Raw genomic sequence first — 223166 nt, 5'->3', positions numbered from 1 at the left:
CTCTTAGAGAAATCCACCACCTACCGCAGGGGAGTTGTAGATCCAAGCCCTTGAGTATTCGACCACCCTGGAGCAGAAGGCAATGATGCAAGGAGAATATAACCCAGAGCCAGACATTTGGCGAAGTGCTGACTTTATCCCAAGTGGGTTTGGAAGCTCCACATGAAAGGAGTGTAAAAAATATGAGCAGAGTAACTGTGATATCCAACTTGCCCGCCCAGAAAGATCCTCTGAAGCTGTGGCTTCTCTATCTGCCCTAGGACCAATGGAGGCCACCAGGTAGGACACTTCTTCTCTCCCTGCTGGTGGCTGCGGGTGGATATTGTCTTCTGACACTCCATATCCAGTAGCTGTATTTCCTCAAGGACAGCAAAACCCTTAGGAGTCAATGACTCTGCAACACAGAGGTTATGACTCACCTGTTCATAGCCCTCTGTTTATTTGAGACTGTTGTGCCCTCAATCAAACCCTTCAGGGTTCTGTGTCCTTGAAAGACGATTGTGAGTCTCCTCCATGGTCTGTGCAGCTTGCCCCATGGCCTCCTCTTCCCCTGGCCTCACCTCACACTTCCCCACCCACAATACCAGGTGACACATGCCACGCTTCTTGCCTTGATCCTGCCATTATCTCAGCCCAAGATACCGCCCTGGCCTCTTCTCATCATTTACAATCTTTTTCTTTCTTTCTTTCTTTCTTTGTTTTTTTTTTTGGTGGCTGGTCGGTACAGGGATCAAACCCTGGACCTTGGTGTTATCAGCACTGTGCTCTAACCACCTGAGCTAACCAGCCATCCCCTCCTCGTCTTTTAAAACTCTACTCAGTACCCTCCTTCCTCGAGGTCTCCCCTGATCCACCCCCCCAAAACAAGACCAGCACTTCCTTTTCCTGGCATCCCAGAGGGACAGGGCCTGCCTCACACTTGAGGGAACACAGGGAAGTGGGAGGGCAGGCGCCAGGCATTTCAAGTTGTCAGCTGTGCTCAACTCAATCAAAGAGGAGTAGGGAATGGGTTGAGGGCTTGTTCAGATTCCACGGGTCCAAATGACCACACCTTGTGTGAGTGGTTGGCCACCTGGGATGGGAGCTCCAGGTGCTTCCAATGATGAGCTCTCTGTGTCTGTGACTCTTCTATAAATTGGCTCCCAGAATAAAGTGTCCTGAAAGGCAGCATGTGTGACAGTGAGAAGAGCAGCTCAACAAGAAAGTAAGCTCCCCAGTCCTGCAGGTATTTGAATCTGACCCAATCCACACCATACTAGACTCATGCCTGTGAGAATCCACATGCCTCTAGTAGGGGATAGATGTGGAAAAATCAACACAGCGTGGAAGGAGGTGAAGTTGTGTAGCAGGAGATGAGCCTGCAATGGTCCCTGAGGACCCCCGTCCCCCCACCCCCGACCTTGTGTGGCTATTCCTGCTCTAACAAGACTCTCCCCTAGTTGGGAAGGATGTTACCCAAAGCCTAACAAACATCATTTTGAGGTAGAAATGCCACTCTGGATGGACTCAGCTTCACACCACAGCTTTCTGGAGGAGCTGTTCTGGGACTCTGGCCTGGATTGAGTCCAGGTGCTTCCCTGCTGATAGGTAAGCAGTGTTTCTTGGCTGACATTGCACCTGCCTTGGGATCTCGCCTGTGACAAGAAAGAGGCAAGCCTTCTTTGCACGCAGGGACTCCGAGAGAGAACATGGAGTGAGACAAATGACTGCAGGGAGCCAGAGCATGCAGCTGGCACCGCCCGTGGGTGGCAATGGGATATGCTGTCCACTTACTGACATTCTCTGGCCTGTGCAGGCTCCTTCACCTGCTTTCACACCTTTATCCCTCACAGCAAATTCCAAAAGGTGTCCTTTTCTTTTGACCAGTAAGGGGATCGTAACCCTCGGCTTGGTGTTGTCCGCACCACGCTCAGCCAGTGAGTACACCGGCTATCCCTGTATAGGATCCGAACCAGCGGCCTCGGCGCTACCAGCACCGCACACTCCCAAGTGAGCCACAAAGCCAGCCCCAAAGGATGTCCTCTTACCCATTTTCCAGATGAAGAAACAGGCTCGGGAAGGATAAATAACTCGCATAAGATCATGCAGGACTGGACCCTGTCTGATTTCCAAGCTCATATTCTGAGTCACTTCCAACGCAGTCCTCACTGGATACACAGAGGACTGTGCTGGGAAACATCTGTACAAGTCTGATTGTAGAATACTAAATGACCAGTGTGCCAAGGGCTCTGCCACGAGCCCCGAGGGCAGCAGCCTTCAGGTTGTGCCCAGGCAGAGAGGATAGTGGGTGCAAAGGCCAAAGAAAATAATAGCACCCAAAGTGAGTGCAAGTCGCATTAGCAGTTGCAGGAATGGCTGAACCAAAACAGAGAGGCAGAGGGGGCTGGAGAGGTCTGGAGCTCTCAGGGGCCTTGGATGGCATGTCAGGGAGACTCAGTTCTATCCCAAGGCCATGGAGTTCCAGGGAAAGGTTTCAAGCAGAGGAAAGATGAGGTCAGACTTCTGCTCTGAGGGCTGCCCTGGCTGCCATGTGGGGGAGGGACTGAAGGGGCAGGGCCAGAAGCCAGGTGCCCAGGTGAGAGGCAAATGCAGCGACCTTTGGAAAGGAGGATATGGTGTGGTCTAGATCATTTCTAAGAGGTCAGACGAGTGTAGGGAATAAAAGGCTAGAGTGAGAGTAGCCAACAGGGCTGAACCCTGTTTCCAGGGACTGCTGGGACACATTACCTATCTCAGCCTCAGTTTCCTCATCTGTGAGAAAAGATAAGACTATCTGCCTCAAATGGTTGTTGTGATGGTCAAATAAGTTATGTAAAGTCTTGGCAAGTGCCCAGCAGAAAGGAATGATGGTAATCTTCCAACACTGGGGCCTCTCAGAGAGGGCTTCATTAGTGAGCTGTGTGGCTGCTCCTGGCCCCTCACTCAGGAGGGCCCTGCACTTGGTCTCATGCTGCCACCATCTTGAAATTCTTAACAATTTCATCTTTGAACTTGTGTTTTGTAAGGGATGTCCCAAGGGACAACAGAGCAGGTACATGAGCAAGAGGAGACTCGAACCCGTGCTGCCCATTTGCATATCACATGCGTGAGGCCCCATGAGCACGTAATTCCAGTGGACCATGCTGCCTAGGAGCTCAGCAAGGCTCAAAGTGAGGACAAGGTCTGGGACTGAGTAAGTAGGAATGCTGACAGCCCAGAGAGGCTTGCTTCAAACCCTGAAAGAAGGCACTGGGGTCCTAAGAAACATGCAACCTAGGGATCCTATTATCTCCTTTCTTATTTGTGTTACTTCCCTGGATTAGCCACCCACTTAGGCTGAAAATGATGATGTAGGAGGAAAGGAAAAGAGAGCAACTCATAATTCCTTTTCTTTTTAGTCCTTTCTTACTCATCAGTAAACCAAAGACAGGGAGTGTTGGTTGAACATGTGCATATCAAGAATTGAAATAAAAACCACTGGGTCAGTTTTGTGCAGTGTTTCTACCATCCTGGTAAGACTGAAATGCTGCATGTGTACAAGTTGTAAAATACAAATTTTGTCATTTCAGAGATCCCACATATGAGTTAAATGCTCTTACACTTGCGCTGATAACTTGCATTGCTCAATATAAAGATGAACAGTGAGATGCATGCTAGTAATTTAAAATTTTAAGTTTCTTAGATTGACATTAAATAGCAGAAAGGGAAAAGCTTTGCATTTCAGTACCTTTAATCACATTTTTTTCCCTGCTCTTTGAACAAGGGGCCCTGCAAATTATATAGCCAAGCCTGTTGCTTTTATTATTAACCCTCAGGAGTGAATGAGGACTGGGGAGAAGGCAGTAGGATCCTAATAATTGTTAGAGGCTAGGGTGACAGGCATGTTATAGAATTATTGTTTTTTTGTCCAGAGATATGTCCTGGACTCCATGTCCCAGCAGGTGAGCCAGCCCAGGGGATGTTCAGGCTTGTCCCACTCTCTTCTCGGACCTTGTCTCCTCCTTGGTCTAAGTGAGCATCCTCTCCCTGCCCTCATCTCCCCTGTGCCCTTCACCCCATCAGTCTGGCTCCTCCAGTTCCTGCCCCAGCCTGCAGCAGGAGGATGTGTGGCTCTTGCCCTCTAGACTAGAAAAGGCAACATTGGGCCTGGTTCCCTGGTAGCAGAGCCTGAGATGAGGCTGGGGAAGGGCTCACAGGAGAAGGGGAGCAAGCAGTAGGACAGGGCAAGGGAAGAGGGTGAGCAGGGGCCCCACGGGAGTCTAGCTTCAGGATGATCCTACAGGGAGCATGAATGACACCAAAAAGTTATCCCCCCTTTTGATGAAGAGACTGGGCTACTATATCCCCATGTCTGTAGGTGGATGCAGGCTGACCCAGGAGTGGCAGGGGGATTACCTTACGAGCCAGTGGCTCTCACTCAGCCAACGGCCATTCTCCTCCATAGCTGGGGTCAGCTATATGGGTGCACTTGCCCTGAGAGGAAATCTGGACAGGACATCAGCAGTGTCCACCACAGAGTCTAACCCTGAGCAATGAGGACACCAAGGCCCAGAGTCAGAGTAACCTTCTCAGTGTCGCTCAGAGATTTAATGGTCAACCCAAGTCAAAGCCACATATCTTGGCTTCCAGGCTGCAGCTTTATTTATCACTTGTCACAGACCCAACCAGGAGACACAAGGGCTCCATGTTTTTCATTTTTTCCATCTGAAATGTGGGGTGACAACCCAGCCTCACCAGGCTATTGGGAAGAATAAGGGAGTGTGGCGTGGGAGCTCCCCAGCAGGGCCTAGCACAGAGCTGTGTGCCACACACTTGCAACAGGGATGAGAGTTTCCAAATATCACTGTCATTTTCTTTTTCAGGATCTCTGAAATGAGACTTTCTCACTCTTCCTTGAATGTGTAGTTACCTCACGATGTATTGGAATTGATATTGTTACCAAAACCCCAAAGGTCCATTTGCTCACCACTCAATAGCCAATAATTGAGAGACAAGTGTTGGTGTGAGGAAAGGGAGCCTTTAATCAGGAAGCCAGCAGCCTGGGGAAACAGGGGACTCATGTCTCAAAGACCACCTCCACTTTTCCCAGACTTGCCAAAGGGTTTTATAGGGACAGGTGCTAGGGGGGGCTGATTCATGGTGATCTAAGCAGGATGTACAGGCATAATCACAAAATTGCAGATAAACATCAAAGAACTTCTCAGGTAGGAGCTGATTCATGGTGACCATCTCCATGAAGTCAAGTCATGGATTCAGTTCCTGTTAACCTCAAAAAGATCTAGTTAGTAAGCTAGTAAAGAATGGCCATCTGGGTTAATAATTTCTTCCATAATTATTCTGTGTACAGTGTGAGCAAAAGTCATTATGTTCTAGCAATCATGTGAACAAGAATCATTGTATTCTAATGTCTAGCTGCAAACTATGTGGTTCAAGTTACAAGAGTAAGAAAAACAAACTTTTTAATTTAGAAGTGAAAGGAATAAAATTCAGCACCAGCTAAAGGATGAGACACAAACACAAGGTAGCTCGCCGGAGAAGGTTTTTTTATTCAGTGGGCACATCTGCTTTTATAGGGTTAAAAGAGAGCTGATAGGTTTGCTGAGGACACGGGGCATTCGGGGATTGCATGGGTTGCGCTGCTAAGGGGCCAGGAGCAGGGAGCCTGCGCTGATTGGCGTGCGATTTGCGCCAGCAGGAAAGTATTGTGGCGCCGATGGGAAGGAGAAGGCGGAAGAGAAGGGTAGCCAGCGCCATGATGGGGCACGGCCGAAAGGGTTCTCATACGACCTGATAAGAAGTCTAACAAAATGGAGTCACTTCTGTTCAACCTGTTACAATATAAGTGGTGTGCAAAGAAAAAAGCAAAATACTCCAGGTTCAGCATTTGTCTTCCAAACTTGGATTTTGAATTCCATACCAATAATTGTGGGAAACTTGCTTTATTGTGAGAGAGAAGAAACTTGTAGGGCCAGCCCGTGGCTCACTCGGGAGAGTGCGGTGCTGATAACACCAAGGCCCCGGGTTCGGATCCCATATACGGATGGCCGGTTCGCTCACTGGCTGAGTGTGGTGCTGACAACACCAAGTCAAGGGTTAAGATCCCCTTACCGGTCATCTTTTAAAAAAAAAAGAAAGAAAAGAAAAAAGAAACTTGTAAATTCTTAGACCTTCCCCTCAGACACCAAGGGCCAACCCTGACTGCCTTTGACACAGAAACACATCAGACCCTGAGGACAGAGGTCTCTGTTGCATTCATAATGAATCCGTAGTGGTCTGGCCCTAGTGAGTAATCATTATTTTACCTGTGGGAAAGAGTCAGGTGCTGGCACGTGAGGGAATTTCCCTCTGCAGATGAAGATGATATTGTTAAGGGACGCCCCAACCCCTACTGACCTTAACATATGCATGCCTCTTCTGTACAAATCGCTTGCTAAAATAAATGGAATGAACAAAGTAGCATAACCAACGCCATTTTAGGCTGCTCCGCAATTTTAGGCTGGAGAGTCCCTATGGGGAATCCAGGGTGGGGAGGGGCTACAAGGCTAACCACAAAATTAGCTTATGTACCGCTGGCTTGCTTGCATTGGCTAGATTGTGTCAGGCGTGAAAAATTCCCGCCTAGCTAAAAATAAAAGCTGCGAGAGGTTTCAACTGGGGGCTGTGCTCCTCCATCGGCCTGCGTAGCCCTGGATGCCAGAAATAAACTCTTTTCCTTTTCCTATTACCTGGTTCTCATGGGCAAATTTCTTTTACCCGTCAGACATTGGCCATAACAATATAGGAAGCCTTCCTCTGCAACAGAGAACAAGGAAGGGCAGGGAAAGGGGCTGTTGTGAGGATCCTCACTCATCAGGGGAGAGGGCTCCGGCACCCCCAGCAGAGGTGCTTTCACTCCTCTGCCTTGCTGCTGCACAGTCAGCTGATGTAGCCTCCCACGTGGCCGGGGGCCCTGCCCTGGCGGGGAGCCGCGTGGAAGCCAGAGCATGCAGCTGAGAGTCCCTCACTGCCCGCAGGCCCTGGGGCTGGGGAGGTTCAGGGAACCAGTTAGATGAGAGATAAAGTGATATGACAAAGAGAAATGTTTAAAGGCTTGAGCTGAGATGTGGTGCTGATAACACCAAGGTCCAGGGTATTGTAGAGGATTCACAAAGCAAATGTACCTCACAGGGCCTGGTTTTCCAAAGCCTTGCAGTTTCAAATATTGACCTTGCAAAGGACAGGAAATTTCCCCCAGGCTATTGAATCTCTGTTGCAAGATAAGAATCTAACACAGCAAGACAGCTGGTTCTAAGACAGACAAGTTATAATTGATATGTAAAGTTACTAAAAAGCTGCTAGAGGGAAAAGGAATGTTGGCTAAATCAAGCCTTTGCTAATGGATCACTTAATTGCCTAACAGAATGTCATCTGACTTTCTACTGAATGTTACCAGCTTCTATTGTAAAACTTGTTAAACTGTACTTGCAAAACCCCACCTATGTCTCTTCCTGTAACTTTTTGGTCTGGAGAATGAATGCAGGAAGAGAACCCCGATTTGTGGTTAATTTCCCAAATGGAAGAAATGCCTCGTGCTTGAGGAAGTTCTGGGAGATTAACCCCTTTCTGGGGCTTTTCACTGCTCAAAAGAGATCGGCTTTGAGTAATCTTTGGCGTCTCTGTCCCCCACGGGAAAAGGGGTGACAAATCCGTGGGAGGCAAAGCAACAGGGTATGATCGCTGTACCAACCAGCTGCCTCCTGCCAAAAAAAAAAAAACGAAAGAAAAGAAAATACTAGGATTACAAAGGAGACCAATGATCCTGAAATAAGTATCAAAATCATTTTAAACATCTGTCATACAATGACACATGTGCTTCCTAATAGTGAAATAAGATCTAGTGGCACTTCTATAACTACTATGATTTCAAAAAAGTGATAAGCAGAAATGACATTTTGAGATATTCCCAACAGCTTAATAAGATATAAAAATATCTGTGATTTCTATTGGGATAAAATCACGTTTTTGTCTACATTCATAATTGAGGAAAATGCCAAATTTCAGTCAAAGGTGAAGAAAAATGAAGATGTAATGTTTTCCCTGTCGCTATTCAGACCTAAAAAATTCCATCAACAACTCTGGAGTTCCACGGACCTCGGGCTAAGAACCCACTCAGGACTTGTGATCACCTTCCAGAGGGCCCCTCCAAAACTCTGGTGGTGGTTTTCCAAGCAGCCAGGTCTGCCCTCCCTGAAGCCAGGCAGCAGTGGGAAGAGCTGTTGCAGGAGCGAGCAGGTGGCCCCAGCCAGAACATTCGTCAGTGCGGGCTCAGGACTCCTTCATCAGGATCCAGAGTGCAGATTCCTGAGGCCCAGTCCAGACCTATCGATTTGAACCCCCCAGTGATAGTCCTGGGAATCTGCATTTTAAACAGAAGCCCAGGTGATAACTTACACAAACATCCGAGAATCTCCCTGGTGCTTTGTTCCAGTCAGGGACTCAAGAGAGTGGGAAAGAGCCCCAGATGCTCCTCACACCTCCCCTGGCTGAAGTGCAAGTGGTGTCATTGCTGGGAGACGAGCCTGCAGCTCCTGGCCCCTCCAGGGCCCCTCATGTATAAGTGATGCCTGAAACATGAGGCCACGCTGCCTCTTTGCAGGGAAACCTGAGCAGAGGAGTGTGTGGCCGGATTGATCCGCTAGGAACTCGCCGCCTCCTTCCCTGCCTCTCTCCCAAACTTCATCCACCTCCACATTCAATCTCACACAAGCCAAGGCTGCTGCCAGGGCCCAGGAAAGGAGACCAGCCACCATGAGGGCAGGAAAGCAGCCCAGGTTGAAGGTGAGCGTGGATAAGCAAGCTGTGTGAGCCAGGGCAGGGACCTCAAGAGCCCTGCTGACCATGAGCCACCAGCCAAAGGGCCTGGAAGAGGAAGGTAAGTGCAGTCCTCATGCTGTGGGGCCCAGCACAGGGCTCGTGGGCAGTAGCAGGGAATCACAAAGCTGATGTGGCCTTGAGAGACACAGGGAGGCCAGGGTCTGAGTCCAGTGAGTGACCTCGGTCTGGTTATTCAACCTCTCCCACCTCCTCCGTGAGATGAAGGCTGATGTTTGGGTGAATTAATAAATTAATTTGTCCACAACAGTGATTTTTGGTAGTGCCTCGGGTAAGCATGATTAAGAACCACTGGTTAGTAGTATTCAGAGCGCTGGAGGCCACGGCAGTCGCCCTGAGGTCCTCAGAGGCTGCCAGGGTCTTTCAGCTTCCTGCTGTCTTGGTCAGAGTCGCCTTTCCTTAGCAATCCCCTCGGCAGATTTCTGTCTGTCTGTCTGTCTGGGGCGGGGGACGGGGAGAGAGGGTGAAGGGAATGTTCTGACCTTGACTTTCCCAGGACGTCCAGGTTGGAAAGTCTGGAGTTTGCTTAGTGACCTAATTGGAGGCAGATTGCGGTCTCACAGCCCTAAACCAGCTGAGGGTTCCGTTCCCACAGTGAGACGGGGGAGGCGCAGGCAGGGGGCTCTCCAGGGCTCGGCCACCGCGGGCTGCTTCTCTTCCAGCGCGAGGCCGAGGCCGAGGCGGACGGAGAGGGCGGGCAAGGAGCGGCCCCCCGCGCACAGGTGAGACGAAGGTCCCTTCCGCGGCTGCCCTGATGACAGCGGCCGAGGCCACAGCCGCGGGGGTCGGGCAGCCTACCCTTCACGTCCCAAAACGTCGTGGGTGTGATGTCGCTTTCTCTTCTTCACATCCCAGGCAGGGCCGGGCCCTGCACCCTGTTTGCAGGTGAGGACGCGGAATCTCGGGGAGCGATGGACTTCTGGGGTTGGAAGAGATCCCGCCCCATTCTGAGAGAGAGGGACTCGTCCTGGCCGCCACCCTGACACGATGTCTGTGGTGGAGCTGGCCCCGGAATCCACCTCATCTGCCTCCTCCGCCAAGCCCTTCCCCTCTTGAACCCGCTGCTCCCCCACTGTGGGGGTCCTGAGTCCTCAGTGAGGCAGCTCCGTGACGAAGGGGGGGACCCAGGATGCCGAGGCACCGAGGAGCTGGCCGTGCACGCGCCTCCAGCATCTGGAAGCCCCCCCCACACACACACACACTTGGATGTGCCCCTCGGCCACGGTCCCTCCTCCCCACCACACACACACACACACACACACACACACTCTCTCTCTCTCACACACACTCTCTCACACACACCTTCCCCATTGCTGTCCCTTCTGCATCTGACCTGGTTCCACCGCCCCAGCTGAAGGGGACCTGATATCCTTCAGCTTATACTCTGCAAGGAGAAAAAGAAAGTCTGAGAATACAAAATTTTTTTCTCAATAATTGAAAAGAAGGATCAGAACTCCCCTCCTCCCGTATCATTAAATACATTGGACTGTTAGGATCACTGAGCTGGAGGGCGAGCCGGACCCATGAGCTCTTCCAGCTTCTTCTAAGCCTCTTTTTTGCTCTGAATTCTCTGACTCGAGTCACATGCATGAATGTGAGCAGGCCTGTTCAAGGGAGTGCATGCTGGGCTTGGAGGTCTTCCTAGCAAGACAGCTGCCTTTCCAGCTCCTGAATTATGCATTATGTAAAGTCTGTTGGAAATTGACGATGAAAGGGGGAAAAACCACTCTTTTTCTGTGTAGAAGAGTTTGGGAAAGATTGAAGGGTAAATTCTGGCTTGTTTTCCACATTCCACGTGAATTTCATTCAGTTGAAGGAATGAGATAACAACAGGAATTACAGTTTGAAAAAATTTGTGAACCCCCAAGTTATATCTACAATGCTTGGAAGAATGTTTGGCACAGTTCATTACCAAAATGAAAATCATTTTATAACTGATTGAGGACACATACAGAGTTCAGAAAACAATGCAAACATATAATGACTTTTTTTTTTTTTTTTAAAGGGCTGGGGTTTATTTTATTTTATTTATTTTTTTTATTTTTTTTTTGTGACCGGCCACACGTCACTGCACCTGCCATCCTTATATGGGATCCACACACGTCACTGCACCTGCCATCCTTATATGGGATCCGAACCCGCGGCGGGAGCACTGCTGCACTCCCAGCGCCGCACTCTCCCAAGTGCGCCACGGGGTCGGCCCTATAATGACTTTCTTATCGAGTTCTTCCAAGCAATGTGAATCTGGTCTTTATAGGGGCACAGGAGACCCTTCTCCTTGATCTCTTGCCTTGATGTCTGCTTCTCTGCCCACTCTGAGAGGTTGGCTCAGTCCTAACACCCTCCTAAGAGTCACAGCTATGGTGGTAATTTGTTTCACTTCATCCCTCCTCCAAGAGTTCCCTGTTCCTTCTACCTGGAATCCCCTCCTCCCCCAACACTGCTACCCAAAAACCCTCCATTTCTCTACCCATTTCTGCTCATGGCAAATTCCTGTTCATTCTTCAAAACTCAAGAGTAAATGTAGAGGAGGGAAAAAATTTTTTCTGTACCCTCGTAGGTGAACTGGCTGCAGACCCTGTGAATTATACTGACAAAAGACAGATTTACAAGAGAAAAAAAAAAAGATTTAATTATGCAGGAGAGTTCACAAAGAAATGTGAGTCAAGGAGATGATATGAAATGTATGGTAAATAATGGTTGTTTGGTAAGGTTTGTTATGCAGCTAAGAGTTGTCTGCAAAGTAGTTCTCTTCCTGGTATAGGAGAGGGAGACACCTTTACAAAAGGAAATTTGTGTCCTGCTTTTAGATTGAAAGGGGAGGGGGAGGGGCAGAAAGCTAATTGCCTTCAGCTCAAAACAATCCTTATGGTGAAGTGGCATATTTTGGGGTGGCATATTCTGCTCTCTTTCATCAATATCTGTTCTTTTTTGAAGCATATTATACCATCCCGACTATAATTTATCACTCTCTTACTGTATCTCCACAGTCTTTTCTCTTACTTCACCATTTATTCCTTTATTTTAAAAACAAAATACATTGTCTAAGTTATTGTTAGAAGCTGGCTCCGTAACTATCACCAGACAACCTGTCAATAAGGTAAAGCTGATATATTGCTTACAGCAGGCAAAGCTTTGGCATTATCTCAGAGAGGGGAAGGGAAGGCCAGAACTTACTGAGAGCTGGAAATTTGATTTTTCAAAGCAGGGGCTGGAATAGGATTGGGTAAAAATCACAATTAAACATCAGGGCCAGCATTTTGAGACAAGGCATTCAAAGAATCTTAGGGCCCAAATGTCTATTGATGCTTTCCATTGAAGAACGGATGGGTCTTTGGGAAAAGTCTGTAATGAACAATCAAGCCATTTGCCTGGGCAGGAGGCTCCTGGAAAAACAAAGTTATGCTCATGAAGACAGAGGCATAGCACAAAATCATCTTAATATAGGTCCTAGGTGTAGTTTGGGTTCTCCATGTCCAGGCTGAGCATGGAGATGGATGGTTTAAGTTCTCAGTCCCTCCTTGTGGTCATTCTTCAGCCCAAGCTAAAGGAAAGACCATCAGTATTTGAGATTGCGTCAAACCAGACCTTCACCACTGTTTGAGGTGTCATAATTGCATGTCAACTGTCAACATTTGTTTCAATTTCCAAGTTTCTGGTGGTGGTTGTTTGAACCCATGTGTCAGGTTTTCCAGTTTTTTCTGCTGGATAACCGGTGGCTGGGTCATTTGAAAGACAGCAGCTGTGCAACAGCATTTAAAATTTTGGAGATCACACATCTGAACACTGGCACACTGACAAGTACTAAGAAAAGGACTGTGATCAGAGTTTGTACAGTCCACTTCTCAGCCAGGATCCAAGAACACCCAGACTAAGCAAGAGAACAGATCTCATCCCCAACCTGAAGAGTCCATGGAACCAAATATAGGGTCATTAGTCAAATTACACAATTTTTGGATTTCTTTGTTTACTTCCTGGACCTTTTTAGTAATATTGAAGATTTCAGAGAGGTCTGAAGAAATGTAAGTACAATATTTTTCCTCTAAAACAGCACAAGTTCCCCCTTGAGAGGCCAATATTATATCTAAGGTAGCTCTGTTCTAACCACCATCCATCCAATTTCATAAACCTTTCAGGAGACATGTTCTACAGGCTTAGTGACATTGTCTAAGTCACCTGCTCTTTTCTCAACCATAGCACGTACGATTAACCCTATTATCCAGACCTCTTGTAAGTGAGCGATAAAGAGTCCTGAGGAGAGAAAAAAAGAAATTCAGAATTCCCTGAGAGTAGTTAGGTTTTCCGTTCCTGAATTGGGGCCCAGTTTTTCTCCTCTTTCAATGAAACTATCTACTGATCTCTTTTTCCTAGAGGACCAACCAGTGGCTGATGTCATACACAATCCCGAGGATAGATATTAGTCTACCAAGGTAACAAGTTCCTGCCCAGTTTGTGTGTAGTAGTCAGTAGGCTCTTGGGCCAGATCTAATACCAGTCATAGGAGGCCACTCAATGGTCTGGTTTTGACCAAAATACTCCTATAGGATTGTCGACAATGCTGTATATTCATGACAAGAGGTTATCAAGAATAGTTTGGTGTAAGGCAGTGATTTGAAGTTTCAAGATCATTGAGTAGGTTAAAGCACAAAAAGAAAAAGTAATATTTTTACTTGCACGATCTATGAAAGTGAGACAATCTCCAAATATACAAGCATACCACCTGTTCTCTAATCCCCTTTCCAAGTTCTATTTCAGTGAAAGTTGGGTTACAAAGACTAGCCATCCCAGGGGTCCCCACGTATTATTTCAGTGGAGGCAGGGCCCTCCTAGGATACGATGAAGGTTTTGGATTTCTCACCACCTGGCCTGTTGTGGACTTGCCATCTAAAAAGTCACCCAAAGGTTGAGTCCGGTTACCCAGGAAACCAAGTGGTTTTTTTTTTTTTTTTTTTTTTTTAAGCAAGGATCTGAACCAAAGGAAAAGGAAAACCAAAGGAAACTGGGTGATTCCCAAAGGAAAATATGCATGTTAGCCAGTTAGTGGGTGAATTGTAGGTGGGTATTGGGCTCATTCCAGGGAGTGATTAAGAACGTAAACAGCAATATTAAGAGTGGGGGACTTATAAGTAACAGTTAAAAGTAGCCTTAAGTCAGGGAGAGGATAGACGGTAGGTGTATTAGTCCGTTTCTGTTGCTTATAACAAAATACATAGAACTGGGCGTTTTATTTATTTATTTATTTATTTATATTTAATTTTATTTTATCAATATACAATGTGGTTGATTATTGTGGCCCACTACCAAAACCTCTCTCCCCTTCCCTCTCCCCCTCCCTCCCAACAACCTCTTATCTATTCGCTTGTCATAACAACTTTAAGGAATTGAAATTATTGTGTCTTCTTCCCTCCCCCCCAGTTTATTTGTGTATTTATTTATTTATTTTTAGCTCCCACAAATAAGTGAGAACATGTGATATTTCTCTTCTGTGCCTGACTCGTTTCACTTAATATAATTCTCTCTAGGTCTATCCATGTTGTTGCAAATGGCAGTATTTCATTCTTTTTTATAGCAGAGTAGTATTCCATTACGTAGATATACCACATTTTCCGTATCCACTCATCTAATGATGGACATTTGGGCTGGTTCCAACTCTTAGCTATTGTAAATAGTGCTGCAATGAAGGTTGGAGAACAGGTATACCTTCAACTTGATGATTTCCATTCCACTGGGTATATTCCCAGCAGTGGGGTAGCTGGGTCATATGGTAGATCTATCTGCAATTGTTTGAGGAACCTCCATACCATTTTCCATAGAGGCTGCACCTTTTGCAGTCCCACCAACAGTGTATGAGAGTTCCTTTTTCTCTGCAACCTCGCCAGCATTTATCCTTCACAGTCTTTTGGATATTAGCCATCCTAACTGGGATGAGATGGTATCTCAGTGTGGTTTTGATTTGCATTTCCTGAATGCTGATGTTGAGCATTTTTTCATGTGCCTGTTGGCCATTCCTTTGAGAAATGCCTATTTAACTCCTTTGCCCACTTTTTAATTGTATTACTTTGTTGTTGTTGTTGTTGTTGTTGTTGTTAACTTGTTTCAGTTCCTTTTATATCCTGGATATTAATCCTTTGTCAGATGTATAGTTTGCAAATATTTTCTCCCACTCTGTTGGTTGTCTTTTAACTCTGTTAATTGTTTCTTTTACTGTGCAGAAGCTTTTTAGTTTGATATAATCCCATTTGTTTATTTTTCCTTTGGTTGCTCATGCTTTGGGGGTAATATTCATGAAGTCTGTGCCCAGTCCCAATTCCTGGAGTGTTTCTCTTATGTTTTCTTTAAGAAGTTTTATTGTTACAGGGTGTATATTTAATTCTTTAATCCGTTTTGAGTTGATTTTGGTATATAGTGAGAGGTATGGGTCTAGTTTCATTCTCCTGCATATGGATATCCAGTTATCCCAGCACCATTTGCTGAAGAGGCAGTCTCTTCCCCAGTGTATAGGCTTGGTGCCTTTGTCAAAGATCAGATGGCTGTAGGTGTGTGGGTTGATTTCTGGATTCTCTATTCTACTCCATTGATCAGTATGTCTGTTTTTATGCCAGTACCATGCTGTTTTGGTTATTATAGCTGTGTAGTATAGTTTAAAGTCAGGTAGTGTTATGCCTCCAGCTTTATTTTTTTTGTTCAGAATTGCTTTACCTATGCATGGTCTTTTGTTATTCCACATAAATATCTGGATAGTTTTTTCCATTTCTGAGAAAAATGTCGTTGGAATTATGATGGGGATTGCATTGAATTTGTATATCACTTTGAGTAGTATGGACATTTTCACAATGTTGATTCTTCTTATCTATGGGATATCTTTCCATCTACTTGTGTCCTCTTTAATTTCTCTCAACAGTGGCTTGTAGTTCTCATTATAGAGATTTTTCACATCCTTGGTTAACTCTATTCCTAGGTATTTTATTTTTTTGCTGGCTATTGTAAGTGGGCTAGCTTTCTTGATTTCTCTTTTTGCATGTTCACTATTGGAGAATAGAAATGATACTGATTTTTGTGTGTTGATTTTGTATTCTGCAACTTTGCTGAAATCATTTATCAACTCCAAGAGTTTTTTGGTAGAGGCTTTAGGCTGTTCGATATATAGGATCATGTCATCTGCAAGCAGGGACAGTTTTGACTTCATCTTTTCCAATCTGGAATCTTTTATTTTCTTCTCTTCTCTGATTGCTCTGGCTAGTACTTCCAACACTATGTTGAATAGGAGTGGTGAGAGTGGGCATCCTTGTCTAGTTCCTGTTCTTGAGGGAAGATCTTTCAGCTTTTCCCCATTCAGGATGATATTGGCAGTGGGTTTATCATATATGGCCTTAATTATGTTGAGATACTTTCCGTCTATACCTAACTTGTAGAGTATTTATCATGAACGAATGTTGAATTTTGTCAAATGCTTTTTCAACATCTAGAGAGATGATCATATGGTCCTTGTGTTTGATTTTATTGATGTGGTGTATCACATTTATTGATTTGAGTATGTTGAACCAACCTTGCATCCCTAGGATGAATCCCACTTGATCATGGTGTATAATTTTGCATATGTGTTGCTGTATTCTGTTAGCTTGTATTTTATTGAGGATTTTTGCACCTATATTCATCACAGATATTGGCCTGTAGTTTTCTTTTTTTATTGTATCTTTATCTGGTTTTGGTATCAGGGTGATGTTTGCTTTCATAGAATGAGTGTGGGAGAATTGCCTCTGTTTCAATCTTTCGGAATAGTTTGTAGAGAATTGGTGTCCATTCCTCTTTGAATGTTTGGTAGAATTCTGCTGTGAACCCCTCTGGTCTTGGGCTTTTCTTTGTTGGGAGACTTCTGATAACAGCTTCAATCTCTTTTATTGTTATTGGTCTGTTCAGATTTTCTACATCATCTTGGTTCAGTTCTGGTAGTTTATGTGTTTCTGGAAATGTATCCATTTCCTCCAGATTTTCAAATTTGTTGGCATACTGTTGTTTATAGTAGTCACTAATGATTTCTTGTATTTCTGAGGTATCAGTTGTAATATCACCTTTTTCATTTCTAATTTTTGTTATTTGGGTCTTCTCTCTTCTTTTTTTAGTTAGCCTGACTAATGGTTTGTCAATTTTATTTATCTTTTAAAGAAACCAACTTTTTGATTCATTGATCTTTTGTATCATTGTTTGGGTTTCAATTTCCTTAAGTTCTGCTCTGATCTTAATGATTTCGTTCCTTGTGCTAACTTTGGGTTTGGATTGTTCTTGTTTTTCTAGTTCTTTAAGGTGAAGTATTAGGTTGTTTTCTTGCCATCTTTCCATTCTTCTGAAGTAAGCATTTAATGAGATAAATTTCCCCCTTAGTACTGCTTTTGCAGTATTCCACAGGTTTTGGTATGATGTTTCATTGTTTTCATGAGTTTCAAGAAATTTTTTAATTTCCTGTTTGATTTCTTCTTGGACCTATATGTCATTAAGTAGAATACTGTTTAATTTCCATGTGTTTGTATAGTTTCCAGAATTTCGTTTGTTATTGATTTCTCATTTTAATCCATTGTGATCTGAAAAAATACATGGGATAATTCTAATTTTTTTGAATTTGTTGAGACTTGATTTGTGACCTAACATGTGATCTATCCTGGAGAAAGATCCATGTGCTGATGAGAAGAATGAATAATCTGAGGTTGTTGGATGGAATGTTCTGTAGATATCTGCCAACTCCAGTTGGTCTAGAGTGTTGTTTAGATCTTGTGTTTCTCTGCTGATTCTTTGCCTAGATGATCTGTCCAATATTGATAGTGGGGTATTCAGGTCTCCTGCTATTATGGTATTAGTGTCTATCTCCTTCTTTAGGTCTAATAGAGTTTGATTTATAAATCTGGCTGCTCCAACATTGGGTTTGTATATGTTTATGATTGTTATGTCTTCTTGATAGATGAATCCTTTTATCATTATGTAGTGGCCCTCTTTATCTCTTTTTATGGTTTTTAGCTTAAAGTCTATTTTATCAGATATACGAATAGCCACTCAGGCTAATTTTTCATTTCTATTTGCATGGTATGTCTTTTTTCCATCCTTTCACTCTTAGTCTATGTGTGTCTTTGTAGATGAGGTGAGTCTCTTGAAGGCAACATATAGTTGGGTCCTCCTTTTTAATCCAGTCAGTCAGTCTGTGTCTTTGGAGTGGGGAATTTAATCCTTTTACATTAAGAGTTGTTATTGAAAAGTGTTGATTTACTCCTAGTATTTTATTGATTTTTGTTTGGATGTCTTAAGTGTCTTTTGTTCCTTTCTTTCTGATTTACTGTTTGTCTTCTGTATTTGTTAGTTTCTTGGGTGTAGATAAACTTTTTTTTTCTCTTCATTGTTAGCATTTTTATTTTACTAATGGGTTTTGATTTTTCTTGAGTTTTTATGGCAGTGGTAGTTATTTTTCAGGTACCAAACCCAGTACTCCCTTGAGAATTTCTGGTAAGGGTGGTCATGTAGTAGTGAACTCCCACAGTTTTTGTTTGTCTGGGAAATATACTATTTGCCCTTCATTTCAGAAGGATAGCCTTGTGGGGTAAAGTATTCTTGGTTGGCAATCTCTGTCTTTTAGTATTTTGAATATATCATCCCATTCCTTTCTGGCTTTTAGAATTTGTGATGAAAAATCTGATGTTAGTCTGATTGGGGTCCTGTATACTTTCTTCTTTTGGGTCCTGTATACTTTTCCTTATTTCATCGTGTTGTCTAGCTGAGTTTTCTTGTATCTCATTTAGTTTCCTTAGAATTATTGCTCGAAATTCCTTGTCAGACATTTCAAGGGCTTCTTGTTTATAGGATCTAGAGCTTGAGAGTTATTACCCTTTGGTAGTGTACTTTCTTGATTTTTCATATTTCTGGTATCTTTCCTTTGGTGTTTAGTCATTGTGGCAAGGGATTTCATAGTCCACTTGTTCGACACTATTGTCTGGCTAGGATCCTGCCAGGGCTGCCCATTTGGCACAGCTGCCGCAGTGCCTGAGGGCAGAAGGTTCGGGAGTCTCTGGCCAGCACCCTCGCCTGGGCAGACGGGGGTGCTGGCAGCCACTACGCCTACCTGCTCAGTCACGCTGGTGCCTCAGGGCACGTGGTGGCTCTGGGTCTCAGGCCTCTCTGGGGGGAAACCTCTCTGGTCCACATGCACTCGTGCAGGCTGGGGGAAAACTGGGCATTTTATAAAGAAAACAAAATTCATTGCTTACAGTTTCAGAGGCTAGGAAGTCAAAAGTCCAGGGAACACATCTGGTGAGGGTCTTGGTGGTGGTAACAGTGATGCAGGGTATCACATTGTGAAATGGCAGAGCAGAGAGAGAGAGACAGACTCTCCTCTCTCTTCTTTTAAAACCCTCAGAACTATGCCCCAGACCACCATTTTTAATGCATTCACTACAGCATGGTCCTACATTCTAATCACCTCTTCAAGGCTCCACCTTTCAATTACCATAATAGGATTTCCCACCCTCTTAACAGTCACAGTGGAGGCCAAGTTTCTTTTTTTTTTTTTTTTTGTCTTTTTCGTGACCGGCACTCAGCCAGTGAGCGCACCGGTCATTTCTATATAGGATCCGAACCCGCGGCGGGAGCGTCGCAGCGCTCCCAGCGCTGCACTCTACCGAGTGCGCCACGGGCTCGGCCCCCCCAAGTTTCTAATACATAAAATTTGGGGACACAATTCAAGCTTCAGTGAGTTTTGAGGGAGCATAATTCAGTACACTACAGTAGGTAAAAGAATAGAGAACAAGGTACAGAGATTGTAAAGTAACTATCTGTGGTCTTGTTCCACGGATCTTGGATACAAGCTGCCTACATTCAAAGGCTGTCTGCTTGGGGAGGGCTCCTGAAAACCCTCAGCTTGAGGTCACCAATGGGGATGGTCTTCTAGGAATTTGAGGATAGAATATGACTCTTGAGTTGAATGACATGAATAACAACCAACAACCCCTTAAGAGTTTCACCACTGTGCTAGCTGTAAACCATACCTGACAAGGTCCTTTTAGGTATGGTCTTAAGACAGTCCTTTGTTGAAGACAAAAACTCTAGCTTAAAGCTGAGGTTTCAAGAAAGCATTGGAGGCAAAACAAATAGTATGTGTAGGTGACAGTGACAAAATGGTGTGGTTAACCTGTTACTGAAAACTTTCAAAAGTGCCATGAAATATGATGAAACTAACAAGGAAATTTGGATGTTTCTGCAGCATACAAAACAAACATAAAGGCCTTCTAAAAGTTTTAGGCATAATGTTTATAATAATTAAACATGTTTTCATCTAATTTATAAAGATAGTCAATTTTTAACAGAAAAATATCTTGAGGTATAACATATAATTATCTAAAGATATAATACAGGTAACTTACCAAGAATATAGCAAGCAAATAAGAAAAACATATCAAGAATTTATGAAAAATATTTTTTAAGTAAAGAGATTCAGTAAGTAAGTTTGGAGTAGTTCCTAAGCATCTGTATTTTAATAAAACTCCATGGGTTAGTCTGACGCACATCTCCAATTATAAAGCACTGGCCTAGGAGATGCTAGGTTTAAATTAGAGAAGAAAGATTGTGTCTAAATAAACATTTTAAATGATAACTGAATTATGACCGATAATTACACTTATGTCTAACATCAGGCAAAGCACCACCGCGACTCTTAGAAATGGAAACATACCATGGACAAGCAAGGGCATTAACAAATCTCTAGGAACTTCCTAGTGAGCATACAATTGCTGAAATATTGAAACATTTTTCCTATATGAGTTTAACCTAGGAAAGGCTAAGTCTCTCTTCTGATTTGATAACTCTCCCCATGAAACTCCAACAGTAACATAAGATAATCGTAATTGTTTCTGGCATCTCAACTTTTTAAAATGTGAAAGAACAAGTCTTTTCCTGGATCATCTGTGATATCTCAAAGATAATTTTAGGTACAAAAGATATCTAGAAAGTTACTTAACTTCATTTTTACACCTAGGAGTCAATCTTAGAAACAAACAAACAAAAAAATCAGAAGTTGTCAGGAGATTTGAACACTTAGTATTTGGCTACTCATTTGAAAGTGGCAGTAAAACATTTTCAAACATGCATTAAAAGGTAACATGATTACCTACCAAAAACATTTGTCCTTTCATAAATGAGGAGGCTTTTTCTTCTTAAATAATCAAGGCCATAATAAAGCCAACACAAAACCCAGAAAATTATTGTGAGAAGGCACCGAATGAATCTTTGCTGTATCAGCAGATTACAGTGAAAAGTAAATAAATAACCCTTTATATTGTAGGTAAAGGCAACAAACAGTAAACAATAAACTGAAACAAAAAACAAGCCCATCAAAATTGAGCAAACTTTGCTAAGATTTTAACACACTTTATAGCTTTTCAGAGTCATTATTTGCACATCTATAATCCAACACTGATAAAATTCCCTTTCTGTGAAACTTCTGCTACTTTCTGTATCCATTCAGGTTTTGTCCTTTGTAATTCTTCCTACTCTGGAACAACCAGTCATTTTACTTTAGGAAAAAACTATTCTTTTCCCTTAACAAAACACATTTCGTTACTTTGCATGAAAAGTTGTATCTCTCTACCAAGACTGATTAAAGTAGAGTCTCATTTAATTTCAACTTTTAACCAAAGGAACTTCTATTTCACAGAATGAGCTGGAAGGATGGATAATTGTCAACTGTCACACAAAAGCATCTTAGACTAGCAGAACTCATGAATATACATAACACGACTTTCTACAAACACATACATCCTGTATACAGCTTTTTAAAGGGCAGAAGTGAACACATTCATTAACAGACCCAAGGATATAACCTCTCTGCAGCATATAAAAAATAAGAAGCAAAAGTATATAAATTTAAAATTATGCTTAGTGATAAATGTTTCAGAATTCTCTCTTACTTAGAAATGATTTAGGCACCCAATGAATTTCCATTAATTCAATTTAATATCAGTCCAAGGTTTTAGGATACCTAAAGATCTTGGAAATCTGTAGTATTCCAGCTGGCGTACTACAAAACATAATTTTTGTTGAAAAAAAAGTTCAGAATAATGAATTAATTTAGTTAAGCACAAATTTAGGTATTTCATAAACTTAAACATTAAATAGAAGTAATGCTAACATACTTGATTAATGAACCTATATAAGTCTAGAAACAACATCCCCAAGTAGAATAAAAATGTAAGCTTGTATTATACTTAATGCTGATGAACCAAAGAAGACATAGGTGTTTTTGTCAAAGTTAACATAACAAACTAGCTCATTTGTCAAAGTTTTACCTAATTTCTGGGAATTATTTGGATAATTTAATTATATAAGCACTAATTTATATAAGCACTAATCTTTAGAAAAGCTTCTCCTTGAGAGTTCCCTTGAAGCATCTCATTGATCAATTATTTCATTTTTTAAAAATAGACTTTGTTTTTTAGAGTAGTTTTAGGTTTACAGAAAAATTTTTGCAGAAATTACAGAGTTCTCATATAAAACCTTCTTTCTCCCCTTCCCCCCAGTATTTTTGCTATTATTAACGTCTTGTGTTGGTGTGGTGCATTTGTTACAACTGATGAGCCAATATCAATACATTATTATTAAATGAAGTCCATAGTTTACATTAGGGTTCACTCTGTGTTGTACATTCTATGGGTTTTGACAAATGTGTGATGTCATGTATCTACTGTCATGTATCCAGCATCATATTTAATAATATGCCCCCCAAATGCCCAGCAGTCCATCTATTCAACCTTCTCTCCTTCCCACTGAACCCCTGGCAACCGCTGGTTGTTTTACCAGCTCTATAGTTTTACCTTTCCAAGAATCTTGTAAAGTTGTAATCCTACAGTATGTAACATTTTCAGACTTCCTTCCTTAATTTAAGAATATACATTTAAGGCTCTCCGATGTCTTTTCATAGCTTGAAAGTGAAACCAGCAACCAAGTATGGCTGCTCTTTTGCCAGGAATAAAGGACTTGAAAGTCCAATGTTGATGTAAGCTTAGAAATTTTATTATCAGGAAGCACAACCTGGGAGACAGTTCAGCTGTAAACTCTCAGAGGCTCAAGAGCCTCAGCAAGAGTTTTTAAAGGGAAGAGTGTGGGAAACAAAAGAGGTGGGGGTTAAGTCCCATCAGAAAGCTGCTACATGAAATTTTGCAGGTTCTGGGCTTTCCTTATCTCAGGACTGGAACTGTAACTCTTTCATCCAGTGTGTTAATTTTTTCATTCATCCTTGGAGCATGGGTGTTAACCGCCTCCCACAAGCTGGATGCCATCTTGTTCCTGGACAGCTTGTGACTCCAAAGGAAGAAGGTGCCTGATTAGCTCTTATTTTCTTGCTCTTCCTGAGCACTAAGTCCTGCAGTGTTTTCCCAAGATCTAAGCTGTGAGCCAAGGTTACAAAAAGACTTTTTTTATGGCTAGCCTTTTGCTTAAAGCTGTATTCTCAAAATGGCTCCTCTAAGGCTCTATGTCTGTGACTATTTGCTGTGGTGGGCTCTTACAAAAGTTAATTTCATTTTACACTGAGTTATATTATACTGTTTGTATGTACCAGTTTGTTTATGCATTTGCCTATTGAAGGACGTCTTGAATATTTCCAAGTTTTGATAACTATGAATAAGGCTGCTATAAATATTGGTGTGCAGGTTTTTGTGTGGACGTAAGTTTTCAGCTCATTTGGGTAAACACCTAGGAGTGTAATTGCTGGATCATATGGTAAACGTGTTTACCTTCCTAAGAAACTGCCATACTGTCTTCCAAAGAGATTGTACCATTTTGCATTCCCAATAGCAGTAAATGAGAGTTCCTGTTGTTTCACATTCTTGACAGCATTTGGTGTTGCCAATAAGTGTATAGAACTATCTTGTTGGTGTTTTAAGTCACAGTTCCCTAATGACATGAAATTGAGCATCTTTTCATGTTTATTTGCCATCTGTACACTTTCTTTGATGAGGTGTCTGTTCAGATCTTTTCCCCATTTTTTAGTTGAGTTGCTTGTTTTCTTATTCTTGAGTTTTAAGGGGTCTTTGTAAATTTTGGATACAAGTCCTTTGTCAGATATGTGTTTTGCAAATATTTTCTCCCAAGCTGTGGCCTGTGTTTTTATTCTCTTAACAGTATCTTTTGCAGAGAGAAAGTTTTCCATTTTAATGAAGTACAACTTATCAATTTTTTTTCATGGATCATGTTTTTGTTGTTGTATCTAAAAATGTCATTGTCAAATCCAAGGTCACCTAGATTTTCTCCTATGTTATGTTCTAGTTTTTATAGTTTTGTGTTTTACATTTAGATCAATGATTCATTTGGAGTTAATTTTTGTAAAAGGTATAAGGTTTGTGTCTAGATTTTTTGTTTGTTTGTTTGAATGTGGATATCCAGTTGTTCTAGCACCATTTGTTGAAAAGATTGTCTTTTCTCCATTGTATTTCCTTTCCTCCTTTGTCAAAGGTGAGTTGGCTATATTTGTGTGAGTCTGTTTCTGGGCTCTCTATTCTGTTCTATTAATTTATGTATTTATCTATCACCAATATCACATTGTCTTGATTACTATAGCTTTATAGTAAGTCTTGATGTGGAGCAGTGTCATTTTCCAACTTTGTTCTCCTTCAATATTGTGTTGGATATTCTGGATCTTTTGCCATTTCATATACATGTTAGAATTAGTTTATTGATATCCACAAAATAACTTGGTGGGATTTTGATTGGGTTTGCATTAAATCTATAGGTAAAATTAGAAAGAATTGACATCTTAATAATATTGAGTCTTCTCATCTATGAACATGAAATATGTCTCCATTTATTTAGATTTTTGGTTTCTTTAATCAGAGTTTTGTAGTTTTCCTCACATAGCTCTTACACATATTTTGTAACATTTGTATTGTATTTCTTTTTTTTTATGTACTAATGCAAATGGTGCTGTGGTTTTAATTTCAAATTCCAGTTGTTCATTGCTAGCATATGGGAAAGTGATTGACTTTTGTATATTAACCTTGTATCCTGCATCCTTGCTATAATTGCTTATTAGTTCAAGGAGGTCAAGAAGTGTTTTTTGTTTTGGGGGGTGTTTTTTTTTGGTCAATTCTTTGAGATTTTTTACATAGACAATTATATCATCTGTGAACAAAGTCAGTTTTATTTCATCTTTCCCAATGAGTATACATTTTATAACCTTTTCTTATCTTATTGCATTAGCTAGGAATTCTAGTACAATGTTGAGTAGGTGAGAGGGGACATCTTTATCTTGTTCTCAGTCTTATGTGAAAGCATCTAGTTTTTCATCATTAAGTGTGATGCTTTCTGTATGTTTTTGTAGAAATTCTTTATCAGGTTGAGGAATTTCCTCTCTAATCCTAGTTTGCTGAGAATTTTTTTTATCAAGAATGGGTGTAGTATTTTTATTTTATGTTTCTTTCCAGCATCTCTTGCACTTACATTTAAATTTAGTTTAAAATATTTCTTTATTTCTCTTGAGACTTCTTCTTTGACCAATGTGTTATTTAGAGTATGTTGTTTTATCTCCAAACATTTTGGTATTTTCCAGTTGTCTGTTATAGATTTCTAGTTTAAATCCATTGTGATCTGAAAGCATACCTTGTATCATTTCTATTCTTTCAGACTTGTTAAGATATGTTTTATGGTCCAGAATATGGTCTATCTTGGTGAATATTCCATGTGAGCTCAAGAAGAGTCTGCTGTTGTTGGATGGCATGTTTTAAAAATGTTAATTAGATCCAATTGATTAATGGCACTATTTAGTTCAACTATGTACTTACAGATTTTCTGCCTACTGGCTCTGTCAGTGACTGATAGAGGGTGTTGGAGTCTCCAGCTATGATAGTGGATTTGTCTATTTCTTCTGTCATTCTATCAGTTTTTGCCTCTATATTTTGGCATTCTGTTGTTAGATGCATATACATTAAGAATTGTTATATCTTCTTGTAGATTTGACCCATCTATAATTATGCAGTGTGCTTCTCTATCTCTGATAATTCTCCTTGCTCTGAAATCTGCTTTGCCTGAAAATAATAAAGTTACCAGCTTTCTTTTGATTAAGATCATCATGGTTATCTTTCTCCATCCTTTTACTTTTGGTCTATATGTGTCTTTAAAGTCTTGTGGACGGGCTGAGCCTGTGGCGCACTTGGGAGGGTGCGGCGCTGGGAGCGCAGCGACGCTCCCAGCGGCCGCGGGTTCGGATCCTACATAGGAATGGCTGGTGCACTCACTGGCTGAGTGCCGGTCACGAAAAAGAAAAAAAAAAAAAAAAAGTCTTGTGGACAACACATAGTTGGGTCTTGCGTTTTGAGCCACTCTGATGATCTCTTTCTTTAATTGGTATTGTATTAAGACCACTTACATTTAAAGTGATTATTAATATAGTTGGATTAATACTGTATTTACCATATTTGTTGCTGTTTTCTATTTGTTGTCCATCTTCTTTGTTCTTATTTTTATCTTCCACTGTTTTTCTGCCTTTTGTGATTTTGATTGATCGTTTTATATTATTCCAGTTTCTCTCCTTTCTCAGTATATCAATTTTACTTCTTTTTTTACTTCTTTTAGTGTTCATCCTAGAACCCTGGAATTTGCAATATATGTTTATAGATAATCCAAGTCTACTTTTTTTCTTTTTGGAGCTGGCTGGGGACCAAGTCTACTTTCAAATAACACTATACCAATTCATGGGTAGTACAGGTACTTTATAATTCAATATTCCCAGTTCCTTCCCCCATCCCTCTGACATGTCTTTCATTCATTTCACTTATCTATAAGCTATGATTATCCAATATATCATTGCTATTGTTGTTTTAAGTAAATTCTTATGTTCTAGATCATATTAGGAATATAAAAATGAAAGATTTTAAGTTAAGAATATAAAAATGAAAGATTTTTTCCTTCATTTATTCCTTCGTGAATACTGTTTTTTTCTTTATATAGATCTAAGTTTCTGACATGTCATTTTCCTTCCCTCTGGAGAATTCCCTTTAACATTTCTTGCAAGGCATGTAGGCTGGCAACAAATTCCCTCAATTTTTGTTTGTCTAAAAGTTTATTTCTCCTTCACTTTTGAAGGATAATTTTGGTGGATACAGAATTCTAGTGTTTTTCTTTTTCTTTCAGCACCCTAAATATTTCACTCTGCTCTCTTCTCACTTGCATGTAATTCTTATCCTTGTCCTTCTATAAGTAAAGTGAGATTTTTTTCCTCTGGCTTTTTTCAAGATTTTATCTTTGTCTTTGATTTTTTCCAGTTTGAAGATGATATACCTAGGTAGAGATTTTTTGGCATTTATCCTGCCTGATTAGTGTTCTCTGAGCTGGATCTGTGGTTTGGTGTTTGTCATTAACTTTGGAAAATTATTTCAAAGACTTCTTCTGTTCTTTTCTCTCTTCTTCTTCCAGCATTCCCATTACACATATGTACTCATTTTGTAATTGTCCCATAGTTCTTGGATAGTCTGTTCCATCTTTTTTATTCTTTTGTTTGTTTGTTTTTCAGTTTACGAAGTTTCTGTTGACATATCTTCCACTCACTGACTCTTTTTTTGACTGTGACAAGTCTGCTAATAAGTCCATCAAAGGCATTCTTCCTTTCTGTTACAGTGGTTTGGTTTTTACCATTTCCTTTTGATTATTACTTAGAGTTTCCATCTCCCTGCTTATATAACCCATCTGTTCTTTCATGGTGTCTACTTTTTCCATTAGATCTGTTAGTATCTTAGTCAGTTATTCCAGGTCTAATAATTTCAAAATCTCTGTGACATCCAAGCCTGGTTCTGATGCTTACTCGGTCTCTTCAAATTGTGTTTTCTGCCTTTTAGAATGCTTTGTAAATATTTTGTAAAATTTTTGGAAAGAGAGTGCTGTACTAGGTAAAAGGAACTCCAGGAGATAGGCCTTTCGTGTGAGGTTTTATGTTTATCTGGCTAGGAGTTAAGCTGTGTTTACTGTTTTCTGTAGCTGTAGGTGCCAGAAGATTCAGTGTCCTTCAGTGTCCTTGTTAGTGTCTTCCCTGTCGTTTTTAGGTTTCCCTCAAAATTCCTTAAGTAGAGTCTAAGCCTTGCAATTCTTTCTCTTGTAATTCCCTGTCATTATATAGGAGCCCTATTGATGTGGTGGTAAGGCGTAGAGGGAGGGGAAGTGTTCCATTGTCCTACAATTATGTCTTGGTCCTTTAGTGAGCCTGTGCCCTGGGCTGTGACCTTCACAAGTGCTTCTCAGCTTTTTCTCCTCCTTAGGTGAGACAGGAAGGGTAGAGGGGGCTGGAGTTGGGTGCAGTATTTCCTTTCTCCCAGGTGAGCTGGGCTTGGTAAAATTCCAGCCAATTAACCTCACTCTGGCAAAATAGTTCCCCTTAAAAGCCAACCTTTGTTAAGGAGCTCAGGATGCTCTGGGCATATTTTGAAATGATTACTTTTTGCATCTGGGAGCATCAGGGGATTTTTGTTCAGTTTTCAGTGAGAACCTGGTAGGGTTCCTGGAAGTAATGTTACCAACACCTAAGTTTGGCTGCCCTCTGCTCAGAAACAAAAGACTCATCAAATGTTGGTGTGAGGCAGGAAGTTTATTATCAGGCCCGGGAGACAGTCCAACTAAAACTGTTTCAAAGGCTCAGGAGCCTTAGCAAGGATTTTTAAAGGGAAAAATGTGAGAAATAAAAGGAGAAGCTTATTCTTGCCAGGAGGCTGCTATGTGCAATCTTGCAGACTGCAGGCTATCATTATTTCATGGCCAGTCCTGTATCTCTTTAACTCACCCTTGGAATATGGGTATTATCCACCTGCCACAAGCTGGGTGGCATCTTGTTCCCAGGCAGCTGTCACTTCAAAGGAAGAATGATTAGTTCTGTAAGTTACTAATTTCGCTCTTATTATCTTGCTTTTCCTAAGCACTAAGTTCTGCAGCATTTTTTCATGAGCTATGCTGTGAGTCAGAGTTACAAAAAGACTTCTTTATGGCTAACTTCTACTTAAAGCTGCCTTATACAAAATGGTTCTTCTAAGGATAATTGTCTATGACTATTTGCTGTAGTAGGCTCTTATAGTAAAACTCATGAAAGTGTGCCCTCCCCAGCACCACCACCAATACTGTACTCCTATAGTTTTTAACTATCTAGTCCACATTGAGCCTCTAACAAATCATTAATTACAATTTAAATATTCCTCCCTGTATTAACCATGCCTTTTATTTTTCTATATTCTGATGCTTTGACATTTTGGGGCCTTGCTGACCCCAAAAGGACTACCTCTCCCAGTTTTAGCTAATTTCTACAGATAGCAAACAACTAGCCTTCAAGGATGCTTTTCATATGCAAACCAACCAACCCAAAGATCATACCCTCAACTGCCTCCTTTTCGGGGCTTTCTCACTCCGCCCACATTTTCTGTCCTCCCTCTGCCACCTTCCCAACCTCAGTGCTTTCCCGTGGGCCTGCATGGTGAGGCATGCCTCCTGTTCTAGGGATCTACAAGTACAATAAACCTCTGCCTTCATGACAGTCATGTTCACAACTGTGCATCTTACCACATCAGATTAAAACTAGTCCCAGGTACTCCTTAAAACATTCCCAGTACTGGTTGCCACGGAGGGCTTCCGCTCCAGGTAAGCTATGACTCTCTGCCTCTCTTTCCAGTTTTGGGGGCAGTAGCTTTCCCTTTAAACTTGATTCTCTGATGGATCTAGGAAGAGTTGTTGTTTTTCAGTTTGTTTAGCTTTTTTTCCTTGTTGTTAGGATGAGAAAAATGACTTCCAAGCTCTCATGTCAGGATGAAAACCAAAAGTCCAATCATTTTATTTTTTACATATTTTCTCTGTCTTCTTAGCCAAAGCAGGGCAATTCTTTTTCCAATGTCCTTGAGGTTTACAGTTTATTCAAGTATCTTTATCAAGAGCCTCCCTCTATTGGGATTTGAATGACTGAATGGGACCTCTATGAAAGTACAAAAATGATCATGTCACTTCACTGCTAAAACCTTTCTGGGGCTCTCTCCAACTTTAGCTAGGGTAACTAACTTGTCTTGTTTTGCCAAGGACCGTCCCAGTTTTTTGTTTTTTAACTTTTTATTGAAATATATTGATTGTACACATTTATGGGGTACAGAATTATATTTCAATACATGTATATAATGTGATGATCTAATCAGGATAATTAGCATATTCATCACTGCAAAACTTAATCATTTCTTGGTGATGTGGACATTTGATCTCTGCATTTCTAGTCGTTTGATAACGTAGTAAATTATTAATTATAGATGTCTGGCTCAACTATACACCAATAGAACTTATTTTTCCCCGCTAGCTGTGACTTGTGTCCATTAACCAGCCTTTCACTATCCCCCCTTCCTCCTTGCCTTTCCCACCTCCACTAACTACAGTTCTATTCTCTTCTTCTAACAGGTCAACATTATTATTATTGTTGTTGTTGTTGTTATTATTATTATTATTATTATTATTATTTGTTTTTTAGCACCCACATATGAGTGAAAACATGTGCTATGTCTCTTTCTGTGTCTGGCTTATTTCAGTTAACATAATTTTCTCCAAGCTCATTCACACTGCTGCAAATGACAGACTTTCATTCTTTTTTATGGCTGAGTAATATTCCATTATGTATATATGCCACATTTTCTTTCTCTAATCATCCATTGATGGATATTTAGGTTGGTTCTGTATCTTGTCTATTCTGAATAGAGCTGCAATGAACATAGGAGTGCAGGTATCCCCTCAGCATTATGATTTCCATTCTTATGGGTATATACCCTATAGGGGTATTGCTGGATCATATGGTAGTTCTATTTGTAGTTTGAGAAACCTCCATACTATTTTCCATAATGGCTGCACTAATTTACAATCCCACCAACCATGTATAAGGGTTCCTCTTTCTCCGCATCCTCCGCAGCATTTGTTATTTTCTGCCTTTTTTATAATAGCCATTCTAGCTGGAGTGAGATTACATCTCATGTGGTTTTGATTTGCATTTCCCTGATGATTAGTGATGTTGAGCATTTTTCCATATACCTGTTGGCCATTTGTTGTCTTCTTTTGAGAAATGTCTATTAAGCTCCCTTGCCCAATTCCCATTTTTTAATTGAGTTCTTGTTTTTTTACTATTGAGTTGTTTGAGTCTCTTCTATTTTCTGGATATTATTCCCTTGTCAGATGCATAGTTTGCAAATATTTTCTCCCATTCTGCAGGTTGTCTCTTCACTTTGTTAATTGTTTTCTTTGCTGTGCAGAAGCTTTTTAGTTTGATAAAATCCCTTTTGTTCATTTTTGCTTTTGTTGCCTGTTCTTCCGAGGTCTTATTTATAAAATCTTTGCCCAGCCCCACATCCTGGAGTGTTTCCCCTGTATTTTCTTCTAGAAAACACAGTTTCAAGTCTTACATTTAAGTCTTTAATCTATTTTGAGTTGAGTTTTCCCCTCAACTGAATTATTCTTTATTTTGTTCTTTTGGTAATCCCTTCCAGAGTTAACTTCTTTCGTTTTAAGTGATTAAATGTATAATGTTCCACTTCAAATGTTGCACTGCTATGAGCACAGTCTTTCCCTTTACTGCAACTCAGAATTAAAACTTTTAATTCTTGTTTTTTATGTTCTGGTCCCAGAAGTAGTTTTAACTGCAGAAGTTATCTGAAGACAGTCTTATATGCTTTTTAGTAGTGGATTTAGTTTAAATATGTGTTAAACTAAGAAGCATTTGCTCAAATGAGTTTAAATGCATTTTATTTTTAGACAACCTGCATGACATGCTTTTTTTCTTAACAACAATGCCTCCATTCCAAATAAATCATAGTCAAAATAAATGAAGAGCTCCTGATGACATCAGTCCCATTTGTCTTAAGTCCTGGTGTTGTGTGGATGACAAGCAGCAGCCAGTTATGAGGACAGGTTAGATCCAAAGTAATTGCCAAATTTGTTAATATTTTTCCATTTCTAAATCATCCTTAAAGAAAATCATATATGGGGGTCACACCATCCTCATGGTAGGCCAGCAGAACAACCATGCCATCTGGATTCATGTTTTCACCAATAAAGAACAGGTAGTTTTTGAAATCAGCAAGGATGTGCTTGATTTGTCTGCAGCCCCTGTCATAAAAGGTTTTACTCTTTCTGGTCTCTGTTCTTGGACTTTGCTTTTGATTGATTTCATGTAATCTTTGACGTACTTCTTGTGGGCTTTTGTGAAGCTGGTTTCCTGAAAGTGATGGTTCATGGCAATGTCAACACCTGTGATTACTGTGCTTTCAGTACTTTCACCCTTGGGGTCTCCAGCGGAGGCATTTCCACCAGTGAGCAAGTCATCGATGTTACCCTCTGTCTCACTGCCCATTTTTCCCTCCACCTCCAGGCACAGTCCCTCTGTGATCTCCCGGATCTTGTAAATGTCGGAGAACATCTCATTTGGCTGATAAGGTCCCTGGTAGATAATCATGACAGCAACTGGAGGGAGCCGCCAGTGGCACTGGCTTAGCAGGAGCCCAGAGCTCCAGCGTGGTGCAGCCCAGTGGCCCTGGTTGGGGGAGGGGAGTGGGGGAGCCCTCCCCAACATCATGTAGAGGGCATGAGTTGATTTTTTTACATGATGAGAGATAGGGGTCTAGTTTCATTCATCTACACATGGATATCCAGTTTTCTCAGCACCTTTGTCAAAGATCAGTTGGCTGTAAATACGTGGATTTATTTCTGGGTTCTCTCTCTGTTCCATTGCTCCATGTGTCTGTTTGTATGCTAATACAGTGCCATTACTATAGCTTTGTTATGTATTTTGAAGTCAGGTAGCCTAATGCCTCCTGCTTTATTCTTTTTGCTCAGGATTGCTTTGGCTATTCAGGGTCTTTTGTTGTTCCATATGAACGTTAGGATTGTTTTTTCTATTTCTGTGAAGAATATCTCTGGTATTTTGATAGGGATTGTGTTGAATCTGTAGATCCCTTTGGGCAGTATGGTCATTTTCACAACATTAATTCTACCAATCCATGAACATAGAATGTCTTTCCAGTTTTTTGTGTCTTCTTTAATTTCTTTCATCCAGCGTTTTATAGTTCTCATTGTAGAGATCTTTCACTTCTTTGGTTAAATTTATTCCTAGGTTTTTTTGTTTGTTTCTGGTTTTGGTAACTGTTGTAAATGGAATTGCTTTCTTGATTTCCTTTTCTCTGCCCAGTTTTTAAGATGGAAAATCCTGTGTCTTGGAAACCCCCTTCTCCACACCCACTTGGTATCTGCCACCTGCCTCACACCCACTCACTACCGACCCCCTCCTATACCCATTCACGCACTCACTACCTATCCACTCTCTATCCACCCCTGCACCACACCCACTAACTCCACCCCTCACCCACTCACTGCATACCCTAGCACCCCATGTCCTGGTATCAGCTTAGAAGTTTCTTCCTTTGGAATATCTTCCTCAACTGCTCAAGTTGGGATAAAGCTCACCCCTGTGTTTCTTGGATACAGAACTGATCACAGTATCTTCTTCACTAACTCAAAACTCAGTGAGGGAAAAAAGCTTGCTTGTCCCATGTACTGCTGTAGCCCTATGCCTAGAACAGTGTCTGGCAGATGCTTAATAAATATTTTTGTATGGGTGAGTGAGTTAGTGAACAAATGGACAGATGCATCTCCTTTGAGTTCTTAGCCAACTCAGTCACCCAGACGGGCAGGTCCCTTACCCACTTAAGTATGCTACCAATACCCTAGCTTGAGATTCAAAAAGAGGGCTTACAAGCAAATTCCATCCACTAATTCAGCGTGCTCCAGCCTACATAACACTTACACACATCACACTCGTACAGCTGAGTTTCCTTAGCACACTTTGAGGTAGGTGCCTATAAATAGGTTGGGGTCCCTGGAAGCAGAGCCTGAGGTGGGAATTATTGTGCATGACACATGAAGTGAGGGGAACAGGACAGGGCAGGGGGAGGAGCTGGCAGGGTGTTTAGCTGGAGCCCAGCCTTGGCCTCACCCCACAGGGAGCTCTAGAGTGTGAATGGTCCAAACATTTGTCCTGCCTTGAGACAGGAGCACTGGACTTTTATACTCTTAAATTAGTTAGTGATTAGCTGTGGGCTGACTTGAGGAGAGGAGAAGGATGTAAACTCCTAGAAATTTCCCAATAAGCTGGCTCCCATCGACCCAGGCTCTCTGGAGAAGAGAGAAGCTACGAGCTGTTGAAGCCTCGCACAGCATCTAGGGGATGATACAGATGCCAGGTAATGGGGGCCTGGGTAGACCACCAACAGCACATGCAGGAGTGCCCAAGAGGAGGCCGACTCAGAGAGAACAAGCAAACTGCTCAGGCACCAACCAGCAGAATCAGGCTTCATGCCCAGACATCCAGACTCCAAATCCCCAGCTCTGTCTGCCCAAATCCAGCCCCAATTACCGGCAACGAGAGTTGGTTGCTATTTCACACAGAGGCTTGGTCCTCAGAATGTAAAGGTCAAGGGTCAAGGAAGCAGCGAGGAAAGCTCCCATGGTCACCACATTGTGTGCACAGCATCGGGAGGCAGGGCAAGGAGTAGGTAAAGGTGGGAATTTGAAAACTTGACTCTGAGCCCAGACTCCATCACTACAGGACTGCTACTGGGGATGGCAGGTGGTGACGCTCCCCTTTGCTCAGCCCAGAGTTTGGGCTACCTCAGTGCAGTTGGGGAAATCTGCCTGGTCATGGCAGAACAGCCTGGACAGGAGCCGCTGCAGACAGAATGGACAAGTGCTCTGCAGCCAGCTTGGCTTCCAGGCAACACCGACTCTAACACAGGGCTCCAGAGGGCAGAAGCAGCAAGGCAGGTTGGAGACACAGCAGTGAAAAGGGCCTTTGTTGAGTTCCTCTCATGTGCCAGATTCCTAACTCCTGTTTTTAAGTAAACCTCCCAACCATGCAGGGAAATAGAGGCTACCGAAACCATTTTTATAGATGAGAAAACTGGAGTCCAGATAAGTTCAGTAATTTATCTGTGGTCACAGAGATAAATAAGTGATAGAACTGGGGTTTTTATGCAGAACAGCCTGGCTCCAAACCTGTGTTCTTTTTCCAAGTTAAAAGATCTTATGGTTGGGCCGGCCCATAGCTCACTTGGGAGAGCGTGGTGCTGACATCACAAAGTCAAGGGTTAAGATCCCCTTACCAGTCATCTTTAAAAAAAAAAAAAAAAAAAAAAAAAGATCTTGTGGATAACAGTGTCAGAGTAATGATACCTACTCTCAGATGCCAGTTACTGGGCTGTGTTCATTAATAGTCTAATAGAGTATTAACATCCCTGTGTTAGAGATGAGCTGAGACTCAGAGAGGTTAAGTGACTTGCTCAAAGACACCCAGCTGGTATCACTTCTCAGCCTCTTGGCTAAGATCAAGTGTAATATTAAAGACACCCAGCTAGTAAGTGGTGGAGAGGTTGTTTATTCACACCAGAACCTCATTATATTACTTGTATTTGATTTGTAAATTCTCACATGGGTAGTTGTGCTTGAACTAGCTGGTGGGCAAACTCTTGGGGAAAGGTCATACTGTAGAGTAGACTCTGCTCAACCAGACCATTTGTCAGTGCTACAGAGTCTCTGTTTAAAAACACACACACACACACACACACACACACACACACACACACACACACACACACACACACACACACACACACACACACACACACACACACACACACGCAGTGCTGAGGAACAGGACCTAACCTGACTTGGCTACTCTCACTGCCTGTCCCTTCTTCATTCCAGGGAGGGCACATCAGAGGGCAGCCCCTGGAGAATGGAGCCAGCTGGGCTCTTCCTGTCTCTGTAGTCCAGCTTTACCAGAGGCCCACACTTGGCCTTGCCATGGAATGTGACTCAGCTCTGACCCCAAGGAGCTATAAATCCAGGAGGTGGCAAGGCACCTGTCTAGATCTCTACCTGAGGCTTAGGCAAGAATATGGGAGAGCCAGCAATCAGAAGAGGGAGACCATAATTCTTATTTCAGGCCAGAGGCTTCCAAAATAGGTGGTTTTTGGAGCTGTAGAGAGAAAAGATTTCTTTCCTCACCCATTGCAAGGTTTATGGCTGAGACCCCTATAACAAAAGACGGATAAACAAGAGAAAAGCATACAAATGTTTCAATGTAAGTTTTATATAGCACAAGAGCCTTCAGAAATGAAGACCCAGAGACCCAGGGAAAACTGAATTTTTTTAGAGACGGTTGTGCAGAAGTATGATTGGAGGACGAAGGAGATGATCAGCCAGGTACCCAACCAGGGGGGACTTAGCAAGGCCTGTTTGTTCAGATTTTTCTTGGTCTCTGTGTGCTATTTCTTTTTTCTGTGTATAGGGCACGACACCTGTCACATGAGGGCCTTCAGAGAAGGAGGGAGGGAGAATGTCAGAGAGTGACCTTCCTGATTCTGCAGTTTTCTCAGTTTCCTTCAGCTGAAGATACTCAGTATGCCAAAGTGCTGCATTTTAGGATTTCATGTTCTGAGCCCCAAAACAGCTGACAAGTTCCAGGAAGTGTCTTGAACTTTTGATTTCTCACAACTGGGGCTCCTTCCTGGGGCCGAGGCCAGTGGGATCAGAACTGTCCATTTCCTGCCTCTGCAGGTGACAGATCAGGGAGGAGACCCTCAAGCAAGCGGGCGCCCAAAGCTCAGGGTACGCCGGGCAGGCGCGGAGCCCAGCCTGGAGAGAAGGAGCAGGCTGGGGGCAGCCCAAGGCCAGGATCTCCCCGGAGGAAACCAACAGAGCGCAGGAGACATCGTGAGGAGCTGGGGGAACAGGTGCGGAGGAGCACGACAGAGAGGACCTGCGAAGGGAGGAGGAAGAGGGACGGGAGGGCTTCCCTCAAGGAGCAGAGAGAACCCCCACAGAAGGAAAAGAAGGCTCCAAGGAAGGAGGAGACATGGAAGCCGCTGAAGAAACCCAGGTGTGTTGTGGCTCTGATTCAGGGGCGTTCACCCCGTGCTCACTCTCTCCTTCCCAGACCTCTTCCCTCCCCTGAAGAGCGGCCGGTGTCCCCCTGCTTTGTGAGAGGTCACCCCCGCTCTTGCTCCTGCTTCCCTTTGCCCCCACCTTTGCAACTGCCCGCATCACAGGTGCAGTGGCCCCGGGCACTCTTGACTCCACAGCTCATGTTACACGGATGCAAGTGAGGCTCTGGGTGGGGAGGTGACATGGCAGCAGGGTGGGACAAGATCCCAGGTCCCCTGAATTTCAGCTGGTGACTCACCACAGCTCTAGAAGGGGAGGGGCTGAGAGAAATGAACAAAATTGGCTTTAGGACCCATCAGAAGGCTTAAGCACACCCCTTTTCCCATCTGGACCTATTTCCTCTTCTAGAAATGTGGCACTGATCTAGAAGAACTTCAAGAGTTCTACCAGCTCTGAAATTCTACAATTTGGGGGTTTGATTTATTTGTTTTGTCTCCTTTGTTCCTTAGCACTAGCATACATGGGTTAGGGGACAGAGCCAACGTATGGAATCAGCAAATCGGGATTTTTGTTCTGTTTTTTGCTACCAATTTTGGTGGGGCGTCGCTCTTGTTGCCTCCCTGTTTCATTCATTGGGGATCACACATGCCTCACTCACTTCTCAGAAGGTTTTAGGAATCCCCTATGATAATGGATGGAGAGGCTTTGAAACAGCTGCAAGTGTTAGGATAATGGTGAAGAGCTGTGTGCTAACCAACCGTCTTTGTCCACACCCTTTAGCCGGTGTTCCGCCCTTCCTCTCCACCTTCACAGGGAGGAAATCAAGGCCCTCAAAAGAGGCCACTGATTTCTTCTGTCACCCATGCCAGCAATCCCTGGCCTGGTTAGGACTTTTGTCTACTGTCTGGTTGTTCCCAGACATGACCCAAAGGGGTGAAGGATGCTTAGTGCCCTTAGCAACTCAAGCAGAACTTGGATGCAGTGTTGGTGGACCCTGGGGGGGTGCCAGAATTTAGAGGGAACCTGTGCCATCCTAAATGGACCACAGGTGTCTGGGTGGCAGATGCAAAGTAAGGACTACAGACAAGAAATCCTCCATCCCATTTGCAACTGAGTGCCATGACAGGTTTAGAGAGATGGAAAAGACTCAGTGCCAGATCCCCCAGATACTGACAGGCTAGTAGGGGAGATAAGACACGGGCAGCAGTAATCACTAGACAAGACAGAAAGCAGTTGTGTACACAAGACAGGACTTGATGGAGTGCTGTATTGCTGGGGCACTGGGGCATCAGGGTTCCTCCATGGAGAAGGGAAGCATTTCAGTAAGGCTTTGAAGAACAGATGGAATTTGAATAAGCAATGACTAAATGCCACTCTCCCCTGCCCACTCACACACTAGTTTCATTCTTCTACACATGGATATCCAGTTTTTTGAGATATCATGGGGTATCCATGAGGTATAGCCCCAAATCCCTGTGTTCTAGGCTTTCCAACGTTCAAAGCCATCCTAAGACTTCTCCCTTGCTCTTAACTCGTCTCTAGAACCTGCAATAACCCAAGCCCACATCCTGCTACTTCCATGTTGAAACTTGCTAAGGCTGCCCAGACACATAACCCTTCCTTCAACCTCTCTTTTACCTACCCTGTCGGCTGCTGTCTCATTCAGCTGAGAGTCACTATTTTTATCACTGAAGAATAGTCCCAAGCCACACAAAAACTTGCATTTTGTGGCAGCTGTGCACGTAGTGTTGTCTGGGAGATGGGGAAGGTTCTCTACAGCAGGGATGTCCGATGTGATGGCCCTAGCCACCCATGGCTGTCAAGCTCTTGAAATGTGGCCAGTGTGACTGAGGAGAAATTGAATTTCTAAGTTAATTTAATTTAATATTAATACTACTGAGTTGATGCAAGCGTGATGGAATTTACTTAACTTGAACAGACAGATGCAGTTTTGAAACTGATTTGATTTGCCTTTGAAGCCAACGCGTTTCTTCTACAAAGACTAACTAGTTTTGTCAGTGCAGATGCAAGTATCAAAAGAAAATGGCATTTTGCCACTTGATTCAGTTATTAGGAAACTTTTAAGAATGTCTAAAACAATCTGGATCTGTGAATCTACTTTTTTGGCTACAAATGTATGAAATCCAAATACATATTAAATATGTCCAATGAAAATTGAATGTCTGAATTGACATGTACTGTGAGTACAAAATGAGCACTGAATTTTGAAGACTGAAAAAAAGACGGAAGTACTTTATTAATAACTTTTATGTTTATTACATGTTGAAATGATAAGTTTTTGATATATTGGATTAAATAAAATGTATTACTAAAATTCATTTTATTCATCTTTTACCATTTGAATGTGGGACCAGAAAATTTTACATTACAGTAAGTGGCTCGAGTTCTATTTTTATTGGGCAGCACTGCGCTAGAGTGTGGTGTGTGGGGAGGCCTCAGAGAAATCAAGTCTCAGGAGGCAGCCCTGTGGGGCCTTGGGCCACAGGACAGAGTTTTGGCCTCCTCTGACAGGCGGTGGGCATCACTGAGGGTTCCCAGCAGGGGCAGGCGTGTACAGTGACCTGAGTGTCAGGGAGCACGCCTCACTGTCTTGCCTGTGGTCTCCTCCACATTCCAGAGCACCTGAGGACACCCACCTCCTTTCCCACTCCTCTGCATCTGCCTCCAGGTCATCCTCCTTGGCCTCCAGTGCCTCTGGTGGGGAGTCCCTGTCGGAGGAGGAGCTGGCCCGGATCCTGGAGCAGGTGGAAGAAAAGAAGAAGCTCATTGCCACCGTGCGGAACAAGCCCTGGCCCATGTCAAAGAAGCTGACAGAGCTCAGGTGAGCAGCCTGGTGGTCCTTGTCCAACAGGCCCAGCTCCTTCTGATGGGAGTGGGAGTCCCTTCCTTCTCTCTGCCCTAAGGGGCTTGACAAGAAGGGGGATTCATCCTCCCACCCTCCCCAGCACAAGCACAGCACTTGGGGGGCACCACTAGAGCAAAGGCAGGCCTTGCTGTTCACCACCAAGGGGGGCCTGCCCCGGAGAGATGGAGACTCCTTGCACTCCTGACCTGTGTCCAGCCCTTCCACTGCCTGCCTGCCCTTTCTGTCCCACGCCCACCTCATCTGGAGGCTTCTGTGACTCCCTCACACCCAACACAGACATGCCATCCCTGGCGCAGCTTTCTATGACCCTCTTTCTCAACAAAAGCAGCTCTCTCCTGTGTTCTTTAAGCACCCAGAATCTCTCCGCGTGTAGCACATTCTCGCTGGTAATGATCTGCCCAGTGAGCAGAGAGAGGGTCTGGTTTAGCAACTCTCACATCCCTATTGCCTGACCCAAGGCCAGGCTGGTGCTGATGCTTTGAAGCCAAAGCATTTCTTCTACAAAGAGATGAATGTCATTCCATGAATATCATTCTGGGAATGGTAACAGACCTCACATCCATGCCACTCCTCTTTTCAACTTAGCCGCTTCTGTGGTTTCCATATGAAAGGCTGGCACATCAAGCATTTTAAGATTCCTTAGTCTCTGTTGCAGTCTTGAGATAGGAGTAGAAGTCACATTGCATAACTTGTGGTTCTCTGCTAAAAAAATTCCCATCCAACATTACTGTTGTCCCGTAGGTCCCTCCTCTGTTTTTGTGCCACAGCATTGAGGGTGACACTCACACTCACTTATTTTAGATAAAGCCCATTTTCCCAGCCTCTTCTCACACCAAGTTTCCTCATGGCTCAAGTCAAACTCCTTACCCTTTAAGTCGAGTGATGGGCAACCATGTTTTGACACTGGCTACTCCCACGTTGTGCAGACCCTGACAGCTGATCTGGTGCACAGAGCTTACTCCTGTGCCCTGCAAATTATTACACTGTCTCCCCTGCAGCTGCCAGAAGAAACACCTCCAGCAGCGCCTCCAGGCCCATGCTCCAGGCCATCGCTGACCAACAGACTTTCTGCAATGTTGGAAATAGTCCTAAATCTACACTGTCCAGTACAGTAGCCACTAGCCACAAGTGCCTCCTCAAGAGCACTTGAGATATAGTTAGTGCAAAGGAGAAACTGAATTTTTTATTTACATTTGTTTCAATTTAAATGTATGTATAGCATGGTGATTATAGTTAATAACAATATGCTGTAGAGTCGAAAATTGCTAGGAGAGTTGATTGTGTTCTCACCCCCCCAAAAAAACTATGTGAGGTAATACATATGTTAATTAGCTTGATTTAGCCATTCAACAATGTATACATATTTCAAAACATCATGTTGTACACCATAAATATATCCAACTTTTGTTTGTCAAGTAAAACAATAAAATTTTTTTTTTTTTTTTTTTTGTCGTTTTTTTGTGACCGGCACTCAGCCAGTGAGTGCACCGGTCAGTCCTATATAGGATCCGAACCCGCGGCGGGAGCGTCGCCGCGCTCCCAGCGCAGCACTCTACCAAGTGCGCCACGGGTTCGGCCCCAAATTTTTTAAAATTTAAAAATTTGAATAGTCACATGTGGCTAGTGGCTTCGGTTTGGATGGTAGGTTCAGCTCTAGGCGGTGCCCTGTCTTCCTTCCCAGCTCCTTTTTTTGCATCCCTTCTCCTGCTCCCTCCACGCTGGGTTCCTCCTCTTGTCAGCTGAGTGGAATAGCCACCTGTCACTCTAACACAACCTCACCCCCACTCAGGTGTCACTTGAACACATCTTTTATTAACAGTGGAAAAAGCCCAACCTTGATGCTTATGGAAATGAGATCTCCAGCTGGCTGGAAGTCTCAGGGATGATGAAAATCCCCGACGGCTATTCAGCTGTTCAGAGGAGAAATCTGACATCTCCTCCCTGGCTCTGAGAGGTAGAGTTGCTACTCCTGGCAGGGTGGGCAGTGGCCAAGGCCTGAGAAATTCAAGAGACCTGTCTCTGTCACTGGAATAGGTCTCCAGAGCAAACAGTGGGTCTCTTCCCTCCAGACCTCCCTGCCTGCCCCTTCCCTCTCCCAAACCTCTTATCTTAGGCTCAGATCTAAGGCTCTCCAGCCTCTGGGTCACCCCTCAAGCCCGTGACTCTATCTGGAAGACCTTTGCGTTTTTGCCAGCCCACCTAGCTAAATCCTACATACCTTGTAAGACTTAGGCCAAGTGTCCCCTCTTCAGGGAAGTTTTCATTGCCCCTCCCCACATTCAGGCTGAGTTATTTACTGCCCCTCAGATCCCCAAGGCACTGTCCCCTCACTTGACTGGATGCTCTTGTTTGCAGAGCCATATCTTCTTCATCAATTAATATTCTTCCTTTTTTATATATAGCCAACATTTGCTGAGCACTCCCTATGTGCCAGGCACTGTTCTGAGTGCAGTATGTGTAACAGTGCATTTAATCCTCACAACCACCCTGTGATATGGACACTATTATTTTTGTCCCCATTTTACTGATGAGGAAACAGGCACATATCAATCATGTGATTTGCCCAAGGTCACACAGCTAGTTAAGTGACTCAGCCAGGATTTGAACTCAGGAATACTGGGTCCAGAGCCTGCACTCTTAATTTGTAATCAGCTCTCCAGAATTGCCAGACATTCTAGAACGCATCCCTTTGCCTCCTGTATGATCTCTTCTTGGGGCAGTAAAATCTCCAACTGCAGATAGCATCCCCAGACTACATCCTCTTTTTTATAAGCAGTGGTATGGGGGCCCTGTCTCTGGCCCAGGAAAGCAGCTGGCTAACCTGGGTGTAGTTACTGGAGCTGTCTAAGAAGGAGGGCAAGGCAGAAAGAGCAACAGCAGTGAACTGGTGCACACCTGAATTCACACCTCTGCCACATCCGGGAACTTAGGCTGGCTACCTAATCTCTCTCAGGCAGATTTCCTTCCCTTACCCTCCCCGAGCTTCACATTCCTTATTTATAAAATGGGAGTAATGATATCTACCTCACAGGGTTGTTCTGATGAATTCAAAATATTTATATTAAGTGCCCAGCACATAATATACAATTAATAAATAGCAGTTGTTATTTTTAAAGCTTGAACATCTTTTGTGCCAGACACTATGCTGAGCCCTGCGAGATGAGGTTGGGGAACAAAGATGCACTGGAGAATCACATGGACATCATTGACAATGATACAGGGTAGGATGTGATGTTGGCGTAAGAGCTTCTAGTGCTCACAAGTCAGAGATGTTCACTTTCATCACAGAATTAGTCAGGTTTGTCTGACTCAGCTTTGTCAGAAGCTTAATGTCTTAGAAAATCAGACTGCTTGCTTTCTTCAGAAAGATCAGAAAACTTCTTCTAGAAATATGGAGTGGACATACTTTTCCTTATTCTTCCTACTAAGTGCAACTAAAGCCCTAGACATTGTATATAAAGCAGACATTAGAAGACTTGGGAAAGTGGAGAGAAGAAGGTAAACTGGATAAGGACCTCTGGACCAAAGGAACGACAAGGCATTGAGTCCCCTGGGTTTTCTTTTTGCCTTACGTATCCCAGACTGGATATCGGAGAAGCTGGCAACCTGGAAACACCAGTAGATAAAGACCAAAACAACTGCCCAAGAAAAGCCTGCTCTCTCTAGCCAAAGGGCCAGGAAACAGACAGCCTGGAAAGAGGCAAACCTTTTGGAGAATAACAATCCTACTCAAACAAAACACCACAAACAAAACAGCAGCCCCATCACCACCCCTGACAGCAGCAAAGACCAAGTGGGGAAGCCTAGATTTGCCCCCTTCCCAGACTCTGAGAAGGTCAGGCACCCCCACCAGGGTGGTGTCAGAGAAGGCCAAGTGGAGAGCAGGGACTTTCATCCCCACCAGGCAGTAACCAGACATGAGTCAAGGCCTGCTGGGGAGTCTGAACTTTCATCCCTACTCAGCAGTACTAGGAGCCCCTCCCCAGCCCCAGGTGTCAAAGGAATCCAAGTGAAGAACCTAGACTTTCACCCACATCTGGAAGAAACAAGGCAGCATCCCCCTTCATGCATGAGATGGCAGAGGAGCCCTGCTAAAACACAAGATTTAAATAAGATCCAGAGTTTTATAATATCTAATTAGAGACTTAAAAAACAATGTAAAATACCAGTAAAACAAAGTTGGTTTTTTGAAAAGATCGACAAAATTGACAAACCTTTAGCTAGATTAATGAAAAAAGAGAGAAGACTCCAATAAAATCAGAAATGAAAAAGGAGCCATTAGAATTGATACCACAGAGATACAAAGGATCATAAGAGACTGTTATGAACTATACACTAACAAATTGGAAAACCTAGAAGAAATGGATAAATTCCTGTACACAAACTTACCAAGGTTGAATCATGAAGAATTAGAAAACCTAAATACACCAATGATGAGTAATGAGATTGAAGCAGTAATAAAAAGTCTCACAACAAAGAAAACCCCAGGACCAGACATCATCACTGCTGAGTTCTACCAAACATTTAAAGAGCTAATACCAATCTTCTCAAAGTTTTTCCAAAACCTGAAGAGGAGGGAATAATTCCAAACTCATTCTACAGGCCCAGAAATACCTTCATACCAAAACTGGAAAAAGACACAGCAAAAAAAGAAAACTACAGACCAATATCCCTAACGAACATAGATGCAAAAATCCTCAACAGAATGCTAGTTAACCAAATCCAACAACATGTTAAAAAGATTGTTCACCAGGATCATATGGGATTCATTCCAGGGACTCAAGGGTGGTTCAACATATGCAAATCAATAAATGTGATCAATCACATCAACAGAATGAAGGGAAAGAATCATATGATCAATTCAATACATGCAGAAAAAGCATTTGATAAAATACAACACCCACTTATGATAAAAACACTCAACAAATTAGGTATAGAAGGAATGTACTTCAACACAATAAAGACCATATACAACAAACCCACAACTAATATCATAGTGAATGGACAAAAATTGGAGGCTTTTCCTCTAAGATGTGGAATCAGACAAAGATGCCCATTTTCCACACTCTTATTCAACATAGTACTAGAAGTTCCATCCAGCACAATAAGGTAATAGAAAGAAATAAGGGCATCCAAATGGAAAAGAAGGAAGTCAAACTATCTCTGTTTGAAGATGACATGATCATATACATAGAAAACCCTAAAGACTCCATTAAAACATTCCTAGAACTAATAAATGGATTCAGCAAAATGGCAGGATACAAAATCAATGCACAAAATCAATCATGTTCCTATACACCAATAATAAAATATCTGAAGATGAAATCAAGAAGGTAATCCCATTCACAATAGCTACCAAAAAGATGAAATATTCAGGAATAATTTAACCAAGGAGGAGAAAGCCTTCTAAAATGAAAACTATAAAACATTGGTGAAAGAAATTGAAGACAAATAAATGGAAAGATAACCCCTGTTGTAAGAATTAATATAATCAAATGCCCATATTACCCAAAGCAATCTACAGATTCAATGCAATCTCTATCAAAATATCAATGATATTCTTCACAGAAATAGAAAAAATTATCTTAAAATTTGTGTGGACCCACAAAAGACACCATTTAGCCAAAGCAATCTTAAACAATAGGAACAAAGTTGGAAGCATCACTACCTGACTGCAAAACTTTTTTTTCTGACTTCAAATTATATTATAAAGTTATAGTAACCAAAACAGCGTGGTACTGGCATAGAAACAAATTGATCAATGCAACAGAATAGAGAGCCCAGAACTAAACCCATGCATTTACAGCAAACTGATTTTTTACAAAAGTGCCAAAAATATACACTGGGGAAAGGACAGTTTCTTCCATAAATGGTGCTGGGAAAACTGTATATCCACATGCAGAAAATTGAAACTAGGCCCCTATTGCTCACTATACACAAAAGTAAACTCAAAATAGTTTAATGACCTACATTTTAAACCTGAAACCAGTAAAAGAAAACATAGGGGAATGCTACATGAAATGGGAGTGGGCAGCACTTTTTTGAACAAGACTACAAAGGCACAGGCAACTAAAGCAAAAATAGACAAATGGGATTACATCAAATAAAAAGCTTCTGCACAGCAAAAGACACAATCAACAAAGTAAAGAGACAATCTACACAATGGGAGAAAGTGTTTGCAAACTACACATCAGACAAGGGTATAATATACAAAATATATAAGGAACTCAGACAACTCAATAGCAAAAAATCAAATAACCCAATTAAAAAATGAGCAAAGGACCTGAACAGATATTTCTCAAAAGAAGACATACAAATAGCCCAGAGGCACCTGAAAAAATGCTCGATATCACTAATCATCAGAGAAATGCAAATTAAAACCGAGATATCATCTTACTCCAGTTAGAATGGCTATTATCAAAAAGACAGAAAATAACGAACACTGGCAAAGATGTGGAAAAAAGGGAATCCTTCTACATTGTTGGTGGTAATGTAGATTAGTACTGCCATTGTGGAAAATACTATGGAGATTCCTCAGAGAACTAAAAATTGAACTGCCTTATTATGTAGCAATCGCACTGCTGGGTATATACCCAAAGGAAATGAAATCAATGTATCAAAGAGACACCTGCACTCCTGTGTTCATCGCAACAATATTCACAGTAGTCAAGAGATGGAATCAACCTAAATGCCCATCAACGGGTGAGTGGATGAAACTGTAGTGTGTGTGTGTGTGTGTGTGTGTATGTGTGTGTGTGTGTACAATGTAATACTATTCAGCTATTAAAAAAATGAAATCCTGTCATTTGCAGCAATGTGGATGGAACTGGAGACCATTATGTTAAGTGAGCTAAGCCATGCATACAAAGAAAAATACCAGATGATCTCATTCATATCCGGAATCTAAAAAAATAAAATGAAATGTTCTCATAGAAGTGCAGAGTTGAATAACAGTTACCAGAGGCTGGGAGGACAAAGGGGCATGGGGGAAGGGGCAATAGTGGACTAATGGGTACAAGGCCATGCTAACCATTTTAAGTGAATCAATGTACAGTATATGCATGGATTGAAATAATACACTGTACCGCACAAGTACATACAAATAAATGTTAAAATAAAAAAAAAATTGGGGGCTGTCCAGTTAACTCAGTTGATTAGAGTGTGCTGTTTTAACACCAAGTTCAAGGATTTGGATCCCCATACTCGCCAGCTGCCAAAAAAATAAAATAAAATTATAGCACCATCTAAAGTGGTTCTCAATGAATGTAGAGAAAATGTTTAAGATAAATATATTATAAACAGGGTGGGTAAAAGGACATAGAGAGAAGCAAGGATTCTATACTTCACTCTTACTACTAAAATGTCAGCACGAGTAGACTTTTATAAGTAAACTATATGATATTGGATATAAATATATATAATATGTATATCATGTATATCATATATAATGTAATACCTAGAGCAACTACTGAAAAAGCTATATAAAGAGATACATTCAATAACACTATAGATAAATCAAAATGGAATCCTAAAAATGTTCAAATTACCTTCAGGAAAGCAGAAATAAAAAACAATAAACAGAAAACAAAAAATTAAATGTCAGACTTAAGGTTTAACATACCAGTAATTACATTAAATGTAAGTGCTCTAAATATACCAATTAAAGACAGAGATTGGCAGAGTGGATTTAAAAAATGACCCAACTATATATTGTCTATAAGAAATGCCTTTAAATACAATGATATATGGAGGTTGAAAGTAAAACGATAGGGAAAATATACCATGCCAACATTGACCAAAAGAAAGTAGGAGAGGCTATGTAAATATAAGATAAGTCAACTTTAGAGTAAAGACTATTACCAGGGACAGAGAGAAACATTACATAATGATAAAGTGGCCAGTCAATCAAGAAGATACAACAATCCTAAATGTGTTTGCACCAAAGAGATCAGTAGTGTGGGTTCTACAGTGTGTTAATTATCGAGTGCTATGTAATAAATTACTCCCAAAACTTAGTAGTTTAAAGCAATAATAAATATTTATTATCTTCTGTGGGTTTGGCATTCAGGAGTGCTTAGCTAGACAGTTCTCTTGGAGTCTTATAAGGTTAAGTAAAGATATTGGCCAGGGCTATAGTCACCTGAAGGTTCGATTAAGTCTGATGAGCTCACTCACATAAATGACAAGTTGGTAGTGGTTGTTAGAAGGGGACCTTAGTTTTTTCCCATAGGCTGCTTGAGTGTCTTCATGATATGGCAGCTGGCTTCCTCTAGAAAAGGGGGAATTCAAGGAGGAAATCACAATATTCTTTATGTCCTAGTTTCAGAAGTCATAAACCATTACTTCTACCACTTTCTATTCACTGGAAGCAAGTCACTGAGTCTGGCCCACATTCAAGGGAAGGAGAATTATGCTCTACATTTTGAAAGAAAGAATGTCACATAATTTGCTGACACCTCCTACGTATAGGAAGCCAAGCATGCTTGGCCAGCTTCAGCTGCCCTCAAACTGATTCGGTCAAGTCACTAGAGCAGATGCCTAGGTCTGGCCAATCTGAATTTCCACTTATAGTGAGCTCAGCATCTGATTGATCCTTCTCTCCCCGACTAAAAATAGCAATTGCTTCAGAACAAAGAGAGACACCAAACCACCCTGTCCCAGACAACCTTCAACATCTGGCCACCTGCAACCTATAGCAACCTCCTTTTGGCCACCCCTGTACCCTGTTTTCCTCAAGATGTCTTCCAGATTTCAGGTTGACTCTCCCAATGTTCTGCATGGGGCAGCAAAGCTCTGTAAGGATGCCATCAAATGCGGGCTGCCCTGTGTCTGTGTTTACCTCTGCATCCCAAAATTAAGTGTGATTTTGAGTCTGATCTACTGCACCTGGGAAGAGTTTTTGGAAATGTTATCTCTGAAAGATGCCTTGAATCAACTTCAGAATCTTCCCACTGTGGAAGGCCACATTGCCAAGCCCCTAGATCAGGAACCTGGGGGAGGGCAGAGTTCCTCCCTTTACCCTCCTGGGCTCAAAAAGAATCTTATTAGCTGCCTGCTCTAGGAGCTGCCATTTCCCCAGAAGGGGAAAGAGTGACTGCCTGGTTGATGAAATCACTGTGCCTACCTCGCGTGAATTCATACATGCATTTAATTCTCATAACATTATCCCTATTTTTAGATGAAAATTCTGCTACTCTGAGAGGCACAGCAGCTCACCTGGGTCTCTCTGGCACTAAAAGCCATACAATATACCCCCTTTCCTTCCAGCAGTCATCTCCGGTCATCCGACCATGTTTTCCAACCTGTAATTTTGGCTACTTTGTCTACGAGGAGGGTCTTCCTAGAGGCAAATATGAGGGAATTCTGAAGTGATCTCTGTGGTGTGGCTGCCTCTGAGAGCACTTTCAATAACTGCCTCCTCTGCTGAGTGCTGGAGGGGCCCAAGGGTGAACAATCACTTGCCAAAAGTGACCTTGAGATCCAGGCCCCTGGAAGCTTCCTCAGGCAAGGGCTCCCTCCTCTTTTCCCTGTTCACTCCATTTACTGCACACCATTTGGACTGAGGAAAGGAGAGGGGAGCTTGCAGAGGTTCCCATTTGAAAAGGACTCTGCTAACAAGAGGGAGTGGGAACAAACACACCTTACAAAAGTGGAATTTGCAACAGTTGGGAAGTGCATGGCAGGAGCCAGTGTTTCCATAAACCAAAACCCAAATGCTACCTCTGATCAGGAAGAACGTGATATTCAGGATCGCAGATAACTTGTTAAAAGGAGTTTGCTGTAAAAATGTTATTCTTTATACACCTTCACTGGGTCCAAAAACGTTGGCTGTGTCCATTAAACCAGGCGGGCTCTTTACAGTGACTGATACTTGGAGTTTGCACCCAGCCTTGGGGAGGGGCCTTAGGTTTCTTGAGGGCTCTATTGGGGGGATCTATATGGACATAGAGAAGGGAAGCATTTGCTGCTAGGCTCAATGGCTCGGGCACAAGGACTGGCCCTTACTTTTGAGAATCCTCATCTGAAGCCCTTAAATCTTAAAACCTGGAACATTTAAACTTGCAAAACTCCACATGCTTACAAGTCTCTGTCCACTTGTAAGATACAGGAAAAGAACAAAAATATGAATATCGTGAAACCATTCTTTGGAGTTGCAGTGGCGTTGGTGGTCACAGATAACTCACTTCCAGGACATCTCCTGCCTAGAGGGAAAGAAGGAGCCGATCCCACTGAGGAGGACATTCAGGCCAGCTTTTGACCCTGGGGTCAGGAGCCAGACAGTCAACCATTAGCATTGAGACATTCAGATATCCCACTAAAGCCAGCCTCGGGATTCACCCCAGGTCAGAATGCAACTTTGACATGTGTCAGCTGCCTACACTTGTACTTTGGAGGCAACGGGAACAGTGGTGTAGGTATTGTGTCTGGGCAATGGGGACTGTAGCAGCAGCAGCCGGACACGCAGCCCCACAACGCTTTCTTTTGTCTACCCTGAGATGTTTGTCATTCTTCATCCACTCATTTGGGTTTATCCAGCCATTGCTGATAAACCAGCTCTCCAAGGGATACGATAGGAGGTGCCCTGACTGTAGCATTTGCTGATTTCCATGGCCTAAACACTCCCGCCATAGGCAGTTTAAAGCTAACAGTTTAATGACTGGTTGGCCAGGTATTTAACAACCTATTCTCAGAGCCTGTTGTCACCAGTTCCAGCACATCACCCCAGAATATTTAATAGATAGACTGAATCCTGTGTTTCTCACCCTGCTTTTGCTGCACGTTCACGCACTCCCTCACTCAACATTCAGGCATTCCTCAAATATGGAATGAATGCTGTATTAACTTTCTATTGCTGTTGCGACAAATTACCACAAGCATAACAGTTTAAAACAACACTCATTCATTAGCTCACACTTCCATAGGTCAGAGTCTGGCGTGGCGTGGCTGGGTTCTCTGCTCAGGGTCTCACCAGGCTAAAATAAAGGTGTCAGCAGGGCTGCAGTTCTCATCTGGGCTCGAGGTGCTCTTCCAGGCTCCCTGGGTGTTGGCAGAATTCATTTCCTTCTCATGCTTTCCATGTGGCCTCCTTCCAGAGCAGCCTCAGCCACAGAAGGTTGAGACTTTTCCTGCTTCTGCTTTCTCTGACTTACCCTTCTGCCGTCTCTCTCTCTCTGATTCTTCTGCCTTTCTCTTCTGTTTCTAAGGGATCATGTGATTACATTGGGACCATACAGATAATCCAATATAATCTCCCTGTTTCAAAGTCAGTAATCTTCATTACATCTGCAAAGTCCCTTTTGCCACATAATATATTATCAGGTATAACCCCAGGGGGAAAAGGTCACAGGGGCCAAAATTCTGCCTACCACCAGTGCCTGCTATGTACCAAGCACTACTCTTGGCATTTGGGAAACTTCAGGACAAAACACACAAAATGTCCTGCCTTCGTGGAATTTGTATTCTAACCAGGGGTATAAAAACACATTAGGCTTGCAGCCACATATATCCCCTCATGGTTCAAATTTCCTTTGGTTAGGTGCTAATTGAATTCCTGCCTTTTTTTTTTTTTTTCCTTTTCCTCACTAGGGAGGCCCAAGCATTTGTGGAGAGGTATGAAGGAGCCTTGGGCAAGGGGAAAGGCAAGCGACTCTACGCCTACAAGATGCTGATGGCTAAGGTGTGTGGGGTGGAGGCAGCCATCCTGTGGGGAGGGTCTACTCAGCTTCAGAATCTGGGGGACCAGCACCAGCACCCCCGCCCCCAGCCTCACCATTTGTGTCCAGCTACCCCCTACTGAGGGCAAGAGCCAGCTGACCATTTCAGTTCACCCAGGAGTGGAAAGCAAGTGTATTCTGCCAACTTCTCTTTACTTATCTGTGAAGGCTTCACTATATTTGAGACTTGTTTCCTCTCCAGTGAATAACCTCACAGAATTAGTGACCCAGAAGGGCTATGGTACAATCAGGGTCATACGAATGATAAACTGCGATGCTTGGGGTGGCAGGGGCAGTTCTGCTTTGTTAAGTTATGTCATAACCTGGGCTCCTGATTCTGATGATTGGATATTTAATGTGGGACTTATTGGAGTATCCTTCCTTTACCCACTGATTTGAAAATCTACCTTTCTCATTCACTCGAGTCTTGAATAGAGTCTGTTCAGGGCTTTTTCTCCGAACATCACTTGACATCGTTGTTTCAACTCAATTCTGATGCCTTTGAGTTTCAGCTTCCCCTTTTTACCCTTGTTTTTCAAAACTGTCTTGGCTGAATCTTGCCTGTGTTTCCACATGCATTTTTATTTATTTATTTTTTCTTAGTACTTTTTTTATTGGTCCATATGTATTTTTAAAATCACGTTGCCAAGTTCCAATATAGTCCATTGAGATTTTGATTGGAATTTCTTACACTCGTGCTTTACTTGGGGAAAACTTCTTATCTATGCAATATCTAATCTTCAATCTAAGAATATCATACATTTCGCAAGCCTTATTTTACATCATTCAGCAAAGCGTGTCGTTTTCTCTTCATGTAGATGTTTTAAGTTTATTTCTACGTAGTTCCTATTGTAGTTGCTTTTGCAAATGGGATCATTTTACATTAATAACTAGTGATTGGTGGTATGTAGGAAAGCTACAGATTTGTGTGTTAACTTTATATCAGGTTCCCTTATTATACTCTTATTAATTCTAATCATCTGCACCTGATTATGTTATGTAAAGATGTTTTTGTTGGGTTCTTCTAAATGTGCTATATCATATCTACCCTACAGCGGGGTTAGCAATCCTAGAACAATCTCAACTGATAGTGGTGATCATAGGTCTCCTTGTCTTTTCGTCACTTTAATGAGAATGACTCCAGTGTTTCACATTAAGCTTCTGAGAGTTGTTGGCTTGAAATAGATTTCCTTTCTTACAGTAAGAAATTATCCTCTATTTATAGTTAAGTGGGACTTCCATTTTATTAGAAATAGATATTAGATTTTATTAAACACCTTTCCCTTTCTGTTATTAAACTTCCTTTTATTTCTGGGATAGTTTCAGTCAGTGCACATTACTTTTAACCTCACAAACACATTTGACTTTCCAGTATTTTATTTATGATTTTTACATAAATTTTCATAAGATTGATCTAAATTTGCATTTGTGTGTGCACACATGCACAAGCAGGCTATCTTGGCAGGTTTTAATATCAGGGATGCACTTGCTTTATAGTATCATACGAATAGCATTACCTCTTCTTTATGCTGTAAATCAGTTTATGGAGCTTGGTTATTCATTTCTTGGAAATTTTAGAGCTGACACCCTTAAAACTGTAGAGATCAGAAGCCATTTTTATAGACTACCTTGATAATTTTTTCATGTATTCCTGTTTATTGGTTATTCAAGTTTTAATTTTTTCTTGGGGCTATTTTGAGAATTCATGTACTTCCCAAAACTTGATCATTTCATTAAAATTTTCATATGTATTAACAGAAAGTTGCATGTGGTCATCCCATAATTTTTGTAATTACTTTCTGTATCTTTAGGGTTTTAATCTTTTTTATTCCTAATATTTTTTTTCCTCCTTTTTCAGTGACAATTGCCTGACAACTATCTATGGGTCATTTCGTTAATTTTGTCTAGAAACTGTTTATCACCTAATGACTGCACACTCAGATCTTTTTTTTTCCCAACGGAGGAATGTGCTCTTCAAATATATCTTTCTTTTTTCTAGTTTTTTTTACTTTGACAATGCTGCAACAAACACCTTAGACAACAAACATTATCTTAGATACATGTATTTTTTTATTACAACAGGACAGAGTCCCCAAAATAATATTGCTGGTTCAAAAGCATGCATATTTAAAATTTTAATATACATTTCCTGATTATTTTCCCCAGTTTGTAGCAACTCATGCTCAAATGAACAAAGTCTGAGAATGACTCATCCTCATTAATTATGAATGTTACTGTCTTTTAAACTTTGTGCAAATCTAATGGTAAAATATAGGTCGTTATTCTTCCTTTAATTTGTGTTTGCTGTTTTTTTTATTGTGGTAAGAATACTTGAGATCTGCCTTCTTAAATTTTTAAGTGCACAATACGGTATTGTTAAGTATAGGCACAATGTTGTATAGCAGATTTCTAGACAAATATATCTGATAAATTATTGTGTTCAGTCACGTTTTTGTCAAGCAGTTCTAGCTTCCTCCTGAGGAAAAGGATCACTTTCCATATTCTGCCTTCCATATTTACCTTCCCTCATTGTTTTTAATACTTTGCCTTCTTTCTCTTTGCAATTTATCAGATTTATTCTCAATATCATTGAATCTATTTTCCTGTGTCAATTATAATCTTTATTGCATCTAATGTTTCTGCTCATTCCATTACTGAACTCTTAGCTCCTCTGTAATTCTTCCATACTCCACATATACATATTCTTTTTAAAATTTCAAATTGTTATCCTCTACTTGAAAAGCCGTATTTCTTGCATCCTTTTAAGAATGCTGAACTGCTTCCTAAAATTTATTTATATACCCTGCACGAAATGTTTTCCACAAATTTCAAAGAATAGTGTCCCTTTTTCCTTGCTCTGCAGTTCTGTTTCTCAGGCCTCGCTGGTTGTTTTCAATTTAGTCGCCCGGCCCCAGAGACCATCCACAGACAGGAGTCATACTTTTTGGGTCTTGCTCCACCACTCTTGAAACCTTTTTCCTACATATACAGCTGGAGAGCAAGACGATGTGACAACTAATAACCCAGGCCCAGGGCCAGCAGCTCTCATCTCACACAGCCCTAAGGAAGGGACTTGGGGTCTCCTGCCCATGCCCCAGCTCAGTGTTCTGACTCTGTCAACTAATGAAGGACAAGGGCTTCAATGACAAGAGCTTCTCCCAGGCCTCTGTCTGCCTCTGTCACAGCTCTAGGGCATCACCTTTCAGAGGCAGATGCCCACAGGCTGGTGGGGATGTCAGGGGGTTGCCAAGGGACCAGCCCAGCAGGCTGTACCTCCAGGGGCCTCACTTGGCAACATATGTTGCCTTCCTGGTCCCCAGCCTTGCAAGTCTGTATTTTATACTGATTTTATCAGCACCCTGACAGGGGATCCATCTCTCAGGGGAGGACTCACATTAATAAAGCTTATAAGACTGACCTAGAAAACCAGATGCTGGATTATTAATTTACAAGGAGAAATAACTGATGCAAGAACTGGAAAATTTGAAGTCCACATCAGCAGTGCCTTTTATTTTTCTTAGTTGATACAGGTATGTGGGTAGCTAAACCATCACCTCATCTACTAATTTGCAATGAAAGTCACTGTCATAGAAACCAAATACTCGCAGCCCAGGTAATCATCAAATGCTCTCCTTATAGGCAGATCTACATAGGAAACCAAATAAGCTAAAGACTTTTTAAGCACAGACACAGAACTAGGGAGGGTAGATGAAGCAACAGGACTGGAATGCCAAATGTTCGTCTGTCACTCCCAACATCTCTCTCTATCTTCGTCGTTATTATTAGCCAGGCTTTTGCTTATGAGCCCTTCTTCTCTTTTGCATCTGTGACCATCTCCCTCTTCTGACAGGTGGTTTCCTTCTTTAAAGTAATCATTCAATCAGGATGTGGTCAAAACCATATCTGGAAAACCGGGTCTGGAAGCCTGTCTGATTCCTTCACATAAATTTTCCCTTTCATCCTTGGTGACTTTATAAGGGAAAATCTCATTTCTGTCATGAACAAGTTTTTAGGAGACTTTTAATAATAGAAACTGATCTTAGGATCTGTTCCCTTGGCCTGCTGTTTTCTATGAGGTTTTTTTTTGTTGTTGTTGTTGTTCCAAATGGATTTATTTCCAGGAGGTGGGGTTGGTGGAGAGCAGCCCCTTGGAGTTTTGACAAAGCAACACCAGCCATCAGACAGACAGCGTCTCAGGTTTCCAGTTGATACAAACTCTGGGTGTTGGAAACAGACCATCGGAGGGGGCAAAACGCCTTCCTAAATCCTTTCAGGAAAGCAAGGCTGTTGTGCCCTCCAGAGAAGAATGGGCAGCCAGCAGTCGAGATCTCTTTATCACCAGCCTTATAGTTTAGCAACAATTCCTATCCGATTAGGGACTTGGCTGTCTGCCAAATGTAAGTATGAGAGTTGTGAGATTTCTCTTTTGCCTAGAATTTTTGTTTTAAGGTGAAGAAAGTTCTATCAGAGATTGCTAACCCAATTTGATCCTCCAAACCAGAAAGTGAACACAGAATTTCTAAGTTTAGATGTGAATTGCCCAAACCTGGAATTTCGGCAGCATTGTAGACAAATGCAAGGCATTGTTGTTTCCCTGGCTTCTCTCTTCCTCCACACCTGACTTTGGGAATGTGAAGGGTTAATCATCTCCCTCTGGAAGCCTGGGCACAAGGACTGCAGGAGATGGGACACCAAGATGGCAGCCTCCCTGGCATGTCTACCTCACACTGACACGTTAGCGTCAACACGCCCCTCCAACGTGCCCCTTTCTGTTCCAGGTGAACATGTTAATGAACTGAGGGTTTTACCTGTTTTATTTCAGAAATGGGTCAAGTTGAAGCGAGACTTTGATAATTTCAAGACTCAGTGTATTCCTTGGGAAATGAAGATCAAGGACATTGAAAGTGAGTATTTTGGTGCCACTGGGTTTTAGCTGGTTTCCCGAAGAGTTTTCCAAGGGCTTGGATTGTGTTCTTGACCTTCTGATTAGATTATTTTGTTAGTTTTGTTGTATCAGAAAAAAGAACGGGGTCTGAACTAGTCAGACCAAGATTTAAATTCTGCTTCTTTATTTTCTGATTGTGGGAGCTTAGAGAGCTCGGTGACTCCCACACAGCCTCAGGTTATTTTATCTGGAAAAAGAAAATGGAGATCGGGATGTTTGTTTGATGTGAAAATTAAATCCATCACACACAGAAAGTGCTGAGATTCTCCTGCAGCACCTGAATCCTCCCACTTTTCTTTCTCCAGGTCACTTTGGTTCTTCGGCGGCATCGTACTTCATCTTCCTCCGATGGATGTATGGTGTGAACCTCGTCCTTTTTGGCTTAATATTTGGTCTAGTCATAATCCCCGAGGTAAGAAAAGAACTTTCTGTATCTTTGGATGGCTTATCACGACCACTATCTTCATCTATATTAACCCAATACTCTATTTTTTAAAGAATTGGTCATTCATTCTAAATTCTACACTCACTGAATCTATTGCCCAGATAGTTCAGTGCAAAGAATGGGACCAAAATATTTGTGTTTCTAAATGAAGAGGTGGACCTACGTTTTCCTACCTTTCATTTTACCTTAAGATCAGTGGAGAATTAATATTTCAGTGAGTTTTTTTCTTTTACCCGGGAAAAAAAGAGGATAGAAAGCATTATATCATAGTTTATCACCAAAAAAAAAAAATCCAAAAAAACTCTTGCATATAAATAGTACTCACTGTTCTCCAGATATAATCTTACTATGGATGTAGATACTTACCTACAGAAGTTTAATTGAAAGCCAAAAAAAGGATAAGCAACTCATACAAAGTCTCAGAGTAAGTTTGTGGTGAATTGAGCTCCCAGGTCCCCAGAGCGTTGGACTGGGGTCTTTTCCAAGGGCATCCGTGGTCCACTAAGCAGTAAGCACAGTATTTGCTACAGCCCTGACTGAATTGCTTGTTGCTGGTTCTGGGTACACACGTGGATCTACTTCAACAGCTTTCAAGGTAACAACATGTCTGCATTTAGTGTTTTCTTCCTTCAGGTTTATTAATTGGTTCTGTGATTACTTACTGATTCCTATTTTATTATAAATGGTTCCATGAGCATATTGGAGTCCATTCCAACTGCAGACACATCCTTGGGAAACTTTTCTGCATATCCATTTTCAGGAAATTAAAAGTCTTTGACATAATGTAAATTAAATCAGATTGGTTGGAAGAGGTTGACGGTGCATTATAATAGCGATAGGGAGCAAAGGAGTGATACATTATTTATAAAATCATTGAATTCTTTCCTATATTACCTAGAAAGTGTACTTACAAATATGTCATTCTACTCCTTTATGTACACACCTGGAAATCAAGGATTATGAGCCCACTTAGTTCTATACATATTCTTAAGACAATATCATTCTCCAACTCAGAAGTTAGGATTTTAAACCTCTGGCAAGTGTATGCAAATGTGTCTTCACCAAGTCTGGTTCTCCCCAAGGAAAGAATATGGTCAGAGGCTGACCAGAAGATTCTTGTCTCCCCTCTGTGGTGAGGCAAGTGTGAGAAGTCTTCTCCAGTAGTCACTGGGAAAATTTACCTGAACAGAGCTCTTGGCCCTCTTCCTGGGAGCTTTTTATTCCACATGGACTTATGTATTTCCATGAGAAGAGAGCACATTTAAGTACTGTAGGTCTATGAGACGTATCTGGAATTTTGCTTTACAGTGGTCCAGGTTCTTGTGGGGAAGATGAATAATTCTAAGGACACTAAGTTTTTATTAAAGGAAATATTAAATTTTGTATAATTCATAAATATTTTATATCTGGGGGACATTTATTCGAAAACAATGAAAACTTAGTGATTAATGCACTCCAATGAAGCAGCCAAGATCTGAACCGTCTTTGCACCTTGATTTGATTGGCAGGTGATGGAGAGAGCCATATTGAAGTAGAGCAGGGGGAAAAGGAATGAAAGAGAGAAAGAGAGAGGCCTTGCTGAAATGGGGAGCCTTGGGTTGTGGGGAGAACCCCCAGGGGAGAGGACGAGGGGCAAATGCATTTAGGAGCCTGTTGCAGTAGCTCAGTCCTTGATCAGGGTAACATCAATGGGGATGGATTAAAAGAGAAGAATTAGAGAGAAATAGCACGGACAAGACTTGCCGACCGGTTGACTAACGGCAGTTGAGGATGTGGGCTATCACAAGAAGTCTTCTTAGTTAGGATGTTGGGAAATCGGCTGCATGAAAATCAGACACATCCAAATTTACTGCAAATAGAGTGGAGAAGTGTCCTGTTGGTCAAAGACATGAGTAACTTCAGGGCCCAAGGGTTTTCAGCATAAAGCAGGTGATTAGATATTCCTATGGCTCATGGATGTTTTAAGACCAACCATGACGAATCAAAAGGTCCAGGGATAAGAAGAGCCGCAGTGCTCAAATGTTAAGCAACTTGAACAGAACTTCTCCTCATGCTCATCTTCCTTTTGCTACAAACCTTCCATGCCATTTTAATGGAATTAAACAGCTTTAAATACTAGCGTCTCATTCAGCTTTAATGACAGTTGCCTGCAGAACCCAGGATGCTCACATGAGGGTGCCCGTTATGCTCAGTTGTGTTGCAGGAGCTGGCTGGCAAGGCCCTACTGAATGACAAGTTCACGTACTTCTCTTCCGCAACTACCTGCGTGCGAAAGTCACCTGGGTAGCTTTTAAAAAACACCAGGTCCTAGGCTCACCCCAATCAGTTGAATTTGAATCTCTGAGGGTGTGGTGTTGGGATACCTAGTTTAAAAGCTCCCGTGGTAAGCAAATTTCTAAGATAACCCCCACTGATACTCACCTCCTGGTGTTTGTGTCCTTGCATAATCCCTCCCTACCCCTTGAGTATAGGCTAGACCTGGTGACTTGCTTTTAACACATAGAATTAACACAAATGATAGGCTGTCACTTACATGTTAGGTTGGGAAAGACTGTGGTTTCTATCTTGCTGCCTTTCTCTCTTGATTCCTCTCTTGGCTTGCATGCTTTGACGAATCTGCCAGATTGGAGAGGCCCACTTGGCCAGGAACTGAGTGTAGCCTTTGGACAACAGCCGGCAAGAAACTGAGGCCCTCAGTCCAACAACCCACAAGTAACTAAATCTTGCCAACAGCCACTCAAATACAGTTGGAAGCAGATGCCTCCCCAGTCAGACCTTTAGAAGAGACCAAAGCCCCAGCAGACACCTTGATTTAAGCCCTTGTGAAAGACACTGAAGCAGAGCACCCGGCTAAGCCATACCCAGACTGCTGGCCCTCAGAAACTGTGAGATAGTTAATGTGTGTTGTTTAAAGCCCCTAAATTTTAGGGTAATTTGTTTTATAGTAATAGATGGCTGATACAGCTCCCCAGATGATTCTAATATGCAGCCAGGATTGATCATTGCTGATGTATATTAACATAATCGCTGGTGTACATTACAAGGTATTTTAAAAATACCTTGTAAGCTCTGCTCTAGAGTCTACATAGCCAGCATTCAGTCAGTAAACTTCACATTGATACTTCCTTTAAAAACAACTACTAAAATATTTCAGACACATGAAAAGATACAATGAATGAGCCCACTACCAAGCTTAAAAATAAAAAATCACATATGCACTGAAGTCCTCTAATTACTTCTCCCCAGTTGTATGACCTACATAACCCTCACATGTAATCACTGTCACAAACTTTCCATTTCAACTTATATTTTAAAATATATTGGCTTAAAGTTAAATACAGCGGTTTCTTATTTTCTAAAATCACTGGTGCATCCAAAGTTATGTGCCTTTTTGCATGACAGTGTAATTTTTTTCCCCTCATTTATACCAAAGATTTGTCTCCTTTAGATTATTTTATTAAAGAAACAACTTTTGGCTTTGCTGATTCACTCTGATATCTTTTTTTTTTAATTCAGGTTTTGGGGGGCACAACTTATGTACAGTAAAACTCACTCATTTTAGGTGTACAGATCGATGAGTTTTAACAAATAGACAGGTAACTATTCCTGGAATAGAGACATAGAACTTTTCCATCACCCCCTAAAATTTTTTGTACCCCCTTTGTAAGTAATCTCCTCTCCCAACTCCCAGCCCTTGACAACCAGTGATCTGATTTCTATTCGTAAAGTTTTGCCTTTTCCAGAATATCACAAAAATAGATTATGTGTTATATAGCTTTTTGTGTCTAACCTCTTTCACTTAGCACCATGTCTTTGAGATTTATCCACGTTGTTGTAAGTACCAATAGTATGTTCCTTTACTGGTAAATGAAATGAAATATTACAATGAAATTTCTATATTGTAGTTTGTTATCCATTCACCAATTCATGGACATTTGGGTTGTTTCCAGTTGGGGACTATTATGAATAAAGCTACTATAAACTTTCATATTCAGGTCTTGGTTTTCCATATCCTTTTCTATATCATTAATTTCTACTCTTACGTTTATCATTTCTTTCCCTCTAATTTCTTTGAATTTCTATTACTTATCTACTGCTGTGTAACAAATTACCTCCTCACATTTTTTGCTGAAAACATTTATTGTCCTAACTTTTCTGTGGGTCAGGAATTCAGAAGCAGCTTAGTAGGGTAGTTCTGGCTTGGGTCTCTCCCAAGGCTACAGTTGAGGTTTTGCCCAAGGTTGCAGTTATCTCAAAGCTGAACTGAGGAAGATCTGCCTCCAAGCTTACCCATGTGGCACTTCTCAAGGGTCAGGTCCTCGGTGGCTGTTGGCCAGAGACATCAGTTTCTTGTTACGTGAGCCTCTCATAGGTCTGCTTACAACGTGGCAGATTGCTTCTCCCAGAAGGAGAGAATCCAAGAGAGAGGCAGAGCAAGAGAAAGCTCTCCACATGGAAACCACACTAAGCCCGCTAATCTAATTATAACCTAACCTCAGAAATGACATTTCATCACTTCTGCCATATTTTATTCCTCAGAAGTGAGTCACTAAAACCAACCCACACTCAATGGGAGGGTAATGTTCACAGTGATAAGTACCAGGAAGCAGGGATCGACGTGAGTCATCTTAGAGGCTGCTTTCCACATTTGGCCCTCTGGCCCCCAGTCATTTACAGCTCCCCCACACGCAAAATACACTTGCCCCTTCCCAGGGCCCCTAAAAATCTCATTCTGGCACAGCATCAGCTCAAATTTCAGGATCTCATTATCTAAATCAGTAGCTCATGTGCAGATGAGGTTCCGGGAGCATAGCTCCTCAAATACAGCTCCCTGAGCACAGTTTCGCTTCACCAGTGAAACTAAAGAGACATGTTATCTGCACTCAACATAAATAGACAATGGTCAGACAGGTGTAAGATGAATGCAGTAGACATTCCTATGCAAACAGTCAGAGAATGGAAGGTGCAGAGGAGACCGGCCTCTATCAGGTCTACAACACAAGACCAGTATACAAATTTCCATTTCAGTACAATTTTAGCTGCGTGCCATAAGCTTGATTTTATAACGATTATAGAGCATGTTCTGTATGAAACTGATTTTTTAAAAATCAATTCAGACTTGCTTTATTAGCTAGAACATGGTTAATTTTCCTAACTTTTTTCTAGTTTTTGCATGATTCAAATATATTACTTGCATTTTACAAATCATCCATATTCTTACTAATTTTAGGTCAGTATGAACTATCAATTGCCGAGTGAGATAAATTTCCTGCTATTGTTGTCTTTTTCTCCCTTTATTTATAATTTTTTTGTTATATACTGTATACACTGATGCTATATTATTGGGTACATACAAATTTTAAATTGCTACATGATAAATTATATTGATTTATTTTCAAATGTTAAACTATATTGCATTCCTAGAATAAACCCAATTTGGTAATTATGTATTAACTTTTTTATGTATCACCAGGTTTTGGTTTGCTAACATTTTGTTTAGAATTTTTTCATCTATTTCTGAGAAATTGCACTATAAATATTCTTTCTTATAATGTCCTTATCATGTTTGAAGATCAAAATCAGGCCTTATAAAGTGATTTGGAAATGTTTCTTTTTTTTTCTATTCTCTTGAAGAATTTGTGTAAGTCTTCCTGTGGTGTGCTTAGGTAAAGAATAAATTTATTTCTTTTAATTGACAAATGTGAATTGTATATATTTATGGTGTACAACATGATGTTTTGAATTATGCATACTTTGTGGAATGGCTAAATCAAGCTAATTAACATATGCATTACCTCACATACTTATCATTTATTTGTGGTAAGAACACTTAAAATCTACTGTCTTAGCAGTTTTCATGTATACAATACACTGTTTCTAACTATAGTCACCACATCGTACAATCAATCTCTTAAATTTATTCCTAACTGAAATCCAGCTTTGTTTAACCAACGTCTCCGCAAACCCCCCATGAAGTTTTTGTTGTCATTGTTTGTTTGTTTGTTTGTTTGTTTGTTGTATACATGGTAGGTAGAATCTAGGTAGACCCTCAGTGACTCTCAATCTTGTAATCCCCTCCCCTCTGAGTGTGGATGGAACCTGGGAATATGACGAGATATCACTCTGAGATTATGTGCGGGGACCTAATTAATCACATGAACCCTTTAAAAGCCGAGAGTTTTCTCTGGCTGGTTGCAGAAGAAGTCAGAGATATTTAATATACGAGGAGGATTTAACACACCGTGGCTGGCTTGAAGATGGAAGGGCCATGTGATGGGGAATGTGGGAGGCCTGTAGAGGCTGAGTATGGCCACCAGCTGACATCCAACAAGGAAACAGGGACAGTCCTACAGCCACAAGGAAATTACTTCTGCCAACAATCAGTGAGGTTGGAAGAAGACCCAATACCCCAGATGAGATCCTTAGCCCTGGCTGACACCTTGATTTCAGCACAGTGACACCCAGAGCAGAAAATTCAGACATGCCACGCTGGACTTCTGACCTACAGAACTGCAGCTAATAAGTGGGCATTGCTTTAAGCCATTAAGTTTGTGGTAATTTGTTACACAGCAGTAAAAATCCAGAGCAGTATATATCCTGCTTGGGATTTGTAGCACTTCTTAAGTCTTAAACTGTCTTTCATCGTACTTGGAAAATTCTCTGCCATTATCCCTTTAAATGCTGTGTCTGTGCTATTCCACCCTCTCTCTCTTCTCCTTCTGTGACTACAAATATGTATATTCTTATTTCTATATTTTCATGTATCCTTTATGTTTAATTTGATTTTTTTTGTATTTTTCTCTATTTGTTTAAGTCTGGATATATTTTTAATTCTATATTTTAAATCAGCCACTCTCCTTTTAGCTAATCTGTCCACTGAGTCTATAATTTCAATAACTGCATTTTTCAGTTCTGTAACTTCCATTTGATTGATTTATAGTTTCTGGTTTTCTACTGAAATTCTTCATCTTGTTTCTTCATTCCTTAAAAATATCAATGAAACTTATTTAAAGTTCATGACTGACAACTCCCTTTCTGGACTTCCTGTGAATTTGTTTCTATTGCTTAATTTTTCTCTTGGTTTTTGATCAAGTCTTGTCTTCCCTTATAACTGCCTGTTTTTTACTGAGTGCTAGGCATTGTATATGAAAAATTATTGAGATTTACTTATTCTTCCAATAGGAGAACTAACCAGGATCACCTCAATTCAATCAGAAATTTAGTTCACTCGAGACTAGGATTAAATTCCTTTGAGGATTGGTCTATATTTTTGTTTAACTTAACCCTCAGAGTAAAGTATTCCAAGGCCTCAATCAAAAACCTGGGCTTTCGATCTTCTACAAAAAGATACAAAGCATCTTCCTATCACCCCTAAACTTAACTTTTATCTCCACCCTTAGCCCTTTGACTGTTCCAAAATCTCTGCACACTTTCTTAATCTCTCAGCTGTTGTTTTTGAAATCAGCAAATGACTCATAGGAAATACCCATGCCACGTCCCAGGATCACCTCTGCAAAACTCCTTTATCCCCTGGATCTTAGCCACACGAGTCATCATTGTACACTGTGTTATAACGTGGCAGAAGGTGTCATCTGGCAAGTACATGAAACAGAGAGAACAGGGGTTCAAACTCATTCTTTTAATCAGAAACCCACTCCAGCAATAACTAACGCACTCCCATGATAATGACATTAATTCATTCATGAAAGCAGAGCCCTCACAACCGAATCACCTCTGAAAGTCCCACTTCTCAACACTGTTATAATGACAATTAAATTTCAACATGAATTTTGGAGGGGACATTCAAACCGTAGTAGGAATACGTATAAGGGTATATATTAATAACAGAATTGCGTATGTGTGAAAAACTAGAAGTACTCTAATGCATAACAATAGGGAATTTGTTAAGCAAGTCTACGGCACATACAAATGATTAGATACTTCAAAGTCATTTTATTTTGAGAACTACCTTATGATATAAGGAACTGGCCAAAAAATAATATTAAGCTAACTAACCAGACTAAATGTGTGTGTGTGTGTGTGTGTGTGTGTGTGTGTGTGTGTGTACATATATATCTGAAATAACTGAGTTATAGGAACTGAAAAGAAATACATGAATACCTTGCAGTGACTATCTTTGAGCTGCGGAGATCACAGGTAATTTTTTAAATGCTCTTACGTACTTTTTTACATTTTCCACCATGAGTGTGTTACTTTTAAAATCAGGAAAGTGATTCATGTTACTTAGAGAAGAAATGGGTGTGTCCTGCTCTGAGAAGAAAAGTATTTAACCCAGTACTTGAATGTCTCTGTGTTTGCATTTTCTCCACTATACCTGTGTGATTCTGCTCCTGCACAAGGTACTGATGGGCATGCCCTATGGAAGTATTCCCAGAAAAACAGTGCCTCGGGCTGAGGAAGAAAAAGCCATGGACTTTTCTGTCCTTTGGGATTTTGAGGTAGTGTTGCCGACACGCAAATACACTTCCATTTTGTGACTGTAAGGCCTAAAGATTGCACGGATAAGTGTGAAATATTGCACTTAATTATTGAGAACCCAGTGCTTTCATCATATGTGACCCCACCGCTAGGCTAAATGAGCTCAGAAACCATGTTTCTCAATAGTCCTCCCAGGTGTCCTTCATGGGCGCCTCTCTCTAGCCACACACTCAGGTGGATGTGAGTTCCCCATGAGGTCACTTCTCCCCTCATTCTGCCAGCTCTGTGTAAGGTGGTCTCACAGCACTGCTTTCTCTCCCCAGACCCACATTAAGACCGTAAATATATCTCCACTCCAGCCTTTCCCACGGTTTCACACCCTCAACTGAATGCCCTACCTGCTTCTCAAATTCAGCATCTATCCAGTTAAATCCCATGTTTCTTTTTCCTGTCTCCTTTATTGGAACCACCATTCATCCAGTCATTTAAGTCTGAAACCTGAAAGTCATCCTACACTTCTCCCTCCTTCTTGCCACCACCCCCCTCATCCAATCAGTCACTAAATCTGAGCCCACCTACTGAATATTTCTTGATTCTTTTGTAAACCCAATTAAGAACACTGGATTTTATTCCACTTGGGAATGGGAATTGATGAATATCCAAGGAGGAAGAAAATCAGTGAATATCCAGGCTGAAGAATAAAATGCCACGGACTTTTCCATCTATGGGGTTTTGAGGTGCTATTGCAAACATGCCAATGCACTCCCATTTTGTGATTGTGAGGCCTAAATATTGCATTGGTAAGTGTGAAATAGAGCATTTAATTATTGAAAACTGAGTCTTTAAGCAAATGGGATCCCAGCACTTGGCACAGTGCTTTTCTCCATCCCACTTACCTCTACTTCGAATAATACCCTCATTTTACCAACATGACTGTCAGAATCTTCTACCTCTCCTCCCTGCCTTGGCTGAGTTCCTAAAATCTCCATTCCTTCTGCTGTTAGAGTGATCTTTCTAGAATGCAAATTGGACCCTGTCACTCCCCTATCTTGCATATTTCTTGATTTCCATTTCAAAATGGAATAAAAGCCAATGTTCTTAACTGGGTTTACAAAAGAGCTGTTAATGACCCGGCTGCTCCTTAGCCCTCCAGTGCCATGTCTGACTAATACCTCACACTTTAGTGCCCCAATATTATCAAGTTTGGGAGAAGTCCCTGCATGTATCACGCGTTCGATGCCTCCCTGCCTTTGCTCATGGTCCTCTGCCTGGCATGCCCTCCCCTCCTTTTTGAGTTCCCACACCCTCATGCCTCTGGTCTTCAGCTCCAAGGGGTTCCTGAGGCTGGGAGTCATGGTCATGGGGCCTCCCACATCAGGTCACTGCTGCTGCCATCCTTCACTCTCAAAGTCAGGACTGAAACCCCTCAAAATTATGTGAAAGTGAGTTGGAGTATTTTTCCAAATTATTTGGAACAGGGGTGCCCAACTGTACTACTACTAAGGATTTCCTTTATTCCTTATTTCATCCAAAGATCCCTGTTGATACATCCTGTCTACCAAAAACAAACTGAATTTATGAAACAGTAATCCCTTATTTTGTATTTAGCAAAGACATAAAAAGTGTTCAAAATCGAAGTTAATATTACACCTAAATAATTACACCAAAAAAGTGTCCTAATTGCACCTAAAGCCAATTACACCTAAAAGCCAAAAATAAAACAAAGCAAAATTTGAAGTTCAGGTTAGACTGTGAGCCTTATCCTGTATAATTGTCTTTAGAAGTTTTGGGATATTGAGAAAGCTCGTAGACTTTTATCTGCTTCTCATGTGTTGAATTAAGTCCCCATGGACTGGGAAAACTGATTTGGAGCTATTCATGCGTGTGTGTTGCAGGCCCAGGCACACATGCACTTACACGTGCCCCTTCTCCCTATTTGTGTCCCCAATGTTAACGACACTCTCCTCTCCCTCCCGTATCTCCATGCACTCTGTGTAATGGGGAAGTAAAGGGAATGAGGAAGGGAAAGAGGGGGAGACATGGATTGACCCTGGAGCAACTGGGGAGGTGAAAGAAAGAACGAGGACCCCCGGAACTCTTCCTCCTTCCCCTTAGGCTCCAGGTAAAACCGAGAAAGAAATCCCTGCTAGAATGGAAATGTCTGATGACCATCTGCTCTGAGCTTGCAAACCCAGAGCATTCGGATTTGCTGTCCCACAGGGCTACATCAAGTATTCCCCTCTCTTCTACGGCTACTACAACAACCAGAGGACCATTGGGTGGCTGAGGTACAGGCTGCCTATGGCTTACTTTATGGTGGGGGTCAGCGTGTTCGGCTACAGCCTGATGATTGTCATTAGATCGTAAGTATGACTGTCACCTTTACAGGCTTTGACTTTTCTTCACACAAACAATTCACTCCCCTGGCCACTGTATGCCTACTTACTTCTCATGAGGCATTTAGAGAGAAAATAAGGAAACAAATACACAAAGCAAATGTGGATTGTGGTATGTGGTATAAAAGACATAAACCAGGTAATGTGGGAAGTTCTGGGAAATGGGATAGAAACAGCTTTCGATGAGGCTAGAAACTGCCAGCCATGCTGAAAGTCATGCTGAAAGGGGCATAGCATTTTAGAAAAAGGAAGAGTTTGTGCAAAGGTCCCGAGGCAGCAAATATCCTTGTGTGTTCCCCAAACTGTCAAAATGCCGGTGTGGCTTAAGGGGGAGCACAGTACCTGGGAAAGTAAGGCTGGAGGTTTGCAGGACCTGTTTCTGCCTTTCTCCAGTGTTCAGCTTCCTCAGAAAAACTTCTTTGTGCCTCTAGAACTCTAGCTTGCATGTTATAAGATATAAATAATAAGTCTATACTAAATAAATGTATGTGGCTGTGATTAACCATGGCAACCTCTCTGGTCCCAACTCTGCCTGTCTCTGTTGTCAGAAATGGCCTTTGAATGTATCTGTGCTTCTTAATTCATATTCTCTGAAGAAAAAACTTGGCCTAAGCCATGAATTGCCTTCTTTAGGGTCAGGGGACCCCATCAGCTATGGCTAGGGGGTGTGGGGTGGTGGGAGGCACAGTCTCCTGCACAAACTTGACCACCAGGACCCACTCATCCTTCGTCAGGATCACAAGGGGCCACTTCTCCCAGTAGGACATGGGTAGCTGTGTCTCCAGGAACAGAGTAGAGCACTCTGGAAGCCTGGTTAGAATCCCTGAAAGGGCAGTGGGTTGGCCCAGCTTGGCTTTCTATCACATCATCTCAGGGGAAAGTGCTGCCTTTCACACAACCCTGCCCAGCACTCAACAGTGACCACTAAGTGATATCTGGCTGCCCAGCTGTATCAAGCAAAAGGGAAAAAACAAGGAGACAGGCTTGTTTTTATTCTTAGCCCTCGTGTTGTTACTTTTCCCCTGCTATTATCCCAGATAAGTATAGGAATATGGAATTCTCTCCCGATGAACCAAAAAAAACCTAATTAAGCCCTATGGAACAGTAAATTCAAAAAGCCAACATGTAAGATAGAGTTAGGGAGGAGCATAAGACCCCACATAATATCTAATAGAGCCCCTGCTTGGAATTCTGTGATTGCCACAGGGATTAACGCCGGGGGCACAAGGAGAGGCTGAGGACAGGTGGGATGAAATAGGAAGGTCCAAAGTACTTTCAACCAAGCTTGCTTGATCGCGGTATCAGCCACCAGGTTTTATGTCAGTAAAAAATATGTGTTCAGTCCAAGAAAATAGATGACTTAGAAGGAGTATTCCTCTTTGAGAAGAGTCCCTGTAATGAGTTCTCAGTTGCATTTGTGGATGAGTCAAGCCACAGGAAATTAGGTGTAAGGGGAGAAAAATGGTCAAGTGTCCTGTGTGCCGCAGACTCCTTCTTACCCAACTGACACCATGTGCGCATGCAGGGGACTCTGAATTTGGGGGGGAAAGGTGCCCTGGATATCAGCAAAGCTGTCTTGGCTCAAGTCTCTGCCTGGCTCATTCCCTCGTTGGATGTTTGCTACCTGTTCATCTGCTACCTGAGCCCAAGACTGACTCAGGCCATGGTTCCCTTGGGGTGACACAGCAGAAAGAGGGCTGGCATAATGACGTGGTGTGTACTTTGCAGGATGGCCAGCAATACCCAGGGAAGCACAGGTGAGGGGGAGAGTGACAACTTCACATTCAGCTTCAAGATGTTCACCAGCTGGGACTACCTGATTGGGAATTCAGAGACGGCCGACAACAAATATGCCTCCATCACCACCAGCTTCAAGGTAGTTACCCCAGGGCAGTTCCCACTTTCTGGGGGATCTCTGGGTCCCTCCAGTCACTGGGAGACATATCCCAAGTGGGGCATAGGAAATAAGATCACTAAATAATCTGTGGAAAGAGCTTTACTGGAAGCACAAGCCCAGCTCTCAAGCCTTCCAGAAGAATGCTCGTAGCTGGTACCCACCATCTGTTTCTTAATATGGCAGAGAGGGGCAAGCCATTTAGCTCAGTTGGTTAGAGCATGATGTTATAACACCAAGGTCAGGGGTTCAGATCCCCATACCACCCTGCTGCCACAAAATAAAGATAAGTACTTAATATGGCAGAAAATCCTGATGCTGGGATCTGGTCCTGCTTGTTTGCTCATGGAACAACTTTCTCCTGGAGGAAGTGGAAAACCTCATTTGGGACAGCAACTCTCAACCTTTTCTGCATGCTAGAATCACCAAGGAGCTTTGAAAATATCCTGGTCCCCATCCCCAGAGATTCTGATATAATTGGTCTAGGGTGGGGTCCCAGCATTGGTTTTTTAAATGCTCTCCCAAGTGATTAGAACACCCAGAAAGAGTTGAGAACCCTAGTTAGGAAGTGTGGGAATAAAGGACTAAATCCTATGTTTCTTATAATCCACGTGTAGTTTTCTCATTTATTTGTTCACGAAAGAAATTTGAGGTGGCCTGCAGAACTGTGGTTCATATAAAATAACAAACCAGGCAGTAAGCAAACAAATGAAGGTAGCAGCTGTGACACCAAAGAACTGCACATCATATTTTTCCCCCATCACTATAAAAGCCATCCCAAGTTCTTGATGCTTCAGTGTTTCTCCTGCCTGATCATCAGACTTTCTTTCCCCCAGAACCTAGCAGAAGTCACATTTATACCACAACTGTGCTTGGTTGTCTTTTCTTCTTCCCTCATCTCTCTCCCAGCCCTTCTTGGGACGAAGAGTGGGCTGCTGCCCACTGACTGATGCGTACAGATGTCAGGGACACCCACCTAAGGGCTCAGGCAACTCACTGCGTGGGTTTCATGAGCCCCAGTGTCCTGTCGGCTTGGCAGTGGGTGGAGCAGGGAGCTGACTCAGTTCTCCTCTGCTTCTCCTTCTCACTGCTATGGGGAGCTTATGGCCATCTGCATCCAAGGCCAGGGCAGGGGCGGATGGGTGGGTTGACTCTTCCTCCAGACCTACCAGAGAGGGGCAAAGAAGGTCAATGCCTATCAAGCACTTTGAACATCTGAGGAGGAGAAAGCCTTCTCCTCTGAGTCTATTCAAAACAGAGGTAATACACTTATATAACAGGGCAGATGTTTTGGTAATTATGTGCTAACATATATTGACTGCCTAATGAGTTAGTTAAACCTGAACCTGAACACAGTAACTGATAATTGGTTGGAAAAGTCTCTTCCTTGGTACTTTGGTGTCCAGGAGATCTAATGTTCCATTGTAGCTCTGCCACTTACTATTTGTGTCTTTGTGGAGAGTTACTGATGCAGGACACAAAGTTAATAATAAAAAAATCAGTTGTATTTTTATATACTAGAAGAAAACAATTAGAAAATATTTTTTAATTCCATTTACAATAGTCTCAAAAAAACATAAAATTCCTAGGAATAAATTGAACCAAAAAAATATATAACACCACTATATGAAAAGTACAAAACATTGCTGAAAGAAAGAAATGCAGATATATACCATGCTCATGGATTAGAACAGGGGTTAGCAAACTATTGCCTGGTTTAAACTATTAATCCAGCCTGCTGCCTACTTTTGTAAATAAAATTTTATTGAAACAAAGTCATGCCCATTTACTTACGTATTGTCTATGGTTGCTTTCACGCTACAATGGCATAGTTGAGTAATTGTGAGAGACCATATGGCCTGCAAAGCCAACAATATCTACTATTTAGCTTTTTATAGAAAAAACTTGCCAGCCCCCAAATTAGAAGGTTCAATTTTGTTAAGATTCTATTTGAATCTATTTGGGATTTTTTTTTTTTTTTTCCTTTTTTGTGACCAGTAAGGGGATCGTAACCCTTGGCTTGGTGTTGCCCGCACCGTGCTCAGCCAGTGAGCACACTGGCCATCCCTATGTAGGATCCGAACCCGCGGCGGGAGCGCTGCACTCTCCCGAGTGAGCCACGGGGTCGGCCCTATTTGAACCTATTTGATCTATAGGTTTAAAACAATCCCAATCAGAAAGTTACTGAAATCTCTCTGGGCCTCAGGTTCTGTAATGTAAGTAGTGATAATAACTGCTCTGTTGGTCTGTTGTTAGGATTAAGAGGAATAATGCATGGAAAGCATTTAGTACCACACCTAGCACATAGTAAGTATTCAATAAACCTGTTTCTCTTGTTATATGTGCCAAAATAACAATGACAACAAAATATATTTTCTTAAAGAAAATAACTAGTTCCCCACAGGGCACAAGGCCCCTGCGTTACATCACTCCTTCTGCATAATTTCATTTATGGAAATATAAGAAGTAGTATTCTCAGGGACACAACGACCATGGTTTCTGTTGGTTCCTGGCCTGACGTTGTTCACATCTCGTTTTTACACATTAAGGAATCAATAGTGGACGAACAAGAGAGTAATAAAGAAGAAAATATCCATCTGACAAGATTTCTTCGTGTCCTGGCCAACTTTCTCATCATCTGCTGTTTGTGTGGAAGTGGGTACCTCATTTACTTTGTGGTGAAGCGATCACAGGAATTCTCCAAAAGGCAGAATGTCAGCTGGTATGAAAGGAATGAGGTAAGAAGGACATCTCCAGTGAGGTGAAGATTGGGGGCAAAAACTGAAATTGCTGGTTCCTGTGTCATTCAGCTGAATTATTGAAAGTCTAGATTGCAGGACTTGTTTTAAAAAGCGAAATTATATCCCTTTCCAGTCAAGTAGCATGAGCATCTTGAACAAAGAGTCACCTTTTATCAGACTTTGGGAACTGGCTTTTGTAAATAGATAAAGATGGATTATAATTAGCATGTCAGTCAACTGGATAGCCAATTGTTCAACATCAGTTATTAAAAAGGTGATTCTTTCCTCACAGCTCTGCAGTGCCATACATCATAAATCAAATGTCTATGAATGTATGGGTGTGATTCTGGGCTCTCTTTTCTATTCCATTGGTCTATTTGTCTGTTCCTGCACTAAAAACACACTGATATACTACGGCTTTATAGTATGTCTTGATATCTGGTAGAATGAGTTCTCTCAATGAGATCCACAATAAAGCACATTAAGGTTTTATTGTGATTGTGTTGAATCCATAAGTCTCTTTTGGGAATTTGACATCTGTGGTAGTTTGTGAAAATGGCTACAAATTCTCCCTATCCTTGTATGCACATTCCTTTGCAAAGTGGCGGGATCTGTTTCTCCATCCCTTGAATCCAGCTTGGCTTGGCCATCTGACTTGTTTTAGCTAATGGGACAACAGCAACCATGAAACAAGCAGAGACTTGAAAAGCGCTTGTGTATTAGGACTTGCTCTTTTGCTGCTCTTGGGAACCCTGAGACCCCATCACGTGAACAATCTCCAGCTAGCTTGCTGAATGTGAGAGACACAGTCCAGTTATCTCATCACCCTAGCTGATAGCCATGTTAAAGGAAATTCCAGGTTCCACTGACTAAATCCAGGTTCCTGGTGTCTTAAATAAAGAATTGGACACACCAGAGGTGAAAAACAAAAGACAGTTTTATTTAGCAAAGTGAAATATTTAGAATACACTCTGGAGGATGGAATGGGCTCAAGCAGGAGGGTGGCTCAAGAGCCCTGACAGTTACACTCCTGGGGGGGTTTAAAGTCCTCTTAGCTGGATGTGTCATTTGGTCATTGGTTGAGCCCTGAGTGTAGTCTCTGTCCTAGTGGTTAAAGTGACTGGCACCCTAGCTGGTGGGAGTTCACTGGTCCAACCGAATGGCACCCAAGGTGGTTGGGGGGGTGGGTCCCTGTCTGGAATTGTCTTTGTGCCTGAGGCCACTTTTGCACATATGCATTCCTAAGTCCTCCGGGAACCAGTTTTCCCACTTGCAAATAACCAGGTTTTCTCCTTCCACTCTTGTCTCTAACTTCCTGCCTCAGCCCGTCAACCACAGACATGTGAATGAAGTCATCAACCATCAGCTGACCACAGATACATGAGTGAGTCCAGGTGAGGCCAGCACAGGAGCCACCCAGCTAGCCTAGAAAAAAATGCTGCCCCACAGAATTATGAGCTAAATAAATCAAATAATAGGAAAGAATCTATCTCCCCTAACGAAGCAAGAAAGGATAGAAAAAGAAATACAGGACTGGTAGGACAAATATAAAGCACAAAATCAGATTTAAATCTAAATATAACAGTGGTTACAGTCCATGTAGATGGATTTAATGCTACAGTTTAAAGACAATAATAATAATAGTAATAGTGAATTGTTTTAAAGCTACAGCTATTTACAATGAACTCATCTAAAACATCAGGACACAGAAAGGTTTCTGGTGGTTTCTGCTAATGGTGGCCTAGGTTACTTGGATCAAGTAACCAATTAAAAGCACTGAAAATGCTGGTTTAAAGAAAAAGCATACCCTGAAAACACTGAGGATCTGACAATGCAGTAGGAGACTGCCAAGGCCAATTTTAAGTGAAAGCCTGCGGGAAATACAAGCGGAGTATCAATGCCCTGAAGGCACTGCTGACTTTTCAAACTCTTCTACATGTGCTCTAGTTCTATTCCACTGTGAGCCAGTGTCTTAGGCTGCTAGGGCTGACTGTGTCATTGTGATATAATAAGAAATATATATTATGGTCTTCTCCCCGTTTCCTGGCACACTGCCCCTAAAATCCTTGGAATCTCCAAAATGACTGCGGTTTTTCATATGCTAATGAATTACTGGTGTTTGGGTCTCCTGGATAGCCTTAGGATGGGGGCTGGTTACCAGGGGAGCAAACCAAGTGATTAAAAGGTTGCAATTTTCAGCCCCACCCTCTTACCTCCAGGAGGAGAGAGGGGCTGAGGGTTGAGTTGATCACCAATGGCCAACGATTTGATCAATCATGACTACATAATGGACTTTCCATAAAAATCTGAATGTACAGGGTTCAAAGAGCTTCCAGGTTGCTGAACACGTGGAGGCTGGTGTGCCCAGAGAGGGCATGGAAGCCCTACGCACTTCCCCGATACCCTGTCCTTTGCATCTCTCTCATCTGGCTGTCCCTGACTTATATCCTTTGTAATAAACTGGTAATCTAGTAGTTAACACCGTTTTCCTGAATTCTATGAGCCACTCTAGAAGATGATCAAACCTGTGAAAAGAGTTGTGAAAACTTCTGATTTATATCCAAGTAGGAAAGAAGTTGTGGGTAGGCTGGGAACCTAATACTTGTGATTAGCATCTGAAGTGGGGGTCAGTCTTGTGTGACTGAGCCCCTAACCTGTAGAATCTGTGCTAACTCTAATGAGTGTCAGAAGTGAATTAATTTTAGGTCACCCTGCTGGTGTCAGAGTATTGGTTTGTGTGGGGTAAAAAACCGACCTGTCTGGTGTCAGAAGTGTTCTGGAAATAAAGTGTTGAGAGTGCTGGGAGTATAGAATGAAAAAGTTTGGTTTTTTTCCCCATTCAGGCTGCCATAACAAAGTACTTGTTGGGATAATGGAACAATTTGGTCAGGCTCCCCTCACCTCAGAGCCAGTTCAGGGTGGTTCGGAAAACATTGTGTGGGTGGGCGGCGCCACTTTGGCTGGTCTTTACTGCGTTGGGCGCCCTGCCCTGCGTGGACATGTTTTTCCAGACCTGCAGCTTCCGAGGACCCTGTGGCCGGTTACCTAACTCAGAGACCTGCATGAAGGGGTCTGGTGACCCAGCCTGGTGTGTGTGGGGTCTGGTGACCCAGCCTGACATATGAAGGGTTTGTGACCCAGTCTTTGAATGGGTTTGAGGGGTCTGGTAGCTCCAAGACCCAGGTCTAGCTCGACAATCAGCCCAGTCGGTGCAGGATTACCAGCAGGTAAAAGAGCCCGACAACTGGCATGGTCGCCTAGCTTTACAATTGGTGTCATGAACAGGATTAAGAGCTAGACAATTGGCACTGTGAGCAGGATTCGTGACATTAGCCTTGCAGTAGCCCTTGTTGTAGCCAGACAGTACTTCAGACTGGGTAACTTAGAAAACAAATTTATTTTCTCATAGTTCTGGAGGCTGGAAGTCCAAGGTCAAAGTGTTGTCAGGTTTGGCTTCTCCTAAGGCCTCTCCCCTTGGCTTGCAGATGCTGTTTTCTCTCTGTGTCTTCCCATGGCCTTTCTTCTGTGCGTGTGTGTAGAGAAAGAGAGATCTCTGGTGTCCTCTTTTAAGGACACCAGTCCTGTTGGATTAGGGTCCTACACTTATGACCTCATTTAACCTTAATTACCTCCTTAAAGACCCTATCTCCAAATACAGTCACACTGGTGGTTAGGGCTTCAACTTATGAACTTTGAGGGGCACAATTCAGTCCATGAAGAATAAAGAGACAAAGTTTCTGGACCAGGATTTATCCAGATTAGGAGGAAGGGGGAATCTTGTGGGTTACTGTCCCCAAACTGACCTGCACACCCCGCCACGGGATTAAAGCCTTCAGGGTATGTGTGAACCTGATCTAAACCACCACCTCCAGTAACAACTGAGAGGACAAATTTGGCCCTGCAAAGGCTGGAAGTGGAAAAGAGAAGGAAAAAATGCTGTCCCCAGAGGCTTGTGGCCTCAGATCTTCCAGTGAGCAGACATACCTGGGACTCTCAAACCTTAACTTTGGTGTGAAGTGGTATGGATAGTAGAGCACCAGGCATCTGGCAGAACCAAACGCAGAACCTCTCTGACGCAGAGCATACCTATCTAGGCTTCAAAGAACTCCATGAATAATTTTTAAAGGTCTTGGCCAGAAAGAAGTCGAAGTTTACCTGGTATACAAGAAAATAAGGCAACCTGCCTGAAAGAAACCAAAGACAACAAAAATAGATTTGCACAGAGTTAGGAGAGTGGGGTATCAGAGATAAAACAGTGATGTTTGCCATGTGTAAAGAAATAAATGACAAACATGAAAACATCTACAAAGAACAGAAAAATATGGAAAGTGTCATAGAAGATTCACCAGGAATCCTGGTCTCTGGAACTTTGAGGATGAGAAAATTAGAATATAATTACCCATTTTTTTATCCCACATTACATACATGACAACCTCAGAATAACCATGCCAACACCACCACAAATATTATTACTAAAAACAATGTTAGAAAAAATGTTTGCATGTGCTTTCTCCCACCCCCCATTTTTTACATTTGTATGGTACATCATGTCTTAGTCCATTTGGGCTGCTATAACAGAATACCATGAACTGGGTGGCTTATAAACAACAGAAATTTATTTTTCACTGTTCTGGAGGCTAGGAAGTCCAAGATTAAGGTGCCAGCATGATGAGGTTCTGGTGAGAGCCTTCTTCCAGACCGCAGGCTGCCAGCTTCTCCCCTATCTTCATGTGGTAGAGAGCAGAGATAAACAAGCTCTTTTGGGACTCTTATAGGGGCACTAAACCCATTCATAAAGTCTCAGCCCTCAAGAATTTATCTAATCCTAATTATCTCCCAAAGGTCCCACCTCCTAATACCATCACGTTGTGGGGTAGAGTTTCAACATATGACTTTTTGGGGGGACACAAACATTCATCCATAACACATCTTCACAGCATGTAGTTATTATATATTACATTCTCTCCCTTTTAACCCTCATTTATTTTTAGTTCTACAAGTAGCTATACACAGCTATGCATCACTTAACAACAGGAATATGTTTTGAGAAATGCATTGTTAGGTACTATCATTGTTGTGTGAACATCACAGAATGTGCTTACACAAAACCAGATGGTATAGCCTACCACACACTGTGGCCATACTGATCACCATCTATATACAATTCATCATCGACTGAAACATCATTATGTGGCACATACCGTGTTTAATGGTCACCATTAGCCCTTATGTTGATGGTTTTCTATTCTATTCTGAGAGTTCCATTTTATTTATTTTATTTTGTTTTTATTTTATTCTAAGAGAGCTTTAGGAAGTGTTCATGCAAATAATATTCCTTGAGTACTTGCACATCATACAGTTTGTGCTCTTTATAATTAAAAGTCAGTTTTACTGGATATGAAATCCTTGGCTCACATTTTATTTCCTTGAGTGTCTTAAATACATAACTCCACTTTCTTTTGGCATAAAGCATTTATTTCAAAAGTCTGATAATATTCTAATTTTCTTTCTCTTAAAAATCAGTTGCTCTTTTTGCATGCATGCCCAGAGAATTTACTTTCCTTTTTTTTTTTAAACTCCATTAACTTTACTAGAATATTTCTTGGTGTTGGTCATTCTGGATGGATGATATTCTCAGGTACACAGTGTGTTCTTTCCAAATATTTTTTTTAATTTTAGGCTAATTCAAATCTTGTGTTTCAGTTTAAGAAAAGATTTATTGAAGTATATTTTTTTAAATTTGTTGTGTTCCTTTATTTGGTTTTCTTCTTCAGGAACTCCTATTACCCTTATGTTGAATCTTCTTTGCCTATCTTCAAAATACCTTATTTTATCTCAAATTCTGCTAATGTGTTTCTTCATTTATTTTTTATTTTTAAAATTCTCCTCTTTTTCTTCTCTTGTCATTATCATTATATTTATTTTTATTGTGATCCTTTCAGTTATTCTTCAACTTTAATGTGGTTTTTCCCTTAATTTCTAATTCTTCATAGAATTCTGTTACCCCATGTCTGAGTTTTTTTAATATTTAGAAGGAATATTCACCTTAAAGTTGGTCCCTGTCTGGCAAGGGAGATTGACTGGTCAATTTCAAGAACTGAAGTGGCACAAGATGTTTCAGCCCATTTCCAAATTAACCAAGAACTACCTTACACTCACCCATTATTGGACTGAGTAAAGTTGCTCACAGTTTCAGTTGCTGTTCTCAGATTGATCCATTGTGCTTTTCATTAACTGTTTATTGGCTATGTTAACATTCTCTTGTTCTCAAATTCATTGAACACTCCATTGATTCTCTTGGCTTTCTCTATACAGACTTTTAATTCCATCAGATCTTGGGGCTGTTAGTAGTTTGTTCCTACCCACTTGTATTTTAGGATTCAGGTGGACACTGCTTCACCTAGTTTTGTTGTCTATGGGTTTTTAGGGTTGTTTAGTTGCTCTGTCTAGCCTTACATGGGAGTTCAGGGAGATTCAAAACTTATGTTGTGGCTACCATCATTGCTGTGGATTGATTGAGTTGTGTCCCCCAAAGTTCATATATTAGAAGCTTAATTCCCAAACTGTTGAGGGTGGGAAATCCTATTATGGTAATTGAAAGGTGGGGCCTTGAAGAGGTGATTAGACTGCAGGACCATGCTGTAGTGAATGGATTAATAATGGTGGTCAGGGGTGTGGTTCTGAGGGCTTTAAAAGAAGAGCACATGAGAGGTTATTAGTCTCTCTCTGCTCCACCATTTTCTGCCCTGTGAGACCCCTGGGTTACTGTCACCACCACCAAGGCCTTCACCAGATGTGTTCCCTGGACTTTGGACTCCCCAGCCTCAGAAACTGTAAGCAATATATTTTATTTTCTTTATAAATCACCCAGTTTCAGGTATTCTATTATAAGCAACAGAAATAGACTAAGACGATCATCTTCCCAGAACTGTAAATTATTATTAGTAGTATGAAGATCCATTCACCATTAAAACCGTTATTGGGTTAGAAAAAAATTTTTAATTAAAAAAAATTATTTACTCTTAGGATGAAGTCCTAAATGGCTTTCCCTGACTTACCTCCCAGCCACACCAAAGTCATGCTTCCTCCTCCTCACTAAGCTGCAGCCACGTGGGCACTCTGTCTTCTACTGAAACGCCTTCTTCCTCACACTCCCATCTCACTTGAATAATTTCAGGTCTGAGCTTAAATGTTATTTTCTTATTTCTATTACACACTTTATGTACTTACCCTTTATAACATTTTTTACCTTTGTGATTATTAACTAGCTGTGTAATTATTTATGTCCACCTCTTTTTTTATTCTTTGTTGTATCTCCAGAATTTAGCAAAGCAATTCACACATAGTAGGTACTCGATAAATGCCAGATGGAGGAAGGACAAAGGAGAAAATTGAATACCCACAATGGGCCTGGCACTGTATGTGTATTATTTTACTTATGCCTCATAGCATACTGGCAGAGTAGGCATCATTATTCCTAGTTTTGCATAAAGTATCTGAGGCCCAGAATAGTTAAGATACACAGCTTGTTAGCAGTGGAGTCAGGATTAGGACCCAGAACCTGTCTGGCTTCAAGTTGCTCCATGGACGTACCTGATTGTCTAAGCTTACCTCTAACCCACCCTGGATCAGTGCGGCTGGACATAAACTCAGGCATTCCCAACAGTGGATTGGAGGTCCCATGGAGTTCCTGACTTGGCTAGAATGAGTTTAGAAGATGGGAAAGACAAGAATGCTGGGGTCCCCTCTGTAGGGTGGGAGAACTGCAGAATAGAGTCAGAGGGAAACAAAATCCCTTCCATGAAGCCATTACTGGGTCACTAAGCTGTGAGAGGGAAACAAAAGATGTCCAAGATGGATTCTGCCCTTAAGGGGATTGCAATTTCCTTAGGAAGCAGGCTTAACAAGAATAAACCAAAACACAAACAATAGTAGGCAGGAATAATGTGATCAAATAAGATGTTTGGGATTGCAGATGTGTTGCAGGTGTAAATGTCCATTAGAGCTGGAGAGGAAGGGGAATTTTGTGGCGAAGGGCAGGAATGACACATCTGTAAAGAGGGGCAGTGGTGGATGTGGTGGTGTGATGGTTCTCCGGGTGAGAAGAACTGCAAGAGCAGGTATGGAGGTGATGAGAAGCCAGGGCAAGGGTTGGAGCGAGAGAGTATGGGAGAGTCAAGACCAGCCCAGAAGGGTAAACCAACTTGCAATTTAGTGAACAGTTCAGGGATTTACTTTCCACTGGGTGAGCAGTTTTAGTTGCAGAGAGATGTCCTACTGTGGTCAGATTTGGTTATACAAGGCAGGATTCTCCTGAAATTGAAGCCGAAATTGAGTGCTTACCATTTACCAGGCAGTGAGCTAGTAGATTTATGTTAATTATCTCTTCTTACTCTCACAACAAGGACTGTCATCACCACTTTATACATGAAGAAACAAGAAGCTGAGAGAACTTATGTGACTTTTCCTCAGTTCCAAAGCCAGAAAGTGATAGAGCTGGGGCTTGAACCCAGACAGTGGACTCCAAATGCCATATTCTTTTTTTTTTTTTGAAACATTATTGATTGTACATATCTGTGGGATATAGCATTGAATATCAATACCTGTGTGCAATATGTGATGCTCAAATCAAGATAATTAGTATATTCAACGTTACACAGTGTAAATGCCATACTCTTAACCACACTCCTAACTCCAGTGTTGGCTCCCTTCTGCGATCTGAGCTTCCTGTCTCCCATGCTCTTGAGATGAGGGTTACCATGGTGACTCCTACCTAGCCTATGACTTCTCCATAATGCAAAGGACTGCCACTTGTGTTAACTCATTTGCCACTCAAAGAAAGTTTGCTATTTTTATCAACACTAATAGCAAATAATCATGACAGCAACCAGTTGCAGAGCAGTTATGATGTGCGGGCACATGCTGATGCCTTAACCAGGGTCACATAGCAAGTTGTGGAGACCCCAAGGTAACTCCAGGGATAGAGGAAGAGGCAGCAGAGAGATAGAGATGCATGAGCACCAGGAATGCAGGGTTAATGGCCAAGGAAGTAATAATATTGATAACACAGGTAACCTAGGCTTTCCTGATTTCTCAGGTAGAGATTGTGATGTCCCTGCTTGGGATGTTTTGTCCCCCTCTATTTGAAACCATCGCTGCCCTGGAAAATTACCACCCACGCATCGGACTGAAGTGGCAGCTGGGACGCATCTTTGCACTCTTCCTGGGGAACCTCTACACATTTCTCTTGGCCCTGATGGACGACGTCCACCTCAAGGTAAAAACCACAGACTCCTCCCAATCCCTGGTGTCTATGATATTTCCTTTCTTAACATAATAATTTCATTATGCATAATTCTTATTAATTAAAGTCAGCAGTTCACAAAGGAAAATGAAGAAAAAATATCCCCAGAATCTATGATCCAAAGACAACTATTGTTAATATTTGCAGTTCTTTACTGTCTTTTTCTTAGATTATCATTTTTTTCACATTGTGTCATTTGGTACCCTTAATATTTTATCTGCAGCCTTTTCCATATTGTTTTATAGCTGCCACAAATGATTAACAGCCAAGCAATGGTCCACTGGAGTGATATGTCATGGTTGACTTAACCAGTCATCAGTGCTCACCTGACAGTCATGGAGGGCCCACTATCTCAGGCCCTGGGGCACAGCGTGGAGCAAGACTTGGTCCCGTGCCTAGTGTGCTCACGTTCTGGGTCGGGAGACAGACTCGTTCCTTACAGCACACCGTGGGATGGGCTTCCATGAGAGCAAGCCCAGGGCAGCATGGCAGTGCACAGGAGGGGCTTCAGACCCCACCCTAGGGAACCTTAGCAGACACTGGAAAAAGCAGAAGGAACCACTAGGGCCAGCAGGGAACTGTGGGATGGCTGAACGATGGAGCGGAGGGGAAGATGTGAAAAACTAGACTGGGGCAAGGGCAGGATAATCACACTCCTCTTCCCTACCCCTCCCTCCTCATCATCAAGCATCGGGAACTCTTTGCTGAGGCTAACTGGAAACTATGTGAAGGTTCTAAGCATGCAAGTGAGTGGATCTGGCTCTCACCTACCCCTCCACCTTCGTCTCTGGCTTCCCTCCTGCCCCAGGAGACTGCTGCACTTTCCTGAGACTCACATTTCCTCCATGGGGCAAAATTCTCTCTGGCCTCTCTCTGCTCTTCTCTCGATGTTTGACCAGTTGACTAATCCTCCCTGAGGTTTTGGCCCAGATGTCACTGCCTCCAGGTAGTGTTCTGTGGCCCCCACTGTCTGATGTGGCTGTTCCTTTGTCCCCAGAGAAAATTTCTGACAGCTTATATCACTGTCTTCTGTAATTATCTATTCATCTCGGTCATTTACTAGACTCTGAACAGTCTGTCGTCTATCCTCACTGTCTTATATGCCCAGAATAGACCCCAAATAAATTACTCTCCAGAGAAGAATGAACGGCTGGATGGATGGATGGATGGATCCATACTAACTTAGAGAAGATAACTTCATGGGAAAGACCCAAGGACTTCAGCCAATTGTTCCCCTCTCCTGTGTAGCTTGAATACCTGGGGAAGGCATTTCTGGAGAGACTCTGTCATGGGGTAGGGCAGAGGCTAGATGTTGGGCTGTGGCATGTGCTAGCTTTAAGTGTTATTCCCGTGAAAACAGTTGGACCATCCCTGACTCCTTCCAACCCCACATCTCCATCTTCTGTTCTAGCTTTCTAATGAAGAGAAAATAAAGAATATTACTCACTGGACTCTGTTTAACTATTACAACTCCTCGGGTTGGAATGAGAGTGTCCCCCGACCGCCCCTGCACCCTGCAGATGTGCCCCGGGGTTCTTGCTGGGAGACAGCTGTGGGCATTGTGAGTAGTCGTGCTCTCTGAAAAGATGATTCCTGTTCTCCATGGCTGGTTATTCCTTCCTTAGTGTTTCCATTTCTAAGCCACAAAAGTGCCAAGCCAGTATTTGTTAGGAAGGTCCCACCTTTTCACTTTCGCTTTTTTTCAGTGGCACACATGTTTCTCTATATGCTCTGCATATCAGTCTAACACCATTTGGATTTATTTAGAGTTTTACTGCAGATTTCACTGAAAGCCTGCGGTTCTTAACCTGGAAATTGTGAATAAATACTCATAAAAATTGAATGCAGGATTCTGTGTATATATGCATCTGTGCATTTTTCTGTGAAGAGAACTAATAGATTTTACTAGAATCTTAAAAATTAAGAACCACCATTTCCTCTTATCCACTTTTGCTACTGTTGCTGTGGCTTGCACAGCATGGACTTCAGAGCCTAGTGTTCTTTGCCTTCTTAGGCAGAAAATTAACACATTCATGGGTAACACAGGGATTGGCTATTTTCTCTTCCTCAACTCCATCTCTTTGTGTAGGGTTTCTATTCACCTTCCACCCCAGGGAGATGCAGAGTTTATCACTTCTTTGTTGGTCCCTGAAGAATCTGCTCATATAGAGCATTAGACAACAGTGTTTTTTAACTCCATGAAGTGCCGTGGAGAAGGGAATCACATCACATGCTCATAGAACACTGCCTATAATTTCCCTGCAGCAGAGTCTCTTTCCCTTGAGGCCCTGGGGGCCTTTTCTCTACTTCCTTCATGGAGGCTCAGACTCACCACTTGTCTCCTCCAGTCTAGATTCCTCCATGCTCTTAAAATCCTCCTTGTCTTTAATGTGCAGAGCAATTCAGCTTCTCCAGCTGCTGCATTTCCAAACCCATCACAGTATGTAATAGATAAAGAGTCCTCAAGTCAATAAAAACCACCCTCTTTAGGAGGCAAAAGAGAGTCAATTACCTATATGATTCCTTTGGAATATTCTGCTATAGAAGATTTCATTTCCTGCTTCACCCCCTTGGATGGCATCTCTCTTGCCGTCCTCCCGAAGTGCCCATCACTCTTCCCATCATTGGTAAAGCTTGTTTCTTTCTGAGCTTGTTGGAAATAATGGGTTTGAGGTATCATGTCCTGCTCACCTGTATCCTCCACCACCTCCAGCCCCAGCCACAAGGCATCACATTGCACAGAGTAGGAACTTGATACATGTCAGCTCATCTTTGACTTAGGAGCACTAACCTGAGTTCTTACTAAGGTATAACCCGAAAACCCATCAGCTGTTTATCCAGCAAACATTTTTTAATTATCTTGGAAGATACAAAAATAAATAAAACAGACCCTGTGCCCTCTAGGAACTCCAAATCTATTAGTGTCTTAAAGGTCATGATGGTGTCTGGCAGATCTTTTCAGTTTTTCCAAAAAAAAAATAATAATAAATTATGTATACTCGATGAAAGCAAAGAAAGCTTTGTTCTTTTGCATTTAGGTCTTCTGCCGTGTGCCTCTGTGCAAAACCTGTCTTATTTTCTCTATATCTAAGAAAAAAATCTGATTGTTGGATGGTGAAGAAAGCCAGCCATTGTCCCCAGTCACTGATGGTCGCATTCAGTCTTAGCAGGGACAGCAGGCAGTTCAGAGCAGGTGGGCAAAGCAAGGGGTGAGCCTTCAGGTCCTATATCTGTGCATTAGTGATGACAGCTGCCAGGCACTGGGCATGGCCAGCATCCCGGTGATCTCTATATGTCATCACTGAGCTTCCCAGTAGCCCTGCAGGGTTGATATCATTATCAGCTTCAAGAGGCTCAGAAATTGTTCCAAGGCCATACAATTAGTAATTTGTAGAACTGGGACCTAAACTAAGCATTTTCCAAGGCCTGGGGTCCTTTCTCTGCACCACCACTCTGCCTTCAGGGGTCACAGGGACGAATCTAGGGAGGTAGGGGACAGTTTGTGTGGCTGCCGCCAGCAGGGAGAAGTGGGCAAGATCAAACCCTGACCACTCGCTTTTACTGGGTTTCTCCTGCAGGAATTCATGAGGCTGACCGTGTCTGACATGCTGGTCACATACATCACCATCCTGCTGGGGGACTTCCTGCGGGCTTGTTTTGTCCGGTTCATGAACCACTGCTGGTGCTGGGACCTGGAGGCTGGATTTGTAGGTCACTGTTTTATGACTATTCTGTAGAAATTCTGCCTTTCAGCCATCCTCTGTGATACCTGCAGTCAGATGTGTTCTCGTGCTGTCATTTCTTTAGATGCTTCATGCCTGTCTCTGCTCTGTGAAGTAGTGGAGGCTTCATCTGTGTTTCATTTAATGGCTCTATTTGCCTTCACAGAGGAAACTGCTTTTTCCCAGTGTAATTAGAAATGTGACCCTCTTCTCTGGGAAACAGTGACACTGGCCTTGGGGAAAAGCCGACATGCACTTCAGTGCTGAGCAGATGATGGGTAGACAAATGCCTAAGCAGCATCAGCTCTCATTAGGGAGACTGAAATCTTGGGGTGCACGTGAATGTTTCAGAAAGCCCTGGAACACACCAAGAACACAGTAACCTGTACTGTATTCTGGATTATGTTTTGAGAAACCTCTTTTGACTCTTATTTCCTCCACCCAGGACACTCCTCTTCCCCACTACCTAGTAAACTGCTCATACTAAACGTGTATCATTTCCTCTCCAGAGTAGCTTTCTAGGACCTGGCAGAACCCCTGGCCCACCCATCTGGCTGTGCATGTCTCTTCCACATCACCTCACTGGCCCACCCAGTAGACACTGGTGTGTGGGTACCCCCTGTTAGCTGAGCCCCTGGTGAGAGGCTCCATGCCTTGTCTACCTGTGCAGCCCTTTTCCTCATCTGCAGAAGGGTGCCTGGTCCAGGTAAGGGCCCTAGTACAGGTGTCTGTCATATTTTTTTCTTTTAGTCACCATCCACAGTTTTAAATGAGCTTACTCAGTTCCTCCTCAGCAGCAAGGAAAACTTCAAAATCTTATCTGAGAACAAGGATGAAAGAACGTCATGCTCAAGAGGATTGACATTGATAGAAAGACGTGATATTGCTAAAATATCATTGTCCTCAAATTAATTTATAAGTTCAACAAGATCTTAAAAGAATACTAAAGTTCATTCAAAAAATAAGCATGTGAGGTTGGCTGGTTTGCTCACTTGGCTAGAATGTGGTGATAATACCAAGGTCAAGGGTTCAGATCCAGCCAGCCACCCCCCAAAAAAGTACATGAACATATCCAGAAAAATTCTTTAAAAAGAACAATGAAGGGACTAAACCTACCCATTATGTTAAAACATATTATGAAACCATAGTAACTAAAACTGGTACTAGGAAATAGACAAACTTATCAACAGAACAAATAGAAGGTCCAGAAATAGATACAATCTACATGGGAATTTAGTTTGTGATAAAGAGAGCCTTTCAAACCAGTGGGGAGAAAAAGGATTGCATAAAAATGGGTCTGGACAACAGGTTAACCATTGGGTTGGGGAAAGAGGGACTATATCTCTCATCATTTCACCTAGGTAAATTAGTTAGAGATGAAACAAAGTTGTAAACATCAAAAAATTGAAATCATAAATTTCTAAAAGAAAGCACACATAAACTTAAAATCTTGGGGTGAGGAAGATTTTTCTAAGCAGGAAACAAAACCCAATAGATAAGTTTTTAAAAATATTTTTGTTGTTGTTGTTGTTGTTTTGTTGTTATTATTTCTCTCTCTATTTTTAAAATATTAAAATTTAAATCCCCAAGCTTTAACCCTCACCTGTCTGGCTTCTGTGTGTTTTCTCCTTTGATCCGTGCTTGCCTGACCCTCCCTTCTCTCTTTCTTGCCTTCTCATTTTTCCTGTCTCGTTCTTGTCACTCTTTATGTATTTCTGGAAGACAAGTGGGGAGGTAGGTTTCAGCCTATTCCACAAGGACCCCGAGTCCTCAGTGCTCACAGCCTTCATGTTCTGTCACATGCTTGACAAATCACCAAAACTCTGAAAATTAGTCAGGCTGAAAACGTGATCATTCCTTTCCGAGAACTGCTCTCAGTCTGCAGGAAGATGTGCAGGACAAAGGAGAGATGGAGGAATGAGTTGGTGTTTGTGTGTTTGAAAGCTTTCTTTGCACTTGACTCCTCATTTGATTATTTGTATTTCACAGTTTATTAGACTTACTCCTTGATTATAAGCTCAAGGTCTACTTCTGATTAAAGCATTGCTAAAATGTTCCCTTAGGGGTCTGGGGCCTCCCAGGAACACTCTGTCAGCCTACAGGCCCTAAAAAGTAGAAGCTCTCACATTTTTTATTTAAAAAAAAAATACATTGGAAAAAGTTCTAGCTTTGAGAACTTCAAAACTTTTCTTAAGAAGTTGAAAACATGTTAAAGAACCCCAACTCTAAGGTTCCTCTCCAGCTGCTGCCAGAGCAGGCTCACTGGATGTAGCAGGGTCTGGCTGACACCACCCCACACGCCTCCTTTCTCTCTCTCTCCAGCCCTCATATGCTGAGTTTGATATTAGTGGAAATGTGCTGGGTCTGATCTTCAACCAAGGGATGATCTGGTGAGTTATATGTCTTGTCTGGGGATCACCTCATTTGGGGAGTCAAAAACTGGAATCCCAGGCTTTGCCACTCACCAGCTTGGAAGAGGCTGAAGGAATCATCCTGCCTCTCTGAGCTCCCTTCCTCCACATGAGAAGTAGAGGCAGGATCAGATGAGAACCAGGACAGTGTCTAGCCCGCCCACGTGCTACCATGGAAGAAGAGAGGGAGGGAGAAAAGGAGGAGGGGAGGGAAGAAGGAAGAAGAAAAAGAAAGAGGGAAGGAAAGAGGAGAAAGAAAGAAGGAGGGAAGGTAGAGAAGAGAGGAGGGCAAGAGGGAGAAACGAGGGAAAGGAGGAGGAGGGAGGGAGGAAAGAAGGTGGAAGAGGAGGGAGGTCAATGAACTGAGGACCTTCCTCCTCTGACAAGGGAGTTCGAGGCTGCACAACTTCAGCCAAAGACTGGAGATGCCAAGGGCTCATTGCGAGCCACTGTACAATTCTCTTAATCGAAGACCTTCAAATACTTCTCTGAGCAGCAATGCTATTTTATGGGGACCGTGGAGGAGACCATCCAATTTTCTAGATACCTGGCGGCAAGGCAGTGGCAAAATCCTGGCCACAGCCCAAGCCAGTAATGCTCAGAGTGCAGCCCTCTCCTGAGGCCTGGCTGGCTATGGCCTGGTGATGAATATTCTGGTTTGGGAGGCCCCTGTCCTTGGGACCTGCAGAGAAAGCAGCCCGGCCTCTTGCCCTAACCCATCAATCCCATTTCCTCCCATCATCCTTCCCTTCCCTTCCCTGCTGTCACGCCAACCAGGTGTCTGGTTTCTGCCCTTCCAGGATGGGCTCCTTCTATGCGCCAGGTCTGGTGGGCATCAACGTTCTGCGCCTGCTGACCTCCATGTACTTCCAGTGCTGGGCAGTGATGAGCAGCAACGTGCCCCACGAACGCGTGTTCAAAGCCTCCCGGTCCAACAACTTCTACATGGGCCTCCTGCTGCTGGTGCTCTTCCTCAGCCTCCTGCCGGTGGCCTACACCATCATGTCCCTGCCACCCTCCTTCGACTGCGGGCCGTTCAGGTGCAGAGTCTTGGTTGCACAGGAGCAGCACTCCCCCGAGGCAGTCTGCTCAGAGGCCCGTGGCTCTGAATTCCAGTTCTGGTTTCATGTCAGCCTGTAAAAGGCTGCGGAGCTTTGGGCAACTCATCAATGCTGTTCAGCAGAGTTTGCTGCCAGGAGGGAAATGTTCTGTGTCTGCACTGTCCAATATGGTAGCCACCAGCCACGTGTGGCTTTTGAACCCTTGAAATGAGGAACTGGGAAACTGAATTTCTAATTTTATTTCATTTTAATTAATTTTAATTTAAAGGCTTTGAAGAATCATGCCATAAGATAAGACGTGTGAGCTAGTGTTTACCCATCCTTACTGACCACAGAACTCCTTCTGCATGGAACACCCATCCAGGGCTGGCAGCAGGGTGAGCAGGCCTGTGAGCTGCACGCACGTGTGCAACGCTGAGAGCGCTTGCCTCCTGACATTGCGCACCCCACAACCTCACCCTCCTTCCTCTAGTCCCGGCCCTGCCTACCAGTGCGGAGAAACGTACTTTGGGAAATGCCAATCTGGTAGTTCTCATTAGTAAGGGACGTCCCTAGATAAAGCCCAGGGTTGGTGGAGCCAGAGATGTTAGCAGCATGTTCCAGCAGGGCGTGATCTGGCCACACAGTAAGCGGGGTGGGGGAGGCATGTCAATCTAGAGTGGAAGGAACATTCTGAACTGTAGGAGGCCTGAGACACCAAGCCAAGGGGAGAACCACATGGTAGAAGCCTCTGTTGACTTCTTCCTGAGCAAGGTTTAGAGGGTTGGACCCTGGGTGCCAGTGCCAGTGCCCCTTTTCTCAGGCTGCTCACCTGTCCCCAAGTAGGAGGTCAGCGTGTGGGCCTGTGCCATGCCTGGCCCTCACCATCAGCCCCACCCTTGCCTCATCTGCTGCCCTGAGAGGCCCTGACGACCTGCAACCAGATCACAGGGAAAGGAACCTGAAAATGGAACTCCAAAGGACAAATGGCTGCCACCTCCTCCCTGTCACTCCTCTGATCAGAACCCACCAACAGTGGGAACGTTCGTCCCTCAGATATTTTCACAGCTGTCCTCTCACTCTCTTCAGGTCCTTACGCAAAGGTCACCTTCTCAGTGAGGCTCTCCCTGGAGACCATAACTAAAATGTCACACGCACACTCTGCTTATGGTTGTTTCTGCTTTTTTTTTTTTAAAAGATGACCGGTAAGGGGATCTTAACCCTTGGCTTGGTGTTGTCAGCACCACACTCAGCCAGTGAGCGAACTGGCCATCCGTATATGGCATCCGAACCCGGGGCCTTGGTGTTATCAGCACCGCACTCTCCCGAGCGAGCCACGGGCCAGCCCTGTTTCTGCTTATTTTATCTCCTTATCTCTGTCCATCCTGCCATACCTTCTATTTATTATCTTGTTTATTGTCTGTCTCCCCTACTAGGACTAAGCTCCATGAGGGCATGGTTTTTGCTTCCTTTCTCACTACTTTATACCCAGAGTGTAGAAGAGAATAGCTGGTTTATGGTCAATGCTCGAACTAGACCCATCCTAAAAATTCGGTCGTACAGGGAGGGACTTAGGGTTTGGGCCACGTCAAATGCCTACAGAGGCCAGGCAGGCAACGTTAATGAATGAGGCTGGCAGCATGGCACAGCGTATGGTTACAAATGGGAATTGGTAAACTACAGCCTGTGGACCAAATCCAGATTACCACTTATTTTTGTAAGTAAAGTTTTTTGGAACACAGCCACACCCATTTGCTCACCTGTAGTCTACGGCTTCTTTCTTACTACAACAGCAGAACTGAGTAGTTGCAACACAGACCATCTGGGCCACAAAGACTAAAATCTTTTTTGTTTATCCCTTTTGAGAAAAAATTTGCCCACCCCCTGGTTTAGAGCTAGACTCTAGAGCCAGCTGTCATTTACCGGCTGGGTGACCTTGAGGACCTTACTTAGCTCTCTGTACTGCAGATTCATTGACTATAAGATGGAAACAATGGTAGTGTCTACCTCATAGGATTGTTATGAGTATCTGGTGTGTTGTTATTTGTAAAGCACTTAGAGGAGCATGCTGGTACATAGTAAGGCATTTATATGAGTTGGTTAAGTCTGATCCCTGCCCGAGATGAGGGCAGCTGGAGCTAACCTCCAGCCAATTGTTACCTTCAGGAACATGGGCCCAGCATTACCAGACCTTCCAGATATTCACAAAAGTCTGAACACTTATTTGAAACCCCCTAATATTTTAATTACAGCAATTAATCCAAGTTTTTTTTTAATGCTGTACCAAGCCACAGAACAAACCAGTGGACTTGGACTCCACATTTCACCTGTGTTTCCTCCCAGAGTTGATAGGTATGCAGGTATACATGTATCCAGGTATGCAGATCCATAGTCTCTTGCCTAAATCATAGTAAGGTAGTGGTGGAAGATATTTGACCATGGGCTTATGCTTTTCCTGTGGCCAGTGAACCAAGAACTAGGTAGACATCTGGAGCCAATTTAGAGAAATCTTCTATGGCATTTGGTACACCAAAGAATGCTGATCTCCTTTATATGAGTGGTAGCACTGAGCACTCATGTCTATTTCAAATTCCTTACTTAGTAATTCATTCATTTTTGAGAGAAGAGGAAACGCAGCCCCAGGAAACATGGAATACAGGGAAAAACTATAGATTCCAGTCCCTCAATATAATTCAGAGGAGAGAAGCAACCAACCAATTACATCTGGTGATATATCCCCAGACTCATTTCAGTCTGCCTGTGGCCCAAAGCTAATTTTTTTTTACTTCTAAGGGAAACCGGGAATGATTTGAATTTACTTTCCCTTCTCTCCTTGGATTTGTTGAAATTCTACCAATAGGCCTTATAATTGGCCAGAAGGAGGACGGGAAATAGGAATAAATGTGCCAAGAACCCTGCTAATCTTCAACATGACCACACACCTATCAGTGAGGAGGGACAGTGGTGGTAATAAGGGGATATTCAAGGTATTTTGAATGCCTGGTTTGTGCCAGACATTGCATGAAGCATGTATTTTATCTTTATAACAATGCTGTGAGGTAGGAAGCATTATCTATACCCGGGGTCAGCTAACTACTTCTGTACAGGGCCTGATAGCAAATATTTAGGCTTTGCAGATCAAGAGGCAAAATTAAGAATATTATGCAGATGCTTCTACAAAAGAGAAATATGTAGATGCTTATACAAAAGAGAAATGTTATGTAGATGTTTATACTAAAGAAAATAAATGTTCACAAAGTTTTTATTGACAAAATTCAAAATATAATAATAAAGTATAATTTTTCATAGTAGAAGTCTACCAATGAGAAGAATGGAATTCTTTCTCAGGGGTGATAATGTTTCACATAATGGAGGTTCACAGTTTCTTCTAAGCCATTGCATTACTGTGTGTAGGGCAAGTCGGGATATTCACTTTCTATTTCTGACAAAAATTTACAGATTGAAAATGAATAAGTCACAAGAGCAAATAAGTTTACCATTGATACTACTGATTCAATCACACATGATAGAATCAAATATTTTCTGCAAAGCATCTGCTGATGAATCATACAATGAATAACCACAGGCTATAAACACCTAAAATTTCACAAGCATTGTAAATTTGTCCAGCCAAGCATTTTTCTGCTCCATACGTATTTTGACCGTTATCAGTTGCAGTACATCACAGCAGATTCCCCTTCAGGTTGTTCTCAGTAATTGTTTTCTCAATTTTTTCTTTGAACATATTCTCAGCCATATTTGTTCCATACAGAGTATTCATAGAGGTTCATTTTTCAGTCACTTCAAACTTGACATTAACTTCTCAAATAAATAACTGAGCAGTATAAGCAACATCTATTAACTCATCAAAAAACAAAGAAAACCACTTGAAATTATTTTCTTGTTTTTCAATAGGATGTTGCTCTCAATGTCCTCAACTTTTCAAGCAAGTTGCTCTTGCTGAAAATTCTAAAATTCTGAACAAGTTTATTTTCTCTGGATACATTTCTTCAGCTCCTGCAATCAAATGCAATCTAATTACTTCACCACTGGTAAATGGGAAATATGATTTGGGAACTGGAGGTAAGGGGATTCTTGTTATATAGTTACATATGTCTTGCAGTTATGTGGAAAGCTAAACTTGTAAGCAATGACTTGAATATTGAGAAGAGGAGATTTCCAAGCAAAGTGCTGAAGTTGCATCCTGGTTTCTTCTTGCTACATATAGTAACATGAGAGAGGAAAGAGATAAATTGGGGGAAAAACTGACAAGCTAAAAGGAATGAAGATTTGATGATTTCGGAAAGTCTCAGCCTGTTCAGATTGCAAAAGATGCAAAAATTAAATTTGCTGTCAGGAAAGGGTACTCTAAAGAGAAAACCAAGAATGAGGCTAGACAACCTTTTGCTAGTGCTTTTGAAGGATCAAAAGATCTGAGTATTCACACAAAGGACTCTGATGAGAATAAGCATATGACCCATAGATTCCCTCAACCATCTCAGCAGAAGTCAGGAATAGAGATAAGATTATCTAAGAAAGATAATGTAGGGCCCTCTTGTCTAAGAGTGAATTCCCATGATGTATATGGAAGACCCAAAGATTTCTGAGAATGTTATATCAGAAGAAACACTTCCAGCTTGGACCAAAAAGGACAGAGTGGAGATAAAATAAAGGAAGTTTGTTGGCCTCCCAAAACTTACAGGCAGGAAATAGGCTGATAAAAATCTACTCATCTGAAATATGTGCTGTCCTTCAAGAAAAAAAACAGGATAATTCCAAAGGCAGAACTGCAGGCCTGGAGGGCAGAGGTGCAGGCACAGAGAGTGTAGCCAAGAGCCCAGAAGATTATTCTCAGGGCTTTGGAACCAAATGATATTTGGTTGGTTGGATTTCAAAATTGGTTGGGATTGGTGATTATTTTCTTCCATATTCTCCATTTTGCAATTGGAATGTCTATAGCTGTTATCCTATACCTGTCCTACCATTGTATTTGGGGAGCAAAAAATTTCCTGTTTACCAGGTCCACAGATAGAGAGGAAATTTTGCCCCAGAATGGGCCTTACCCAGAGTCTCACCCATATCTGATTTAGACTACTTAGATGATGAGATTGGGACTTTTCAGCTGATGATATTTAGATGAGATTTTTGACTTTGAGTTGATGCTGTAATGAGTTGAGAATCTGGGGGATGTAGGGATGGGGAGAATATATTTTACCTGTGGGAGCAAATGTGAATCTTTAGGGGCCAGAGAGCAGACTGTGTTATGTTAAATAATGGCCCCCAAAGATATCCATGTTCTAATTTCTGGAACCAGTGAATGTTATTTATATGGCAAAAGGGCCTTTGCCAAAGTGATTAAATTAAGGATCTTGAAATGGAGATATTATCATGGATTATCAAGGTGGACCCTAAATCAAAAGTGTCCTTATAAAAGGGAGGCAGAGGGAGACTTCACTCCATGAGTAAAAGGTGATGTGACTGTGGAAGCAGGAAGAGATTTGGAGATTCCATGCTGATGGCTTTGAAGATGGAAAATGGGCCATGAACCAAGGAATGCAGCTCAAGAAGCTGGAAAAGGCAAGAAAATAGATTCTCCCCTACAGTTTCCCTCTACAGGGAGAGCAGCCCTTCTGACACCTTGATTTTAGCCCAATGAAACCATTTCAGATGTCTGCCCTCCAGAACTGTAAGAGAATAAATTTGTATTACTCTAAGCCACCAATGTGGTAATTTATTAACAGCAGCCACTGAAAACTAATACACCATTTACTTCAATGATAAAATAATTCACACTCAACTGTGACTTAAAAGGAAAATGTGATGATGTGGTGATATGTGTGGCACTTGAAATGCGGTCATGTTCTAATGGCATTCTTGCCATTTGTAGTGTGCTTCACAACAGTGCAAAGCAGTGAAATGGCCTCAAATGGTCTCTGATGTAACTGCTTATCTCTGCCATCACAGCACAAAAGCAGCCATAGGCAATACCTAAACAAATGATAGTGGCTGTGCTCCAATAAAACTTTATTTACAAACACTGAAATTTGAATTTCATATTTTAATTTTACATGTCACAAAATATTACTTTTCTTTGTTTTCTTTTTCCTACCACTTAAACATATAAAACCCATTTTTACTCACCGGCCATATAGAAACAGGTGGCAAGCTGAATTCATCCATGGGCAATTGTCTATCAACCCCCAATCTGAACTTTACATGAGAGAAAAGTGAGGCTGCTAGCTGCAACATTTTGGAGGGCTCTTATAACTTGATGCACCATACTCAATATTTTATATGAGTGTATGTCTGCATCCCCTAAACAGTCTTCTGAAGCAAGTACTATTATTATACTTATCATACCATATTGTACTATATTAATATTATACTATATTACACAGATGAGAAAACTAGGGCAGAGACATTTTCATTATATTACCCAAAGACATCAAACCTCTGCAGCATGTCCAATAGAAATTTCTGTAATGATGGAAACATTCCATTTTTTCCTTCTAATATAGTAGCTGCTAGTCACATAACTATTGAGCACTTGAAATGTGTAACTAAAAACTGAATTTTTAATTTGATCTCATTTTAATTAATTTTTACATTATTTTAATTGCCACATTTGAAAGTACAGCTCTAGTGAGGAAAGCCAGGGTATGAATACAGGCATAAAGAAAATAAGTAAATTATCCATGGTGTCCCATAGCTAATAAATGGGATAGCAAGGATTTGAACCAGGAATTTTAAACCCCAAAGTCTATTTCTTGGCACCAAAATTACCGACCACGAACCACCAGCATCCAGGAGTCTCTGGGCAGGTATTTATGGGGTCAATCTGCATAATGGTTCTTAGGTATTTGAAGAAAATCAAAATTACTGTTGTGAACTGTCCAGGAACCAATTGGAATTGGATGATCCAATCTAGAATTATAACCTCAAGACTAATTGTGGATTTTTTTTTCTTTTTTTTTTATTGTGGGTATTTTTGAGAGGCACCATGAAGTTGTCCATCCCATCAGCCTCTGGAGAACAGTTTCCATGCCAAGGGGCCCAGAGGAAGCTCCATGTTGGTTTGTAGCTAAATCAACAGCAATTTTATCCCACAGGAATATATGAGAAGGGCTGGCCTGTTAGCTCAGTTCTTTAGAGTGTGGAGTTTTAACACCAAGGTCAAGGATTTGAATTCGCATACCAGCCAGCCACCCCCAACAAAACAAACAACAAACAAAGAAAATATGAGAAAACCATTTTTTTCTTGCTGAGCAAGGTGTCAAACACAGAAGAGCAATGTCATTTGAGAAGTTGTGAGGTAACACAAGCATTGAGCTGGTGAGCCACTGCGCTGACCCAGCCATAAGCCCTTGTCAAAATGACAGCCCCTTGTAGGGCATTTTTTACTTCTAGTCCATTTGGAGCAGAGCTCTGGTTCTTCCAGGAAAGTAGTGGCAAGAGGCAGCTTTGCACCCATGGGGGCATAGACATGGCTGTGTGCACCATATGAGCTTTGCCGCATGCTATAACGTGTCCTCTCTTCTTTCCAGTGGGAAAAACAGAATGTATGATGTCCTCCAGGAGACCATTGAAAACGATTTCCCAACTTTCCTGGGCAAGATCTTCGCTTTTCTCGCCAATCCAGGCCTGATCATTCCAGCCATCCTGCTGATGTTGTAAGTTAGCCAGGGCCCATAGCTCTACCTCATGGAAACTTCCCTTTGTAGTTGAGACTTCCTTGGCAGGTCCTTCTTTCCTGCTGAGTCTGAATTCCCCAGAATTAGACCCTGAGACAAGGATTCAAATGCAAGTAGTTTGTCAAAGAGGGACTAAGAAATTGAGACAGGGAAGGGGAAGGAAAGTGCATGATTACCACTGTGAATGACTCGACTTTAATCCTGCTGGGGAACCCTGGGAGACAGTGTGCCCCGCAGTTACCCTTCCCTCATGGTGAGGGATTTGGGGCATTCGTAGACCAGCCCCGTCAGTCACTGATAGAGGCCCAGTGGGGTAGGTTAATTCCCTGGCTATTTTGACCAGCTGTGTTGAGTAGAATGGCTTCTTTTGGAGGAGTGGGGAGGTGGGGAATTGGTAGGATGAACAGGAAGCTTTTGCACAGAGGTGAAGGTACTGGCAGTTGTAAGTCTTTCAGGAAGCACACCAAAAAATAGGATCCGAGGAATACAGGTAAGCCCTGACAACCTCCACAACATTCTGGAAATATCAAAGACCTCTGGGCTCTGAGTCTCTCAGAAAGCTGAGGGGTGATCCAGCCTGACCCTGGCTGGGCCCACAGCACTACTCCACTGAGCACCTTGTGCACCCAACAGTTGGTTAAGTCATCCGTGTTCCCTCAACAACTGTTAAAGCCTGGAGGATAGTGGGTGGGTCTGATGATCTCTGTATCCCCAACACCATCCTAATGCCTGGAGTGTAGGAGGCAAACAGTCAATGCTCCAGGAAGTAACTGGGGAAGGAAGAAACAAAGGAAGGCAGGAAGTGAGACTCTTGAATTTTAATTGTCTGTCATCCAACAATGTGCTAGTGAAAATAGTAGGTTTTTTTCTTTAAAAAAAAACATATTTTGGCATGCTTTTTAAAAATTATGAAGTATTCCCAGTTTACGGAATAGTACAGACAACTATGATACTATCACAAAATTAAATGGATGCTAACACTTTGCAATGTTTACTTCAGATCTTTCTTTTTAAAAGAAATAAAATGTTACAGATACTGTTCCAGCCCCACCCAATCCTTTTCTCTTCCTCCCTCTCCAAAGGAACCACTATTCAGATTAGTTCTAATTATTTCCATGCATATTTTGATATTTTTATCACGTGCTTATATACTATTGTTTACTGAGTTTTAAAACTTTTTATGAATGAGTCAAATTGCATATATATACTTTTCCTCACTCAACATTATGTTTGGGGGATTTATCCACGTGGATACGTGAGCACCCATTTGAATAGCTCTAGCTTGTTTCATTGGATGAATCAACCACAGTTTAGCCATTCCTCTGCATAGGCATAGTCACGTTATTCCCACTCCTTTGCTATTGCAAATGGTGCTCCAATGAACACTTCGTATATGTCTCCTTCTGCAGTTGTGAGAGTTTCTCTAAGGTAGACATCTAGAAGTAGAATTGCTGGGTCATAGGTATGTGCTTCTTCAGTCTTTTTAGATATTGCAGAATTGCTCTCTGAAATGGTTGTTATTTCCTTTTGACTCTTTTTTATAAATTGCAGCTCTCTGATGAAATTCTTCATCTTTCTATTTTCTTGAACATAGTAATTATAGTTTTTTTGCTTTTTTTTTTAAAGATAAGCGGTAAGGGGATTCTAACCCTTGACTTGGTGTTGTCAGCACCACGCTCCCCCAAGTGAGCTAACTGGCCATCCCTATATAGGGATCCAAACCCGTGGCCTTGGTGTTATCAGCACCACACTCTCCCAAGTGAGCCACGGGCCGGTCCTAATCATAGTTATTTTTAAAATCCTTGTCTCATATTCCAATATCTTAATCACCTGTGGGTCTATTTTTATCGTCCTTTTTTTTCTCTTGTTTATCAGTCATTTGGTCCTACTTTTAGTGTGGCATGTAATTTTTACCAGGTTCCAAATATGTGGATGAAAAAGTATAGAGGCTATGGATAAGGGAGAGGTTTTCTTCTGAAAGGCATATGTAGAATACTAGCATATCAATTAATCCTGTCAAGGGCTGGTGTTTCAGTTATCTATTACTGTATAAGAAACCACCTCAAAACAGAAAAAAAAAAACCCCAATAATTTATTTTACTAATGAATCTACAATTTGGGTAGAGCTCGGTGAATGATTTTCTTCTTCTCAATACTTTCTCTGTTCATCACCAGGGGAAGGTCTAGTGGGGGCTGGAGGATCCATCTTCAAGATGGTCACTCATGTGACTGACCAGCTGGTGCTGACCATCAGCTATGGTCTAGAGGACTACGGCCTAGAGACCTCATCTCCTCTCCACAAGCTGCTTGGGCTTTCTCACAGCATGGTGGCTGGATTCCAAGAGAACATGGTGGATAGCCATGGCATTTTTGTAACCTACCCTCAGAAGTTACATTCCATTTCTTCTTCTTTTTTTTTTTTTTTTAATACCTTCTATTACTTCTGCCATACTCTACTGAGGCAGTTACAAAGGCCTACCCAGATTCAAGAGAAAGAAATATAGACTCACCTCTTAATGAGGAAATAGCTAGATTCTAGAAGCACATGTAAGATGGGAGCCACATTGTTGTGGCCACCTTTGGAAAATACTCTCCCATTGTCAGCTTTGGGCTTTCTCAGGCCTGCTTTATTTCAGTTTTTTGCTATTTCTAGGGCACAGATCTTACTCTCAGGATGTGACCCTTACTCTTGAACCTGGTCATTCAGGGGTCTCTGCTGAAAGCCTAGGGTATATACCAACTCCCCCCACCTTGGCAGGGCTTGAAGTCTATTCTCTCTTTTCCCAGTTGTGCTTTCTCCAGTACTACAGCTACACCTGCTAAAATCTCTGCTCAGCTCCTCAGCTGCCCTGGTGCCATTTTCTTCTGGGATTCTTAGAGCAACTGAAGATTTAGCCAATGATTTGAGGGGAATCAGTATGCATATTTTTTGCTTACTTTTTTGCAGTTTGTTCTTCTCTGGGATTTTGCCCCTCAAGTCCCTTTGTCTCCTCAACATTGTAAGATTTACATTTTCTGCTTGGATTCTACTCTCATATCACAAACTAGAAACACCCTCAAGGAGAAAGCCTGGGTAGACGTAGAGCTCTTCTCACATGCTTCCTTTCCTTCAAGCATCATAGCCCTTTAAGTCTGCTGGTATTCGTTGCTCTCCTGTGTATTAAAGTATGGCTTTGCAGATTTTGCCCAGCTTTTACAGCCGTTTTCCTCTGGAGAGCTGGTCCAATACAAATTCTTCAGCCATAGCCAGAAACAGAAGTCTTTCCTTTCTTTGCTTGTTTGATTTTCCACATGAACATTAGAGTCAGATTGCCTAGTCCCAAAACAAGCACGAAAATAACCTGTGACCATTTTCATTAGGATTCAGAATGAATTGGCTTAGTTATGTTGTTGAGTTTCCCCATCAATTGACAGTCTTTCTCTTTCAGCACTTTGCATATGTCATCCCGCTGCCACTTGGCCTCTATGGTTTCTGATGAAAAAGTTGACTGTTAATCTTGTTGCAGATTCCTTGTATGTGATGAGTTACTTCTCTCTTGCTGCTTTCCAGATTCTCTCAGACTGTGGCTTTTTTCAGTTTGTCTAGCTATAGATCCCTTTGAGTTTATCATGCTTGGAGTTCATTGTGCATCTTGCGTAGACTAATATTTTTCATTATATTTGTGAGTTTTCAGCCATCATATCTTCAAATATTCTTTATGACCCTTTCTCTCTTTCCTCTCCTCCTGAGATTCCCATTAGGCATATGTTGGTACATTAGATGTTGTTCCATGGCTCTGTTATTTCACCTCATTATTTTTACTTCCTGTTTCTTAAGATTGGGTAATTTCAATTGCTCTATCTTCCAGTTCATTGATTCTTTCTTCTGCCAACTCAAATATACTGTTGAGCACCTCTAGACAATTTCTTATTTCAGTAATTTTACTTTTCAATTCCAGAATTTCTATTTTGTTCTTTTATTTATGATTTCTGTCTCCTTACTGATATTCTTTATTTGGTGGGACATCATTTTCATACTTTCTTTTAGTTCTTTAGACATGGTTTCCCTTAGTTCTTTGAACATATTTAACATAACTGATTTAAAATCTTTGTCTAGTAAGTACAGCATCTGGGCTTCCTTGGGTGCTGTTTCTATTGATAACTTTTTCAAAACCCTGTGCATGAGCCATACTTTCTTGTTTCTTTGCATGTCTCGGTTCTTGAAAAGTACATATGGTAAATAATATTATATGGCAACTCTGGAAATCAGATTCTCCTCCCCTCTCAGGGTTTGCTGTTGTTGCTGTTTATTGTTATTATTGTTGTGTTTGTTTAGTGACTTTCCTGAACTAATTCTGTAAAGTCCACTTTTGTTTTTGTTTTTGTTTTTGGTGGCTGGTCAGCACTGGGATCCAAACCTTTGACCTTGGTGTTATCAGCACCACGCTTTAACCAAGTGAGCTAACCAGCCTAAGTCTGTATTCTTGGTTGTGTGTGGTCACTGAAGTCTGTGCTCAGTTAGCTTAGTGGTCAGCTAAGGACTAGACAGAGATTTTCATATATGCCTGGAGCCAATAAGTCTCCCTGTATTTGCCAAGGGGCTCTGTGTGTGTATTTGGGAATGCTTTCAACCTTCAACTGGGCAGTTTACCACTCTGCCTTATTCTTCACTTCCTGCTTGCGCAGAGGGTCTAGGTTAGCCAGAGGTAACACCTTAGTGTCTTCTCAAGTCTTCCCTCGGTGTGCACACAGCCCTACACATCATGCACATGGCCCTCTAGATTCTCAGGAATATTTCAAAGCTCTTTAAAGCCCACACTGAATATCTCATTCCCCAGCTTCTCCTTTTATACATTTTGGCTAGCCTATTGTTTGCCTTAACTGTTATCTAACACCTCATACAGCCATGATGCTCAAAAATTGCCTCTATTTTTGACACTCTCCGAAAAAAGGCTGTTCACATTGGTCAAGTTATGAGTGAGGTCAAATAAAGACAGCCTTGCAAGTGGCATCTTCTAGGGAACCACTGGACAAATCAAATAACGAAAGTTCTCTGGAAATGAAGATTTGCAGAAGCTCTAAACCCATTTGACCTCTTCCAGTGACTGCCAGGCAACTGGCTTTCTCCATGATTTGGGGTTGTTGGTTTTCAAACCTATTGAGAAACTGGGTGGGGGAAGGAGGAATAGGGCAACTGAAATGCTGAAAAGGTTATTGTTCTTACTGAGATTCAGCTGTTTTCCTTGAAAAGGTGCTCCCTAAATTTACTGCAAACCTTTGGCTCATTTTCAGAGTTCTGAAAAAGTCGATTCTGACAATTTTTGCCAGTGTTTTTATTGCTTTTACGAAGGAAAGAATTTTCAGAGATTCTTACTCTGCCATTTTTACTTACATCTGGATTGACCTTTAGCCTTGGCTGATCTCTAAAGATTTTGTTAAAAACTTTCTCTTTGAGCATCATCCTTGCTGTTCCTTAGCCATGTCTCTCTGTCTTGCCTATTTATGGGTTGAAATTCCCAAAGAGTATTTCAAAAAAACGGCCTCTGCTGCTCCTCACCAGGGCAGGGCCAGCCTCCCTGCAAGCCCGTAGTTAGTTTCCAGGCTGCTGCCACAGAGCTACCAGCCTGGAGGGGAACTGGAGCTCCACTCTCTGAGGGGGCATCTCTCCTTCAGCACCCCCCCACCCCCCCCAGTAGCTTTCTGAAAGTGGATATAGGCACAGGGATTTAAGGGCCCTAGAAGGGGCCAGATGGATGTAGAATTGTTTCCTTTATTCATCATTCATGTAACACCCATTTTTGAAAGTCTGCTCTGTGCCCTCCCTGAGCAGTGCCATTGCCAGAGCAAACCTTTACATGTCATTTTACATCCTTTATACCAAACACCCTCTACTTCTAGTCCTGGCATGAGAGGGATGACATGACAGTGACAACCTGGACTGCCGTGTGACCTCCTGAGGAAATTCTAGAACTCATAAACAAACCTGACCCTTGCAGACACAAGAAGAAATGCTAAAATTTGGAAACATCCTTAGAAGGAACACAGCATCCATGGGTATTTTGTCCACCATTTGCTGGCTGTGTGCTCTTGAACAAGAAACTCACCTCTCTGACTTCTGATTCTTCTCTAATAAATGGGTTAATTAGGAGAGAAGGAGAGGCCTGGCACAGAATAGGGCCTCACAAAACAGACATTGGTCCCTTCACCTGTCCTCCCTTCTCCCCTCCTCTTGCCTACAGTCTACTGTGTTCTTGCTTCAGGAATCTCACATGACAGCCTCAGACCCATACTCTGCCCCCAAGGATAATGCTGCTCTTCTTCTCTAGCTGGAGAGAGCTCTACTAAGGCACCTATGAATGGCCCAGCCGTGACAGGGAAGGCTTAGAAGACCCAAGCTGGAGCAGCCGAGGCTTGAAGTTCATGGGGAAAAGTAATGAATAAGAATGGACTCAAAAAACTCGCAGGCAACAGGCTGGCAGAGCACCCAACACAGGGGCATTCTGGCTCTTGTGGCCCTTCCCCTCATAGGTAGTACAGTCCATGTCATAGCCCCAGATCTTAGGTCCAGTCACAGGGAAGCCCAGGCTGCAGCCTCAAAGAACACCCAGTCACCCAGTCACCCAGTGGGGTCTGGACCACAAGACCAGGGCCAGACATGCCAGTGCACCCTGAGCAGGGGACCATCAAGGCATCTGCAGTTGCCTTTCTAGGCAAACTTGGAGCAGGTATCTTATCACCTCTACCTCTCCTCTCTCAAGACTTGAAGACTGTGGAAAGATTGTGGCTTCAATGTGGGCTCCAAGGAGTACTGATGGGTAGGATAACTTTGAGCAAATTATTTAACCTCTCTGAATCCCAGGATACTGGTCTGTAAACATGGTAGTCATCCTTTCTACTTCACGGGTTTTTCATCAAAACCAATGAGATGTGGAGTGTGTGCACATGACACAGAGCCTGCTGGAACAGGGCAAGTACCCAGGAAACACGACCAGCTTCTTCAGCAGACAAGAAACCCTGCCATGTCCCAGAAGAGGGATGATTCCTTTAGCCAACCTTTATTGAGCACTCTGAGAGCTAGAGATGTATAGGTTTTATCCATGCTAAATAACATAGAGAGGAAGCAGGGGTGTCCAGGACCTTCTTCACATTCAGAAGAGAACTTAGGATGGTAAGACTTCCTTCCTGCCTGACCAGAGGCAAAGCCTTGGTGCCTATTCCAGGAACCCTGCCTTGATTCCCCAGGAAAGGCACACAGCTCTTGTCATTTCCCAAGATCACAGGACCACAAGGGCATGCTTTTCTCTTGCAGCCTGGCCATCTACTACCTGAACTCAGTTTCCAAAAGCCTCTCTCGAGCCAATGCCCTGCTAAGGAAGAAAATCCAAGTGGTGAGTCTGGTGGGAGTTTCATCCTGCAGGGTAAAAAGATGCCATGTGTTTGGTTTTTGCTAGTTTGCTCTGTGAGCCCACTTGTATTATCTAAATGGCTTTCTTCTAGACCAAATCCAAAAATATCTGTATTACAGGAAGCAGCCTTGTGAGATTCAACAGCATGCATTTATATTATGAGGATATTTGGGGATTCATAACAATAATGACTTAAATTTGGGGAGGTTGCTTAAGAACAGATGAAATTCAATGGGTTCAACCAATACTCATGCATAATAAGTCCAGTACCCACAATAATCCTACATATTAAAACTAATTCAGTATAAATATTAAGAAAAATGTTGTGGGCAAAATGACATATTGCTTGTGTCCCTGAGACTAGGAGGTCTCCTGAGTACACACACACACACACACACACACACACACACACACACACACACACACACACACACACAAAATGACATATTGCTTGTGTCCCTGAGGCTAGGAGGTCTCCTGAGGACACACACACACACACACACACACACACACACACACAATGACATATTGCTTGTGTCCCTGAGGCTAGGAGGTCTCCTGAGGACACACACACACACACACACACACACACACACAGTACTCTCTAAGCCCTGATTTTCTTGCTTCTGGAACTTTCCTTGTCCCTCTTCAGGAACTAATCTGTTTATTTGCTGGTTCCCCATCTGCACTTCCTTCTGTTACAACCTCACTGCGCTCCCGCACAGATACAGAAAACCATTGAAATAGAGAATTGGAAGGGTTTCTGTTCTCTGGCCAGATGTTCCTTCATACACTGTATAAATCTGAGAGTTTCAGACTGCCATCTCCAATCAGTTGTGAGAACCAATAACAGACAGTTTAAGGTAGTTACCAAGAACTGAAAATAGTCCCACTTTCTAGTTCACACCATCGTGGGCTCTGAGCCTCAAACACCCATTTCCCTAGCCAAGACCAATAGATCGTTTTCTCCTGCAGCTTCGCGAAGTAGAGAAGAGCCACAAATCTGTCAAAGGCAGAGCCACAGCCAGAGATTCGGGAGACACACCTAAAAGCAGCTCCAAAAATGCCACCCAGCTTCAACTCACCAAGGAAGGTAAATTCTTTTTCATGATGATTGCATTTTGGAAGGCCACATGGAAAGGTGTGAAGAGCCTGTGTGAATCAGACTGATCTGGGAATGGAATCAGACTTTTAACAATTGTTATCTATATGAAGTTGGGCAAGTTAATATAGGGATAAATCATAGCATCTCCTTCATGGGATGGGGAAAATGAGATGGGATCCCACATGCAAAGTGCTTAACAGAATTCCCGGCACAGAGAATGAACCCGTGAATGCCAGCTGGTAGTAGTAGTTTGTATTCTCTAAAAAAGTGAAGCACTGCAATATCTAGAATAAAAGGGTGAGAAAAGGCCACCTAAGAATATCCTAAGAAGGTGTCATGAGGCCTTTAAGGGGCGTGATCACAATCCAGCTCCAACCGGGGTGGGGAACGGTCAAGTTGAAAGAGACCATCTCTGACGTGATCCCATTTCCCAGAAATTGTCTGTTTAAAATCAAAGTGTCACATGTTCTCATATTTGTGGCAGTTAAAAATAAATAAATACACAAACAAATGGGGATGGCAGGGAAGAAGACACAACAATCACAATTCCTTGAACTTGTTAAGACAAGTGAACAGATATGATGTTGATGGGTGGGAGGGGGGAGAGGGAGGGGGAAGGGAGGAATCAGTAAAGGGACATGAAAATCAACTACATTGTATACTGATAAAATAAAAAGATAAAAATAGATAAAATTAAAGTGTCAGTATGTGGATTTGGCCTTAGATGTGAGAATTGAACAGAATGCACAAGAAATGACTGTTTAGGAGTTAGAATTTTTTTACAAGTATTCCAATTTCTTACTGATTGTATTTTTAAATTATTATGTTTAAGTTTTAGCTAGAATGATGCTAGCTGATATAACAAACAGGCCCAAAATGGCTAATGGCCTCAACACAATGGAAGTTTCTCTCTCACTCAACATAAAGTCCTAATTGGGTGTTTCCACTTGATGGCCACAAGTGATGATGTGGGGCCCTAACTCCTTCCATCCTGAGCTTCTGCGAGGAGCCTCGAAGACACACCTGGAAGAGGTGCAGCAAAGCCTGGAATTCCCTCAGAGGCCACACCTATCCTCAAGGGAGTGTGGTCCATTTCTATGTCTTAAAAGAAGAGGAACTGGGTTTGGTAAAGAGCAGGCTAGTCATTGTCCCTAACTTGGAGTTAGGGGAAGAGGAGAAAACAAGTAGTTGAGCTAGAAATTGATCTGATTCCAAACAGTGTGCACAGCCCTTTCCCCTCCATTATCATATTTGACCCTGGTAGCCACCCTGTGAGGCTATTACTGTCCCAATTTCATACTCTAGAAAACCCAGGATCAGAATCTAGTCCAAGGCCAAAGTTCAAAATCTAGTTCTCCAGCCAGCAGACTATACTCCTCCAACAGATGTTTATGCAAAAGCCAGGCTCAGGTTCCCATAGACCAGGGCAATCTGACAGCTCTCACACCACCAAACAGCACTAAAATCTACATTTAGTGCAGGGTGGCTCCAGAGAGCTCCAATTCTAATTACAACATCTCCCATATCCTCATTCTTCTCTTGGTTCATTTTCAGAAACCACGCCTCCCTCTGCCAGCCAAAGCAAGACCCTGGACAAGGCGCAGGGCCCTGGGACCTCTAGTTCTGCAGGCAGGACCACGCCACCTCCCTCCCAACACCTCCCTGCGTCTCATTCCCCTGCAATAAGACCAACTTCCCGCCAATCCAGGCCTCAGACTCATCCTAGGAGGTCAGCCTCTGGGAAGACGGCTCTGAAAGCTCCACACTGATGGCTGGGACTCATGGGAGCCCTAGTGCTGGGGCCGATCCTCAAGACCCACCATTTCCCACATACCCAGCCCGGTCTTCTCTCCTCCTGTCTTCTCTCACACACACGCACATTCTCTCTCCTCTTGTTTAATGTGGGAACTCCCATCACTTAGTCTCAGGCTCTTGTCAGTTTCACCCTTTAGGGGAGCAGGAGCCTTCTCTGCACTAAATACCCCTCCTGGTATCTTAGTTCAGGCAGCTCCAGACCTCAGTGGCTGCCCTCGACTCCAGGCTTTGCAAGGAACCGGCAGGGCTGCGACCCTCTTTGTAGACTTTTTCCATGGTGCATGTGTTGGGACTCAGGTGTCTGCCAGTTCCACTGCCTGCAAGGAGAATGCAGGGGGGTGGTGTATGTTTCTGACCATCACCTCTATCCAAACGAAGTTAGGTCGCTTAAATAAAAGGTCTGAGAAGCAAACAAAAATAAAGGTAAATGAACCAAAGTACAGTTATGGTGAGCAGGCAGATTGGTGATATACCTCAGCATCCAGCCTGAGGGAAGCTGACGCCATTAGGTGCAAAAAATGTGCTGGAGCCTCCTAGTGGTGAGGCACAGGAGCAGTTGAGTCACGTGGGTCTTCTGATCCAATTGAAGGAAACTTAAAGACTGCTCAGGGCAGAAAGGTCTTGTTCATGCACCAAATTCTGAAAGGAGTTTGATAAACTGCTTATCATATAAAGGACTCTGAAGATGGTTTCTTTGAGGAGTTTTGTAGGTGTACATGCAGAGGGCTTGTCCGGTGATTCTATGTCCACTTAGCATCATATCGTGGTTCTGTACAGAATGTCTCCTGGGGCCATAAGCCAGGGAAGCTAGACCATTAAGAAGGCTTTGCCAGCAAGGACAAAGGCTTAGCAGGGTGGGACTTCAACAGCCCAGGTGTCTTGTAGACAGCTCCTTACTTTCCTCTCCTCTGTGCTCCCAGACCCAAGTAAGCAGTGAGGCTTCAGGATCAAGGGACCATCTCAGCCCACATCTCTCGGTGTTCTAAAAGGAGTCCTCTCCCTCAGCCAGCCACCCCTATTGTTACAGCCACCACCCAACCAGGTCCTCAAGGGTTCCCAGGAGAATCCCCACACCCTGGAAATCAGGCAAAGTCCTGGTGGAGAGATGGAGATTTTACAGAGATTTCATAAGTTATACAATTAAAATAATTCTCAAGTTCCTTCCCAATTCCTTCCTCTTCCCAACCCAGCACCAAAATTCACACACCACCTGTGATGGAATGGGAATGGGGACATATGACCAGGAGAAACAGGACAAATTATTTCTCCCCAGTCTATCTCCAGCAAGGCTAAAGAAGTTGCTGCAGTGCCTCATCTCTGTGGATCCCATGTCCGAACCCCAAATCCAAAACAGCCTGTATGTCATGTGCCTTCTTCTGGGAAGAAACACCTGGCCTCGAGCTAACCTACCTGAGACCTCAATACAGGAATCCAGGCAATCTAACCCAACCAATCAGGACTGGAAGACCCAAAGATGGCAGCCGTACCAACACCTGGCCTTCAGCATCATCCTGCCTGGGGACATGCCAACCCCTGGGGAAGGAAACAAGAGTGGTGTGTCTGCCCAAGCCATCAGCCTCCTAGTGATTATGGTCAGGCCTCCGATGGCTTCTGACACACCTGAACAGCCACCACAAACACAAACAAATCATCTTGTTCCAATGAAGCATAATTTTATGTTAGAGAATGTATTTGTTATCTCTTGCTGCAAACAAATTATTCCTGAAACTTAACAGCTTAAAACAATAAACACATTATTATTATACAGTTTCTATGGGTCAAGAATTTGGGAGTGGCTTGGCTAGGCAGTTCTGGTTGTGGATATTGCAGCCAAGTTCTCAGCAGGGCTACAGTCATTGGGAGGCTTGACTGGGGTGGAAAGATATGCTCCCAAGATGGCTCACACATATGGCTACTGGCAGAAGGCTTCAGTTCCTTGCTGGCTATTGACAGGAGACCTTGGTCACTCTCCATAGGATTACTTGGGTGTCCTCATAACATGGCATCTAGTTTCCCCCAGAGCAAGTGATCCGAGAGGGAGAGCAAGGAGGAAGCCACAAGCCTTTTATGACCTAGTCCATTCCACCACTTTCTATTCATCAGACCTGAGTCAATAAGTCCAGCTCACAATCAAAAGGAAGGCATTAGCTTCACCTTGTGAAGAGAGGGTTATCAAAGAAGTTGTGGACATATTTTAATAGTAATTTTTCTAATTCAAATAGTTGCAAGAACTTTATCAAGAAAACTATAAAATTTTTTTGAGAGGAATCCACCAGAGGATTAGTTAGTGGTGGCTCCTGTGACTCTCAAGCAACAGGAAACTTCTGGTGAGCTAGTATGCAAAGAGGGGGTTAAAGTATAATGCCCTCCAAATTGAGAAGGTACTTTGAGACCAAAGAAGGAAGTAGGCGGGTCCATTCAGTAATCAGAGATACTTATTAATTGGATGACTTACATACAAGGAAGCTGGACACAGTGAAGAATCAGATGTCAGCGGTCAGAGCTCTCTGCAGGCTAGACAATGTTTATACAGCAAAAGCCCGTTACTAAGAATACCTTCAAGGAAACATCTTAAGAAAAATGAGGTAATAACATCATTCACCAGGTATTTTGTGATCCACGGGCGGGGGTCTTGTGATTTTGTACTGACCATTGATGCCACCTGCTGTAATAAATCCCTCACACCCCGAAACCCATGTTCCCTTTAAATTTGCCCTAAGGTTAAGGTGTAACTGGCCAGTGAAACAAAGGAATGAAGCTAAGCAGGAGTCAGCAGGGCACAGGGCACAAAGTGGCATTGGTTCTGTTCACCTTCTGACAGCTAGGGAGATGGGCAGAGGAAGAAGGCATGGGTAGGAGAGGAAGGGTGTTGAAGTGAGTGGCTTTATAGCTGATGTTATTAGAAAACAGACTAGAGGTTACTATCATCCCTGTGTTCTTGAATTTGACCTTCTACCTTATTCCGTCTTAAAACTTTGCTATTCAGCCTATGAGGCCATCAAGCATGAAGAACACTTCCTTTCTCCTTTCCTTCTGTCTTTCCTTAGCTCACCTAGGAATGATTTGAACTAGAAAGTCCATTTCACATTTGTCCAGAGAAATATAATTGGTATCTTACTGATATTACCGGAGTCTGTACATTCCTTACTGGAGGGAAATGACTGAATTTTATCTGTTAGAGGCTATTTTTTGCAGGCTGAATCTTTCACTTCTAATAACCTAACTGCTTGATTTCCATAAAGAGTTCCATTATACACAGAATCATGACAAAATCATGGGACACCTGTTTTCCCCCTGACTTGTACACTCACAGAAACCAGGGGTGATACACCATCCCAGTAAGGGGATCCGGGCAAGGTACCAACAGCATCCACTGCACCCTCCCCTCAGTAAAGTCATTTCAGATATGTTCTGTAGAGCCCCACTCAAAGCTGGAGCACCACGAACCTCATGCTCTGTAAGGGACAAGAGGAAATAAACCTGCCATGCAGAAATGGACATTTGTCTCTTTTGACCTCGGCAGAAAGGGAGGAGAAAAAGTCTCCCTTGAGAAGTTTTATCCACAAGGCAGCCCTCACCCAGAGGATCTAAATTCCCATACGATCTGTATGTTCCAAAAAACTCAAATGGAAATTTTAATTTAAAGTGATCTTATGTTGGTAGTACCTCCAGGAGAGGAAGTAAAGGGCAAAGAAACAAAAACAGCATTACAAATACAAAGCATGTAAGATGACAGAAATAGATCAATATTACATCAGGAATCAAAATAAATGCAAATGGACAAAACTGTCCAGATAGTAGGCAAAGATTATCTGATGAATATTTAAAAATCCCATATGCTGTTTTGGGCCGGCCCTGTGGCTCACTCGAGAGAGTGCGGCGCAGGTAGCGCTGAGACCGCGGGTTCAGATCGTACATAGGGATGGCCACTGCGCTCACTGGCTGAGCGTGGTGTGGACCACCCCGTGCTGAGGGTTGTGATCCCCTTACCGGTCAAAAAAGAAATCCCATATGCTGTTTCCAAGAGATACCTTTTAAACCTAAGGATAGAGTGGGTAAGGACTTTTTCCCTTTTGGGTCCTCAGAAATAAAAACTGAAATATAATCTTCAAGGGCAAAGTCACCAACTGTGTGAGTGTCATCAGATGTTAGTCAGGCTTGTTTTTGAGGGCTGAGGATGACTATTAAAGACAGCCACCTGCACTGCTAGGTAATTTATTCTTCAATGCAGTATTAGTTTGGAAAATATGAAGAAAGGCCCAAGGACATAGCTGGGGTAGATGAGGGATACAGAGCATACAGATACCTCTATCACTGACCCATGTCTGGAAAATGGGCCATACAAAGCTGACCCCCAAATTCTGTTGTAAAGATGCAACAAGTTGATGCATGCAAGGCTACATGCCAAGCATTACGCTAAGTGCTCAGCGAATAATAATAGTATCACAGGCATGGATAAGATTGAACACCCTCAGGCTCGGGTTATGAACACAAACAGCTCAAATGACCAAAACCTTTGCCCTATAAGCCTAATCAACTGCTGGGCTTCAGAAGCTGCCAGGTTGTCATTGCCAAAAAAGACAAGTGGGATGGCCAGTTAACTCAGTTAGTTAAAGCATAGTGCTGATAACACCAGGGTCCAAGTTTCGATCCATGTACCAACCAGCCCACAAAAAAAAAAAAAAAAAAAAGCAAAAAAGAGAAGAAAAATCGGGCTAAACAACCTTCCCAAGACGCTTTCCATTCTTCTGTGTCGATGTAAAGAAGTTGTATATATGTGTAACTCATTACCAAAGCCTGTTGCAGGGTTTCTTTCCACATTTGAGAAAAAGCCCCAGGAATTGCTAGCAGCTCTTTCAAATTTGATGAGGATTTTCTCACTCACGAACTGAGTATGAAGTGCTGCCATCTTGTGGTGGTTTCATGCAATTTCCTTTCCTGAAACTCTCACTAGTCACTGGGATTAAAACAGTATATTCCCCATTAGCATTGCTCAGAATAAGAACTCTGGATTAATTTACACCAAAATCACAGTTAGCCATAGGCTGGCCTAGATAAAAATGGTCAGATGATATAATGTATGACCCTTCCCAATGGGTGAACACTCTTATCTATACACAAAAAGAAAAAGCCCCAGGTGCCTCATGACTTTAGACGAACTTGGAGCACACCTGAGAATCCCACAACTCCCACTCAGACCTGCTCCCATATAGGACATTTTCTCAGCTGAAAAACTTTGGACAAGCTGTCTTGCACATCAGCTCCAAATTAATCTGCAAACAGTGCTTGATGGAGAATCGAGTCTCATCAGACTCATCCTGGCTTTCATTCAAAAGACTTCTTATATTCCAGATCTTACATTCTAGATCCTTCAGTCTTTTGTCCAAACACTGACCAGGTTGGACTTAACACCTCTAACAGGTTCTCTTGTTTCTCCCTTTTGCTTCCCCTCTCTTTCCATCTTCCGTCTCTAAATGACCTACACATTCTGCCATGAATACCTAAAATCCCCTCTAGCCATGAAGTCTACCAAAGGAACACCAGGCCAAATTGTCTTCCAGTCAGCCTCCATGACTGCATTTTAGCACTTGATTATATTCAGTGTTCCAGGATTATAAAGTCTCTGAAGTCAGAGATCATGGATTATTATTACCATTGTTTTTATTATTCTCCCAGATCTCCGCATGGCTCACTGGCTTGCTTCCTAAGGTCTCTGCTCAAACATCACCTCTTCATTGAGAGCCTGTATAAAACAATGCAACATCCCTTAATTCTTATCAACATCTGATGTGCTACATATTTACTGATTTTCTGTCTCTACTATAGTGTAAACTCCATGATGGCAGGCACTTGGGTTTGCTTACTACTGTGTGTATTCCCAACACCTAGAGATATCTATGGCATGCAGCAGACACACAAAAACAACTTCTTTGATGAATGAAAGAACAAACTGATTAATTCTGTAACTTTTTTTTTTTTTTTTTTTTTTTTTTTTTGCAGCTGGTCAGTGACAGGGATTGAACTCCGGACCTTGGTATTATCAGCACCACACTCTAAATAACAGAGCTAACTGGCCAGATCTCTGTGACTTCTTGAATACCAGGGGTTGATAGCTGATTCCTCATCTGTGAAAAAAAAAAAAAAAAAGGATGTTGGATCATAGTCTCCAAGGCGCCCTCTAGCTCTCAGGGTCCACAAAAGACCAGCAGCATCAAACTGCTTAGCTGGGTTCTGAGAAGATGAAAAGACGCAGCTTTGGGCTGCATTCTCTGCTCATTCCTCCCACCACCCACCACCACCCCAATCTTCATGCGTGTGAGGTGCCTGCATATTAAAATGAGTCCCTTGGGCCTAATGCACATATAATGATGCCAGCTTTCAGGGGCACACCAGCACTTAAAGAACTGAGCTGAAGTTGACAGAAGCTGCAATGATACAATCAGGATAGTTAATCTGAGGTTAGGAAACTCACCAGTTTGTGGCACACCAAAATTGTTTTGATTCACACCACCTTACCTCCTCATCCAAAGGGTAAATAATGTCTTTTCCATGCAAAATCGAATGCTAATAGGCAGCTATGAGTGGCAAGCATTCTTCAAAAAGGAGAAAATAATGCTTAGAAAGCAACAACAGGAAGCCAGGAGAACATCAACCTCTAATACCTCTCAAAACAACTTGTGGAAATCAACTCAAAATGGATTAAAGAATTAAATATACACCCTGAAACAATAAAACTTCTTAAAGAAAACATAGGAGAAACACTTCAGGAAGTAGGATTGGGCACAGACTTCATGAATACGACCCCAAAAGCAAAGGCAACCAAAAGAAAAATAAACAAATGGGATTATATCAAACTAAAAAGCTTCTGCACAGCAAAAGAAACAATTAACAGAGTTAAAAGAGAACCAACAGAGTGGGAGAAAATATTTGCAAAATATACATCTGACAAGGATTAATATCCAGAATATACAAGGAACTCAAACAACTTTACAACAAAAAAACAAGTAACCCAATTAAGAAATGTGCAAAAGAGCAAATTAGGCATTTCTCAAAGGAAGATATATGAATGGCCAAAAGACACATAAAAAAATGCTCAGCATCACTCAGCATTTGGGAAATGCAAATCAAAACCACACTGAGATACCATCTCACCCCAGTTAGGATGGCTAATATCCAGAAGACTGTGAATAAAAAATGTTGGCGAGGTTGCTGAGAAAAAGGAACTCTCATACATTGTTGATGGGACTGCAAAATGGTGCAGCCTCTATGGAAAATGGTATGGAGGTTCCTCAAACAATTGCAGATAGATCTACCATATGACCCAGCTATCCCACTGCTGGGAATATACCCAGAGGAATGGAAATCATCAAGTCGAAGGTATACCTGTTCTCTAGTGTTCATTGCAGCACTCTTTACAATAGCCAAGAGTTGGAACCAGCCCAAATGTCCATCATCAGATGAGTGGATATGGAAAATGTGGTACATCTACACGATGGAATACTACTCTGCCATAAAAAAGAATGAAATACTGCCATTTGCAACAACATGGATGGACCTAGAGAGAATTATATTAAGTGAAACTAGTCAGGCACAGAAAGAGAAATATCACATGTTCTCACTTATATGCGGGAGCTATAAATAAATAAATAAATACACAAACAACGGGGGGCGGGGAAGACACAACAATTACAATTCCTTGAAGTTGATACAACAAGTGAACAGATATGAGGTTGGGGAGAGGGAGGGAGGTTTTGGTAATGGGCCACAATAATCAACCACATTGAATATTGACAAAATTAAGTTAAATTTTAAAAAAAACAAAAAACTTGTGGGCCAAAGAAGCAATCATCATGGAAAACAGAATAAATTTGCAGTATAATGAAATATTACATACCAAAATTTGTAGAATGCAGCTAAAGCAGTATTTAGAGGGAAATGCACATTTAAGAAGAAAAGTTTAAATTAATGAACCAAACACCCACATTAAGAAGTTAAACAGGGCTTCCGGTCAAGATGGCACAATATACAGTCCCCAGCGTCACTCTCTCCCACAAATCAACCAATTCACAACTATAAAAAAGCAACAACAGCCAAGCTGGGACCACTAGAGCTCAGGGGAAGAGGAGGAGAGACCTACAGAGTGCATGAAGGTGGGAGAAGCCACGATGAGAGAAAGAAAAAACCGCTCCAACCATTTCGTGCCACAGCCGCTTTAAGGCTGGAGCTGCTAAGCGCACAGAGCAGGAGCTGGCAAAAGTCACAGCTGTGCCCTTTGGATGAAGTTGCTTGAAGGTGGCAGGGTAGAAGAGGGCCTTGGTGGCCCCCAGGACAGCAAGACCACTAATAGTGCTCCCGTGGACCCACATAGGAGCGATGAGCCACAACAAGTGAAAAAAGGAGCCACTCAGAGGCCAGTGAGTCATCGCAAGGGATCGAAGCATGGCCTGTCCCACGGGAAGTGTTTGGAGCACAGGCAGTGGGGGAGACGGGCCCACCATGGGGAACACTGGGACACAGCAAGGACAGCTGATCTGCCCCCCAGTCAGCACAGGACCGCTCAGAGGAGACTGGTAGGGAATGCAGAATTGCATGGGTGCAGTTTGATGAACAGACTCAGGCCCAGATCAGAGTTTCTACACAACCCAGCCGCACCAGGTCTCTGGAGAGCCAGAAGTACTTATAAAGTCAACCATTAAAACACGAGCTGCACAAAAAGCCTTCCCTAGGGAAGCGGCAGCAAAGCAGCAATTTAGCTAAACCACAGAGTTCAGGTGCTGCTCCTCACAGGAAGTTCCCCCATTTTAGAAGCAAAGGACAAAAAATTAGTTCTGGCCCAGGCACACCACCCAGCACCTCGGAACCCACCCGGGGTCCTGAGGCTTGGATCTGGGAGCCACGAGCAACTAGGTAAGGAGCATACCAAAAACATCACCTCCATGTGAGTGGCCCACCACAGCCACCACAATAACCACTAATGCCGCAAAAGCAGCTAAACGCCACAACCACCACACGAATGGTCTGCAGCCACTGGAGTGCATTGACACAAGGAGAGTCACCAGCAGAGACCAAAGAAAAAAAGAGGATGTCTCTCTCCACAAAGCCCATTCCAGAGTGACAGAAGAAGCATCTCTTCTACGATAATATTAGGGTCCTGAACACACTTCTCAGCATTGGACAGATCATCTAGGCAACAAATCAATAGAGTAACCATTACTCTTTCAGAAGGAGAGAAGAAATCTAGGGTGATTAGAGGAAGGAGGGGAGAGGAAGTTGGGGATAGGGAGAGATTGGACAAGGGGCATAAAGAATAAGTATGATTTGTAACATATATATACTAGTAATATTGATTTGATCAATATATCTCAACATTGAACCCAAAAAATATGTATAATCAATAAAAACATGATTCAATAAAAATTTTTAAAAAGAAGAAGTTAAACAGGCTGGCCAGTTAGCTCAGTTGGTTAGAGCTCAGTGTTATAACACCAAGGTCAAGGGCTCAGATCCCAGTACCAATGAGTTCCTAAAAAAAAAAAAGAAAAGTTAGAGAACAGCAAAATAAATCCCCAAAAGTAGAAGAGCAGAAATTAATTAAAAAGAAAAACATACAATAGAGAGGATCAACAAAATTTCGTTCTTTAAAATGTGGGTGAGAGTGACATTTTTCTGACAAGACTGACAAAATAAAAAAGATGACAAAAGTAAACATTAGGAATTTTTAAAAAAGAGATCATAGCCACAGATACTGCAGAAAAGATAAAAACTTTTCCAATTCAAACCTATACCAAAAAATGTGAAAGCATAGATGAAATGAACAAATTCCCAATTAACAAAAATTGGTCCCAGAAGATAGGGAACCTGAATAATTTTATGACAATTAGTAAATTTGAATCATAATGTAAAATATGCTTTCAAGATGCTCTCTTTGGTTTGGGTGGTTTTCTGTTTCATTACAATGGGTACAAGTGTGAACTCCTTTTTATTTATCCTGCTTGGGACACATTCCTGTACCTTTGGATCCATGCTTTTCATCAGTTGTGGGGAAACTGCATCATTATCTCTTAAAATATTGTTCCTCCTCTTTTTCCTTCCCACCTGCCTGGGCTCCAATCAGAACAGATGTTGGATACTTTCATTCCACATTCTATGTCTCCTAATTTCTCTTTCACCTCCTTATCTGTCTCTTGCATTCTGGATAAATTATTTAGCTGTATCTTCCAGTTCACTAATACTCTCTTCAGCTGTGCATAATTTACTAATGAGTCATTTGCATTTCTTTTCAGTTTCAAAAAAGTTTTCACTTCCACAAGTACCACACATCTGTCCATTTCTGCCCTGCTCCCCTGACCGTGGTACAGGTGAAGCTGCATGCCTCGAAAACAGGGTCTGGCAATCTTTTTCTATAAAGTATCAGAAATATTTTGGATTTAGTGAGCCACATAATCTCTGTCTCATATTCTTTTTAAAAAAAATTGTTTATTTTTATTTATTTTATTTTTTGGCTGGCAAGTATGGGGATCCAAATCCTTGTCCTTGGTGTTATAACACCATGCTCTAACCAACTGAGCTAACCAGCCAGCCCACAATCTTTTAAAAAAGTAAAAATCATTCTTTGCTCTTGGGCCCTACCAAAACAAGCCACTGGCCAGATCTGGCCCATGGGTCATAGTTTGAAGACCCCTGCTCTAAAGGTCCCACACTCAACCCAATGTGATGGTCAATACGACACAGCATTCATGAAGGAAGTGCTAGGGTAAAGTCTCTCTGGTAATGAGTCTGGTCCTCATTATGTGGCAGGCAGATGATCCCCAAGACCATGCATGCATCAATGACAAATACCTGGATGCCAAATGGCATGGAACCAGTAGAGGTACATGGATGCCAAATGGCATGGAACCAGTAGAGGTCTGCAGTAAGGAGACCCTGAGCCCAGAGATTCTGAGCGCCTGGCTGGAATCAGCACATCTCACAGGACAGAGTGCACAGGCCCAGGGGCCAGCCCAAAGCAGCCACTTTACAGTAGGGATTAATGGCTCCCAGGACACAGCACCAAAACCTAAGCACAAAGACCTGAAATACCAGACCCTTTTCCCTGCAAGTAGGCAGTGAGAGTCTTCTCATAACCCCATCGCCAATTTGAAATAAGCCGAGAGAGGACTCTCCCTTAGCAAGACTGTTTAAACCAGGAACAACTGAGATACCAATGAATGGTGAGTTTACACATTCAATGTATTTTCCAGGTTCCAACGTGTAATCAGGGTGCTGTACTGCCACTGGAAGTTACAAATGGAATAGGAAACTTTTACCATGTGAAACTAAATTGTGTTTAGAGATGATGTGTCTACATGTGTAAGTTAACAGCAAAAGTGATAGAACTGAGTCGGGGTAAGTGAGTGTATAAACAAATGAGGTGTTAGTAGATTCTATCGGAGGTGATGGGAGAACTGGGACTCAGCTGAGAACACGTCGTATGAAATACTGTGATATTTATTGCTAAAGGTACAAAAGAGCAAGATGAAAGACCACAAATTTTTTGAGTTCACACTATGTACCAGGCACCACACCTACGTCACACCTGGCCTATAGCAGATGTTCAATAAATGTTTGTTGAAGGGAGGGGTGAATGAATCCTCCATCATTCTGCAGAAGAAACGAAAGCTCCGGAATGTTGGATGATTAAGATCACACAGTAGACTGGCCAGTTAGCTCAGTTGGTTAGTGTGTGGTGTTGTAAAACCAAGGTCAAGGGTTTGGATCCCCATACTTGCCAGCCACAAAAAAAATTTTTTAAATAATAATAAGATCACACATAAGTATTGGCAGAGCTGGGTTTGAACCCAGGTTTGCTGACTTTACCACTGCTTAACAAACCACCTCTTAACTTAGTGGCTTAAAACCACAATATATCATTTCTCACAGTAAAGGTTGATGGGGCACAGGTGGTTGTTATTCAGTGCATAACTGTATATATAATACAGAGATGTATATATACACATAGATATACATATGTACACACAGAAATATTTTTTTCATATATATACACATATATGTACACTACATAGACATACACATTTCTGTCTATCAGATCAGGAAATAAAAAACCTGAGTTACTCAATGAGCCAAAAGATAACCACAGTCATACTTTGGACAGATTCGAGTCTTCTGGTTACAAAGGAGCTGTAATGAAGTAGTTTGCTGACTTAAAGAGATGGCTGCAGAAAAGTGCACTTCAACTAGTGAGATACAAATGCTTGTGATTAGATGGGGATATGGTGTAAATACTAAAATAAAATTCCTTTGGTTTCCTTACCTCCATCCCTTCACTAAAATATCTTCCTGATGCTTGTAATCCTGACCCCAGTGGACATCTCTGCAGCATGTGACCATCTCTTCCTTCCCCTTGGACTGTTCGCTAGGTTCACTGCTCCTACCTAGGCTGAGATCTTCACCACCAAAGTAGACTTTTACAAAACCTTTGGTTTCCCATTCTCTGAGCCACCTTTCTCTCTACTGCCAGAATGATCTTTCTCAGGCAGAATATCCAATTGCATTCTATTTGTGGGTGCTCATAGTGGCATGAAGTAATGGAAAGATTATGAGCCTTCATATCCCAGGATCATCTGTGGTACCTGGTTTCCAAAAATGGCCACTGATGCTCCATGCCTACTAGTATCAGGTCCTGTGTCCCACATTGAACCAGGCTGAGTCCATGACTTGTTTCAGCCAATAGAATACGGCAAAAGTGATTCTGTGTCACTCAGGCCTCAGCCTTTTGCATTCTCAGGAGCCTTGGTTTGCTTTATAAGAAGCTCACCTACCCTGCTAGAGAGAGCAGAAGGAAAGAGAGAGGCCTTGAGATTACATGCAGTGGGACAGAGGTCCAGCCTTCCAGCCATCCCTGCCAAGATAGCAGATACGTGGATGAAGTCCCTTTGTGTGTTCTAGCCCCTGCCGCAATTGAGACCCCAAACAAGACCAGCAGAACCACCACCTGTGCCGTCTACCCTTACTGTGAAAAATAATACATTGTGGTTTTAATATGCTAGATTTAGGGGTGATTTGTTAAGCGCAGTAAATATGAAACAAAGTCAGCAAAACTCAGTTCAAACCCAGCTCTGCCAATATTTACAGCGTGCTTTTAATCACTCAACCTTCCTGAGCTTCCATTTTTTCTGCATAATAAAGTTAAGGATTCACCTTTGCTCTCCGGATGTGCTGGCTCCTGCAATTTACCCAAACATGGAAAACTCCACTGCATAATTTGTGATAGCAGGGAAATGCCTTCATGCTCTCCCCTTAAAAAAAAAAAAAAAAAGTTAAGGATTCATTCATCCCTTTAACAAACATTTATTAAACATCTACTATAGGCCAGGTATGACACAGGTGTGGTAACCCCAGAAAGATTTAGTATTAAGTATAGAAATAATAAAGTAAATCCAAGTCATAGCATTATACTTTCCAATGATTTTGGAATTATCTGTTTAATTTGGTATTTTAAGCATTTATAATGTCTAAGTGAATTTAACATATAAAGTATATAATAGATTAATTTTGCAATTCCATTTTTAAATGTGAAATAGAGTAACTGATTTGGAATCATGATTGTAAGTTGGTATGTGTAACTGAATTTAACTACGTCTGTAAGCAATATTGAGATTATCAGATTTTAAGATTTACCAACCCTATTTGTACGTTTAATACATTAGATTTATAAGGGTGAACTAAGAAAAAAAAGTGCACTAAGTACTTGGATTTTCTCAAGTAACTGAATCGCTTAAGAAGTAATTAAAATAAATTTTAAAATGCAGTTTCTAGTTACAAGAATTTAAGTTATAAAACTCCCCTTAGAATGATTGAAGAATACCAAGGGCACGTACTATTTGAGGATAACCAGGTTTTGGATTTACAACTCTAATAATTATTAAGCAAAAGCAGTTTCAAAATAGCCACTTGAGTGCCCCAAAGCCGCCCTGGAGGACAGGGAAACAGCTGCCATTCACTTGCTGCCAACTCCGTGTTAAGAACTTAGGGCCATTCAAGCGGGTGAGCAACATGTGGCCCCGCGAAAGGAGCTGGATCCCGTGAAGCAGGGGAACAAGAAACCGGCCTAGGAAGACGTGGAATCGTCTTTCTTTTCTAGGTTATTGCCTGGCACCGACACTTTTTAAAAGATAAATAAAATAAAATCTTGAAGCACTTAGCCGCCAGGAGCCACGTTTCCTGCAGGGTCTGCGCCAGAGCGCCCCAGGCCCGCTCCAGTCCCTGGCAGGAGGAAAGGGAGCGCGGCCACGGCAGGGAGGGTCGTCCTCGGGCAGGAGGTGGGGACCGAGGGGTCCTGGGGGCGTGGGGCGCAGGGAGGGTTCTGGGGTCCGGAGGCACCGGCGCTGCGGGAAGCCGGCTCGGCAACGGTGTGGGGGCAGAGGGAGGTAGTAGCCGCGCCCCACGCGGAGCCTCCCGCCCCGACTTCACCGAGCTGTGCTGCCCGCCACTTAAACGATGTAAACATGAGGGATCGAACTATTATCCTGAAAAGCGCCTCTCCATGCGGGTTTGCGGCCTGCAGGAGCGGCCAGGTACCGCGCGTCCCCAGCAACAGCACAAACCCGCCGAGTTCCGTGCAGAGGCCGGAAAAAGCCGGCGCGCTTGCGCTGGGCGCCACTCCCAGCACCCCTCTGGACGATACCACCGCGGCGGACCCCTCCGAGGTCCCGGAAATGGTGCCGTCCCCGGCCTCTGATTGGTAGACCTGGGGGGCGTGACCTCGGGAGCCTGTTTCCGCGCGCTAGAGCCTGCTAGCCGCATTGCGAGGCAGGCAAGGAGCAGGCGCCATGGTGAGGAGTGGTTGCGGGTCGCGGGCGAGGCGAATGCCGTGGTTAGGGCCTGGGTTCGGGCCCGAGCCCGGGCCGAGACCTGCCCTGGGAGCAGGGCCAGGCGAACGCGGGGGCCGCGCTGACGCTCGCGCCCGGGATCCCGTTCCAGGTGCTGCTGCACGTGCTGTTCGAGCACGCGGTCGGTTACGCGCTGCTGGCGCTGAAAGAGGTGGAGGAGATCAGTCTGCTGCTGCCACAGGTGGGTGGCTCGGTGGGCTCGCGCGGACGCGCCGCTTCTCCTCCGGCCGCGCGGGCCCCAGCATGCACCGCGCGCGCCCACGTGGCCGGCCGCGCGGGTGTGGGGAGCTGGGCCTGAAAAGCTCTGAAGCAGGGGGTCCTTACCTTGACTCACGATTACAACTGCTTTGGGAACAGTTAAGAATAAGCCTCCCGGACTCAGCCCTTTACCGACTAAAGCAGAACCCGGACTGTAGGGCCTAGGCATCGGTGTATCTTAAAGTGGTCCAGGGCTGAGAACCGCTGCTTGAGTGGGCCACAGAGCAAGGGCCATGAAAGGAAACCACGCGTTGTATTTCTCCCCCAGGTGGAGGAGTGTGTGCTCAACCTGGGCAAGTTCCACAACATCGTTCGTCTCGTGGCCTTTTGTCCCTTTGCATCATCCCAGGTTGCCTTGGAAAATGCCAATGCAGTGTCCGAAGGTGAGTCCGGCCACCGCCAAGTTTTTAAGGGAGTTGAGCGAAATGGGGTTCCTGCCGTTATCTTCTTACGGGGCTTGTAATGGTATTTGCCTTTCTTTGGCCAGTTCTAAAACTGATGTGTGCTGAGCAGTATTTCAGACTACACGAGCTCAAGGTCTGGGAAGTATGGTAGGCTCAATGTTACCGCAATTAAAAGCACACGATTCAGGATGTAGATTTTACTTACTTGTGGGTATTGTAGTGATAAGTGATTCTTCAATGAAATGGGATGGGGAGGGTGGTGAGCGGCTCATTTACATGCCCACCTGTGCCCTAGTTTGCCCGAACAAATGTCTGGTTCTCTGTCGTATCTTTCAATTGATTGGCAAGGGCAATTTTTATAATATAGGCCAAGAAAAGAGGGTTTGGTCTCAGAAGGTAAATCGAGTACTAAATACTCGAGGGCGTGTTACAGGTTTTCAGTTATGTTGTTCATACTTGTGCTATTGGACTTAAGTCCAGTTCTTCCTGTGGTCGAGCCAGGCTTTGCAGTGATGACTTGCGAATCTGTCAATCCACTGAGTGCAGTCTCTGATGTCTTCGTGTCTCTGAGCAAAGCCTGAAGGGGAGTGGTCTCGGCATGCCATCCCAGCATGCTCTGCAGGAGAAGTGTAATCACCCGAGGGGATGGGATCCTCTTAAAATTTAAGCATCCTACAGCATTTTAGTGGGAACTATGTTCTTTGCCCTGAGGCATTGTTCATGAGGACCTCCGCCTGCTCTTGGAGACCCACCTGCCGTCCAAAAAGAAGAAAGTACTCTTGGGAGTTGGGGACCCCAAGATTGGTGCTGCTATTCAAGAGGAGTTAGGTTACAACTGCCAGACTGGAGGTGTGATAGCAGAGATAATGCGAGGTGAGACCATCATCTCTTTTACTGCTGTCATTCTTGACATCTTTGAGGGGGTTCTGGAAACTTACTAGAATGCTTGAGGCTGCTTCTGGGAAACCTGGGCTGTCTGGTGCCTGTGGGTGTGGGAGCTAGCTCAGAGCCCTTTCTTGCTCCTTTTAGGAGTTCGCCTGCACTTCCATAACCTGGTGAAGGGTCTGACCGACGTGTCAGCTTGTAAAGCCCAACTGGGGCTGGGACACAGCTATTCTCGTGCCAAAGTTAAGTTTAATGTGAACCGGGTGGACAATATGATCATCCAGTCCATTAGCCTCCTGGACCAGCTGGATAAAGACATCAATACTTTCTCTATGCGTGTCAGGTAAGGTGCAGGGGCACCCCGACAATGAAGTCTTCATTCTGTAGTTAAGCTAATTTTGAATCCTGAGATCAGGACTTAAAATTCTTGTGGGTAGAGCCATGGGGGTGGGGCTGGACCTGGACCTCATCTCACCTCCTGGTGCTTACCACAGGCTGTGTTCTTACACTGACTGTATAGAAAGAGGAGGCAGAGTAAACTTAACCCCATGTACACCTCAGCCCAGGCCCTGTGCTTGGTTTGAATTGTGAATGGGGGGACATAGTGTTGAGGGGGATTTGAATCTGACTTGTTCTCATTTCTTGAGGCAAAGAGTAGGTGTGGAGAGGGCTGAGGACAAAGCTTTGTTGAGACATGGCAGCTGGGCCAGGGAGTGAGTGGTTGTGGCTCTTTGCAGGGAGTGGTATGGGTATCACTTCCCGGAGCTGGTGAAGATTATCAACGACAATGCCACCTACTGCCGCCTCGCCCAGTTCATTGGAAACCGAAGGGAGCTGAGTGAGGAAAAGTTGGAGAAGCTGGAGGAGCTGACAATGGACGGGGCCAAGGCTAAGGCTATCCTGGATGCCTCACGGTCCTCCATGGGTCAGTGCGGAGCTTGGTTGCTGGCATAAGATGTGGGGCTCTGAATCTCTGGCTCCTGCATTCACACTTGGTGTTCCCTAGGCATGGACATATCTGCCATCGACTTGATAAACATCGAGAGCTTTTCCAGTCGTGTGGTGTCTTTGTCAGAGTACCGCCAGAGCCTACACACTTACCTGCGCTCCAAGATGAGCCAAGTAGCCCCCAGCCTGTCAGCCCTGATTGGGGAAGCGGTGCGTCATGGGGAACACACAAATGGGGTGAATAAGGAACGTAACCATGTATGTCTGCACTGCTGCACTTCCTGGCCCACCATATCCTCCCCAGTTTGGTGGGGAGAAGAGCAGGATTTTGCAGCTGGAAGGCTGGCACCTCCAGCTTCTCTTACTTAATCATTGAATCTTTCCCCAGGTAGGTGCTCGTCTCATTGCTCATGCTGGCAGCCTCACCAACCTGGCCAAGTATCCAGCATCCACAGTGCAGATCCTTGGGGCCGAAAAGGCCCTGTTCAGGTACCAGTGAGGGCACTCAGGTGCCACTTCTGGTGCCCACTACTTGTTTGGGGATCACAGTGATGGCTGACCAGGGCTCCCTGACCTATGCAGGCCTCTGCTATGGGGGTGATGGCCAGTCCTGGTGTCTGAGTGATTCCCAGGGTCCAGCAAAGGGAGCAAGCTTCCAGGTCAGCGGCATCAGATGCCTTCCTTCTGTCTCTGGGAGCTGTGGGTTGGCATGCATTGGAGTAGAGATCCAGTCAGGCCTGAGGCTCACCTGGAAACGTGGGAAAGAAGGGATGGGAAGGGAGGAGTGATATTTAACTCTCCACTGAATATTCTCCCAGAGCCCTGAAGACAAGGGGTAACACACCAAAATATGGACTCATATTCCACTCCACCTTCATTGGCCGAGCAGCTGCCAAGAACAAAGGCCGCATCTCACGATACCTGGCAAACAAATGCAGCATTGCCTCACGAATCGATTGCTTTTCTGGTATGGGTGCAGGGTTGGCAGTTGTGGGGAAGAGGGGCTGGGCAGAAGGGGAGTCCAGTTACCTTAGCTTCCACAATGATGGCAATATTTTTCGTCAACAGCAGTTCACCTAGTGAGTGTTGATACTTTGGGTCTGAGTGAAGCTGAGGGTAGAGGGAATACCGGGGTGGGGGATAGTTTGCCTTTGGGGGCTGATAGGCTTTGTTTACCTGCACACATCCAGAGGTGCCCACAAGTGTATTTGGGGAGAAGCTCCGAGAGCAAGTTGAAGAGCGGCTGTCCTTCTATGAGACTGGAGAGATTCCCCGGAAGAATCTGGATGTCATGAAGGAAGCAATGGTTCAGGTCAGTTTGGGCTTTGCTGGGTGGGGGAGAACGAACCAGAGCTGGCTGTTGGAGGTGATGAACTGTCTTAGCCTGACCTTGTAGAGTGGAGGCAAAAAAACTGATTTAATGAGCCTGATCCAGTAAAGCCAGGAAGCAGGCTTTGGAGGGCCAGAGGTCTTAAAGCCTTTTCAGCACTTCTCTTTGACCAGGCAGAGGAAGCAGCTGCAGAGATCACCAGGAAGCTGGAGAAACAGGAGAAGAAACGCTTAAAGAAGGAAAAGAAACGGCTGGCTGCACTTGCCCTCATGTCTTCGGAAAACAGCAGCAGTACTCCAGAGGAGTGTGAGGTCAGTGGCCAGGGCAGCGCTCATTGAAGGTCCTAGGCTGCAGGGTTTTCCAACAGCAGAACAAAGGACATTGTGTAAAAACCACGGTCCTGGGTCCAGGCTTTTGGACTGAAACATCTAAAACTACCTCTTGATTCTATAGGAAGGATATAGGTGCTGAGAGAACTTGCTCAGGAGCCCAGAGAGCTGGTTGTGGCACACAGCCATTCCATGGGCAAGTGTGTTCTGTCCTCGGCTGCCTCCCAGGAGTCCTCAACCAGGAGTAGTGTAAATTCCTGCTCTGCTTGTTCTCAGATGTGTGTCCGGAGGTGGTGGTTCACAGTGGGGATGGGACAGTTATGTCTCCAATGTACTAGGCTAAACTCATTCTCCCTGGGATTTTCATTAAGTATCCAGTTTGTTAAACTGTGTCAGGGTCCCTTCTGCAATTTGGCATGATGGGTGTTGTGACCAACGTGGTGCATTTTCCTATAGTTTATTTAATGGGCAGAGATAATCTCTCATTATCTGTTCTCCCCAGCTTCTAATTGGGAGTAGTTTGGGGGTGGATTTCCAAAGTTAAGCCTGCATAATTATAAAACCATCCCAGAACATTAGGCAATTTTAACAACTTCACCAGTCTTTCTGCCTTGGACTACTTAACTGCTGAAATTTTTAATGGGGGTGTGTGCGTGCGTGTGCATACCATAGCTAACACAGTTTTCATGACCACTTTCCCTTTTAGGAGACGTGTGAAAAACCCAAAAAGAAAAAGAAAAAGCCCCAGGAGGCTCCTCAAGAGAATGGAATGGAGGACACACCTATCTCTTTCTCCAAACCCAAGAAAAAGAAACCTTTTTCCAAGGAGGAGCTGATTAGTAGTGACCTTGAAGAGACAGCTGGTAGCACAAATGTTCCCAAGAGAAAGAAACCCTCACCCAAGGAGGAAACAGTCAGTGATCCCGAAGAGGCAGGCAACAGGAGTGTCCCCAAGAAAAAGAGGAAATTCTCTTCCAAGGAGGAGCCCATCAGCAGTGGACCTGAAGAGGCTGCTGGCAGCAAGAGCAGCTCCAAGAAAAAGAAAAAACTTCAAAAACTATCCCAGGAAGATTAAAATGGACATTGCCTGGGGGGAGACATACCTCCAGTTAACATTTCCCAGCCCGTGTTCTGTACTCCAATAAAAACAAATTGACAAAAGTTGATCCACATGTTTTATTGAACACCATACTTGGGTGTGGGCAGGACCTATGGGTGGGACAGGGCAGCCATGACAGCCTCAGTGAAGTCGTGGCAAGTGGCATAGCCACCCATGTCAGAGGTTCGAACCTGTGGGGGAGAACTGTCATCATCTGTGGGGCCAGGGCCCCATCCCTAACAACACCACCACCCAACAATTCCCTAAGGAAGCCAGCCCCAGGACAACCTAGGCCCTGCCCAGAAAGGAGGTTATGGTCCACTGTCTAGAGGTTCATGTTGTCTTCCCTGGTCCACTGTACTGAAGGGATGTATAGGTAGTATGGTCCTTGTGAGGTTGGAAGGAATAAAGGGCTTTAGCCCCCATGGGGGTGCAGGTGGCCGATGACAGACTTGATGAAGTCGGTTGTGGTGCTGTAGCCGCCCATGTCTCGTGTCCGCACCTACAGCCACCACCGGCAATAGCCGTGGGGAGGAAGAGAAGAGAGCCCATGAAGGGGGGTAGGGCAGTGGGATCAAAGAAACGGAATCCAAGGGGTAACAGAAGATGCAATGCAGCAGTGACGGGAAGAAGGAGGTGGCCAGGTTTGGGAGCACATGAACCTGCCCATCTCTCTCCTGAACCACTATTAAAGCTGCACTGCTGCCAGCACAGGATGGGAGGCTGAGCATGAAGTGAGATGGGAAAATGCAGACCGGAGACAGCAGGGGAAGGAAGATGAGGATGGGCCCCCGAGGTGTGAAGGTGAAGCATCCTGCCTATCTCCCTCAGCTGCTCTATCCCAGAGAGCTGCACGTTCTGAATTCAGACGCCCATGAAAAGGGCAGTAGAAGGAGCAGGAAAGACGGAATAGCAGATGGGATCTAAAAGAGGCAAAGGAGATCAAGAGGATGAAACAGCCAAGAGAAGGGACGCAAAGAGCAGCCTTGAGAGGGACGGAGCAAGATCAGACAGCAGATGTTCTAGGGACCTGAGGGGAAAGGAGGCCCCATTCAGGTTCCCCAGAGAGTAGTGCCGAGGCCCTGAGCCCCATAGCCTTTCTAAACTCACCTTGCCAACTTTGATCACCTTCTTCACTGCATCTGCAATCATGTTGGAGTGATACTCAAGACTGTCAATGTGGACAGAAAGAAACTGAGATTCCCCAAACACCTTCCCCTGGTCTCCCCACCTGGCTCCCCCTTGCAACACCCAGCCTCCACCCCCAGCCTCCCACAACCTACTTGAGATGCCGGAGCATGTTGGAAGCTGACAGCAGCATGGCCGTGGGGTTTGCTATATTTCTGCCAACTGCCTGGGCAAATGGGTGCCGGGCACCCTGTGGAGAGAGAGAGGGGCAGGCCAGTCACTGCAGGAAATATGCAGAGGCTGAGGTCAGGAAAGGACATTGTGGGAGAAGGATGGCAGGCTGGGGTCACTTAGGAGGCAGGGACATTGGGATGGCAAGGGAGAACAGGTGGACCTGAGTGAGGTCAGATGAAAGGCACATAGACAGGGCAGAGGGAGGAAGTGACCTCACTCACCATCTCAAAGACTGCGTACTCTGCACTGTAGCTCTCACCGGGGACCACACCAGCTCCCCCAACCAGGCCAGCAGCCAGATTATCAATAATATTCCCATAGAGATTGGGCATCACAAGTACATCAAACTGGTAAGGATTCTGCACCAGCTAGGGGGTGAGATGCGGGCATGAAGAAGAGAAGTGAATCCCACTCCCCACCCTCCCTCAGCACCATGAGGGTGGAGGCATGAGGAGGGCTTCACCTGCATGCAGCAGTTGTCTATGATCATTGTCTCAAACTTGATTTTGGGGTATAGCTCAGCAATCTCCTCACAGCACTGCAGGAACAATCCATCCCCAAGTTTCCTGTCCATGGGCCAAAGAAAACAGAATCAGCCAAGAGAGAGCAGGAGGCTCCCTTCCCAGAAACCCATCCTGCACAAAGCCATGTCCCTCACATGATGTTGGCCTTGTGGACAGCAGTAACCTTGCTCCGCCCCTTCTTGGTGGCGTAGTCAAAGGCGAACTTTGCAATCCGCTGAGACTTGGCTCGAGTGACAATCTTCAAGCACTCAATCACACCCCTCACACTCTGGGTAAGAAGAGAGAAGATGGGTGACACTGGGAAGGAGCATCCTACCTCCATCCCTGCCCTCCCCAGCTTCTGCGGCCTCACCTCATGTTCCAGAGAGCTGTACTCCCCTTCAGTCTGCTCTCGAATGATCACCAGGTCCAGATTGTTGTGCCGAGTCATGTACCCAGGAAGTGACTTCACATGGACTACGTTCGCAAATAAGTCCAGCTTACGCCTGAGGGTGGGCAGAGCCATCAGCTCTACACCTGGTGCCCCAGTACCGCTCTATCCCTCACCCCGCACCTACCTCAGCCGCATATCGTAGGAAGCTAGTTCCCCCTTATACTCCATTGGGGTGTGGATCTTTCCTGTGTAAACAAAGAGTGGGGAGGAGTGTCAGACACAGGCCAAGCCCAGGGAGACCAGAACAGTGTCCAATCCCCTCAGGGACATAATGCAACCCTTCATCTCTCACTCCTAATCAATGACTTTTAATAGCCTCTGGGGGCAAGAAGCAAAGGAGAATAACACAGTTAAAATCAGAAACATTTTGTCTTCTACTTTATTTTTAGTCGCCTATTTAATTTATATTAAAACTTCAAAATAACCTAACAGGAGGCCAGATTTTTTTCATGTTCATCAAAGAAGAGCCTGGGTTTAATAACAGGTTGAGAAGGCCAGCCCGTGGCTCACTCGGTAGAGTGCGGTGCTGATAACACCAAGGCCACGGGTTCGGATCCTATATAGGGATGGCCGGTTTGCTCACTGGCTGAGCGTGGTGCTGACAACACCAAGCCAAGGGTTGAGATCCCCTTACCGGTCATCTTTAAAAAAAAAAAAAAATAACACGTTGAGAAACAATGCTAGGGGATCTGTGACCTTTCTTGATGTTTCTGGGTCTACTTATCTGACCATTTTTCCACCAACATTTACTGAATATGGACTGTATGTCAAGTAATAGGCACATCAACCAAAAACCACACAACTCCTGCTCTTGAGTTGCAAACAATGCACGGGGAAGACAGACAAAAGGAAAGACAGGATAAAGACCATGGGAAAGGTATTTACAATGTGCATAGGAACACAGAGAAGAAATCCCCTCTGGTAATACTAAGAAATGTCACAGAAGAGCTGGCATCTCCATCAGACCTTATGTTAAGTGAGTGTAGTGGGTTGAGTAGTGGTCCCTAAAAATGACTGTCCATGCCCTAACCCACAGAACCTGTAAATGTGACCTTATTTGGGAAAAGGGACTTTGCAGATGTAGTTGAGGATCCTGAGATGAAATTGCCCTGGATTAGGGTGGGCTCTAAACCCAGAGATAAATCTTTACAGAGAAGAGACATGAAGACAAAGAGGGGAGAAAGCCGTATGAAGCCAGAGGCAGAGATTGGAGTGATGCGCATACAAGTCAAGGAACACCAGGGGCTGGAAGAGGCAAAAAAGTGTTCTCCCCTAAGCTTTCAGGGGGAGTGTGACACTGCCAACACCTTAATTTCTGACTTCTGGCCTCCAGAACTGTGAGAGAATATGTTTCCATTATTTTAAGCCACCAGGTTTGTGGTAGTGTGTTATGGCAGTTGTAGGAAATTAATATAGTGAGTGAATGAGGATTCTGACAGGTAGCATCAAAGGAGCATTCTGGGCAGAGGGAATAGCATAAGTCAAGACAGTACATATATGAGAAAGTCTTCAAAAAGTTCATGAAAAGATTTGTCTGTGTCTTTTAATTCAATTTCCCACAAACTTTTAGAAGTACCCTTGTATGTGGAAGCTAACACACAATCTAGTGTGACCAAAGCAAAGAATAAGTGTTGTGGAAACCAAAGCAGAAAAGCTGAGGGCCAGCTTATAAATAATTTACTTTCCTATGCCAAGGTTGGGCCTGGCAATGTCAGGCTGGTCTTTCCAAGAGAAGAGATATCGAAGATGAACCGTAGGGGCAAAACCAGAAGCCAAAAAATCTAATGAGGAGATTAAAGTAGGGTAGCAGAAGGGAAGACAGAAGAAAAAGGGCAGCTAGAAGGATCATCGTAGAAACACAATCGACAAGACTTGATGAAGGGTGATGGAGCCTCAGGACAGACTCCAAACCCTTTGAGCCTTCCTGCAAAGACAGCTGACATGATATCTCAATTCCTGAGTTCCCAACAGGAAGAGAAAATGCCCAAGTATCAGTAGTGGGAGTGCTTGAGAGTTAATATATTTGTATGTGGGGAGAATGGTTTAATGAATTTTTTTTTTTCATTTGGTTTTTAAATGACATATGGACAGGGTGGCAAGGTGGGACACATACCAATGATGGCCACCTTGTTTTCTTTCATGGAACTCAGCACCTGCTCCAGCTTCTCCTCAGATGCCATATTCTGCACCTCGCTCAGGTGGTGCTCCTTGAACTCCACAGGGACAGCGGCAGCCTTCAGAGACAGGTCCCAAAACATCATAGGGTCAAGGTCAGTAAGTCCTTTCCAACCCACCCCATCGTCCCTACCGTGTGATCCTCCAGGCCACTCACCTTGAACACCTCCTTGACAGCATGCATCAGCTCAGGCCCCACACCGTCACCCGGCAGCATGGTCACAGGAAAGGCACCCTCCACCCTCATGTCCTCTGCCTGCGGGTGGGGCCAGCAAAGCTAGAGCTGGGGAGGGAGCAGGGATCCTGCGGGGAGGGGAAGGTGCGAGGTTCGGGAGGGGTAGGGGAAAAGCCGGGGGATATTCAAGAAGGGGACATGGGCGAGACCGGAGGTGGACTCGCACGTACCTGGCTGCGCGAGGCGGCACGCGCTCCGGTCGAGGTACCCAGACCTCTCCATGCCCCAGAGTTCGGGGCGGCGAGCAGCGCCTGCGGCGGACACACGGGCCTGTGAGGTCAGATATGGGACCCCCAGTCCCCGAACACTGCAGCGACCTTGCCCTCTTTAGAAAACCCTGTGACAACCCCTCCGCTCCCCATTCTGCCTCTCGCGCGGCGTGTCCCCGGGCCTCACCCGGGTCAAACAACGGACACCACTCTGCGCCGCCATGGTCTGCGCTGGGAGTCGCGCGGGAAGTGACGCCAGAAGCCGGCGCGGCCCTGCACTCCGACTTCCGGCCCCTCAGGGGAGCTTGGTGGTTCTCTCCTGCCGACCACACCGCGTGGACGCTCCTCTTCCTCCCTGTCTTTCATGATGGCAGGGTCACGGGACACACAAGCACTTTGTCTATCGCTTTATTTTCAGTCGCCATATTTAATTCATTTTGACACTTCAAAATAGCATTAAAGGAAAATATGTGACTTCATGTTTATTAAATGAGGACATGAGTTTAAGAGGAGGTTGAGAACTCTGGGGAATCTGTGTCTTTTCTTAATGTTTCTGTGTCTATGTGTTTGTTATTCTTTTAACCAGTACTCACTGAACACATATGTCACGCCATGGGAGAAGGTGTGTGTCTGCTTTCTCCTTCAATCTCCTAGCCTGCCTACTTACTCTACGTTAATCAAGTTTCCTCATTGTTTTTGTTTGTTTGTTTTTCATATAGAGTCTTGTTCTTTTCTCTGACAATTATTTCCCCAATAGCGTGTCCCAGACTTGAACTCCCCAGAACAGGTCCATAATTGGTGCCAGAAATTAGTTCAAGCATGTCTGAAGGGGAATTTCAGACCGATTTTTAAAATAACGGTGACATGTTGTTTACAACTGACATGCCTAAAAACAAAATGACACAGGAAGATTTGCCTAACTCAGTATGGAAGTGTGGTTTTGGATCACCTGTGCAAGTAGACCAGGAGCACTTTTAAAATTGCAGGGATATGAGTCTCATCCCAGAGTTGCTGAATCCAAATCTCAAGGTTGGGGCCCCAGAAGATAATTCTTAACAGTCTCTCCTAAATGATAAACACTAAGAGTTAAGAACCACTAGCTAGATTCTCTGTATGATAAACAACTCATTTGTATACGTCAACCAACTGAAAAGGTAGCAGGGCATTCTTCCAGCCTGAGAGAGGATACAGTGGTTCTAATCTTGGGAACCAAATATAAGCTTCTACCTACTTCTCTGCATTCCACTAGATGGGTCATTCTCCTCTATAGTAGTAGGATGAGAAGACTAAATTAAGTAATGTATAAGAGTTTTGAACAAATGAAAAATACTGTGTAAATATAAGGTTGTCATTATTATAGTTAATATAATTAATGTAACATACTCCTCTTTCTCCACTCATCCCATGAAACAAATCAAAACCAGAGAGAACCACCATCTTGCCCCCGAGACTGCCTAGTCCCAATTTCCGCATTACTATTGTCATTCACCGTCATTTTTCTTACCAAATATCTTTCTGATGTAGAAAAAGTAGGAGATTTACTCTTGAAAAAAAAAAAGACTACATTTTCTGTTAATTCAGGAAATTTAGGGTGGGAAAGAAGAAAAAGATGTCATCTTGATCCAATCTCTGAAAATAAACTAATTTTCAATCCAGAAAATATTAATTTTCTTTAAGGCAACTAGAACATCATTTCCATCTCTAAATTCTGCACAGCACTGAACTCAGCCTAACACTCAAAAAAAATCTACTGACTGATATAACACTGTGTGGCTGTCACCAGGGTAAGAGGGACTAATGGAGATTTTCAACTAACCCAGGCCAAGGAGATGAGACTATTATTGTCTGAAGGCCACTGTGTTCTCTCCATGAGCTTGGCAAGTTCTTCTGGCCTTCAAGTCCTCATGAAGGCATCTTTGACCAATATTGTTTGATAATGGAGAAGTCCAGTCAGAGCTTCTGAAAAGTTTCTTAACCAATCTCTTGAGGCAGGGTAGGGAGATGATACCATCTTGTTCCCTTCTAATTGTTATGGAGCCTCCTCCAGTTAGCACCAGGTATAATTAATAACCTGTCTGTACTTGAGTGTTCAGTGAGAGGCTGAGTGAATTAAATTAGTTAGTTTCCAATACCTGCAAATCCTCCAGTACAGGAATCCTAACTTGGGGTCCGCAGAACCCCCAGCTATCCATGAATAGAAATCAGTACTGTGAACTTGGATGGGGAAAATCCAAAAATCACAACTTTATTCTCACTAAATTCTAACTGAAATTTAGCATTTCTTTTCATTTTGAATGTAGGCCACGGGTCACAGTGCTACTCACAGGTCACAGTGTAGTACCCCTGACTTAGTAGCTAATATAAATTGTAGATATTTTCATACATATTTCAGTTGTGGCAGATATCTTAACATGTCATTTACTCTCATTCCTACTTTTACATTTTTTGACCCAATGCTAGATATTATTATTTAATATATTAATAAAGCAGCACTGTAGGGAAAGTAAAGATAAATGGTCAGGGTCCCTCGGGGGTTCAGAGTCTTGCCAAGCATTTGGTGTAAATATGCACATGCACCCAGGTGTTCCTTGGTTATTATCTAATGTAATTGTGTATGGGCACCCTGGTGTTCCTGGGTTGTCTGACTCACACCCAGGTGTCCTGGGTTATCAAACTTAAGTAAAAAGGATGAGTGGCTTTGATCCACAGCCACCACCACCCTGCCCCCAGGGGGCCACAGGGAGACAGCTACTGCTGCTCTTGTATCTGCTGGAGGCTGCTGCTGCTGCTGAGGAAACTGAGGACTGAGCTCGCATTGTTTGCCAATGGCTCCCAGGATCTTTCTCAATTACCTAGCTTGTGGACCTGTGTGTGAGGGATCTGGTGACCCAGCCAGCACAACAGATTTGAAGGGTCTGTGGGCCCTGAGCTCTAGCAATATGATCGGCATAGCCATACAAGCACACATATATACTATATTACAAAGTAGCTTTTTAATTACTATATGTCAACATAATGGGTTAGCTCCATGTTATAACACCAAGGTCTAGGGGGTTCAAATCCCCTTACCAGCTGGCAGCCCAAAAAAACCAAAAACAAAACCCGTAATGGGTTTTCTTTGTACTCCTGTTTATTTTATTTTGTGCATTTAATAGTCTTTTCTAAGAAGACTTCAACAACCTTCCAAAGAGGTCCATGGCACACAAAAGATTCAGAATTTCTGCTGTAATAGGCCTATTGGGTCTTTTTCTGTAGTCATGAGCAAGAGTAATTTCAATAAATGACAATTCCTTGAAGATTGAAGTGTGAGAAAGCTTCTTGAAAGAGGGAGAATTTGATCTGTGATTGAAGGATAAACCAGATTACAGAGGAGAAGTGACTACACTCTAGAGGATAGTGAAAGGTAAGCAAAGGTACTGTCTTAGGTCAGCCTCCCTAGAAGCAGAGTCTAAGACTGATTCTCATGCAAGTGACTTATTGAAGGAGTGTTCTCAGGAGAAACATGTCAGGACCTGAATAAGCAGAAGACGGCAGGGAAATGAGCTCAGCAAGCTATGGCCTCAGCTGAATCTTCCTCAGCTCCTGGAGAGCTCTGGAGCATGAACGATGTCTCAAAGTTGTCCCAGTGTGAGGCTTTTTAAGGATCCCTCAGAGGTCATGGACCACCCTCCAGAGAAGGAAGAAACTGTAGCAGTTAACGACCAACACCTGAAGCAGTTGTGGGAATGGATGTACCAGCTGGCAAAGAGGTTCTGAGCAAGGCAGCTACTACCTTGTGGAGGTGAGAACATGGTGTGCTGAAAAACAATGAAGGGAGAAGACACATTTGAGGAGATGAGGTGTAGTGAGGAGCAGTGAGTAAGTAACACTGGTGCAAGTTCTAGGCCTGAAGGAAATGAAGAGGATTTTTGAGCAATCTAAGGACACTGTTGAGGTTGGTGACAATGAAATTTATGGTGGTACGGTTGTGTATTATTTCATGGAGAAAGCAAACACTTGGGTTCATCCAAAAGTGGCATTTTTCCAGAGAGAGGTACAAGGGAGTTGAAAGTGTCAGCAAAATGGGATCAGGAGGTAAATGAAGACAGTCAGAAGAGACCTAATCGATAGGTGGGTGAGAAAATAATCAAAGACCCCAAAGTATTCAAAGAGTAGCACTTGTGGGAGTCATTAAGCAAGTAAGACGGAAGGAGAGGAAGGAAGAAACTTCCACTAGTAGTTTTGGAGATGGATGCCAGTGGCAGCAAAGTCTGAGATGGGATTATGGGAATGTGTGCTGAGGAGAGCTCGAGGAGCCCCTGCAGATGAGGACTCAGACCCATAATATTGGATGGGTCATCCATGTCACCATAGGAGTCAACCTGGATAGTGGCCTCAATTGAGACAGAAGAAAGAGTAGGATCCAGGTGCTACAGTCTTCTCTTGCTAAGCAGGAGAGACCAGGAAGTCAGAGATGGCAGAGAATGACAGAGGTGATATCAAGGACTGGGAAGAGCCACAAAGAGTAACATTTCTTTTTGTTATGATATAGTTAGTTTTGATATAAAATTTTGCTTGACTATTTTTAATAGACAGTAGGTGGTTACAATCCTCTTTTTAAAATATATAAATTATAAATAAGACCAAAGTTTCTTACCACTCCAACCACAACAGCCACTCCTTTTGCCCTACCTCAGAGGCAGTTAGTTGTCTCCTCCAAAACTTTGTTCCTATGTGTACATGCACACACAGAATATATACTATGGATATGTGCTTCAGAATAAATGGTTTCATACTGTATATGCTTACTGTTCTATAATTCACTTTTTTCATTCAACACTGTATCCTAGATGTCTTAGAGAATGGATGGAATCCTTTTATTCTGTTGCATAGTGTTCTATAATATGAATTTACTAAACTTATTGGGCCTTTCTTAAATTGATGGATACTTAGTGTGGTATCAAGTTTGGGCCATTATCAGCAACATTTCTGTGTATATCCCTCCACATTTTTCTTTGTACACATGATGAATGTCACAAAGAGCCCACAAAGCACCTTTAACCATGTGTATGTTTCAGTTATGAATGTGTTCTGCTGCAATAAACAAAAAATTCATTAAATAAAATAGAGGTTGTTGATATTTCCCCCTCACTTCTGAAGCTAGGAGATTATTGAAATGGGTCTGGCTGCTTGGTGATGCCCCCAGAGGTCCAGGCTCTCTAACTTTCTGCTCTGCCAGCCTTAATATGTTGCCTGATATAGTCATCCTTGGTGCCTCATAATTACAACGTGGCTGCTGCGCTCTGGACATCACTTGTGCATTCAGAGCTAGAAAAGGGGAGAAATAACAATCCTAGCCACATCCACTCTTTCTTATCAGAAATGTAAAATCTTTCCTAGAAACGTTGCTAGCAGATTTCTTAGGTATCAGAGGCCAGAATCAGATCCATGACCACTCCTACTGCAAGAGAGGTGGGAAAGAGGGGAAGAGAGTTGCCCTGATTGACTTAAACTAATTCTTCACATACTGGCTGCACATTAGAATCATCTGAGGAGCTTTTAAAAAATACCTCTCTTGGCCTCACCTCCAGAAGTTTTGATGTAATTGGACTGGGGTAGGGCCCAGACACTGATGTTCTTAAAAAGCTCTATGGATAGGGCTGGCCCGTGGCTCATGCGGGAGAGTGGTACTGAGAACACCAAGGCCCCAGGTTCGGATCCTGTATAGGGATGGCCGGTTAGTTAACTGGGTCAGTGTGGCGCTGACAACACCAAGCCAAGGGTTGAGATCCCCTTACTGGTCATCTTTTTTAGATAGATAGATAGAGAGATAGATAGATAGAGAGAGAGATAGAGAGAGAGATAGAGAGAGAGAGAGAGATAGAGAGATAGAGAGATAGATAGAGAGATAGATAGATAGATAGATAGATAGATAGATAGATAGATAGATAGATAGATAGATAAAATAAATACATACATACATACATACATAAAAACTCCATGGATGACTAGAAGTCAACCAGAGCTGAGAACCAGTGGCTTACATCAATCAAGATCCTTTATTGATTGGACCTGGAAAGGTGTATCAGTTAAGATTAGATTCAGCTGTGAGTGATAACACACAATATACTCATTAGCCTAAACAAGAGAGGGGGGTTCTTTCTCCCTCACATAAAAGTTCGGTGACAGATGATCCAGGGCTGGAGTGGCCCTTCACAGTGTCAGAGGCATAGACTTCATTAGCTTGCTGGTCCATCTCTCATGGCCTCCATTCCCAAGGTCATTCAAGATCCAAGATGGTTATTCCAACTCCCACATTCCAACCATCAGGAAGAAGGACAGGTAAGGTGAAGAGCAGAGGCCCCCAGCCCTTTAATGATACTTCCTGGAAGTTGGAATGCCATTTCTGCTTACATCCCACATGATACAGAAATGTGAGAGTCTTGGGCTGGCTGGTTAGCTTAGTTGGTTAAAGCATGGTGCTGATGACACCAAGGTCCAGGGTTTGATCCCTGTACCAGTCAGTTGCCACAAAAAAAAAAAAAAAAAAAAAAGGTGTCAGTCTTTTCCTTCAAAACTCTAGCTTTCATTTCAGAAGACCTCCTCTACCTTGAGATGATAAGCATATTCTCCAGTATTTTTCTAAGACTGTTATAATTTTGTATGTTTGTGTGGTTTCGGTCATTAATTGATCTGATATTTAGTTTTGTAAAAGGTAAAAGATAAGGTCCTAACTTTATTTTTTTCTCCAAAAGATTAGCTAATTGCCCAGTGTCATTAAATAATCTCTTACAGGTAAGAAATTCTACCTTTATCAAATACTAAATTCCCACTTGTACATTAGGTTAAACCAGATGAAACTGCTGATATCTATCACCTTGACCCAGCTTTATTTCCTCAATTATACCAATCCCTACTAGATGTCATATTATATATTTATTCTTTAAATATACTATTGCTTGTCTTCTCAGTAAGCAACCTTGAAGAATGAGCTAATATTTCTCTCCAGGATGAAGAGCAGGCTTGCTTATTTCCTGCTATGAAAGAGGTAGGTTCCCTAAGCTCAGTGCTCCCCAGATGCCACACAAACCTACTGCATGCACAGCATTTACTGGGCCCTTCCCCATTGCTCTTGTGGGACTTGGGGGACAAGGGAGCCAATGCAAACATGATCCTTATGCTGCAAGCTGTGCTGCAAGTAACAAAGTCCTTTGTCTCAGACCCAGGAGCCTCATCTTTGCCAGCACCCATGAAACAATAAAAGGCTAATTATTCACTTAGCAGGATAAATACCAATGCCAGACCCCAGCAGTTTTGGCAATGAGGAGGGGATGCTGATGGTGCCATGGAAGAGGAAGGACGAGGACCCTGTGAACTAAATTAGGAGAATATAAAAAGACTCCTTGGCAAATGTTAGTGAATCCTCTCACCCTAGTGGCCGGCGGGTGGGGGGGGGGTGTTGGCTAGGGTCAGGGTGGGCTAAGTGGTGAGAGGTAGGATTGAAACAAGCCACCTGAGTGGTACTTAGGTCCTTGCTCACTCTCCTCCATGCAGGAGGAGAAAGGGGTGTTATGACCATAGGCAGCAAGCCCCGCAGCCTGACCCAAAGAGCAATACAGATGTGGCTGCCTAGTCAAAGGGTCCCAAAAGCTAAACTAAATGGTATCAGCCATGATGTTTGGTATAGGGCTGTAGGTGAACCAAAAACATGGCACGTTTACTTGGTTGAGCCCCACAGGCAGTCACTCAAATCCAAAAGTGAATGCAGAGCCTTGGTTATGTGCACAGCCTTGCTCTCTCCTCTGGGCTCCCCCACCTCTCTCTTCCCCTCTACCTTCAGCAGCTTAAATGAAAAAGCTCAGCATGCTGGGGAATATCATGCAGCCATGTGCCTCAAAACTTTTATAGTCTGTTGGGCCCAAGGGCCCAAGTCACCATCATACCTAGTCCTGTGGATGATGTGGGGATGGCTGAAGGTACCAAGGACTGCAGTGTGGAGTGAGGGGGAAATAGAGGGGGCCCTAGGCTCAGGCACTCTCTGGACAGATGATGCTGGAGGAATATGAGCGGGGAAGCAGCAGTGATACAAACGCTGAAGCCAGGGGCCAAGGGAAAATAAAAGCCTCCCAGATGCCCACTGTGGGCTAGTCTCCCCACCACCCTGCACTTCTCTCCAGGCTGGGGCGGCATGATCTGCGGCAGCCGTTGTTCTAGCTCCTGATGCGTGCCCACCAGATAGACTCCTGTTTACCTATAAGGTAAAAAATCACCCAAGTTTGATTAATGGGCTCTGAGAAAAGTTTGCAGTGGGGAAGGCAAATTAAAGTGACCCTGGAAGTGAGGCTTTTGGCCAATGCAGTGGCTTCCACTGCTGAATGTGTCACTGGTATTGATGTTTGGACAGGCTTCTACAGGGAAGGCCTTTAAGTGTCAGATGGGATTTGCCCATTCAGAGACTGCTGCTTGCAGAAGGATGATTCCTGAAGCCTCTTGCATGGTCCAGAAGAAAAAGTACAGACTTTCAAGAGGAAAAAGGGAAATTCTCACATTAAAGACTGCCAGATTGATCAGACAGGCCATTTTCCAGTGTAACAGCACACCTGCCTGACATGGTCCTCAAGCACATCCCTTTCCAAAAAAGGACAGTATTAACTGGTTACCAGCCCAAAGAGGTCCTGTGACTATTCAACTTGACACCCCTGTTTTGGGATGAGTCAACTTGGATTTGTTGACTATTAAGAGAAGGGCACAAAGGCCTTTTAGTCAAACAGAAATGCTATATTCAAGAGCACAGCTGCCCTGGCCCTGGCATTATCTGGGTTTTGAAAAAGTAGCAGCAAAAATCCCTTTGGGGAGAACTTTATTCTTCACTTCATCACCTGAAGCAAAGCTGCTGGTTCAATGGGGCCCTCAAGTCACAGAAGGTCCCCTAAGCACCTGGCCTAGTACAATTGTGCTTTGGCTAAGCTGACACCTTGTGGTATCCATGTTCAACCTCAGCGCCAGCTGTGCAGAATCTAAGGTAACTATGGACGCTCTGCTCAGTGACCATAACTCAAGGCAGTGTTGATAGCCCCAGCCAATGCTCTGCTTGATGAGACTTGCTACATTTTTACTTCCTTTTGTGTAGTTGCCAGGGGCCTAGCTTTAGGCTGACTAAAGAAATTCCTTGTTGGAGCTGCAAACTGTGGAAACAAATTCAGCAGCCTATCAAACAGCCTGGGCCACTTTGGAGATGCCCTTGGTAAGGGACCTTCTCTAATAAGACCAACTGGAATCAAGCTGCTGATCCAGCTTTCACTGCTCATACCACTTCCATCACTGCCTGGATCCATCATCGAACCAGACATGGCAACACATCCACCATCACGGACGGGGCACAAAGTGAAGAATGTTTCTGACGCAGAAGCCACCACCACCTTCCAGAGTTGTTATGCCTCCCCAAATCTGGACCATTTGTCTTGCAGTGAAGGAGGCCACCATGCACAGGGCATTGCCCCAACTTGCTCCTGGGTGATTGACGGTATCAGACCACTGACTCCCTCTCTAGACTATCATTGGTACCTCACTGCTGTCAGCACATTTTCGGGTTACAGAGTTTAGGCTGTTCTAGTCTGATCAAAGTCTACGGCTCTGGCCACACCGTTTTGACCCTTGAAACTCAGCCATGTCAAGTTTTTTGGTTTTTCAGACCATCTACAGTCTAACAATGATGCACCCTTTGTTGCAAAAGCCACCCAGCAATGGACCGATAGTCAAGGTATTTGATGGCCATGACATCTCCCTCTCATCTTCGGGCATCCATCATTGCTGAGCCCTGGAGTGGCCTTCTCAAAAGCTTCTGATTACCTGCCTCACCTCCTTCTGGTCCACATACAGTGAGGCAGTGTGGTCACTGAATGCAGCCATCCCCAGGCAAGGATCATCTCCACTCAGCCACTTCCCGGGCAATGATCAGGAAAAAAGGAGTGGAGAGTTACATAGACCTTTTCTGAAACGTTGGGATCTGACCATTCCTGAGCATGAAGCTTCTTTCCCCGCACCCCACCCCCAAAAGCAAGCCTAGGCCAGCCTTGTTGGTACACTCTCCAAGTGTCAGCCTGGCAAAAGGAGGGATGGGATTCAAACTTAATTTTAATTCTGGTTTAGCCACCTGGATTATCTTGATGGATTAACATGATCCTGGGATCATAAAGGTCATGACCACTTGGTTGAGTACACTGCTTGCCAAGTACCCCCATCCCCCCGCCACTGGGCCACACAGGCCAAGGTGGGAGTTACAAGGGGGTCTCTGTAAATTTTGTAAAAATGCCCTTATCCCACTCACTCCTGGACCCTCCAGACAAAGGGTCTGGGTATGAGTAGGGAAAGACTGGAGAAAAGATGAAGTTATAGCTACTGGAATAGGACACACTGCTTTCATTGCCATGGAGGCCTAGTGAGAAGACATCTTAGACACCAGCAGGTGCAGAGAGTGGCGAGTGACTAGTGTGTTCTCTGTTGCCTAGATCCGGCACTGCAGCCCAGCAAACCCATTATCTGGTCCATCTGGGTTGAGCAGTAGCTGTGGCTGACAACCTGACCTCTTCTGGGTTTATCATGCTGCCCATGTGCTATGAAAACAGGGAAATTCATACGGGCATGGTTAGTCCTGACTATTCAGTTTTGCCTTTTTCCAGCCATCAGTGGCAGCTCCTGAATATGGAACCTTTCCCTCCCCTGTACATGTGCAAACACGACATCCAACACAACCTGTTTCAATCTGACTGGTACAAATTCAGGTACTTTTCCTGTTACCCAAGTGGCCTTGGTTTATGTATGGTGACTGAGGCTGTAACTATTCAGTGACACTGCCCAAGTGGCCTGACTAAAGTGTAATGGTTCATCCAAATCATATTCAACAACAAATTCTGAGTTGGAGAGATATGTGACCAACCCTTCAGGTTGTATGTTTATACGTGGGCCATGGAATACCTCTCCATTAGGGAAGGGAATTGCTTTTTGGCCCATCTATGGCCTCCTACAATTATTGGCAGTGACATCAAAGGTCAGCAGATCAGTCTAAAACTCACTTATGCAGACTGTAATGGATAATAATCCGGCCTTAGACTATATTCTGGCTGTCTGAAATAAGACCTACTGTACCCTTGGCACTTATTCACAGGTGACTGAGTCTAAGACCCTGGGCAGCAGGGTTGAAGCCAATACTGCAGGCTGGTCTCATCTTGCTTGAAGTTCTATTGATAGTAACCTTAATTAAATTTGGTACAACACAAGTTGAACAGATTTGGTCCCAGCCTCTGCTGATCAGATTAAGCAGAGTGCTGGATGGAGTGGCATACTCATGTGAATATTTGAGTTCAGCCAAGAATGTGTTGGACCAATTGTTGGGACAGGCAAGTCAGCACAGGCCCTGAGCACCCCTGCACATTTTTTACAGGGCATGCCAAGAATGCAAGGCCATGACCACTCTTTTCCCAGGCTATTTCTCAGGGTGTGTCTGCAGCAAATAGCCTCGAGGAATGACATAATATCTCTTCAGGACAAAGCAGGCTTGCTTACTGCCATCTTTAAAAGAGGTGGGTTCCCAATGTCCAGTGTTCCTCACATGGGACACAAACTCACTATATGCACAGTATCCACATGGCTCCTCCACCTCGCCCCTGTGGTACTTGGGGAACAAGGGGAACTGATGCAAACATGATGCTTTTGCTACTTGCTGTGCTGTGAGTAGTAAACTTCTTTGTCTTTAATCCAATAATCTCATGTTTTCTGCCAGCTTTCTTGAAACAGTAACAAGCTAATTTAATATCTTGAAAGTAGGGCAAAAGCAAATCCTAGATATTTACACATAGTGAAATGAAAAAGAATAAATAGTAACTGCTAGAAAGGGCCTTAGGGGACAGTGTATCTTTGGATGTTGTCTTAGTCTACTTGGGTTACCATAACAAAATAACAGACTGGGTGGCTTAAACAACAGAAATTTATCTTCTCTGAGTTCTGGAGGGTGCGAACTCCAAGACCAAGGTAACAGCTGGTTTTGTTCCTGGTAAGGGTTCTCTTCCCTGCTTGCAGATGGTTGCCTTCTTGCTTTGTCTTCACATGGTGGCGCTAGAGAGCTCTAGTGTCTCTTCCTCTTCTTATAAGGGCACCAACTCTGTCGGATGAGGGCCCCACACTTATGACTTCATTTAACCTTTATCACCTCTTCATAGACCCTATCTTTAAATACAGTCACTTGGGGGTTAGGGCTTCAACGTATGAATTCAGAGGGGGACACAAAAATTCATTCCACAACAGGTGTCATCCAGGTTTTAATTAAGGCTAGAGGTGAGAGAAACCTTTAAATGAAATGTTGGGAATATGAGAAAGCTGGTTAATTTTGCAAAAGGAATTCTGAAGTGTATGGCAGATGTTGGAGGTAAAGAAGTGGTGGAGGAGGGATCAGGGCCAGAGAGAAACAGGGAATTGTGGGACTGAGTATGTGGCCAGGAGGGCTAACCAGTGAGACCCAGTTTTGGAGGTGAGCAACAAAAACAGATGTGAGAAGCACAGAAACTTGTATTAAGTTAAAATTTTTTAAAGGCGGTGCCAGAAATACTATACAGAAATGAAAATAAGTGAGCTACTCTTACACACAACATGGATAAATCTCACAGATAACAATGATGAGTGAAAGCCAGATACAAAAAACTACATAGTGCACGGTACCATTTACATTTATCATTTCAAGAATGAGAAAAACTGGCTGGATGTTTAGCTCAGTTGGTTGGAGCTTGGCTTTATAACACCAAAGTCAAGGGTTCAGTTCCCTGTACCAGCCAGTCATCAAAAATAAAAATTAAAACGTGAGAAAAACTAGTCTGTGGGGAGAAGGGTTACCTCTGAGGGGCATGTGTTGATTGGGAGGAGGCTGCTGGGATGTTAGAAATGTCTCATATTGTAATCTGGATGGTGGTTATATGGTTTTTTGGTTTTTGTTTTTGTTTTTTAAAGATGACCGGTAAGGGGATCTTAACGCTTGGCTTGGTGTTGTCAGCACCACGCTCAGCCAGTGAGCAAACCGGCCATCCCTATATAGGATCCGAACCCGTGGCCTTGGTGTTATCAGCACCGCACTCTCCCGAGTGAGCCACAGGCCGGCCCTTATATGGTTTTATATATGTGTAAAACTTTACCAAGGCATGCATGTAATATTTGTGTGCTTTACTGTAAATCATGCCATAATGAAAAAAAGCAAATAATTTTTTAAACTTAAAAAAAAAAGAAAAAAGAAAGGCATTAGGCCAAATTGATCGTCCATATCCATTTCACCCACATGAAATGATCTCTTCAGCAGAAAGAACTGCCCACGTACAGCTTGGCACAGAATATAGGACCCCATCGTCCAACACTCTTGTTCAAGTAAGGGGAGACCTCAGTCACTGGCACCCACACGAGAGTGTGCTGGAGTCAGACCGCGCAGGCTCTGGAAAACCTACTGTGTGCATCTCTTTCCAATGTGTTCAGTAACATCACATTAGTAGTTTGAAATCAGCGTGCTGGGAACATATACATCATGAAAATCAGCAAATACTACAAATCAGGTTTATTCTTTTGAAGCAGCTGTTAAACACCTACCACCACACCACAGGACCCCCCAGCACCCCACGTTTACTCTTGTAGTCACTAAAGCTAAGAATAATTAGGTGACTTGCCTACTCAGGTCAGGTCTCTAGACCCCAAATCCAGTGTCCTTTCCACCATGTGGCACATTCCAAGGACCTGGCTCCAGCTGGCCAAGCGGTCATTGAAGGCTAAGAGGAGAGAGGTCTTTATGCTCTCTCTCCCAGGAATGGGCCCGGGTGACAGGTGGTAGGTGTGCTGAGCTCATTTCTTTGGAGCACGCTGTAGGACCCCATATATCCAATCAGTTGTGAGTTCCTGACCTCTACCTCCCAGCCAAATATTCATTCCACAAATATTTATGAACCAGGTACTGTTCCTGAGCACTATGGATATGAGAGAGAAGAAAAGAGACAAAAATCCCCATCTGCAAGAGCTACAGGCCAATAAGTGACAGCCCTTTTCTATTAAGACACATCTCACTCCCCATTGACTCTGCTTTAATTTAGGTCTTTACTATCTCTTACCTGAACTGTTCCTACCCAGCTCCCGGCCCCACTGGCAGATCTAGGGTTTTGGGGACCTGAAGCTTATACAGCTTGGAGGGGAAGTGTAGCTCCTTAAGAAAAATACAAAGTTATGAATATACAATTATTTATAAATAAGTGAGCATGTCACCAGGAGGTGTTGAGGGGCCTTGAAAGGAGCCTGTGTAGGTTAGACCCTGAAGATTAAGCCTCATAGAGAATCAGTCTCTGCCAGTTCCTCTCCCCTTCACCCAAGACAAGGGGAAGAACAGGCCTCTCCTGCCTACCCTCTACAATCCTCTTATCCCCTATACCATGGTGCTCCACTTAGGGGTGGTAGCTTCCTTTCCTGTTGACTCCATAACAATCTGAAAAGGAATTTGATCTTGCCTCACCAGTGGGTAGCTAAGGGGCAGCCATCCAGGGATAGTGTCGGGTGCTGATACAGCTTTAGGTCAGAAACCTGCAGGCCCTGGACCCTCTCTGGAAGCTGGACGATGAACAAAAGGGGACAGCCATGTCTCTGCAAAGTAGCATTGAGTGGGCATATCTTGCTGCACTGAGGAAAATGGTCCTTTCCTCTTCCTGTATGCGGATTGAGACTGGTTGTCTTTGAGATTGTTCCTGCTTGGCAGAGGTGTGGGCAACCAGGAATAGTGATGGGACATCCATTACGGCTCCTGTTGTGTTATTATTTAAGAATGAATAACTCAGCCTATATGTGGGGAATGGGATGGATCCTAAGGTAAGGCTAACACTTGTGGTGTGGTTTTTTCCTGAAGCAATTAAGAGACCTCAGGAGTCTAGAGAGACGAAAGCTGAGAGTTGGAACATATCCACCACCCACCCTTCTTAGGACGGCCCTTGTCTTTTTGGTTTTTCCTTCATGGAACTATGCGAACAGCCATAATAAATGCATGCTTTAATTTTTGTATGTTTTCTTCGCATTAATTCCCATCAGGGGACTTGCCAGGAAGTGAATGCAAGTGCCAGCCTGACACTCTGGGGCCTTTAGGGGGCGCTATGGCCCAACACACAGCCTGGCCAAGAAAGCCTCAGCCTAATATACCACTTGGATCTGTTTTCTATGGTTTGCACCCCCTTTTAGTGAAAAGAAAAAGAAGAGGAAAGAGTTCTGCTGGGGTTTTTTTTGTTTGTTTTTAGGTGGTGAACTAATGGGTACAACACTATGCTATGTACCCTAAGTGAATCATTGTGCAATATATGCCTGTATAGAAAGAACACACTGTATCCCACAAAGATGTGCAAGTTAATTTTAAAATAAAATTAAAAGAAAGAAAGAGACAGAGAGGAGGGCTACAGAGAAACTCTAAGCTCCTTAGCATGGCGTATTAGGCACTAGCGTGATGCTGCAGGTGCTAACACTTCCACCTCCAAGCAAGTGCAGCAAACCCACTTACTCAGCTCAGCAAGTCTTTACTTGGCTGACCCTTCTGCCTGAGACACTGTCCCAGCCCCCACCCCAGGCTCAGGCCCTTCTGTGCTTATCCCAGGCCTTGCACCTGATTCTGTAACAGCCCAGGTCACTCTGGAGTGACACTGAGTGTTGACGAGTCTTCCACCACCAGACTGAGAGCTCCACAAGGGCACACCTGTGTTTTACTCTCCAGCACAGGGCACACGACAAGAGCCCTTCCCGTAGACATGAGCACAAATGTCCACGAAGGAGAAGGATGAGGTCAGAGACTCTGGCCTGAGGGTTTGGGGCAAGCCCCTGCCTGGGTCAGAAGGGGGTGGCATTCCTGCAGTCTTGCACCAAGCCTCTTCTATCTGTCCCCACCACCCCTCCAGCTCTCTGAGGCTGGACACAGCAGCACCCCCAAATTCCTTTCTCATGGAGAAGTTGCAGCAGTTTAAAGGAGGAAATATGCCAAAGGAGATAAGAGGAATAAAGCAAAATAAAAACAAGTGCTCCAAGAAACAGACTTTCAACTGGATCTGAAGCAGAGGTACTAACCTCTGATCCCAGAATTGTTCACTAGCCTCCCCCCAGCCCCAGGCCCAAGAGGGACCCCCCCGCATCTTTCCCTTTGGTTCAGCACCTCTAACCCAGATGCCCTTCTCTAGAGCTGCAGACTCTGGGAAGACTCAACCTCCATCCATCTTGTTTCTTTCTATTCCGTGTGGTTAGGAGCTTGTCCCAGCCTCAGTCATAAGCCTTAGCTCAGAGTCCCTTTCCCAGGCTGACTGATTCCCCCTTCTGTCCCAGGTTAATTCTGAGCATCTAACCCCTAAATCTACATTCTGGAGAACCTTTCAGAACACCAACACCAAAGCACTCTAACCACCATGAAGAGGAATGTGGACTCCATTGCGTCCCAGCAGAAAGGTGTGGCAAAAGTGGAGGCATTCCAGCTGGAGGGGACATGGAGCTAGGAGGGTGGGCACTATGTTAGGGAAATGATGAGATCCTCCAAGTCAAGCAAGCAACACGCAGCAAAGACAGGGAGGGAAGGCTGACTGGCAAGAGAAATTGGACCAGGCATCAAAGAGCCTAGAATGTTCCTAAACTGAATCCCCTGAAGTGTCTATTTGGGGACCCGTGAGAGACATTTAACAGTTTCTAAGTCAGCAATGGCCCAATTCAAGCAACATTTTTAAAATTTATGGCAGGAGGATGGAGCGTGGTTGGGAGAGAGCAGCTGGGGACAGGGAGATAGATGAGGCTGTGGGCAGAACTGGGGCATACTTCTCCTCCAAGCCAGGGTGGAGTCCAGCGCAAGATAAGTAAGTTTCACTGTTAAAGATGTTCTCTGTGGGCACTGGGTAAGGAGAAGGACATGGAAGGAGAATCCTTGAAACCTGACAAACAGGTGGCTGTGGTGCAGGGAGAGAAAAGTATCAAAGATGACTCCCAAGCCCCAAGCCTGGCGGGTGGCAAGAGGAAGTGGCATGGAAAGACACAGGGGAGTCCAGAGGAAGAGCTGGTTTCTGGGGAGTGGCTGTGTGGAGATCAAGCAGCCCCACCCTGGCCCAGGGGCAAAGTCACTTGTGATAGGGGCCCTCCCTGGAGGCAGGTGCTCCTCTCCTCTGCAAGGGTCAAGCCCAGCTCCATCCTCACCAATTGATGTTCAGGACTGAGTAGCAGGATAGAGGCTTCTACTAAAAGATCATTACCCCAAAGATGGACTCTAAGACTGTGACAGAACACGAGTTGTCTGAAGGGAGAAAGCGAGAAGAGAGGTGGGCCCAACAGCTTGGGGGCTCAGAGGGTCAGAGAAGCAACATCAGGGTGGCACCTTCTGGGCTTGTTCAAGCCTGGCCAAGACACACCAGACCAGAGTGTGGGGAGAGGGGCAGAAATGGCTCTGCCCCAGGGTCAAGGAGAAGATGATTTCTGTGCCAGGAGGAATGAAATCTCACAGGGGACCTGGCTGAGGAGAAAGAGGAGGTGAGCTAATCTCTGAGCCCTAACTCTGAGCCCTACGTGTGCGTCAAACTTGCAATCACAAATCAGGAGGTTTCTGAAAGGCACAAGTGGGAAACGAAAATGCTTTAGATTTAGGCAACCCAGGGGCAGAAATAGGGATGGGGGTGCAGACAAGTCCCTCCGTTTATCTGGGGCCCCAGCCTAAGAGAGATGTTTGAGTCCTCGGCTGAGGTTAAACCGAGGTCAGGATCGCAGGCAGAGTGCGGGGAGGGCAGCCCAGGCGGGCGGAGGACCTGAAGAGTAAAGCTTGGAGGCGTCAAAATAAGCTGCAAGTCCAGGAACAGGGGTCGGACGTGGGAGATGAGGCCGCGAAGATGCTGGAGCTTCGTCCGGTGGCGACGGGAGGCCATGGAGGTTCCTGAGCGCGCCGTGGCACGCTCCTCCGGCTTCGGCCGGGCTCCCTCGCCACGCAGCGCCGGATCCTCCCTGCCCGGGCCTCCCTGGCCCCCGCCGGTCCCTCCTGCTCCCTCCCGCGGCCTCAGCCAGGCCGCAGCCCCCAGCCCCGGCGACCAACTCGCCAGGGTCCGCCCCGCCGCCGCGGCCCGGGCCCGGCCGCTCCTCCCCCGATGATGTCACGTCCCCGGCCGCCCCTCGGCCGGCCGCGCCGCCCCGCCCCCGCCTCCCCCGGCCCCCAGTCCCCTGGGCCCGCCTGCTCCCGACATCCCTCCTCCCGCCCGCGCTCCCTCCCTTCGGCTCCCGCTCCCCCGGGAGCGGCGGCGGCGGCGGCGGGATGGCCCGGGCCCGCGGCCAGGCCCCGGGGAGCAGCGGGCGGCGGCGGCCGCGGCGGGGCGGCGCGGGAACCGGACCCCGGGGGGAGTCGGCCGGGCTGCTGCTGCTGCTGCTCCAGGTGCTGCCGCCCGGGGCTGCGGCAGGGCCGGGGCGCCGGGGCACGCGGGGCGCTGGCGGCGGCGGCGTCTGCTGGCCCGCCGCTGCCCCTGCCTTTCCCCGGGACGCGCGGCTGCTGCTGCTCCTGCCGCCTCTGCCACCGCTGTCGCCGCCGCCGCCGCCGAGCTCCGCGCCCGCAGCCTCCGCCTCCCGGATGGTAATCAGCGCCCCGCGCCGGCGCCGCGGGCGGGAGGGAGGTGGGGGCGGTGAGGGGAAAGGGCGGGCGGCCCCGCGCCCCCGCCTTGCCCGAGGCAGCTCCTGGGGCGCTTGGGCCCCCCCTCCGACGACCGCGGCCCTGGGCAGCCTCCAGAGCGCGCCTCTGGGGCGCCTCCGCGCGGACCGGGCGCGGGCTCCGCTCCCTTCCCTCCCCGCCCCGCTCGCAGTCCGCCCGCCAGCGCTCAGGCCGCGGGGGAATCCCTCCATCTCCCCGCCCCGCGTCCCGGGAGGGGAGGGGACAGCGCCCGCGCCCGCGGACCCGCTTTCTCCGAGGGAGCGCCCAAGAAGCAAGCGCGCACTGAGCATCCGGACTCCGCGCGCGCTGCGCTTCTGGAGGCTCCTGGTGCCGTCGGGTCGGGCTGAGCGAGACGCCCGCAGCCTCGGCGGGACCGGATCCCGGGCGGCGGGGGCGCCCACAGACTGCGCGCCCTTATGTTCCCTGCGCAGGACGCTCTGCCCCGCGGCGGGCTGAACCTGAAGGAGGAGCCGCTGCTGCCCGCCGGCCTGGGCTCGGTGCGCTCCTGGATGCAGGGCGCAGGCATCCTGGACGCCAGCACCGCGGCGCAGAGGTAAGCGCTCGGACGGGACCCGACGCGCTCGGGCTGGACGGCTCCGCGCCGCCTTCGCTCTGCTTGCTTAGCTGCCGGAGCGAGAGCTGGAGGGAGCCCTAACTCTGGAGCGTCCGTGCGAGCTCTCCCGCCCACCCTGTCCCGAGCGCCTGTGCTTCCTCCTGAGGATGTGGGGCGGGCCGGGGCGGGGCTTCTGTCTCCACTCCGGGCTGTCCCGGCGCTGATTTCTGACGGTCGCTCGCGGGCGCGGCTGTGAACGCCACCCCGGCCGGGCCATCTTCGGCTCTGAAAGAGGAGGCATCCAGCTGCCCGCAGTCCTTGCGCCATGACCCACAGCCATCAGCCGTCTAGGAACGTCCAACCCCCTCCTCTCTGGGCAGTCCCAGTGCCTCTCCTTGTCCAATTCCGCGGCTCTCTGCCCAGAAAGGCAAGAAACCCAGCCCCCTTCTCCTTTCCCACGCCCCTCGGAGTTGGAAGATGGGGGTATGCAGAGCCACAGGAGCGGCTGGGTGTTGGAGAGTAGGGAAGATATGAGGTGGGTTGTCGGCCTGGCTGGACTCATTGGGGTTGGGAATAGGACAGGGCCCCGCCTCTACGTCAGGTGTTTTTCTGGTAGGTCCTGCGGAGGCAGGGAGTCCTTGAGAACCCAGCACCCACACCAGTCTCCTCTGACTTTTTTTGAAAGGTTTTGGGCAGGGGACCTCGGTGGGGAATGGATTTGGACGGGAACTTTAAAGGTTTATTGACTTGCCCCCGCAGCACCTGAGACCTGGGGCTTCTTGTACCTACCCCCAGCTGTGAGCAGGTGAGGGGTAGGGGGCGTTTAGACGTGCTATGGTGAGTTCACTGTGGTTAGCACTGGGAGGTGCGAACTCTGCAGACAGCCGGGACAGAGTTAACACTGGGCCTCCAGGTAGTCTGAGCAGCTTCTGTCCATCAACCTGAAGGGATTCTGGTAGGGGGCTGTCGGGACAGACCAGACCTGTCACAGGGGCACACCGCTCATAGTCACGGTGTAACAGACATATACCGTGTTTTATGCGCAAACAGGAGCCATGTTTCTGCACTGCTGCCCTTTCGCGTCTATCAAGAGGGAGATCGGGGGCTGTCTGGAGCTGATCCTTCAGGACCAAAAAGAGTCTTGCAGATTAATTAATTCCCATTAGTTTTATATTCCAGAAACACTGGAAAATAGAAGACCAAATCCCACCTCACTAACACAACTTTTGTCAACATTTTAGCATATTTCCTTACCATGTTTCTTCCCATTAACTTTTCCCCCATACTGTGCTTACAGTTCTGCATTCTGCCTGATATTCTGTTGATTTTGGCTTTTTATTTAACTTGAGATGGTCAGTTTCTTAACGTGGACCCATCTTCATCCCACCACTAGCCGTGCAGCAAGAGCTCCCTGTAAGAGTGGGTGGGGAATTCCAGTGGGGCCTATGGGACTTAGGGCTCCTACTTCTCTCTGGCCTTCCCCCAGTGCCTGCCCAGAGCCAGCAGGTTTGATGAGGGGAAGCAGGTGCCTGTGTGGGGCAAGGAAGTGTGGGGATGAGGCTCCACCCAGCGGACCGCGCGACTAGCAGTCTTGTCTGTTCGTGGGGGCTCTTGAGCGGGGTTGAGATGTCCAGTCTGAGTCCTCAGAGCCACATTGCTGGCACTCAGAGGACTTCTTCGGTTCGAACAAGGACATTTCTTCAGGCCTGGCCTGTTATCCCCTAGTCTGGAGACTACTCTGTCTCAGAACACAGATTGGGAGCCCCCACACGTTTGGTTGACTCTTCTCCCCCTTCCCAGGGGAGCATGCTAATCCCTTCTCCCTGTTCATCCCAACGTTGCCTGTTGACTCTCCCATTTGTATCTCGTTCCTCAGTCAGTCCTCTGTCTGCTCAGGTCTTCCCACCCTAAAACAGCAGCAAGGAAAATTTCTTTCCCTGTCCTTGCCTCCTCCTTCGTCCTCTCCCTGTCATCTCTGAGAGACTTTCCCAGAGGCCCTTGCCCCCAGCCTGCTTGGAGCCTGAGAATGGTCTTCAATGCCTTTCTCACCTTCACACCACAGCCATTTGGTTGCCAAAGCTTATGGATGTTCCCTTCTGTGTCCTAGTCCCAATCGCAGTGCCCACAGCCACCACTGGTAACTGTAAATCACTCTTGCAGTCCACCCCATTCCCCCCTGGCTTGAAGGTCACGTGCACCTGGGTTTAAAACCTCAGCCTCCTGGCCCGGTGCTCCAGCCCTAACCTCTCCCCACTCCCCCAAAACCATCTTCCCTGCTCCAGGGACCAAAGCAATATTTCCAAAGTACTTTTCTCTGATCATTTCTCTCCCCTGATTAAAAATAAAGTGACCCCCACTTCCTCCTGATATTCAGCGTTCAAGGCCCATCACAGTCTGATCCCAACCTTCCTTGCCAGCTTGTGTGCAATACTCGGCATGCAGTGTTGGAGAATTAGTGGACCACCATTAAGGCCCACTTTCTCTCAAAACAGTCCCCCTGCCCGCAGCACCCACACACCCACTGAATGAATTCTTACCAGCCTCCAGGACCTACCACAGCCCAGCACCTGCTCTGTCTGTGCCCTTCCCCACTGCCCGGGGAGCAGAGCTTAGTGTTGCCTACAGAAGCTCACCATACGCCAGAGTCTGCTGTCCTCTGTCTGTCTGGGTCTTCCTTGCCCTGCCAGCTGAGGTCTTCCTCTATGACAGTGATGGTGGCCCATTCATTCTTGAGTCCACAGCACCCAGGATAGGCTCAAGCAGTCCATAGGGGGACACTGAGTATGTGCTGAAGAAAGCAGGAGTGTATCTTAGAAGGCTCCCAAATCCCATTCTGTTGGGCTCCCCTCTCAACCTTGAAGGAAGCAGGTATTGGAGCAGCTACTTCTCCCCAGTTTTACAACTTGGCATTTAGAACAATGCCAAGGTTTTACAGAAGGTGGGTCAGGAGAAGTCCTGCTAGGTTCCATGAAGGAGGCTCTGTCAACAGGAAGGAAAGTTCTGAGCAAAAGAGGGGTAGGAGAGAAGAGGGGCTGTGAACCCTTAAACTGGAGACAGTGGGGAAGGGAAGAAAGGCTGTTGGAAAGGGATGGCAGGGTCTCCCTACCAGAGAAGTCTGCACAAGGACCCTGGCCATTGCTGTGACTGCTCCTGCTGGGAACTAACAGGACTTTATCTCTTAGACCCATATGCCCAGCCCCTGCAGACTCAAGTCCTGCTGGAGCTCTCAGCACAAAAGTAGCTCTCTTCTCCTTCTGATGTGCTTCCAGCCTGGGGAGACCTCTGGAGGGCCCAAGCCAGCCTTCTCCTCAGAGGAGACCCCTGGAGGACCCAAATCAGCCCTCCCCCTTGAGGAGACCCCTGGAGGACCCAAGCTAGCCCTCTCTCTTGAGCTGGTCTCAGCACACCAACAGGGCCCCAGAGAGGAAAGCCAGCTGGGGCTGCCTTTCCTGTAAGCAGCTGCAGGCTAGCCTCCCTGCTAGGAAATGCTTTTGTTTGCTTTAATAATTAATAGCTGCTCCTCAGCCTGGGACCTGGCAGGCAGGCCTGTGTGTGGGTGGCGAGAGGGTGGGCAGAAGAGAAGCAGGGTGGGCAGTCTTTAGGTAGAATTGAGGGCCAGAGGGAGAGTGGGAGATCAGGCTAGTGTGATCCTTCCTTCACCTTCCCTCCCCACCTGCCTCAGAGACCTTGGTGGCTGAGCCAATTTCCTGGGGCAAGTGAACAGAGCAGTGGGCAGAGGGGATATGGAGCCTCCCTAGCCCCAAACGTCCTCTCCAGCAGGACCATCAGGACGCAGGTTCTGGGCAGCTGCCTCCAGCCGCCAGGCCCTCTCTCTGCCTGCACTGTTGAGGTGGGTGTGCCCCAGTGAGCTGCCGCTTTTATGTTCCCTGGTCTGCGGCACGGCCAGGCTCTAAGCATGTCAGGTGCTGGGCAGTGCTAAGCCAATAAGATCTTGGCTGGAGGCAGGAGTGCCAGGCCCCGCTTGATGATCAGCAGCAGTCCCAGGGGCCCAGAGGATGCCTGCAGGGGAGGCTGGCAGCCAATGGGATGCTTAGAGGAAGGGAGGATGTAGAGGAGAGGAAGTGGGTACTTGCAGAGCTGTGCCAGGATGGGGAAAGAAGAGCTGCATTTAGCAGAGAGGGACTTTGGGGAGATCTGAGACAAGGATGTGATGCAGGAGACATTCACTTTTGTTCCTTCCACCTCCTGGTGGGAGAGAGAGATCAACAAAGAGCCTCCCCCCATTGTTGATGACCTTGAGGCTTGTCCCCCATTTCCCCAGCATCCCAGACTTGAAGATGAATCAGGCACAAGCCAAGGCACTGCTTAGAACTTTGGGCTGTCTAGGTGGGCAAGAGTTAGGATTTGGTGGGGGGACGGGAAGGTAGAAGGCCTGGGATTGCCTCTGAGGGTTGGCCAAGGCTCCAGCCTCAGTCACTTGTCCTCTGTGGGGTTTGGAATGGTTGTTACTAAATTGCTCGTATTTATAGTAAGCATGGGGCTGGCCAGTTAGCTCAGTTGGTTAGAGCATGGCCTTATAACACCAAGGTCAAGGGTTCGGATCCCCATACTGGCCAGCCACCAAAAAAAAGAAAGAAAGTTATAGTAAGCATGTGTCAAGATGGAAAGTGCCATGGGTGGCATTCTGGGTAGAGTGCAGAGACTGCAAGAGGGGCTTTGCCTCTGCTAGAGAGCCGTGGCAGGGTCAAGCTGCTGCCATGAGAAGGGCTCTGGGCATCCTGCTCAGCCTTGCAAAGGAGCATCACCAGGGACCTGTTGGGTGGTCCCAGCAATAGCAGCCAGACCACTCTACAGCGTCCCCACCCCTCCCCACCCCATGACCCCACATGCACCGTGAAGGTCAGGTTGTCCTTGGTGTTGACTTGCATCTGGATTCCCAACACGGTGCTCAGAGAGCCTACGCACAACAATGCTCGCTACAAGGCAGATTTCCTTCTCCCAAACTAAATGTTCAAACTAAATCTTTTCTGGTGTCACAGTCTCCTTTCACTTTTGGTCCATTTCAGAACAGAAGATGGGAAAGAATAGGTATGGAGGGAATACAGAAGTGAGCGCTTTCTCCTCCCAAGTGTGGGCTCCTTAGCACATGAGCAAATCCCTCGCCACCTCAGCATACTCTGGAGCTGAGACGAAAGCGTTTTGAACATTGTGTTTAAAACATTCTTTTTAGGAAAGCAAGGAAATGTGTCATTCATTTTGGAGTCTTATGAAAGTGGTTGCTGTGGCCGTTTCATCACTCAGCATTTATCTGAAAAAGGCGCTTATGTGGCTGCTTTGTCCACTAATGACGCTAAGTGAATGAAATGTTTCTGAATTATGGGCTCCAGCAATCCGTGTGCCAGGTGAGGCCGTTCTTACTTATATTTGTCATAAACTGACACCTGCCAAGCTGCACTCAGGCCCTTGGGGCTGTGGTTTTGCAGGCTTTGGTCATACCTCAAGCCTCTGGATGGCTAGTGGCTGGTGCCCCACCCAGATCCCCGCAGGACCCTTGGCCAAGGGTCTGCTTCCCTTTGCTTGAGGGCTTGCTCAGGCTGCCAGATCCTGCTCTGCTCACTCGCACGCAGGCCAGAAGTAGCTGAGAAATAACAGCCCTGGAAGCCCCCCAGTAGTGACTGACTGGAGTTGGTGGATAAGTACCCCACCCCCTCACCCGTCCCTCTGGTGGGATAACTGAGGCACACACACATTCTGTGCCACTTCCAGCATCGCCCATGGGCTTGGCTCTGGCTGCCCACAGTGTAACTTGTTGAAAACACGCCCTTTATGGGCTGCCTTCTCATCTCTGTCTCTCCCCGACCCTCAATGCTTCCTGGAATCACTGCCCAAATAAACTTGGTGTTTAAATCTTTGTCTCAGGGTGTGCTTTTAGGGGAACCCAAATAAAACTCTTGCCTCTCCAGGCTTCTACTCCCCTTTCCCTCCACCTATCTTTTACACAGAGGATACATACCAATAGATACGGTTGTCTTAGGCAGCCCCACTTTGGAGACCACAGAATCAGAGACATTGGCCTTTACCCAATCTGTCTCTAAGCTGGTCTGAGAGTGGACAGTGGCCCCCACCTCCCACCTGTCTCCCACACGTCTGCATCCAGGATGCGCCCATCGGGAGCTCTCAGACCACCAGGCCGCTCCCGAGTTGTTTGAGCGTATCCCTGTTTCTTTCTTTGTGTTCTTTCATCTCAGTTTGTTTTCTCATAGTATCAGCTATTCCCAAGGGGAAAAGAATGAAAAAATCTCCGCTTCCCCTTCCCAACCATCTACTTTGGGGCTTGCAATTCCATTCAATGGTGTTAATTGGTGACCTACTGCGTGCTTGGGGATTTCCCAGATCTGTTCCTAAGGAGGCTAGTGGGAGCTGGGGGGCAGCCAGGATCCAGGACTGACTGATGGTGCCCAGGGGGATAGGTGGGAGAGGATGCTCAGTCCAGAGTCATTGATTTATTTGGCACCAGTTTGGAAGTCAGCTTGGGCAGTGCAGGGTGTCTATGTGGAAGGGGCATGTTGAGTGGTCTAGGAGATTCTGTCATTTCTCAGCATCTGCCCATCCAATGCCAATGCCTCTTTCTTTCTCTGTGCATTCCCTCCCCAAGGTCTCAGAGCATTCCAGGCAACTTTCCTGGGATATATGACAATGAAAGGCCATAGTAATCTTGGATTGCTTCACAAGCCCACCTCCTCTGGCTATCTCTACCACTAGGTGGTCCTGGAACCTGTCCCTGGTGGAGTTCAAGCTAAGCTGGTCCTGAGAACAGGAGGGAGGGGCTTGGGGTTGATACCTCATTAGCATATTCATCAACAGTAATCAGGGGCCTGCTATGATCGAAAGCCATCTTCTGTCTTCCCTGCCTCTTGGCAGGCTGAGAAAGGGGTTGGCAGGGAGAAGCTGGTCAAGGCTTTGGCTTGAAAGGACTGCAGCCTGAGAGGAGGGGAGGGAAAAAAGGAGGGTAGAGGTGGGGTAAAGTGCCTAGAGAAAGAAACATCTGGAAAAAGAACCTGTGGAAGGGAAGAAACAGTGCTGGTGCCCCCCATACCCGTCATCCACATCAGGGGACAAGAAGACCCATCACTTCTGCCTCCTAAGTCAGCATTTCACATGACTTGGGGCCACTGAGGCTCCCAAGCAGACTTTGAGGAGGAGGAACAATTTCCACTTTATTATTTATGTATTTATAGTAATCTGTATGAGAAACAACACAGCTAGCTCCTCATGCCCATGACAACCCAGATATTATGGCTTAGCATGAAGCCAAGTAAAAGAGTAAATTGATTTAAAATTATGCTCATATGAAGAAAATCATTGAGCAGTGATGACTATGGCAGCCGTTGTCACAGTGGCATGCCCGTGATGGGCATCTGGAAAAGCTGGTCTAAATGGCTCTCAGAGCAGTTCTACCGTCCTCAGCCTCTACCCTCATCCCTGCGGCAGCTTCTACTTGTCCTTCACACTGTGCCTGCTCCCCCATCTCCCAGGGTCTTCTAAGCTCTGCTTGGCTTCAGAACTTTCTAGTGGCCTTTAGTCACATTTCCCAAACCAGGTCCCTCAACAAAAATGCTCTGTAGCTAAGTAAGCATGGTGTATTAGTAACCTATTGCTGCATAAAAAATTACCCCGAAACTCAGCAGCTTAAAACGACAAACATTCATTATGTTGTACAATTTCTGAGTCAGAACTCGGGGAGCAGCTTAGCTCGGTGGTTCTGGCTCAGTGACTTCCGTGAGGTTACAGTCACGGTGACAGCTGGGGTTGCAGTCATCTGAAGGATTGACTGAGGCTGGTGGATCTGCTTCCTCAGGTGGCTCAAACTGGCAAGTTGGTGCTGGCTGTTGACAGGAGGCCTCAGTTCTCCATGTGGCCCTCTCCATAGGGCTACTTGAGTGTCCTCACAACATGGCAGCTGGCATGACCGAAGTGACTGATCCAAGAGAAAGAACAAGACAGAAGGCGCAATGCTTTTCATGATCTAACCTCAGAAGTCCTATGTTGTCACTTCTGCCATATTCTGTTGGCCACACAGACAATCCTGACATACTATGAAAGGGGACTGGACTACACAAAGGCATAAATACCAGGAGGCGGGGCTCATTGGGAACCACCTTGGAGGCAGGCTACCACACTTGGAAAGCACCAGGTTGAGCCCACTTAAGTGGGGTCCATCCCTGGAAGGTGTCCCAGAGCCCCCCAAATACCCTTATGCTATGAAGCTGTGTTTCCTAGCAATTGTGGCCACAGCACCCTTTTCTAAAGGGGGGATTTAAGCTGGGTGAGATACAAGGAACACACTTTGGAAGACACCAGCCCAGAGAAGAAAGTCTAAATCCCCCCCCTGACATCTGTGTCCCTTCATGGTCAGGCATGAACTTCCAATACAAACTCTTCTTTCCACTTTACTCTCTGAAACCTGTGGCCCAGTGACACTAACCCTTGTGCACACAGCCACTTCTTATGGCTTGCTCTCCCTTTTGCCTCCCCAACCTGCGGAGCTCCTGCTTATTCCTCGAGAACCAGGGGGAAAGCCACCCTCTCCATGAAGTCTTCCCCTCATCTCTAGCAAGAATTCACTTTTTCTTCCTTTGCTTCTCTAGTTTTTTACATGCTAACACCTTCTGGGGCACTGCCACTTTGTCTTGTGTTCTAGTTCTCTGTATGTGTCTTCCCTCCCCTTCCAGGCATTTACCTCAATCCCCACTCGTTGCCATGTGCCTGGTGCTTGGTACATCATTGGAATTCAGGAGGTATCTGGTGAACAGAGCCTGGGTTCTTCCCATCCTCCTGCTCTTGCCCTGCCCTTGCATCTCAGATGGGTTTCTGATGAGTCAGGAGAGCGCCCTTGGCAAGGCCAGACTAAAAGTTCCTCCTGCTCAAGGAAGCCCGTGGTTGTCTTTCCCTAAGCTGGAGGCAGGTCCCTCTACAGCGGGGAGAGTGTCCCCCATCTTCAACCACAACCCTGGGTCCAGGCTGGGCAGACTAGTGGTCCTGAGCCAGTTTGATGTCTCTGAGGCATCATCACTTCCCAGGCAACACCACAGCCTCATGGAAGCCTCAGCTGTGGGCTGGGGGTTCAGTGGGATATTTGTTACAGAACCTGCCAGTTTTCCCTTGGTGCCCGAAAGAGCAGTCACAGGAGCCGCTGATCAGTAAGATGGATTGCTTCATACATTTGATTTTGGAGATCACCTTTCAACATGATGGGCCCAGGGAAAGCCTGGGTGGGAGCCTGACAGGGATGCCTCCATTGCGGTCACCAGCTCTGTTGCCCAGGGAGCGGACTGGGTTGACCTCGGTGCTGGAAGGCCTCTATCTGGAACGAAAATGGCCCTGGCCAGGGTGGAAAGGGCCCGTACAATTTGATTTCTTGCCCAAACTCTTGATATGTCAGAGCCAAGTCCTGGCCAGCCCACCTACCTAGCCGAGGTGCTGGGGTCTTTCTCAATGGAGGGCCCTTCTAGTGGTTTTCCAGCTTCCTTCTTCCCACAGTGGTGTGGGCCTGGCACGTGCACATTTTGAGAAGCAGCCTCCCTCCAACCTCAGGAAATCCAACTTCTTCCACTTCGTGTTGGCCATGTACGACCGGCAAGGGCAGCCTGTGGAGGTGGAGCGCACGGCCTTCATCGACTTCGTGGAAAAGGACCGAGTGAGAGGCTCGTGGGCTCGCTGGACCAGCACAGGGAGGGGTGGGAGGGCTCCAGGAACCCCCCCCCCAACACACACACCACACTGGGGCAGATGAACAGACAGATGGCGGAGGAGGGTGGGTGCATGGCTGGAAGGGAGGAATGGAGGGCGTCATTAGGGACAAGGGTGTGGGTGAGGGAGGCTGGAGGATCCCTGAGCACCTGAGCATCCTCTCCATCTTGTCCCTGTAGGAGCCTGGGGCTGAAAAGACGAACAATGGGATCCATTACCGCCTCAGGCTGGTGTACAACAATGGTGAGTGAAGGCTACTGCCCCTGCCCTGCCCTGACCAGGAAGAGGTCTGGGTACCACAGCAGCACTGTGTGGCACATAATGCCACACTCATCAGGGCTTGGGAGGGCGTGGGTGTGGCCCAGTCACCAGAGGCCACAGATGCTCTTCCAACAGCTTTCTCTCTCCATCATCCCCCCCAGGACTTCGGACAGAGCAAGACCTCTATGTACGTCTCATTGACTCCATGTCCAAGCAGGTGAGTCAGCCCAGAGGATGCTCAGACCCGTCCCGCCCTCATCTCAGACCCCATCTCCCCCTTGGTCTGAGTGAGCATCCTCATCCCTGCCCTTGTCTCCCCTGTGCCCTTCATCCCCATGAGTCTGGCTCCTCCAGTTCCTGCCCCAGTCTACAGCAGGAGGGCATGTGGTTCTTGCCCTCCAGGCTAGAAAAGACAATATTTACACCAAGACCCTGGCTTAGGGCATATTTTTGCAGCCCAGCCTGAGATGGGAATTTGGGTGCACAAAGTTTATTGGAGAGGTAGGAGGGGGCTCTCAGGAGAAGGGGAGGGAGGGAGGCTGGACAGGAAGATGCTCAGGAAGGATGTGGCCTCAGCTGGAGTCTGGCCTCAGCCTGAGCCACAGGTAGCTCTGGGGAAGGAAAGGCACCAGACTTGTCCCCCCTTGAAGCAAGGAGGCCACAATTCTGTACCCTGTATCAGTTAGTCATTGGCTGGGGACTGCTAAGGGGAGCTTAACCTCCCAGCCACTTTCAGACAAGGCATCTCCTATCCACTGAGAGTGATTCTCAAGAGAAAGCTCTCAGCAGCCAGCACTAACCACAGCCAAGGGATAGGAGCGCTGATCCAGCAAAGGGGACCTGGTGCGGCCCCAGGAGCTTCCACGGCACACCCTCAGCTCCTCAATGATGTGCCAGTCACAGGAAGGAGACTCAGGGGGCCAGCATCAGGAGCTGAAACCTGAATAAGCATCAATGGATTCTGCTTAGGCAGGGCCCTGTCTCGGTGCTTTTAGAGAAGTTGTGTGTGCTACTAAGGAGGGTGTTTGGTCTCAAATGGGCCGGATTAATGGGCCCGAAATGTGAGGTGGAGATTTGGGCTTTCCCACCCAAGCAGGGTCTTCTTGTAGGCTCCACCCAAGTCCAGGGCAGAGGAAGAAATGGTTTGTTTCCAGAAAGCCTGTGGTCACTGTGGTGGGGAAGCAGGCCAGGCAGTGGCAAAGTGAGACTGTGGGGGGATGAGTGTGGAAGGGGTTCAAGGAAGTGCAGAGAAAAAGGGACCCCACAAATGGAGGGAGGCTGGGAGGCCCAGAAAGTTATAAACTGGGAAGCCAGATTGGCAGTTTAGGAAGTCCAGTCCTTGCTTCAGAGCAAAGGGAGGCTGAGAGACTGGTGAGTCCAAGGGGAAGATCTTAGGCTGGGCTGGGGAGGTGACAGGGAAGGAGAAGAGGCAGTTGTGTGGCCCTTGGGACTGATTAGCTGGTGGGGACAGCTGAGAAGGACAACGCTCAAGAGCAGGGGCCGAGGTCCACCAAGAGCATCAGAACAGACTGATCATGGGAGGATGCCGGAGGCAAGGGGAGGAGTATGATGCAGGGTGGGGATAGCAGTGGGTCTAGCCAACCAGCAGCCTGACCTTGATCCTGGTGGTCTAGGGACCCCTGGCCCCAAGCAGAGCTAACTCTGGAAGGAGCTGCCTGCAGACAAACAGAACCTGCAGACATCCCACCATTTTTGCCACCCTGGTCCTGGTTTGAGGAGAGGAGGTCACCCTCCACCTGGGCAGCCAGGCTCAGAGCTCCTGCTTTGTGCTCCTGGGCTCCTCCAGAGCAAGGCCGAGGGCATGATCTTCCCTAGGGGCAGGGCTTCCCCTCGGCCTGGGCTTGGGTGATGCCAGTGTAGACCCCCAGGCCATTTATGCACTGCCCAGGGACTTGAGAGGCGCCTCCTTCCCCTCCAGCCTGTGCACTTCCCCCTCCCCCAGGCCATCATCTATGAGGGGCAGGACAAGAACCCCGAAATGTGCCGAGTGCTGCTCACCCACGAGATCATGTGCAGGTGAGATGGGCTGTGTCCCTTGCACCTTGCCCCTTTGCCAAGATGTTGCCAAGGACTCCCAGCAGGCCCCGCCCCTACGGCTGCAAACCAGTCTTCCCATCTCTGCTGCTGCTCCCTGGAGAAACCTGGTGGGGGAAGGGACGAGGGAGGAGTGAGGCCCCTAGGCACAGTGCTGGCTGAGGAGAGGGTCCTTGAGGCCCCATTAGCCTGGCCTGTTTATGTGGCTTCTCCAAGTGTTTTTGTAAGAGAGGCCTCCTGCCGCTACTGGGAAACTTAACTAATAAAGCGCAGGGGAGAGGCTCGCTGGGGATGTGGGGGCAGGGCCCCGGGCCAGGCAACCTGAAGGCCTCCAGGATTAGCTCAGAAACTGCGCGAACCCCAGGGCAGCTCTCTGGTGGGGCAGGAGGGTGTGGGGGAGACAAAGCTCTTGGCTTCTTCGTCCCCATTACCCCAGCCAGTCGTAGAGAGTCTCCGGAGGCAGTTCCTGATGTATAGAAAAGAGAATAATGTTCAAAAATCTGTGCTTGGGACAGTGGCTACCTTTGGCCAGGGGAGTAACAAGGAAGGGGGCCGAGGGGGCTTCGGGGGTGCTGCTCACGTGGTATTTCTTGGTCTGGATGCTGCTTATGTGGGCAGGTTCACTTTGTGATCATTCAGGAGCTGCATGCTTACAATTTGTGCTCCTTTCTCTATGTAGACTGCGCTTCCACAAAAGTGTACAGAGGGAGAGAGACCCCTGTAGGTGGCCCGCAGCCTGCCCTTTCCTGGGGGTCCTCCATTGGCCATGTGCCTTTGGGACAAGGGTTTCCTGGCTATTCCCAAGCCGGGGCTCTCAAATCCCTGCCAGGGACCCTCACTGCCTTTCACCCCAGGCCCCTGGGAGTGAGCCCCTTCCGCCAGCACCTACCCGAGGCCGCCCCCCCACACGCTCACACACGCACACGCTCACACATGTACACGCTCACACGCACACACCCACACGCGCACACACTCACGCTCACACACGCACACGCTCACACACACACGCTCACACACACATGCACGCACATGCTCACCCACACGCACAGGCTCACACTCACGCTCACACACGCACACACACACTCACGCACATGCTCACACACATGCACACGCTCACACACGCACAGGCTCACCCACACGCACACACTCACGCACACGCTCACACACACACACATGCTCACACACGCACACACACACACACACACACACACACACGCTGAAATCTGCCCTCCGTCCTTCCTCCTCGTCTTTCCTTCAGTCGCTGCTGTGACCGGAAGAGCTGTGGCAACCGGAATGAGACGCCCTCAGACCCCGTCATTATCGACAGGTACGGGCTGGGGGAGGGGCTCTGACAGCTGCGGGGACCAGGGGCTTGGGTTCAGCCACAGAGCTGCCCCCAGGGCACCATGTTGGTGGCTCTGAGCAGAGAGAAACTGTCGGGGACTAGGGAGCTGCCAGCCCCCCCGAGTAAAGCCCCCGGTGTCCAACAATCTGGAGCCCCGTTCCCTGACTCGCCGACGCGAGGAGCCCGGGCCGGGCGGGGAGATTGTGGGGTGGGGACGGGGAGGCGAGCGGCCCGCAGCGAGGGGACGCGCGTCAGCCAAAGCCTCTCCAGGCCCGGGTCCAGCTCTGCGCTGTTGGACTTGACTCCTTTGGACTTCCGTTTCCTCCAATGGGAAAATGGAGAAGTTATTTGGCCGGTTTCAGTCGCAGGATTGTCAAGGTGATGCATGGGAAAATGCATTCTCCCACCATGAGGTTTATCTTTTTTAAAATTATTTTATTACTTGTTGAATAGGAAATGCATAAATAAGGTACAATATTTAAAAGGTACAAGAGAGTAAATTATGAAAAGCAAGTGCGTCCCCACCCCAATGTGGAGCTTGCTGTACACACGCTTTTGCACCTGACTTTTTTTGGTAACAATATATCTTAGATATCATTCCTTATCAGAACAAAAACCATGTCTTATTCTCCCAAAATACAAGGTGCAAAACTCAAGAAATTTAAGAGGGTTTACAGCAAGATGTCTTCCACCTCTGCCTCCCTGCATTCATTCTCCTCCAAATAAGTAAGCATTGTTACTCCAATCAAGTAAGATAAGGGGTGCCTAGGAAGGGGGGATTGCAATTTTAGAGTATTTAAGGCCTCACTGAAAGATGACATTTGAGCCAAGAGCTGAAGGAAGGAAGGGAGCAAACCATGTATGTATCTGGAGGAAGAATATTCTCATCAGGAGCGTGTCTGGTGTGTTTAAGTAACAGCAAGGAGGCCAGGTGCCTGCAGTGAGGGGTACAGGAAGAGGAGATAACATCAGAAGTAATGAGGGGGCAGGAGGATTGCAAGACCAATGCAGGGCCTTGCAGGCTCTGTGTGTGGGCTGTGTGTACAGGCCATTGTAAGGACTTTTGCTTTTATTCTGAATGACATGGAAACCTTTGGGGGATATTGAGAAGGATGATATGTCCTGGCTTATATTTTACAAAGACCACTCTAGCTGCTGTGTTAAGGATGACCTGGAGGAGGCAGCAAGATGAGATAGGAAGCCATTACAATAATCCTGGTGACAGATAGTGGAGGCTGAGTCCAGGGAGGTTGTAGGGTATTGGGGAGGTTGTTAAGAAATGGTTGGATTCTGGATACATTTTATTTCATCGACAGAACTGACAGGATTTGTTATGGAAGGAGAGAGAAAGCCAAAGACGTCTCCAAAATTTCTGACCTGATTAACTTAGAAGGCTGGAGTTTACTGAGAGAGGGGAAAAACAGGTTTGGGGGAGGAAATTGTGAGTTTGCTTTTGGACATGTTATGTTTAAGGTTCTTACTAAACATCCATGTGGGGATGTTTAGAAAGCAGCTGAAAACATGAAGATCTGAAACGAAAGTTTCAGGCTGCACTAAATAAATTATAAATTTGAATGAATAAAATTGTTGAGGGAATGAGTTTGATAAAAAAACAGAAGAGGTCTAAGAGCTGAATCCTGGGGTGTCCAGTGTTTAGAGGTCATGGAGATTTGGAATCAGCAAAAGAGAATGAGAAATAGCAGCCAGTGAGGTAAGAGAGAAATCAGAGGTGTTGTGTCCTGGAGCTTAGATTACAAAATGCTCTAAGAAGGAGTTAGGAGGCAACTGCATCAAGTGTTTCTCATGGATATGATAAAACGACTAAGAGATGACTGTTAAATTTAGTGATGTGGAGGACATTGGTGACCTTAACAGGAGCCATTTCAGTGGAGTGGAGGGGCAGAAGTCTGATAGGACTGTGTCTAAGAGAGAATGGGAGAAGAGAGGTTACAGACAATGAATAGAGGAACTCTTGTGAGTTTGCTCTAAAGGGGTCAAAGAAATGGAATGGTGGGCCGAGCCCGTGGCGCACTCGGGAGAGTGCGGTGCTGGGAGCGCAGCGACACTCCCGCCGCGCGTTCGGATCCTATATGGGAATGGCCGGTGCACTCACTGGCTGAGTGCCGGTCACGAAAAAGACAAAAAAAAAAAAAGAAAGAAAAAGAAATGGAATGGTGCTGGATCACAGTGTAAGACCAAGAAACAATATAGCTTGTTCATATGCGGACGAGAAACGTCGAGTAGGGAAGGGAAGGATGAGGATGCAAGAGAGAGAAGGGAGAATTGCTGAAGCAATGTCCTTTAGTTGGCAAAGGGGATGGGGCCTTGTGAACAGGTAGAGGGACTGAGATTAGCTGGAAGCATAGACAGTTCATCCATGGAAACCGCAGGGGAGACAGAGAACATGGACACGGAAATGGGTACGTGGGTATATCCACCGTGGGAGCTTGTCAAAGATCTCTTCTGATTTCTTTGTTTTCTCAGTGAAATAGGAAACAAAGTTAACAGTTGAGGATGACGATGGAGAGGGAGACACTTGGAGGACATGGAGTAGTTGTCCAGGAGAATTAGTGGACCAGGGAAATGTCATGTGATTGCTAAGCAGCACTAAGGTCCCTCCTGAGGCCATAAATTTAGTGAAAACTTTCTCCAGCCATGTTGAGCCGCGCAGGTGCTGGTGCAGAACAGGTGAGCAGTAGTGTGAAAACCAGAGTCAGGGTGTTTCCCATTGAGTACAATGAAACAGGAGAGGACAAGAAAGAGAAAAGTGTATGCAAGAGGGTATGTACAAAATGGAACAAGGGATTTAAGCTAGGTAAGGAGAGGAGTATTTGAGAGAGAATATAGGTTCTCACGGGGCAAAAGAATTGTTAGAGTTTAGGTACAGATGGGTGGTGCTGGAAGTTAGATGGTGGTTGGAGACTCGGTTGTGCCTGTAGGTGGGATTATTTGGGGCTTGCGTTTATTGGTAATGTGTGCCCAAGTAAGGGTGGAGACAAGATCATTGGAGAAAATGCTCAGGGAATGGAGAGGAGAGTGTGTTGGAAGAATTATATACCTGTATTGATTTTTTTTTTTTGGTGGCTGGCCATTATGGGGATCTGAACCTTTGACCTTGCTGTTGTAACATCATGCTCCAATTGAGCTAACCAGCCAGCCCCCCCCCCCCCCCACCTATACGGATATTGAAATCACCAAAAATTATGACAGGACCAGTGTTCAAGAGTGTGTATAGTGAACAAGGAGTAAAAGCTTCAAGGAGTGAAGGCAGGTAATCTCAGGGCTCGTAGATGACTGCAACAAAGAGGTTACCATCTTTCTCCATCATAAGTGAACCATGGTATCCCAATGAATTCCATTTTTTTTTTTTACTCTAAGTGAGATTGTGCACACCTCTCATGTGTTTAAAGGCTGTTTGTGTTTCCTTCCTGTGAACTGTCTGTTCATAAGCTGTGCTTATTTTTCTGTAAGGGACTGGTTTTTCTTACTGATTTGTAGGAGTATATATTAAGGAAATTAGCCCTTTGTCATGAGTTACTCATATTTTTTTCTAGTTGGGTGTTTGTTGTCTTTTAACTTTGCTTATGGTGAAATTTGCCCATTCTCTCAATCTTTTAAGTACTTTGGGTTTTTGTTATATTTAGAAAGGCCTTTATCACTCCAAGATTATTTTAAAAGATTTATCCTGTGGCTTATTCTAGTGCTTTGATGGCTTCATTGTTTACACTTAAATATTTGTTCTCCATTTGAAAAAAATTTTAAGTTATGTCCTATATGATATGTACAAAAGAAAAATATAACAAAATAGAAATTATGAAGCATAATAATCAATGTACACATGTGAACCCACCAACAAACTTAAAATAATTGAAACATTAAAAATACCACTGAAGCCAGTTCTCCCTGGTCTCATACCATTGTCTGCCCCTCTCCTAAAGATAAGCTGAGTTTTGTTTTACCATGACCTCACTTTTTAAAAAATAATTTATGAAAATAAAAAAAATGATTTATCACAGGCTGTATAATTCTAAACAATATGTTGTTTAGTTGTGCTTGTGTTTAACTTTATAAAAATATCATGTTGTAGTAGTCTTCTGCGATGTTCTTTTTTAATTCAGCATTATATTTCTAAGATTTATTTCTGTTCCTGTATTTAGCTGTAATTTGTCACATTTAGTTTTTGCTATTACAAGCAAAGCTGCTATGAACATTCTTGTTTGTGTCTCCTAATTTGAATAGCTACAAGAGTTTGTTTAGGATATAAACGAGGACTGGAATTGCCAGGTCATGGGGTATATACATGGTCAGCATCACAAGTTAATGTCAAACACTCCCACCAGCAGGATTGAGTTTCTACTGCTCCACACCCTCACCATCACTTAATAATGTCAAACTTCTTACTGTTTGCCAGTCTAGTGGTTATGTAGGGGATTTTGTGGTGGACTTAATTTGCATTTTCCTGATTATTAATGAGATTGAACACCTTTTTATTTGATTACTGGTATTTGCATTGCTTCTGTTAAGTATGTGCTAAAGTCTTTTGCCCATTTTTCCTTTCGAATTGTTTGGGTTTTTTCATATTGATTTTAGCAATTCTTTATAGATCCTAGATGCTGATTCTTTCTCAGGGTAGTATATTGCAAGTATCTTAAGGTAGTTGAATTTATCAATATATTCCTCATGGTTTTTACTCTGTGTTTTATTTAACACATCTTTCCTGCTGAGGTCATGAAGATATTCTTCTATATTTTCTTCCAAAGGTTTCACAGTTTCCCTTTCACATTTAAGTTTGTAATCCACGTGGAACTAATTTGGGGACATGGTATGAATTAAGAAATCAGTGTAATTGTTTTTTACTTATGACTCTCTAATTATTCCAGTACTATTTATTAAATAGCTCATTGTTTCTCACTTGTAGTACCAACTATGTCCTAAATCAGGTTTCCTTTTACTTGTGGGTCTGTTTCTAGACTTTCTGTTTTATTCCTTTCATCTGTGTGATAATCCCTGTGCTAATATCACATTGTTTTAATCACCTTTTATTGTTTTATAATACCAGCATAGGACAAGTTTATAGGGCAAGTCTTCTGCCTTCTCTGAACATTCCTGGGGGGATTTTGAGAAATTTTGGCCTTTTGTGTTTCCATATAAATTTTAGAATCCACTTGTAAAGTTCCTCACCGTCTCTCTCTCTCTCTCTCTCTCTCTCTCTCACACACACACACACACACACACACACACACACACACACACACACACTATTCTGGGGGTTTTGACTAATATTACAATGAACTTATACATCAATTTGAAAGAAAATTTACATCTTTATGCTACTGAGTCTTTCTATTCATAAATATGTCTATCTCTCCATTTATGTAGATCTTTAATGCCGTTCAATAAAGTTTTATAATTTTCTCAATAAAGGCTATACATACTTATTGTTTTCACTCATTCACTTATTCAATAGGTATTTATTGAGCATCTACTATGTACCAGGTACTAGGTACATAGTCCATGTACCAGATTCTAGGCTGTAGAAATATGAGTAAACAAAGTGGACAAAAATACCTGTCCTTGTGGAGGGAGAAGACATAGGGGAGATGGGCAACAAACAGTTATTGTAAGTCTGTTAGAAGGTAATAAGTGGGAAAAACTAAAGAAAAATAAAACTAAACAGGATGTGGGGGAGGTACAACTTTAAAAGGGGTGGCCGCATTAGGCCAAATTGAGAAGGTGGAGCTTGAAGAAAGACATGAAGAGATGAAGGAATGAGCCATTATGATGTATGGGTAGCTTATTTCTCAGTACCATCTATAGGCTGGCTGGTTAGCTTAGTTGGTTAGAGCATGGTGTTATAACACCAAAGTCAAGGGTTCAGATCGCCATGCCAGCCAGCTGCCAAAAAAATAAATAAATAAATAGAAGTTAAAATTCAGGAAGCAGAGAAAGAAAGCAGGGGAGAAATACCATGGATTCTCAGTACCATTTATGTTTTATCACTGCTATAAATAATATCATTTGCTATATCTTCTAATTCTTTGTTGATAGTATAGATAAATGCAATTGATTTTGTTAATGTGATCTTTGTGTTTAGATTTGCTTTGTTTTTTCTATGGACAGATATCTTATGCAAACAACAACTGCTTTGTTTTCCTATCTAGTCCTTATATATTTTATTTCTTTTTCTTGCTTTATTGCACTGACTAGGACCTCAAGTATAGCCTTAAATATAAGCAGTGGCAATGGCCATTCTCATCTTATTCTTGATTTTAAAGAAAATGCTTCTAATGTTGCACCATTAAGAATGCTGTTAACTATAGCAACTTTGTAGCTATACTTCATCAAGTTAAGAGAGTTCGTTTTTCCTTTTAATCATGAACGGATGTTGAATTTCACATGTTGCTTTTCTCTACATGTATTGAGTTGATTATATAGCTTTTCTCTTTAATCTGTTAATGTACTGAATTACATTAATGGATTTTCTAATGCTTAATTACTCCTGGTATAAAGATAACCTGTTGATGATTTACTGTCTTCTTCATATGCTGCAGTGTTTGCTTTGTTAATGTTTTTAGGGTTTTTGCTTCTATGTTTATCAGTGATTGACTTGTAATTTTCTTTTCTCATGATGTCCTTGTTTGATTTTGACAATCATTGGTTTGCTAGCCTCAATTAATTAGAGGAGGCATGTTCTCTCTTTTTACTCTCTGCTGAGTGAGTTTGCTTGAATTTGGAATAATTCATTTCTTAAAAATTTGTTACAATTTGCCTTAAATTTTTAGGGATAAAGGAGAGAGGATTTTTAAACCATTGATTATTTAACCTTCTATTTCTATTCTATTTCTTTTTTACTTGGTTTTGGTGAGTTATATTTTTAAGGAATTTGTACATGGTACCTAAGTTTTCAAATTTGTTTCCGTAAAGTTGTTCACAATCTGCTCTAATATTTTTTTTTTTATCTCTGATGTATCTTGAGCTGTGAACCTTTTCTATTCCTGATATTGCTTGTATCATGTCTTTGTTATTGATAACTTTGCCAGCAATTTGTCATTTTTATTAGTCTTTTCTAAGAACTAACTTTTAGCTTTGTCAGTCTTTTTCTAATGTGTGTTTGTCTTCCATTACATTAATTTCTGCAATTATCTTTATTCTCTTCCTAACTCTTTCACTGAGTTTATTTTGTTGTTCTTTTCTAACTTCTTTTTTTTGGGGGGGAGGGGGTGGCTGGTCAGTACAAGAACCAAACCCTTGACTTTGGTGTTACAGGGCCACACTCTAACCAGCTAAGCTAATCCGCCAGCCCTCTTTTCTAACTTCTTAAGATGGATGCTTAGCTCATTAATTTTTGACCTTCTTTACTAATATAATCATTTAAGGCTATGACATTTTCTTAAAATAGCACTTTTCCTGTATCTCATATTTTCATATTTCATTATCAGTAAGTTCCAAGTACTGTTAAATTTCTGTTATGATTCCTCTTTTAATGTATGGGCTATCAGTAGTATGTATTCTTATTCTTTATTTTTAAAAATAGCTTTACTTAGGTATAACTGAGGTACAAAAAAGTACATAAAGTATACAGTTTGAAAAGTTCTGTCATATGTATACACTCATGAAACCACCAACACAATCAAGATAGTGGAGATATCCTTCATCCCCAAAGTTTCTTCATGCCCTTTAAGGGTCTCTTTCTCTCTCCCCTTCCCTTCATCTCCAGGCAACCATTGATCTGCTTTCTGTCATTATAGGTCTGTTTGCATTTTCTAGAGTTTCATATAAATGGAATTGTACAGTATGTGGTCGTTTATTTGTCTAGCTTCTTTCACTCATCATAATTATTTTTTTAAGATTCATCCATGTTTTTGCATGTATCAATAGTTCATTTTCTTATATTGCTGAGTAGTGTTCCATTGTATTAATATAGCAAAATGTATTTGTTCATTTGTCTCTTGATAGACATTTGGGTCGTTTCCAGTTTGGGGCTATTACAAGTAAAGCTTTATAAACATCTAAACACAAGTCTTTGCATGAATAAATGTCTTCATTTCTCTTGGGTAAAATACCTAGGAGTGGAATGGTTGGATCTTATGTTAAGTATATGTTTAACTTTATAAGAAACAGCCTGTTTTCCAAAGTGGTTGTACCATTTTACATTTCTACCAGCAGTGTATGAAAGTTGTAGTTCCTCTACATTCTCGTCAGCACTCTCTTTTTAATTTTAGCCATTCTAATAGGTCTGTACTTTTAATTTGTTGTCCCTAACAACTAACAACGTTAAACATCTTTTCATGTGCTAATTTGCCGTTCATATATTTTCTTTGGAGAAGTGTCTGTTCAAATCTTCTCCCACAATCCCTTTTTTAAAATTGGGTTATTACTGAGCTGTGGGAGTTCTGTATACACTGTAGATAAAAATCCTTTATCAGATAGATATATGCTTTGCAAAAATTTTCTTCCATTCAATGGCTTGTCTTTTCATTCTCTTAACAATGTCTTTTGAAGAGCACAAGTTTTTTATTTTGATGAAGTTCAATTTATAAATTTTTTCTTTTGTGGATTGTGTTTTGGTGTCAGAGTTAAGAAATCTTTGCCTAACCCAAGGTCATGGAAATTTTCCCCTTTTTTCTGTAAGTTTTGAAGTTTTAGGTTTTACATTTAGGCCTATGATCCATTTTAAGTTATTTTTTAAATGAGGAGAGATGTTTTTGTTGGTTGGTTAGGTAGGTGATTTATCTATCTATTTATTTATTTATTTTGGCAATAGATATTTAATTATTCCAGCATCATTTCTTTAAAAAAACTATCCTTTTTTCATTACATTGCCTTTGCTCCTTTGTCAAAAATCCGTTGTTCATATATGTGTGGGTTTATTTCTGAACTGTATTCTGTACAATTGATTCATTAGTCCGGGTTTTGTGCTAATACCACACTGTTTTGATTACTGTTGCCTTACAACAATTCTTGAAATAAGGTAATGTAAGTCCTCCAACTTTGTTCTTCATTTTCAGAATTGTTTGGCTGTTCTAAGTCCTTTGCATTTCCATATGAATTTGGGAATCAGCTTGTCAATTTCTACCCTAAAAAAAGCCTACTGGAATTTTGATTGAGATTACATTAAATTCTAGATCAATTTGGAAAAACTGATATTTTAAAAATATCAAGTCTTCCAACCTATGAACAATGTATATCTCTCCATTTATTTAGATCTTCCCTAATCTCTCTCATCAATATTTTGTAGTCTTCAGTGTACAGATCTTTTGCATCCTTTATTCAGATTTACCCCTAAGTATTTCATTATTTTCATGCTATTGTAAATGTTATTTTAAATTTCAATTTTTTTCTGGTATATATAAATACAAATGATTTTTATATATTGATTTTGTAGCCTACAACCTCAATGAACTCACTTATTAGTTCTATAGTAGCTTTTTCAAGATTTCATTGGATTTTCTACAAATACAATCATGTCATCTGCAAATAAAGACACATTTATTTATTCCTTTCCAATCTAGATACCTTTTATTTATTTTTCTTGACTGACTATACTGGCTAGACCTTCCAGTATAATGTTGAATAGTAGTGGTGAGACTAGACATCTATCTGTCTTGGTCTTGATCTTGGGTGGAAAGCATTCAGTCTTTCACCATTGTGTGTGCTATAGGTTTAGCCAGAGGATGTTAGCTATAGGCTTTTCATAGGTGCCCTTTATCAGGATGAGGAAGTTCCCTACTATTTTTAGTTACTGAGAGCTTTTATCAGGATAGATGTTAGATTTTGCCAAATGCTTTTTCTGCATCTGTTGAAATTATATATATATATATATATATATATATATATATATATATATATATATATGCACCTTTTTTTTTTTTTTTTTGGTTTAATGTGAATTACATTGATTGGTTTTCTAATGTTAAACCAATTCTACATTTTCTAGTAAACCCCACTTGGTAATTATCTTTTTAATATACTGTTGGATTCAAAATTTTAATAAAATTTTATTTCAAATTTTTGCAACTATGTTCATGATGGATATTTGTCTGTAGTTTTGTTTTAATTTCTTTGTCTGGTTTTGGTATCAGGATAATGCTGGCCTCATTTAAATTAGTTAGAAAGTATTTCCTCCTCTTCAGCTTTTTGGAAGAGTTTGTGTAGAACTGGTATTATTTCTTCCTAAGTGTTTGGTAGAATTCACTAGCGAAGCCATCTGGGCCTGGAGTTTTCTTTGTTGAAAGGATTTTGACTATAACTTCAATGTTTCGAATAGATATAGGAGGTTACTTATTCATGAGCAAGCTTTGGTAATTTGTGTCTTCCAAGCAGTGTGTCTCTTTCTTATAAATTGTTGAATCTGTTGGCATAAAATTGTTCATAATATTCTCTTATTCTTTTATATCTATAGAACCTGTAGTGATGTCACGTCTCTCATTCCTGATATTGGCAAATTGTGTCTTCTCTCTTTTTTTCCTGATCTTTTATCTCCTATGTTGGCTTATTAGCAAAAGTCTGGCTACAGTTTTATACATTTTATTGATCTTTTAAAAAACAGCTTTTGGTTTCATTGATTTTTTCCATTGTTTTTCTATTTTCTATTTTATTGATTTCAAACCCCGGACCTTGGTGTTATCAGCACCACACTCTTACTAACTGAGCTAACCAGCCAGCCCTAATATTTATTTTCTTTCTTCTGCTTACATTTAGTTTAATCTCCTCCCCTTTTTCTGGTTTCTTAAGGTGGAGGCTAAGTCATTGATTTAAAATCTTTTATTTTGTCTAAAATAGACTTTGGGGGCTATACGTTTCTAAGTACTGCTTTCAGGGCATACCACAAATTCTGGTATGTTGTGTTTTGATTTTCACTCAGTTTAGAATACTTTATAATTTCCTGTTTGAGGTCATTTTTGACCCATATGTTACTTAGTTTCTTAAATTTGGGGGATTCTCCTAGGATCTTTTCATTATTAATTTCTAATTTAATTCTGTTGTTGTCAGAGAACATACACTTTGTATGACTTGAATCCTTTTTAACTTATTGTGACTTATTTTATGGCCCAAAACAGGGCCTACCTTGCTTAATGTACACTTGTGTATTTGGTTGTTGTTGGGTGAAGTGTTCTATAAATATAAAACTGATCGAGTTAGTTGGTAGTGGCGAGCAAATCTAGTATATTCTTGCTGATTTTCTTTGTATGTAGGTACTTCAGAAAGTTCATGGAAAAATAGAATTATAAGATAATACAAATATTTCCATGAACTTTTTGAAAAACCCTCTTATTTATTCTATTAGTAAGAGAAAAGTATTAAAATCACTGACTATTATTGTGTATTTGTGCATTTCTCCTTGAAATTCTATCAGTTTTGCATGATATAATTAGAAGATTTGTTATTAGGTGCATAGATGTTTAGAATTATTATGTCCTCTTGTTTATTGACTCCTTTGTCATAAAATCCCTGACATTTACGTTGATAATATGTAGCCATACTTGCTTTTTTTTGACTAGTGTTAACATGATAAATCTTTTCCATCTTGTTACTTTTAACCTGTTTGTGTCTTTATATTTAAAGTGCATTTCTTGTAAGCAGCATAATGTTAGATAGGTCTTTTTTAAATTCAAAATGATAATCTCTGCCTTTTATTGGGATATTTACACCATTTACATTTGAAATGAGATTACTGATGTGGTAAGGTTTGAGACCATCTTTTTTTTTTTTTTTTTTTTTTTTTTGGTGGCTGGCTGGTACAGGGATCTGAACCCTTGGCCTTGGTGTTATAACACCAAGCTCTAACCAACTGAGCTAACCAGCTAGCCTGAGTCCATCATCTTGATATGTGCTTTCCATTTGTTCTCTTTTTTGTTCATTTTTTTCCTTTCCTTTTGTTTTTGGCCTTCTTTCAGATTATTCAGGTCATTTTTAGTATTCTATTTTGTCTTCCATGTTGGCTTATTAGCAAAACTCTGTATTTTGTTATTTCGGTTGTTAATTTATAGATTATAGTTTACGTCCTTAACTTATTGCAATCTACCTTCAGTTATACCATTTTTTGTGTGTTGTATGCTCTTGCTGTCATGTTGGGTTTTTGTTTGTTTGGTTGTTTGTTTGTTTTGTGGTTGGCCTGTGTGCAGGGATATGAACCCATGACCTTGGTATTATAAGGCTGTGCTTTAGTCATGTTTTTTGTTTTTACATGTGTTATAAAATATACAATACATTGTCATCATTTTGTTTAAACAATTATTTTTAAAGAGATTTAAATAATATGAAGATTTTCTTATATATTTATATATGTAGTTATCATTTCCAGTGCCTCTTTATTCCTTTCTGTTGATCCAGATTTCCATATGGTATCATTTTTTTTATGCCTGAAGGGCAACCTTTAGTATTTCTTGTATTATTTTTGAAAGATATTTTTGTTAGGTATAGAATTTTAAGTTAATAGTTGTTTTGTTTTTTAAGATGTTGCTTCACTATCTACTCTCTTGCATTTCTATTGAGAAATCTGATGTCTTATGTTTGTTCCTCTGCATATAACATGTCTTTTATTTCTGTCCACTTTTAAGATATTCTTTTATCATTCATTTTGAGCAGTTTAATTATGGTGTACATTGATAGAGTTTTCTTCATGTTTCATGTGCTTGGGGTGCATTAATGTTTTTGGATCTATGAGTTCATAGTTTTATTAGCCTTGGAAAGTTTTTGACCATTATTTCTTCAAATACTTTTTCTACCCTCTCCTCTTTGGGGACTCCAATTGCCCATATATTAGGTTGCTTAAAGTTTTCCTGCAGCTCACTGATACTTTTTTATTTGGAAGAGTTGGTTTTTGTTTTTTCTGTGTTCCTTATGGATAGTTTCTACTGCTATGTCTTCAAATTCACTAATCTTTTCTTCTACAATGTCTCATCTGCTTTTAATCCCATCCCATCTATTTTTTTCTATCTCAAACACTAGGTTTCATCTCTACAAGTTTGATTTGTGTCTTTTTTCTATCTTTCATGTCTCTACTTAAATTTTTGAACATATAAAATACAGTTATAATAACTCTTCTGCTGTTCTTTTCTGCTAATTCTTTTTTGTGTGTGTGTGACTGGTAAGGGGATTGCAACCCTTGGCTTGGTGTCCTCCACACCACACTCAGCCAGTGAGCACACCGGCCATCCCTATATAGGATCTGAACCCGCAGCGGGAGCGTTGCTGTGCTCCCAGCACCGCACTCTCCCAAGTGAGCCACAGGGCCGGCCCCTTTTCTGCTAATTCTAAAATCTGTATCCATTCTATATCAGTTTTAATTGATTGATTATTCTCTTCACTATGGGTCATTTTTTTTTTTTTTGCATCTTGGTGTGCCTGGTAATTTGCAATTGGATTTCATATATTGTGAATTTTTTTGTTGAGTGGTAGATATTTTTGTATTTTTTATAAATCTTGACCTTTTTCTGAGATGCAGTTAACTTACTTAGAGATGGTTTTTTCTTTTTGTGTCTTGCTTTTAGGGTTTATTAGATGGGCTCACCACAGTACTGTCTGGGGCTAATTATTCCTTACTACTAAAATAAGACCTTCCTGAGTACTCTACCCAACGTCCCATGAATTATGAGTTTTCTCAGACTAGCTAGTAGAAACAAATGCTATTTTCATCCCTATGTGACCACCAAGACTGCTTGCTTTATTCCTTTTGAGTGGTTCTTTCCCTGGACTTAGGTAGTTTCTGCACATGCATGCACTGATCAGTACTCTACTAAATACTTACAGGAGGCCCTCCTCAGATCTCTAGAATTCTCCCTGTATGCAGCTCTCTCCTTTCCAATACTCTGTCTTATGAAGTCTAGCTCCCTTGTTCTCCCTGGACCCTCAGCTGTGGGAGTCTATTGTGCTGTGCCTCAGTTTCTCCTCTCTGTGCCACAGCCTGGAAACGCTCAAAGCAATATGCTGGAACATTTGTAAGGTTCACCTTGTTTATTTCCCATCTCTTGGGGATCACTTTTCTTTGTCATATATTTATTATCTTGAAATATGTTGTTTTGTGTATTTGTCTGGTTTGCTTTGTTTTTTCTTGTTTTGTTTTCAGGCTGCAGATAAATGTGGTCTCTTACTCCATCTTGGCTAGAAGCAGAAGTGTGTTTCTTAATTTCCAAGCATGTGATATTTTTCTAGTTATGTTTTGTTACTAATTTTCAATGTAATTGTGTATCTAATTGAATTTACTGTATTATATGTGTCCACTAAATCAAGATTGTTAATTGTGTTGTTCAGATCTATCTTTACTTATCATTGTCTGCTTGACCTATTAAAAAATTAGAGATAAGGTTGCAATCTCCCACACGAATTTTCAGCTTATCCCTATTGTTCCATCAATTTTTGATACATATATATTATTGACTATTTTATTAAATGTGGACAAGTTTGGGCCAGCCCATGGCTCATCTGGGAGAGTGTGGTGCGGATAACACCAAGGCCACAGGTTCAGATCCCTATATAGGGATGGCTGGTTAGCTCACTTGGGAGAGTGTGGTGCTGACAACACCAAGTCAAGGGTTAAGATCCCCTTGGATTTATTTTTTTTAATCTAGTTTATTTTTTAACTGGCAGGTTTAGTTTATTTATTTTATTGAGATTATTGATTTTTTCCAGCTTTATTAAACTATAATTGACAAATAAAAATTGTATATATTTAATATGTACAATGTATTTGAACTATTTTCTACCATATTACTTTTGTGCTTTCTATTTGTTCCACTTCTGTGTTTCTTTGTTTTCCTTTCTTGCTATTTTAAAAATTGGGTATTTTCTTAATGTGGTGTGTCTGTTTCTTATTCCATTTTTCCCCTTTACTGGTTTGAAAGTTTATTTACTTCTTTTATATTCTTTTGGTTATTACCCTTGAAATTTACTACAAAGTCTAAAGAAAGTTATAATTCCTTTCCTGACTAATATTGGAATCTTTGACAGTGATGTGCTGGAGCAGGCTCATGCTGGCTCACAAGATCTGCTTGTTAGCATCTTTTATCAGCTCCATATTTAGAGACATCACATTGGTAGCTTGAAATCAGTCGTGATGGGAACATATAACCATGGAAATCAACACCACTGTAAATTAGGGGTTTTTCACCCTCTGGAAATATTTCTTAAACATTTCCCAGCACATCACTGACCTTAGAACTTTCTATTAACCCTACCCTACTTTTAACTCCATACATTGTTATTATTCTTTTCATTATATAGTAATAATTTTTCTTTAGATTTACCAAATTTTTTGCTTGTTTTTTTCCTTTTTGCATCTCACAACTTCCTTTGGGGTCATTTTCTTTCTTTCTGAAGTACATCTTTTAGAAGTTCCTTTAGTGAAGGTCTGCTGGTAGTAAACAACATCTTACTTTTGTTTACTACGAATGTCTTTTATATCACTTTCTTGAAAAATGTTTTTTTCTAGGAACAAAATTCTAGATTGACAGTTATTTTTTACTTAGCACTTTGAAAATATTTCCATTTTTTGCTGTTGAAAAGTCTAGCATACTTGTCATTCTTTTGTCGGTAAACTTATTTTTCTCTCTGCCAGTATGTAAGAGCTTTCTTTGCCTTTAAAGCTCTTCAGTTTCACTCTGATGTATCTATGTGTGGATTTGTTTTATCCTGCTTAGAATTTGTTGGCCTATTTGCATCTGTGGATATACATCTGCCACCAACTCTGGAAATTTCTTAGACTTTGTCTCTCTTAATGTTACATCTCATTCATTTTCTGTCTTTTCTCCCCGGGCACTCCAAAGAATATTCCAATTTAGACGTTTTCATTCTATCCTCCATGTATTTGAAACAATTTCCTGTTTTTCACCTATTTTCTTTTTGTACTGCATTCTGGGTGACTATTTTTTATCCATCTTCCAGTTCATTAATTCTCTCTTTCGCTATATCTAATCTAGTGTTTAATTCATCCAATAATCTTTTAATTTGAACACTTGTGTTTTTTATTTCTGAAAGTTTTACTTAGGTCTTTTTCAAATGTGTCCTCTTATTTGGGTGGTCTCTTCTTGCTTGCTCATTTTTTAAATTAATTTTTTATTTCTTTAAACTTTTCAAGTTATTTAACATTCTGTATTTGATAATTTCAATATTTGATGTCTTTTTTACTGTAAATCTGTTGTTCATTATTTCGGCTATCACTCATGGTGGCTTGTTTTGTTGTTTGATGTTTTTGTTGTTATTGTGGTGGTGGTGGTGGTTTTAGCTCATATTTAGTTGAACCAAAACTGAGTATGTTTTCCTCTAGAAGGGTTTTATTTGATTCTGCCAGGAACAAGGGGTGCTACCAAGTCAGGTGGTTCCTATTCTCAATCCCAGCATTTATATTGGCATTTTCAAAAGCACAACTCCAATATTTGTGTTAGCTCATAGCTTATGACTCCCAATCAGATATCAACTCACTTATTTTTATTTTTTAATATCCTTGGAGATTTCTTTCACTTTTTGATAAAAGCTCAGAATCTAGTTGTATAGGGAGGGCACATCAGAATATGTAGTCTGCTATAATTTTAGAAGAGGAAATCATCCATTCAGAATTTACCCTGGATCTACCTGTATTTCTTCTTATGGCTGCCAGTTGTCTCAACAGCATTTATTGAGTAATCCATCTTTTCACTAATTGGAAATATCCATGCCATATTCTAAGTTCCTAAATATAATTGTGTGTATTTCTGGACTTTCCATTCTCCTTCATTATTCCATCTGTTTATTCATGTGGAAATATGATACTGTTTTAATTGTTGAAGATTTAAAACATGTCAATAACTGGTAGATCTAGTCCCGTCTCTCCATTACTCTTATATTTTAGAAATTTCTTAACTATTTTTTATTATTTTTTCATATGAACTTTACAGTTATATTATCTAGGTCACCAAAACATAAATAACTTCCTGATGACATTTTTTAAAAATTGTTGTAAAAAAACATGTAACATAAAATTTACCATCTGTACATTTTTAAGGGTATGGTTTAGTAATATTAAGTATATTCACATTGTTATGCAACAGATCTCCTGAATTATTCATCTTGCAAAACTTAAATGCTATACTCACTAAACAACAATTTCTATTGCCCACTCCCCACGGCCCCTGGTAGCCATCATTCTACTTTCTATGAATTTGACTACTTTAGGTAACTCGTATAAGTGGGATTATACAGTATTTGTCTGCATGATTTGTCTGTCTGTGACCAGCTTATTTTACTTAGCATAATGCCCTCAAGGTTCATCCATGTTGTAGTATGTGACAGGATTTTCTTCCTTTGTTAAGGCTGAATAATATAACATTGTATCTATATACCACATTTTGTTATATATGTTTATAACACATATATATGTTATGTTTTGTTACATATGTACATTTTATTGTATGTATATGCCACATTCATCTGTCAGTAAACATGAGTTGTTTCTGTTTCTTGGCTGTTGTGAATAATGCGTCTATGAACATGGGTGTGCAAATATCTCTTCAAGACCTTGCTTTCAGTTATTTTGGATATATACCTAGAAGTGAGATTGCTGGATTATGTGGTAGTTTTACTTTTAATTGTTTGAGGAGCCACCATATTGTGTTCCACATAGCTTGTACCATTTTACAATTTTACAATCCCAGCAACAGTGCACAAAGTTTCCAATTTCTCCACATACTCCCCGACATTTGTTATTACCTTTTCGAAAAATAGTAGTTATCGTAATGTGTGTGAGGTGACATCTGATTGTAGTTTTGATTTGCATTTCTCTAATGATAGTGAGCATCTTTTCTTATGCTTCTTGGCCATTTGTATATCTTCTTTAGAGAAATGCCCATTAAAGTCCTTTGCCAATTTTTTAACCAGGTTATTTGGGTTTTTTTGTTGTTGCTGAGTTGTAGGAGTTCTTTATATATTTTGTATAATAACTCCTAATTAGATATATGATTTGCAAACATTTTCTCCCATTCCATAGGTTGACTTTTCACTCTATTGATTGTGTCATTTTTATTGAAATCATGTTTAATTCAGATTAACCTAGAGGGAAATGAAATCTTTATGATGCCAAATCTTGAAAATGCTTTGTATAATGTAACTTGTTCATTGTATCAGCTGCAGTAGGGAAGGTGCAAACAATAGCAGGTTTATTGGGCAATTCTTACAGTAAAACTGTAACAAAAGTAAAAGCAGTTTTACTGTAACAACTGCCCAATAAACCTGCTCTTCTGGATCATTTCTCTCTGTTCCTAAATGAAATCATGGACTGTGCCTTCATCTTTTTCTCATCATTCATAAAATCAAAATCCTCTGGTCACTTTTAAGTAATAAAATTTCCAGAGGAGTCTGTCATGGGAACTCCAGAGATTGTCTAATTGTAAAGCATCCAATCTTCTTGGCTTGATCTTGCCTTGGGTCTAGTGGTGGGGGAAGGAGTTGGTAGAAGGATCTTCTTCCTTTCTCCATTCACCTTCACCTCTTCTTATTACCTGTAGTCTAGAGTCACCTCCATGGTTGAGGTAGTGGAAGAGAAGAAGGGAGAAAACGTTTTCCCAGGTTGACATCGTGGCCATCTGGCATTCATGCCTCTGAATATGGTGAATGACTCTGGCTTTCTCTCTGGGTGAGCTTTTGTAGATCTCTCAGATCCTCCCACTGGGAACCCCTCTTACGGCTTCTTATGATTCCCTCAGCTTCTACACCTAATTCTTCACCCATGGGAGGAATTCCTAACTTGAGGTCCACAAGAATCCCTGTGGGTCCATAGATAGAATTCTGGAGGGTCTGTGAACTTGGGTGGGAAAAATCCCATCTTTATTTTACATAACTTCCAGTACAGGAAACATTTAGCTAACCTTTAGTGTTTCCTTCAATTGTAGGAATAAGTAACAGATCACAATATAGTATTAGCACTATGTATGTAATTTTGTCACCAGAATAGATAATTTTCATATCATAAGAGCTATTGCAGATATTTTGAAATATCATTACATTCGTTGCTACTTCAAAATTACTGTAGTTGATAGAACTGCTGCTCGATCTTGTTATGAAATGAATTAAGAAAGTATGTATAAAGTATTTCATAATTTAAAATACATTTTGATAATTGTATTTCAATATAATCAGTTTCCTTTATAATCCTATGTATTTCATTTTGTACATATGGAAACATTTTTCTGAGAATGGGTCCAGTGGGGTCCATGGCAACAAAAAAAAGGGGTTAATTACTCTGGATTTAGAGCCTCCCGCCACTCCCTCCTGAGTGCATTTTCATGACAGTTCACAGGCAGCTATCCTCAAAGAGCCCGAATCTGGCTGAAGGAAACCAGGCATGATCCTTGCCCTGATTAAGCTCTGGAAGAGCATCTGGCTCCTAAAGCCAACCCTGCCAACACCTGGCCCTCCTCAGCGCCCAGGATGAGCCTGCCTTTCCCCAGCTTCTTCTTGTTAAACTTCACAGGTATGAGTTCAGTATCGATTTCTGTGCTCTTCAAATTCTAGGGCCTCTTGTCAACTTCTCCAGTTCTTTTGAAGCTCCCCCACTAGTCTGAAGTGAGACGGAAGCACCCTACACCTTCCCTCCCCATTGAGATGGTGGGGGGCGGGGGGCTACAACCCCCTGAGAGCTCCATCTGATACAGTTCCTATTTTTATCCCTACAGATAGATTGATAAGCTCAAGGTCACAAAACCCATTCCACAGTCTATTACCAGGTAGCATAGGTGCTCCAGCAGCTGAAACCCAGACAAAAAGAATCCATTTTCACATCCTATTACACAAATGTAAGTAGTGCTTGTTACTGTTTATAGACCTAGAAGCAGAGCCTGAGATGTGGATTCTTGTGCAAGGGATTTATTGAGGGACGTGTCTTCTCCTGAAGTGCAGGAGATGAGGCAGGGGGAGGAGCCAAGCAAGGGTGTGGGTTGAGCCGGAGTCTAGCTTCAGCCCAGTCCCACCAGGAGCTCCAGAGCATTGCTCGCACCCTGTGTCAAGGGGCTAGCCTTTGGCACTCTTGTGTGAGCAAAGTCAGTCAGAGGCTGCAGGCCAGCCCTGTGGTTGGGGATAACCACCCAGGCATTTCCAGGGGCCATGTCTGCCCAGTGCAGTTCACAGTGGGATAAATGCACTGACCCAGGGCATTAGTTTCCCAGCGCTGCCATAACAAATTACCACAAACTTGGTAACTTAAAGCAGAAATTTATGCTCTCACAGTTATGGAGGCCAGAAGTTCAAAACCAACGTGCTGGCAAGGCCGAGTTCCCTCTGAAGGCTCTTTCCTTGCCTCTTCTAGCCTATGGTGGCTGTCAGCATTCCTGTGGCTGCATCACTCCAGTCTCTACCTTTGTCTTCACGTGGCTCCACCTCCTCTTCTGTGTAATCTCTCTTTGCCTTATTCTTATAAGGACGCTTATCATTGAATTTAGGGCCCACTCAGATAATCCAGGATGATTTCATCTCAAGACCCTTAACTTAATTGCATCTGCAAATACTCTTTTCCAAAGAAGGTCACATTCACAGGTTCTGGGACATGGACATATCTTTTTGGTGGCCACCATTCAACCCACTACACCCAGTGAGGCACCAACAATATCCCCTACACATGTAATCCTCAAGCCAGTAAATCCCCCGAGACAATCTCTGTGGGCTCTGCAGTACCCTTAGCTGCTGCGGGGATGTGTGAGCACAGGCACAAGCATTGTTCCCTGCAAGCTGAAGCTTTGCTCACTCTCTGCACAAAGAGCACACACAGGGACCCATTGGCAGTGTGGCATCCGCTGGTAGAAAGCTTTCTCTCCCTCCTCCACCAAAGTTCTTGCTACCATCCCGTCAGTCAGTGCTCCAATCATAAATTCCATTTCCCCTCCCTCTTGTCAGCCCCACCTAGGGTAATGTACTATAAAAGAGTCCCCACGTGTAGTGGCTTAAGGACTTGTTTAGTTCTGCCTCTCACAAAACAGTCCAAGGTGACTGTTCTCCACAATCATCTAGGACCAAGCTGTCTTGTCCTCAGCTTTTCCCTAAGATGACACCCTCATCTGCATAGTCCAAGCAGGTTCAGAGACACCAAAGGGGGATGGAAGAAATGGGGTGAGCAGCTTCCTTATAAGGACATGATCTGAAAGCTACACCTCATTTCTGCTCATGCGATTGACCAGAACTTAGTCACATGGCTGCACCTCGCTGCAAGGAAGGCTGGGAAAGGTAGGCTCTCAGTGGGAATCCCTAAACCCAGGAAAAATTTGAAGGGCTTATCACGAAAAGAAGGGAAGGAAGATGGATAACAGGATGGCAGGCATTCTCTGCCTCAGACACCTTCTGTCTGGCCACTCTCACTGTCCTGCTTCCTACGAACAAACCACGTTCTCCTTCATCCACAGCTACTAGATGTTCCCCACGCTTGAGAAAGCCCCTGCAATCTATAATACCCCTTTCACAGCAGGGATCTGGCACAGAACCCAGGCCTACATCTGTCTGTGGCTTGAGGGGCCTTGTGCTTCTGGGGATGTGAAGGTGAATTCATAGGAATGGAGCTAAAACCAGGAGTACCTCACCTTCCACCTGCTGCTTCACATTGTGCAGAGCTTGCACACAGAGTGTGGGTTTCTTTAAACAATTGCATGCTAGTTTTGGCCCATATCAAACTTGAATCCCTACAATACCTAGTTTCCCCACTACCATCAGCCCAGGAACACCTACCTGTGCTGTTGCGATTGAATTTTTTATGACAGATTTTTTGAGATATAATTGACAGTCCAAAAATTGTACTCTTTTAAAGTGTACAATTAGGTGGTTTTTAGGGTATTCACAAAATTATACAACCATCATCACTACCTAACTTTAGAACATTTCATCACTCCAAAAAGAAACCTCAAACCCATTGACAGTTGTTCCTCATTTCCACCTCCCCCTTCCCAGCCCCCAAAAACCACTAATTTGCTTTCTCTATGGATTTGCTTATTCTGGACTTTTCATATAAATGGAATCATAGAGTACATGGTCTTTTGTGACTGGCTTTTTTCACTTAGCATATCTTTTAAGGTTCATAAATGTCATAGTATACATTAGTATTTCATTCCATTTTATTGCCAAATACTATTCCTTTGTAAAGATATACCCTTCATCAGTTGGTCGGTATCTGGGTTGTTTCTACTTTTGGGCTGTTATTAATAAAGTTGCTGTGCACATTCATGTACAAGGCTTTGGGTGTACAATTGTTTTTAATTCTCCTGGGTATACACCTATGAGTGGAATTGCTGGGTTATAAAGTAACTTTATGTTTCACATTTTGAGGAAATGTCAAACTGATTTTCAAAGCAGCTTCACTATTTGACTGCCCCGCTAGGAATATATGAGGGTTCCAGTTTCTCACATCGTTAACAACACTAGTTATTGTCTAACTTTTTTACTATAGCTGTTCTTGTGAATGTAAGCGCTATCTCATTATGGTTTTCACTTGCATTTCCCTGATGACTAATGATGTTGAACATCTTTTCATATGCATGTAGGCCATTTCATATCTTCTTTGGAGAAAGTCTATTCAGATCCGTTGCCCATTTTTTAATTGGGTTATCTTTTTATTTTTAAGTTGTAAGAGTTCTTGATACATTGTGGATACTAGGCCCTTACCAGATGCATAATTTGCAAGTATTTTCTCTCATTCTGTGGGTTGTCTTTTCACTTTCTAGTTAGTGTCATTTGAAGCACAAAAGTTTTTAATTTTTTTTTTTTGGTCTTTTTCGTGACCGGCACTCAGCCAGTGAGTGCACTAGCCATTCCTATATAGGATCCGAACCCGCGGCGGGAGCCTCGCGGCACTCCCAGCGCAGCACTCTCCCGAGTGCGCCACGGGCTCGGCCCAAAAGTTTTTAATTTTGATAAAGTCCAACTTGTCTATTTTTTTCTTGGGTTACTTGTACTTTTGGTGTCACATCTAAAAAGGCATTGCCTAGGGCTGGTCGTTTAGCTCAGTTGGTTAGAGCACAGCCTTGTAACACCAAGGTCAGGGTTTTGGATCCCCAAACTACTGGCCAGCTGCCAAAAACAAAACAAAACAAAAAGTAGGGTATTAAATTTGCCAACTATTATCGTTGAATTATCTTCTTTCTTCAATTCTGTTAGTTTTTGCTTCATGTATTTTGGATCTCTATCATTAGGTGCATATGTTTATAATTATTTCATTCTGATATATTGACACTTTTATTGTTATAAAATGTCCTTTGTCTATCATAACAATTTTTGTCTTAAAGTCTGTTTTATATGATATTAGTATAGCCACTCCAGCTCTCTTTTGGTTAGGATTTCCACGATATATGTTTTCCTATCCTTTTATTTTCAACCTACTAATACCTTTGAATCTAAAGTGTGTCTCAAGGGCATACCCAGGGCCCTCAGACAAGAGCTAAGGGCAGCCCCCACTACCTGGAGGCAAGCAAGCAGCAGAGCACACCCAGGGTCCTCAGACAGGAGCCGAGGGCAGCATCACCAGCCTGGAAGCAGGCAAGGAGCATGCCAAAAACACCACTTCAACATGGGTGGCCCACCACAGCCACTGCCATAGCCACAACTGCTACAAAAGCAGCTTGATGCCACAGCAGTAACCACAGCCACCAAGCAGGCAGCCTGCCAGACACTTGACTGCATCGATATAAAGAGAGTCACCAGTGGAGACTGGAAAAAGAAGAGGATGTCTCTGTGCTCAAAGCCCATTCCAGAGTAGTAGAAAAAGCAACTGCTCTGCAGATGACTAGACATCAACATAGAGATACTAGAAATATGAAAATCCAAGAAAATGTGATAGCACCAAAAGAATACACTAATTCTCTCACTAATTCTCCCTTTACAGCTGGAAACCATTGAAATGACTGAAAAGAAATTCCAAGCAATAACCTTAAAGAAACTCGAGATAGGACAAGACTCAGTTAGACAACATAATGAAACAAGAAAAAAAAAAAAAAAATCCAGGACGTGCAGGAGCAAATTTACAAAGAAATTAATACCTTAAAAAAGAATGTAGCAGAACTCATGGAACTAAAAAATTCACCCAACAAAATAAAAAACACAACTGAGAGCTTAAGTAGTAGGCTAGAACAAGCAGAAGAAAGAATTTCTGATTTTGAAGATAGTCTTTTTGAAATAACCCAGGCAGACAAAAAAAAAAAAAGAGGAAAAAAGAATTTTAAAAAATGAAGAAAATCTAAGAGAGCTAGCAGACAACCTTAAGCACACAAACATTTGAATCATGGGTGCTCCAGAAGGGGAGGACAAAGGAAAGGGCATGGAAAATCTAATCAATGAAATAATAATGGAAAACTTCCCAGGTATAGGGAGAGACATGATCCTTCAGACCCAGAAGGCTCAAAGATCCCCAAACAGATTCAATCCAAAAAGGTTCTCTCTGAGACACATTATAGTCAAACTGGCAAAGTTCAAAGACAAAGAGAGAATAGCATCAAGACACTTATAAGGAGCCCCATCAAACAAACAGCAGACTTTCCAACAGAAACTTCTCAACAGAAACAGGCCAGAAGAAAATCGGATGAAATACTCAAAATACTAAAAGAAAAAAATTGCTGGCCAAGAATACTATACCCAGCAAGGCTGTCCTTCAGAAATGAGGGGGAAATAGTGTATTTTCCAGATAAACAAAACCTGTGGGAGTTCACCACCGCACGGTCAGTCCTGCAAGAAATCCTCAAGGGAGTCCTGCATCTGGAATCTGAAAAGCTATAATCTCTCATTGTACTAGCTATAGTTCTCTTCAGACTCTCTGTTTTTTCATAATTCAGTCTTGGTAGGTGGCATGTTTCTAGGAATTTATTAATTTCATCTAGATGATCTAATTTGTTGACCAATGATTTTTCATGATATTCCCTTGTAACCCTTTTTAATTCTGTAAATTTGGTTGTAATGACCTCTCATTCATTTCTGATGTTAGTTATTTCAGTCTTCTCTCTTTTTTCTAGGTACAGATTTGTCAATTTTGTGGATCTCATCAAAGTATCAACTTTTGGTTTCACTGATTTTCTCTATTTTTTTTTTCTATTTTCTACTTCTTTTATCTAGGTTCTAATTTTTATTATTTACTTCCTTTGCTAGGTCTGTCTGGGTTCAGTTTGCTCTTCATTTTCTAGTTTCTTGAGGTGCAAAAGTGATTGTTGATTTGAGATTTTTCTTTTTTATTAATTTACACATTTACATTAAATAAATTTCTCTTTTAGCAAAAAGAAAAAAGAAAACACATGTTGATGAAATGTAAAAAAAATACAAAATAAAAGCAACAAAGTGTTTCTCACATAGACCACATATAGTTGAATCATTTTGTTTTTTCAATCCGTTCTGCCAATCTCTGCCATTCAATTGTAGCATTTAATTCATTTATATTTAATGTAATTACTGATAAAGCAGGATTTACATCTGAAATTTTGCCATGTGTTTCTATCTGTCATGTATTTTTTCTCTATTCCTCCATTCTTGTCTCTTTTGTATTAAATAGATATTTTCCTGTTTACTGTTTTAATTCCATTGTTGTTGTTGTTGCTGTTGTTTCACTATATTTTAAGTGATTTTTTTTTATTAGTGGTTGCCCTAGGGATTACAATTAATATCTAAATTTAAAGTAATCTATTTTAAATGAACAATAACACTAATTTCAATAGTATTCAAAAACAATGCTCCAACATAGCTCCATTCTCTCTCCCCTCCTTTGGCTTATTATTGTCAATCACATTATAGCTTTACACATTTTAAGCCTATCAATCCTGTTTTATAATTTTTGCTTTGTGCAATGACCTTTTTTTAAAAATAGAACATATTTAGAGAAGTTTTATGTTTACATCAAAATTGAGTGGAAAGTTCCCATATATCCTCTGCCCCCACACATGTGCAGTTGTCCTTTAAAGTAGATAGGAAACGAAATATTTACAGACAAAAATACATTTATACTGTCTTTCGTATTTACCTATGTAGCTATGTTTGCCAATGCTCTTTATTTCTTCATGTGAATTCAAATTACTATCCCATGTTCTTTCATTTCTGACTGAAGGACTCCATCTAGTATTTCTTTCTTTTTAAAAATTTTTTTATTTACTGAAACATAATTTATAGTACATATCTGTGGGGTACAGAGTTGAATATCAATACCTCTCTGAAATATGTGATGCTCAAATCAGGATAATTAGTATATTCAGCATTACACAATGTAATCATTTTTTGTGGTCCTTTACCAATTTCTTGCTAACCCCCTCCCCCTTTCCCACCTATGGTGGCCTCAGTTCTGTTCTCTCCTTTTGAAAGTTCAGCAAATTATGTGATTGTTGTTTCTTCCTTCCTTCCTTCCTTTCTTCCTTCCTTCCTTCTTTTCTTTTTATAGCTCCCACTTATGAGTGAGGACATGAAGTATTTCTCTTTCTGTGCCTAGCTTATTTCACTTAACATAATTTTCTCTAAGTTCATCCACATTGCTGTGAATGGCAGAATTTTATTTTTTTTATGGGTGAGTACTATCCCATTATGTATATATGCCACATTTCCCTTATCCAGTCATCCATTAATGGACATTTAGGTTGGTTCCAGCTTATTCCTAGGTATTTTATTCTTTTGGTGACTATTGTAAGTGGGTTTGCTTTCTTGATATTTTTTTCTGCTAGTTCGTTGTTAGAGTATAAAAATGCTACTGATTTTTGCTTGTTGATTTTGTATCTTACAACTTTACTGAAACAGTTTATCGGCTCTAAGAGTATTTTTCTAGAGTCCTTAGGTTTTTCTATATATAGTATCATGTCATATGCAAAAAGGGACAGTTTGACTTTGTCTTTTCCAATCTGGATGCCTTTTATTTCTTTCTCTTGCCAGATTGCTCTGGATAGTACTTCCAATACTATGTTAAATAAGAGTGGTGAGAGTGGACATCCTCTTCTTGTTCCTGTTCATCCATTCAGGATGAAGTTGGCAGTGGGTTTGTTGTATATGGCTTTTATTTTGTTGCAATACTTTCCTTCTATACCTAATTTTCTGAGTCTTTATCATGGAGGGATGCTGAATTTTGTCTACTGCTTTTTCTGCATCTGTTGAGGTTATCATATGTTTTTTGTCCTTGGTTTTGTATCACATTTATTGACTTGAGTGTGTTGAACTATCCTTGTGTCCCTGGGATAAATTTCACTTGATCATAGCATATAAATTTTTTGATGTGTTGCTGTATTCTCTTTGCTAATATTTTGTTGAGGATTTTTGCATCTATGTTCATCAGAGATATTGGCCCATAGTTTTCTTTTCTTGTTTTTGGTGTATCTGTGTCTGGTTTTGGTACCAAGGTGATGGTGGCCTCATAGAATGAGTTTGGGAGAATGGCCTCTGTTTCAATTTGGGAGGATAGTTTGAAGGTATGGTAGAATTCAGCAGTAAAATCATCCAGTCCTGGGCTTTTCTTTGTTGGAAGACTGCTGATTACTGCTTCGGTCTCATTGCTTGTTATTGATCTGTTCAGGCTTTCTGTTTCTTCTTGGCTCAGTCTTGGTAGTTTGTATGTGTCCAGAAATTTATCCATTATGTTCACGTTTTCAAGTTTGTTGGCATCTAGTTGTTTATAATAGTCTCTAATGATTCATTGTATTTCTGTGGTATTGGTTGTAATGTCTCCTTTTTCACTTCTGGTTTTTGTTATTTGGATCTTCCCTTTTCTTTTTTTAGTTAGCCTAGCTATTTTTTCAATCTTCTCCCAAAAAAAAAAAAAAACCAACTCTTTGTTTCATTGATCTTTTGTATGATTTTGGGTGTCTCTATTTCATTTAGTTCTGCTCTGATCTTAATTGTTTCTTTTTGTCTACTAGTTAGGGGATTGGATTGCTCTTGTTTTTCTAGTTATTTGAGGTGTAATGTTAGGTTGTTTATTTGAAATCTTTCTATTCCTTTGATGTAAGCATTTATTGCAATAAACTTCCCTCTTAGTACTGTTTTTGTAGTATCGCAAAGGTTTTGGTATGGTGCATCTTTATTTTCATTAGTTTCAATTTTTCTTTTTTGGTTTCTTGTTTAATTTCTTCTTGGATCCATAGGTCATTCAGGAGCTTTTTGTTTGTTTGTTTTAAAGATGACCAGTAAGGGGATCATAATCTTTGACTTGGTGTTGTCAGCACCGCGCTCTCCCAAGTGAGCCACGGGCGGGCCCTAAGAGCATGTTTTTTAATTTCCATGTATTTATATAGTTTTCAGAAGTTTGCTTGTTATTGATTTCTAGTTTTAATTCACTGTGGTCTGAAAGGATACTTGAAATGATTTCAATATTTTTAAATTTGTTGAGACCTGATTTATGACCAAACTTGTGGTCTATCCTGGAAAATGTTCCATGTGCTAATGAGAATAATATGTATTCTGTAGTTGTTGGATGAAATGTTCTATAGATATCTGCCAGGTCAAATGTAGTAGTTTGAGTGTAGTTTAAACCTGAGTTTTTCTGTTGATTTGTTGCATAGATGATCTCTCCAATGCTGAGAGAGGGGTGCTCAGGTCCCCATCTATTATAATATTGGGGTCTATTTCTTTAGATCTGATAGTGTTTGTTTTCTGTATCTGGGTGCTCCAGTGTTGGGTGCATATATGTTTATGATTATTATGTCTTTTTGCTGGATAGATCCCTTTATTGTTACATAATGGCCTTCTTTTTCTCTTTTTATGGTTTTTGGTTTAAAGCCTGTTTTTACCCAATATAAGAATAGCTACTCCTGCTCATTTTTGGTTTCCATTTGTGTAGTATATCTTTTCCCATCTTTTCACTCTCAGTCTGCATGTGTTTTTACAGGTGAGGTGAATCTCTTGAAGACAGCATATAGTTGGGTCTAGCTATTAATCTAATCAGTCAGCCTGTTCTTCTAAGCGGGGAATTTAATGCATTTACATTTAGGGTTGTTATTGAAGGGTACTGTCTTACTCCTGGCATTCTATTGATTTTTGCTTGGATGTTTTAAACATCTTTTGTTTCTTTCTTCCCCTTATATTGCTTGTTTTTGGTGTTTGTTGGTTTTATGAGATGTTGAGATATAGTTTCTCTCTCTTTCTCATCTGCATTTTTGTTCTATCAGTTGATTTTGTTCTTTCTTGTGTATTCATGGTAGTGATTATCATTTACTGGATTCCAGATGCAGGACTCTGTTGAGGATTTCTTGTAGGGCTGGTTTGTGTGGTGGTGAACTCTCACAGGTTTGATTGTCTGGGAAATACACTATTTCTCCCTCATTTCTGAAGGACAGTCTTGCTGCGTATATTATTCTTGGCTGGCAGGTTTGTTTTTTCTGACCTCTCTTTTGACCTGTAGAGTTTCTGTTGAGAACTCTGCTGTGAGTCTGATGGGTACTCCCTCATAGGTGTCTTGATGCTTTTCTTCTGCTGTTTTTAAGATTCTCTTTGTCTCTGAGATTTGCCAGTTTGACTATAATGTCTCAGAGAGGACCTTTTTGGATTGAATCTGTTTGGGGATCTTTGAGTCTTCTGGGTCTGAAGGACCATGTCTCTCCCTATACCTGGGAAGTTTTCTACTATTATTTCATTGAATTGGCTTTCCATGCTTTTCCTTTCTCCTCTCCTTCCAGAACACCCATGATTACGATGTTTGTGTGCTTAAGGTCTTCTGCTAGCTCTCTTAGATTGTCTTTATTTTTTGTGATTCTTTTTTCTTTTTCTTTCTTTTCTTTTTTTTTTTTTTTTTTTTTTTTTGTATGCCTGGGCTATTTCAAAAAGACCATCTTTAAGATCAGAAATTCTTTCTTCTGCTTGCTTTAACCTGATGCTTAAGCTCTTGGTTGTGTTTTCTATTTCTTTGAATGAATCTTTCAATTCTAAGAGTTCTGCTACATTCTTTTTTAAAGTGTTCACCTCTTTGCAACTTTCCTCCTTCATATCCTGGATACTTTTTCTCGTTTCTCATATGTCTAACTGGGTCTTCTTGTTTCTCATTAAGTTTCCTTAAGATTGTTGCTGGGAATTCCTTGTCAGTCAGTTCAAGGCTTTTCTGCTCTATAGGGTCTGGTACTTAAGAATTATTGTATTCCTTTGGTAGTGTCATATTTTCTTGGTTTTTTGTTGTTGTTCATTTTCCGGTTTTGGTTTGTATTTCTAGTATCTCTACATCAATGTCTAGTCATATGGTAGAGCAGTTGCTTCTTCTATTACTCTGAAGTGGGCTTTTAGGAGCGAGATTTTCTCCTGTAGATGTGTTTTATATTGACCATTAAGAAGGGTGTTTTAGTATTGGGTCCAGGTGGACACAGTAGTATAGTCTCTGTGTGGGTACTTCAGCCATATTCAGTGTCAGAATCGAGTGTAAGTACCTCCGTGGCCTAGGCACTGGGGCACTTAGTGATTCCTTGCTGAGATTAGTGACACTGTGTTGATTCATCAAGGACATAGGCAAGCTCTTGAGTTCTTGGCAGAAGTGCCTGGGTATGCTCTCACTCTTTGGCTGGGGTGGGTGGCCCTGGGTGGACTTGTTGGCATGCCAGGTAGCATTGCATGACCCTGATGGGTGCACTGGAGTATACTGGAGCTCCTCAGTTGGGTGGGTGACCCTGGGCAGGGTTTCTCTTTCCTCTGCAGGAGGCAGAGGCTCCTCCTACATCCTTGCTTGCCCTAGTTGGGGGATGTATTGGTGATGATTGGGAATTTTCTTCTGTATTTGGGTATCCTGGGTTTCTGCACTCTCAGGGGATTCCATGTGTCTCTTCCCAGTTGAAGGCAGTTGCTTGGACTGTGTACACACCTGCCACCTCCAGGTGTGCTGCTGTGTGTGGCAGTGTAATTCCTCCTTCGGGTCAGGCCACTGGGTCACACGTCTGCACTTGCTCACCTCTTTCCCTAGTGACTCTCCTGTCAATGCAGTCAAATGGTCAGTGAGCCACCTGCATGGCAGCAGTGGCTGTTGCTGTGGCAGCGAGTTGCTCTTGCAGAAGCAGCTGTGGCAGTGGCTGTGGTGGACCACCCATGTGGAAATGGTGTTTGTCGCAGTGATATTTGTGGCAGTGGTGTCTGCAGCAGTGGCAGGGGCTGCCCTTGACTGCTGAGGTCCCGTCCTCTCCTGCTGTCTGTTGGGCAGGAGCTTCCCATGGCTGCTGAGGTCCCCAGGTACACCTCCCTTTAGTCTTTCTTATAGGAAAGATCTATTCATCATGAATCTTCTCAGTTTTTTTTTAACTTAAAAAAATTTATTTTAACATTTATTTGTACATATTTGTGGGGTAAAGTGTGTTGTTTCAATACATGCATATACTGCACAATGATTCACTTAGGATACATAGCATAGTTTTATACCTGTTAGTTCACCACTTCTTCTTCACCTCACCCCCATCCCTTCCAAGCTTCTGGTTATCATTATTCTACTCTCTAATTCCATGAGAACCACATCTTTTTTTTTAGGTTCCACAAATGAGTGAGGTGGTACAGTATCTTTATCTTTCTGTGCCTGACTTACTTCACTTAACATGATGGTTTCTAGTTCCATCCATCTTGCAGCAAATGATAGGATATCATTTCTTTATATAGCTAAATAGTATGCCATTGTGTATATTTACTAGTTTTTTTAAATCTGTTTATCCATTGATGGGCATTTAGGTTGATTCCATATTTTGGCTATTGGGAATAGCACTGCAATGAGCATGGGAGTGAAGGTGTCTTTTTGACATATTGATTTCATTTTCTTTGGGTATATACTCAGTAATAGGATAGGTAGGTCATAAGGTAGACCTATTCTTAATTCTCTGAGGAACCTCCATACTGTTTTCCACAATGGTTGTACCAATTTACATTCCCACCAGCAATGTTGGAGGGTTTCCTTTTCTCTGCATCCTCACCAGCATTTGTTTTTTTCTGTTTTGTTGATAAATAGCCATTTTAACTGGGGTAAGATATCTCATTGTGGTTTTAATGTGCATTTCCCTGACGATTAGTGATTCTGAGCATTTTTTCATGTGCTTGTTGGCCATTTGTATGTCTTCTTTGAGAAATGTCTGTTCAGATCATTTGCCCATTTTTTAATTGAATTGTTCATGTTGTTGCTGTAAAGTTGTTTTAGTTCCTTATACATCTGTATATTAGCTTCTTGTCTGATTTGTAGTTTGCAAACAGTTCTCCCATTCTGTAGGTTGTTTCTTCACTTTGTTGATAGTGTCCCTTGCTGTGCAGGAACATAATACATCACATCAAAAAAATGAAGAAAAAAATATGATAATTTCAATAAATGCAGATAAAGCATTTGATAAAATCCAGCACCGCTTCATGATAAGAAAACTCAACAAATTAGGTATGGAAGGAATGTACGTCAACACAAGAAAGGCCATATGCGACAAACCCACAGCTAATATCACACTGAATGGACAAAAATTGAAGGCTTTTCCTCTAAGATCTAGAACAAGACCAGGATGCCAACTTTCCCTACTCTTATTCAACATAGTACTGGACATTCTAGCCGGCACAATAAGGCAAGAGCAAGCATCGAAGGACATACAAATTGAAAAGCAGAAAGTCAAATTATCCCCTTTTGCACATGACATGATCATATACATAAAAATCACTAAGGACTCCACCAAAAAATTACTAGAACTAATAAGTAGATTCAGTATAGTGACAGGATACAAAATCAATACACAAAAATCAGTAGCCCTCCTATACACCAGTAATGAAATGGCTGAAGAAGAAATCAAGAAAGTAATTCCATTCAAAACAGCTACCAAAAAAATGAAATACCTAGGAATAAATTTAACGAAGGAGGTGAAAGAATCTACAATGAAAACTATAAAACATTGTTAAAAAAAAAATTTGAAGAGGACACAAATAAATGGAAAGATATCCCATGTTCTTTGGTTGGAAGAATTAACATCATCAAAACGTCCACACTACCCAAAGCAGTCTATAGATTCAATGAAATCCTTATCAAAATACCAATGATATTCTTAACAGAAACAGAAAAACAATTTTTAAATTTGTGTAGAACCACAAAAGACCCCATATAGCTATATTAATCTTGAACAAAACAGAACTAAGTTGGAGGAGTCACACTTCCTGACTTCAAAATATACTATAAAGTTATAGTAACCAAAACAGCATGATACTGCCAAAAAAACAGACAAATGGACCAATGAAACAAAACAGAGAGCCCAGAAATAAACCCACACACTTAGAGTTAACTGAATTTCAACAAAAGTGCCAAGAATATACAGTGGAGAAAGGACAGCCTCTTCAATAAATGATGCTGGGAAAACTGGATGTCTACACGCAGAAGATTGAAACTAGACGCCTAGCTCTTACCATACACAAAAATCAACTCCAAATGGATTAAACATCTAAATTTAAGACCCAAAACTATGCAACTACTAGAAGAAAACAAGAAATGCTACACAAAATGGGAGGGGCAGTAATTTTTAGAATGAGACTACAAAGGCACAGGCAACTAAAGCAAAAATGCACAAATGGAACTCTCAGTGTTTGTTTATCTGAAAATGTCTCAATTTCGCCTTTATTTTTGAAGTTGCCCATTTTCTAATTTGATGGTTTTGCTGGGTGTAGAATTTTGGGTTGACAATTGTTTTCTTTTAACAATAACATTATCCCTCTGCCTTCTGACTGCCATGGTTTCTGATGAGAAGCAAGATCTTCATCTTATTAAGGATTGCTTACCTATAATGAGTTACTTTTCTCTCACTTGTTACTTCCCAGATTCTTTCTTTGGCTTTGGCTTCTGACAGTTTGAGTATGATGTGTCCTTGTGTGAATATTTTTGAGTTCATACTACTTAGAGTTCATTGAGCTTCTTGGATGTGCACAATAAGGTTTTTCATCAAATTTGAGAAGTTCTTGGCCATTATTTCTTCAAACGTTTTTTTCTGCCGCTTTCTCTTTTTTTTCCTCCTTCTTGAAATCCCATTGTGCATATATTGATATGCTTGATGGTGTCCACAGGTCTCTTAGGCTCTGTTCATTTTTCTTCATTCTTTCTTCTTTCTGCTCCTGAACTAGATAATCCCAATTGGCCTATGTTCAAGTTCACTCATTTTTTTTTTTCTTCTGCCAACTGAAATATGCTGTTGAGTTCTTTTAGGAAATTTTTCATTTCAGTTATTGTGCTTTTCAACTCCAGAATTTCAATTTGGGGTTTTTTTTTAAAAGTAATTTGGTCTCTTTATTGATGTTCTCTTTTTGGTGAGACATCATTCTTATGCTTTTTTTGAATTCTATTTTTTTTTTTATTTTACTTCTCAATATACATTGTAATTGATTTTCATGCCCCTTTACCCGTTCCTCTCCACCTGCTCCCCTACCCCCCATCATATCTGTTCACTTGACTTAAATAGCTCAAGGAATTTTTGTGGTTATTCTGTCTTCTTCCCCCACTTTTCTTAAGTTCTTTAGACATGGTTTTCTTTAGTTCCATAAACATATTTATGACAGCTGATTTAAAGCCTTTGTCTAGAAAGTCTGACATCTAGGATTCCTCAGGACAGTTGCTATTGACTGCTTTATTTCCTAAGTGTGGGCCTTACTTTCCTGTTACTTTGAATGTATCATAATTATTTGTTGAAAACTGGACATTTTAATATTATAATGTAGCACCTCTGGAAAAAAGATCCTCCCTGTGAATGTTTGCTGTTGTTGCTATTTCTTTGTTTAGTGACTTTCCTGGACTAATTGTATTAGGTCTTTATTTCTTGTCATGTGCGGTCACTGAAGTTTCTACTGTTAGCTTAGTGACTAGAGAGGCATTTCCCTAAATGCTTTGAACCAACAAGCCTTTAGCTCTTTGCCAAAAGCCTCTGTGTGTGTGTTGGGACATGCCTTCATTGCTACAGAAATTTAGAACTCGGCCTTGACCTTCACTTCCATTTGTACAGGGCCTCAGGGTCAGCCAGAGGTGAGAGATTGGGGCCCTTCCAGTCCTTTCCTGGGCATGCACCTTTCCCTGCAAGTATGCATGGCTTTCTAGATCTCCCCACACATGTCAGAGCTTTGCAGAGCCCCCTGTGGACATCTTACTCCTTTACACTTTTTTCTTTTCAGCTTTTCAACCAGGCTCTAATTTTCCCCAACTAGTATTGCTGCAGCAATGTTAAACAATTGCCTCTGGTGATTTTCAACAAACACCTTAAGGATAGGGCTTTTCCCACTGAGCAAGCTCTGAGTCAGGTCATATAACAAGTTTTGCAAATAGGGCTGCCAGACAGTTCAAATAGTAACAGTTGTCTGGGAATACATCTTTTTGAGAAGCACCAAACCCACTCTGCCCCTTCCAGTGGTTGCTGGGCTTCTAGTTTTCACAACTACCATGGTTGCAAGGTTGCTGGTTTTCAACAGGGCTGAGGAGGGGGGATGGGAATAGGGCAACTTAAAATACTACATGCTTTCTATTCTTACTAAGATTCAGTCATTTTTCTTGAATAAATGCTTCTTGCGAACATTTTATTAATTTTCAAAGTTCTGAAAAAGTTGCTTTTGACCACTTTTGCCAGTGTTCTTGTTGCTTTATGAAGGAATGGATTTTCAGAGGTCCTTATTCTGGAATTCTCAAAGTCCTGTTCCTGCAATTGATATTTTTAACCTGAGTACAGGATTTTACATTGTTCTCTGTTTAAAGTGATTCAGGGGCTTTGATCCAGCATTCATCCTGTCACAGTAATTTTTGACTCTTGAATTCCATCATGAATCAACTAGCAACTGCTGTGGGGTAGGCACCTATGATAGATCCTCGGGAGAAGAGAAGGAGGTTCAAAAATGATTCCTGCCCTCTGAGGCCTTACAAAGCAGTTGAGGAGACAAAATATAATTATGTAAACAATGCTTCATAATTATGAAAAAAAAATCAGTGAACTTGAGGATAGGTCAATTGAGATTATTCGTAATTACGTAATGATAAGAGGAAAAAGAGAACAAGGTAAGGCTTTAAGGCAACACTATCCAGTAGAACTTTCTGCCATGATGGAATGTTCTGCACTGACCAATATGGTAGCCAATAGCCACACATAATGATTGGGCACTTGAAATGTAGCTACTGTGAAGAACTGAGTATTGAATTGTGTTTAATTTTAGTTAAGTCAAATTTAAATAAGCACATGTGGCTACCCTATGGGACTTTAAATGTTTGCTTGATTGGCCAGGATGATCCTGGGCTGGGGGTGAGGATGGAAGATACCCTCCCATGGGAGGCCCTTAGTTCTCCTTCTCTGGTTCCAGGGGTAGACAGGAGCTGTGGGCTGTGGACACTCCCTGGCATGTAGTTGTGCCTGCTGCGCAGTGGGTATTGTTCAGTGACAGCTGAATCAGGTCAAGTCTAAGTCATCTGGCAGAGGTAAGCTCCAGTCTGCCCTGTTAAGGCCAAACTTAGATCCAAATCCCTAGATCAGGCACAACTTGGAAAATGCAATTTGATGAGAAGGAGCTGTGTCATCTACGAAAGAATCATGCTCCCTTCCTAATACAATGGTCAAGGCAACACTCCCTGTTTCCTCCACTGCCACAAAACAAGCCCACAATAGTGTGCATCTCCTTCTGCCCTTTCCAGCAGGGTCTCTGCTCCCATGCTCACACCGCAAGCAGAGGCTTCTGTCCAGGACACATTCTGTCAATTCCCCTGGAGGTCCCAGAACCACCCTGCTGGGTCAGTGCGGAGGTGGGACTAAGGTTTTCCCTCTTGCCACCTGAATGAACTGTACTTTCTTCCCCTGCCCCACCGTTTTCAGAGCTGGGAGCATTTGAGGGAAGGAGAAGCACAGAGGATTCAAAAGAGATTCCCCCATGTGCCCTGGAGGTGACAGAGGCTGAAATGCCAGTTGTAAAGAGAAGGGTCCCCAAGGGACCCCTAACTCAGAGTAAGGAGTTATGGGAAGACCTCTGAGCAGCTAAAGCCAAGCTTGGAGCCAAAGTTACCCCCATTCTGAGGCAGGAGAGGAGCTGTGGGCAATGCCCCCAGAAGAAATTGGAGGAAAAGAGGGAGTGTAGGCATGAGGAGACCTAAGGACCATAATAGGTAGAGTGCGCATGGCTAGTGAATGGACCATCTGCAACCTGAATGATAAGTTCTCCTTAGAATGTTACTCAGGGTTGAGGGCTCAAGCCAGCCTGGGATGTCTAGCCATGTGACTTGGAGCAAGGTCCCACCTCTCTCAGCTTCGGTTTCCTAAAGTGCAAAATGGAGCTGAGCGATCACGCCACCTGGTAGGGACGTTGGGTAGGGAAAGGCTGGGATGTTGTGAAGTTAAGTGAAATGTATCCATTCAGTGCCCGGTACAGGGTCTGCCACAATGTCATTTCTCACCCCACCCCACCCCTGCCATCCCACCTCTGTTGATCTTCTTAGAGGGTGAGTGAGCTAGACAGCAGCAAGAAGATTCAGTCAGAGCCAAGGAAGAACTTCCAGACTCTGACCACAGTCAGAGATGAGCAGGAAAGTGCGAGCCTCTGCTGGGGGCCCTGGGATGTCCAGGCTGGGAGCGGGTCTTTCTCAGAATAGGAAGGGGACACGCTCAGCCTTCTCTGTTCTCTCTGCCCTAAGTCGCTTGGTGCATTGTAGAAGATGCCAGCCTTGCCAACCTCTCCCTATCCACCTCTCACATGGTTCATAAGTAGGAAGTACCAAGGTCTCTGGCCTTGGAGCTCAGCTCACCTCTCCCTCCAAGGCCACACAACTTCTTCCCTTCAGTCTCAGGACTCCCATCTTCCCCTCTATGGCCCCATATTACTCATGAGCTCACTTTCATCCTCTGTGGCTTCCCTGTCTCCATCCCCACCCCTATTCCTCCTACTTTTTCTCCTACTGTCCTTCCTCTTCTGTTCTTCCCATGGAATCCAATATCTTTCATTCACAGAGGACTCCCCAAACTGGGGGGACATGCAAGTGATGTGTATGTATGTCTCTGTCCATACAGGCACAAACAGGCTTAGTGCTCAGGTCACCCGCTGTAATGGCTCCAGCCTGTCCCTGCCACTTCACATGGAGTGCCCAGAAGCCTCCTGTTAGCAGCTTCTCCACCCTTTCTCCCCTCCTCTCCAGCCCAGTTTGGGGGAAATAGAGTCACCACTACTCTTCATGGGAAGCTGGGGGCCCCTTAGCAGTCTCTCCACCCCCTCTCCTCTTCTCCTCAGGCCCCATGCCCAGCCTGAGGTTTGGAGAGCCTAGTAAGTGCCCTATCAACATGTTAATCAAATTACTTAGGAGCTAAAATTGACGCTGTTCATTAATTATACAAGATTATGCTAATTGTGCATGCAAATGCATGCAGGGGAACAGAAGGTGTTCAGGCGCATGGTGGGCCATTAGCATAGAGGATGGGGCGCGGGTGCATTGGCATGCTAATGTATGCGCCCTGGCTATTTATAGTCCCCCAGCCCATCTGCACTGCAGCCACCTCTACCCCGGGTGGAGATCATGGTGGGGAGGCCTGGTCCAGGCCTGGCAGGTGGCTGTGGCCCTGGGGACACTGTCTTGGCTGCTACTGCAGGTCAAGACCTGGAAGCAGCCTGGGCCACCCCACACAGGCCTGAACTATTGCAGCAACTTTCTCATTCATGTTCCCTTCTCTAGCCTAGGCCCTTTGGTGCCTCCTTCTCCCTGGAGGCAAAATGATTCTTCCAGATGACACAGTCAATAAGGCACCCTCTGCGGACTCCCCATCGCCCACAGGGCCCAAATCCCATGACTTGGTGCCAGCCCCCAGTCCCTGGTCCACGGCTGCCCTCCCCAGTCCTGTCAGGCACCACTGGGCGAGGGTGCCATATGGGCAACTGCCCCTTGGCAGAGCTGTTATTCCCTTTGCGCAGAGTGCCCCTGCCTCCCACTTCTCTGTGAGGTCCTCCGAGACCCAATGCCCAGGATCACATGTGAGCTGTAAGAACGCTCCCACCTTTCCCAATCAAAGTGCGTGACCACTGCAGATGGCACTTGACAAATTCTCCTGCTGTGCCCACCACTCTGTCTTACTGGTTGTACCTTGAGTTCCTTTTCTTTTTGGCAACTGGCCAGTACAGGGATCTGAACGCTTGACCTTGGTGTTATCACCACCACATTCTAATTGAGTGAGCTAACCAGCATGCCCTGTACTTTGAGTTCCTCTCTCTCCTATTGGATTGTAATTTCCTTAAGATATTGTTCACTTCTAGATCCACACTGCCTGACACATAGAAGGTATTTAATAAATATTTTTAAATGGGAGTATGGGATGAATGAGGGAACGAATACAGCCATCTGTATCCTCCTCTGTCCCCGAGCTGGGGGTAGAGAGCAGACAGTGACAACACTGGAGAGCCAGATCACCCCATAAGCTCAAATGCAAGTCCTTTAGGGTGAAAATTAGCAGAGTACCCCCCGACCCTATTTCCTCATCCCAGCCTGCAGTGCCAACTTCAGGATTGGAAATATATGCCCAATTTTATTCTACTCTTTGCTCCCAATCAATCTACTTTCTTTCCCCAGGCCTTCACAAGACACTCTGTTGTTTTGAACACCCTGCCCCAACTCTTGTATCCATTCACCTCACTCCCTCTTTCTATATCTGCATTATCCAATATGGTAACCACGAGCAACATGTGACTATTTAAATTAAGTAAAATGAAATAAAATTTTAAATTTAATTCATCAGTCACACTAGCCACATTTCAAATGCTCAAAGGCCATGTGTGGCTAGTGCATATCATTCTGGAAAAAATTCTACTGGACAACACTGTAATCTAGACATTTGCTTTCCTGCTCCTGATAGTCGGCAGTGAAAACGCACTTGGGTTCTCAATCCAGCTCTTACAGTTTCTAACAGATTTCTCTTTGGAAATGGGGACATAATTTCGGCCCTTAGAGTGTCTCAGGGGGATGTAGGGAGGAAAACTGGTGAAAATCCTTAGCTCTGTGACCTGAGGCTTCTTAGGATGGGATTCCTAGAAGCAGAGCCTGCGGCGGGGATTCTTGTGAAAGCGGTGTACTGGAGGAGAGCACTTCAAAGAAAGGGAACGATGGAAGCTGGGTAGAACAGGAGAGGGAGTTTAGCAAGGAGGTGGTCCCAGCTGGAGTCTAGCATCGGCCTGACCCCATGGGGTGGTCTGGAGTGTGAGTGGCACCAAGAGTTGGTCCTCCTTGTGATATCAATGTATCATTGTCTGTGGGCTGCTGGTGGGGAGTATATGCTCCTGGCCAGGGTAGTTCTCGGGTAGTAGGGTCAGCTGTGGGCCCTTTAACAGCCAACAGTCACAGCAGCTGGGGGATGGGGGAATCTGAATGGACACCAACCCACTGGACATTGCCTTCCAAGGAGCGGCTCCATCCCACTCTGCTCTGTACCCTCTAAGAACCCAGAGTTTAACAGTGTACTCACCTCAGTCACCTCCACATTTTCCTTATCTATCAAGTGTCTCCTTTGAGTAAAGCACTGTGCTAGGGGAGCTTTCCTTATGCAATGGTGTCACCCCTGAGAAGTGGTAAGTCCAGTGTTTGCACTTGAGTCATATTCAACCCAGTACTTGCTTCTTTGGTAGGAAATACTCCACTGATAAGAAAGGTTCATTTTAATTTCATCTTGAGCTGTTTTTACAAGGAGGAATAAAAGGCATTCCTAGAAACTATTAGGAAGGCTAGACTAAGTACAGGACATCGTAAGGTAGGTGTGTGGATGAACTACTCTCACCTTTCATTTAAATCATAGACATCAGAGTTGTGACACATAACTACACCTTTTAAATGCTTTGTAAGCTGGATTACCACTGTTCACAGCTCTTCATCTGGTGTATTAGTCCATTTCTGTTGCTTATAACAAAATACGTGGATCTGGGTAATTTATAAGAAAACAAAATTTATTGCTTATAGTTACAGATGCTGGGAAGTCCAAAGTCCAAAGATCATATCCATTGAGGGTCTCCCTTGGTCGTGGCTTTAGTGACACGGGGAATCACATTGCAAGATGGTGGAAGCAGAGAGAGAGAGAGAGACTCTCACATGCTCTCCTTTTAAATCCCCCAGAACCACACCAGTGAACTAGTGCATGATCCTTACAATCTAATCACCTCTTCAAGGTCCTGCCTTTCAATTATCGTAATAGGATTTCCCACCCTCAACGGATACAGTGGGGATTAAGCTTCAGTGACTTTGGGGGACCATTCAATCTACTGCATCTGGTCTTTTTTTATTATGGAGAATGTTGAATACAGGCAGAACAGAATAATGAACCACATATACCCTCAATGAGCTTCAACAATTATCAACACTTGGTTCATCTTTTTCAACTGTTCTTAAATCCTGAAAATCTTCTCAGACTGAGAGCAGCAGTCACAACAGCCAAAGGCCCAAAACAAGGAGCAAGGGGACTGAGTTTCTCCCTTGCAATCCTGATTCACAAGTAGCCTTGAGGATCCCCATAAAATAGCCATACTGGTCCCTGCACATCCTGCCTCTCAGGGCTGCTCTGGAGGGAAGATTTGCTGCACACCCTGAGGCCATGGCAGAGCTAGATTCTGAGAGTCCCACATAGAGACATAGAGGGACTTTCCCATGACTATTGTCAGCATCCGTGGTTCATAAGGACCCAAGTTCATATCCCGACATTGGCATTTGTTGAGTTTGTCAGTTATTCTAGCTTAACCTCGGTCTTCTCATCTGTACAGTGAAAATGACTGCAGACCTCCCCCGCCTCGGAGTTTGAGAGGATTAGACAAGATAATACCAAGTGACAAACTCAGCAGAGATCCAGGCACTTCCTAAATGCCTGATAGATTAGACCTGGTTCACTTTTTATAATTTTGCTTGGTCACCTCCCTAAAGCATTTTATTTGCAATTCCCACTGTGTTAATGGTGTTTTCTCCCAGTGATTCTAATGGCAGCTCCTGGAACTTGACATTTCCCTCACCTCCCTTTCTTTGAGGTCCATAGAGGACCTCAGGGAGCCTCGTGGCTGCCATGGGAATGGCACTGGGCACTGGTCCTAAATGCTCACCCTCCATGGGGATACTCAGGTCAGCCAGGGCACTGCACTAGGCCTTGACTTGCTTCCCCCAGCCTGTGGCCCATCAGTCAGGAAAAAGGGGCTTCCCTAGACTCCTCTCCAACCCCAGAGGGCCTGGGGTGGGGAGGGCTGTTCAGAGGACACCCCTGGGCACATCCAGGTGCTGGGAGTGGGAGGAACTTCCTTAGTGACGAGCAGGGCTCCACAGCTCCAGTAAAGTGCATATCCCTTCCTGCCTCAGGTCCCTATAGAGTGTCCCACACCCCAGAACCTTGTCCTCAACTATCCAGACCCTGCCAGGCTCTCTTCTTTCAAGGGGGCGCAGCCCCCAGTTATCACATCCATTTGTGTGTCTTTGTCTCCATCCAGCTTCCCTGCCCACCTGACCCTTGCCCGTTCCCAGCCCCCACACCTGGCCTCTGCACAGACCTGGCTTGGAGGACCAGCTGCCCCTCTTTCTTCTTCCCTGACTCCATTCTCATCCTTCCCTGACTGCTCAGGTGGAATAAAGTGCCACCTCATGGGCACTTTATTTATGGGAAGCTTCCCAGGGTGTCCTCACATTGGCCCCTCCAGCCTCCACGGTGCGTCTGTCTCCCAGTGTTAGGAAAAGAGAGGATGAGCAGGTCCTGAGCCTCTAGGGACAGAGCACTGTAGGACAGGGGAGAGGTTTGAGTATTACCCCTGGTTCTCCTAGACCAAAATGGAAGTCCTCCAACTCCAGGCCTAGCCTTGGAAGGCAGGAGCCTTTGGGGGCCAGTCACCTTTCCCAAAGCATGATCTTCATACAAATGTTTAAAGCATGAGTCTCATACAAATTGTTACTGAGCATGTGTTGACGTTTCCTATAACTTATTGATGAGGGAACCAGTGGAATGACAAAGAAGATGATACACACAGACACATACACAGAGAGAGAGAGAGAGAGAGAGAGAGAGAGATGGAGAAGGGAAGGAAGTGCATGAAAAATACTGGAGTAAGTTTGTCAAATTAGATACAAAGCTAGTTAATGTCCATGGGACAAAAAAATTACAGGCTTCAGGGGTAATTTCTCCACCAAACAGAAATTATTTGTTTCTCCTGACAAATATCATTTGCACCTACCAGTTTTCCACAAGTTAGCACCTAACTTTATAGAGTTTGTGCCCCAATCAACAGTAAATATAAATCAAAGTTACTTCCCCCTGGAGAATCAGATTGACTCTTAGGTGGCTTTGTTAACATAATACTCTAGAGCAGCATTGTTTAATGTAAATGTAATGCTAGCCACATACGTAATGTTAAATTTTCTAGTAGCCACATTTTAAAGAACAAGAAAAAAACTGCTAAAATTAATTGCGATAGTATATATTTTTTAACCCAATATATGTAAAATATTATCATTTCAACATGTAATCAATACAAAGAGTTATTGTTTTATATTCTTTGTTTTCTAAGTCTTTGAAATCCGATGTGTGTTTTACATTTACAGCGCATTTCAAATTCGGACTAGCCTCATTTCAGGGGTTCAATACTACATGGGGCTAGTGGCTGCTGTACTGGATGGCACACCCCTAAGCAGTGGTTCTCAGACTTTAGGGCACATCAGAATCACCTGGAGTGCTGATGAAAACACAGATGTCTGGGCCCCACCCCAAGAGTCTCTGATTCAGCAGGTGAAGTCTGAGATTCTGTATTTCTAGCAAGATCCTGAGTGATGCTGATGCTGCTGGTCTGGGCACCATACCTTGAAAACCACGGTTCCAGGATGACTTTGAAAGGACTCACAATCATCTTGTTGCCTTATTTCCAAGTTGCGGATAATTTTCGTCACGCCCCGCAGGCTGTCAGGGTGGGCAGTGGTAGCAGCAGGCTCTCTGGGGAGTGTTGGCATTGGCTTGGCCTCTGGCTGGCTGGGCTGCCAGCTGGGAGCAGCCTTGTGGCCTACCAGCTGGCGGTGGGTGAGGTTTCAGCAGCACCATTAACAGCATTGACAGTGTGCTGGCTCTGAGCTAGAGGCTCGGAGGGAAGGAAAGAGAGACTGATCCTCGAAACCCCACGCAGGCCCAGGCCTTGTGCTGGCTGCTTCTACCTCATCAATGCTCTGCAGGTAATGCCAACCAGGCTCAAAAACTGAGGTGTCCTGGTCCACGTGAATTGAGGTGCTAGCAGGGCCCCAGGGCTCTCAGAGAGGGGTGATCCCTGAAGTAGCCAGAAAAACCTGGCCAGATAAGGCATGGGAATTTGTGTGGACCCCAAGGACAAATGTCACCTTTATTAGAAAGGAAAATTATGGGAAGCTCTGCTGAGCAAAGGCTTGTGGGAGGGCCAGTGAGGGACCAGGACTCTGCAGGAAACTGCAGCCTTGGGGGGTCAGAAGTAAAGGATGTCCCAGAGTCAGGACTGGAAGACGCGTCAGCAGCCATCAGTTGCTTCTCTCCCAGTCATGGATGCAGAAGGATTTACCCCAGGACACACAGTGAGTCAGTTCTTGGGCCGCCTCCCAGGGGCCCTTTCTCTAGATTCTGTAGGTTTGCAAGTGGGCTTGGGTGCAGTGGGCACATGTGTGGATGTAAGGCAAGTGTGTGTCATCTTTTGGGGCTCCCGTGCTTATTGCATCATAAATGGTATCCAAGGGTTAGCATTAATCCCCTGCAGGACAGGAACTGTGTCCCTTCAGGTTTTTTTCCCTCCTGCCAGCACCTGATAAAAGAGCACATGAGTACTGAATTTAAACAAACTGGTCTGCACTGTGATATGAGTGTGGGTCATGTATGAGTTGACTAATGTGGGTGGGTGTAGGGGTGTCTAAACTATGGGGTGTCTTAAGGGGTGTAGGGAGTGATTACGATGGCATATAATGTGAGATAAATGGAGTGTCTACACTGTACAGGTGTACTATTTGGGAGCATTGGAGGTGCCTGCACTTTGGGATGACCTATAGGGGTATATATATGGTGTCTACACTTCAGTGACTATTGTCTGGGATCATATAAGCTGTCTGTACTGCAGGGTATCCTGTAGAGTGTTATACTGTGGGTGTGCACTGTTTGGGATCCCATGAGGTATCCGCACCTAAGAGCGCTCTATGGGGGTGAATAGAAGGTCTTCACTACATGAAAATGTTTTCTGGGGAGTGTCCACTGTGGATGGAAATAAGCGCTGATGTAATGTCTCTATGGAAAGAGGAATAAAGGGGATTCCCAGGGGGCGCCCACTGAGTGGGGGACTATGACAGGCGCTGAGGGGTCCACAGTATGGACAGAGGCACCCTGCACCCCAGGGAGGTGCAGCTCCAGGAAGGACACTACCACCAGCTGCCAAGCAGGGGCTGCCCACTTGGGACACCTCTGTTCCAAGGCTGGTGACCACTCCTCCCAAAACTTGGTACCTCTTCTTTGGGGACTAGGCTTTCAGGGCCTGTAACAAATCTTTCCCTGAATGTGAATTTCATACTTTTAGACTTTGGAGGGCTCTGGTGAAATAAATGGATGTTTAAATTTGGGGTATATAATTAGTACATAAATAACTATATAGTAGTTAAGGGTCCACCTCCTGGTTTTGGACCCCTACATACTATAGTATATAGTAAATAGTATCTACTGGTATACTATGTATATTATTATATATAGTATATACCTACATACTATAGTAAATAGTATAGTAAAAATACCTCCCAAATGGGTGGAGGTAAAATGAAGCTGACTGATATGGACAGCAGGCCACACTAGACCTTAGCCCTGCAGACTACAGTTTGTAAAGGACATCTCCCCAGATGCTCACAGAGTCAAGTAGGGGCTAAGGCAGATACCGGTAGTATTTTGAGTTTATTTAGAATGTTGTCCATGGTTATCTTACCGGTGGGTGGCAAGGCCAACGCCCCACCCTCTCAGCCAACTGCCTGGAAGGAGTGGAGGACCAAGTGCCCATGTGCTTGTCCAAAATGCAGCCTTGTCTCTGCATATACTGTGCCTTTTTCCAATTACTGTATGTGAAAAAGAAGATATTCACTGTGTATCTGTACAGCGTGTATGACAGATATATCATGTGTATATGGTGGGTATGTTCTCTGTGTGATTAGGTGTTTGCTATGTGTACAGATCAAGCATCCCAAATCCAAAAATCTGAAATCCAGAATGCTTCAAAATCTGAAACTTTTTGAGCACCAACGTGATGCTCAGAGGAAATGCTCATTAGATCTGCCATATGGGATGGCTGTACAGTATTTACAATGACTATATTTTGGGTAATCATATACGAGGGTACTTTTAAAAGTTCATGGAAAAATAGAATTAAAGGATAATACGAATCTTTCCATGAACTTTTTGAAGACCTCTCGTACAACAAAACACTGGTGTATTAATGTATGTGTATATATATGTTCCATATTCTTTATGTGCATATACTCTGTAGGGTGGGCATATGCTGTGCCTAACCACTATAGACGGTGATTCGTATACCATGGGTGTGACAAATATAGGCTGTATGTGGAATACTTATTGTATGTGCTGTGTGAAGGTATACCTTGAATGTGTGTGATGGCTCTATTTTGTGAGTAATAGCATACAAAGCATATACAGAGTCTATAATGGATATACTGTTTATGATGAATATATGAGAGCACGTCAAAAAGTTCATGGAAAGATTCGTAATATCTTTTAATTCTATTTTTCCAGGAACTTTTTGAAGTACCCTCATGCATTGTGTGGGTGATGGGGAGGGATAGGCTATGTGCTGGATGTACTATATAGGTGGTGACATATACTCTGACAGATATACAAGTTTACATTGGGTAAGTGCATACATGTAGCATATAGAGTGTACATTGTATGCGTGATGGGTATGCAGTGTGTTGGGTATAATTTATGAGTAATAGGTGAAAGAAAGTGAGCAGAGATTCCGGGTACCATTCAAGCTTTATTAAAGGAAGAAAATCTGCTGGGCTGTGCTCAGAGTGGCACAGGGCCCATGGCTGCCCTGAAAATGGTGGACAGCCCCAACAATGAGTTTGCCAGAGTTTATATTAGCTTTTGGGCGTGAAATGTATGAGGGGAGGGACCATTAGGTTGATGTAACTGGGTGGAGAACTGCACCACCGGAAACTTGTTTCTGAGTCAGGAGGCTTCTTGTAAAGGGAAGGGGGGAGGGGAGGGGAGGAGGTGGGCGGCGCCATTTTGTACTTGGGCTTGTCTAAGATGGTGCTGGTTATGTTGCAGATCTATTAATAGGTATATACACCGTATATAATGGACATACTCTTTATGGTGAATATAAATTGTGTGTGTGTGATAAACATGAGCACTGTGTGCTGTGTACACTGTGTGTGTGTATGGGGGGTATTCTGTGTAGTCATTGTGATGAGTCTATTTGGAGTGTACCAGGCACCCTGTGTATATGCAGCTCCTGATGGGAACATGGGGCATGTGCCAGTGCGTGAGCAGGCAGAGGGGAGTCATCCTACTGGGAGGGGACATGGCAGGGAGCAGTTGGCTCTTCATCATGGCAGGGAGCAGTTGGCCCACCGACCACACTGTTTCAGGTTCTTCCTCAAGTTCTTCCTCAAATGCAACCAGAACTGCCTGAAGAATGCGGGGAATCCCCGAGACATGCGCCGCTTCCAGGTGGGTTTGGGGAGAGGGTTCCCCCCTGCAAATTCGCCCTTTCCTGATAGAGGGGGGTTAGGGGGAATGGCCATGACCACCCGCCCTGGGAAAGGCCTCCAGGGCAGATCTCTGCCCAGCACTGTGCCTCCAGGGCCTGGTGCCTGCGGGGGTGGGGCAGCTCATCTCAACTTATGCTGGCTGCCAAGGGAGGCTTCATTAGAGTCCCACTTAAGAAGATGCTAATTGTGACATTTTTACATGATTAACGACCCAGGTAATTTGCATAGCGTGAGGCAGAGAGCAGCTGCCCTTAGCACATCCCCAGCCTGCACACCCCTCCCAGTGCAGGCGGCAGTGAGAGAAGGCAGCCCCTATTTCCTCCCCAGACAAGGTAGGGGCTCCTGCTGCTGGGTTCTTCGGCTCATGCTGCCCGCCCCCTGCCTAAGACCTCGTTCCTGCCTTGGAGCCCCAAGTACAGCCCGGCCTTCCGGTGTGTGCGAAAACTCTTTGTAGCCACTCCTTGCCCAAGGAGCCAGAGTCTTCAGAGAGCTTGATTTTTCCAGCTCCTGGGGGGTCAGTTCATCTGAAGGTGTCACCTGATACAGCCGGCCCCCCTTCGACCAACGCAGCCACCAGACTCAAGTTGCTAGTTCCCCACCACAGTCCCCTCCCCAGGTGCCCCCAAGGGCCCTGGCTAGGCTGGCCTTGGCTCTTCCCGCAGGTGGTGGTGTCCACGACGGTGAGCGTGGACGGACATGTGCTGGCCGTGTCCGACAACATGTTTGTGCACAACAACTCCAAGCATGGCCGCAGGGCTCGCCGCCTAGACCCCTCCGAAGGTCAGGACCCCCGGCCCAGCCCAAGCCGCCGCTGGCCCAGCCAGCCCCTAGTCCCCACCTTGGCGCAGTTCCGTGACCTGGGTCCTCTCCTGCCTCCCAGCTGCTACCCCCTGCATCAAGGCCATCAGCCCCGGGGAGGGCTGGACCACGGGCGGCGCCACCGTCATTGTCATCGGCGACAACTTCTTCGACGGGTTACAGGTCGTGTTCGGAAACGTGCTCGTGTGGAGCGAGGTGGGCCAACCCCGCCAGTCTCCCTCCGGGCTTCGGGGCTGGGCCCTCCCCTCTCGGGGACGGGACCTGCAGGCCTCCCCTCTCCCCTCGCAGCTCATCACGCCCCACGCCATCCGGGTGCAGACGCCCCCGCGGCACATCCCGGGGGTGGTGGAGGTGACCCTCTCCTACAAGTCCAAGCAATTTTGCAAGGGAGCCCCTGGCCGCTTTGTCTACACAGGTAAGGAGTCAGGCGGGGGAGGGGAAGCCTAAGGTCAGCGGAGGGAGCCCTACAGCCGAACTGGAGCACTGTTCTCGGAGTTCGCGACCGTCTGCCGTGTGGCCACGCCCCCTAGGCGGCTGCTCCCCACCTCCCCCTCATGACCGTTCCTCACGCGGGACCTTCCTTCCCTGGCCTTCTACGTTTCCCTCCTCGGCCTCTGGCTCCTCAGTCCCCTCCAGGGCCCTCCTGGGCATTCTGTCCGCCTTGGGCCTTCTCAACAGGGTGTCGCCGCCCACCCACGCCCCACCCTCCAGGGTGTTGAACCTTTCCAAAGGTATGTTTATTTCAAAGAAGCCCCCAAATGGGCTCGCTGCTCCCCGAATCTTTCCTGGGTCTCTTGGCTCCCCTAGGCCACCCCAGGCCTCTGCATGCACACGCACATATGCACACACACTTACACATACCCCTTGCACGACGCCAGGGCGAGCAGTTAACAAAAGACACGTGGAGATGCAGCGCAGAATCCCCCACCCCAGTTCTGTGTAGCCACTGGCCAGGATCTTCACCCCCGTCCTCCCGCCCTGCCCCAGCCCAAGCCACCCACTTCTCGCCACCCCACCACCAACAGATATGTACCCAGCCCTTCGTGGGGCAACGCACACTCCCTAGTGACCCTAGTGACTCCATCCTCAGGGAGCTCCTGTCTGACCTAGGAAGGCTGAGCAGGGGACGCAGCGTGGGGTGGGTGGAGTTACAAGGTCGAGGGGTTGACAGCCAATGAAAACCTCTTGCGGGGAGTGTAGGCCGAACGGGCTGAGCTGGAACCGAAGAGATGAGTAGAGAGAAGTAGACACGGGGAAGGAAGGGTGGCAGCGAGAGAAGGATGGCGAATGCAAAGACCCGGCAGTTAGTGCTTTGCTCTGGGGGAAACTGAAGGAAATTCACCAAATCTGGAGTTAGATGGGGAGGCTCGTGCATTAGGTCGGGGCCAGGCTACCCAAGGAGAAGGAAGGAGGGAGGGAGGAATGAATTGGGGGGGGCGTGGGGAGCCGAGTCGGGAGGCTGCTGAGCCCCGGGTGTGGGCCGGTTCCTTCCCTGGGGTGCATGTGAGCCTCTAACCGTCAGATGCTGCTCAGTCCATCCGAGGGATAGATAGAGACTGTCGTCTTTTTATTCTTTTTTATAATAAACTCCTCATATGACCAAATGCAAACAGACTCTTCTCCCTTGAGTCCTGCCCCTAGAAATATAGAAACTAATATTTATATGCAATTCCCCCCCCCTTTTTTTCTTTTCTAATTACAAATGGCATTGTATGGTGCAAGTGTGTTAACGCCAAGCGCCTGGCACCGAGCCGGGCTCTGTAAATGTTTGAATGAATAAACAAACGGAGGACCTGAGGAAACTTCCCTGAACTTCGGTGATCGGTGTGCCAGGACTGTTTCGGGGGACTTGGGCTGGGTTTTGTGGAGAGGGTCTGCAGCTTTGTGGAGAGGGTCGCAAGCTTTTAGCACCCTGCGTCCCGCGCTGGGCGGGGGCGTCCTACAAACGCCACTATTCTCCCCAGCCCTGAATGAGCCCACCATTGACTACGGATTCCAGAGGCTACAGAAAGTCATTCCCAGACACCCCGGGGACCCCGAGAGGCTGCCCAAGGTACCCAGAGAGGCGGGGCGGGATGAGGGTGTCCCATGGGCTAGGGGGTGAAGAGGGGCTCCCAAGGACCTCCGCCGCCCCCAGGGGCTGCCCCTCCGTCCCGCTGTCTCCTCCCCTGCCCCCAGGAAGTGCTGCTGAAGCGGGCGGCCGACTTGGCGGAGGCCCTGTACGGAGTGCCCAGCAGTAACCAGGTATGGCGCCTCCTAGCGCCGCGGGGCCCGAGGCTGTCCCCCAGCCGGCGCCCGCGGCTGCCCCGGCCGTGCCCTGCTCTTGTCTTCGCAGGAGGTCCTCCTGAAGCGCGCGGCGGACGTGGCCGAGGCTCTGTACAGCGCCCCCCGCGCGCCCGCGTCGCTCGGACCCCTGGCCCCGAGCCATGCGCACCCCGCCGTCGTGGGCATCAACGCCTTCAGCAGCCCTCTGGCCATCGCCGTCGGGGACGCCACGCCGGGGCCCGAGCCGGGTGCGTCCCGCCGCCGCTTCCCGCAGTCCCCGGGCGCCCCCACGCCCCCTTCCCCGCCAGCGCCGCACCGCTGACGGCCGCTCTCCCGCAGGCTACGCGCGCAGCTGCAGCAGCGCGTCCCCCCGCGGGTTCGCGCCCAGCCCCGGCTCGCAGCAGAGCAGCTACGGCGGCGGCCTCGGCGCTGGCCTCGGCGGCTACGGCGCGCCGGGAGTGGCCGGCCTCGGCGTGCCGGGCTCCCCGAGCTTCCTCAACGGCTCCACGGCCACCTCGCCCTTCGCTAGTGAGTGTCCCCCGCCTGCGGGGGGTTGAAGGGACCTGGGACCCTGGGAAGCAGAATGGGGCGCAACCCTGGCCCCAGCTCATCTCGGGGGCGGGCTTGCGGCGCGTGCCCCTTGAGGGTCGACCCTGGCCTTGCCCTCCGGAGCAAGCTCAGCCCTCCGGGCGTGTGACCTCTCCCTGCCGTTGGACCTTAATCCACCCCTCGACTATCCATCCCGGGGTCCTGGGGCCAGAGTACTACTTGCGCCTTTAGCTGTCTTTGCTGACCCCAGTTGTGCACACCGCTTCTAGCCCTCCCGCCCTCCTGACACCGGCTTTAACTGGGGGGACATCCGGCTGAAGCCTGGTGGACCGCCACCTTTCCGTCCTACACCGAGACTTCGGGAGTAGGCTGGCGCCCCCTGCCGGAAACCTAAGGAAACTCGGGGCTCCGGAGAAGCGGGCTTCTTCCACGCCCCCCGGGAGTCGGAGGCGCCGGAGGGCGGTGGGAGGATGTGGCTCCCTGCGGTTGGGCGGGCAGAGCGAGAGAATTCCGCGTGGTCAGAGCTGGATTCAGAGGCTGAGTGTTAGATCAGGAGCTGTCCGACATTCAGCAAGTGACTTCACTTCTTTGAACTTTAGTTTTCTGTCGGTAAAATAGGACCAATACCACACCCCCTGCCTAAGATTGTGCTCAGATCTGAATGTACCACTGTCCATAAAGGGCCCAGACAAATCTCAGGAAGAGCCTATGGTTTCGCAGTCCCAGCCCTGATTATAGGCGCCACCCAACCTGTTCCGCTTCTTGGAGAGGGGCAGCTCAGAGCTGGGCGGGTGGGCAGCAGGGTTTTATGCTTTACCATTTTACTCTGCCCTCAAGTCCCTCGTCACATCAAGTCCCAGACCAGCATATTCACAGTTCATTTTAGCTTCATTTTTCAGCATTCTTAAAGCGCCTACTGTGTGCAAAGCTCTGGGCTTGGGGAATAATTCCACCCCTACTCACCTGCAAGGAACCTCCCTAACAATCATAAAAAGTATTGTCTCCTGGGAGAGCGTCTGAGTGGGAGAAATGGCGAAGGCTGCTCAAAAAGATGGTTGTAGCTTTGCCTGCGTTGCCTTGTCTCTCCCTGTCCTAAGTTTACCATTGCTGAGGACTGAACTAACTGGCCACCTGCCTAGCCGTCCTTGCCAGTGCCCTGTGTCCTGGGTGTTGCTCTTTCTGGCTGTGAGTTTGAGCCTGGCACCTGCTCTTGGCCTTGACTCAACTTCTGGGACCCAAGGCCCTGTAAGCCAGGGTCCAAATAGGCCATGGCCCTCTGGTGTCCCTCTCAAGGCCTGTCTCTCCTGGCCCTTTGCTAAGGCCAGGCTCTGCTGCTCCTGCTTCCCTTCAGTTCTGGGACAGTACCCTCACAACCTCTCTCTGGGTGTCCCTTGGATTTGAACCTTTCCCCCTGGGCCTATGTAGGTGGGGTCTGAAACACCAGCCCCTCCCCCCTCCCCTCCCACACACAGTAGAGCCAACAGCGGTGGCACACACTGCCTGGTGTGCAGAAACAGCCCACCTGGGGTCTCCCCACTCAGCAAGATCAAGAATTCTAGAGCTAATGCTTCCAGCATTAGCTGGGAACACCCTGAACTTGCCCGAGGGTCAGTCCCATCTCATGATATCATCTTGACCAGTACTTTCCCAGGTCCCCATCAACTCCCCATGTGCAGAATGCTTTGTGGCACAACTCTAGGGGTGTCATTCTCATTGAGTTTGCCAGGACATTCCTGGAATGGCATCAGAACTCTCCCAGTCAGAGAGTCTGGGGCTGTCTGCCTGGATCTCTTCTGCTTCAGCCACCAGCAATCCTGGAATGACCCACAACTCTCAGTACTACCCAAGGTACAAAATGTGGCTGTGAGCACTGGGCCTTGAGAGATATAGTACATTTTCTGGCATTGGTCCCAAGCCCTCCATGGGGCTCTGTGGGCCTCACCAGCTAGCAGTGAGCATTGTCTTAAGGGAGATGGTGATCCATGGGGCCCAGGACATTTGGAAGGGGGGCAGCTGTTGGAGATATCATTGTAAGAAAGTGGGGGGGGGGGACTCTGATGCCAAAGGCAGCTTTCTCAGGCTGTTGGTTTCTTCCAGGAAGCCCCACCCCTACTCCATTGCCTGCTGCTTGGACAGCACTCAAAACCTACCTTTAGTGGTCTTTAGAAGAGAGAGGCAGGGAATTGGGTTCAGATAAGGATGTAGAAAAGGGGGGATATAGAGATGCCCTGGGCAAGAGCCCCCAGGACAGGAGGCTGCAGGAAGGAGGGGCAAGCAGGAAGCTCCCTCACTATTCTCTGGGGAACAAGCCAAGGCCCTGAATGGCTAGGGAGCTGGAGAACAGGAAGATTTGAAGATGTAGATCCATGCACTTTTCTTTAAAATGGAAGAAGGAGACACAGGAGGCCTCCAGGGCCCAGACTGGAGATGACAAAGACCAGAATTAAGCTGGAAGGAAATAAAGTGCCCTGCAAGGGGTTGAGGGGGTAGAAGGGCGTGGGGCAGACAGAGCGTAGGGGCTTGGGAGAGAGCATGTTTGTGGAGGAAGTTAGGGTGCTTGCCATGTGCACTGTGATCCTGGACAGAGGGGCTTTATAAGAGGTGCCTGTATGTATCCCCAGACTTCATCCCTGACTACTTGTCCCAGCTCTTTTGTGACCTCTGAACTTTGACCCTAGCCTTGGCACCCAGGGCTCATAAGCGTTTCTTAGCATCTCAGAATCCCAGAGGTTTTCAGCGGGAATCCTAACCTGTTCCATCCCTCACTCATCTCTCATCTTTGGGGCACCTCCCATTCTTTGGTTTTGTTGGATGTTTTGGTTTGCTTTTGTTTTTACATGGTCTGGCCCTGTCATCTCCAACCCTGAGAAAGGGTCTCCTGAACCCCCAAGAAGGCGAAGCTGTACCAGAACCCCAGAGGCTCCCTCTGGCCTCCTGAACCTGCCCTGTACTGGTCTCCCCAGGACCCTCACAGCCCCAGTGAGGTCTGAGCCTGGTGCCTGGGTCGGCAGCCCACACCAGAGCCCTAACTGAGCTGCTCACTCTGGTGCTGTCTCCCTGTTGTGTCTCCCACCACCTTCCCTGCTGCACCTGCCCTGCCCCGCCCCGCCCCGGAGTCATGCCCTCTAGCCCCCCGCTGGCGGCTGCCTCCTCCATGTCCCTGCCCGCCGCCGCACCCACCACCAGCGTCTTCTCCTTCTCGCCTGTCAACATGATCTCTGCCGTCAAACAGAGGAGCGCGTTCGCTCCTGTGCTGCGCCCACCCAGCTCCCCGCCCCAGGCCTGCCCCAGAGCCCACGGAGAGGGGCTTCCAGGTGAGTGATCCACACTGCTTCATTGTGGCCGGAGGATAGGTCCCTGGTGGAGCATTGGGCTTGAGGGGCCCACTCCATTCCCATCTCACCATTACCTCAAGCCAGTTGGCCAGCTCTCCCTGGAGGGTGTGAGTGGGAAGCTCTGCAAGGGCCCAAGGAGGCCCATTTGGGCCCCACTTCACTGGGCCTCACAGCTTGGGGTGGTCACTACTCTGGATTCTCTCAACTAGCTACTTGGCCAAGAGGAAGGGACTCAGATCCCAGATGGAGAAGGTCTGGAAACTACCCCAACTCTCCACCGCCATCCAGTTGAGCCAAGAGCAAAGACCCAACCCTGGAGCTGGAAGAGCCCCATGTGTTTGCGTGCCTTTGCCCTGTGCCTCCCTGTGTCCGCCAGAGGGTAGCACACACCTCTGTGGGACACTGGGTCACTCACTGGGTGGAAGGGGACTAACCTCAGATAAGGTTTAGTCTTCTGCTACCCCATTTTACAGATAAGGAATTGAGACTAAGTCACTCCTCCCTTGTCCAATTAATGAAATAGTTGTTCTCTCACTTTACACATATGCAGCAGAACCTTTTAGACAACAGAACTTTCCCCATCCACGTGGTCATTAGAAACTCACCAGCAGACAGAGGGAGAGACTGGCTGTGGGAAAGGAGGAGATGACAGTGTCTGGGGTAGAGCAGGTCCCAATTGACAGGGATAGTTGGGGACAGAGCTGGATGAGGGTGTCTTCCCCAAGAGGCTTACAGGTGTTTCCATGTCTGGCTAGGGGAATCTCCTAGGACTCAATCCAGAGTTAGCACCTAGCTCAATGCCTGGCACACTGTAGGTACCTAATAAATCATGGTTGAATTGAATGAATAAATAAATCAGAAAGGTCCCCTTCCAACCCAGAGGCAGGCGGCTGCAGTGTAGTGTGCTGGGCACAGAGCTGAAAGGGTCTGGGATAGAGCCAGGGTAGAGTGTGTCCTGTTGGATACTCCCCAAGACAGTAACACGTATTCATTAGAAAAGACTCAGTGTTCAAATTAGGTAAATGGGTCTATTATTGAAGAATTCATCAGGGCCTTTAATGTGCTAGGGTGCATTATGAATCTTCTAGGGAGCAGAAGATGCAAATTTATTCGCGCACAGAATGTATTTTTCAAAAAACATCTTGAGATTAGTTCTCAGGGAATGCCCTTGAGTAGAGGAAGAAATACCCTGTGGTTTCTTCAGCCTGATGTGGGGACTGGTCGAGCTGGGATTCCTGTGGGTGCTTTGTGCTCCAGGGTCCCTGTATGACAGAGTTTGGGGACACTGGAGAGCGAGTGGAGCAAGCCTGGGGCCTGGGAGACCAAATGAGGGTGACAAATGTATGCAGCAGCCAGAGAATTCACTGGATCACCCTGAAGAACGGCTGCACTAGGTGGCGGTGGACAGAGCAAGCCAGTGCAGTCCAGAAACTTTCGGGCACTCTGCTTAGCCCTGCTGTGTGGGCAGAATGGGACCACTCCACATGAGAACTGCTCCTCTAGCCAGTACAGGCAGACCTGTGATGGTGATTCAAGTAATAACAGAATCTGTGCCAGGCAGAGGGGGGCAAGGGAGCTGGTTGGTGACCCATCCCGAGGGTGGGCCATCATCAGAGAAGGCCTTGCCCAAGCAGGGTTTGAAGAACAAAGTTGAGTTTTCTAGAGCAGGAGGAATGCCCTGAATAGAGGATACCTCCAGATGAAGGTGAGTGGGTGGGAAGGTAGGGCTGTTAGGGCCCACATTAAAAACAATAAAAGCATAACTCGTACAAGTAAATGTCAAAGATTTATTTAATTCATTCGTGAGGGAGCTAACAAGATGTCCAGTGGCTTAAAGGAGAGTGTGAGAGACTGAAGCCAGTGAAATAGGCTGAAATAAGATTGCCAGGTGTGAACTGCTTCTACAGGGCAGTAAACCTGTAACCTTCCTTTGGGGATTACCTTTCCTATCAGTTAGAAGTTGTCTGCCATTTATCAGTCTCCTCCACGTTAACATCCACACTAGCAACGCCTGGCCCTAACCAGTAAGGTACAGCAAGTAAAAAAAAAGTTAGATCCACCAGAATAAGACAACTCTTAAGGTGAGCTTATTAGATAATGTTCTAGGGTGACTTTGAAAGGATATAGTCATTTTTTGCCTTATTTGTAAGTTTTGGATAATTTGTCTTAAGCTAAGTGTGTCTGGAGCTTAAAATGTGAGGGATGGGGAGACAGGGGGCCACCGATTTCTCCTGCTAGCGAGGAGAACCATGGCAGGGGGTCGGGCAGGGGCGGGGCTGGTGAAGTGCTGAGTTCCACGGATGTGGGAGGTAGACGGGATGCTGTTGCTGGATCTCAGTACTCCCAGAGGCTGGCCTCTTTCCTTTTCTGTCCTGGTACTTGGCCATCTGCTTTCTCGCCTTGAGACAGCTCCTCTGGAGGAGGCAGGCCTGGGAAGCAGAACCCACAGTCACCTCTATCTTGAGGAAGCTAGGGGAGCAAGGACTGGGGCTTGACCTCCTACGAGGTCTGGGGGACACCCCTCACCTGTCCATCTGCAGGGCTGACTCCAGCCAGGGCTGGGGTGGCTGGGTGCCTTCAGAAAGTGCCGCATACCCTGACTGCTTTCTCCAGCCCAGAGAGGGCCAGGCAGGTAGGGTCTCCAGGCTGTATATGGCTTATAACTCTTTTATCCCTGATTACTGCAGACCAGCCTTTTGAGGATTCTGACAAATTCCACTCTCCAGCCCGGGGGCTTCAGGGCCTGGCATACTCCTAACTACGGTAGGTCTCTGGCTGGGTCTTGCCTCTTCCCCTAGCCCTAGGATGGGCTCTCTCTCCAAAAGGCCTTCTCAAGGATAGGGAGCTGGGGTCCTGGTCTCCCTGCCCAGGGTCCATCTAAACAGCTCTCAGAGCCACATAGTCCACCCCAGTGGCCCAAGCTGACCAAGTGGAGAGAAGTGGCTTCCTGTCCCCTTCCAGCCAGCCTTCTCTCCCTGTCTCTCCTGACCAGGTCTGCAGGTATTGCCCCCGCTGAGCCTGGCCTGGAGGTGACGGCACCCATGCCCTGGATGACGGCACAGACAGATGCAGGGCTAGGGCTGCAGGCAGACCTCAACCCATGGGCCGAACAGGGAGAGACCTCCCTCCCCATGCTCAAGGCCCCGCAGCCCCACAGGCTCTTCTCACCTCCCGTTTTCTGGGCTGGCCGGAAGCCCCAGCACTGTGCTGATGCTCTTGGCAGGAGAGCGTCCCGGGGAGATGCTGGGATGCCAGGCCTCACTTGCTAGGTCGGCTCCTCTGGAAGAGATGGATCATGTGCAGACTGGGGATGTCGGGTGAGGGGAGCATGGGATGGGGACCATGGGAGAAAGGACAGCTCAGGGAGAATTGACCTGGAAAGGTCCTGTTTGCATCTGACCCATCTCAACTGGCCAAGCATCCCAACTTTTCTCCAGTGCAAGGGGTGGTGCCCAGCAGCCTCAGGAGGCCTGCCCAGGCTCCCATGGAGCTTCCAGCAGTTGCTTGACCCCGCGGCTGCCCCCATGTCCTTTGAGGACCCCATGCTTGCCACATCATGCCTCCCTGCGGGGGCTTTGGGCATGGAGGAAGCAGAAGAGGGGTTGCTAGGCCTCCTGAATTTGGGGTCTTCCCCTGAGTGGATGTCTCATGGACTCTGGCCCTACCCACACATGGACTCTGGCTGGCCCCATGGAATGGCCCAACTGACCCCAAGTGGCCTCAAACTCTGCTCTGCTACGTTTGGAGAAAACAGGACAATAAACCAGATGCAGGTGTCCAACTGGCCTCTCTTGCCTGCTTCCTTGGTGTGGTCTGCATTTCTCAGCCACTCTGCAGACCACATGGGACCCCTCCAAACCATGCCCTGGGGCAGCCTTCTGGTACCTTGGGCTTATTAAATAGCCCCAGAGTTAAACTAAGCTGTATTCTCTGCCCTGTGTCTGCTCTTGGGTACTGTGAGGGGGCGAGGGAGAGCAGGCTAGCAGGCCTGAGGCCCCAGGAGACGGGCTCTGCCCCGAGAGCTCTGGCTGGGAACACAGTTTGGCCATTGAGGACCTGGTCCCCCAGCTGTTTGGCCAGGACTGTGGTGGGAGTTGTCAGAAGGACATCGCTGGGAACCAAGACAGAGCAAACCAAACACTACCCAGATATACAGAGGCCCAGAAGTGAGATCCAGTCCCAAACAGAGGCTGCAGGGACCCTTCTTG

General features: G+C 44.2%; 4 protein-coding genes, 5 non-coding genes and 1 pseudogene across 11 annotated transcripts; 8 read left to right on the top strand and 2 right to left on the bottom strand.

The window, feature by feature from the left end:
* Positions 1 to 31781: 31781 nt before the first annotated feature.
* LOC134362152 (translationally-controlled tumor protein-like) lies at positions 31782 to 32317 on the bottom strand (annotated as a pseudogene).
* A 1767-nt stretch (positions 32318 to 34084) lies between these two features.
* On the top strand, positions 34085 to 106689 carry TMC2 (transmembrane channel like 2). Its single transcript, XM_063086780.1, has 19 exons — positions 34085 to 34100; positions 36475 to 36796; positions 39491 to 39643; positions 51275 to 51365; positions 56225 to 56306; positions 56653 to 56759; positions 65153 to 65251; positions 67452 to 67594; positions 69356 to 69503; positions 72071 to 72259; positions 81360 to 81539; positions 82978 to 83127; positions 85145 to 85273; positions 87611 to 87678; positions 88500 to 88739; positions 96284 to 96409; positions 103719 to 103797; positions 104791 to 104908; positions 106475 to 106689. The coding sequence occupies exons 1-19, from the start codon at positions 34085 to 34087 to the stop codon at positions 106687 to 106689; spliced, it is 2655 nt and encodes an 884-aa protein (XP_062942850.1).
* A 14793-nt stretch (positions 106690 to 121482) lies between these two features.
* Positions 121483 to 126938, top strand: NOP56 (NOP56 ribonucleoprotein). The gene is made up of 12 exons (XM_063093778.1): positions 121483 to 121566; positions 121715 to 121804; positions 122150 to 122264; positions 122997 to 123158; positions 123315 to 123513; positions 123908 to 124095; positions 124177 to 124328; positions 124507 to 124607; positions 124937 to 125085; positions 125309 to 125430; positions 125622 to 125759; positions 126484 to 126938. The coding sequence occupies exons 1-12, from the start codon at positions 121564 to 121566 to the stop codon at positions 126850 to 126852; spliced, it is 1788 nt and encodes a 595-aa protein (XP_062949848.1). The 5' UTR covers positions 121483 to 121563; the 3' UTR covers positions 126853 to 126938.
* LOC134365925 (small nucleolar RNA SNORD110) lies at positions 122790 to 122859 on the top strand. Its single transcript, XR_010022204.1, has one exon. It is a non-coding gene; the product is annotated as a small nucleolar RNA SNORD110 (small nucleolar RNA).
* LOC134365812 (small nucleolar RNA SNORA51) lies at positions 123643 to 123775 on the top strand. The gene has a single exon (XR_010022182.1). It is a non-coding gene; the product is annotated as a small nucleolar RNA SNORA51 (small nucleolar RNA).
* LOC134365912 (small nucleolar RNA SNORD86) lies at positions 124660 to 124745 on the top strand. Its single transcript, XR_010022201.1, has one exon. It is a non-coding gene; the product is annotated as a small nucleolar RNA SNORD86 (small nucleolar RNA).
* LOC134365707 (small nucleolar RNA SNORD56) lies at positions 125156 to 125226 on the top strand. The gene has a single exon (XR_010022154.1). It is a non-coding gene; the product is annotated as a small nucleolar RNA SNORD56 (small nucleolar RNA).
* On the top strand, positions 125480 to 125551 carry LOC134365705 (small nucleolar RNA SNORD57). The gene has a single exon (XR_010022153.1). It is a non-coding gene; the product is annotated as a small nucleolar RNA SNORD57 (small nucleolar RNA).
* Positions 126935 to 132059, bottom strand: IDH3B (isocitrate dehydrogenase (NAD(+)) 3 non-catalytic subunit beta). 3 transcript variants are annotated; one of them, XM_063093808.1, is made up of 12 exons: positions 132002 to 132059; positions 131776 to 131856; positions 131528 to 131626; positions 131309 to 131429; positions 129320 to 129380; positions 129115 to 129247; positions 128897 to 129030; positions 128702 to 128804; positions 128460 to 128606; positions 128160 to 128254; positions 127987 to 128047; positions 126935 to 127067 (listed from the first exon to the last, which is right to left on the bottom strand). In XM_063093808.1, the coding sequence occupies exons 1-12, from the start codon at positions 132035 to 132037 to the stop codon at positions 126987 to 126989; spliced, it is 1152 nt and encodes a 383-aa protein (XP_062949878.1). In that variant the 5' UTR covers positions 132038 to 132059; the 3' UTR covers positions 126935 to 126986. The 3 variants fall into 3 exon arrangements, with proteins under 3 accessions (XP_062949878.1, XP_062949858.1, XP_062949868.1); XM_063093788.1 differs by lacking the exon at positions 126935 to 127067 and adding an exon at positions 127076 to 127378; XM_063093798.1 differs by lacking the exon at positions 126935 to 127067 and adding an exon at positions 127438 to 127799.
* Positions 132060 to 150106: 18047 nt separating this feature from the next.
* Positions 150107 to 222029, top strand: EBF4 (EBF family member 4). Its single transcript, XM_063093235.1, has 18 exons — positions 150107 to 150418; positions 150925 to 151046; positions 160548 to 160704; positions 160937 to 161000; positions 161180 to 161235; positions 162982 to 163055; positions 164332 to 164400; positions 211868 to 211949; positions 212653 to 212770; positions 212871 to 213004; positions 213098 to 213224; positions 214774 to 214862; positions 214988 to 215053; positions 215145 to 215322; positions 215414 to 215602; positions 218740 to 218937; positions 221646 to 221721; positions 221951 to 222029. Exons 1-17 carry the CDS (start codon positions 150107 to 150109, stop codon positions 221714 to 221716), a joined length of 2106 nt encoding a protein of 701 aa, XP_062949305.1. The 3' UTR covers positions 221717 to 221721; positions 221951 to 222029.
* The last annotated feature ends 1137 nt before the right edge of the window (positions 222030 to 223166 follow it).

The sequence above is a fragment of the Cynocephalus volans genome, chromosome 1, assembly GCF_027409185.1.
Source record: "Cynocephalus volans isolate mCynVol1 chromosome 1, mCynVol1.pri, whole genome shotgun sequence".
Lineage (NCBI taxonomy): Eukaryota > Metazoa > Chordata > Mammalia > Dermoptera > Cynocephalidae > Cynocephalus > Cynocephalus volans.
The sequence above is the reverse complement of the archived record's forward strand: the minus strand, read 5'-3'. Positions and strand labels throughout refer to the sequence as shown.

Bases quoted from the DNA above. Each gene is read 5' to 3' on its own strand.
- TMC2 (XM_063086780.1), top strand. The intron at 36,797-39,490 runs GTGTGTTGTGGC...ATCTGCCTCCAG, and splicing joins AAGCCGCTGAAGAAACCCAG to GTCATCCTCCTTGGCCTCCA. The intron at 56,760-65,152 runs GTAAGAAAAGAA...CTCCTGCACAAG, and splicing joins GTCTAGTCATAATCCCCGAG to GTACTGATGGGCATGCCCTA.
- NOP56 (XM_063093778.1), top strand. The intron at 123,514-123,907 runs GTAAGGTGCAGG...GGCTCTTTGCAG, and splicing joins ACTTTCTCTATGCGTGTCAG to GGAGTGGTATGGGTATCACT. The intron at 125,086-125,308 runs GTATGGGTGCAG...GCACACATCCAG, and splicing joins ACGAATCGATTGCTTTTCTG to AGGTGCCCACAAGTGTATTT.
- IDH3B (XM_063093788.1), bottom strand. From the start codon at position 132,037: ATGGCGGCGCAGAGTGGTGTCCGTTGTTTGACCCGG. The intron at 131,857-132,001 runs GTGAGGCCCGGG...TGTCCGCCGCAG, and splicing joins GTGTCCGTTGTTTGACCCGG to GCGCTGCTCGCCGCCCCGAA. The intron at 128,255-128,459 runs GTGAGTGAGGTC...CTCTCTCCACAG, and splicing joins AGTACGCAGTCTTTGAGATG to GGTGCCCGGCACCCATTTGC.
- EBF4 (XM_063093235.1), top strand. From the start codon at position 150,107: ATGGCCCGGGCCCGCGGCCAGGCCCCGGGGAGCAGCGGGCGGCGGCGG. The intron at 212,771-212,870 runs GTCAGGACCCCC...CCTGCCTCCCAG, and splicing joins CCGCCTAGACCCCTCCGAAG to CTGCTACCCCCTGCATCAAG. The intron at 214,863-214,987 runs GTACCCAGAGAG...CCCTGCCCCCAG, and splicing joins ACCCCGAGAGGCTGCCCAAG to GAAGTGCTGCTGAAGCGGGC.